General features: G+C 40.5%; 2 protein-coding genes, 1 long non-coding RNA gene and 93 other non-coding genes across 97 annotated transcripts in view; 38 read left to right on the top strand and 58 right to left on the bottom strand.

Moving 5' to 3' along the window:
- LOC113588836 (spectrin beta chain, non-erythrocytic 1) overlaps positions 1 to 21,483 on the bottom strand; it is a 60,166-nt gene extending 38,683 nt beyond the window's left edge. Inside the window, exons 1-2 of one of the 2 annotated variants that reach the window (XM_027028196.3) lie at positions 21,341 to 21,483; positions 7,212 to 7,405 (exon numbers count right to left, since the gene is read on the bottom strand). In XM_027028196.3, coding sequence (XP_026883997.2) covers positions 7,212 to 7,356 — 145 coding nt within the window. In that variant the 5' untranslated portion in view covers positions 7,357 to 7,405; positions 21,341 to 21,483. Of the gene's footprint in view, positions 1 to 2,377; positions 2,849 to 7,211; positions 7,406 to 21,340 lie in introns of those variants that run through there. The other variant, XM_027028195.3, reaches the window with a different exon arrangement.
- A 5,545-nt stretch (positions 21,484 to 27,028) lies between these two features.
- Positions 27,029 to 39,115, bottom strand: LOC113588840 (acylphosphatase-2-like). The gene is made up of 4 exons (XM_027028201.3): positions 38,947 to 39,115; positions 38,528 to 38,544; positions 37,365 to 37,474; positions 27,029 to 27,534 (listed from the first exon to the last, which is right to left on the bottom strand). The coding sequence occupies exons 1-4, from the start codon at positions 39,017 to 39,019 to the stop codon at positions 27,420 to 27,422; spliced, it is 315 nt and encodes a 104-aa protein (XP_026884002.1). The 5' UTR covers positions 39,020 to 39,115; the 3' UTR covers positions 27,029 to 27,419.
- An 821-nt stretch (positions 39,116 to 39,936) lies between these two features.
- LOC118242023 (uncharacterized) lies at positions 39,937 to 41,698 on the bottom strand. Its single transcript, XR_004776508.2, has 3 exons — positions 40,989 to 41,698; positions 40,372 to 40,495; positions 39,937 to 40,071 (listed from the first exon to the last, which is right to left on the bottom strand). It is a non-coding gene; the product is annotated as an uncharacterized LOC118242023 (long non-coding RNA).
- Positions 41,699 to 74,301: 32,603 nt separating this feature from the next.
- trnaw-cca (transfer RNA tryptophan (anticodon CCA)) lies at positions 74,302 to 74,373 on the top strand. The gene has a single exon. It is a non-coding gene; the product is annotated as a tRNA-Trp (tRNA).
- A 1,898-nt stretch (positions 74,374 to 76,271) lies between these two features.
- trnaw-cca (transfer RNA tryptophan (anticodon CCA)) lies at positions 76,272 to 76,343 on the top strand. The gene has a single exon. It is a non-coding gene; the product is annotated as a tRNA-Trp (tRNA).
- A 1,898-nt stretch (positions 76,344 to 78,241) lies between these two features.
- trnaw-cca (transfer RNA tryptophan (anticodon CCA)) lies at positions 78,242 to 78,313 on the top strand. The gene has a single exon. It is a non-coding gene; the product is annotated as a tRNA-Trp (tRNA).
- A 1,899-nt stretch (positions 78,314 to 80,212) lies between these two features.
- Positions 80,213 to 80,284, top strand: trnaw-cca (transfer RNA tryptophan (anticodon CCA)). Its single transcript has one exon. It is a non-coding gene; the product is annotated as a tRNA-Trp (tRNA).
- A 1,899-nt stretch (positions 80,285 to 82,183) lies between these two features.
- On the top strand, positions 82,184 to 82,255 carry trnaw-cca (transfer RNA tryptophan (anticodon CCA)). The gene has a single exon. It is a non-coding gene; the product is annotated as a tRNA-Trp (tRNA).
- A 1,897-nt stretch (positions 82,256 to 84,152) lies between these two features.
- On the top strand, positions 84,153 to 84,224 carry trnaw-cca (transfer RNA tryptophan (anticodon CCA)). The gene has a single exon. It is a non-coding gene; the product is annotated as a tRNA-Trp (tRNA).
- A 1,899-nt stretch (positions 84,225 to 86,123) lies between these two features.
- On the top strand, positions 86,124 to 86,195 carry trnaw-cca (transfer RNA tryptophan (anticodon CCA)). The gene has a single exon. It is a non-coding gene; the product is annotated as a tRNA-Trp (tRNA).
- Positions 86,196 to 88,094: 1,899 nt separating this feature from the next.
- Positions 88,095 to 88,166, top strand: trnaw-cca (transfer RNA tryptophan (anticodon CCA)). The gene has a single exon. It is a non-coding gene; the product is annotated as a tRNA-Trp (tRNA).
- Positions 88,167 to 90,063: 1,897 nt separating this feature from the next.
- On the top strand, positions 90,064 to 90,135 carry trnaw-cca (transfer RNA tryptophan (anticodon CCA)). The gene has a single exon. It is a non-coding gene; the product is annotated as a tRNA-Trp (tRNA).
- A 1,898-nt stretch (positions 90,136 to 92,033) lies between these two features.
- Positions 92,034 to 92,105, top strand: trnaw-cca (transfer RNA tryptophan (anticodon CCA)). The gene has a single exon. It is a non-coding gene; the product is annotated as a tRNA-Trp (tRNA).
- A 1,898-nt stretch (positions 92,106 to 94,003) lies between these two features.
- trnaw-cca (transfer RNA tryptophan (anticodon CCA)) lies at positions 94,004 to 94,075 on the top strand. Its single transcript has one exon. It is a non-coding gene; the product is annotated as a tRNA-Trp (tRNA).
- Positions 94,076 to 95,974: 1,899 nt separating this feature from the next.
- Positions 95,975 to 96,046, top strand: trnaw-cca (transfer RNA tryptophan (anticodon CCA)). Its single transcript has one exon. It is a non-coding gene; the product is annotated as a tRNA-Trp (tRNA).
- Positions 96,047 to 97,945: 1,899 nt separating this feature from the next.
- Positions 97,946 to 98,017, top strand: trnaw-cca (transfer RNA tryptophan (anticodon CCA)). Its single transcript has one exon. It is a non-coding gene; the product is annotated as a tRNA-Trp (tRNA).
- A 1,897-nt stretch (positions 98,018 to 99,914) lies between these two features.
- trnaw-cca (transfer RNA tryptophan (anticodon CCA)) lies at positions 99,915 to 99,986 on the top strand. Its single transcript has one exon. It is a non-coding gene; the product is annotated as a tRNA-Trp (tRNA).
- Positions 99,987 to 101,884: 1,898 nt separating this feature from the next.
- trnaw-cca (transfer RNA tryptophan (anticodon CCA)) lies at positions 101,885 to 101,956 on the top strand. Its single transcript has one exon. It is a non-coding gene; the product is annotated as a tRNA-Trp (tRNA).
- A 1,899-nt stretch (positions 101,957 to 103,855) lies between these two features.
- On the top strand, positions 103,856 to 103,927 carry trnaw-cca (transfer RNA tryptophan (anticodon CCA)). The gene has a single exon. It is a non-coding gene; the product is annotated as a tRNA-Trp (tRNA).
- Positions 103,928 to 105,825: 1,898 nt separating this feature from the next.
- Positions 105,826 to 105,897, top strand: trnaw-cca (transfer RNA tryptophan (anticodon CCA)). Its single transcript has one exon. It is a non-coding gene; the product is annotated as a tRNA-Trp (tRNA).
- A 1,899-nt stretch (positions 105,898 to 107,796) lies between these two features.
- trnaw-cca (transfer RNA tryptophan (anticodon CCA)) lies at positions 107,797 to 107,868 on the top strand. Its single transcript has one exon. It is a non-coding gene; the product is annotated as a tRNA-Trp (tRNA).
- Positions 107,869 to 109,766: 1,898 nt separating this feature from the next.
- Positions 109,767 to 109,838, top strand: trnaw-cca (transfer RNA tryptophan (anticodon CCA)). Its single transcript has one exon. It is a non-coding gene; the product is annotated as a tRNA-Trp (tRNA).
- A 1,899-nt stretch (positions 109,839 to 111,737) lies between these two features.
- Positions 111,738 to 111,809, top strand: trnaw-cca (transfer RNA tryptophan (anticodon CCA)). The gene has a single exon. It is a non-coding gene; the product is annotated as a tRNA-Trp (tRNA).
- Positions 111,810 to 113,708: 1,899 nt separating this feature from the next.
- trnaw-cca (transfer RNA tryptophan (anticodon CCA)) lies at positions 113,709 to 113,780 on the top strand. Its single transcript has one exon. It is a non-coding gene; the product is annotated as a tRNA-Trp (tRNA).
- A 1,899-nt stretch (positions 113,781 to 115,679) lies between these two features.
- On the top strand, positions 115,680 to 115,751 carry trnaw-cca (transfer RNA tryptophan (anticodon CCA)). The gene has a single exon. It is a non-coding gene; the product is annotated as a tRNA-Trp (tRNA).
- A 1,899-nt stretch (positions 115,752 to 117,650) lies between these two features.
- On the top strand, positions 117,651 to 117,722 carry trnaw-cca (transfer RNA tryptophan (anticodon CCA)). Its single transcript has one exon. It is a non-coding gene; the product is annotated as a tRNA-Trp (tRNA).
- A 1,898-nt stretch (positions 117,723 to 119,620) lies between these two features.
- On the top strand, positions 119,621 to 119,692 carry trnaw-cca (transfer RNA tryptophan (anticodon CCA)). Its single transcript has one exon. It is a non-coding gene; the product is annotated as a tRNA-Trp (tRNA).
- Positions 119,693 to 121,591: 1,899 nt separating this feature from the next.
- Positions 121,592 to 121,663, top strand: trnaw-cca (transfer RNA tryptophan (anticodon CCA)). Its single transcript has one exon. It is a non-coding gene; the product is annotated as a tRNA-Trp (tRNA).
- A 1,898-nt stretch (positions 121,664 to 123,561) lies between these two features.
- On the top strand, positions 123,562 to 123,633 carry trnaw-cca (transfer RNA tryptophan (anticodon CCA)). Its single transcript has one exon. It is a non-coding gene; the product is annotated as a tRNA-Trp (tRNA).
- Positions 123,634 to 125,532: 1,899 nt separating this feature from the next.
- On the top strand, positions 125,533 to 125,604 carry trnaw-cca (transfer RNA tryptophan (anticodon CCA)). Its single transcript has one exon. It is a non-coding gene; the product is annotated as a tRNA-Trp (tRNA).
- A 1,899-nt stretch (positions 125,605 to 127,503) lies between these two features.
- trnaw-cca (transfer RNA tryptophan (anticodon CCA)) lies at positions 127,504 to 127,575 on the top strand. Its single transcript has one exon. It is a non-coding gene; the product is annotated as a tRNA-Trp (tRNA).
- Positions 127,576 to 129,474: 1,899 nt separating this feature from the next.
- On the top strand, positions 129,475 to 129,546 carry trnaw-cca (transfer RNA tryptophan (anticodon CCA)). Its single transcript has one exon. It is a non-coding gene; the product is annotated as a tRNA-Trp (tRNA).
- A 1,900-nt stretch (positions 129,547 to 131,446) lies between these two features.
- Positions 131,447 to 131,518, top strand: trnaw-cca (transfer RNA tryptophan (anticodon CCA)). The gene has a single exon. It is a non-coding gene; the product is annotated as a tRNA-Trp (tRNA).
- Positions 131,519 to 133,416: 1,898 nt separating this feature from the next.
- trnaw-cca (transfer RNA tryptophan (anticodon CCA)) lies at positions 133,417 to 133,488 on the top strand. Its single transcript has one exon. It is a non-coding gene; the product is annotated as a tRNA-Trp (tRNA).
- Positions 133,489 to 135,387: 1,899 nt separating this feature from the next.
- trnaw-cca (transfer RNA tryptophan (anticodon CCA)) lies at positions 135,388 to 135,459 on the top strand. Its single transcript has one exon. It is a non-coding gene; the product is annotated as a tRNA-Trp (tRNA).
- A 1,899-nt stretch (positions 135,460 to 137,358) lies between these two features.
- trnaw-cca (transfer RNA tryptophan (anticodon CCA)) lies at positions 137,359 to 137,430 on the top strand. Its single transcript has one exon. It is a non-coding gene; the product is annotated as a tRNA-Trp (tRNA).
- Positions 137,431 to 139,329: 1,899 nt separating this feature from the next.
- trnaw-cca (transfer RNA tryptophan (anticodon CCA)) lies at positions 139,330 to 139,401 on the top strand. The gene has a single exon. It is a non-coding gene; the product is annotated as a tRNA-Trp (tRNA).
- A 1,899-nt stretch (positions 139,402 to 141,300) lies between these two features.
- Positions 141,301 to 141,372, top strand: trnaw-cca (transfer RNA tryptophan (anticodon CCA)). The gene has a single exon. It is a non-coding gene; the product is annotated as a tRNA-Trp (tRNA).
- Positions 141,373 to 143,271: 1,899 nt separating this feature from the next.
- trnaw-cca (transfer RNA tryptophan (anticodon CCA)) lies at positions 143,272 to 143,343 on the top strand. Its single transcript has one exon. It is a non-coding gene; the product is annotated as a tRNA-Trp (tRNA).
- Positions 143,344 to 145,241: 1,898 nt separating this feature from the next.
- trnac-gca (transfer RNA cysteine (anticodon GCA)) lies at positions 145,242 to 145,313 on the top strand. Its single transcript has one exon. It is a non-coding gene; the product is annotated as a tRNA-Cys (tRNA).
- Positions 145,314 to 147,213: 1,900 nt separating this feature from the next.
- Positions 147,214 to 147,285, top strand: trnaw-cca (transfer RNA tryptophan (anticodon CCA)). The gene has a single exon. It is a non-coding gene; the product is annotated as a tRNA-Trp (tRNA).
- A 10,049-nt stretch (positions 147,286 to 157,334) lies between these two features.
- Positions 157,335 to 157,407, bottom strand: trnak-uuu (transfer RNA lysine (anticodon UUU)). Its single transcript has one exon. It is a non-coding gene; the product is annotated as a tRNA-Lys (tRNA).
- A 1,832-nt stretch (positions 157,408 to 159,239) lies between these two features.
- Positions 159,240 to 159,312, bottom strand: trnak-uuu (transfer RNA lysine (anticodon UUU)). The gene has a single exon. It is a non-coding gene; the product is annotated as a tRNA-Lys (tRNA).
- A 1,836-nt stretch (positions 159,313 to 161,148) lies between these two features.
- Positions 161,149 to 161,221, bottom strand: trnak-uuu (transfer RNA lysine (anticodon UUU)). Its single transcript has one exon. It is a non-coding gene; the product is annotated as a tRNA-Lys (tRNA).
- A 1,840-nt stretch (positions 161,222 to 163,061) lies between these two features.
- trnak-uuu (transfer RNA lysine (anticodon UUU)) lies at positions 163,062 to 163,134 on the bottom strand. The gene has a single exon. It is a non-coding gene; the product is annotated as a tRNA-Lys (tRNA).
- Positions 163,135 to 164,976: 1,842 nt separating this feature from the next.
- trnak-uuu (transfer RNA lysine (anticodon UUU)) lies at positions 164,977 to 165,049 on the bottom strand. The gene has a single exon. It is a non-coding gene; the product is annotated as a tRNA-Lys (tRNA).
- Positions 165,050 to 166,883: 1,834 nt separating this feature from the next.
- trnak-uuu (transfer RNA lysine (anticodon UUU)) lies at positions 166,884 to 166,956 on the bottom strand. The gene has a single exon. It is a non-coding gene; the product is annotated as a tRNA-Lys (tRNA).
- A 1,828-nt stretch (positions 166,957 to 168,784) lies between these two features.
- trnak-uuu (transfer RNA lysine (anticodon UUU)) lies at positions 168,785 to 168,857 on the bottom strand. Its single transcript has one exon. It is a non-coding gene; the product is annotated as a tRNA-Lys (tRNA).
- A 1,828-nt stretch (positions 168,858 to 170,685) lies between these two features.
- On the bottom strand, positions 170,686 to 170,758 carry trnak-uuu (transfer RNA lysine (anticodon UUU)). The gene has a single exon. It is a non-coding gene; the product is annotated as a tRNA-Lys (tRNA).
- A 1,828-nt stretch (positions 170,759 to 172,586) lies between these two features.
- Positions 172,587 to 172,659, bottom strand: trnak-uuu (transfer RNA lysine (anticodon UUU)). The gene has a single exon. It is a non-coding gene; the product is annotated as a tRNA-Lys (tRNA).
- Positions 172,660 to 174,487: 1,828 nt separating this feature from the next.
- trnak-uuu (transfer RNA lysine (anticodon UUU)) lies at positions 174,488 to 174,560 on the bottom strand. The gene has a single exon. It is a non-coding gene; the product is annotated as a tRNA-Lys (tRNA).
- Positions 174,561 to 176,388: 1,828 nt separating this feature from the next.
- Positions 176,389 to 176,461, bottom strand: trnak-uuu (transfer RNA lysine (anticodon UUU)). Its single transcript has one exon. It is a non-coding gene; the product is annotated as a tRNA-Lys (tRNA).
- Positions 176,462 to 178,289: 1,828 nt separating this feature from the next.
- trnak-uuu (transfer RNA lysine (anticodon UUU)) lies at positions 178,290 to 178,362 on the bottom strand. The gene has a single exon. It is a non-coding gene; the product is annotated as a tRNA-Lys (tRNA).
- A 1,828-nt stretch (positions 178,363 to 180,190) lies between these two features.
- trnak-uuu (transfer RNA lysine (anticodon UUU)) lies at positions 180,191 to 180,263 on the bottom strand. The gene has a single exon. It is a non-coding gene; the product is annotated as a tRNA-Lys (tRNA).
- Positions 180,264 to 182,091: 1,828 nt separating this feature from the next.
- trnak-uuu (transfer RNA lysine (anticodon UUU)) lies at positions 182,092 to 182,164 on the bottom strand. Its single transcript has one exon. It is a non-coding gene; the product is annotated as a tRNA-Lys (tRNA).
- Positions 182,165 to 183,992: 1,828 nt separating this feature from the next.
- Positions 183,993 to 184,065, bottom strand: trnak-uuu (transfer RNA lysine (anticodon UUU)). The gene has a single exon. It is a non-coding gene; the product is annotated as a tRNA-Lys (tRNA).
- Positions 184,066 to 185,893: 1,828 nt separating this feature from the next.
- Positions 185,894 to 185,966, bottom strand: trnak-uuu (transfer RNA lysine (anticodon UUU)). Its single transcript has one exon. It is a non-coding gene; the product is annotated as a tRNA-Lys (tRNA).
- Positions 185,967 to 187,794: 1,828 nt separating this feature from the next.
- Positions 187,795 to 187,867, bottom strand: trnak-uuu (transfer RNA lysine (anticodon UUU)). The gene has a single exon. It is a non-coding gene; the product is annotated as a tRNA-Lys (tRNA).
- Positions 187,868 to 189,705: 1,838 nt separating this feature from the next.
- Positions 189,706 to 189,778, bottom strand: trnak-uuu (transfer RNA lysine (anticodon UUU)). The gene has a single exon. It is a non-coding gene; the product is annotated as a tRNA-Lys (tRNA).
- A 1,838-nt stretch (positions 189,779 to 191,616) lies between these two features.
- trnak-uuu (transfer RNA lysine (anticodon UUU)) lies at positions 191,617 to 191,689 on the bottom strand. The gene has a single exon. It is a non-coding gene; the product is annotated as a tRNA-Lys (tRNA).
- Positions 191,690 to 193,519: 1,830 nt separating this feature from the next.
- trnak-uuu (transfer RNA lysine (anticodon UUU)) lies at positions 193,520 to 193,592 on the bottom strand. The gene has a single exon. It is a non-coding gene; the product is annotated as a tRNA-Lys (tRNA).
- A 1,830-nt stretch (positions 193,593 to 195,422) lies between these two features.
- On the bottom strand, positions 195,423 to 195,495 carry trnak-uuu (transfer RNA lysine (anticodon UUU)). The gene has a single exon. It is a non-coding gene; the product is annotated as a tRNA-Lys (tRNA).
- Positions 195,496 to 197,323: 1,828 nt separating this feature from the next.
- Positions 197,324 to 197,396, bottom strand: trnak-uuu (transfer RNA lysine (anticodon UUU)). The gene has a single exon. It is a non-coding gene; the product is annotated as a tRNA-Lys (tRNA).
- A 1,828-nt stretch (positions 197,397 to 199,224) lies between these two features.
- Positions 199,225 to 199,297, bottom strand: trnak-uuu (transfer RNA lysine (anticodon UUU)). Its single transcript has one exon. It is a non-coding gene; the product is annotated as a tRNA-Lys (tRNA).
- A 1,828-nt stretch (positions 199,298 to 201,125) lies between these two features.
- Positions 201,126 to 201,198, bottom strand: trnak-uuu (transfer RNA lysine (anticodon UUU)). Its single transcript has one exon. It is a non-coding gene; the product is annotated as a tRNA-Lys (tRNA).
- Positions 201,199 to 203,026: 1,828 nt separating this feature from the next.
- On the bottom strand, positions 203,027 to 203,099 carry trnak-uuu (transfer RNA lysine (anticodon UUU)). Its single transcript has one exon. It is a non-coding gene; the product is annotated as a tRNA-Lys (tRNA).
- A 1,828-nt stretch (positions 203,100 to 204,927) lies between these two features.
- On the bottom strand, positions 204,928 to 205,000 carry trnak-uuu (transfer RNA lysine (anticodon UUU)). Its single transcript has one exon. It is a non-coding gene; the product is annotated as a tRNA-Lys (tRNA).
- Positions 205,001 to 206,828: 1,828 nt separating this feature from the next.
- On the bottom strand, positions 206,829 to 206,901 carry trnak-uuu (transfer RNA lysine (anticodon UUU)). Its single transcript has one exon. It is a non-coding gene; the product is annotated as a tRNA-Lys (tRNA).
- Positions 206,902 to 208,729: 1,828 nt separating this feature from the next.
- Positions 208,730 to 208,802, bottom strand: trnak-uuu (transfer RNA lysine (anticodon UUU)). Its single transcript has one exon. It is a non-coding gene; the product is annotated as a tRNA-Lys (tRNA).
- A 1,828-nt stretch (positions 208,803 to 210,630) lies between these two features.
- Positions 210,631 to 210,703, bottom strand: trnak-uuu (transfer RNA lysine (anticodon UUU)). Its single transcript has one exon. It is a non-coding gene; the product is annotated as a tRNA-Lys (tRNA).
- A 1,828-nt stretch (positions 210,704 to 212,531) lies between these two features.
- trnak-uuu (transfer RNA lysine (anticodon UUU)) lies at positions 212,532 to 212,604 on the bottom strand. Its single transcript has one exon. It is a non-coding gene; the product is annotated as a tRNA-Lys (tRNA).
- A 1,830-nt stretch (positions 212,605 to 214,434) lies between these two features.
- trnak-uuu (transfer RNA lysine (anticodon UUU)) lies at positions 214,435 to 214,507 on the bottom strand. Its single transcript has one exon. It is a non-coding gene; the product is annotated as a tRNA-Lys (tRNA).
- Positions 214,508 to 216,337: 1,830 nt separating this feature from the next.
- trnak-uuu (transfer RNA lysine (anticodon UUU)) lies at positions 216,338 to 216,410 on the bottom strand. The gene has a single exon. It is a non-coding gene; the product is annotated as a tRNA-Lys (tRNA).
- A 1,830-nt stretch (positions 216,411 to 218,240) lies between these two features.
- Positions 218,241 to 218,313, bottom strand: trnak-uuu (transfer RNA lysine (anticodon UUU)). Its single transcript has one exon. It is a non-coding gene; the product is annotated as a tRNA-Lys (tRNA).
- A 1,828-nt stretch (positions 218,314 to 220,141) lies between these two features.
- trnak-uuu (transfer RNA lysine (anticodon UUU)) lies at positions 220,142 to 220,214 on the bottom strand. Its single transcript has one exon. It is a non-coding gene; the product is annotated as a tRNA-Lys (tRNA).
- Positions 220,215 to 222,042: 1,828 nt separating this feature from the next.
- Positions 222,043 to 222,115, bottom strand: trnak-uuu (transfer RNA lysine (anticodon UUU)). The gene has a single exon. It is a non-coding gene; the product is annotated as a tRNA-Lys (tRNA).
- A 1,828-nt stretch (positions 222,116 to 223,943) lies between these two features.
- trnak-uuu (transfer RNA lysine (anticodon UUU)) lies at positions 223,944 to 224,016 on the bottom strand. The gene has a single exon. It is a non-coding gene; the product is annotated as a tRNA-Lys (tRNA).
- A 1,828-nt stretch (positions 224,017 to 225,844) lies between these two features.
- trnak-uuu (transfer RNA lysine (anticodon UUU)) lies at positions 225,845 to 225,917 on the bottom strand. The gene has a single exon. It is a non-coding gene; the product is annotated as a tRNA-Lys (tRNA).
- A 1,828-nt stretch (positions 225,918 to 227,745) lies between these two features.
- Positions 227,746 to 227,818, bottom strand: trnak-uuu (transfer RNA lysine (anticodon UUU)). The gene has a single exon. It is a non-coding gene; the product is annotated as a tRNA-Lys (tRNA).
- Positions 227,819 to 229,646: 1,828 nt separating this feature from the next.
- On the bottom strand, positions 229,647 to 229,719 carry trnak-uuu (transfer RNA lysine (anticodon UUU)). The gene has a single exon. It is a non-coding gene; the product is annotated as a tRNA-Lys (tRNA).
- A 1,828-nt stretch (positions 229,720 to 231,547) lies between these two features.
- trnak-uuu (transfer RNA lysine (anticodon UUU)) lies at positions 231,548 to 231,620 on the bottom strand. The gene has a single exon. It is a non-coding gene; the product is annotated as a tRNA-Lys (tRNA).
- Positions 231,621 to 233,448: 1,828 nt separating this feature from the next.
- trnak-uuu (transfer RNA lysine (anticodon UUU)) lies at positions 233,449 to 233,521 on the bottom strand. The gene has a single exon. It is a non-coding gene; the product is annotated as a tRNA-Lys (tRNA).
- Positions 233,522 to 235,349: 1,828 nt separating this feature from the next.
- trnak-uuu (transfer RNA lysine (anticodon UUU)) lies at positions 235,350 to 235,422 on the bottom strand. The gene has a single exon. It is a non-coding gene; the product is annotated as a tRNA-Lys (tRNA).
- Positions 235,423 to 237,250: 1,828 nt separating this feature from the next.
- Positions 237,251 to 237,323, bottom strand: trnak-uuu (transfer RNA lysine (anticodon UUU)). The gene has a single exon. It is a non-coding gene; the product is annotated as a tRNA-Lys (tRNA).
- Positions 237,324 to 239,151: 1,828 nt separating this feature from the next.
- Positions 239,152 to 239,224, bottom strand: trnak-uuu (transfer RNA lysine (anticodon UUU)). Its single transcript has one exon. It is a non-coding gene; the product is annotated as a tRNA-Lys (tRNA).
- Positions 239,225 to 241,052: 1,828 nt separating this feature from the next.
- Positions 241,053 to 241,125, bottom strand: trnak-uuu (transfer RNA lysine (anticodon UUU)). Its single transcript has one exon. It is a non-coding gene; the product is annotated as a tRNA-Lys (tRNA).
- A 1,828-nt stretch (positions 241,126 to 242,953) lies between these two features.
- Positions 242,954 to 243,026, bottom strand: trnak-uuu (transfer RNA lysine (anticodon UUU)). The gene has a single exon. It is a non-coding gene; the product is annotated as a tRNA-Lys (tRNA).
- A 1,828-nt stretch (positions 243,027 to 244,854) lies between these two features.
- Positions 244,855 to 244,927, bottom strand: trnak-uuu (transfer RNA lysine (anticodon UUU)). Its single transcript has one exon. It is a non-coding gene; the product is annotated as a tRNA-Lys (tRNA).
- A 1,828-nt stretch (positions 244,928 to 246,755) lies between these two features.
- On the bottom strand, positions 246,756 to 246,828 carry trnak-uuu (transfer RNA lysine (anticodon UUU)). The gene has a single exon. It is a non-coding gene; the product is annotated as a tRNA-Lys (tRNA).
- Positions 246,829 to 248,656: 1,828 nt separating this feature from the next.
- trnak-uuu (transfer RNA lysine (anticodon UUU)) lies at positions 248,657 to 248,729 on the bottom strand. The gene has a single exon. It is a non-coding gene; the product is annotated as a tRNA-Lys (tRNA).
- Positions 248,730 to 250,557: 1,828 nt separating this feature from the next.
- Positions 250,558 to 250,630, bottom strand: trnak-uuu (transfer RNA lysine (anticodon UUU)). The gene has a single exon. It is a non-coding gene; the product is annotated as a tRNA-Lys (tRNA).
- Positions 250,631 to 252,458: 1,828 nt separating this feature from the next.
- Positions 252,459 to 252,531, bottom strand: trnak-uuu (transfer RNA lysine (anticodon UUU)). Its single transcript has one exon. It is a non-coding gene; the product is annotated as a tRNA-Lys (tRNA).
- Positions 252,532 to 254,359: 1,828 nt separating this feature from the next.
- Positions 254,360 to 254,432, bottom strand: trnak-uuu (transfer RNA lysine (anticodon UUU)). The gene has a single exon. It is a non-coding gene; the product is annotated as a tRNA-Lys (tRNA).
- Positions 254,433 to 256,260: 1,828 nt separating this feature from the next.
- trnak-uuu (transfer RNA lysine (anticodon UUU)) lies at positions 256,261 to 256,333 on the bottom strand. Its single transcript has one exon. It is a non-coding gene; the product is annotated as a tRNA-Lys (tRNA).
- Positions 256,334 to 258,137: 1,804 nt separating this feature from the next.
- trnak-uuu (transfer RNA lysine (anticodon UUU)) lies at positions 258,138 to 258,210 on the bottom strand. The gene has a single exon. It is a non-coding gene; the product is annotated as a tRNA-Lys (tRNA).
- A 1,832-nt stretch (positions 258,211 to 260,042) lies between these two features.
- On the bottom strand, positions 260,043 to 260,115 carry trnak-uuu (transfer RNA lysine (anticodon UUU)). The gene has a single exon. It is a non-coding gene; the product is annotated as a tRNA-Lys (tRNA).
- Positions 260,116 to 286,052: the final 25,937 nt, after the last annotated feature.

Here is a 286,052-nt window from a genome sequence, read left to right as displayed (position 1 = left end):
TTACTTTTAACCACGTTCAGTTTGTGTGTATTGATACACATCAACAATACCATATTTTTCACAAAAAAAAAAACAAAACAAAAAAACAACAAACCCACCACACAACATTGGAGTTTTGTCTGGAATCACCTGATCCAATACATTTCTCATCACTAAGAACAAAATGGTTAGTTTTAATAATACATCAGCACAAACATTAATAAATATTAGAACTATGATTAACAAAGGATAATTAAAACTATTGCTTGGTCTCCCAACAGCTCCCTGAGAAAGGGGGAAATGGGAAAAAAAAATAAAAAATAAAAAATATCGATGGCCTAATTGAAGGAAATTGACATCCAGCCTTACTAAGCAAAGTATCAGCCTCTGAGTGGACAGAGGATCTATTGTTGACCATCATCACAGTACAGAGAGAGACAGAGCACATAAATAATGCAAGAGGGAGAAAAGTTAAAAGGAAATCTGTAATTTGTCCTTCATAGCCGTCGATTACTTTAACCTGTGACATGCTAGTAATTGAAAAACTCTGAGCAACTCCAGACAAAATCTGAGTCGTGGATGAACACACACTTAAGGGACCCTCGGGGGCATGTAACAGTAAAGTGTCACCAATTAAACTACACTCAGGTGTGACTGCAAGACCTCCAAAATCACACCATCTTAGCCAGGCAACTGAATGTGGCCTTTCCATCTCCTTCTGCACATCTGCTCTTTCCATCCTTCACCTAGACCTGGCCTTGGACATGGCAAAATATCTCCAGTTTTCACTGAATTCTTCAGACGTTTGCCAGTTTTAACATGGACACTTCTCCAGAATATCCATAGGTCTAGAATAATAGTCTAGAATATTTCTGTTCAAATATTCTTTAGATGTCCAATTCTGTCAAACAATCAATGAGACCTCTTATGTGCCCATTTCTTGCAAGACTACAGAATATTACCTCCCAATCTATCTGTCATTTTTGTGGAGTGTGAATACACACTTGATCACACACTAGAAACACACTATTAGACAGACAGGCAAACGGGGTGGGGTGGGGTGGGGAGTATCAGAATGAGAGATTAAGGGAGACAAAGAATAAGAGAATTTTGTTTCTGTCCTAAATTACAATATGAACAGTTGGTTGCCACCCGTGTCATTATGTACTTCCTGTTCCAAACCCCCACGGTTTTTACTACTTGCAACAGAGCTATGGCATATGTAGAACATTATAAAAGAAAATAATGTTTTATGGGGGTGTGTTCACGAAGTGCGCTCGCTGTCGTACGGGTCCCGTGGTTACTTCGCAGATAAACAATTACAGTTTTAAAGTATTCTAGTTGACCGCCTAGATGGAGCGTTTGTGTGGTTCGACAAAAACGATACAGAAAACACGGCTATAGGACAAAAACACCAATTGTCTACTTCTCGGACATGCGGAGACATACACGGACAGTCAAGGCTCAGACAACAGCGTGTGCGTTTTCCCCGTCCGTCAAAGGTTTCCTTAATACCCTGCAGCGGACGCGAGGAAACACGAGCCTGCGAACAGCATGACACTAGAGTTGCAAGGGCTGGACAAAAACGCTATACACGCGATTGGTAATACATCTGGCGAATGCACACTAAAACTAAAACAAAATCTTGATGGGACATGGCTGAAGACTGAAAATAATAACGCTATTTTGACCATAGCTTTTCGTTTGTTGGATCGCGTGAATGCCAGCTTTTAACAGCGACTGGTTCGGAGGCTCACGGAACACGGTACAAATCACAATTTTTAAAATAATTTTACATATTATCGTCTACATTATAGTAGACAATATTGGCATTTCAAAGGTTGATTTTGCAACAACGATTAGCATTGTACGCAGGCTACTGCCCGAACTGCAATGAATTAGAGTTCCTTTAAGCAAAGGAGCTCAAGCTTGCGAGAGGAATAACACTTTCTCGCCAGGACTTTGTTGTCACTGTCGGTCAGAAGGGTCGAACTGCACATGGGGCGTTCACAGAGGAAAGTGGGTGTTGTACTGGGCGGGCCGGCTCTGAAATACATAAGGGGCATTAAAAGACCGGCTTTTCATGGGGACGGGGCCGACAATATGATCACAAGACGACACTGATAAGCAAAGGCAGTCGAAGATATTGATGTGATCGAGCGCAAACGAGCCAACGAGCCAGTACACACGCTCGCCAAGCCACCCAAACCCCTACTCATCCCCTTCCTGCTTTCTCATTAATTTTTCATAGGTTTCGTAGGTTTCCTCTGTCAGGTCTTCCGGATCCTAATGCTCTCCGAGTTCATGTTCGGCTCTTATTCAGTGCTACACTGCACCGGCAAGTCTTCAGTACATCAGTCCATGTCTGTGGTTACCCACAGCAACCCATACTGCTTACCTTGCAGTTGCTTAAATCGACCTTCAAGCTGATTGTAGTTGAAGGCCGCCCCCCCGTAGCTGGGCCCAGGACTAGCAGCAGGTGTGGGACCGGCACCTGGGGATGAGGGCCCCAGCCCTGCAGACAGGGGTCCAGGGCTAAGGTGCCCAGCACCCAAGTGTTCAGGAGATAAAGGTCCAGGAGACAGGGGTCCAGGCATACTGGTAGCTCTTTGAAGCTCCATCCGTCTGCTAGCAAGTACCGATTCCCCTCAGCAACCCACCTTCACAAGAAGCACTAGATCTGAGATAGTCCAGGGGTCCAAGTTGCTATCCCAGATCAGTGACAACTAAACATGACTTCTTCCCTTCTGGTACCTTCTATCCAGACTACTCTTCACACATCCTCAGCGACCACTAGCACCAAGACCATCCGACAGAAAGTGAGAGAACAAGAGGGAGAGGGAGAGTCAGAGACAGAGAGGGAGAGCGCGCGAGCCTGTGTGCCCTGGACTTGCACTACGAACACATTGCACAACAGAGTACACCTTTCACAAAACCTTAGTAGGAGGGAGAGGCGGTGCTTGTGGCTTGGAATTCTCCCAGCCAGCCATTCAGGGCCCATGCGTGCCACGGCGATGTCAGTATCTCATTAGCATAAAGAGAAGCGGGAGGGAGTGGAGAACAGGAGGTGGTGGGCTGCACCACTCTGTTACTGAGGGAGGGGGGGTGAAGCAATCAGGATGCTATTCAGTGCCAAACACAGCTGTGATGCTCAGAGACAAAAATAAATTTTGATGTTTGACAGCAGGAAATGTTTATATGTTAATAAAAAAAGCCTTTGTGACCACATCCTTTATGGGGCTATGAAATGGAAGCACCCTGCTTTTTCCCTGTTGGACAAGAGTGTGGGCTACACAAAAATGCAGTGGCTTTTGAGTGTTGGAACAAAGCAGGGGAATTGGCTTAGCTCGAATCACACAGACACACACACACACACACACACACACACACCCCTCTCAACACAACAGCCTACTCTCACTTTTCAGAGAAATGTATCCCCCTCGATTTTATCTAGCCCACTAAACTAACAAACAATCTCTATTCTTCCTGCACCAAAATCATTATCTGGCTATTTCTCATTTCATTTTTAACTTTAATAATAATAATAATAATAATAATAATAATAATAATAATAAATAATAATAATAATAATTACACTATTATGGTATTTGCTTTTATTTCTACTAATGTAGTTTTTGTTTATCCTTTTGTTTTGTTTCTTACTGCATTTTATTTTACTTCATTCTCACATCTTTTTATGTTAGTGTCTTAAACAGATTGAGCTGCAGGTACTATACAAATACTACTACATAATAATAATAAATATTATTATTATTATTATTATTATTATTATTATTTATTATTATTATTATTATTTATTATTATTATTAATATTATTATTATTTAAAGACATTAACAAAATGCTGAGGATGTGGTAAAATAACATGCAGTAAGAAACAAAACAATAGGATAAACAAAAACTACAATAGTAGAACAATAGTAGAAATAAAAGCAAATGCCATAATAGTAAATTATTATTATTATTATTATTAGTGTAATCATGCCTGCTCAGATCTCAGTGCAATTCTAATATATATTTTTTAAAAACTTGTTGCAGTTTAGGTTTCCATTCTGAGTGGAAACCATGAAAAACCATGAAAAGACCAGCATAAGACCAGCAAAACTGTGTTCAACCTCTCAAGTCCACATTCTGATCCACCTCAATGTCTTGGCAAAGCATGTCCATGTGATAAAAAAACAAATATTAATTATTATTATTATTATTATTATTATTATTATTATTAATAAAAAATAAATTTTAAAACGCAAAACAAACCCTGAGTTGTGTGTCTCAAAATAAAAGCATACAGCGGATGTCAGCCATTTAGTCATATCCCGTGGGAAAACCTCACCATAGACTCTGGGTCAGTCTTGCTCCAGAACACCTTATTTGATATGCTGATGTTGCATATTGCTGATGTTGCAATGGAAGACTAAAGGTATAAAAAAAAGCAATGGGTCTACAAAGTGTGGAAAACACCTGCATGCATGCACACATATACATGTAGAAGCACACATGCCAACACATCTCTGCAGGCTACAGTATGAATTTCTGTTGGAATGTATATAAACAGCAGTGCGTGTTCGTATTGGGCTAGATACAGTACAGGTTAATACCAGACTGGCACACTGGCAGGTTAAGGGAATAAAATACCAGTTCCTTTATCTGGTGTTTCAGCCAATGGTCCATAGTATATACAGGACATAGAACTTGGTCATTTCAGTTACAGACAAAGGTGTTACTGGGTATGGCATAAGGATTTTAGAGTTGGGGCTCCCATAAGACATATTACAAAGCTGTTTACATGTAGAGACACAGCATTTCTATGATTGGTGAGATCAGTGGCAAGATATTCAGTGAACAAATCAAATCCAAAACACCCCCCCCCCTCAAAAAAACCCCAAAGACTGGACAGCTATCATTGGCTCCAACACTTACAATAAATAATCATAATCATCAATCTGTGTTGTCTTTATTGTATGTGCGACACCCTCTAATGTGTCTTATGCATCTGCTCTCTGCAGATGTTCAGAACTTTGCAGCAAAAATTAAAAGGGGAGAGGAATCCATAAGGTTTTGGTTACAATACCCGAGGAATGCCAGCAGTGATATGAGTTGGCTTCGTCAACAAAGCCGTCACTCGTGAAGGAATAAACGCTTAGGGCAAAAACAGGGATTCACATTGGCACAATGCTTTCAGTTTAAATCAGCAAAGTAGTATGGCCAAAACCACATACCTCAACATTTCTCTGAGATTTTGAGATGATGATGATGAAATGGCATGCTTTATTACCAGGCTCATTCCTTACACTAGCTTACTAAATTCCTTACTTAATTAGCATTATTAAAAAACACAGTTCACAGATATCAGTTATGTTATGTAGCAACATTGATTAACAAGGGTTATTGAACTTTAATATGTGGCCCCTGTCTCCAGAGCAGGTCACCTCAGCACTTTCCACTTAGGGACAAAAAACTTTTTTTTTAATTAAAAAAAAGAAGTACAGAAAAACGTCCACTTTGGCCTGTTCTGGCCTCAATGTGACCATCTTGGAGTATTTCACACCATTTTTCAGCCCCCTCAATGGCCAAAAGTGGTGTCCCACCTCATAATGCTAATCAATGTCCCAGATAAGGGGACAAGGGTAATCTTTAGGCTGGTCGAAGTATGTGAGAATCAAGCCTCTATGTGAAGCGAGGCTGTGTTTTAATTATAGAAGACACCTCAGCTGGCCCTGTAGAACATGTCTAACTTCCATGAGTGACCCTAGAGTGGTATGAGGCTGGCAGGCTGACCGCCAGGTCGAGGAGGGGGGGGGGGGGGGTGCTGGGTGGGCTTACCAGAAGCCCCAAGAAATACCATGCAAGGACCCTTCTGATCAATCAGACAATGCTGAACACACAGCTACAAAAAGTGGATTGCACAAAGAGAGGCAGGTTTTCACATTAGACCAAAACATCATAACATTCACACATGCCAAGCAGTAAAAATTCATTTTGGCCCAAAAATAAAGATTTCATGAACATATCAAAATGTCCTTATTAAACAGGCTAGAAGCTAAAAGTTTACATTCACACTGACCTTTTGAAGGGCTGAATGTGGACTAAATGTTATCTTTGAGTCCTGTGAGTGTTAACATGACATTATGTCACAGAAAGGTGACAAGACAGTGTGTGTGATGTCAATTTGAACAGGTCATACTGGTGACACTGAGAAGAGAGACGATACTGAAGTGCTAATCTCACCCACAGACAACAAATGCTAGACTGTAGCTAACAAGAAACAAAGACAAAGACAAAGATTAAAAATAAAAAAGATAAGACAACAGAAAGAGCAGAGGTAAATACCGGCCTAATCAAAAACAGGATAACAAAAGAAGTTGGCAATTAAGCACCATCCTCAACATAACAATGCAAAGTACAAGGTAACACTTCAAAAAACATGTTAAAACAGACAATAGCACTGCGTGCCATACAGCAGTGAAACGCTTTGGCAGTTTGTATAAGATAGAGGTGAGCTACGAGGCCACAGTAACTCCTGCATATTTAAGAAAGATGTGAATTATTTAGCTTCCAGAATGGAACTTGAGTATTTTGGCCTACTATCCAGTGAGCTGATATACATAAGTGACACTGCAGGAACATGGCTGTGACTCCAGCAAGCAAGCAGAAGAAGGCCCCAAAACATCAAGGGATGAGATCTCTTTTGGAAATGCAACTTTTTTGTGAAATATTACCCTGCACTTTTGAGCAATCTCCAAAACTAGCAGCACAGTACAGCCCAAGGGAGCCATGTAACCCAAATAAGTCTAAATAAGACCTAAATAAGAGCTTAAATCCTTAATTATACATTTAGGTATGTGTAAATGTTTGTGGATTATATAAAGTATACAAAAGTATGGGAAACTGTATTGGAATCATGACTCAGAATATTACATGTATTATATTTATAATAAATGAGTGATTTTAAATAACCTTATTGTGCACTTCTTGATTAAAATGTAAGAATATAAATGGCTATGGAAAAGAACCAATGCTGCCTCCACAAACTAGAACCAGTTAACTCAACTAATCCAGTTAGATGTAATCTGCAGGAAAGCCAAAAAAAGCAATACCATCAACCAGCCACTACCATTGTGTATAATACCAAGATTTACCCAAACACCATGAAAAGCATATGGTGTAAACCAGGGATCAACAGTAGGTCTTCTCTTTGTTTAACTTTGCTTACCTGCGAGTGCCTTGATTCGGGAACGTTCGAACAGCCGTGCGGAGCTGTTCTCGTTATCCCACTCGTCAGCATCCCAGCGGTTGTTGACGTCACCGTATTGCTGCTGGATCTCCATGTGTTCGTAATCGCCGGCTACTGATGTCATATTCAGCCTTCAGAGTTTGTGGCCCGTCATCAGTCCTTTCTCATGAAGCCTTGAAGGAAAAATTGGAACCAAGGGACAACTTGTTTAAGATATGGTAGAAAAACTGATAATCTACTAGATAATCTGCATCATTCTGCATTTCAGAACTGAATTGTGATTATAGTTATGTCTGAATAATCTCAAATAAATGCTCGTTTTTCAGGACAGTATGAATATTTATTAGAAAGTTCTATTTACTGTCCCCTTAAACCCAATTTAAATTTGTGAAAAGTAGCGCAAAAGGAGAAAAATAATTTGAGCACCATCTGTTGGAAAGAATGGACTATAGCAAGAACAAATAAGGTCATTATTGTGCTTGAGCACCATCTACATGCAAGAAGGCATTCAAAGGCTTCAGTGCCATTTAAACACAAACAGCCATACTTGTCACTGATGCTCGGCCTGTATTTTCACAATTAATTAACCAATTAATTGTGTGCTACAGTTTATTTTTACACCAAAAAGTTGTGTATGTATGTGTGTGTGTGTGAGAGAGAGACCTAAATGGTGATTAGTACCCTTCTGCTCGAGACCGTTTCTCACACTCACAAGTTTGTCTTTTTATCATTATGTACTGCTGGACTCAGCAGAGCTAGCAGGGCGGGGTGCAGCATGCTAGGCCCCGTTTGCACTGTGAGCTCAACAGATGCAATGTGGCCAACTCTGCTAGCACGGAACACCTGCGGTCAGCATACTGCCTCTGCAGTAGCTGCTACTGCATAGAGCTGATTGAGAGCATGAACGGACACAAACGCACACACAAAACAACAGACAGCACACTGACAAAGGGCAACAAAACCCAATGTAAACGAAGAAACAAGGCTCATAAAACCTGCTCATTAAATCAGTGAATGACAGCATTAACAGCGAGCTTCATTGCCTTGCAGACCTGCTAACAAGTGACCCATCTTTAGTATTGTTACAATTTGGGCAAAACAGAAAAATACAAATTAATGCATGGAAGGCTATTAATTCATACAAGGATTTCCTCTATTTGGCTGCCAGAGATATAAACTCCATTTTGAATATACTGAAAATCCTACTAGACAATTCTGGCAAGAACCTTGAACTGAGAAGGTAAGGACTGACCACCACAGCAACTAGAACAATATATATGAGACTGTGACCACTCCAGAGAGAGAGCGCGAGAGAGAGCGCACGCTAGCAGAGGTATTTTTAGCTGGTGCAGTGGCAGAGGGTGAATACTGATGCTGCAGTGCAGGACAGGAGAGGGAGTAGACAGAGAAGGAGAGAGAGAACCTGTCGTCTTAGAAAGATATGCAGCACACACACACACACACACACACACACACACACACACACACACACACACAGCAGAAAAGTGTTAGAAGACCACACAAAAGGACAGCTCTCTGGCAGAGCTTAAAAATCATGGCCAAGTTCTTCTCTGTCAGCTGGCAGGAACGGTAAGTATCCCAACAATCCCCCATTTGTGCAGAGTCAGAAATGACTGAGGAGGCCACAATACAACATGCGTAATGTCATGCTGGATGTGATGAGATCAGCAGTGCTGGTAAATGAGAAGAAGGGAGAGAGAGAGAGCGCGAGTACACACAAGGGAACAGAATGAAGTGGAGTCTAGTCATTTAGTTTGATCTTAAAGCATTATTGGACTTGTATATGCGTTCACATGTCAAAAAAAAGGCAATTATTTGAAAATAATCTATTTATTTTTTTCCATGCCATCATGTATACTGTATCCTATATACGGTTTCTCCTAGACTTAATATTTTGCCAGGTTTACCTTCAAATGTTTTAAAAAGGCTCCATACTTCCTCACAAGCACCCTCTTGCACACATATCCACACACGCATTGCTACAGCCAATTTGAATATAGCAAATTCTTAGGCCGTCACTACAGATCACCATGGATACGAACAGCTTGAGGTCTTTAGCAGTAGTGAAAGCAGCAGTTTGGCAAGGCTCTCCAAACAGGTCCCTTCTGAAGATGCAAAACCACCAGCTATCTGTCCTTGAAATCACAACACATTACAGCTCCCTAAAATTAGCAAAAATAAATATCACATTTACCATCATGGAGTGATTTCTCAATCTGAACAGGAACTAATCAAAGCTTTTAGCTCAACCATACTAAAAAGGAAGATCCAGAATTATCTGTAAATGTGAGAGTTGAGAATAGGAAATGTGCCCATGATAAATGGAGAACAGTTGGTATACAATGATGCAGTAAAGCACACAATGTCACGTTCATTAATGGTTTTATGATATTGATGAGAATACTATATTGCAGTTACATTGTTTTATATTGGAATTGTGATACGTCTGGCAAGGAGTTAAAAGCACAGTAGTGAATCTTTAAATGGAACCAGGTAAAAGACTGGCCTGACTTACAATACCTGTATAACACAAGTGCAGTGGTTCTTCAAAATACCCACAGGACATTTATCTAAAATCATGCCGATTGGTCGCAATACTCACAAAGCACAATAAAGTATTAAATCAACAAACCGTTGATTATTTAGTAGGAGTGCTCATTTGCACACCACAACCTTTTGCGTTGTCAGTACCAATAATGAACAAATCCGGCACTTGCCTTAAAACACTCAAGTGAATCAATGGCTGCACGCAATGTGCAGCGGCAACTGTTAGAGGATGGATGGTCTGATGAGCATGGCACTCAGCCTGCATTGCCAAGAAATGCAAACAATTACTGGGTGCTATGATTGTTCAAAATGTTGACCTAGCTTCTTGAAACATTCTCAGACCCGAATAAATATCCTCACTTAGCAGTCTGACAGCTCCCCGTTTCATTTGGCTAAGGTAAGAGGTGAAAAATGCTCAGCTCATTCAACTTTCTGTGGACAGAGTTTTGCACAAGCCAAAAGGTGTTTAAGCTCTTCCAAACTGCACGTCCTACTTGCATTTAATTGCAAAGTGGAGAAAGCAAACCTCAACACCAAACAAGAACACCTAAACACACCACAAAATGACCAAATAAAGACTCAAATACAAGTCTCTGACATGAGTCAGTGTCTCAAGTGTAGACTACCCATGGGGCTCTCTTGTCTGAGCAATGGTGGAGTAGTATTTAGATTTCTGGGACAGCATGGCTTCTCAAGGAGTTGTGATTCAGCATTCATTTACATGCACCCCCCTAAAAAGATATACACATCACAAAAAATAAGATATCTGAATAAACTCTTGAGAAAACCTTTAGGTAATAAGAGGAACTAGGGTGGATGCTGATAAACTAGCTTCAAACTTCAGGCAATACAATAAATCACCTGGATATACAAATTGCAAAATGTGTTAAATATTTTTTTTTTTTTTTTTAAAGGAAAAGGAATTTTCCTTTAAATAAAAGCAGTGAATTACTTCGATAAGTCAAATAAAAATGAAATGTTTTAGAAATTACAGAATCAAATCTTATTATTAAAGGGATATCCTTATAGGGATATGGAGAACTTTGATATTTCAAACCCATAACCAAATAGCTGTTCTACATTTATAATCATGCATATCACAACCTTGCTAAAAACTTTAAGTGTCAAGAAGTTTAATGCTTCTCACTGAGGTTAATCTTATTCCAAAAAGTGCCCATGATTTAGGCTTTCAAAAACCCCATTAGTTCCCATTTTCAAGAACAGAGGCAAACCAAACCAGTGGCAGAACTTTGCAATGCAAGTTGTACATACCAACTATTTGTAAACACTTCCAAATATCAGCCAGGTTATTTAGACATACAGTCATTCACTCATACAGATTTTTAGAGGAATTTGAAGGCTTAAATGACTGCCCCAATGGAGCTTATTTAAAGCCAAAAAGAAGCCACAGAGAAGCATTACTTTCTCAGTTCTAAAGTTACTGGCAAAGTGCTATGCACATGCATATATTACGACCCACTGGAGGCTCCACATTTTCACTGAAGTAGCTACTTGAACTAAAAATAACAATGTAGCATGGACTGGGTACTAGCTGGGCCAGCCAATGGAGGATGGGTTCCCTCTTGAGTCTTGGTCCTCTTCAAGGTTTCTTCCTCAATCCTTCCAAGGGAGTTTTCTTTGTCATCGTCATCTTCAGCTTGCTCATCTTGACCCAAACATTTGTAAAGCTGCTTTGTGACAATGTAAAAAGCACTATAAATACATTTGACTTGAGTTATGAAAACATTTTTATTAATGTATGGGCTACAAAATAATGATCCCATCCTTTAATATCTATTCTTAATAAATTGAATCAGAATATCCATCTTCCTATCATTATGACTTAAATATTCAACTCAATACATAAGCATGTCCAGCATTTCCACATTTATATCTGTAGGCACTGATAAGATTATTCCTTTTCTAAATATAAAAACAGAGTTTAAATACATCCTCAAAAATGTACAGTTTTAAATGGTTAAAATGCAGTTGTTAAAATGCAGTTTTAGAAGCGTTAGCATTTAAATAAAAGTCCGCCTATCATTTGATTAAAATCGGTCAAGAGAAATATTCCACCAGTTGTGAAGGAGGATCCTGGAATTAATCAGCAAATTAACAATTTGTGTGGGGAAAATGCTAGTAGCACCATCTTGTGGACGGCAAAATGGCAAAAAACACAAAAACAAAAATATTCCCCCAATTTTCCTTCCTCCATGCAGGAGTTTAAAATTCCTGCTTGTTTATAGACTTCAACAAGAATGTGAGGTGTAATGAAGTAAACTGGATGCTAATGGAATGGCATGCAGGAAAGTCAGTTAATGACATAAAAAGTGCTAATATTATTCCAGGGTACGAAGACACCAAAACCAATCTCAGCAAGTAAGACATGTGACATGTTCAAGGGCAAACTAGTTGAGTCTGTCTGATTGTGCGTTATGTCCTTAGAACATTCATAACACTCTGGACACTACTAGGGGACAAAACTACTCCACCTGCATGTGATCAATCTGGGAATAGGAGACAAAACAAACAATTAAGTAAAAATGGGTAAGGGTTAGCGAAGTGTGTCTATATACACTTGTACCACAGCTCTGAGCAATTACTCTGGTGGTTCACTTGGCATCACATGACTGATAATGGTCACTCTGACAAACGCAAATCAAGGAAGGACTGGATTCCAGATGAACTAGGGAAGACTGAAAGCCATTCATTGGTCAGAGAAGCCCAATATTAGCTCTCAAGAGAGAAAGCCAAACACATCCAGCCATTCATTAAAAAGCAGGCCCAAGATGCTGCACAAGAGATTGTTGGAAAAGATGTCTGACAGAAGAGAAAATGATGAGAAGCGTAAAGGGACTTGGAGGCAGAGAAGAGACCTTAAGAATCAAGAGAGAAAAAGTGAAAGTCTGTGAGAAAGACTTTCAATTCATCCAATATTATCACTTTAGACACGAGACAAGGAAGGCAACCTGTTGAGTTGAGTTCTGAGGCAGAAAGCACAAGTCAGCCCCTCCTTAACATCATTCTAGTGCTTGAAATAGGAGCAGCCATTTAACAGTGCCGTTCCAACACCCCTCCTCTGAGATCATAATAATGTTGATTATGCTTTTATTGCAATTGGCTGGCCATACCCTTTCGTTTCCATAGCAACAGACAATTAAGCGTCAGCTTGGGGAGTAACCAATTGCATTTTTACTTTATTGGCATGACTGTCATCTTGCCAAAGCACAATAAAATAAAAAGCAGATATTCTCCATGGAACTGAAAGCAGTTATAGAGTTAATGGCAGCAATCATCATAAAGCCGCAAAAAGACTATGAAAGTAAATAAAAGCAAAATAAAAACTAAAATGTTTGTCTGCTTACAACAATTAATTATTGTATTATTTGTTTCTATATACACTGACAGGGTTTGTTTCAAAATAAGCAACCTCTCATATGGTGATTGTACACAGTGCAAATTAGTGAAGATAACCATCAGTGTTGTCAGTTGCCCCTGATTTGCACACCGCATATGCCCAAGAGCAGACGGAAAATAGCAATTCTTATTACACCATTTTTATGGACAATACCTGTGAATCTGCTAGACTGTAGTCTTATTAGGGCATTGAATGCAGACAACAAAACACAATAGTAGCGACGATAAAAATATGTAAATGACTGCATGAATGGAAAAATCGGTTAACTGTAAACCTGTTACTGTATCACTACACTGAGCAAAGCCCTGCAGACCACACACCCCTCCCCGACAGGGGTGGGACAGAGTGGGCTTCATCTGCTAGAGCGGTGACACTGTTGCATCAGCTTTTTTTGGCTGTTATTGACCAGAGGCACATAGGAACAAACTGCACCATAAATCCAAGCTTTCGCACTGTAAAACAAACCAACTCTGCCTTTATTTTTAATGAAAAATCCATTACATGAATTAATTGGTTACTGTTTGTTGAGCAGCAGTAACGGAGTGGTGTGGTCAGTGGATGCATACTGTTAACAGACATAACTAACACAAGGGATGGTCCACCAGGTGTTTCATTATTGTCTGATGCATCACCCCTGCTCATTTACTTTTATATGCTGAGGCCTTTGTTAGGGATGAGCCCCTACCATGCCATATTATCCTACGTTATTTGAAATAACTACTTTATGGTGCTCTCCGTCAAGGACAAAGAAGATTATTTTCCATTAGTCCCTTTTTGGCGTCAGTGGAGCAGGGCCTGCAGGCTAAATTAATCATCATATATAGGTGAGTCATACAGAAAGAGAAAACATCATAGCACTGCAACATAGCCACAAGCCATGGCAATCTAAATATAAGACAATGCTTTCACTTCCATCCGAAATGGCAAATCAGTGCTAATAAACAAGACAAGCCAGTTTGCCATTTAGCATTAAGTGAAAGTGATCATGCTAACTGCTTGTTTCAATCGCTGTTAGCCATGCCAGTATCACTTAGTGAAGTTTCCTTATAATGGCTTAATTTCTGTCTAACTAGCAATAAGGCAGGATTACATTCTACTCAAGACATTTCAGTGTGCCTCCAGCATGTGATGGAGGCAAACTAAACAGATGTGAGATCCGGCTTTCCAAACATTAAAGCTGTTTGAGAGCTCTAAATGTGACATGTATTTGCATAAGTTTAAAACGCTCTCCCCCCTGAACTAACGATTTAGTCACATGGCTTCCTCGCCTAGCTGAACTCAGCTGACACAGCCTAATGAGGATGGTCCAAGAAGCGAAGGCCTGATTCATCCTCGTTTAACACACAAGGGAACAGACTGAAATCTGGACACCATTGCACGCCACCCCTCTGTTCTCAGTGGTGCTCGAGAGATCGGCCGCTCGTCCTCCACCTAGTCTCGCCTTCGCTCATTCCCACAGATTTCTCGTGCTTATGCAATACGGCTGAGCTGCTGCCAGAGCTTCCCACAACCCACCGCGCCCAAACGGTTCACTGCGCTCTCTCTCTCAGTGCATACACTGAACCCTTCACTGTCTCGGTCTTGCTCTTTCACTCTACACACACACACACACACACACACACACACACACACACACACACACACACACACACACACACACACACACACACACACACACACACACACACACACACACACACACACACACACACTCACACACACACACACACACACTCACACTCACACACACACACACACACACACTCACACACACTCTCCCCCCTACTCTCCTTCACCCAGCAGAACGAGTGAACACTGAGGAATAGAAAGAAAGAGGGTCCTGAAAGAGGGAGCTGGAGAGGTGAACTGGGCCACTGCAGGAGAGTAAGGAGCAACCTTTGGATCCCTGTGGGGAATTTGGGGCCATAGCAAAACAGCTGCAAGGTGATGGAATGAGGACAGATAGAAGACAAACAGCCCACACAAATGGACTGCAGAAACCATTACAGGCATCATTCACTCCAAATCGAATTGGCACGTCAAAGTGGAACCAAGAAAAGTTGCGTGATCTCAAACTGCCAATGATACCTCAACGTTTGGCCAAAACGTTTTGGCCATTTCACTGCGAGTTACACTGCGTATGACTATGTATGTGACAAATAAATCAAACTTGAAATAATCTGCTCTGCTTCAACCTTGGCCAACTGGACCCGTCTTTTATCCCAAAACCCCTCACCGAAGACAGACCTCACAGGCCACCACTCCTGCCGGTCTCCTTGCTTGAGTGGGTGGTGTGTTCGGCGCCAGTCGCCACCACTTCCTGTCAGGCATTTTATTTCCTAAAGCAGCTCTGAGCGAGGGGCTGATCCACCAGCCCACCGCCAAGAGCAGCTTGAGGATTTTACTAAGCAGTCGAAGTGTTAAAAGTGACCATTTCAGCCATTGGCTTTGCTCCCAGACAAGGTAGGCCCAACAGCTGGGTGAGTTTACTGCTGAGCTAAAGGATCAGAGGGGAAGAAAGACACAGCAAGGAACATTTCAGGACTTTTTGGGTTCACAGCAAAACTGGGGAACGTGACTACCATTGTGATTGAGCACAGGTTAACTGGGCATTCAACCTTTTCCCCTGAATTGTTATCTTAAAATGTGAATTTCTGAGGAAAATCTGATCAATAAGTTACTGACCTCACTCTTAAGTTAAAATGTAGGTGAAGAGGCGATAGCCTCCGCCCCTCACCCTCCCAAAAAATGCCCTTTCCATCATCTAACTTTGTTCAATATGAACTGTGCTGGAGCTCAGAAGACCATTCTAAACATGTTCCAGCCTGCCGTTGCTCAGTTTGGACAACACCCAAAAACACCAGATTTCAAAGGTCCATTTTAGCTTGATGTGAAAAAAGATACAAGTAGAAGGAAAGTCTCCTAGATCTGACGAAAGAACGCTCATGAACAAGAAAACTGGATGGGTTACTGATCAATTTTGAGTTATGAATTTATAACTGCCACCTTTTGTCAGGGTATACTGGGAGTTGAGATTTTGACTTTACTTTCTCAGCCTGAAGTAGGCAGAGGTGGTAGCAGAGAGCAAAGATGCTAACAAAATGCTAACTCACCCATTTTAGCTTCAAATCACATCAGAAATGTTATCATTTTTGGGGTCAAACATCTTTGTATACCCTCTTTGGTGGCAAGAGTACATAGCAATCCATACAGACAACAAAAGCTTACAGAACACAGTAAGCTTTTAGGTAAGTCAAAAGACTATGAGGACACAAAATTTAATGCTGTCTTTCATTTAGCTCTGGGAATGCAGTATTACCCAGGCAGAGGCTGAGCACAAAACAGTCACTGGTGACGTCAACCTGACTAGATTTTGACACTTACCCAGCAGGTCACAAGCTGTAATGGCTCCTTAACGCTGTGCTTAATAAGTACATTTCTCTCCAACAGTTTCACTTCCCAGTATACTCTGAAGCAGGCCACTGAATCCTGTAAGCTTGAAAGTACAGGGTGCTCTGATGCATATAGTTTTATTAACAAACTGAAAGAGCACCTTATAAACCTCTCCATGAAGTAGAAAAGATAAAACAATTTGTACCAAAATGGTATACAACACCTTTTCAAATGGATGTTTTTTTTTGTGTTAAAAGTACTGCTCTATAGATAATATATTCAAATATCTAATTTAAAAGCAGTTTGCAATGCAGAGGCCACAAACATTTTTTTCTAATAAGATATCCGATACAACAGATGACTGGACAAATTGCAAGGCAGCTGTGTGGGCAGAAAGAACTGGTGATCACAATAGTGTAAAGCAGATTCTGCTAGCTTAATTTACAGGGGTTTGGGTGATACGTGTGTAAGAACATACTACCTGGGCCTTTTGCTGTGACCCCCAGTCCTACTTTTCCCAGAATGCAATTGGGGGGGGGGGGGGGGGGGGTACTGTATTTATGAGCCTAGAAAATGCTAGAACAAAGCTAATACCCCTCAGAACACCAAATGAACAGCTCAAAATACACTAAAGGTGAGAGAGCGCACAACACACCCATCCCCACCCGCCTACATCCAACCAAGTCCACCCACGACAGTTTGATTATACTGCTTCATATAGGCCCCAGGGGCAACTTAAGTTAAAAAGGACCCTTGGGCACCACTCACACCCACACAAACAGAGGGATTCTGGAAGGCATACACTCTCCCACTGAAGAGAGTTTGCCATATAGTGATCTCTTGGGATGCGTTAAAAACAGCTCTGCAGACAGAAAGGGAAGAGTGGATGGGGAAAGCAAGTTTCCACCTTGTCTCTGCAGCCTTCTGCCTGAGCCTGGGCTTCCCGTTCACCACATATATTACTGGAAATCACATGCGGTACAGCATAAATGTTCAATTATGCAATGAACTGAGATAATTAAACTACTCTTTTTAGAGGTTAGGCAACAAGTAACACCCTAAAAATGACCTCACAGGTAATTTACAATAGGAATAACTTTTCTATCCAGTTGTGCAGCCAATCACCACATAATGACACTATATAATCCTTGTCTCAATGATAACCATGTGCCTTACTCCTCCAAAAGTTCATCCAATTTTCCTAGCATTGTGCATCCATCCAACACTGACTCTCCAACAACTCCTACTTGTGCCCTCATCAGCATGGGAATCTTCAAAATACCTGGATTTTTCATCAGTCAAGACTATTCTCAAAAGATTAATCAGTTTTGCAATAGCTGTCAAGACGTTCCTGTTACAGAGGGATGATCTTTGACAACACCATGCATGTCAGATCTGTGATGTCATCACTGAGGTCATGAAGAAGAGCAGAAACAAGGCAGAACATTATTAGCATGCCTTTATTATCTCAAAAGAACGGAGGCAAGTAAACAAGAAAGGAGTATCACATCTCCAGAGTGAGTGAGAGAGGGTGGTAGGCAGAGTAAAGGTGAAGCTGGCCAGTCCTTTTGCGTGTGGGAGACATCATTAAAGGCTCTTCTGCGGAGCTAGAAACTTGTTGGATAATCCAGTTGTGTTTGGGTGAGTAAACAACATGCAGAAAAGTAGAAACAGAGGGAAAAAAAAGACAAAGAAAGAAAATAAAGAGAATTGGAGGCAGAGAGAAAAGTGTGAGAGGTGGAGAGAGTTATAGAGGGGAGGGGCGAGAGAGAGAGAGAGAGAGAAAATTAAGCAAAATTATGCTGAATTACTTCAGCTCAACCATGTGCTCTATATTTAGCTAGTCTAAGCCATAGGGCAGCAGTCCTACTTTCTGTCGCACTGCTCCACTTGCTATCTCCTGGCAGAGTTCCAAACCACCATCCCCCCATGTCTGCTAGAACTCATCCCTGCTTACCATTTCCTGGACACAGTGAATTTCCTACAGTGCAAGGTGACCCAATCTTCCAGTATGTTGTTTTTCTTTTCTATCCAAATGCAGGCATTTGCTTGTTTTCAGGGCACCGTGTCTTCAGTAAGTGAAATCGATGTTCCATCATGTCAAATCAGGTGGCTGACTTGGCCATTCAAAAACATTTCACATTTTGGTCCCAAAGGCGACCACAGCTACTTTAGCAGTACATTTCAAGTCATAGTCCATCTCCAAGGTGAGGTGCCATCCATTCCCACTTATGGCATTTTGGTCAAACCTAAGCAGTTCAGATGATGTAGTGCACTTTCCAATTCACCCTGCACCTGTTTGCAGCCACATCCTCAGTGAAGACAAGTGAGCCTCATTAATCTTAACTTTGTAAAACTGTTTCTTTATGCTTGAAAGTATTCATTGATTGTCCAGTACTTACATGCAGTGGTTCGCCACATTGTTTGCTACTGCTAAGCTCACTAATGTGTCATTTGAGTGACACCCAATATTATGGGTATGTCTTTGATTTTTCTAATGACATTAAATGCATTGATCAAGCTAGTTTTAATACATTTTTTGTTCCTCACGTTAAGGGGCAACAGCAACATTTCAGATACGAATGCAGATGCATGTGCAGAATCAAGCCGGAACTTCTGTTAAAACTTCTGTTGTGCAAGAGCTAATGATGTAACAACACACAACTGGCCAATAAACAACTGATGGACAACTGTCCAGTTAGTTCTGGTCTCCTAAAAATGGAGGACTGTACAAAAAGAAGTGTAGCTCCAACATGACGTACCCAATATTGCATATACATACTCAATAACAAATTGCCAGTCTGCACTTTAATTGCAACATTATATTTTGAAAAACTAAATAAAAATTATAACTTTATTGAATGCCTAAGTTTCACATAGCAAGTGATGGCACTGTGCTCTTTATCAAACTGGACAGAGTAAGTCACTGGCTGGATGACGGGAGACATGACAGTGCAGAAACACAAAGCCCAAAAAACAAACAAACAAACAAACAAAAAAAAAAAAACACTTTCCTCTCTTTCCTACTTAATGAAAAAGCTCCCAGGTATTTTTGTCCATCCCAGGTATCCCAAAAAGGTGCAAAATGCCCATCTGTTAGCAGTAGAAACTCAAGCATTCATGATGACCATTTCCATACCCAAGCCATTGGACTGAATTGGTAGTGACTTTCCAAGGCTGGGCTCATTCCTGAAGATAGGCATCATCTGTCTCTTTCAAACCTTACAGAATGAGTTTTTGTCTTGGATGGTCAGCTATCTCAGTCCATAGAGAAACAAGAGAGCTCTGTGTCTAATGGACATAACCTTTATGGGATGTCATCCAGACGAAATAGCTGTGCTAACTGATGTGGCGAGAGCTGCACAAATGACAAATCCCGGCAAGAAAGGAATGACAAGTCAAACCAGTTGCAGCAGTATTCAGTGGATATGCACGCATGCACAAATGTTTTATCTCCAATAAAACATGCCATTTATTGCTAGACAGGTGGAGAAACGTTCATATTTAACCTGCCCTTACAAACACTTTATCCTTGGTTTGTAGTACATGTGCACAAGGTCCTAAGAGATGACCAGTGGTTACTGAAAGACTAGCTGTAGCTCCACCCATACCCTTCGCCTCAAAACAGGTGGAATGGACGATCCAACTACTGCTCAGCGTCGCATGATTCTTTTAACTGTAAAATACAATGTGAAATGCCATAATGGCACGCAATGTGTGAGCACTCCGCTCAATAACGGTATCCTCGCGCGGTCCAAGTACACTGCGGCATTGCACCGGTTTGATTTGGGCCGTTTCCCACTTCAGGAGTGGGCTGTTCTTGTAATGCAGCTACCGAACTGCATAGGCTACCCATTACTGCTAAGTTACAATGTATTCTTAAATTATGCGTCACCAACCACAGACATGTGCGACAAGCCACCCAAGTGATCAAGCTGTAATTGAAATATTGAAGCAAATATCGTATTGAGTTATTTCCATCAGGAGATATATCTATCTCTATCTATCTATATCTATATCTATCTATATCTATATCTATATCTCCATATATATATATATATATATATATATATATATATATATATATATATATATATCTCCATATATTCTGTGCATGCATACACACACACACACACACACACACACACACACACACACACGAGACGGGAATCTTCACGCCGCTGTTGCTACCGGATTTGGTTACACAATCGGCTATCAGTGGCTTAAGCTGTCCGTTGGTAGGCTGTGACCGATGAAACGATTGTGAGGCATTACGCCTACCCTGACTACATAGACTCACTAGTCAATTAACATGTCACCAGGACATTTTAAAGTTTTCTGCTGAGATTTCTACTTTTAGCGACAGGGTAAAGCACACCACCATTACATTGTACCTGCAATAAAATCCCATCGCTAAGCGCCACAAGAAAATGCCTGGGAACCGCACTGGCACCCAATCAACACTGCAGAAGAGGCAAACAATCTCGGCCAGCCGATAAACAGACACGAAGCAGCGCCCTGCCAACCAATAGCTTCTAGTTAATCGCCGAAGTTCCTCCGGTTATAGTTTGCCTAGGTGTAAACTGGATAAATGATCTAATCAGCCTCGTCTTGCAGCAACACCGGTTTGAGAAGTGCAAAGGCCGCCAGCCAGAGCATCCGCAGTGCTCAATGCTACGGCACCTCAGAAACACACGCAGAGCCTCGGCGGTCCAAATGATCGACTTACCCTGCGAGAATTACGCACAAACCTCACTGTACGGAACGCAACCGGGACGACGAGCGCAGGAGCTCGCGCTGCAACAGCACCTACAGTCTCTCTGGAAGCCACGCGCAACCGCAGCCTCATTTCCGAGAGGGGCGGGGAATTCGCGCGTGAGGATTCACGCCAGCGCTTAGCAGCTCCGGTCGGAGGCGTGACGATCATAAAACAATAAACCAGCGTTTTATAAATTGCTGTAAATTGGCCGATGAGCAATTATCAGGTGATGGATTTAAACATAACTAACTTACTGGAAATTATGTTGTGTCCGATGTAATCGCATGATAAATATTGAAAAGCATTTCAAGTGAGTTAACGTTTATCGAATTAAAAATAATAACATCACCTCAGGCTATTCGGGTTGTTATAATGAAGCGTAGAGCCTTTAATGAAGTCTAGAGACGTGACACTCAGGGAAGTGGCAGCTAATCCACCAGATGGTAAAACCACTAGTTATGACATTGTATAACGTGCAGCATATACAGCAGTAGCAACAATTAAAATAAATAAGTAGAATTAAAAAAATGATAATTTTTAGTAATTTTAATTTGGCCTTTAATTGATGATTAATTTTAGGAGTGATTGGGAAACTAGAAGGTGGGGAAAGGAAAAAAAAAACAACTCAAGACAATTTGGGTTGGATTTCTGGGTATCTTGTTTCACGCCGAGCCCCACTTTCCTTAAGATCCGATAGCGAATAGGAAGAGGAAACATGGAGAGGAAACATGGAGAGGAAACTGGGAGGTCGTGGCAGATGGACTTTTCATCACTGAAGACGTAATAAAGTATCGGCAATATGCACCAAGTTGCTTGATTATACTGTACACTTACTGTATAGCTCTACCTGTGCCGCTCCATTCTGGCTTGCCCTCCGTACACTGGTGCCACGGTTCTGTAACCTTTTTTGTTTTTAAAGGGGGACGATGTTGTCTAGATATGTTGTGCCCATACTGTACATATAAATGCATATACATCAGTTTATACTGTATTCGCAAATGTTACCATTAACAGTATTTACAAGTGCATTTATAGTAGTTTATGTTACATCAGCCAACACTTTGCTCTTTGGTCAAAATCCTCTCATGAGAGAGCCCAACACACATAGTGTACAGGACTCTGCTACAGTCAGTCAGCTGACTTCAGAGTACAGCTGAGAAGCCTGGAGTGGTGGATTACATTTTAAGATTGATTGTAAAATGAATTGCAACATGTTATGTGCGAGTATACAGTAGGTTTTCCTTAATAAAGTTATTACTCTGTGTAACAAATCTATATTTTGTTATATATGTTGTTTTTGAATATATGTACTTAAAGGCAGAGTTTCATGCAAGGACCTCATGCATTACACCATTAAACAGCTGTATTCTGCTTACAATAGCAAAGCATACTGTATGTAAACAATGAACTTTGTAAGATTCTATTGCTTGTGGGGACAGTTAAGTCAAAAACAGATGATTCACTGATTTTTAAAATTTCCATGTTCATTCACTTTGATGGGAAGCAGCTTCAGTGAAACATTTAAAAAGCACATTTTAAATGCATCTAACTCTTTACTTATATGCTCACAGCCCACTTTATTAGAAACACTCTGCACAAGTACAATTACACTATAGTCTTTATGGTTTTATGCATAATTTACTTTAGACACCTTCCAGCTTTTCAATACTAGTCAGTTTTAGAAACCAGGACTGACATATGTTTTACACACCAACAGATGGGATACAGTCTGTAACTGTACACCTATACAATACACCAATTAGGCAGCTACACCTGATCAAATTAATTATGAGTGCATGTGCAAGACAGGCATTTCTACAAAAGTGGATGATGAATGTTTAAAACCTCTCAGAACTAAGAAAGACTGGGTTTCAAGAGTCTGTTTTCAGAGGTTTCCCTGGTACTGTATTTCAGTGTTCATAGCTGTTCCTAATGAAAAGGCTTTAATCACCATTTATTGCACTGATGCAGCACGTATTTTAAAGAAGCAAAGAAGGCTGGTGGAACAAAAAGAATGGGAAAAAAAAAACATATTCACAGACAAAGAATGGGTGTGCTTTCCTTTTTCACAGATGCTAAAGGGAGTGCTCAGCATTATGCCTCCTACACAGAATGTGTAATTATTGTAAATTCACACTTCAATCATTACGATAGTGGCCAAGTTTTCATGGAACTCTTATGGTTGCTTAGCAACCCCTGCCTTCTTGAACGCTCTCAACAGGTATTTGGGGACATGTTTCATACGTTGTAACACATCAACTACAGCCTAGGCTGTGGCTAAATGACTCATAAACCAGGGTGAATATTACAGGGAAATGAATCCAAAACTGCTCCTTTTATCAATGGTTAGGTAATCAAATGTTTCCGAGGCAATGGGTGGGTGTGGGGAAGCAGGATAGCAACCTTCATTGGCACAAGCAAAAGGGTTGGAGTGCCAGACCCTTTTGAGAATCATTCAACAGGTCTGATGGACCCTAGTGTCTGTTAAATGGGGATCTAGAGTTGCAGCAGCCTGAACCTGGACCCTGGAGTCAAGGGCTGCAGTGAGCCCCCTCGACCCCAGTGCAGGGCTTGCTTTGTGCTCAGCGATGGGGAGGGAGCAGCCTGGCGGAAAAGGCATCTGTTCTCTTTGTTCACGCACAGAGCCTCACTCGGATTCACCCAGAGTGGTTGCTATGGCCACGGAGACAGTGCCTCATGGGCTATAGTTAAGGAGCCATGTTGAGGAGGAGGAGGAGGAGGAGGAGGGTCAACAAGTGGAAAAAATGTACAGTGCTATGCCTGAATTCAGGTGCTGCGCACTGGCGAGAGAAAGGAAGCGGGTGGGCAGATGGATGGATGAAAGTTCACTCACTTTCCCTCTTTTTTCTCTCGGCCCACGCTTGGCATCCAACTAGAGGGCATTCAGGAGCAGGGGAATGTAATCACTTACGCTGTTCATAAGATCTTTGACTGTGTTCTGTTTAGGAAAAATGAAAGCCTATATGCAACATAAGCTTCTGAAAAGGTGCGTGTTAAATTATTGATTTGTAGACAGCATTTTCTACTATTGGGTCTCCAGTGTGAATGTGGTTTTGAACTTGGTTATGAACTTTTGTTGAGAAACAATGTGAAACAGGATTAATATAACATTTACTGGAAATGTCAGACACATGAGAGCAGAAAGCCCACCAAGTTTCATTACCAACAGATTTTGCATACAACAAACAGCCTATATAAAAAAAACAAAAAACAAAAACAGAATAGTATAATTAAAGCAACTAACCCTAGCTGCTTTTTGTGAAAACAGGGTATTGTCATAAAATCAAATGTATGGAAATGTCATATATACATTCCTCTCTTTCTCTCACACACACACACACACACACACACACACACACACACACACACACACACACACACACACACACACACACACAGACAGACATACAACCCATTGCCTCTGGAAACAATCATTAAATGTTGGCAGCCTATCACCCTGTGTTTTAAGAAAAAAAAAAAACCTATAGAAGAATGGGCAGTATTGAGATGTGGCATTCACTAGCTAAAGACCACTTTGTTAGCTGTTCTCTCTATCTGTGGGATCCCCCCTCTCAGACTCCCCATGAACTCTACACTGGACAATCCCCATCTCTCACCAGTGTGAGAAAGTGTGTGCGAGTATGTGATGTTTGCTTGCTCACGCCTCTTGTATCCTAGAGAACTGCACAGTTCTGTGCCTGCCATTGTTGGAGTCCACAGAGACATGAAAAGGTCTACTAGCCTTTCCATTTAACTGTTCTGTTGGCTGCTTACTGTGCTGCAACACCATGGATTCCAGCACAGTAACATAACCTATGGTTACATTACACAATCCTGTACACCAAGGACTCATCCACCCATCTCTATGGAAACCCAGGCACTGTGATGAATACCATGACATGCAGACAAAAGCTGGAGAGCACAATCAATGGGGCTCGTTGTGGTTATGTAACTGGGACAGATTGGCACTCACAGAGCTCTATGGCCTTTTCACTAGTCCCATAAATCCTGTGTTGTTGGCATGTTCCAATCAGGGGGCTGCAGTTCTGGGAGCCAATAGCATGTCATGGCTGAAGAGGCTTCCTAATGCATGGTAAAAGGTGTCAAAGCATGGCAGTTCAACCAAATAAATTGTAACACTGAGTAGTTAACTGGCTAATGCTGCTAATGCTACAGTGTCGAACAGCATGTTAGGACTATAATGCAATCAAAATAAGGCCCAAGTGGATCATTGAACACATTACTAAAACTACCTATAGGACGGAATTTGTCTCTCACTGCTTTGGTATTAGAATATGTCTTGCTAAAGTTGTGGACTCATATGCTGGTGAATCAGCATCTGGGAAATAAACTGATCAGCATTTTAAAAAACTGTGTTCATGAGGAATTAAAGGGCAATACAGAACCTGCATCACCACATCACTTCAAAGTGGAGTAAATGCTGTCAGAACCTAGTTGAGCATCAGTGGTGATTCCATCTAGGTCACTGAGGAGGTTAAGTGGTTATAAGTGATGGGTTTTCTTACACACTCAGTTCCTCATTTTCATCTGTTTGTCACAATGAAGAGATTGCACTGAGACTGCTCAGTTTAAGTTGTACTATCAGCTTCATTGCTAAAGAGCCTCCTCCCACTTCAGTCAGGGCAAGCAGATCATAGACTACGCTTACTTCTCATCTATCACATAAAGCCAAAAGCTGATATACTAGTCGATAGAGTCTTACAAAAGTCGCAAACCTTTGGCAGAAATTTCAAAATCTGTTTGGAAAATATGATGTACATGCAAATTAGTCTTCCACTAAAGAAAATGCTACTAGCTAAACATACCTGACCATTTACCGCAATACTTTGCCACACTGCAGTCACTAATATATCCATCAACAGAGCTAGAGTGACCTTGCTGGGAGTCATGCAGTGTCATTATTATGCTGTTGCGCTCCACCCACCATCAGGACAACAGTGTGAGTACAAAAACCCACCTTCTAATCAGCTTCTCCAACTGCTAAGAGGATTCCAAATAGCCACGCTTGCCAGCAGGCAACTTTGCTAGGCTTTATATACAGCAGCTGTTCCTGCTGGTTTGTTGCTTGGGCTATGTGATGAATATTGTTAGCTGGAATGGTAGTCCACTTTGGAGGGGTGGGCTAACGAAGTAAACATGGCTCATAATAATGGGAAACACCAGAAAACTGGTTAGGCGAGCTGTTATGTAGGTTTGGGCCCTATGAGCTCCCATCCAGGATTAACCACATTAGCATTCTCATTAGCATCCAGTCAATGTGGAATCAAGATAATAATCTCACTGTGTGACCCTCAACAAGTCACATATGTCACTCAACATAAGAGTTGCTTCTTTGTGTGATATAACACAGTATCCACATGTGAGTGTGTAGGAAAATCCCTTTTCAGGACATTGAAAGAGGGGATGAAAGATAAGAGGTTTTCTTCTGGGTTTGTAAGAAAGCAATATATAAACTCTAACCAGAGTTATAAGAGTTAGAGTTCATTTCTCTGGAGCTGGATCACTCTAGCCATCTGGAGTGGCCCACCTCATACAAAAAACTCAAACAGGAGGCTATGCAGAATATGCTCACAGTTTTGAACAACATGTTATCCTCAAATCACATATTACTAATAATTTCAGAGATTATTTTTATTAATTGATATTAATTGAAATCTCACAAGTAAATTCAGAAGAATAAATTCAGAGTCAGAAAATTTGGAGAGTAAGCAACGTATGCCCTACTGATAGACTGCAGAATCCATAAAGATATCAAGAAATGGTTATACATTACACACCGATGTCTTAGAAGTCAGTGGGAATATATACTTTGTCATTAAAATAAACTGGTTAAAGCTGAAAGTGCAATTAAAACAATATGCTATCTTTATAGTCACTCTTTGGACAACCTAACTGATATATACATGGTTGCTCATTTGTGGTGGGATTGGTAATCATGGGTTTTACTGGGTGGAAGATGACGGTCATGGTTGACAAGCGAAAATGGTTTGTATGGCTCTGCTGTGCATCAGAATCGGGTGGAGAAGCCAAACAGCTCCAACTTGGGTATTTTCCTCTCGTTCTTGAAATCGGCCCGAGAGATGCGACAGAAGGGGCTCCCCTCCTTACTCAGCCACACCTTCCTGTGCCGACCAGAAGACAGGAAGAGGAATAAGATGAAGTTAGTCATTATGTTACAACTCTTATTGATGAAATCTATTTATTGGCAAACAAAAATTACCACAAAATATAAGTTTTATATGTTCTTAGACAGAAAGGATTATTGTACTTATAGCAATATTGTTTAACTGTCTGACTGTTTCATTTATTTGTAGTAATACGTTTTCTCACTACATACTATATTGAGTGATGTAATAATACTGGCTGCTGTGGCAATGTTAAACAAAAAAAAAAAAAAAAAATATTGAGAGGATCTTCATTAGAATAGAACTGTCACATTCTTTCTCAGTAATGTCTCCAGCAAGCACCATAACGTAGTTTGCCACTCACTACTTGTGAAGTGTTGTCTATAGTTGTGCATTTCTGAGCTGCCTTTGTTAAGGACCATTTCTACAGTAAATCAATCATCCTTTATTTTTGGATTACTAATGTGGTTTTCTCCCAGACCTTGTATTATATGTTTGCCAATGTATTTTGTGATCCTTGTATTTTGCTTGTATTTATAAACATTGCTTTTGATACCTCTCAGATAGTTCAATATTCTGAAATTATTGTTTTATTGTTCCCAATAAATGTATATTGGATCCACCTTTGCTTCCTGCTGCTATATTACAGATGAGATGACCATACCATGTCACACAATCCAGCATAGCTAGCCATTGATGATGGAGCTGACTGCACTTCATCTCCTAGCATGAGTTCACACAAAGAACACCTAGAAAGCTACAGAGGAACTTCGAATATTGTCTCCAAACATCCCTATAGTACCACCAAATCCTTTCACTGATTCTTATGTAGCCTCTTGTCTAGCTCAGTTCCCTTTTCAGAAACTCAGGTGGCTTTACTTAAAAAATATAGCCATTATGAACTGTTCACCTGAAAAATATGCCAGCTATTTTAAGAAGAGGCATCTTATGTTTTCACACCCCAAATAATCCTTTAATTCAGACTCGACCTGCATAATTTTCTTTATCTCCCTGCCCACAGAATATGTTTTGCAGTGGGCAAAAACAGTCTGAAATGCAGAGTAAGAGGCAAAAGGATCCCTAAAATCTTCCACCTTCTGGTTCAACATTGTGCTCAATCATCTAAGGGCCAAGAAAAGCTAGAGCAGTGACAGTTGCCTTCCAGTTGTTAGTGGCTCCATTGGAAATGCCTTGATTACGGATTATTGAAGAGGGCCAAATAATGAACTGTTCACTTAATTGCCGTATGGCCAAAAAAAGGTCACACACCCGAATATTTCATTGGACCACCTTTAGGTTTGATTACAACATGCACTCACTGTGGCATCATTTCCGCAAGCCTCTGCAATGTCACAACATTTATTTCTGTCCAGAGTTGCATTAATTTTTCCCCAAGATCTTGTATTGATGATGGGAGATTTGGACCACTGCGCAAAGTCTTCTCCAGCACATCCTAAAGATTCTCAGTGAGGTTCAGGTCTGGACTCTGTGGTAGCCAATCCATGTGTAAAAATAATGTCTCATATGCTCCCTGAACCACTCTTTCACAATCTGAGCCTGATGAATTCTGGCATTGTCATCTTGGAATATGCCCATGCCATCAGGGAAGAAAAAATCCATTGTTGGAATAACCTGTTTGTTCAGTATATTCAGTATATAGGTAGTCAGCTGACCTCATTCTTTGGGCACATAACGTTGCTGAACCTAGACCTGACCAACTGCAGCAACCCCAGATCATAGCACTACCCCCACAGGCTTCTACGGTAGGCACTAGGCATGATTGGTGCAGCACTTCAGCCGCCTCTCTTCTTATCCTGATGCGCCCATCACTCTGGAACAGGGTAAATCTGGATTCATCAGACCACATGACCTTCTTCCATCGCTCCAGAGTCCAATCTTTATGCTCCCTAGAAAATTGAAGCCATTTTTGCCAGTTAGCCTCACTTACAAGTGGTTTTCTTAAGGCTACACAGCTGTTTAGTCTCAATCCCTTGAGTTCCCTTCACATAGTGCATGTGGCTCTTACTTTCACTATTAAACATATTCCTGAGTTCTACTGTTGTTTTTCTACAATTTGATTTCACCACAGATTTAAGTGATCGCCAATCACGATCATTCAAGATATTTTTTTTCCAACCACATTCCTTCCTCGAAAATCATGTTTCCCCACTGTCCTTCCACTTTTTAATAATGCGTTGGACAGTTCTTAACCCGATTTTAGTAGTTTCAGCAATCTCCTTAGATGTTTTGCTCTGCTTGATGCATGCCAATAATTTGACCCTTCTGAAACAGATTAACATCTTTTCCATGACCACAGGATGTGTTTTTCAACATGGTTGTTTAACAAATGAAAAGCTACACACTTCATCAGTTAGGGTTAAATAACTTGTTGCCAGATGAAACATAATCACCCATGCAGTAATTATCCAATGGGAGGCTCTTACCTATTTGCTTAGTTAAATCCAGGTGGTGACCTCTTTTTTGGCCAGGCAGTGTAATTCTCTTCAGACAAATTTATTTTTTGGTCTGTTTGTTTGCATATTCTACAAGGTCTGGCAATCCAGTGAGAAGACTAGTATCATGAAGCTTCAGCATTAATGGATTAGGTATCATCTGGCAACTTCAAGAATACTGGCTCTCTCCCTCAAGATACCCCTTTCTTCATATGTGCCTACTGTTCATGAGCTAGATAGAAGCCCACTCTCAGTCGGTCATGGAGCACTGAAGTGGTTGCTGTCAGTCCATCTGCTTCAATATGAAACAAACAACTTTTTAAACTGACTTCACCACAACCAGTTCATTTTAGGACTTTCCTGACTGCCTTAGCAGGATCCAATGGTCTCTTCACCTATGAATGAATAGACATGCTGGTATTTCAAGTGCTTTTACACTCAGGTATGTCTGGCATTTATCTAGCCACCACAAATGAAAACCTTACTCCATAGAACTTCAAATATCCCACAATAATATCAAAATCATCTCTAATGGGACTGTGCAATTTGTCTCATTGCTGGGATTAAGAGGAACATCTATCTAATTTCAGTTCAGGAAAGTCAAAATATGAAGAAATATATTAACAGGACTTCTCCAACAGCAATATTTAAAACTGAAGTGTTCTGGGTTTTCTTTATAGAAAACAAGAATGGAGCAAGACTGTATGTCATCACCAACAGGTTGCTCTACTTTTTACCTTTGCCTTTGCCTTTTTAGCCTTTTTAGTTGCAGCTCAGGATTTCCTAACATTCAAGTTGGGGTTAGGGGTTTTTGAAGAATGGTACCACTGGTTAGAAGCAGCTAATTGAGCCTTTCTGGTACAGAATGGATGCTGTCTCTGACAAAGGACTTTAGTTTATCTTCACAACTGGAAGAACTTTACTTTTCCCAATCATCTTGACTTCAGGCTACCAGGCAAACAGTCAGGTGAATAAGGAATTGAGTAAGGAATTGAAATGTTATCTGCATTGCGTTGTTATTGCAACAAATAGTTTGGGTTGGTTTCTTTCTATAGGCTGATTGTGATAAATAGTCTCTGATTCACTAATTTACAAAGCTCACTACTTTTCAGTACTTTAGGTTTTCAGACACCTCTGTTCCCCTGGACCATACAAATGATGGATGAATCTCATCTGCAACTTATATAATGGGAAGGTAGAAGGACTCTGTTGCAGAGCAGTGAGGCTGCATCATCCTGCAGAAAGCTGTGGGTGTTACCCAATTTATTCTTTCACAGATTGCACATTATTTTGTTCAGTTAAAAACTCTTTGCAGCATTACACCTGTAACCTTTTCACTGTAACTGGCAGTATATTATTGTAGAACATTATAGCATTTATCTTAAGTGATTACATCTATTTAGGTCATTATAAACAATACTTCAGAAAAATTGACTTCAGGAAAAACTTCCTAAATGTTTTTATTCAGTGATACTCAAGCCATTGAAGCCAGTTACCAAAATGAAAACAAGACCTGCTAGCACCCAAGCCAGCTTTGTATCCCTTGTTTGGCACATGAACACTGAGTAAAGTTTTCCCTTAAAGCAACCTAAAAAAGATAATTTATACACAAAATATAGTTCTGTACAATCCTAAATTGTGTAAGAGCCACACACAGTGATTAATGGCAGCTCAGTGGTTGTGGTGTTCCACTAGTAAACAGAAGGTGGCTAATTCAAGCCCCACCACTGACAAGTCGCCACTGTTATGCCCCTGAGCAAACCCCCTAACCCTCAATTATTCAAGTCATACATTATTCAGTCATAATTGTAAGATGCTTTGGATAAAAGTGTAAGGTAAACATAGTAACAAGACTGGGGGAGGCCCAGTCAGGAAATAAGGTTACCATTATTACAGCAATCTCACCAGCATATAGGTCAGTCAGACCTGTATCAGACAATTAGTCTTTGCAGATTAATGCAGTAAAGCATCAGGCTATTGTAACGTTGCAGGCCTAAGTGCCGCAGGATGCACAGACTCCCTCGACAATGTAGGACGTTTATTGACATAAAACAGACAACAACGGTGGCACTGACATACAACATTTATGGTAATCATGGTTATACATGTAACATTTAAACGAAGAACACATACACAGCAACTCGTGACATACACAAACCAACATTATGACTACGAAGATCTATAGTAACACATTCGTAGTGAAAATGACCAACAAAGGGAGCACACATGGACAGGGGTTTAAATAGACTCACAAGACATTGGTGCATCCCCCTGCACGCGATGGGCCATATCACGTGACTATGGGGGGAGGAGCAGTCTGTGAAGGTGCAGCTCTCGAAGCGTCCGCCTTTGGGACTGCGAATCTCAGGCTGCCGTGCATACACAAACTGACAGACACTGCATGGCTCTGCCGGGTACCCACCTACTACCAGGCGGGCAAGGATCCGCCAACTGGGGAGACTTCTCCAGAAGGAGAAAGACAGTGTCCCTGCCTCTCTCGGGGTGCTCTGGCACACTCCACATGATGAGGCATTCCTCAAAGACAACCCCTTTCAGGGGCGTGGTTCCTGACGCTTCCCCTTCTGGGATAGCGAACTTCAGGCCGCCATCCACACAAGCAGACACCGCACGACATTGCCAGGGGCCCACCCGGCACAAGGCGGGCCAGGAACCTCCCACCTGGGAGACCTTCACAAGCCAGGGAGAAAGGCAGAGCACCTGCCTCTCTTGGGTCAGTCCGACGCTCTCCCCACAGCGTGATGTGGCTGAAAACACACAAGGCGCAGATACATACAAATAGCGCCAATCAGCAAACATACAAGGCGCTGTGCTGCAGCACCTGCTAACCCCGCAGGCACTGTAAACGTGTCCTTGGGCCCTTCAGACACATGGGGGCGCACATCTGCCCTGGTTCCGTACATCCTCCTCAATCCTGCTGCTCTAGGAGCTCTAGGAGAGGAACTCCCTCTCCAGGACTTTGGGCGGACCCCTCCAGTCCTCCTCCTGGTGGGTCCGTAAAAGTGGAAAAATGTGGGCTGTATCCTCCTTGGCCAGAGACCTTACCGACTCCACTTTACCGGCCTAACCGTGGTCTTCATGGATCACCTCGGCTCTCCGTGGCCTCAGCTTGATAGCCCCAGGCCCCCCCCCAAAATTTCCAGGGGGTGTTTCTCTCCACCTCTGGAGTTTCCGCGACCCTCTGTCACGTTACTCTCCCCAATCTCCTGTGATCCAGGTAGTAGTTTGGACGTGCATAAGCACCTTCCTCCGGGAAGTCCATTAGTTGCCGAGGGAGTAGGCGTCCTGTGGCGGTTGGTCATTCTGTAACGTTACTGGCCTGAGTGCCACAGGGCGCGGGGCAGGATGCACAGACTCCATCGACGATGTAAGATGTTTATCGACATAAAACAGACAGCAACGGTGACACTTACATACAACATTTACGGTAATCACGGTTATGCATGTAACATTTAAACGAAGCACACATATACAGCAACTCGTGACATACACAAACCAACATTATGGCTATGAAGATCTACAGTAACACATTCGTGGTGACAATGACCAACAAAGGGAGCATATATAGACAGGGGTTTAAATAGACACACAAGACATTAACACACGTGTTATACATGTGTGTGCAATCCCGGGGGGCGTGGTTACAAAACAAAGACACAGTACATTGGTGCGTCCCCCTGCACGTGGCGGGCCTTACCACGTGACTATGGGGGGAGGAGCAGTCCATGACATCTATGACCTTGTCTATATGTATTAGGCACCCATATTGTCACGGAACACTTGCCCCCGCGAGTCACGTGGTTTGGCCCGCCATGTGCAGTGGGAGGATCTTGTTCGTATCCACACCTGCACACACCTGTATTGTGTTAGTCTTGTATTTAAACTCTTGTCATTGTGTGCAGGGTTGTCAGTCAATGTTGATGTAGCGTGTTGGTGTAAATGTTAGCGTCGTCATTGTAAACTTGTACTTTTCATCATTGTTAAAGTCATGTTCATCGTTTTGTTCATTGTTAACCATTAAGTATTCATGTGTTCTTGTGATATGTGAGTGTTGTTTTGTGTTATGTAAATAGATGTTCATCCATGTCGAGGAAGTCTGTGTTTCCTGCTTCACGCCCTTCGGCACTCGGACCACACCATTACACAAAGGGATTGCTTCTGCGATTTTGATTCACATACTGAGCGAGCGGTGAACGTGGAAGGTTCAAAAGCATAAACACATGAGTTACAGATTTAGCTTCAATTGAGCATCTTAGGGCAAAGACACATAGCGCATGTTGTACAAACCCAGCCCTCCTTCATTTGTCAAAACTAAACAGAGGATTGTACTCTGCAGATGTGTTGGAATATGACAAGAAATATTCATGTATTATTATGTAATATGTCCAAGAAGACCAGATTATGAACTGTGCAGCATGCTCATATAACATTCAGTTCATAAAATGAAGCACCATTTTCACGACATACTTTAGAAACATGAAAGCAAGCACTGGAGGCAAGGTGAATGCCAAGTGAATGAAAGCACTGGTATTTCTAATTTCAGACTGACACCACCTGGGCTACACATGCTGCACATATGTGATCTGAGACATGGCAACCATATTTCATCAATCAGATGAGTCCTTCAGGTCTGGAGCCACTCAGGTTTCCATAGCTCTAGTTTTGGTTCAGCTTTTGGTTTTAAAATAAAGGCCAGCAAAAATGAATTAATTCAGTTCAAAGCACAGCAGAAGAGGAATAATTAAATCGGTTTAAGCCTGCAAGAGAAGAGGATCTGTTTCCATGTACATTTTTATGTTGGCCCAGTAAGCATATACCACGGTTATGGCGACACTGACCTACATAGAGTGGATACCACATAATATGTAGCTACTGTCTCACAAAAATCAGACCTTTCTCAGTAAGGTTTGTTGCCAGTAGGCAGCAATTACATGAGAGCTCAGTAACAGAAGTAAGGAATACAAAGCTGTGAATTGTTGCTGTTTGTCTTGTACCTGGACAAGAAAGATCTCCAGCAAATTAAATTAAATGCCAAATATTTAAGGACCCAGCAGCCACTCATGCTCCACATTTACTTACACTGATTTCCCCCACCCCATACATAGGGGAGGCATGGTGCTTGTCATTTAGATTTATACCAATAAGTGTGATGTTATTCAAGTAAAAAAAAAGGTTTTCTGCACCAATCATTTTGAAAATATTTCGAGGAAGTGTGAGTATAAGGTTACTGGTGGCCTTTATTAACAGGTGTCTTTTTGCCACCTCCAAAACAGCTTCCAAAGTAATCATTCACGCGTGTGCTAGAGATATTTGGCATTAGAACATCGGAAAAAGCACAAATAGATCATCGAAATCCATCAAAGATGTCTCGGGGCATTGCTGTGTGAGTGGTTGGGAGGGAATACTGAACAGATTTCCAACCCTCTGGGCTTTGAGGTGCATTTTGAGATGGACAGATCTGTTCCCCATTCTATTCTCTCCTCTCCTCTCTACTCTCAATTCTACAAATGTTTTTTTTTTTTTTTTTTTTTTTTTAAACATGCACATATCTCCTTTACACCCACTTCAGAACCATGCCCATTTTCTTTTCCTCAGTGCTTTTTTTTGGGCATCTTTGCTACCTGATTTGGGTCAAGGGGCCTCTGGGAAAGTGACGATGCTAAAATAGTCCGGCTAGGCAGTGGCTTGACTCCCTCAGTGCCACTAGAAAGCTCAAGGGGGGTACACACTAAAAGAAGAATGAAGCATATCTTTGCTTAAAATATTCAGAAAAAAAAATGTTTTCCCAAAATAGAGAGAGAGGACATGGGAGATGCTTGAGGTCATGGGATCGAAAAGGGTAAAGGAGCCAATACTGAGACGCCGCAAGCTGCACAGATTGGGTTAATGGTGTCTAGTAAAAAAAGAAAAAGAGGATAAAGAAGAAGAAAAAAATACAAACCAAGTTTAAACCAAAACATCTGCACACTACATCACAACTCTAGTTATACATCACTATAACTAGTGATGAGACGTGAATCACTTACAAACTGAATGACATATGACAGTGCTTATGACTGTGCTTCACTGAGGCTCTGTGTGAGTTTTTTTTTTTCTAGTGAGCTCAAAGGGAGACATTAAAGTTAGCCTGGGATCATTGTTTTAGTGGGGTTTAATTGCATTATCCTTACCTAGGAAGAGACACTAATACAATAGACAGAGATATTAAACTGCCATCTACAGAACCTACAGGAGAGACTAAATGACTAAACGTGGGTCTTTAAATAAAGCTATAATAAATCTTATTGAAGCTCAAAATAGTAAGATTAAAGGTTGTCTATACCTAATATACTTAGTAACATTTTATTGTTGAAATGTATACTCTTCCTGCATATGTGACATAAAGCAGTGAGTTCTTATTATGGACAAGCAGTGAAGTTTTTATGCTTTACGCTTTATAGTTGGATATCGCCTACAAACCGCCTTATTGTAGGCGATTTTTTCTCTCCATAAAACTAGGTCCAGCGCTAGTAAAGACTGCCCCCTGCTGGAAAACACTGCTATCAGTTGTATTTTATTTACATGACTTACTTTGTACTAAAAGAGCCGCAAGTAGGTTTGGATGTCTGGGGACACCGTGAGCCCCACCAACCTTCTTATGCATCAACATTATCATTTCCATTTCTTTATTTTAATTTATCTTTATCTCTATTTTAATCATAGAAATGATGTATTTCCATCTTTTAATTCATTTTTAATATTTCATGATCTGGTTTGCTTTCTGGTTCAGTCAACTATATCTCATTTATTTAAATAAATAGATTTGTGTAAATGTTATGTAAATTTCCTTTTTTCCCTTATTTTGGCAAAAACTTTCCTGAGGTGATAGATCTTTGCGACCAGCATAAAAGGCATGATGGTCTGTGCTTTTGTTTTGTAACAGGGTATAGAGTGTTACAGTGACTAAATTATTTTTAATGTGAAGATTTTATAAATAATACTAATAAAGAAATTCCCACTGAACCCCTGCAATTATGCCAAATGCTAAGTCTTTCAACATGGTGCTGCTCACCATCATCTTCAGTTAGCAGTAGGACTATGATCTGGGGATGGGGAGGTAGGACTGCTAAGCTTCAGACTGATTCTGCCTGGCTGGTACAGGACAAAGGCAGGGACAACTGTGGTAGAGCTTGGTGGTAGATCTCGGCATGTAATAATCTTTATCATTTATCTCCACGTAAGGCACTTTGAATTGCCCCTGTGTATGAAAAGTGTTATACAAACAAACTTGCCTTGATTTGCCTTAGTAATCACTCTCAGACTATGTGGTGGGGTGTTGGCCAGGGTCTAGTCTAGGACCTTGTGGGTAGCACTCACATCTCGTTGACCAGATTTCGCGGCCCCTGGACCTGCCCCACGACTGTCCCCTTGCTTGTGTTCTTAACCCAGCCAACCAGGCCGAGATCAAGTCCTTTCCGCTCTGCGTACTAAGAGAAAGAGACAGACTGTGGAAAACTGACCTCAGTCAAATAGGTTTGCTTCTAACAGAACCATTTGCAGCCACATCACTGTACAGTTTAGTGTTTTTCCTACTAAAAAAAACCTGCACTGTACTGGTACTGGGAGTCTTGTGGGCAGATGACGTGAAGACTGAACTGTGTCATGCACAACAAGTTGAAAGTCTTTAATTAGATAAGTCAGTCACCTGTCCTGAACATCATTAAGCGTGCTTTTCATTTAACAAAGACAAAGATGAACGAAAAAGAACTGAAGAAACCAGAGATCAGAGAGCATAAGAGAGATCAGAGAGCATCTGGTACACTAGTTTGAGTGTATCAGGCCTAGCAGCACTGCTGAAGCATTACATGTGTCTATAGCAAATATTCTGACCTTTATGAAGGGATAGGATGGATGCTGTGTGTGAAACAGATGGGCTAAAGTCACTCGCTCCAATTGTACACAACTGTACAGTAATTAAAATGTATCTCTATTAAAACAAGGCCACACAGTGTCAGTGAAGTACAACTCTGACGTAGTATTCATAGTTGTATTCTTCTTCCAATGGACATTTCCACAACCCAGCTGACATGTGTAAGTGGGAGCAAAATAATATGGGCTTCACATCTGAGAATATTTCAAACGAACTGAGTGGTGGTTACATGACTTATCCAGTATACCTACAGATGTATATACACACCAATTAAAGCTGACATTCTATATTTACCCTCATATTTGCTGTTTCTTCTCTATTTTTAATGTGAAGGAGCATGAAGCTAAAAACACAATTTCATTGTCTAGTCAGTTATGAACTGCCAGTTATATGTATGTTACACATGTTTACAACAGATGTGCAAGAGCTTAGAGTGTAGGTAGATTTTGCAACTCTGGTACTACAACATTACTTTGTCAGTATCTGCATATTTATATGCAATGGGTAATAATGCAGTTACGAATATTCCTTAGTTAGTTAGCGGCAGGATTAAGAACTGCACATCCTGGTGAAGAAAAAGCAGAGCAAAAACACAAACAAAATTACTTACCATTCGAAAACAGACACCTGTACCAATGTAGAGAAACACATAGGAATACTGATTGTATAAATAAGGTTCTTTCATAGCACTACAACTACCACACCTGATTTAAAAAATGAATAAAACAAAGCAAGATTTTAAACTTAGCTTGTCACTCGGTTCTGAGATGCATTACCTTCTCCAAGCTTCTTGTGCTACACTACAATTTCTAAACCTCTAGTGACTTGAGATCACCATATGAAAACCTCAGCCTCCTTTGAGTCTCCTTTAATACAGGTCCTGCAAATGTTGTACTTATGTAAGACAGTGCAAGATTACACATCAGCTGCTGGGATGTTTCTAAATTAAGATACTTTGCTGGTTCTAAATGTATCACTGGATCTAAAGTCTGCGAGGTGCAGGTGTGCACAAGGAATGTTACTACGCACCCTGAACATAGCCGAATATCTCAAAGTCCACAGAGCACAGGTCACCACCACTTGAGTCCTTGTTCTCAGACATTGTGAGCTGTTCCAGGCTTCGCTGAATAAAGCTTTGGGCGTTTTCAGCGACCGGATCAAATTGCCTCTTCACTTGGACCTGACTCACAGTGTAAAATTTAAAGAGGAAGTCGCACCGTTAAAAGGCCCATCAGATATTAAGAGTCCCGCAACAGTGTGATAGTCTATAAGCCTATAAAGGGTTAAAAGGTAAGGCTAAAATAAAGTATCTAAAGAAGTAATATTCATCTGTTTTAATAACTATTCAGATGTAAAAGAAAGAGCTGCATGCTCGTTATAACCACTAGAGGGCGATAGCGCTAAACAAGAACCATAAGTTATGCGCTTCCAAGCGCAAGTGTTTAGTGGGCGCAAGAAAAACTGAGTTATACGTCTTAAATATTTAAGCCACTGAAAACACATTACGTTTTAGCTGCATTTAAAAGAGCAGCTTAAAATTGTATTCTTAAGTTTGAAAAGTTCTGAATGAAGATATCTGTTTCTCTACATAGAAATTGTTATATTTCAGAAGGAACTGATGACCATTTCAGAAGGCTGATGACCTATTGTGTGCAGGAACATGTACATAATCTACATGCCAACCCACATCACCCCAAGAATAATGATGGAGAACGGACATAGAAAGTTCTAAAGTTACATATGTATGAAACTGTAGATTATAAATTTGTAGATCAGTGCCCTGTAAATAATATCACTTTTAAAAAAAAAGAATAATAGTTAGATTTATCAATCTAATTCAAATCTAGAGTTGAGAAAGAGTGTTACAATACAGACAGTAATTCATGTGAATTTCACTCTGAAGTTGGTCTGCTGCTTCTTTGCATAGCCTGAATAAAGGAAAACATGGACAAAGACTATATTAAAATATAAAAAATATTTAAAAATGAAAAAGCACATTGGGCAGCTCTTGGGTCCAGCGCAATTCTCACTTTATTTAAATTAAAAACTTTACATTAAAAATGATATGCTAGTACACGGTTCATTATGACCAGTGGAGTTGACAAAAGGAAAAGCACAGTTCATGTTGGTGTTGATAAAGCACAGTTTCTTGGCCTAAAATAATAGAAAAGCAAAGAAGCAGTGGAATCACTTACACAGATCTTCAGGGAAAAGAAGACATTACATCGCTCCTTCACATTTGCAGTGATATTTTAATACAGTTAGTGCAACAGCCAGCATTCGGGGTGCTGATTCTCTGATGCACTCGTGTTTTTATAAAGCAAAACAATAATCAGTATTCAGCAGCAGAAAATCATTTGCCTAGAAGTAACAGTTTATGCTTGCAACTTAATATCAGACTGCATTTAATTTATTTAAATATAAATTAAAGCTATAAAGGACTGATAACCTTACCCATCCGTGCTGTTTGTTTTATACAGCAAAACCAGAGCCATTTCTTGGTCTCAGCATGAAAACACAGTGGTTTCCCTGATGCAGGAGTGTGGAGCACAGTTTCTCTGTCCAGTTTCTCTGTAGTCTTCCATTCAATAAAATAATGTTGTAAAAGGATATTGAGGAAACATGTAAAAGGGTTTGTTTTGGGGTTTTTTTGAGAACCACAAGTTCTGATTTATAAACACAATCAAATTTGCAATATTTCAAGTCGGTGCTATTTATGTGTATTAGTGAAACACAGAAGATGATAGAAAAGATTCTAAATAAACTACTAACCCTGTACCTTCTCAGCATTATCAAAAAGTACTGTAGAAGAATTAGCTGGTTCATCTTGCACAGGTATGATAATTGGAAGTTACACCAGATGGTCCTTCCCCTGCTTTAGTATCAAATGTACTAGAATGCTTTAGCACACAGGCTAACACAAGGTTAGACACTGACAACATCCATGACTAAACAAGACTTATAAACACTCACGATAACAACACAAAACGAGGAACAGGTGCAATACATGGGGAGCATGTGGCCATACGAACGAGCACACACACGGAGACGTCTGGGAGGAGGGACCGTACCGTGACAGAGCCCCTCCGCAACGGTATGACTCCCGGCGCACCAGCCTGTCGGGCTACGGCCCCATGACCAACAGCAAACAGTGAGGCTAGAGGACCGAGGCGGATTTGGGTGGCGGTGGCTTCTCCGACTTTGTGGCAGACGCATCAGGAAGCGCACCACTATTTTCCCTGTCTCTGGGGCGGGCAGTGGCGAGGCCTCCTTCTTGAGTCTTTGAGGCTTTGCGCGTAGGCACCAGAGCGCTGGGGGAGTGTCTTCCGATGACAAGGACGCCGCCTCTCTGTAAGAAACGTGAGGCCGTTTGCTGACTCAAGAGTGGTGTGCCTTAGGAGCGTTGAGAATCGGAGGCTTGTCGCTCTTCAAATCAGTGGACCATGTGTGTAACGTTGAGTGATAAAGAGGCGAACGCATGTACGGAGAAGAGCAAGATTTAATAAGGGCAAATCCAGAATCAGAGGCGTTAAAGCAGTCCAGGGCCAACACGGAGAGCACGGGGATACATGCGTAAACAAAATCACACACGAAGACAAACGGGAAAGCAGGATAAGGCTAGGAAAACGCTCAGGGCTAAACAAGACAGGCTAACAAAAATTAAGGCTTTGGAACACAGATTAAAGAAACCATCAAAACGAAACACATTCAGAAATTCAAATGAACAGCAAAAACTAAGGGAACAAGGCAGGGTTTAAATACAATCAACTAAACGACTGCATGTCCATCCAACCAATGGACGTGCAGTATTGGGCCCTCCTATCGTGTCAGAGCCCCTGCCCAATCAATGGAGGTGCAGTATCGGGCCCTCCTATCGTGACAGAGCCCCTGCCCAATCAGTGGAGGTGCACTCATTTAGTGCCCTCTCCGTTTTTCACATCATCTTCACATTATGTATAGTTATTGTGCGTGTATATAATTCTCTTGTTTAATTGTGAATGTTGTTGGTGTTTAATCTTATAAATGGTAAAAAGTAAAAAAACTTCAAATAGATATATAAACTCTTTGTAAAATCCCAAATCTTTTCTACAGGTTACTACTGGGATTTCTCTAAAGGTAAAGTTAAATGATCTATCGGTATATTGATGCTTTAATCAGTTCAGTGGAAACTGGTTTTGTGTACATATAAATAAGATCAACATTCTATTTGCTAGTGTTTTATTTCTAGTGCATATTGTAGCTATGTATACATTTGAAATTTTGACTCATTCTGCAGGGCCTTATGATTGGTTCAATGCTATTCCAGAATGTTTACCAGTATTCAGCAGAATATTGGTAACAGCAACCAACTGTAAACAAAACATCAGTCAATTTTCAGCAAGATTTTAAGCGTGGTTTCAGAACTTTGCTACAAAAACATTGTTCTAAAACCATCTTCAGAAATGGTAATGCTTTTCTTAGGATACAGAACTTTTGATGTAGGTTAATGATTTAAAGTGTGACAGCATGAAAAATGTTAAAATTTTCTTTGGTTCATGAGCCAAAGAAGTGATGTTTAATCTGTTGTCTCAGAACAATAGGAAGCGTACCTCTACAGGTCCATCTGGCCTCCGAAGGGACATAATACCTTCAGAGCGACTGAGGGATTACTTGGTGGGGGGGGGGGGGGGGGGGTTCAGCATCCACAAGTAAAAGTCCTGAGTCTGAAGCCACAGAGTTCTCAATACAGGTGCTTAGCTCCAGACTGGAACACACTTACAGCTGCATCTCCAAGTCCCTGAAAACTCCTCAGATGAGGGTGGGCCCTGAGCCTGTCTCTGAGAGGCTTGTGTCTGGCTGCATCAGTGGGCAGCTAAGCAGGGACGAGCCCCTGGTGATCCACGGTCATAGAGAGCAGGAGTACCAAATAATTTAAAGCTCTGTGGTGGATCCTATGCTCAGAAGTCCCTCCGGACAGGCCAAGCCCTACAGCCTGGACCTGGGCCACAGGATCAAGCAGCGCCTGTGGGAAGCGCTCTTCTGTCCGATTCTGCGAGAGGAAGTGAAGCCTGATGGACAGTTCGATCTGACTGAGACCTTCTCTACTCCAGTTTTCAACAGCTTCGTGCTGCACTTTGAAGTGGACATGAGTGGAGAACCCATGTCTGAACAGCCTAAGAAGAAAAGGCGAAGACATTGACTTTATTATTATTATTGTGATTGTTATTGTCATCCTTGTTTGTATTATTATTATTATTATTCTTATTATTATTATTATTATTATTCTTGTTCTATAAATATCTATATTATTGTTGTTGTGATTATTATTATTATTGTGATTGTTGTTATTAACTTTTTATATTCTATATGTAGAGTTTCTGTATTGTTTAAAATTTGTTTAAGCTGTTCTTATTTTTAAATTTAGTCAATCAGTCTGTCCTTTGTAAAATAATTGTGTAATAGTTCATGAGATGTCATTGTAATAACATTTTAAAATGATTTTGCATTATAATAAATTTACTGTAAATAACAATAACTTTAAATGTTTAAGGTGTGGCATCTTAAATAAATTGATAGAACTGTACATCTTTTTTCTAATGTTACAATTCGAGTCTTAATTTACATCTCTTATCAGTGGAGAATGTACTTGGTCACACCTTTCCTTTAGATTCCTTTTGTACACACTACAGACTGTGACCTTGAGATGCTTGAATGAAAGTTGAACATTCACCCTTGTGTATGAGTGCCAACTGTTAGCTAATGCATCATGGTGAGCCTATCCTTGTTGAGTTACTTACTGAGATCATTCTCATAGCAAGTTCATTACACCTTGTGTACTTGTACTGCGGTGAGCAGTTTCAATCTTAGTTACAATCTTAGTTATCAAAGACTCACTCCACCCTGACCACAGCCTCTTCTCTTAGACACCATGACAAAACAAATCACCATCGCAGCTTGAGAGCAAAAATCGAGCCTCTTAAGAGGTGTTATGTTCCACAGGCAATTTGACATCTTAATGTGGTACACATGAACTCAATTTTCTTTGCATACATGTACATTGCACTTGTAATGTCCAGTATGCATCGAAATGTCATCAAAAGAGATATCTGTTGGTAGCTGAACATCTCCAACTTGTACAATGCGATGTTTCTTCTTTGTGTCAAATGAACTTAAATATTGAAACATCCAAAAAATACTGCTGTTTGGACCAATGGAAGTACTTTCATGTTACCTTTGATAGCTCAGTTGGTAGAGCAGATAATTGTAGAAGTTAAGACTGTAGTTCTTGGGCTTCCTGTTCAAATGTGGCTCGAAGGAAGTTTGTGTTTTCACCTAAAATCTTCCATGTTACATGAGCGAAAGCAGAAGACTTTCCAGAACCTGCAATCGAATCAGCTGCGGCGGTCAGATCGCTGAATCCTAGCCACTAGACCACCAGGAATAACGCTGCATGTTTGTCCTAACACAAACATTTTTCAAAGTCTGCAGTCCTACTATACTGATGACATTTGGATGCACACTGGACTGGGTATGCATGAGAGGAAACAGGCCATTAAGCGAGTTATTCGTCTTTCTTTTTGTTTTATAAAAAAAAGAAGTTTGTAAGAGTCAGGAATTTTTTTACCCTCTGGCATCACTCAAGAAAAGTGGGAACGCTAGTGTCACTAAAACATGGAAAGAGCCATTATTGTAATTTCTTGTATACACAGGGAGAAATCTTCAGGCAGAAATAAAAAGGTTAGGTGCTGTTGGCATGATAACTTCAGAGTTTCAAGAGGGTGGGGATGGCATTCTATTATACTCACACGCACACACACACACACACACGCACACACACACACACACACACACACACACACACACACACACACACACACACACACACAAACATACACATATTTATATATATGGCTGGATCTCAAATGTAACACAACAGCCTGCTGCCAATGTGATATTTTAGAAATATATATATTTTAGACATGTCCTGATCAGGCAGACCACCAGACAAAATGGGCCCTTGTAATAGGATTTTGCCATCAGAGCTACAGAGTTTTAAGAGGAGAGGAAGAGCATTCATTATATGCAAACTGACTGGATTTCACATGATACATAGCATGCTTTAACACTACACTGCCAAAGAAGTTAGCTGACAGATGTGTCATCATTCCCCATTCGATAGTTCGCTGAAGGAGTTCACTGTTGGAAAGCTCTTAACATGTCATGTCAGTTACGATGTCCTGGATTGGGGAGGATGAGCAAACCAGACCATGTGGTTCTTTGTATCGCTTGAGAAGACTGGCATACAGATACCATATCAAAGCTTGAGACTTATTTTTGGTATCCTGAATCCTTCCTGAAGTAGCTAGGAAGCTTTGCTTCTATCCTGAATAGCTCAGTCAGTAGAGCATCAGACTTTTAATCTGAGGTCCCTGTTTAAGTGAAAATATTGTTACTTTGCCATTAACGTGTGCTTAAGAAGTTTCTTGAAATACCTCTAGATCAACCTAAGTCAAGGGACAGGACCCTGTTGCCTTGAGCCTTGCTGATTAAACTGACATGTCACATCTGTTTCCCCCAGCTGTGATTCTGTGCATTGGCTGTTATCCCAGGTTAGGCTAGCTAGTTCTCCTGGCAAGGATGAAAATTCAAAATCCTTCCTACTTTAAAAAATCAACACTTCTGAGCCTATCCTTTTTGAGTTAATTACTGAGATCATTCTCATAGCAAGTTCATTACACCTTGTGCACTTATTGTAGTGTGGTGAGCAGTTTCTATATTAGAGCAGACTTGTTCAAGTCACAGAATCCATTTACACTAGAATGAAAGTTGAACATTAACACTTGTGCACGTGTGCCGACTATTATCTAATGCATAAAGTCATTTCGGAACAAACCTGTGAGGCAATTGTCTTTCAGGCAAAGTGTCTGTATTCAGGCAAGGACATGTGCATGTTCAATTCCTTGGCCTGTACTTCATTATCTGCAATTTACTGAGAAAGACCTGACAACAGTTGAATACCTTCGGTTGTTGTCTGCTACCTCGTCTCTGTCTCTCTCTGTGTTTGTATGATAGGCACCACTGCATGCCATGCACCAGGCCTCCTTTCTTGTGAGGCTGTCCCTCATGACATCTATGGAGTGCATAAGTGAATACTAAGTAAAAGTATTCCTTTAAGATCTGAAAACCTTTGATTGTTGCCTGATACATCGTCTCTGTCTCTCTCTGTGTTAAATGCAGTCTGCTCAGGTGATGGTGTTGACAGCTTCTAGGATTTCACTAGATCCAAAGCAGTGTCAAACCTGTTTTTACATTTAAATGTTTTAACCTGGTTTTGTTCACAAAATAAGAAACAATACACATTATAAATGTTAGGTAGCTACATATTTATACTTCTTGTACAAACTAAGAAAATAATAGAACACTAATTTAGTTGTTTGACATATTGACACCTGAGCAAGACATGAGTGAGGGATAAAAAGGCAGGATATTAGTCACACAAAGCACTGCCAAAAACGTTTAAAAACACAGATGTGGGGAAGCCCATGAAGCCCATTATATATCTTTGCTGTTACTGTAAAAAGGCCAGTTGAAATATGATCACAGACAGTTATGGACTGTAATTAATATGAAACTACATGACGATATTGGAGCTATATAACTTACTTTTTTAATATAGTATTCTCTAAAATAATGTAAATACATTGAATATATGAATAAAAGTGTAGTAAAATCATCCAGTGTTGTACTTTATTATTTTCAAAGCAGGACCTTAGGTACTTATAGCCAAGGAACTGTGTCAAATCAAGTTGCCCTATTACGATTGAATGTTTACTATTACTATTACAATTGTAATGTGAATAATGTGATACAAATAGAGCTAATGAAGTACAAACTCATATAACTCACAAGTAGCTGCTACTTTGTTAAAAGTTATAAATGTCAATTAATTATTCATATTGTTGTTTGTGGGGAATTCAGTAGGTTGACTAATTCAAGCAACTCTCAAAGTATCTGCATAACCTGAACCATACATTATGAACACATGCATTAAAATAAAGTTGAATTCATGTAAAGATTAGGCAAGGAATGAAAGGAAGAATTAAGTAGGTCCAGCAACTAAGGGAATCCTCTCACTTTGTCGTCAACTGCACACTTCTTAGGGGTCACAAGAGAATAGGAGTCCTGGTGCGTAACATGTGGCGGTCCCTGCCATGCGAACACAGAGAGAGACAGAGACGAGGTACCAGAAAAAAACAAATGTATTCAGCTGCTAACAGAATCCTCTCACTTGTCTTCAGTCATGTACTCCGCAGCTGTCATGAGAGATATCCTCACTGGAAAGGTGTCCTGTTGCGTAGGCTCTGCCGTATCCTGCCGTACGAACACAAAGAGAGACGGGGGGACAAGGTACCAGAAAATAACCAAATGTATTCAGCTGCTAAGGGAATCCTCTCGCCTAGTCTTCAATCATGCACTCTGTAGGTATCACAAGAGACATCCTCAATGGAAAAGCATCCTGGTGCATAGCATACAGTAGCCACTTCTCATTGACAAGATGTCACGGCCCCTGGACCTGCCCCACGACTGTCCGCTTGCTTGTTCTTAATCCAGCCAACCAGGCTGAGAATGAATCGTTTCTGCTCTGTGAATTGGGAGAAAGGGACAGTGTGTGGAAGCCCAACCCCAGTCATATACGTTTGCTGCTAACAGTACCATTATCATCACCCACTCTGGTGCACTAGTTTGAGTGTATTAGAACTAGTAGCACTGCTGAAGCATTACATGTATCTATAGCAAATATTCTGACCATGATGAAGTGATAGGTTGGTTAAGGCAAACTGTGTATGCAATACATGTTGCTTAAGTCACTTGCTCTAATTGTACACAACTCTAAATCTACACGACTGCACATTAGTTAAAGTCTACATAGTGTCAGTCATGTGAAGTACAACTGAGAGTTCTCCTGTTGTATTCTTCCAATGGACATTTTCACAATCAAGTTCTGCGTAAGTGGAGGCAAAATAATATGAGCTTCACATCAAAGAACATTTTAAACAAATGGACTGATGACCGTATGGCTTACCCAGTATAGCGAGAGTTCTATATACACTTCAAGACTGACATTCTATACTTGATCTCATATTTACTGTTTCATCTATATTTTAATGATAAAGAGCATAAAGCTAAAGCAACAATACAATGTCATTGTCTAGTCCATTATGAACTGCCAGTTATATGTATGTTATACATGTTTATAATAAATGTGCTGAGATTTTAACATTAAAGTATCCCAGTAGAACTAGACTGTTTGATTAGGGTTAAATCCAGCAGGTGCTTAAAATACAGGTACATTTTGCAACTCTGCTACTACAACAGCACTTTGTCAGTGTCATAAGACTGCATATTTACATGCAATGGGTCATAATGCCATTACGAATATTCCAGATATTCAATGGCATGTTTAAGAACTGCACATCCGGATGAACAAAATGCAGAGCAAAACACACAGAGAATTACTCGCCATTCAAAAGCAGACACCTGTGCAAAAGTAGGGAAACATAATACTGAGTGTGTAAAATTTAAAGAGGAAGTAGCACCGATAAAAGGCCCATGAGTTATTGTGAGTTCCACAGCGGTGTGATAGTCTATAAGCTTATAAAGGGAAGGAAACAGTTAAGTGCACAGAGTAGTGAGGTATCTAAAGAAGAATGTTCATTTGTTTTAATAACTTTTTAGCTGTAATATAACTGATGAAGTTCTCCATTTAAATTTTTTAAGGCGTTGTATGCTCGTTATAATCACCAGAGGGCGATAGCGTGCTTTCTGAAATCAAGAGAAACTGAGACGTATGTCTGAAATATTTAAGCCACTAAACACTTACACACACTTGAACCCTGTTTTAGCTGAACTTAAAGGAGCAACCTCAAAAAATATACTCTTAAGTTAGAAAAGTTCAGATAACTGTTCCTCTACCGGAAGTGGTCATAATTTTTCTTTTTAAACCCGTTCATTAGGGGGATAATACTACGAGTGCTGTACATCAATAATACTTCAGACTGTATCTTGAAACCATAATGTTGAGATTACATAGATAGCAGGCTGATGTTCTTACATGACTTTGCAGTTCAGAAAAGAAAAAAAAACTCGGAAGAGAAAAACGAAGAGATTCTACATGCCAACCTATATCCCTCAAAGAATAATGAGGGAGAACAAACATAAAAAGTTACAATGTTCCATATGTACGAAAATGGTACATTATAAATGTGTAGATCAGTGCCCTGTAAATAATATCACTGGACAAAAAGAATAAGATTTAGCACTGTCTAATTCAAATCTAGAGCTGAGGAAGAGTGCTATATTACACGCAGTGATTCTTATTAATTTACTCTGTAGTTGGTCTTTATAGTGAAGAAACATTCTCCTTTTAATGTTATATTTTCTTTAAATGCTAAAATTCTAAACTATGTCAGTGTTTTAGTTAGCTGCAAAAATGCCCCCATTGTGAAATTTGTATTTCTAATGTCACAAGAACACTTTATTTACATATCTCTACCTATTCAGCCTATAGAGGTTTAGCACACCCACTTAAATTGCCTTTCTCAGGCATTTCAGCTCGGAGTACTTTTTGATTGAAGCACAATACAGGCCAGCCAATCGTAAAGGAGCTCATTCATCTTACATATGTCTTAAAGGTGCAGTAGCAACAGGTGCCTGTTTAATTCCAAACGATATATATATAGAGAGAGGTTGTAAATTGGTTGTGTAAAAATGAATTGTGATTGTTAAGCCACACAGATGTAAGTGGACATCAAGGGAAAAAATAGTGTGGGTGCCAAGTATGGTGATTGTATCTTTAAAGCTGTAGGAAATGTTACATTCAGAATGTTTGTGAGATAAAAAAAAAAAAAAAAAAAAGATATAATTACTATCCATGGTGGAATTTACTGTGTTGCAGACAACATAGGCAGGGATTAGACTGAAAAATGTCAGAGTATTTTTAATGCTGTTTATTGCTGTCGTCAGAGGTTATGCAGCCATATCCTCCCTAGCAAGTACGGCTTCAAATCCTAACAGTTTGGCCGCCTGCAGACACAAATACCGTGTTGAGCAATATTTAATTACATCTACTTGAAATGCATAGTTCATAGCATTGTGAGAATTTATGGAAAACAAGCGTTAGGATTGCTCTGCTCCACTGCAGACTTTCTCACTCTAGCAAACATGGCTTCCAGGTCCTCAATACATTTATGCCTGTCATCGTCATCGTATGTCTGATTCAAAGGAGTTTTGAAATTAATATTTTTAGGTACAATCTTTTTGGAAGAGTCCAGTTCCACCTGTAGATATGAGTAGAAATATTGTTGAACAGTATTTAAATACATTTAATTGAAATATGACTTTAATTACAGTTTGATGCATTTGTAATTTATAATTTGTATTGGACTGGAAAAGAAACAAATACAATTTTTATCGCATAGCCGTTATCACATAGCCTGCAGGCCTAATGATGTAAAAATGTGCCCCCAAACATCAAATGTTCAACAGAAATAACAGGACCTGACACACTAAGGTACCGTAGACCCATTCAAATTGTACTATTGGAATAATAAATTCCAATGCATTCAGTCATTTTAGCTAGTGTTGATTTTGATTCTCGCCACAATTATACTAATAATCAGTGTTACAACTCAGCATGCAAAGTCACCAAACAGTCGACTGTTAATTCTATAGTAAGGAGAATGTAAAACAAACAAACCCACCAACAGTATTTTTTTTTCCTGTAACTGACAAAGATTGCATATGCTAAATGTATGTGTCCTAAATATATTCTAAATACATTTACATTTGTGTTTTTAATTAATTTCTCGAACATTTGTTGAAATGCATTTGTAATTTATATTTAGAGACATTTCAGTGTACTTAAGCATTAAATTAGCATCACTGTTCACCATAGCTGTTTTTCCATTTTTTGTGGCTTTTGTCCCTTGCCTCAGTATGGCTTTAAATCATTTGTCTTGGTTCTACTTTACTTACTATGGCTGATTCAGTTCCCTCAGTAGTCAAGTCATTCTTTATTAAATACTTTCTTCGAGTATCTGTTTAAAAAGTAACAGAAAATGTCTTATTAGCGTTGTATAGATACTTAGAACACTTCTACGTATATCTCTCTCTCTCTCAGACAAACACACACACACAGTTCATCCAAGTGGTGGCTGTGGTCAGAACTTACCCTTAAAGAAGTCATCCTCTGAGGTCGTGTTCCTTCTCTTATCACCGTTCCGACAGCAGCAAGTGAACAATAGCACAAGCTGTGTGAATATTCTGGCAGGGATCTGGGATCGTGTCTTTTCGTTCTTCTTTTTCTCATATTTACCAAATATACTGTGCTTTTCCTCTTCATACTTCTCAGAAGGAACAGGTTCCTTGCGTCTTGGATTGGAATCGTAACTACCAGACTGACGCATAATAAATTTAGTTTTGAAAATCCAAGTGTAACTTGATAACAGAAGAGATCGTTTGGGTAAAACAGAAGAAATGTGATCTGTAGACTAAAAATGGTTCACAGAAATTGCTCATTTGAAAAATCTGTTCTTTGACTACATCATAATCGCATAATTGATGCGGCTGCATTATGACATCACACGTCACGTCTGCAATAGTTTTCAATTTACACCAACCCTAAAGAGAAAATGATTAGCAAATGTAGTTGCTAGTGATTGTCTAGTGATTGCAAGCAATGACTATTCGTGCTCTGCATTCTTGCGTATTTATTTATGCTAGGCTGTACATAACGCAGCCTTAAAAACATGGGATAAAAATCCCCATGTAACAAAATTCAGGTTCTGTCTAAATACATGGCTAGCTAGCTAGTTATTTCACAATCCCATTTAGCACATATATCGTGGCGAATGTCCTGAACAAAACGCGCTGTACCTAATCCCCATAAATGACATCTCTCTCACTGAATAAAAACTTGGATGCTTCAACAGTATACAGTGGGAGAAATGGCGATCACCTTTAAAAGGATTTCTTACTGTAGGCCTATTATAAACAACATGGAGGAAATAAAAATAAAAATACTTGAGTCAGACCGTGGGCACAGGCTGCTAATAAATCAAGTAAATGAAACTGGATGGACTGCTTAATTTTGTAACAACACAACATTTATGGTGACAAGGATGTTTCACACATACACTCTTAAGTGATGCTGACCTCAATATCCATATTTCACATTGTTACTGTAACACTATAGATGAGCCTAAACCTCACATTCTCATCACGTTGATAAGCTTTTTGAAAGTTCCGCTCTGCACGTCTCTGAAAGGCAGGTGAGTTAATCTCCTGGAAACATAAAAGCATGACACTAAATCTTTCATTTTGTTCTTATATGCGAGTTTTCAATAATTCAAAATTCTTGTTAAAACTCTGGAACTCTGTTGTAGCTCACTCTCTCTGTTTTACATTGCCAGATCGCTGGACAGGAGTATGTCCGGCTTTGACTCACCTGCCCTGCACTGACCAGTACCGCCAGCAACCACAACACATGTGGAGACGTAATCCTCTTTAACTACTTGTCCTTCCTCCATGTATATACACTCAAAACTCCAGTTTAGATTGGTTAATGGCACTTACGCCAGCACACTGTACCGGTTTGTTCAACGGACCTGTTGGTGTGTATGCGCAACTTGGAGCAGGTGCTGCTCTACAAGGATTTATGCTGCTGCTTATTGTCACTCTCTCACGAGCACAAGCCCTCATCTACTTTAACAAGGCTAAGTCACTGATAATGTAATAACAAACATGTTTGACAAAATACTAGGTCATGGTTTGCAGTCTGAAGTACTTCTGACCTGCTGAGAGTTAGCCTGATTTGATTTAGCTTGTTCTTAACCTTTGTTTAGTATGTTACGTAAAAGCTCATGGAAATATTTTCGATGTAACATAAATGTACCTGACCATTTTCACTGAAAGAGACTGGTAGCTACAGGATTACATGAAGCTACAATCAGAAACGATTTCTAGTCACCGAGCATTATTGATGTGAATAATTAGAATTTAAATTAATTCATATTTTGTTAATTATGTAAATAAGTTGCAATCTTGGAAGACAGTTTGTATTCACTTTCTATATGACAGTTATACATTTTTTTGTTTGTTTGTTGTCTTAATGTAATTGACAATCATGATCTTATAGTTTGTTTTCTAAGTGTGTTTCCACATTACCTTTGACTGTTGTATGCCTTGTATGCCTGTTGCATTTAGCCCCTCATTCCGTCTCTAATTTTTGACATGTACTCTTGACATAAGTCTTGCATAAGCAGAAAGTCGATCAGCCCCCATTTAAAAATGGTGAGCTTTGACTGTCACGTTAATAACACCACGCACGTGCACACATAATGCTTCGACTGTCCTGCACTTTAAATATCTTCTGAACATTATGGAGAGTGTGCATAGTTACCAGTTCCCTTCGTGCAAAAGGGTCGTCTTAGGTTACTGTAAAGACTAATGCACATTTGGAATCCTTTCTTTTGCTGAGATGTTACTAGCTCACACGATACTCAAAAATGAGCACAATCATTGAAATGCGGATATCATTGGGTACAGGGGTGCCTAGCCATAGTCATGAATAACTGAATATAAAAGGCTGAACAATCTACTATAAGCAATTGCATATTTCATTAGGTTTTTTTTGAATAGGCTGTAGTAATTTCAGGAGCTCAGGCAGGGGCATATTTATATTTATGAGTGGTTATGCCACACCCACTGAAATAAAAGCTGAGGATGTGATTGCAGAGGTAGGAGGAGCCAGAGCAGAATATTACAGAATATTACATTGCTTGAATAGTGGCTCTGTCTGCCCTGGCGGTATTATTGAAACCGAAAGGCTGAAAGGATGGGGAGAGAGAGAGAGAGAGAGAGAGAGAGAGAGAGAGAGAGAGAGAGAGCGAGCATGTATGAACATATTCTTGTCACGGTACGACCCCCCCCAAACGTCTCCCCGTGTGTGTTTGCTTGTGTGTGTGTGTGTGTTCATCCGTGTGGCCACGCCCCCTTGTGTTTCACGCCTGCTCTTCGTTGTGTTGTTATTGTTTGCGTATATAAGTCCTTTGTGTAAACGTTAACGTTGTCAGTGTTTGATCCCACGATAGCCTTAGTGCTACGTTGTCTTCCATGTCTCTAAATAAACATCGTTATATGCATCACGGCTCCTCTTTTGTATCCTGCCAAGCCTCCCTGCGTTACAATTATAAAATTTGATAAAATACTAGGTCATAGTTTGCAGTCTGAAGTACTTTTGACCTGCTGAGAGTTAGCCTGATTTGATTTAGCCTGTTCCTAACCTTTGTTTAGTATGTTGCGTAAAAGCTCATGGAAATATTTCAGATGTAACATACATGTAACTGACCTAGTAGAGCAAAATTACAGAATTGTAAGGAGGAAGTGACGTTCTTGGGGCATATCATTAAGGGAAATACACACAGGCTGTCTCAAAACCGAGCACAAGCCATAATTTGGCTACCTAAACCATAGTGGCATACTCCCCTCTAACTGTTTTAGTCCCACACACAGTACACCGAATACTGCAGGACCAAAGAGTGTCACACTTATCAGTGTGACACTAGACTGCACAGTGTACAGTGGTGCTTGGACGCACACACCTACAGGCAAACCTTGCCTACCCAAATCATACATGCAGGGCCTAATCAGAATCGCTCATGGGCGTAGCCATATGAGCAAAGGGGGAATCGTGGACAGCATATTAAAGTATTGGTTTGCGCCAGAACTCATAATACTTCCCCAAAACTTTTTGTTCCAGCTGTCTTGTTTGTGCGCAGCACTCCCCAAAGGGAACCAAGCACGGTGGACAGGACCACACCAAGTCCTGTTAACAACCCACACTGCTGTCAAAATAGAAGGACAAGGAACCTGGGTACATCACACACACTGTAAGAAGGCTCCGACACCAGCCCCAACAAATCCTGTCACAACACAACAGAAGTGCTGTTTCCGGAGGAAACGAAAAGGGGTGGACTTCTATGAGATTAACGTGAAGTCTATTGGAAGTAGTGACAACTGAGTAAAAAGGGTTGGTTTTTTTTCCAGTTACCACGGTTTTATCAAGGGTAGGTATGTGATACAGAATGGAAGACCGACCTATTCATGCTCTGCATTCTTGCATATTTATTTATACATAAGCCAGCTTTAAAAACATGGGATGGAAATCCCATTTAACACAATATGCACTGTTTTACATTCAAAGTGAAATAAGTAACATTCACCTTTTAATATATATATATATTTTAAATGTTAAAATTCGTAACTATGTCAGTGTTTTAGTTAGCTGCAAAAATGCCCCCATATTGAAATTTGTATTTCTAATGTCACAAGAACACTTTATTTACCTATCTCTGCCTATTCAGCCTATAGAGGTTTAGCACACCCACTTAAATTGCCTTTCTCAGGCATTTCAGCTCTGAGTACCTTTTGAATTCATGTGAATTTCACTTTGAAGTTGGTCTATTGCTTCTTTGCATAGCCGGAATAGAGGAAAACATGGACAAATACTATATTAAGATTTAAAAAATATTTACAAATGAAACAGCACATTGGCCAGCCCTTGGGTCCAGTGCAATTCTAACTAGGCCTGCAAGCCATGACACAGTCGCAAAATCAAAGAATTTAAGGAGAACTTAAAGGTTTACTTTAAATTTAAATGAAAAACCTTACATTAAAAATTGAAATGCATATAAATTAAACCAGAGCCATTTCTTGGTCTCAGCATGAAAACGCAATGGTTTCCTAGATGCATGAGTGTGGAGCACAGTTTCTCTGTCCACAGTTTCTCTGGAGTCTTTCATTGAATAAAATAATGTAAAAGGATATTGAGGAAACATGTAAAAGGTTTTTTTGAGAATCACAAGTTCTGATTTATAAACACAATCAAATTTGCAATATTTCAAGTTGGTGCTATTTATGTGTATTAGTGAAATACAGAAGATGATAGAAAATATTCTAAATAAACTACTAACCCTCTACTTTCTCAGCATTATCAAAAAATACTGCAGAAGAATTCGCTGGTTCATTTTGCACAGGTTTGATAATGGGAAGTTACACCAGATGGTCCTTCCCCTGCTTTAGTATCAAATGCACTGGAATGCTTTAGCACACAGGCTAACACAAGGTTAGACACTGACAACATCCATGACTAAAAACTCACTGACAACATCCATAGCTTTGTGCGTAGGCACCAGAGCTCTGGGGCTGTGTGCCATACATGAGGAAGTGTCTTCTGATGACAATGATGCTGCCTCTCTGTGAGACACGCAAGTCTGCTTGCTGACACCTGAGTGGTGTGCCTTAGGCGGAGCCTTGAGTGCTGGAAGCTCGTCGCTCTCAAAATCAGTGGACCATGTGTCCATCACAGAGGAGGAATCCTCATGGAGGGCTTCCTCCACCTCCATTGCTGGACCCTCCATGCTGTCGACCTCCGAGTCCTACAGAAGGCTGACGTCGTGGTTCTCTTCACTCCGTCCGCAATACCTGTAGACCTCCCGGTAGTCCATATAAGGATGCTATTATATGGACTCTGCAGAGACCGAACCAGGATACTGGTCATAATTGTACCAGTTCTGGTAGTCTGTCGAGAATCTGTAGGACTCCACAGAGTCCTTCCCTGGATTACACTCAGGGGCCCGGAAAATCCTCCAGAGGCACTCTCCCCTGTTGTAGTAGTGAGAGTGCCCAAGAGTATGGAGGGTTTCCCCGCAAGGGCTGGGAAAGAGCGGTAACACATTTTCTTCCTGTTTCTTCCCGGGCATCCTTCAGCGGCTGGTGTTTCTGTAATGTTGGAGGCTAGGCATGGATGCAGGATTGAGCCAAGTATGAAAAAGTGACGTTTATTGACACGAAACAACTGACAAAAGGCTAACACAATGTAAAACACTGACAACATCCATGACTAAACAAGAGACTTATAAACACGATAACGATACAAAACGAGGAATAGATGTGTTACACGAGGAGGGCGTGGCCATACGACCGAACACACACACACACACACACAAACACACACGTAGATGTGTGGGAGGAGGGGTCGTACCGTGACACTGCTCTTCTATGTAAGTCATGTACATCGAGTTAATGGGCTGAAATACATACATAAACACAAACATACATGCATACATCACAGATGCAAAACATTATGTCATAAGCGCATAATGATTATCACACACACACACACACAGTGTTACATGTGAAGGACTGGGATATATGTTAGGGAAGCCTGAGCCACTTTGTCAAAGGCCACTTCGTAAAAAGTACAGACAATAGAGTCAGGGGATGGTATCTTAGTTACCGATACAACCTTCAAAGGTGTTATAGAATCAGCTGCATTGGCAGCACAAGCAGCATATTAAACAGCTGGTTATAATGTTTTGGCTCACTGGTGTGCATACATACATATACACATACATACACACATATATACACACATATATACATACACACACACACACACACACACACACACACACACACACACACACACACACACACACACATACATACATGTGACATACTAGCTACCACAGTACCTTAGCTAGCATGAGATGGATAGCGCCACTCTCGGCGTGAAGATAAAGATGCTCAGTGCATTTTTGCTTATACATGATGTTAAAGAAACAGTTTGCCAAATCTGGAGCTATGGATGAAGTGAGATGTTAAAAATTGGGGGAAAATAATCTTCCCTATCCAGTATCACTTGACACTTGGTGCAGTGACTATAAATAGTAAGAATGTAGTCCAGGGATGACCAAGAAGTACTTTCTTGTGATACCATTTATGCGCAAGTATTTAATGCAAGTGAAAGTGCACCTCAGCACTTGAGGTCGTGAAGTCCTGCTCGACCGGTCCATGGATTTCACAGCAGTGAACTTTCTGAGTACATGCCATATTATTGTAAATGGGTCTTACCACCCCGTCTAGGCTGTGAGGCCATAACAAGGAAAAAGAAATGTAATCGCTAACGGAATGTAAGTTGTAAAAAAGTAAGTAGCAATAAAGCAAACAGAAGCAGAAATGGAAGTCTCCTTTTTTTGGTCTATTTTACAGAGGTTATTATTTATAAACCAACAATGTTACTGGTACAATGTCTTAAGTAGTGACCCAGGCCAAAACAAACAAAACCCACACTAATGAAAGAAAAATACACACTAGATAAGCCTAACAAACAAAAGAAATGTACAACAGAGTAGTTAGATCTATCTAACTACCTGACACATAAGCAGAAGCCAAACCCACACCCAACAAAAATAGCAGTCACTCCCTACCACCAGTCTCCAACATCAAATTACCAATTACCAACACAATATTAACACCCTCTATACAATATCTATGTGTATATATACAGCAGCTACCAAAGCAGGAGGGACAAAGCCAAAGAATGAAATCCAAAAATGGCGAAAAACCAGGTCATACACAAAAGTCATACAAAATTGACTCCATAAGCCTAACAAACACCAAAGCAACAAAACTTTCCCTTCTCTTCCTCCTTCTCTTTTCTTGGAGAGGCCATTAAACAGCAGGAGCAGTTAGCTTGAAAACCTGGCGAGGAGTGGGGCAGAGTCTCATATGGGGGGAAATCCTGGCAGTGAAACTGAAACACACTCACACACACATCCATCTTTCGGTAACACCCACCCCCCATAAGCGTGGACTTCCAAAGGACGTTCCAGCACACAAACAACAAATCCAGCCAAAATCATCAACATTTGGAAAAAGCATCTGTCAATATCAAACCCTTGGATGAGACCAACACATTAATCGTTGACTGGCATTAACCATATTCTGTAAGAACACGAGCGGATTGTGATCAGTGTCTACTGTGATGGGATACAGACTACCAAGGTACGCCTCGAAATGTTGCAATACTAGAAGTAGTACGAGGGCTTCCTTTTCAATAGTGCGGTAGGCTAGCTGGATTTTCACAAACTTTCAAGAGAAATAACAAATAGGGTGATCTAGGCCGTGTGTCCTTCTGTAGGAGGACAGCACCAGCTCCACTACCACTGGTATCTACCTCAAGTGTAAAAGGATGAGTAAAATCATGGGTTACTTGAACATGCATGCATGTATCACTGCAATGACTAACACATTACTGACACTTCAAGTAAGATTTCTAACAAATATAACGAAATATAAAAACATTAATGCTAGTTGGATATGACTGTGACCATTGTTGGATGCTGCATGAATGTGTGACTAATTATCTTCCCAGGAAATTTAGCTATGATAACTAACGTCAGTAGTGATGGTTGATTGATTTCGCATTCACAAATTGACCAATTCTCACCCAAAATCTATTTTCACTTCATATAATTACTGACACTTTTTAGTAATATATTATTTATTTCTACAATTACAGTTTCAGTGCAAAATGATGTACTGATATTAATGTTATCTTTTCCTGCAGGTGAGAGACGTTAGCAGTGGTAGGTGTTACAATAATAAGTGTCCCATCAACAACAGATGTGAACATTGACAGCTCCTAACATTGAGTAAAGTTACTGGTTTGGAATAAATTTATCTTTTACTTCAGTATATTGTGGGGGACATTCTGAACCTATAATGGGGGGACTCAATAATGGGGGCTGTATCCTCACAAAATGTACTGTTACTATGACCTTGATTTTAGTAAAAAAAAATTCTATTTAGTTTGATAAAACAATATTTCAAGAAATGTTACTGCGTTTACTATTTCTCCATCGGGACATCATATTAACATGAAACTGTTCTGATTATCATTAGGAACATAATACAGTTAGTCTCATTTTGTACAATGAACACATCTCAGCCTTGTTTGCAATTTATTGCTTGTTTTAAGATTATGACCTATACCTGTTATTACGGTTCCTGCATTTTCGCCTGTCATGTTTTGGATTGTTTTATCTAGTCTTTACTCTGCTCAATAAAGCCCTAAATGTCTAGTTCCGTGCAACATCCCTTCTTATTTCGCTATCGTGACAACATATTAGCACAAACATGTTCTGATTGTCATTAAATGATTTATAGACCAAAACAACATATTCATTGAATTATTTTTAATAAATGAAGCAAAAACAAGCTTGTCAAGGAAATACTAATATTTTTTTAATACACTTTCAAGAAGTTTCATTTGGTACAGCGAATGCATCTGATACCTGTTATTACAGTTCCTGCCTTTTCGCCTGTCCTGTTTTGGATTGTTTTATCTAGCCTTTGTTCTGCCCAATAAAGCACTAAATGTGTAGTTGCGTGTGACTCCAATCTTGCCAGCTTCTCAAAACTAAAACTATGGTTTAATAAATATTTGTAGTACAATGCTTTTCTATTTATTTTGAAAACATATTAGCACGAACATGATCTGATTGTATGTTTGTGCTAATATGTTTTCAAAATAAATAGAACATAAGAACATAATACAATTAGATTTATAGACCAAAGCAACATATTAATTGAATTATTTTTAATAAATGAAGCAAAAACAAGCTTGTGAAGGAAATACTAAAATTTTCTTAGTACAGTGGTGGGGACAAAATGTAGGTCACATGTAGTGCAATATGAAACATTCATGTTTGTGTTAGGTGTACAGGTAGCAGTCTAAGCAGTCACAATGACAGCAGTATGTGTGGCAGCAGTTGTCTGGGCCGTTATGAATAGGAGAGCTTAATTGTTGGTTAAGAGCTTAATTATTTGGTTTGTTCCCTCAGAGAGGCTGGATTTCCTGGTTTAAGTTGGGAGTGGAGGAATTACAGGCAGTTCTTATGGAGGAAGAAGAGGATGGAGTCCAGCAAACAAGTGAAGAGGCCCTGAAAAAGAAGATGGAAAAAAACCTGTCAAACATTCTGAAAAAGATTGAAAAAGTCAGAGAGAAAGAGAGAAAGGCAATAGAAAAAGAGAAGTGAATGGAAATTAAGGAACATAAGAAATTGGAAAACGTATGGAAGGAAAGACGGGCACACCGGGAGAGGGTGATGAGACTGTTCGCAATGTTGGAGGAGATGAATCAGAAACAGTTGAAACAGCCAAAGAGCAAAGAAAATCAGCCAAGGAGGCAGAAAAATGCCAGAAGGAGCTGAAAAAAGCTCAAGAACTTGAAGGCAGAGATGAGAAGGGCAAAGAATGGGAGGAAAGGAAAAGGACATCTGCAGCAATTGTGGCTCACTATGAATTGAAGATGAGGACAATAGATTGAAAAACACAATCATGATAAAGAACATTACAAACATAAAGATAAAACACTGGATAATAACATCATATGACATAAAAACTGATAAAACAGAGTGTAAAATATAAACAGCAAAATTTGCAAGAGGGATAAAACTAGACTTAGATTTATGTTATTTAAAAAAGTTTATGGTCCATGTGATTTTCAGACCTTGACGGCCGAGTGCCGCAGTGCGCAGAGCAGGATGCGCAGACTCCTGCGACTTTGACAAACACTTATTGACATACAACATATACGACAATGGTGGCACTCGCACATAACATTGACGATGAACATGAATAAACATAACGTTACATAACACTAATGACAATGACCAAAACATTAACAGAGGCTACACAAACAATGACCAATGAGGAAGGGGTTTAAATACAGACATACAACACTAAACCCTGTGCAGGTGTGTGCCATCAAGGAGGGCGTGGTCAGAAAAGACAAACGTTAATCCCTCTGCATGCAGCGGGCCATACTACGTGACTAGTGGGGGTGGGGACCATTCCGTGACAGTACCCCCTCCCAAGGGGCACGGCTCCTGACGCACCCATCCCGGGACTGCGAACCCCAGGCTGCCGTGTATACATACACACAAATACAACTAATGGTAAGGCCTGGTGCCCACCCAACACAAGGCAGGCTAGGAACTGGCAACAAGGAACACCTCTCTGTAGGAAGCAGAAAGGCAAGAGTCCATGACTCTCAGGGCAGTCTGGTGCCCTCCACATATCATGACGATGTGCCTGTAGACACACAAAAGGTGCGGACACACAAACAAATGCATCTACAGACACACACATAAGGCACAGTAACGCAGCACCCGCTAGCAGTGCAGACGCTGGAGGCGTGTCCTTGGCCCCACTGGACACACAGGGGTGCACGTCCACCCCGGCTCTACTACTCCCCCTAAAGGTCCTCCTTTTGCCAGCCACTTCAGAGGAGCGCCCCAAAAGCAGTTCAGCGCCAGGGACTTAAGCGGACCCATCCAGTATTCCTGGCATGTACGTGGAAGAGGAAGAACTTAGGCTTTTCCCTTGCTAGCCAGAGACTTAGCTGGCTCCACCAAACCACCTTCATTCGCGTCCCCATGGAGCCCCTCGGCTCTCCGCGGTCCTGGCTTGGTAGACCTAGGCCCGCCCCCTGAGGAAATTCCACAGGGCATTCCACTCCCCCTCTAGAGTGACCGCAAACACCAGTCACAGTCCTCTCCCCAAGATCCAGGGATCCCGGTAGCAGCTTGAGATGTCCTTAGGCACATCACTGTAGGAAGTCCGTTTCCCATCAAAGGAGTTAGCATCCAAGTTCTGCAGGGCACGGAGCAGGACACACAGAATCCCTTGACTTTGACAGACGTTTATTAACACACGATGTAGACGACAACAGTGGCATTCATAACACACATAACATTAAAGATGAACATGAATACACACTTAACATTACCAAGGATTATATAAACATTGAAGGTGGCTACACAAATGAACATTACCACTACATAGACATTGACAGCCACATCTACATAGACAATGACCAACAAGGGAGCATACATTGACAGGGATTTAAATACAGACAAACACTTAACACTAAACCCCATGCAGGTGTGTGCTAGTCCAGGGGGGCGTGGTTACAAATTAGATAATCGTGAATCCCCCTGCATGCAGCGGGCCATACCACGTGACTCGTGGGGGGAGGAGTATTCCGTGACACAAATGTCCCAACTGTGATGGAGTTTGCAGATCTGCGCCCTTCTAAACTATTAGAATGAAACAGCTCAAAAGCATTTATTACAAGCCCACCCCACAGGCCCCACATATGCATCTGCTTAGTCATCGCTCCACGTCACTGAATAAAATTAAGCAGTCCAAGTTGTTGGAAAAGTAATAACAGGCTATGGAAGAGTGATGGAAAATTAATAATGTATAAACCAAAAATAGGCCCACATAATTTTGTGTTTATAAATTAAAGTAGAGGAGAGTGAAGAAAACACATTTTGGACATTAGAGTAAAAACAAGAGAACAGTTAAATAATGAAAAGCACAAAGATCATTAACTGCAACCCACCAGAGATAAACCGTAATGTGGAAATTGTGTGGTCCATCTGTGGCCATGCAGATGATGATCATGACTAAGGTAACTACTGCTTGAGGCTCACCTAGCTTAGTAGCAAGCTACCATCAGACAGTATGCTTGCAAATGTAAATGCCGCAATAAGCACAATACCAAAAACTGAAACCAACAAAGTGGTACACGCCACTGCAGTAGTTATGCTCAAGATCATAGGATACAGAATACAAGCAACAGGCCACTTCCACTGTGCCCCTTGAAAACAGAGGCTTGAAACCAAGATAAAGCCAACTCAAAGTCAACAAGTTGAGAGATCTTTAGAAGGGCATAAAGATCAAAAGTGGGGCCTGGCTACAACAGAAGAAATACAATGGGTAACCCATATGTGAGGATCTAGAGTCTGGTAAACAGAGGTCAAAAGGCTTTTTATTGTCTTTCCAGCTATAAACAGGTATATAGTGAAATTAAATAACATTCCTCATAGACCATGGTGCAACACAAAAAAATCAACATAAGCATAACCAATAAATATGAAGTACAGAATCAATATTAGCATATAGGCAGCACCAACCAGTGCACCAAACTGTGACATTTTAACAAACACGCATATCGCAACATCAGTCACTGAGGTAACAGCCAGTACATTAATTACAGAAAATAGTATTTTTAAATGGAATACAATATTTGTTAAATATTTGTCCAGTCTGCAGATATACACACAAGAAGCAGTAGCCAAAAATTAATGCCCTTGTTTGTAACCACACCCCCCGTGTCATTGTAAGTCATCACACCTGCACCTTGTTACACACATTGTTATTTATGTATCTAAACCCCTGTGTTTGAGAGTGAGATGTCAGTCATTGTTAGTGTTAATATTCATGTCCAAAGAGATACACAAAAGAAGTAGTAGCCAAAAAACTAAATGCCCTCTTCACCAATCAACCATCCAAACTATACTCCCAGTTGCAGTGCAAGAGAACACTGACTGTGGATGTACCCAGAGCAGAAACAGCACAGTACTAAAAAAGCATGTGACAGAATGAAGCATCATATAAAACCAATGCATCAATAAGACTGCTTTCAGATACAGATTCAGGAGCAGAACAACCACATGTATAGGGATGAGTCACCTCCTGTACATAGATGACATTAAGCTGTATGCCAAGACAGAAAGGGACACTGACTCATTGATCCACCTGGGCAGAATGTAAATGAAGGAGACAGGAATATTATGCATGCTCGAGAAGTGTGATTGACTGATCGACTAAAAAGAGAAATAGTGATCAGGACAGAGGGAATTGAACTTCCATAAGGCTGTATAACAGACCTGGAGGAGAGGTACAAATGCCTTGTGATTCTCCAATCACACAGGTATCATGAGGCAGAAACAAGATGGACAGGAACATCCAAGTACCTCCATAAGGTAAGGCAAGTCCTTAAGAGCCGGTTGAATGGGAACAGTAACACGAAAGCCATAAACACGTGTGCCCTGCCAGTCATCAGATACCCAGCAGGCACAATAAGCTGGCCAAGAGAAGAAATGGTAGCTGTTGATGTCAAGACCAGAAAACTCCTCACAATGCATGGTACCCTCCACCCCAGACCTAAAAACTAAAGGTTGTACACCAGCTGGAAAGAGGGGAGAATGGCCCTATAAAAAGTAGTGTTTAGAGTAGTGGGTAACAACACTGCATCTCCCATTGTATACTGGGGTGCAAACCCCATCTGGGAAAGTGATCAATGCTATACCAATAAGAGTCCTTGGGCAAGACTACTAAAACTACATTCACAAATTACATACAATAACAATGACCAACGCACTGCACACCTTGACACAGGGTTAAATACACAGACAAGACAAGATGCAGGTGTGTGCAGGCATGGCCACAAACATATCCTCCCAAGTCACGTGGCAGTTCAAAACACGTGCCTCGTGGGAGGCAAGCGTTCCGTGACAGAACCCCCTCCCAAGGGGCATGGCTCCCGAAGTGTCCATCCAATGAACACGAACCTCCGGGCGCTGTGTACACATAAACACACAGCATGGCAGTGCCCGGCGCCCACCCAGTATCAGGCGGGCTAGGTGCCATCAGCAAGGAAGACCTCACAGTGAGAGGGAGAAAGGCAGCTTCCCTGCCTCTCTTAGGGTGGTCCGGTATGCTCCACAAGTCGTTGCGCCTGTACAAACAAAAGGTGCAAACACAAGCACGCAATAGCGCCCTCACACAAACATAAGGCGCTGTGATGTGGTGCCTGCCATCCCCACAGGCACCTTGATTTGTCCGTGGCCTCAACAGACACGCGGGGGTGCACGTCCGCCCCGGTTCCAGACGTGCTACCTCCCCTCTCCCACCGCTCTAGGAGCGTCCCAGAGGTGGTTTGCCTCCGAGGCTTTGGGCAGACCCTTCCAGTCTCGCTGTCGAGTCCAATGAGGGGAAGGGACTCAGGAGATCTCGCTGGCTCCACCTGACCGCCCTCTGTCTGGTCGCCGTGGTGCCCCTCGGTCCTCCTCGGCCCAGGTTCAACAGTCTCAGGCCACCCCCAAGAAATTCCTGGGAGTGTTCTCCTCCGCCTCTGGAGAAAACATGGACAGTGAACACAGTCCTCTCCCCAATATCCTGGGATCCAGGCGGCAGTGCAGGGGGTGTCCACGAACCTCCTACTAGGAAGTAGGCGTCCTGTGGTGGTTGGTCATTCTGTAATGCGGTATCGCGAGTGCTGTAGGGCGTGGAGCAGGATGTACAGACTTCTTCGACATGGAGGAACATTTATTCAAACCATTTATTCAAACAATGAACATAAGCACACTAAAAACTAACGACTTTTAACATTTAACACAATATTTAAACAAACAGTCAAGACTCGATACATATAGTTACAAACATGCTACAATAACAATGACCAACGCACTGCACACCTTGACACAGGTTTAAATACACAGACAAGACAAGGTGCAGGTGTATGCAGGCGTGACCACAAACATATCCTCCCAAGTCATGTGGCGGGCCAAACCACGTGCCTTGCGGGAGGCACAATGATTATCTTCAATGTGTTCTATAGCATATTTAATAGCTTGGAAATTCTTTTGAACCCCTTTCCTGATCAATACATTTCAACAGTAAGATTCCTGTAACGTTGAAAGGTTAAATAGGATGCGGGGACGAGGCATGTTAAACATAGACATATGTTTTATTTTCAAATATAACACTCACAACTCAACAAACACACTACTGGGGTCAAACACCGACAACTTCAACGATACAACATGAGACTTATATACACGCATGACAATTATACACAGCAAGGATCAGGTGAATGACACAAGAGGGCGATACAGACACACACACACACACACACTTACTTGAGGGGGGAGGGGCCGTACCATAACAGAGCCCCCCGCCAAGGGCGCAACTCCCCTATCGGGCTGCAGCCCCGAGACCAACGCCAAGAGGTGACATTGGAGGACCGGACAACATGCCACAGACCAGCGCAAGCAGGGTAGCGGGGGGAAGGACAGGGACCAAGACGATGACAGACACAGGGACGCACACCCTAACGGGCACGGGCACAGACACAAAGGGGAACAAAGTGACCGGTACATTTAGTGTAATAGGGACAGACACGGTGTCAGGGACAGGCACATGAACAACACCACACACATTCAATAGTCCGAGGAAAGGGGAAGGAACCCCAGGCGGTGCCCCAGTCATCGGCTGGGTCGGAGACCGACCAGCTTGGCGGGGAGTGTCCCTCATCAGCTTAGGTAGCGGTGATTGTCCTGGTTTCAGCGCTTGCACTTCAGGAAGCGCACCAGCTGTGTTGCCCAGTTCCGGTGCTGGCAGTGGTGCTGCTGCCTTCTTTCCTCCATGAGGCTTAGGCATATGCGCATGCGCCCTGGGGCTCTTCGCCTTAGATGGAGGAGTGTCCTCTTCTGACGACGATGCCTCCCTGCTAGGTACCCGGGGCTGCCTGCTCGCTCGTGGGCGGTGTACCCTGGGTGGTGCCTTAGGTACTGGAGGCTTCTCGCTGTTGGAGATTTTGGCGTCACTGTGGGAGGGAAGATCGCTATAAGGGCCCTCTTCTACCTTCATTGCCGCATCCTCCTCACGATCGGAACCCCTATCTGACTGCAGACAGACATTGCTGCACTCCTCTGTCTGTCCGTAATCTGTGTAGCCCCTATGATCATCCAGGCAGGGGTCATAGGTCCCAGCACAGTCCATCTCCGAGTACCGGTCCTCTTGGTCCAGCTGTTCTCCGCAGGACTCTGCAATGTCCGATCCCGGACCATATACAGGGCCCCTCCAAAATTGTTCAGCCGGTTCCTCCCTCCCTGTAGTTCCATGAAGTGAGGCCAGGATGAGGGAAGGTCTCTCCGCTGGACAGTAGGCATCCACAGAGTCCAACTCCGAGGACTGGAAATTGTTATACCAGTCCCGGTCGCCCGCCAGGGTTCCGTATGACTCCCCTGCTTCTGCACCTGCAGTCAGGAGGGTGCCCAAGAACATGGGAGACTTCACTGCACGTGCTGTGGGAGGGCATTGACTTCCTTTCCTCCCCTTCTTCTTTTTGCCTTTCCTAGGCTTCCTTGGTAGGTCGGTGTTTCTATAATGTTGAAGGGTTAAACAGGATGTGGGGACGAGGCACATTAAACATAGACATACATTTTATTTTCAAATATAACAGTCACAGCTCAACAAACAGGTCCGAAATCAATATTTCAAGGAATGTCAGTTGCGCCATCGTGACAACATATTAGCAAGAATGTGTTCTGATTGTCATTAAGAACATAATACGATTAGATTTATAGACCAAAACATCGTATTAATTGAATCATTTTAAATAAATGAAGCGAAAATAAGCATGTGAAGCAAATACTAATATTTTCTTAATTCACTTTCAAGAAGTGGTGGGGACAAAATCACATAGATCACAAAGTGGTGGGGACAGTGTAAACTGCAGCTATGGTTTAAAAGGGCAAATGTGGGGTAACAGAAATTGTTTTGGGTATTTCTAATGTTGTGCCTCATGAGCTGAAAATTTACTGTGGTTTACCAGGTTACCCAGGTTTTAAACTGACATGGATTTTCATTAAAACAGAATCCATCCTTTTAACCAACAACAAAGATGTCAGCAGCATTCCCCCACATCACAGTGTCAGTTACCCCTTCTTCCACACGGGACACCACAAGGCAGCAGATAAGGAGACGCTGGGAGAGTGGCTGAGGAAGATAAGGGAGGAACAGCAGACATGGAAGGAGTAGAGAGATGTTGCAGCTTTTTCTGCAGATGTGAGTAAATGTTTCTATTTTCATCCATGTATCATCTCTACTATAGCGTTTCTGTTTCTGTCAGGAGTTGGTATTCTCAAAGCATCCCATTCTTAATATTATGGTAACCAGAATGAAATTATTTTAATAATTTAATAATGCTCTCTTTAACCTTTAACAAGAATAATCTTGGCTCTGCAATAGGAAACACAAATTTTTGCGTTAGATATACAGGAAGCAGTCTAAGACTATAAACCTAAGACAACTAAAATTAATAGTGAATTTGAGAGAGTATGATACTAGGAAAAACACACTTTAACAGCGAAAGCATGTCCATTCGCGGCCACTTATAAAGAAGATCTGTTCTCCAACACTTAATCAGCTTTTCAATCATGAATCAAAGTCATGGGAATCAGGAATCAGTTCTAAATTGTCCGAGCCATCAGAATTATATGACTCCCCATCTCATGCTTGCTGCACAACGAAGGAATGAGCATGGCAAGGGTGAACGCATCACTGTGCCAGGCAGTCAGGCAGGGAGGGAGGGAGGCTGCAGAGGCAGGCAAGCAGGCAGGTAGGGAGGCTGGAGAGGGAGGCAGGTAGGTAGGGAGGGAGGGAGGCTGCAGAGGCAGGCAGGTAGGCAGGTGAGTAAGCTGGGCATGCAGACAAGTCGGTGCATGGGAGGGTAAGCAGAAAGGCTGGGGAGGTTGGCAGGCAGGCATGGAGTGAGGCTGGGGAAGCAGGTGAGCACACTTGGAGGGAGGGAGGGAGGGAGGGAGGGAGAGAGGGACACTGGGGAGGCGGGCAGATGTGGGGGAGGCAGGCAGGGAGGGAGCAAAACTCAGGAGGGAGGGAGGTTGGGGAGGCGGGGTCGCCATTATAATCGTCTGGCTGCATGTATTCCCAGCCTCCCACCAGAGTATGGGTCAAATGCTGCTTGTCCAGCCACATGTGTACCAGCCTCCCTACCTCCCTCCTTCCATAGCCTCCCTACCACTTGAGCTCATTCTCCTTCCCTCTGCCTTCTCTTTTCATTGGCACGCAAACATAAGCTTATGGCTGAAGATTGATTGAATATGACAGCCTACCAAATCCAACATCATCTTAAAATGTTTTTTCATGCTGGCAACTTGAACAAACTTGCTCTGCAAAGTTGTAGAAATCTATTCTGTCACTGATGGTTAGCTCCACTCGCGGTGTGAGGAAAATGTGCTCAGTGCCTTTTTGCTTATACGTGATGCTAAGAAACAGATTGACAAATCTGGAGGTATGGATGATGCGAGATGTTAAAATTCGGGGGAAAATAATCTTCCCTATCCAGTATCACTTGAGACTTGGTGCAGTGACTATAAATGGTAAGAATGTAGTCCAGAGATGGTCAAGAAGTATTTTCTTGTCATACCATTTATGCACAAATATTTAATGGAAGTGAAAGTGCACCTCAAGGCAGGACTGTACCGTGAGGTCCTGCCTGTCCGGTGCATGGATTTCACAGCGGTAAAGTCATTATTTTCTAAGTACACATCATATTATTGTAAATGGACCTAAATTCATTGGTAATGTTTAATTAGAACCAGCCAAAAAAAGGCTGCTACTATCTGAAATAGCTCTGAATATCTAAAGTTCCCCAGTTCAATCTTGGGTTTTGGGGTCTCTGCCAGACAGAGCTCCTCATCAGATAGTTTTCTTTTTTAAGTATTTCACAAACCTTTACATTCCTTTACTGAAAAATGAATGAGATGTTCCTTTTTTATGCTATTGTTAGATGTCATGATGTAATGGAGCCTTACACTAATGCCAATTTGCCTCTGATACTTTTCTTGGTGAACTCCAAAATTTTTTAAACAAGCAGAAATCCATGGCTAAAATTGCTAACTGTGAAGTCCGGATTAAAATATAAATTTTCTGTTCTTGGAACATCTCTTAGTGGACTGTGATTTTCAAGCGATGTTAGAAGTGGCACAAGTGCAAACAGGAGCGTTTTTTTTTTTAAATGCCCTGTTTGTTGGCTAGGGGTCGTTCATCAGAAAAAATCTAAATGGCCTGTATACACTGTTTGAACCCATGACCTTGGCATTATTAGCACCATTCTCTGACTAACTGAGCTACCCAGCATTGAAAGTGCACCCTTGGTGTCCTCTGTACAGCATTGAAGGGATTCTTTCCATTAAAATTGTAGACATGTGCGTGAATAAGGTTACGTGCACTTTTCGACCGAGCAAAGGTGAAACTTGACAAATACCGTTCCCTCCTACAAATGGTTATTCTGCAGCAAACTATTGAATTAAATTTCAAAACCATTTGTGCAGAAGCTGTTGTTCAAGAGCAATTCAGTGCAGTTGGACACAGTAACGAAACAAATAATCATCAATTGCAAAGTCCACTGAGCTTTATTGCTGTGAGTTACAGAGTGCTGTCTATTACACCATGAAATCTGCCATAACAACAAAAATGTAATGTCTGATTCTGTGAGCCAAGGAATATAAAATGCTTAGGGACATATTTCAAATATCAGATTTTCTTCCAGAACCCAGAGTAGGCATTTTCCTCTATCTTCAACCATACCTCCTCCATCTTTGGAAATTTGGTTCCTTGCTCCACGAACAAGCAGAAAGATTTGGAGCACTTTTTTGTCTAGGGCTAAGAGTCAGTTTATCCATACCAAAACATACTATTTTAGCTAGTTTGTCAAATGAACATGTCAAACCTACAGAGACAATGTGTCTACCTACAGAACTCTGCAAGTTTTAATTCTTGGAAGTATTTGAAGTCATAGAAAGTTATTCTGTAAACAATGGTTAACTCATTAAAAAGAGACAGCTAGAGACAATGGCTGCCAGTTCTGACATATCTCAAATTTTATACTGTTTACAGTGCATATCAGAAGCATCAAGAACTATTCCTGTGTTTTCAGGAGTAAGCTTTTTCGAGTTCACAGCTAGATGAGACATTTAGGGTGGATGCAGGATTTGGTAAGATCTCCTATACAATGATCATTCCACTGCATCTTCAGCTTTTGTCCATTCTGCAAAAAAGGACCACTCTAGAAGAATTAGCTCAAGAGTGCTGTTTTTGCATGTGAGAGTTAGTGGGATTGATACTCATATTCTCAAGTCTATAAATTGTAGTGTTTTTCTTTTATGAAATAATTTCTGATAGGAGACTCTAGGCAAATTAGCTCAAGTGACAGAGCGCTCTTTTAGCATGTGAGAGTTAGTGGGACTGATGCTCACATTCTGAAGTCTAGAATTTGTAATGTTTTTCAATGATAAAAACATTTCTGATAGCAAATGTTTTGGGGACCTGCTGCTTCCCTAATGCCATGCACAAAATACTTGACATTTGAAGTTTTCAAATTGATGTATGGTTTACAGTGCACAACTCTGTCTTGGAATCCAGAGTCCTTAGTTTGTGGTATCTCAGTGGCGGGCATAATCAGATGCCAACACATTTCAGACTACAGGACTTGGACTCCATGACACTGCCAGACATCTAGCCTGCTATAATTTCATTGGGAGGATGCAAGTCATCTGCGTGCCTCCAGGATGGCTTCTTTGACCAAATCAAATGGTTAGTCTGCAGCCAACTATTGAATTACATTTCAAAACCATTTGTGCAGAATTATGAATTCCATTTATGCTGACAGCTCTCACAGTTTCAGTAGTAGTGTGGTCATTACAGCTATACGGAGGATGCGTCATGAGCTCTCCACATTGCATAATAAAGGAAAATGGTACATCACTACTAATTTCAACAAATGTGCAATGTTGATTAAATAGTGCATATACAATAATGCACAGATTGCATTCTGTATTTTGTAGATCTCTAGCAAACATTGGCATGTCCTGTTTCTTGTCAATTTGAAAGCTGCTTTTCTGTCCTTTAAGATTTGTCATTTTACACTTGCAACTTGCAGTCTGTTTTATCCAAAAAATGAGCAAAGAACACAATGAGAAGAAAATAATTTGCCCTTTCAGAGTCATTTAATAGCATGGTTATATAAAATAAAATGGATATAAAATGTATCTCAATCCTTGTAAAATTTTAATGGCTTGTGAGTGGTCATCTTACTAGGAATGCTTTAAAAGAGCTAAACATGAAAGCGGCATTGCTGAAGTTTCATTTTCTTGCCTTTTGTAAAAACACTAAAGAAATAATAATGACAGGATGCTTTCATGTAGAGGTTATTTTTAAGGTGAATACTGTTCACAGCATTGCAGAAGCTTCCATCTCCATTTTAAACGTGCATACTCACAAAGGCCATGCAGTTACCAAACTTCCCTCTTGTAGGATTATTTCAATAACATGTTCTTTTTCATTGTTTCCATGCACAGAAATAGAGATTGTGTCCTAACGAGAACTGTGTATTATTTACTTTCTTGTGGTTCTTGATTGTGAAGTGGACAGTGTTATTTTCTGATATGTGGAAGGTCACCCTTTGATTACCCAAAGGGGTGGACCCAAAACTTTATCAAAGAGTCCGTAAACTGTGTGACATGCCAGCAGGTTATAGCTTGCTAGCCTAGACCCTTGGCTCCCAATCCTTCAGTGGCATTATATTATATGATATTATATGATTACAAGAGTTCCAAGGCTTCTGGTGGTTGACCATGACCATAGTGGTTTTCTAACTTGAAGACTTGAGGAATTTAGAATTGCCAATTTTCTTGCAAGGAAATGTATGCATTGCTAATCAAAACCTGGTTGTGTGTGGAATAAGCAGCTTGGTTACAAGACTTGCCGCTGGAGCAACATGACCATATATCATGAAGATTTGAAGGTTTTTACATACCTATTTATGAGAACCTAACTACTGCAGCGCAGGTTTGATCCTTTGTATGGTTATGATGTTATGATTAGAACAAGCAGATATAAAATGGAAAAGAAAATTTGATTCTTGAATTTGGATTCAAATGCACGAGGGACCCACTCCTTAATGTTGAGAACAAATGGAAGGGAAAGTTGTCAGCAAATACATTCTCCTGAATGAATCATCACTGGAATGTAAATCTCAGCAACATCAGCTTCTACATGTCCATGGAGATGCATCCCCAATTCAAAACCTTAGGATCTCCCTAGAAGACACTTTGGTCACTCGGACAATGCATGCAAACATGGGCTACAAGCGGACTACCAAATATCATTCTATACTCATACTGCTGATTTGAGTGGTACATGCAGTTTCCTCATAAACAACATAATGAAAATCCACCCCTTTCTGTCCAAGGAAGACACTCAGCTTCAGGTGCAGTGTCTTGTTATCTAAAGAATGGACTACATCAAGTTGCTCCATGTAGGCCTACAACTCGGTGCCAGCAGACCCCTGCAACTCAGTCAGAGTGCTGTTATGTGCAATCAACCCTGGTGTACTACTTCGCAAAGGTTTATGACAAAGTTTAGATGGCTTGGTTGAATCCAAACCTGTAGTAGCATACCAGTCACTGTCACGATATTCTCCATTTGCTTACATTATGGTTGCATACTAAACAGGAGATACCAGCAATACCTTTAGCAGTGGAGCCTTTAAATCGCTCGACAACAGACTCGGTAGTCCCTAAAACAGCAACCTGCATAGGTGGCTGAGGCTCTGAAGAAAGCAGAGAGCTCAGAGATTCTATCAGAAGTTTGCCTGCCTTTGATTGTTCCATCCCTCTCCTTAAACCTAGTCTTTAATTTGTGAACTTTGTGGGAGATGAGGGTAATAAGGGAAAGTAAAATTCTGGAATGGAATGTTACACTGGTCATGCAGCTGTCCAATCTTGTGAAATAAAACCTCTACCTCCACTGGCTAAAGTGTACCAGTGATGGTGTTTCCTTGACCTCGTGGCGCAAAGGTAGCGTGTCTGACTCCAGATCAGAAGGTTGCGTGTTCAAATCACGTCGAGGTCACAGCTTTCTTTCTATTCACTAGGAAAGTTGCATGACTCGCATCTAATTTGCACATTTTATTGTTTACATTGTAGAATAACGGACCTTTACCTCAATTTATTTAAGATAAATTTATTCCTCTCCAATAATTATGCAGCTGTGAGAGAGGAGTCAATGAAACCAATGCATGTTAAAACCCTATGTCTTTGCCCGCATTCACTCCTCAATCGATCTTGGTTTATATGAGTGATCTCTGACAGTAAAAAGTATCTTGAATCTGGCAAACATCAGCTTTATTTTATATCATGAATAAGTACTGGCAGAGGGCACTTTTGGAGCCTTTGTCCAATAATGCATCTTCCACTACACTGTGTCTTTGGGTCATTGGCCTTTTATTTTAGTGCTTGATTTTCCTTTAGTTCCTGTTGCAATTTGCACTATTGGTTATTGTGGATGAATATGCCATCCTACTAAGTGCTGTAAGTATTTTGGATGAAAAGGTAGGCCTACTTAACCTGCCTTGATGTGGAGAAATTGGACTCAGATAGCCATTTTGACACCACTGATTTACATCACGTGTCCATTTGTCATCTTTGGAGAAGTAGAGGAATTCCACTACTGTGGCTCTCTTCCTTCTGGTTTAGAGGCAAGTTTATGAGAACCTAACTACTGCAGCACAGATTTGATCCTTTGTATGGTTATGCTGTTATGATTAGAACAAGCAGATATAAAATGGAAAAGAAAATTTGATTCTTGAACTTTGAATCAAATGCACGAGGGACCCACTCCATAATTTTGAGAACGAATGGAAGGGAAAGTTATCAGCAAATACATCCTCCACTGACAAACTTAAATTGATTAAAATTTAAGTGGATTCTTGAAATTGGAAAACTCCAGGCAGCTTGCACACAGAGGGATAAGTCTTTTTAAATGTCTCTTTGTGAACTAGTTAGGAATCTTTCTCTGTTGTCAACTCAGGAGCTGTTTAGCAACTCTCTGCACCTACCAAATGCTGTCACTTCTGTCTTTTCTTTCAAAAGTTCTTGGAGAGTCTGTCCTCAATCAGATGTCTGCCATTCTTAAACAGAATGAATCATCACTGGAATGTAAATCTCGCCAACATCAGCTTCTACATGTCAATGGAGATGCGTCCCCAATTCAAAAGCTTAGGCTCTCCCTAGAAGACACTTTGGTCACTCTGACCATGCATGCAAACATGGGCTACAAGCGGACTACCAAATATCATTCTCTACTCATACTGCTGATTTGAGTGGTATATGCAGTTTCCTCATCAGCAACATAATGAAAATCCACCCCTTTCTGTTTAAGGAAGACACTCAGCTTCAGGTGGAGTGTCTTGTTATCTGAAGAATGGACTACATCAACTTGCTCCATGTAGGCCTACGACTCTGTGCCAGCAAACCCCTGCAACTCAGTCAGAGTGCTGTTATGTGCAATCAACCCTGCTGTACTACTTCTCAAAGGTTTATGAGAAAGTTTAGATGGCTTGGTTGAATCCAAACCTGTAGTAGCATACCAGTCACTGTCACGATATTCTCCATTTGCTTACATTATGGTTGCATACTAAACAGGAGATACCAGCAATACCTTTAGCAGTGGAGCCTTTAAATCGCTCGACAACAGACTCGGTAGTCCCTAAAACAGCAACCTGCATAGGTGGCTGAGGCTCTGAAGAAAGCAGAGAGCTCAGAGATTCTATCAGAAGTTTGCCTGCCTTTGATTGTTCCATCCCTCTCCTTAAACCTAGTCTTTAATTTGTGAACTTTGTGGGAGATGAGGGTAATAAGGGAAAGTAAAATTCTGGAATGGAATGTTACACTGGTCATGCAGCTGTCCAATCTTGTGAAATAAAACCTCTACCTCCACTGGCTAAAGTGTACCAGTGATGGTGTTTCCTTGACCTCGTGGCGCAAAGGTAGCGTGTCTGACTCCAGATCAGAAGGTTGCGTGTTCAAATCACGTCGAGGTCACAGCTTTCTTTCTATTCACTAGGAAAGCTGCATGACTCGCATCTAATTTGCACATTTTATTGTTTACATTGTAGAATAACGGACCTTTACCTCAATTTATTTAAGATAAATTTATTCCTCTCCAATAATTATGCAGCTGTGAGAGAGGAGTCAATGAAACCAATGCATGTTAAAACCCTATGTCTTTGCCCGCATTCACTCCTCAATCGATCTTGGTTTATATGAGTGATCTCTGACAGTAAAAAGTATCTTGAATCTGGCAAACATCAGCTTTATTTTATATCATGAATAAGTACTGGCAGAGGGCACTTTTGGAGCCTTTGTCCAATAATGCATCTTCCACTACACTGTGTCTTTGGGTCATTGGCCTTTTATTTTAGTGCTTGATTTTCCTTTAGTTCCTGTTGCAATTTGCACTATTGGTTATTGTGGATGAATATGCCATCCTACTAAGTGCTGTAAGTATTTTGGATGAAAAGGTAGGCCTACTTAACCTGCCTTGATGTGGAGAAATTGGACTCGGATAGCCATTTTGACACCACTGATTTACATCACGTGTCCATTTGTCATCTTTGGAGAAGTAGAGGAATTCCACTACTGTGGCTCTCTTCCTTCTGGTTTAGAGGCAAGTTTATGAGAACCTAACTACTGCAGCACAGATTTGATCCTTTGTATGGTTATGCTGTTATGATTAGAACAAGCAGATATAAAATGGAAAAGAAAATTTGATTCTTGAACTTTGAATCAAATGCACGAGGGACCCACTCCATAATTTTGAGAACGAATGGAAGGGAAAGTTATCAGCAAATACATCCTCCACTGACAAACTTAAATTGATTAAAATTTAAGTGGATTCTTGAAATTGGAAAACTCCAGGCAGCTTGCACACAGAGGGATAAGTCTTTTTAAATGTCTCTTTGTGAACTAGTTAGGAATCTTTCTCTGTTGTCAACTCAGGAGCTGTTTAGCAACTCTCTGCACCTACCAAATGCTGTCACTTCTGTCTTTTCTTTCAAAAGTTCTTGGAGAGTCTGTCCTCAATCAGATGTCTGCCATTCTTAAACAGAATGAATCATCACTGGAATGTAAATCTCGCCAACATGAGCTTCTACATGTCAATGGAGATGCGTCCCCAATTCAAAAGCTTAGGCTCTCCCTAGAAGACACTTTGGTCACTCTGACCATGCATGCAAACATGGGCTACAAGCGGACTACCAAATATCATTCTCTACTCATACTGCTGATTTGAGTGGTATATGCAGTTTCCTCATCAGCAACATAATGAAAATCCACCCCTTTCTGTTTAAGGAAGACACTCAGCTTCAGGTGGAGTGTCTTGTTATCTGAAGAATGGACTACATCAACTTGCTCCATGTAGGCCTACGACTCTGTGCCAGCAAACCCCTGCAACTCAGTCAGAGTGCTGTTATGTGCAATCAACCCTGCTGTACTACTTCTGAAAGGTTTATGAGAAAGTTTAGATGGCTTGGTTGAATCCAAACCTGTAGTAGCATACCAGTCACTGTCACGATATTCTCCATTTGCTTACATTATGGTTGCATACTAAACAGGAGATACCAGCAATACCTTTAGCAGTGGAGCCTTTAAATCGCTCGACAACAGACTCGGTAGTCCCTAAAACAGCAACCTGCATAGGTGGCTGAGGCTCTGAAGAAAGCAGAGAGCTCAGAGATTCTATCAGAAGTTTGCCTGCCTTTGATTGTTCCATCCCTCTCCTTAAACCTAGTCTTTAATTTGTGAACTTTGTGGGAGATGAGGGTAATAAGGGAAAGTAAAATTCTGGAATGGAATGTTACACTGGTCATGCAGCTGTCCAATCTTGTGAAATAAAACCTCTACCTCCACTGGCTAAAGTGTACCAGTGATGGTGTTTCCTTGACCTCGTGGCGCAAAGGTAGCGTGTCTGACTCCAGATCAGAAGGTTGCGTGTTCAAATCACGTCGAGGTCACAGCTTTCTTTCTATTCACTAGGAAAGCTGCATGACTCGCATCTAATTTGCACATTTTATTGTTTACATTGTAGAATAACGGACCTTTACCTCAATTTATTTAAGATAAATTTATTCCTCTCCAATAATTATGCAGCTGTGAGAGAGGAGTCAATGAAACCAATGCATGTTAAAACCCTATGTCTTTGCCCGCATTCACTCCTCAATCGATCTTGGTTTATATGAGTGATCTCTGACAGTAAAAAGTATCTTGAATCTGGCAAACATCAGCTTTATTTTATATCATGAATAAGTACTGGCAGAGGGCACTTTTGGAGCCTTTGTCCAATAATGCATCTTCCACTACACTGTGTCTTTGGGTCATTGGCCTTTTATTTTAGTGCTTGATTTTCCTTTAGTTCCTGTTGCAATTTGCACTATTGGTTATTGTGGATGAATATGCCATCCTACTAAGTGCTGTAAGTATTTTGGATGAAAAGGTAGGCCTACTTAACCTGCCTTGATGTGGAGAAATTGGACTCGGATAGCCATTTTGACACCACTGATTTACATCACGTGTCCATTTGTCATCTTTGGAGAAGTAGAGGAATTCCACTACTGTGGCTCTCTTCCTTCTGGTTTAGAGGCAAGTTTATGAGAACCTAACTACTGCAGCACAGATTTGATCCTTTGTATGGTTATGCTGTTATGATTAGAACAAGCAGATATAAAATGGAAAAGAAAATTTGATTCTTGAACTTTGAATCAAATGCACGAGGGACCCACTCCATAATTTTGAGAACGAATGGAAGGGAAAGTTATCAGCAAATACATCCTCCACTGACAAACTTAAATTGATTAAAATTTAAGTGGATTCTTGAAATTGGAAAACTCCAGGCAGCTTGCACACAGAGGGATAAGTCTTGTTAAATGTCTCTTTGTGAACTAGTTAGGAATCTTTCTCTGTTGTCAACTCAGGAGCTGTTTAGCAACTCTCTGCACCTACCAAATGCTGTCACTTCTGTCTTTTCTTTCAAAAGTTCTTGGAGAGTCTGTCCTCAATCAGATGTCTGCCATTCTTAAACAGAATGAATCATCACTGGAATGTAAATCTCGCCAACATCAGCTTCTACATGTCAATGGAGATGCGTCCCCAATTCAAAAGCTTAGGCTCTCCCTAGAAGACACTTTGGTCACTCTGACCATGCATGCAAACATGGGCTACAAGCGGACTACCAAATATCATTCTCTACTCATACTGCTGATTTGAGTGGTATATGCAGTTTCCTCATCAGCAACATAATGAAAATCCACCCCTTTCTGTTTAAGGAAGACACTCAGCTTCAGGTGGAGTGTCTTGTTATCTGAAGAATGGACTACATCAACTTGCTCCATGTAGGCCTACGACTCTGTGCCAGCAAACCCCTGCAACTCAGTCAGAGTGCTGTTATGTGCAATCAACCCTGCTGTACTACTTCTCAAAGGTTTATGAGAAAGTTTAGATGGCTTGGTTGTAATCCAAACCTGTAGTAGCATACCAGTCACTGCCACGATATGCTCTTTTTGCTTACATTATGGTTACATGCTAAACAGGAGATACCAGCAATACATTTAGCAGTGGAGCCTTTATATCGCTCGACAACAGACTCAGTAGTCCCTAAAACAGCAACCTGCATAGGTGGCTGAGGCTCTGAAGAAAGCAGAGAGCTCAGAGATTCTATCAGAAGTTTGCCTCCCTTTGATTCTTCCATCCCTCTCCTTAAAGCTAGTCTTGAATTTGTGAACTTTGTGGGAGATGAGGGTAATAAAGGAAAGTAAAATTCTGGAATGGAATGTTACACTGGTCATTCAGCTGTCCAATCTTGTGAAATACAAACTCTACCTCCACTGGCTACAGTGTACCAGTGATGGTGTTTCCTTGACCTCGTGGCGCAACGGTAGCGTGTCTGACTCCAGATCAGAAGGTTGCATGTTCAAATCACGTCGAGGTCACAGCTTTCTTTCTATTCACTAGGAAAGCTGCGTGACTCGCATGTAATTTGCAGATATTATTGTTTACATTGTAGAATAACAGAGTGTTACCTCAATTTATTTAAGATAAATTTATTCCTCTCCAATAATTATGCAGCTGTGAGAGAGGAGTCAATGAAACCAATGCATGTTAAAAACCCATGTCTTTGCCCACATTCACTCCTCAATCGATCTTGGTTTATATGAGTGATCTCTGACATTAAAAAGTATCCTAAATATGGCAAACATCAGCTTTGTTTTGTATCATGAATAAGAACTGGCATAGGGCACTTTTGGAGCTATTGTCCACTAATGCATCTTCCACTACACTGTGTCTTTGGGTCATTGGCCTTTTATTTTAGTGCTTGATTTTCCGTTAGTTCCTTTTGCTATTTGCACTATTGGTTATTGTGGACGAATATGCCATCCTACTAAGTGCTGTAAGTATTTTGGATGAAAAGGTAGGCCTACTTAACCTGCCTTGATGTGGAGAAATTGGACTCGGATAGCCATTTTGACACCACTGATTTACATCACGTGTCCATTTGTCATCTTTGGAGAAGTAGAGGAATTCCACTACTGTGGCTCTCTTCCTTCTGGTTTAGTGGCAAGTTTATGAGAACCTAACTACTGCAGCCCAGGTTTAATCCTTTGTATGGTTATGCTGTTATGATTAGAACAAGCAGATATAAAATGGAAAAGAAAATTTGATTCTTGAACTTTGATTCAAATACACGAGGGACCCACTCCATAATGTTGAGAACGAATGGAAGGGATAGTTATCAGCAAATACATCCTCCCCTGACAAACTTAAATTGATTAAAATTTAAGTGGATTCTTGAAATTGGAAAACGCCAGGCAGCTTGCACACAGAGGGATAAGTCTTTTTAAATGTCTCTTTGTGAACTAGTTAGGAATCTTTCTCTGTTGTCAACTCAGGAGCTGTTTAGCAACTCTCTGCACCTACCAAATGCTGTCACTTCTGTCTTTTCTTTCAAACGTTCTTGGAGATTCTGTCTTCAATCAGATGTCTGTCTTTCTTAAACAGAATGAATCATCACTGGAATGTAAATCTCGCCAACATCAGCTTCTACATGTCCATGGAGATGCGTCCCCAATTCAAAAGCTTAGGATCTCCCTAGAAGACACTTTGGTCACTCTGACCATGCATGCAAACATGGGCTACAAGCGGACTACCAAATATCATTCTCTACTCATACTGCTGATTTGAGTGGTATATGCAGTTTCCTCATCAGCAACATAATGAAAATCCACCCCTTTCTGTTTAAGGAAGACACTCAGCTTCAGGTGCAGTGTCTTGTTATCTGAAGAATGGACTACATCAACTTGCTCCATGTAGGCCTACGACTCTGTGCCAGCAAACCCCTGCAACTCAGTCAGAGTGCTGTTATGTGCAATCAACCCTGCTGTACTACTTCTCAAAGGTTTATGAGAAAGTTTAGATGGCTTGGTTGTAATCCAAACATGTAGTAGCATACCAGTCACTGCCATGATATGCTCTTTTTGCTTACATTATGGTTACATGCTAAACAGGAGATACCAGCAATACATTTAGCAGTGGAGCCTTTATATCGCTCGACAACAGACTCTGTAGTCCCTAAAACAGCAACCTGCATAGGTGGCTGAGGCTCTGAAGAAAGCAGAGAGCTCAGAGATTCTATCAGAAGTTTGCCTCCCTTTGATTCTTCCATCCCTCTCCTTAAAGCTAGTCTTGAATTTGTGAACTTTGTGGGAGATGAGGGTAATAAAGGAAAGTAAAATTCTGGAATGGAATGTTACACTGGTCATTCAGCTGTCCAATCTTGTGAAATACAAACTCTACCTCCACTGGCTACAGTGTACCAGTGATGGTGTTTCCTTGACCTCGTGGCGCAACGGTAGCGTGTCTGACTCCAGATCAGAAGGTTGCGTGTTCAAATCACGTCGAGGTCACAGCTTTCTTTCTATTCACTAGGAAAGCTGCATGACTCGCATGTAATTTGCAGATATTATTGTTTACATTGTAGAACAACAGAGTTTTACCTCAATTTATTTAAGATAAATTTATTCCTCTCCAATAATTATGCAGCTGTGAGAGAGGAGTCAATGAAACCGATGCATGTTAAAAACCCATGTCTTTGCCCGCATTCACTCCTCAATCGATCTTGGTTTATATGAGCGATCTCTGACATTAAAAAGTATCCTAAATATGGCAAACATCAGCTTTGTTTTGTATCATGAATAAGAACTGGCATAGGGCACTTTTGGAGCTATTGTTCACTAATGCATCTTCCACTACACTGTGTCTTTGGGTCATTGGCCTTTTATTTTAGTGCTTGATTTTCCGTTAGTTCCTTTTGCTATTTGCACTATTGGTTATTGTGGACGAATATGCCATCCTACTAAGTGCTGTAAGTATTTTGGATGAAAAGGTAGGCCTACTTAACCTGCCTTGATGTGCAGAAATTGGACTCGGATAGCCATTTTGACACCACTGATTTACATCACGTGTCCATTTGTCATCTTTGGAGAAGTAGAGGAATTCCACTACTGTGGCTCTCTTCCTTCTGGTTTAGAGGCAAGTTTATGAGAACCTAACTACTGCAGCACAGATTTGATCCTTTGTATGGTTATGCTGTTATGATTAGAACAAGCAGATATAAAATGGAAAAGAAAATTTGATTCTTGAACTTTGATTCAAATGCACGAGGGACCCACTCCATAATGTTGAGAACGAATGGAAGGGAAAGTTATCAGCAAATACATCCTCCACTGACAAACTTAAATTGATTAAAATTTAAGTGGATTCTTGAAATTGGAAAACTCCAGGCAGCTTGCACACAGAGGGATGTCTTTTTAAATGTCTCTTTGTGAACTAGTTAGGAATCTTTCTCTGTTGTCAACTCAGGAGCTGTTTAGCAACTCTCTGCACCTACCAAATGCTGTCACTTCTGTCTTTTCTTTCAAAAGTTCTTGGAGAGTCTGTCTTCAATCAGATGTCTGTCTTTCTTAAACAGAATGAATCATCACTGGAATGTAAATCTCGCCAACATCAGCTTCTACATGTCCATGGAGATGCGTCCCCAATTCAAAAGCTTAGGATCTCCCTAGAAGACACTTTGGTCACTCTGACCATGCATGCAAACATGGGCTACAAGCGGACTACCAAATATCATTCTCTACTCATACTGCTGATTTGAGTGGTATATGCAGTTTCCTCATCAGCAACATAATGAAAATCCACCCCTTTCTGTTTAAGGAAGACACTCAGCTTCAGGTGCAGTGTCTTGTTATCTGAAGAATGGACTACATCAACTTGCTCCATGTAGGCCTACGACTCTGTGCCAGCAAACCCCTGCAACTCAGTCAGAGTGCTGTTATGTGCAATCAACCCTGCTGTACTACTTCTCAAAGGTTTATGAGAAAGTTTAGATGGCTTGGTTGTAATCCAAACATGTAGTAGCATACCAGTCACTGCCACGATATGCTCTTTTTGCTTACATTATGGTTACATGCTAAACAGGAGATACCAGCAATACATTTAGCAGTGGAGCCTTTATATCGCTCGACAACAGACTCTGTAGTCCCTAAAACAGCAACCTGCATAGGTGGCTGAGGCTCTGAAGAAAGCAGAGAGCTCAGAGATTCTATCAGAAGTTTGCCTCCCTTTGATTCTTCCATCCCTCTCCTTAAAGCTAGTCTTGAATTTGTGAACTTTGTGGGAGATGAGGGTAATAAAGGAAAGTAAAATTCTGGAATGGAATGTTACACTGGTCATTCAGCTGTCCAATCTTGTGAAATACAAACTCTACCTCCACTGGCTACAGTGTACCAGTGATGGTGTTTCCTTGACCACGTGGCGCAACGGTAGCGTGTCTGACTCCAGATCAGAAGGTTGCGTGTTCAAATCACGTCGAGGTCACAGCTTTCTTTCTATTCACTAGGAAAGCTGCATGACTCGCATGTAATTTGCAGATATTATTGTTTACAATCTAGAATAACAGAGTTTTAGCTAAATTTATTTAAGATAAATTTATTCCTCTCCAATAATTATGCAGCTGTGAGAGAGGAGTCAATGAAACCAATGCATGTTAAAAACCCATGTCTTTGCCCGCATTCACTCCTCAATCGATCTTGGTTTATATGAGCGATCTCTGACATTAAAAAGTATCCTAAATATGGCAAACATCAGCTTTGTTTTGTATCATGAATAAGAACTGGCATAGGGCACTTTTGGAGCTATTGTCCACTAATGCATCTTCCACTACACTGTGTCTTTGGGTCATTGGCCTTTTATTTTAGTGCTTGATTTTCCGTTAGTTCCTTTTGCTATTTGCACTATTGGTTATTGTGGACGAATATGCCATCCTACTAAGTGCTGTAAGTATTTTGGATGAAAAGGTAGGCCTACTTAACCTGCCTTGATGTGCAGAAATTGGACTCGGATAGCCATTTTGACACCACTGATTTACATCACGTGTCCATTTGTCATCTTTGGAGAAGCAGAGGAATTCCACTACTGTGGCTCTCTTCCTTCTGGTTTAGTGGCAAGTTTATGAGAACCTAACTACTGCAGCCCAGGTTTAATCCTTTGTATGGTTATGCTGTTATGATTAGAACAAGCAGATATAAAATGGAAAAGAAAATTTGATTCTTGAACTTTGATTCAAATGCACGAGGGACCCACTCCATAATGTTGAGAACGAATGGAAGGGAAAGTTATCAGCAAATACATCCTCCACTGACAAACTTAAATTGATTAAAATTTAAGTGGATTCTTGAAATTGGAAAACTCCAGGCAGCTTGCACACAAAGGGATAAGTCTTTTTAAATGTCTTTTTGTGAACTAGTTAGGAATCTTTCTCTGTTGTCAGCTCAGGAGCTGTTTAGCAACTCTCTGCACCTACCAAATGCTGTCACTTCTGTCTTTTCTTTCAAAAGTTCTTGGAGAGTCTGTCTTCAATCAGATGTCTGTCTTTCTTAAACAGAATGAATCATCACTGGAATGTAAATCTCGCCAACATCAGCTTCTACATGTCCATGGAGATGCGTCCCCAATTCAAAAGTTTAGGATCTCCCTAGAAGACACTTTGGTCACTCTGACCATGCATGCAAACATGGGCTACAAGCGGACTACCAAATATCATTCTCTACTCATACTGCTGATTTGAGTGGTATATGCAGTTTCCTCATCAGCAACATAATGAAAATCCACCCCTTTCTGTTTAAGGAAGACACTCAGCTTCAGGTGCAGTGTCTTGTTATCTGAAGAATGGACTACATCAACTTGCTCCATGTAGGCCTACGACTCTGTGCCAGCAAACCCCTGCAACTCAGTCAGAGTGCTGTTATGTGCAATCAACCCTGCTGTACTACTTCTCAAAGGTTTATGAGAAAGTTTAGATGGCTTGGTTGTAATCCAAACCTGTAGTAGCATACCAGTCACTGCCACGATATGCTCTTTTTGCTTACGTTATGGTTACATGCTAAACAGGAGATACCAGCAATACATTTAGCAGTTGAGCCTTTATATCGCTCGACAACAGACTCGGTAGTCCCTAAAACAGCAACCTGCATAGGTGGCTGAGGCTCTGAAGAAAGCAGAGAGCTCAGAGATTCTATCAGAAGTTTGCCTCCCTTTGATTCTTCCATCCCTCTCCTTAAAGCTAGTCTTGAATTTGTGAACTTTGTGGGAGATGAGGGTAATAAAGGAAAGTAAAATTCTGGAATGGAATGTTACACTGGTCATTCAGCTGTCCAATCTTGTGAAACACAAACTCTACCTCCACTGGCTACAGTGTACCAGTGATGGTGTTTGCTTGACCTCGTGGCGCAACGGTAGCGTGTCTGACTCCAGATCAGAAGGTTGCGTGTTCAAATCACGTTGAGGTCACAGCTTTCTTCCTATTCACTAGGAAAGCTCCATGACTCGCATGTAATTTGCAGATATTATTGTTTACATTGTAGAATAACAGAGTTTTACCTCAATTTATTTAAGATAAATTTATTCCTCTCCAATAATTATGCAGCTGTGAGAGAGGAGTCAATGAAACCGATGCATGTTACAAACCCATGTCTTTGCCCGCATTCACTCCTCAATCGATCTTGGTTTATATGAGCGATCTCTGACATTAAAAAGTATCCTAAATATGGCAAACATCAGCTTTGTTTTGTATCATGAATAAGAACTGGCATAGGGCACTTTTGGAGCTATTGTCCACTAATGCATCTTCCACTACACTGTGTCTTTGGGTCATTGGCCTTTTATTTTAGTGCTTGATTTTCCGTTAGTTCCTTTTGCTATTTGCACTATTGGTTATTGTGGACGAATATGCCATCCTACTAAGTGCTGTAAGTATTTTGGATGTAAAGGTAGGCCTACTTAACCTGCCTTGATGTGCAGAAATTGGACTCGGATAGCCATTTTGACACCACTGATTTACATCACGTGTCCATTTGTCATCTTTGGAGAAGTAGAGGAATTCCACTACTGTGGCTCTCTTCCTTCTGGTTTAGTGGCAAGTTTATGAGAACCTAACTACTGCAGCCCAGGTTTAATCCTTTGTATGGTTATGCTGTTATGATTAGAACAAGCAGATATAAAATGGAAAAGAAAATTTGATTCTTGAACTTTGATTAAAATGCACGAGGGACCCACTCCATAATGTTGAGAACGAATGGAAGGGAAAGTTATCAGCAAATACATTCTCCACTGACAAACTTAAATTGATTAAAATTTAAGTGGATTCTTGAAATTGGAAAACTCCAGGCAGCTTGCACACAGAGGGATAAGTCTTTTTAAATGTCTCTTTGTGAACTAGTTAGGAATCTTTCTCTGTTGTCAACTCAGGAGCTGTTTAGCAACTCTCTGCACCTACCAAATGCTGTCACTTCTGTCTTTTCTTTCAAAAGTTCTTGGAGAGTCTGTCTTCAATCAGATGTCTGTCTTTCTTAAACAGAATGAATCATCACTGGAATGTAAATCTCGCCAACATCAGCTTCTACATGTCCATGGAGATGCGTCCCCAATTCAAAAGCTTAGGATCTCCCTAGAAGACACTTTGGTCACTCTGACCATGCATGCAAACATGGGCTACAAGCGGACTACCAAATATCATTCTCTACTCATACTGCTGATTTGAGTGGTATATGCAGTTTCCTCATCAGCAACATAATGAAAATCCACCCCTTTCTGTTTAAGGAAGACACTCAGCTTCAGGTGCAGTGTCTTGTTATCTGAAGAATGGACTAAATCAACTTGCTCCATGTAGGCCTACGACTCTGTGCCAGCAAACCCCTGCAACTCAGTCAGAGTGCTGTTATGTGCAATCAACCCTGCTGTACTACTTCTCAAAGGTTTATGAGAAAGTTTAGATGGCTTGGTTGTAATCCAAACATGTAGTAGCATACCAGTCACTGCCACGTTATGCTCTTTTTGCTTACATTATGGTTACATGCTAAACAGGAGATACCAGCAATACATTTAGCAGTGGAGCCTTTATATCGCTCGACAACAGACTCTGTAGTCCCTAAAACAGCAACCTGCATAGGTGGCTGAGGCTCTGAAGAAAGCAGAGAGCTCAGAGATTCTATCAGAAGTTTGCCTCCCTTTGATTCTTCCATCCCTCTCCTTAAAGCTAGTCTTGAATTTGTGAACTTTGTGGGAGATGAGGGTAATAAAGGAAAGTAAAATTCTGGAATGGAATGTTACACTGGTCATTCAGCTGTCCAATCTTGTGAAATACAAACTCTACCTCCACTGGCTACAGTGTACCAGTGATGGTGTTTCCTTGACCTCGTGGCGCAACGGTAGCGTGTCTGACTCCACATCAGAAGGTTGCGTGTTCAAATCACGTCGAGGTCACAGCTTTCTTTCTATTCACTAGGAAAGCTGCATGACTCGCATGTAATTTGCAGATATTATTGTTTACAATCTAGAATAACAGAGTTTTAGCTCAATTTATTTAAGATAAATTTATTCCTCTCCAATAATTATGCAGCTGTGAGAGAGGAGTCAATGAAACCAATGCATGTTAAAAACCCATGTCTTTGCCCGCATTCACTCCTCAATCGATCTTGGTTTATATGAGCGATCTCTGACATTAAAAAGTATCCTAAATATGGCAAACATCAGCTTTGTTTTGTATCATGAATAAGAACTGGCATAGGGCACTTTTGGAGCTATTGTCCACTAATGCATCTTCCACTACACTGTGTCTTTGGGTAATTGGCCTTTTATTTTAGTGTTGATTTTCCGTTAGTTCCTTTTGCTATTTGCACTATTGGTTATTGTGGACGAATATGCCATCCTACTAAGTGCTGTAAGTATTTTGGATGAAAAGGTAGGCCTACTTAACCTGCCTTGATGTGCAGAAATTGGACTCGGATAGCCTTTTTGACACCACTGATTTACATCACGTGTCCATTTGTCATCTTTGGAGAAGTAGAGGAATACCACTACTGTGGCTCTCTTCCTTCTGGTTTAGTGGCAAGTTTATGAGAACCTAACTACTGCAGCCCAGGTTTAATCCTTTGTATGGTTATGCTGTTATGATTAGAACAAGCAGATATAAAATGGAAAAGAAAATTTGATTCTTGAACTTTGATTCAAATGCACGAGGGACCCACTCCATAATGTTGAGAACGAATGGAAGGGAAAGTTGTCAGCAAATACATTCTCCACTGACAAACGTAAATTGATTAAAATTTAAGTGGATTCTTGAAATTGGAAAACTCCAGGCAGCTTGCACACAGACGGATAAGTCTTTCAAATTTCTTTTTGTGAACTAGTTAGGAATCTTTCTCTGTTGTCAACTCAGGAGCTGTTTAGCAACTCTCTGCACCTACCAAATGCTGTCACTTCTGTCTTTTCTTTCAAAAGTTCTTGGAGAGTCTGTCTTCAATCAGATGTCTGTCTTTCTTAAACAGAATGAATCATCACTGGAATGTAAATCTCGCCAACATCAGCTTCTACATGTCCATGGAGATGCGTCCCCAATTCAAAAGCTTAGGATCTCCCTAGAAGACACTTTGGTCACTCTGACCATGCATGCAAACATGGGCTACAAGCGGACTACCAAATATCATTCTCTACTCATACTGCTGATTTGAGTGGTATATGCAGTTTCCTCATCAGCAACATAATGAAAATCCACCCCTTTCTGTTTAAGGAAGACACTCAGCTTCAGGTGCAGTGTCTTGTTATCTGAAGAATGGACTACATCAACTTGCTCCATGTAGGCCTACGACTCTGTGCCAGCAAACCCCTGCAACTCAGTCAGAGTGCTGTTATGTGCAATCAACCCTGCTGTACTACTTCTCAAAGGTTTATGAGAAAGTTTAGATGGCTTGGTTGTAATCCAAACATGTAGTAGCATACCAGTCACTGCCACGATATGCTCTTTTTGCTTACATTATGGTTACATGCTAAACAGGAGATACCAGCAATACATTTAGCAGTGGAGCCTTTATATCGCTCGACAACAGACTCTGTAGTCCCTAAAACAGCAACCTGCATAGGTGGCTGAGGCTCTGAAGAAAGCAGAGAGCTCAGAGATTCTATCAGAAGTTTGCCTCCCTTTGATTCTTCCATCCCTCTCCTTAAAGCTAGTCTTGAATTTGTGAACTTTGTGGGAGATGAGGGTAATAAAGGAAAGTAAAATTCTGGAATGGAATGTTACACTGGTCATTCAGCTGTCCAATCTTGTGAAATACAAACTCTACCTCCACTGGCTACAGTGTACCAGTGATGGTGTTTCCTTGACCTCGTGGCGCAACGGTAGCGTGTCTGACTCCAGATCAGAAGGTTGCGTGTTCAAATCACGTCGAGGTCACAGCTTTCTTTCTATTCACTAGGAAAGCTGCATGACTCGCATGTAATTTGCAGATATTATTGTTTACAATCTAGAATAACAGAGTTTTAGCTCAATTTATTTAAGATAAATTTATTCCTCTCCAATAATTATGCAGCTGTGAGAGAGGAGTCAATGAAACCAATGCATGTTAAAAACCCATGTCTTTGCCCGCATTCACTCCTCAATCGATCTCGGTTTATATGAGCGATCTCTGACATTAAAAAGTATCCTAAATATGGCAAACATCAGCTTTGTTTTGTATCATGAATTAGAACTGGCATAGGGCACTTTTGGAGCTATTGACCACTAATGCATCTTCCACTACACTGTGTCTTTGGGTCATTGGCCTTTTATTTTAGTGCTTGATTTTCCGTTAGTTCCTTTTGCTATTTGCACTATTGGTTATTGTGGATGAATATGCCATCCTACTAAGTGCTGTAAGTATTTTGGATGAAAAGGTAGGCCTACTTAACCTGCCTTGATGTGCAGAAATTGGACTCGGATAGCCATTTTGACACCACTGATTTACATCACGTGTCCATTTGTCATCTTTGGAGAAGTAGAGGAATACCACTACTGTGGCTCTCTGCCTTCTGGTTTAGTGGCAAGTTTATGAGAACCTAACTACTGCAGCCCAGGTTTAATCCTTTGTATGGTTATGCTGTTATGATTAGAACAAGCAGATATAAAATGGAAAAGAAAATTTGATTCTTGAACTATGATTCAAATGCACGAGGGACCCACTCCATAATGTTGAGAACGAATGGAAGGGAAAGTTGTCAGCAAATACATTCTCCACTGACAAACGTAAATTGATTAAAATTTAAGTGGATTCTTGAAATTGGAAAACTCCAGGCAGCTTGCACACAGACGGATAAGTCTTTCAAATTTCTTTTTGTGAACTAGTTAGGAATCTTTCTCTGTTGTCAACTCAGGAGCTGTTTAGCAACTCTCTGCACCTACCAAATGCTGTCACTTCTGTCTTTTCTTTCAAAAGTTCTTGGAGAGTCTGTCTTCAATCAGATGTCTGTCTTTCTTAAACAGAATGAATCATCACTGGAATGTAAATCTCGCCAACATCAGCTTCTACATGTCCATGGAGATGCGTCCCCAATTCAAAAGCTTAGGATCTCCCTAGAAGACACTTTGGTCACTCTGACCATGCATGCAAACATGGGCTACAAGCGGACTACCAAATATCATTCTCTACTCATACTGCTGATTTGAGTGGTATATGCAGTTTCCTCATCAGCAACATAATGAAAATCCACCCCTTTCTGTTTAAGGAAGACACTCAGCTTCAGGTGCAGTGTCTTGTTATCTGAAGAATGGACTACATCAACTTGCTCCATGTAGGCCTACGACTCTGTGCCAGCAAACCCCTGCAACTCAGTCAGAGTGCTGTTATGTGCAATCAACCCTGCTGTACTACTTCTCAAAGGTTTATGAGAAAGTTTAGATGGCTTGGTTGTAATCCAAACATGTAGTAGCATACCAGTCACTGCCACGATATGCTCTTTTTGCTTACATTATGGTTACATGCTAAACAGGAGATACCAGCAATACATTTAGCAGTGGAGCCTTTATATCGCTCGACAACAGACTCTGTAGTCCCTAAAACAGCAACCTGCATAGGTGGCTGAGGCTCTGAAGAAAGCAGAGAGCTCAGAGATTCTATCAGAAGTTTGCCTCCCTTTGATTCTTCCATCCCTCTCCTTAAAGCTAGTCTTGAATTTGTGAACTTTGTGGGAGATGAGGGTAATAAAGGAAAGTAAAATTCTGGAATGGAATGTTACACTGGTCATTCAGCTGTCCAATCTTGTGAAATACAAACTCTACCTCCACTGGCTACAGTGTACCAGTGATGGTGTTTCCTTGACCTCGTGGCGCAACGGTAGCGTGTCTGACTCCAGATCAGAAGGTTGCGTGTTCAAATCACGTCGAGGTCACAGCTTTCTTTCTATTCACTAGGAAAGCTGCATGACTCGCATGTAATTTGCAGATATTATTGTTTACAATCTAGAATAACAGAGTTTTAGCTCAATTTATTTAAGATAAATTTATTCCTCTCCAATAATTATGCAGCTGTGAGAGAGGAGTCAATGAAACCAATGCATGTTAAAAACCCATGTCTTTGCCCGCATTCACTCCTCAATCGATCTCGGTTTATATGAGCGATCTCTGACATTAAAAAGTATCCTAAATATGGCAAACATCAGCTTTGTTTTGTATCATGAATTAGAACTGGCATAGGGCACTTTTGGAGCTATTGACCACTAATGCATCTTCCACTACACTGTGTCTTTGGGTCATTGGCCTTTTATTTTAGTGCTTGATTTTCCGTTAGTTCCTTTTGCTATTTGCACTATTGGTTATTGTGGATGAATATGCCATCCTACTAAGTGCTGTAAGTATTTTGGATGAAAAGGTAGGCCTACTTAACCTGCCTTGATGTGCAGAAATTGGACTCGGATAGCCATTTTGACACCACTGATTTACATCACGTGTCCATTTGTCATCTTTGGAGAAGTAGAGGAATACCACTACTGTGGCTCTCTGCCTTCTGGTTTAGTGGCAAGTTTATGAGAACCTAACTACTGCAGCCCAGGTTTAATCCTTTGTATGGTTATGCTGTTATGATTAGAACAAGCAGATATAAAATGGAAAAGAAAATTTGATTCTTGAACTATGATTCAAATGCACGAGGGACCCACTCCATAATGTTGAGAACGAATGGAAGGGAAAGTTGTCAGCAAATACATTCTCCACTGACAAACGTAAATTGATTAAAATTTAAGTGGATTCTTGAAATTGGAAAACTCCAGGCAGCTTGCACACAGACGGATAAGTCTTTCAAATTTCTTTTTGTGAACTAGTTAGGAATCTTTCTCTGTTGTCAACTCAGGAGCTGTTTAGCAACTCTCTGCACCTACCAAATGCTGTCACTTCTGTCTTTTCTTTCAAAAGTTCTTGGAGAGTCTGTCTTCAATCAGATGTCTGTCTTTCTTAAACAGAATGAATCATCACTGGAATGTAAATCTCGCCAACATCAGCTTCTACATGTCCATGGAGATGCGTCCCCAATTCAAAAGCTTAGGATCTCCCTAGAAGACACTTTGGTCACTCTGACCATGCATGCAAACATGGGCTACAAGCGGACTACCAAATATCATTCTCTACTCATACTGCTGATTTGAGTGGTATATGCAGTTTCCTCATCAGCAACATAATGAAAATCCACCCCTTTCTGTTTAAGGAAGACACTCAGCTTCAGGTGCAGTGTCTTGTTATCTGAAGAATGGACTACATCAACTTGCTCCATGTAGGCCTACGACTCTGTGCCAGCAAACCCCTGCAACTCAGTCAGAGTGCTGTTATGTGCAATCAACCCTGCTGTACTACTTCTCAAAGGTTTATGAGAAAGTTTAGATGGCTTGGTTGTAATCCAAACATGTAGTAGCATACCAGTCACTGCCACGATATGCTCTTTTTGCTTACATTATGGTTACATGCTAAACAGGAGATACCAGCAATACATTTAGCAGTGGAGCCTTTATATCGCTCGACAACAGACTCTGTAGTCCCTAAAACAGCAACCTGCATAGGTGGCTGAGGCTCTGAAGAAAGCAGAGAGCTCAGAGATTCTATCAGAAGTTTGCCTCCCTTTGATTCTTCCATCCCTCTCCTTAAAGCTAGTCTTGAATTTGTGAACTTTGTGGGAGATGAGGGTAATAAAGGAAAGTAAAATTCTGGAATGGAATGTTACACTGGTCATTCAGCTGTCCAATCTTGTGAAATACAAACTCTACCTCCACTGGCTACACTGTACCAGTGATGGTGTTTCCTTGACCTCGTGGCGCAACGGTAGCGTGTCTGACTCCAGATCAGAAGGTTGCGTGTTCAAATCACGTCGAGGTCACAGCTTTCTTTCTATTCACTAGGAAAGCTGCATGACTCGCATGTAATTTGCAGATATTATTGTTTACAATCTAGAATAACAGAGTTTTAGCTAAATTTATTTAAGATAAATTTATTCCTCTCCAATAATTATGCAGCTGTGAGAGAGGAGTCAATGAAACCAATGCATGTTAAAAACCCATGTCTTTGCCCGCATTCACTCCTCAATCGATCTTGGTTTATATGAGCGATCTCTGACATTAAAAAGTATCCTAAATATGGCAAACATCAGCTTTGTTTTGTATCATGAATTAGAACTGGCATAGGGCACTTTTGGAGCTATTGTCCACTAATGCATCTTCCACTACACTGTGTCTTTGGGTCATTGGCCTTTTATTTTAGTGCTTGATTTTCCGTTAGTTCCTTTTGCTATTTGCACTATTGGTTATTGTGGATGAATATGCCATCCTACTAAGTGCTGTAAGTATTTTGGATGAAAAGGTAGGCCTACTTAACCTGCCTTGATGTGCAGAAATTGGACTCGGATAGCCATTTTGACACCACTTATTTACATCACGTGTCCATTTGTCATCTTTGGAGAAGTAGAGGAATACCACTACTGTGGCTCTCTTCCTTCTGGTTTAGTGGCAAGTTTATGAGAACCTAACTACTGCAGACCAGGTTTAATCCTTTGTCTGGTTATGCTGTTATGATTAGAACAAGCAGATATAAAATGGAAAAGAAAATTTGATTCTTGAACTTTGATTCAAATGCACGAGGGACCCACTCCATAATGTTGAGAACGAATGGAAGGGAAAGTTATCAGCAAATACATCCTCCACTGACAAACTTAAATTGATTAAAATTTAAGTGGATTCTTGAAATTGGAAAACTCCAGGCAGCTTGCACACAGAGGGATAAGTCTTTTTAAATGTCTCTTTGTGAACTAGTTAGGAATCTTTCTCTGTTGTCAGCTCAGGAGCTGTTTAGCAACTCTCTGCACCTACCAAATGCTGTCACTTCTGTCTTTTCTTTCAAAAGTTCTTGGAGAGTCTGTCTTCAATCAGATGTCTGTCTTTCTTAAACAGAATGAATCATCACTGGAATGTAAATCTCGCCAACATCAGCTTCTACATGTCCATGGAGATGCGTCCCCAATTCAAAAGCTTAGGATCTCCCTAGAAGACACTTTGGTCACTCTGACCATGCATGCAAACATGGGCTACAAGCGGACTACCAAATATCATTCTCTACTCATACTGCTGATTTGAGTGGTATATGCAGTTTCCTCATCAGCAACATAATGAAAATCCACCCCTTTCTGTTTAAGGAAGACACTCAGCTTCAGGTGCAGTGTCTTGTTATCTGAAGAATGGACTACATCAACTTGCTCCATGTAGGCCTACGACTCTGTGCCAGCAAACCCCTGCAACTCAGTCAGAGTGCTGTTATGTGCAATCAACCCTGCTGTACTACTTCTCAAAGGTTTATGAGAAAGTTTAGATGGCTTGGTTGTAATCCAAACCTGTAGTAGCATACCAGTCACTGCCACGATATGCTCTTTTTGCTTACGTTATGGTTACATGCTAAACAGGAGATACCAGCAATACATTTAGCAGTTGAGCCTTTATATCGCTCGACAACAGACTCGGTAGTCCCTAAAACAGCAACCTGCATAGGTGGCTGAGGCTCTGAAGAAAGCAGAGAGCTCAGAGATTCTATCAGAAGTTTGCCTCCCTTTGATTCTTCCATCCCTCTCCTTAAAGCTAGTCTTGAATTTGTGAACTTTGTGGGAGATGAGGGTAATAAAGGAAAGTAAAATTCTGGAATGGAATGTTACACTGGTCATTCAGCTGTCCAATCTTGTGAAACACAAACTCTACCTCCACTGGCTACAGTGTACCAGTGATGGTGTTTGCTTGACCTCGTGGCGCAACGGTAGCGTGTCTGACTCCAGATCAGAAGGTTGCGTGTTCAAATCACGTCGAGGTCACAGCTTTCTTCCTATTCACTAGGAAAGCTCCATGACTCGCATGTAATTTGCAGATATTATTGTTTACATTGTAGAATAACAGAGTTTTACCTCAATTTATTTAAGATAAATTTATTCCTCTCCAATAATTATGCAGCTGTGAGAGAGGAGTCAATGAAACCGATGCATGTTACAAACCCATGTCTTTGCCCGCATTCCCTCCTCAATCGATCTTGGTTTATATGAGCGATCTCTGACATTAAAAAGTATCCTAAATATGGCAAACATCAGCTTTGTTTTGTATCATGAATAAGAACTGGCATAGGGCACTTTTGGAGCTATTGTCCACTAATGCATCTTCCACTACACTGTGTCTTTGGGTCATTGGCCTTTTATTTTAGTGCTTGATTTTCCGTTAGTTCCTTTTGCTATTTGCACTATTGGTTATTGTGGACGAATATGCCATCCTACTAAGTGCTGTAAGTATTTTGGATGTAAAGGTAGGCCTACTTAACCTGCCTTGATGTGCAGAAATTGGACTCGGATAGCCATTTTGACACCACTGATTTACATCACGTGTCCATTTGTCATCTTTGGAGAAGTAGAGGAATTCCACTACTGTGGCTCTCTTCCTTCTGGTTTAGTGGCAAGTTTATGAGAACCTAACTACTGCAGCCCAGGTTTAATCCTTTGTATGGTTATGCTGTTATGATTAGAACAAGCAGATATAAAATGGAAAAGAAAATTTGATTCTTGAACTTTGATTAAAATGCACGAGGGACCCACTCCATAATGTTGAGAACGAATGGAAGGGAAAGTTATCAGCAAATACATTCTCCACTGACAAACTTAAATTGATTAAAATTTAAGTGGATTCTTGAAATTGGAAAACTCCAGGCAGCTTGCACACAGAGGGATAAGTCTTTTTAAATGTCTCTTTGTGAACTAGTTAGGAATCTTTCTCTGTTGTCAACTCAGGAGCTGTTTAGCAACTCTCTGCACCTACCAAATGCTGTCACTTCTGTCTTTTCTTTCAAAAGTTCTTGGAGAGTCTGTCTTCAATCAGATGTCTGTCTTTCTTAAACAGAATGAATCATCACTGGAATGTAAATCTCGCCAACATCAGCTTCTACATGTCCATGGAGATGCGTCCCCAATTCAAAAGCTTAGGATCTCCCTAGAAGACACTTTGGTCACTCTGACCATGCATGCAAACATGGGCTACAAGCGGACTACCAAATATCATTCTCTACTCATACTGCTGATTTGAGTGGTATATGCAGTTTCCTCATCAGCAACATAATGAAAATCCACCCCTTTCTGTTTAAGGAAGACACTCAGCTTCAGGTGCAGTGTCTTGTTATCTGAAGAATGGACTAAATCAACTTGCTCCATGTAGGCCTACGACTCTGTGCCAGCAAACCCCTGCAACTCAGTCAGAGTGCTGTTATGTGCAATCAACCCTGCTGTACTACTTCTCAAAGGTTTATGAGAAAGTTTAGATGGCTTGGTTGTAATCCAAACATGTAGTAGCATACCAGTCACTGCCACGTTATGCTCTTTTTGCTTACATTATGGTTACATGCTAAACAGGAGATACCAGCAATACATTTAGCAGTGGAGCCTTTATATCGCTCGACAACAGACTCTGTAGTCCCTAAAACAGCAACCTGCATAGGTGGCTGAGGCTCTGAAGAAAGCAGAGAGCTCAGAGATTCTATCAGAAGTTTGCCTCCCTTTGATTCTTCCATCCCTCTCCTTAAAGCTAGTCTTGAATTTGTGAACTTTGTGGGAGATGAGGGTAATAAAGGAAAGTAAAATTCTGGAATGGAATGTTACACTGGTCATTCAGCTGTCCAATCTTGTGAAATACAAACTCTACCTCCACTGGCTACAGTGTACCAGTGATGGTGTTTCCTTGACCTCGTGGCGCAACGGTAGCGTGTCTGACTCCAGATCAGAAGGTTGCGTGTTCAAATCACGTCGAGGTCACAGCTTTCTTTCTATTCACTAGGAAAGCTGCATGACTCGCATGTAATTTGCAGATATTATTGTTTACAATCTAGAATAACAGAGTTTTAGCTCAATTTATTTAAGATAAATTTATTCCTCTCCAATAATTATGCAGCTGTGAGAGAGGAGTCAATGAAACCAATGCATGTTAAAAACCCATGTCTTTGCCCGCATTCACTCCTCAATCGATCTTGGTTTATATGAGCGATCTCTGACATTAAAAAGTATCCTAAATATGGCAAACATCAGCTTTGTTTTGTATCATGAATAAGAACTGGCATAGGGCACTTTTGGAGCTATTGTCCACTAATGCATCTTCCACTACACTGTGTCTTTGGGTAATTGGCCTTTTATTTTAGTGTTGATTTTCCGTTAGTTCCTTTTGCTATTTGCACTATTGGTTATTGTGGACGAATATGCCATCCTACTAAGTGCTGTAAGTATTTTGGATGAAAAGGTAGGCCTACTTAACCTGCCTTGATGTGCAGAAATTGGACTCGGATAGCCTTTTTGACACCACTGATTTACATCACGTGTCCATTTGTCATCTTTGGAGAAGTAGAGGAATACCACTACTGTGGCTCTCTTCCTTCTGGTTTAGTGGCAAGTTTATGAGAACCTAACTACTGCAGCCCAGGTTTAATCCTTTGTATGGTTATGCTGTTATGATTAGAACAAGCAGATATAAAATGGAAAAGAAAATTTGATTCTTGAACTTTGATTCAAATGCACGAGGGACCCACTCCATAATGTTGAGAACGAATGGAAGGGAAAGTTGTCAGCAAATACATTCTCCACTGACAAACGTAAATTGATTAAAATTTAAGTGGATTCTTGAAATTGGAAAACTCCAGGCAGCTTGCACACAGACGGATAAGTCTTTCAAATTTCTTTTTGTGAACTAGTTAGGAATCTTTCTCTGTTGTCAACTCAGGAGCTGTTTAGCAACTCTCTGCACCTACCAAATGCTGTCACTTCTGTCTTTTCTTTCAAAAGTTCTTGGAGAGTCTGTCTTCAATCAGATGTCTGTCTTTCTTAAACAGAATGAATCATCACTGGAATGTAAATCTCGCCAACATCAGCTTCTACATGTCCATGGAGATGCGTCCCCAATTCAAAAGCTTAGGATCTCCCTAGAAGACACTTTGGTCACTCTGACCATGCATGCAAACATGGGCTACAAGCGGACTACCAAATATCATTCTCTACTCATACTGCTGATTTGAGTGGTATATGCAGTTTCCTCATCAGCAACATAATGAAAATCCACCCCTTTCTGTTTAAGGAAGACACTCAGCTTCAGGTGCAGTGTCTTGTTATCTGAAGAATGGACTACATCAACTTGCTCCATGTAGGCCTACGACTCTGTGCCAGCAAACCCCTGCAACTCAGTCAGAGTGCTGTTATGTGCAATCAACCCTGCTGTACTACTTCTCAAAGGTTTATGAGAAAGTTTAGATGGCTTGGTTGTAATCCAAACATGTAGTAGCATACCAGTCACTGCCACGATATGCTCTTTTTGCTTACATTATGGTTACATGCTAAACAGGAGATACCAGCAATACATTTAGCAGTGGAGCCTTTATATCGCTCGACAACAGACTCTGTAGTCCCTAAAACAGCAACCTGCATAGGTGGCTGAGGCTCTGAAGAAAGCAGAGAGCTCAGAGATTCTATCAGAAGTTTGCCTCCCTTTGATTCTTCCATCCCTCTCCTTAAAGCTAGTCTTGAATTTGTGAACTTTGTGGGAGATGAGGGTAATAAAGGAAAGTAAAATTCTGGAATGGAATGTTACACTGGTCATTCAGCTGTCCAATCTTGTGAAATACAAACTCTACCTCCACTGGCTACAGTGTACCAGTGATGGTGTTTCCTTGACCTCGTGGCGCAACGGTAGCGTGTCTGACTCCAGATCAGAAGGTTGCGTGTTCAAATCACGTCGAGGTCACAGCTTTCTTTCTATTCACTAGGAAAGCTGCATGACTCGCATGTAATTTGCAGATATTATTGTTTACAATCTAGAATAACAGAGTTTTAGCTCAATTTATTTAAGATAAATTTATTCCTCTCCAATAATTATGCAGCTGTGAGAGAGGAGTCAATGAAACCAATGCATGTTAAAAACCCATGTCTTTGCCCGCATTCACTCCTCAATCGATCTCGGTTTATATGAGCGATCTCTGACATTAAAAAGTATCCTAAATATGGCAAACATCAGCTTTGTTTTGTATCATGAATTAGAACTGGCATAGGGCACTTTTGGAGCTATTGACCACTAATGCATCTTCCACTACACTGTGTCTTTGGGTCATTGGCCTTTTATTTTAGTGCTTGATTTTCCGTTAGTTCCTTTTGCTATTTGCACTATTGGTTATTGTGGATGAATATGCCATCCTACTAAGTGCTGTAAGTATTTTGGATGAAAAGGTAGGCCTACTTAACCTGCCTTGATGTGCAGAAATTGGACTCGGATAGCCATTTTGACACCACTGATTTACATCACGTGTCCATTTGTCATCTTTGGAGAAGTAGAGGAATACCACTACTGTGGCTCTCTGCCTTCTGGTTTAGTGGCAAGTTTATGAGAACCTAACTACTGCAGCCCAGGTTTAATCCTTTGTATGGTTATGCTGTTATGATTAGAACAAGCAGATATAAAATGGAAAAGAAAATTTGATTCTTGAACTATGATTCAAATGCACGAGGGACCCACTCCATAATGTTGAGAACGAATGGAAGGGAAAGTTGTCAGCAAATACATTCTCCACTGACAAACGTAAATTGATTAAAATTTAAGTGGATTCTTGAAATTGGAAAACTCCAGGCAGCTTGCACACAGACGGATAAGTCTTTCAAATTTCTTTTTGTGAACTAGTTAGGAATCTTTCTCTGTTGTCAACTCAGGAGCTGTTTAGCAACTCTCTGCACCTACCAAATGCTGTCACTTCTGTCTTTTCTTTCAAAAGTTCTTGGAGAGTCTGTCTTCAATCAGATGTCTGTCTTTCTTAAACAGAATGAATCATCACTGGAATGTAAATCTCGCCAACATCAGCTTCTACATGTCCATGGAGATGCGTCCCCAATTCAAAAGCTTAGGATCTCCCTAGAAGACACTTTGGTCACTCTGACCATGCATGCAAACATGGGCTACAAGCGGACTACCAAATATCATTCTCTACTCATACTGCTGATTTGAGTGGTATATGCAGTTTCCTCATCAGCAACATAATGAAAATCCACCCCTTTCTGTTTAAGGAAGACACTCAGCTTCAGGTGCAGTGTCTTGTTATCTGAAGAATGGACTACATCAACTTGCTCCATGTAGGCCTACGACTCTGTGCCAGCAAACCCCTGCAACTCAGTCAGAGTGCTGTTATGTGCAATCAACCCTGCTGTACTACTTCTCAAAGGTTTATGAGAAAGTTTAGATGGCTTGGTTGTAATCCAAACATGTAGTAGCATACCAGTCACTGCCACGATATGCTCTTTTTGCTTACATTATGGTTACATGCTAAACAGGAGATACCAGCAATACATTTAGCAGTGGAGCCTTTATATCGCTCGACAACAGACTCTGTAGTCCCTAAAACAGCAACCTGCATAGGTGGCTGAGGCTCTGAAGAAAGCAGAGAGCTCAGAGATTCTATCAGAAGTTTGCCTCCCTTTGATTCTTCCATCCCTCTCCTTAAAGCTAGTCTTGAATTTGTGAACTTTGTGGGAGATGAGGGTAATAAAGGAAAGTAAAATTCTGGAATGGAATGTTACACTGGTCATTCAGCTGTCCAATCTTGTGAAATACAAACTCTACCTCCACTGGCTACACTGTACCAGTGATGGTGTTTCCTTGACCTCGTGGCGCAACGGTAGCGTGTCTGACTCCAGATCAGAAGGTTGCGTGTTCAAATCACGTCGAGGTCACAGCTTTCTTTCTATTCACTAGGAAAGCTGCATGACTCGCATGTAATTTGCAGATATTATTGTTTACAATCTAGAATAACAGAGTTTTAGCTAAATTTATTTAAGATAAATTTATTCCTCTCCAATAATTATGCAGCTGTGAGAGAGGAGTCAATGAAACCAATGCATGTTAAAAACCCATGTCTTTGCCCGCATTCACTCCTCAATCGATCTTGGTTTATATGAGCGATCTCTGACATTAAAAAGTATCCTAAATATGGCAAACATCAGCTTGGTTTTGTATCATGAATTAGAACTGGCATAGGGCACTTTTGGAGCTATTGTCCACTAATGCATCTTCCACTACACTGTGTCTTTGGGTCATTGGCCTTTTATTTTAGTGCTTGATTTTCCGTTAGTTCCTTTTGCTATTTGCACTATTGGTTATTGTGGATGAATATGCCATCCTACTAAGTGCTGTAAGTATTTTGGATGAAAAGGTAGGCCTACTTAACCTGCCTTGATGTGCAGAAATTGGACTCGGATAGCCATTTTGACACCACTTATTTACATCACGTGTCCATTTGTCATCTTTGGAGAAGTAGAGGAATACCACTACTGTGGCTCTCTTCCTTCTGGTTTAGTGGCAAGTTTATGAGAACCTAACTACTGCAGCCCAGGTTTAATCCTTTGTCTGGTTATGCTGTTATGATTAGAACAAGCAGATATAAAATGGAAAAGAAAATTTGATTCTTGAACTTTGATTCAAATGCACGAGGGACCCACTCCATAATGTTGAGAACGAATGGAAGGGAAAGTTATCAGCAAATACATCCTCCACTGACAAACTTAAATTGATTAAAATTTAAGTGGATTCTTGAAATTGGAAAACTCCAGGCAGCTTGCACACAGAGGGATAAGTCTTTTTAAATGTCTCTTTGTGAACTAGTTAGGAATCTTTCTCTGTTGTCAACTCAGGAGCTGTTTAGCAACTCTCTGCACCTACCAAATGCTGTCACTTCTGTCTTTTCTTTCAAAAGTTCTTGGAGAGTCTGTCTTCAATCAGATGTCTGTCTTTCTTAAACAGAATGAATCATCACTGGAATGTAAATCTCGCCAACATCAGCTTCTACATGTCCATGGAGATGCGTCCCCAATTCAAAAGCTTAGGATCTCCCTAGAAGACACTTTGGTCACTCTGACCATGCATGCAAACATGGGCTACAAGCGGACTACCAAATATCATTCTCTACTCATACTGCTGATTTGAGTGGTATATGCAGTTTCCTCATCAGCAACATAATGAAAATCCACCCCTTTCTGTTTAAGGAAGACACTCAGCTTCAGGTGCAGTGTCTTGTTATCTGAAGAATGGACTACATCAACTTGCTCCATGTAGGCCTACGACTCTGTGCCAGCAAACCCCTGCAACTCAGTCAGAGTGCTGTTATGTGCAATCAACCCTGCTGTACTACTTCTCAAAGGTTTATGAGAAAGTTTAGATGGCTTGGTTGTAATCCAAACATGTAGTAGCATACCAGTCACTGCCACGATATGCTCTTTTTGCTTACATTATGGTTACATGCTAAACAGGAGATACCAGCAATACATTTAGCAGTGGAGCCTTTATATCGCTCGACAACAGACTCTGTAGTCCCTAAAACAGCAACCTGCATAGGTGGCTGAGGCTCTGAAGAAAGCAGAGAGCTCAGAGATTCTATCAGAAGTTTGCCTCCCTTTGATTCTTCCATCCCTCTCCTTAAAGCTAGTCTTGAATTTGTGAACTTTGTGGGAGATGAGGGTAATAAAGGAAAGTAAAATTCTGGAATGGAATGTTACACTGGTCATTCAGCTGTCCAATCTTGTGAAATACAAACTCTACCTCCACTGGCTACAGTGTACCAGTGATGGTGTTTCCTTGACCTGGTGGCGCAACGGTAGCGTGTCTGACTCCAGATCAGAAGGTTGCGTGTTCAAATCACGTCGAGGTCACAGCTTTCTTTCTATTCACTAGGAAAGCTGCATGACTCGCATGTAATTTGCAGATATTATTGTTTACAATCTAGAATAACAGAGTTTTAGCTAAATTTATTTAAGATAAATTTATTCCTCTCCAATAATTATGCAGCTGTGAGAGAGGAGTCAATGAAACCGATGCATGTTAAAAACCCATGTCTTTGCCCGCATTCACTCCTCAATCGATCTTGGTTTATATGAGCGATCTCTGACATTAAAAAGTATCCTAAATATGGCAAACATCAGCTTTGTTTTGTATCATGAATAAGAACTGGCATAGGGCACTTTTGGAGCTATTGTCCACTAATGCATCTTCCACTACACTGTGTCTTTGGGTCATTGGCCTTTTATTTTAGTGCTTGATTTTCCGTTAGTTCCTTTTGCTATTTGCACTATTGGTTATTGTGGACGAATATGCCATCCTACTAAGTGCTGTAAGTATTTTGGATGAAAAGGTATGCCTACTTAACCTGCCTTGATGTGCAGAAATTGGACTCGGATAGCCATTTTGACACCACTGATTTACATCACGTGTCCATTTGTCATCTTTGGAGAAGTAGAGGAATTCCACTACTGTGGCTCTCTTCCTTCTGGTTTAGTGGCAAGTTTATGAGAACCTAACTACTGCAGCCCAGGTTTAATCCTTTGTATGGTTATGCTGTTATGATTAGAACAAGCAGATATAAAATGGAAAAGAAAATTTGATTCTTGAACTTTGATTCAAATGCACGAGGGACCCACTCCATAATGTTGAGAACGAATGGAAGGGAAAGTTGTCAGCAAATACATCCTCCACTGACAAACTTAAATTGATTAAAATTTAAGTGGATTCTTGAAATTGGAAAACTCAGGCAGCTTGCACACAAAGGGATAAGTCTTTTTAAATGTCTTTTTGTGAACTAGTTAGGAATCTTTCTCTGTTGTCAACTCAGGAGCTGTTTAGCAACTCTCTGCACCTACCAAATGCTGTCACTTCTGTCTTTTCTTTCAAAAGTTCTTGGAGAGTCTGTCTTCAATCAGATGTCTGTCTTTCTTAAACAGAATGAATCATCACTGGAATGTAAATCTCGCCAACATCAGCTTCTACATGTCCATGGAGATGCGTCCCCAATTCAAAAGCTTAGGATCTCCCTAGAAGACACTTTGGTCACTCTGACCATGCATGCAAACATGGGCTACAAGCGGACTACCAAATATCATTCTCTACTCATACTGCTGATTTGAGTGGTATATGCAGTTTCCTCATCAGCAACATAATGAAAATCCACCCCTTTCTGTTTAAGGAAGACACTCAGCTTCAGGTGCAGTGTCTTGTTATCTGAAGAATTGACTACATCAACTTGCTCCATGTAGGCCTACGACTCTGTGCCAGCAAACCCCTGCAACTCAGTCAGAGTGCTGTTATGTGCAATCAACCCTGCTGTACTACTTCTCAAAGGTTTATGAGAAAGTTTAGATGGCTTGGTTGTAATCCAAACCTGTAGTAGCATACCAGTCACTGCCACTATATGCTCTTTTTGCTTACATTATGGTTACATGCTAAACAGGAGATACCAGCAATACATTTAGCAGTTGAGCCTTTATATCGCTCGACAAAAGACTCGGTAGTCCCTAAAACAGCAACCTGCATAGGTGGCTGAGGCTCTGAAGAAAGCAGAGAGCTCAGAGATTCTATCAGAAGTTTGCCTCCCTTTGATTCTTCCATCCCTCTCCTTAAAGCTAGTCTTGAATTTGTGAACTTTGTGGGAGATGAGGGTAATAAAGGAAAGTAAAATTCTGGAATGGAATGTTACACTGGTCATTCAGCTGTCCAATCTTGTGAAACACAAACTCTACCTCCACTGGCTACAGTGTACCAGTGATGGTGTTTCCTTGACCTCGTGGCGCAACGGTAGCGTGTCTGACTCCAGATCAGAAGGTTGCGTGTTCAAATCACGTTGAGGTCACAGCTTTCTTTCTATTCACTAGGAAAGCTGCATGACTCGCATGTAATTTGCAGATATTATTGTTTACATTGTAGAATAACAGAGTTTTACCTCAATTTATTTAAGATAAATTTATTCCTCTCCAATAATTATGCAGCTGTGAGAGAGGAGTCAATGAAACCGATGCATGTTAAAAACCCATGTCTTTGCCCGCATTCACTCCTCAATCGATCTTGGTTTATATGAGCGATCTCTGACATTAAAAAGTATCCTAAATATGGCAAACATCAGCTTTGTTTTGTATCATGAATAAGAACTGGCATAGGGCACTTTTGGAGCTATTGTCCACTAATGCATCTTCCACTACACTGTGTCTTTGGGTCATTGGCCTTTTATTTTAGTGCTTGATTTTCCGTTAGTTCCTTTTGCTATTTGCACTATTGGTTATTGTGGACGAATATGCCATCCTACTAAGTGCTGTAAGTATTTTGGATGAAAAGGTAGGCCTACTTAACCTGCCTTGATGTGCAGAAATTGGACTCGGATAGCCATTTTGACACCACTGATTTACATCACGTGTCCATTTGTCATCTTTGGAGAAGTAGAGGAATTCCACTACTGTGGCTCTCTTCCTTCTGGTTTAGTGGCAAGTTTATGAGAACCTAACTACTGCAGCCCAGGTTTAATCCTTTGTATGGTTATGCTGTTATGATTAGAACAAGCAGATATAAAATGGAAAAGAAAATTTGATTCTTGAACTTTGATTAAAATGCACGAGGGACCCACTCCATAATGTTGAGAACGAATGGAAGGGAAAGTTATCAGCAAATACATTCTCCACTGACAAACTTAAATTGATTAAAATTTAAGTGGATTCTTGAAATTGGAAAACTCCAGGCAGCTTGCACACAGAGGGATAAGTCTTTTTAAATGTCTCTTTGTGAACTAGTTAGGAATCTTTCTCTGTTGTCAACTCAGGAGCTGTTTAGCAACTCTCTGCACCTACCAAATGCTGTCACTTCTGTCTTTTCTTTCAAAAGTTCTTGGAGAGTCTGTCTTCAATCAGATGTCTGTCTTTCTTAAACAGAATGAATCATCACTGGAATGTAAATCTCGCCAACATCAGCTTCTACATGTCCATGGAGATGCGTCCCCAATTCAAAAGCTTAGGATCTCCCTAGAAGACACTTTGGTCACTCTGACCATGCATGCAAACATGGGCTACAAGCGGACTACCAAATATCATTCTCTACTCATACTGCTGATTTGAGTGGTATATGCAGTTTCCTCATCAGCAACATAATGAAAATCCACCCCTTTCTGTTTAAGGAAGACACTCAGCTTCAGGTGCAGTGTCTTGTTATCTGAAGAATGGACTACATCAACTTGCTCCATGTAGGCCTACGACTCTGTGCCAGCAAACCCCTGCAACTCAGTCAGAGTGCTGTTATGTGCAATCAACCCTGCTGTACTACTTCTCAAAGGTTTATGAGAAAGTTTAGATGGCTTGGTTGTAATCCAAACATGTAGTAGCATACCAGTCACTGCCACGATATGCTCTTTTTGCTTACATTATGGTTACATGCTAAACAGGAGATACCAGCAATACATTTAGCAGTGGAGCCTTTATATCGCTCGACAACAGACTCTGTAGTCCCTAAAACAGCAACCTGCATAGGTGGCTGAGGCTCTGAAGAAAGCAGAGAGCTCAGAGATTCTATCAGAAGTTTGCCTCCCTTTGATTCTTCCATCCCTCTCCTTAAAGCTAGTCTTGAATTTGTGAACTTTGTGGGAGATGAGGGTAATAAAGGAAAGTAAAATTCTGGAATGGAATGTTACACTGGTCATTCAGCTGTCCAATCTTGTGAAATACAAACTCTACCTCCACTGGCTACAGTGTACCAGTGATGGTGTTTCCTTGACCTGGTGGCGCAACGGTAGCGTGTCTGACTCCAGATCAGAAGGTTGCGTGTTCAAATCACGTCGAGGTCACAGCTTTCTTTCTATTCACTAGGAAAGCTGCATGACTCGCATGTAATTTGCAGATATTATTGTTTACAATCTAGAATAACAGAGTTTTAGCTAAATTTATTTAAGATAAATTTATTCCTCTCCAATAATTATGCAGCTGTGAGAGAGGAGTCAATGAAACCGATGCATGTTAAAAACCCATGTCTTTGCCCGCATTCACTCCTCAATCGATCTTGGTTTATATGAGCGATCTCTGACATTAAAAAGTATCCTAAATATGGCAAACATCAGCTTTGTTTTGTATCATGAATAAGAACTGGCATAGGGCACTTTTGGAGCTATTGTCCACTAATGCATCTTCCACTACACTGTGTCTTTGGGTCATTGGCCTTTTATTTTAGTGCTTGATTTTCCGTTAGTTCCTTTTGCTATTTGCACTATTGGTTATTGTGGACGAATATGCCATCCTACTAAGTGCTGTAAGTATTTTGGATGAAAAGGTATGCCTACTTAACCTGCCTTGATGTGCAGAAATTGGACTCGGATAGCCATTTTGACACCACTGATTTACATCACGTGTCCATTTGTCATCTTTGGAGAAGTAGAGGAATTCCACTACTGTGGCTCTCTTCCTTCTGGTTTAGTGGCAAGTTTATGAGAACCTAACTACTGCAGCCCAGGTTTAATCCTTTGTATGGTTATGCTGTTATGATTAGAACAAGCAGATATAAAATGGAAAAGAAAATTTGATTCTTGAACTTTGATTCAAATGCACGAGGGACCCACTCCATAATGTTGAGAACGAATGGAAGGGAAAGTTGTCAGCAAATACATCCTCCACTGACAAACTTAAATTGATTAAAATTTAAGTGGATTCTTGAAATTGGAAAACTCAGGCAGCTTGCACACAAAGGGATAAGTCTTTTTAAATGTCTTTTTGTGAACTAGTTAGGAATCTTTCTCTGTTGTCAACTCAGGAGCTGTTTAGCAACTCTCTGCACCTACCAAATGCTGTCACTTCTGTCTTTTCTTTCAAAAGTTCTTGGAGAGTCTGTCTTCAATCAGATGTCTGTCTTTCTTAAACAGAATGAATCATCACTGGAATGTAAATCTCGCCAACATCAGCTTCTACATGTCCATGGAGATGCGTCCCCAATTCAAAAGCTTAGGATCTCCCTAGAAGACACTTTGGTCACTCTGACCATGCATGCAAACATGGGCTACAAGCGGACTACCAAATATCATTCTCTACTCATACTGCTGATTTGAGTGGTATATGCAGTTTCCTCATCAGCAACATAATGAAAATCCACCCCTTTCTGTTTAAGGAAGACACTCAGCTTCAGGTGCAGTGTCTTGTTATCTGAAGAATTGACTACATCAACTTGCTCCATGTAGGCCTACGACTCTGTGCCAGCAAACCCCTGCAACTCAGTCAGAGTGCTGTTATGTGCAATCAACCCTGCTGTACTACTTCTCAAAGGTTTATGAGAAAGTTTAGATGGCTTGGTTGTAATCCAAACCTGTAGTAGCATACCAGTCACTGCCACGATATGCTCTTTTTGCTTACATTATGGTTACATGCTAAACAGGAGATACCAGCAATACATTTAGCAGTTGAGCCTTTATATCGCTCGACAAAAGACTCGGTAGTCCCTAAAACAGCAACCTGCATAGGTGGCTGAGGCTCTGAAGAAAGCAGAGAGCTCAGAGATTCTATCAGAAGTTTGCCTCCCTTTGATTCTTCCATCCCTCTCCTTAAAGCTAGTCTTGAATTTGTGAACTTTGTGGGAGATGAGGGTAATAAAGGAAAGTAAAATTCTGGAATGGAATGTTACACTGGTCATTCAGCTGTCCAATCTTGTGAAACACAAACTCTACCTCCACTGGCTACAGTGTACCAGTGATGGTGTTTCCTTGACCTCGTGGCGCAACGGTAGCGTGTCTGACTCCAGATCAGAAGGTTGCGTGTTCAAATCACGTTGAGGTCACAGCTTTCTTTCTATTCACTAGGAAAGCTGCATGACTCGCATGTAATTTGCAGATATTATTGTTTACATTGTAGAATAACAGAGTTTTACCTCAATTTATTTAAGATAAATTTATTCCTCTCCAATAATTATGCAGCTGTGAGAGAGGAGTCAATGAAACCGATGCATGTTAAAAACCCATGTCTTTGCCCGCATTCACTCCTCAATCGATCTTGGTTTATATGAGCGATCTCTGACATTAAAAAGTATCCTAAATATGGCAAACATCAGCTTTGTTTTGTATCATGAATAAGAACTGGCATAGGGCACTTTTGGAGCTATTGTCCACTAATGCATCTTCCACTACACTGTGTCTTTGGGTCATTGGCCTTTTATTTTAGTGCTTGATTTTCCGTTAGTTCCTTTTGCTATTTGCACTATTGGTTATTGTGGACGAATATGCCATCCTACTAAGTGCTGTAAGTATTTTGGATGAAAAGGTAGGCCTACTTAACCTGCCTTGATGTGCAGAAATTGGACTCGGATAGCCATTTTGACACCACTGATTTACATCACGTGTCCATTTGTCATCTTTGGAGAAGTAGAGGAATTCCACTACTGTGGCTCTCTTCCTTCTGGTTTAGTGGCAAGTTTATGAGAACCTAACTACTGCAGCCCAGGTTTAATCCTTTGTATGGTTATGCTGTTATGATTAGAACAAGCAGATATAAAATGGAAAAGAAAATTTGATTCTTGAACTTTGATTAAAATGCACGAGGGACCCACTCCATAATGTTGAGAACGAATGGAAGGGAAAGTTATCAGCAAATACATTCTCCACTGACAAACTTAAATTGATTAAAATTTAAGTGGATTCTTGAAATTGGAAAACTCCAGGCAGCTTGCACACAGAGGGATAAGTCTTTTTAAATGTCTCTTTGTGAACTAGTTAGGAATCTTTCTCTGTTGTCAACTCAGGAGCTGTTTAGCAACTCTCTGCACCTACCAAATGCTGTCACTTCTGTCTTTTCTTTCAAAAGTTCTTGGAGAGTCTGTCTTCAATCAGATGTCTGTCTTTCTTAAACAGAATGAATCATCACTGGAATGTAAATCTCGCCAACATCAGCTTCTACATGTCCATGGAGATGCGTCCCCAATTCAAAAGCTTAGGATCTCCCTAGAAGACACTTTGGTCACTCTGACCATGCATGCAAACATGGGCTACAAGCGGACTACCAAATATCATTCTCTACTCATACTGCTGATTTGAGTGGTATATGCAGTTTCCTCATCAGCAACATAATGAAAATCCACCCCTTTCTGTTTAAGGAAGACACTCAGCTTCAGGTGCAGTGTCTTGTTATCTGAAGAATGGACTACATCAACTTGCTCCATGTAGGCCTACGACTCTGTGCCAGCAAACCCCTGCAACTCAGTCAGAGTGCTGTTATGTGCAATCAACCCTGCTGTACTACTTCTCAAAGGTTTATGAGAAAGTTTAGATGGCTTGGTTGTAATCCAAACATGTAGTAGCATACCAGTCACTGCCACGTTATGATCTTTTTGCTTACATTATGGTTACATGCTAAACAGGAGATACCAGCAATACATTTAGCAGTGGAGCCTTTATATCGCTCGACAACAGACTCTGTAGTCCCTAAAACAGCAACCTGCATAGGTGGCTGAGGCTCTGAAGAAAGCAGAGAGCTCAGAGATTCTATCAGAAGTTTGCCTCCCTTTGATTCTTCCATCCCTCTCCTTAAAGCTAGTCTTGAATTTGTGAACTTTGTGGGAGATGAGGGTAATAAAGGAAAGTAAAATTCTGGAATGGAATGTTACACTGGTCATTCAGCTGTCCAATCTTGTGAAATACAAACTCTACCTCCACTGGCTACAGTGTACCAGTGATGGTGTTTCCTTGACCTCGTGGCGCAACGGTAGCGTGTCTGACTCCAGATCAGAAGGTTGCGTGTTCAAATCACGTCGAGGTCACAGCTTTCTTTCTATTCACTAGGAAAGCTGCATGACTCGCATGTAATTTGCAGATATTATTGTTTACAATCTAGAATAACAGAGTTTTACCTCAATTTATTTAAGATAAATTTATTCCTCTCCAATAATTATGCAGCTGTGAGAGAGGAGTCAATGAAACCGATGCATGTTAAAAACCCATGTCTTTGCCCGCATTCACTCCTCAATCGATCTTGGTTTATATGAGCGATCTCTGACATTAAAAAGTATCCTAAATATGGCAAACATCAGCTTTGTTTTGTATCATGAATAAGAACTGGCATAGGGCACTTTTGGAGCTATTGTCCACTAATGCATCTTCCACTACACTGTGTCTTTGGGTCATTGGCCTTTTATTTTAGTGCTTGATTTTCCGTTAGTTCCTTTTGCTATTTGCACTATTGGTTATTGTGGACGAATATGCCATCCTACTAAGTGCTGTAAGTATTTTGGATGAAAAGGTAGGCCTACTTAACCTGCCTTGATGTGCAGAAATTGGACTCGGATAGCCATTTTGACACCACTGATTTACATCACGTGTCCATTTGTCATCTTTGGAGAAGTAGAGGAATTCCACTACTGTGGCTCTCTTCCTTCTGGTTTAGTGGCAAGTTTATGAGAACCTAACTACTGCAGCCCAGGTTTAATCCTTTGTATGGTTATGCTGTTATGATTAGAACAAGCAGATATAAAATGGAAAAGAAAATTTGATTCTTGAACTTTGATTAAAATGCACGAGGGACCCACTCCATAATGTTGAGAACGAATGGAAGGGAAAGTTATCAGCAAATACATTCTCCACTGACAAACTTAAATTGATTAAAATTTAAGTGGATTCTTGAAATTGGAAAACTCCAGGCAGCTTGCACACAGAGGGATAAGTCTTTTTAAATGTATCTTTGTGAACTAGTTAGGAATCTTTCTCTGTTGTCAACTCAGGAGCTGTTTAGCAACTCTCTGCACCTACCAAATGCTGTCACTTCTGTCTTTTCTTTCAAAAGTTCTTGGAGAGTCTGTCTTCAATCAGATGTCTGTCTTTCTTAAACAGAATGAATCATCACTGGAATGTAAATCTCGCCAACATCAGCTTCTACATGTCCATGGAGATGCGTCCCCAATTCAAAAGCTTAGGATCTCCCTAGAAGACACTTTGGTCACTCTGACCATGCATGCAAACATGGGCTACAAGCGGACTACCAAATATCATTCTCTACTCATACTGCTGATTTGAGTGGTATATGCAGTTTCCTCATCAGCAACATAATGAAAATCCACCCCTTTCTGTTTAAGGAAGACACTCAGCTTCAGGTGCAGTGTCTTGTTATCTGAAGAATGGACTACATCAACTTGCTCCATGTAGGCCTACGACTCTGTGCCAGCAAACCCCTGCAACTCAGTCAGAGTGCTGTTATGTGCAATCAACCCTGCTGTACTACTTCTCAAAGGTTTATGAGAAAGTTTAGATGGCTTGGTTGTAATCCAAACATGTAGTAGCATACCAGTCACTGCCACGTTATGATCTTTTTGCTTACATTATGGTTACATGCTAAACAGGAGATACCAGCAATACATTTAGCAGTGGAGCCTTTATATCGCTCGACAACAGACTCTGTAGTCCCTAAAACAGCAACCTGCATAGGTGGCTGAGGCTCTGAAGAAAGCAGAGAGCTCAGAGATTCTATCAGAAGTTTGCCTCCCTTTGATTCTTCCATCCCTCTCCTTAAAGCTAGTCTTGAATTTGTGAACTTTGTGGGAGATGAGGGTAATAAAGGAAAGTAAAATTCTGGAATGGAATGTTACACTGGTCATTCAGCTGTCCAATCTTGTGAAATACAAACTCTACCTCCACTGGCTACAGTGTACCAGTGATGGTGTTTCCTTGACCTCGTGGCGCAACGGTAGCGTGTCTGACTCCAGATCAGAAGGTTGCGTGTTCAAATCACGTCGAGGTCACAGCTTTCTTTCTATTCACTAGGAAAGCTGCATGACTCGCATGTAATTTGCAGATATTATTGTTTACAATCTAGAATAACAGAGTTTTACCTCAATTTATTTAAGATAAATTTATTCCTCTCCAATAATTATGCAGCTGTGAGAGAGGAGTCAATGAAACCGATGCATGTTAAAAACCCATGTCTTTGCCCGCATTCACTCCTCAATCGATCTTGGTTTATATGAGCGATCTCTGACATTAAAAAGTATCCTAAATATGGCAAACATCAGCTTTGTTTTGTATCATGAATAAGAACTGGCATAGGGCACTTTTGGAGCTATTGTCCACTAATGCATCTTCCACTACACTGTGTCTTTGGGTCATTGGCCTTTTATTTTAGTGCTTGATTTTCCGTTAGTTCCTTTTGCTATTTGCACTATTGGTTATTGTGGACGAATATGCCATCCTACTAAGTGCTGTAAGTATTTTGGATGAAAAGGTAGGCCTACTTAACCTGCCTTGATGTGCAGAAATTGGACTCGGATAGCCATTTTGACACCACTGATTTACATCACGTGTCCATTTGTCATCTTTGGAGAAGTAGAGGAATTCCACTACTGTGGCTCTCTTCCTTCTGGTTTAGTGGCAAGTTTATGAGAACCTAACTACTGCAGCCCAGGTTTAATCCTTTGTATGGTTATGCTGTTATGATTAGAACAAGCAGATATAAAATGGAAAAGAAAATTTGATTCTTGAACTTTGATTCAAATGCACGAGGGACCCACTCCATAATGTTGATAACGAATGGAAGGGAAAGTTATCAGCAAATACATCCTCCACTGACAAACTTAAATTGATTAAAATTTAAGTGGATTCTTGAAATTGGTAAACTCCAGGCAGCTTGCACACAAAGGGATAAGTCTTTTTAAATGTCTTTTTGTGAACTAGTTAGGAATCTTTCTCTGTTGTCAACTCAGGAGCTGTTTAGCAACTCTCTGCACCTACCAAATGCTGTCACTTCTGTCTTTTCTTTCAAAAGTTCTTGGAGAGTCTGTCTTCAATCAGATGTCTGTCTTTCTTAAACAGAATGAATCATCACTGGAATGTAAATCTCGCCAACATCAGCTTCTACATGTCCATGGAGATGCGTCCCCAATTCAAAAGCTTAGGATCTCCCTAGAAGACACTTTGGTCACTCTGACCATGCATGCAAACATGGGCTACAAGCGGACTACCAAATATCATTCTCTACTCATACTGCTGATTTGAGTGGTATATGCAGTTTCCTCATCAGCAACATAATGAAAATCCACCCCTTTCTGTTTAAGGAAGACACTCAGCTTCAGGTGCAGTGTCTTGTTATCTGAAGAATGGACTACATCAACTTGCTCCATGTAGGCCTACAACTCTGTGCCAGCAAACCCCTGCAACTCAGTCAGAGTGCTGTTATGTGCAATCAACCCTGCTGTACTACTTCTCAAAGGTTTATGAGAAAGTTTAGATGGCTTGGTTGTAATCCAAACCTGTAGTAGCATACCAGTCACTGCCACGATATGCTCTTTTTGCTTACATTATGGTTACATGCTAAACAGGAGATACCAGCAATACATTTAGCAGTTGAGCCTTTATATCGCTCAACAACAGACTCGGTAGTCCCTAAAACAGCAACCTGCATAGGTGGCTGAGGCTCTGAAGAAAGCAGAGAGCTCAGAGATTTTATCAGAAGTTTGCCTCCCTTTGATTCTTCCATCCCTCTCCTTAAAGCTAGTCTTGAATTTGTGAACTTTGTGGGAGATGAGGGTAATAAAGGAAAGTAAAATTCTGGAATGGAATGTTACACTGGTCATTCAGCTGTCCAATCTTGTGAAACACAAACTCTACCTCCACTGGCTACAGTGTACCAGTGATGGTGTTTCCTTGACCTCGTGGCGCAACGGTAGCGTGTCTGACTCCAGATCAGAAGGTTGCGTGTTCAAATCGCGTTGAGGTCACAGCTTTCTTTCTATTCACTAGGAAAGCTGCATGACTCGCATGTAATTTGCAGATATTATTGTTTACATTGTAGAATAACAGAGTTTTACCTCAATTTATTTAAGATAAATTTATTCCTCTCCAATAATTATGCAGCTGTGAGAGAGGAGTCAATGAAACCGATGCATGTTAAAAACCCATGTCTTTGCCCGCATTCACTCCTCAATCGATCTTGGTTTATATGAGCGATCTCTGACATTAAAAAGTATCCTAAATATGGCAAACATCAGCTTTGTTTTGTATCATGAATAAGAACTGGCATAGGGCACTTTTGGAGCTATTGTCCACTAATGCATCTTCCACTACACTGTGTCTTTGGGTCATTGGCCTTTTATTTTAGTACTTGATTTTCCGTTAGTTCCTTTTGCTATTTGCACTATTGGTTATTGCGGACGAATATGCCATCCTACTAAGTGCTGTAAGTATTTTGGATGAAAAGGTAGGCCTACTTAACCTGCCTTGATGTGCAGAAATTGGACTCGGATAGCCATTTTGACACCACTGATTTACATCACGTGTCCATTTGTCATCTTTGGAGAAGCAGAGGAATTCCACTACTGTGGCTCTCTTCCTTCTGGTTTAGTGGCAAGTTTATGAGAACCTAACTACTGCAGCCCAGGTTTAATCCTTTGTATGGTTATGCTGTTATGATTAGAACAAGCAGATATAAAATGGAAAAGAAAATTTGATTCTTGAACTTTGATTCAAATGCACGAGGGACCCACTCCATAATGTTGAGAACGAATGGAAGGGAAAGTTATCAGCAAATACATCCTCCACTGACAAACTTAAATTGATTAAAATTTAAGTGGATTCTTGAAATTGGAAAACTCCAGGCAGCTTGCACACAAAGGGATAAGTCTTTTTAAATGTCTTTTTGTGAACTAGTTAGGAATCTTTCTCTGTTGTCAACTCAGGAGCTGTTTAGCAACTCTCTGCACCTACCAAATGCTGTCACTTCTGTCTTTTCTTTCAAAAGTTCTTGGAGAGTCTGTCTTCAATCAGATGTCTGTCTTTCTTAAACAGAATGAATCATCACTGGAATGTAAATCTCGCCAACATCAGCTTCTACATGTCCATGGAGATGCGTCCCCAATTCAAAAGCTTAGGATCTCCCTAGAAGACACTTTGGTCACTCTGACCATGCATGCAAACATGGGCTACAAGCGGACTACCAAATATCATTCTCTACTCATACTGCTGATTTGAGTGGTATATGCAGTTTCCTCATCAGCAACATAATGAAAATCCACCCCTTTCTGTTTAAGGAAGACACTCAGCTTCAGGTGCAGTGTCTTGTTATCTGAAGAATGGACTACATCAACTTGCTCCATGTAGGCCTACGACTCTGTGCCAGCAAACCCCTGCAACTCAGTCAGAGTGCTGTTATGTGCAATCAACCCTGCTGTACTACTTCTCAAAGGTTTATGAGAAAGTTTAGATGGCTTGGTTGTAATCCAAACCTGTAGTAGCATACCAGTCACTGCCACGATATGCTCTTTTTGCTTACGTTATGGTTACATGCTAAACAGGAGATACCAGCAATACATTTAGCAGTTGAGCCTTTATATCGCTCGACAACAGACTCGGTAGTCCCTAAAACAGCAACCTGCATAGGTGGCTGAGGCTCTGAAGAAAGCAGAGAGCTCAGAGATTCTATCAGAAGTTTGCCTCCCTTTGATTCTTCCATCCCTCTCCTTAAAGCTAGTCTTGAATTTGTGAACTTTGTGGGAGATGAGGGTAATAAAGGAAAGTAAAATTCTGGAATGGAATGTTACACTGGTCATTCAGCTGTCCAATCTTGTGAAACACAAACTCTACCTCCACTGGCTACAGTGTACCAGTGATGGTGTTTGCTTGACCTCGTGGCGCAACGGTAGCGTGTCTGACTCCAGATCAGAAGGTTGCGTGTTCAAATCACGTTGAGGTCACAGCTTTCTTCCTATTCACTAGGAAAGCTCCATGACTCGCATGTAATTTGCAGATATTATTGTTTACATTGTAGAATAACAGAGTTTTACCTCAATTTATTTAAGATAAATTTATTCCTCTCCAATAATTATGCAGCTGTGAGAGAGGAGTCAATGAAACCGATGCATGTTAAAAACCCATGTCTTTGCCCGCATTCACTCCTCAATCGATCTTGGTTTATATGAGCGAGCTCTGACATTAAAAAGTATCCTAAATATGGCAAACATCAGCTTTGTTTTGTATCATGAATAAGAACTGGCATAGGGCACTTTTGGAGCTATTGTCCACTAATGCATCTTCCACTACACTGTGTCTTTGGGTCATTGGCCTTTTATTTTAGTGCTTGATTTTCCGTTAGTTCCTTTTGCTATTTGCACTATTGGTTATTGTGGACGAATATGCCATCCTACTAAGTGCTGTAAGTATTTTGGATGAAAAGGTAGGCCTACTTAACCTGCCTTGATGTGCAGAAATTGGACTCGGATAGCCATTTTGACACCACTGATTTACATCACGTGTCCATTTGTCATCTTTGGAGAAGTAGAGGAATTCCACTACTGTGGCTCTCTTCCTTCTGGTTTAGTGGCAAGTTTATGAGAACCTAACTACTGCAGCCCAGGTTTAATCCTTTGTATGGTTATGCTGTTATGATTAGAACAAGCAGATATAAAATGGAAAAGAAAATTTGATTCTTGAACTTTGATTCAAATGCACGAGGGACCCACTCCATAATGTTGAGAACGAATGGAGGGAAAGTTATCAGCAAATACATTCTCCACTGACAAATTTAAATTGATTAAAATTTAAGTGGATTCTTGAAATTGGAAAACTCCAGGCAGCTTGCACACAGAGGGATAAGTCTTTTTAAATGTCTCTTTGTGAACTAGTTAGGAATCTTTCTCTGTTGTCAACTCAGGAGCTGTTTAGCAACTCTCTGCACCTACCAAATGCTGTCACTTCTGTCTTTTCTTTCAAAAGTTCTTGGAGAGTCTGTCTTCAATCAGATGTCTGTCTTTCTTAAACAGAATGAATCATCACTGGAATGTAAATCTCGCCAACATCAGCTTCTACATGTCCATGGAGATGCGTCCCCAATTCAAAAGCTTAGGATCTCCCTAGAAGACACTTTGGTCACTCTGACCATGCATGCAAACATGGGCTACAAGCGGACTACCAAATATCATTCTCTACTCATACTGCTGATTTGAGTGGTATATGCAGTTTCCTCATCAGCAACATAATGAAAATCCACCCCTTTCTGTTTAAGGAAGACACTCAGCTTCAGGTGCAGTGTCTTGTTATCTGAAGAATGGACTACATCAACTTGCTCCATGTAGGCCTACGACTCTGTGCCAGCAAACCCCTGCAACTCAGTCAGAGTGCTGTTATGTGCAATCAACCCTGCTGTACTACTTCTCAAAGGTTTATGAGAAAGTTTAGATGGCTTGGTTGTAATCCAAACATGTAGTAGCATACCAGTCACTGCCACGTTATGCTCTTTTTGCTTACATTATGGTTACATGCTAAACAGGAGATACCAGCAATACATTTAGCAGTGGAGCCTTTATATCGCTCGACAACAGACTCTGTAGTCCCTAAAACAGCAACCTGCATAGGTGGCTGAGGCTCTGAAGAAAGCAGAGAGCTCAGAGATTCTATCAGAAGTTTGCCTCCCTTTGATTCTTCCATCCCTCTCCTTAAAGCTAGTCTTGAATTTGTGAACTTTGTGGGAGATGAGGGTAATAAAGGAAAGTAAAATTCTGGAATGGAATGTTACACTGGTCATTCAGCTGTCCAATCTTGTGAAATACAAACTCTACCTCCACTGGCTACAGTGTACCAGTGATGGTGTTTCCTTGACCTCGTGGCACAACGGTAGCGTGTCTGACTCCAGATCAGAAGGTTGCGTGTTCAAATCACGTCGAGGTCACAGCTTTCTTTCTATTCACTAGGAAAGCTGCATGACTCGCATGTAATTTGCAGATATTATTGTTTACAATCTAGAATAACAGAGTTTTACCTCAATTTATTTAAGATAAATTTATTCCTCTCCAATAATTATGCAGCTGTGAGAGAGGAGTCAATGAAACCAATGCATGTTAAAAACCCATGTCTTTGCCCGCATTCACTCCTCAATCGATCTTTGTTTATATGAGCGATCTCTGACATTAAAAAGTATCCTAAATATGGCAAACATCAGCTTTGTTTTGTATCATGAATTAGAACTGGCATAGGGCACTTTTGGAGCTATTTTCCACTAATGCATCTTCCACTACACTGTGTCTTTGGTTCATTGGCCTTTTATTTTAGTGCTTGATTTTCCGTTAGTTCCTTTTGCTATTTGCACTATTGGTTATTGTGGACGAATATGCCATCCTACTAAGTGCTGTAAGTATTTTGGATGAAAAGGTAGGCCTACTTAACCTGCCTTGATGTGCAGAAATTGGACTCGGATAGCCATTTTGACACCACTGATTTACATCACGTGTCCATTTGTCATCTTTGGAGAAGTAGAGGAATACCACTACTGTGGCTCTCTTCCTTCTGGTTTAGTGGCAAGTTTATGAGAACCTAACTACTGCAGCCCAGGTTTAATCCTTTGTCTGGTTATGCTGTTATGATTAGAACAAGCAGATATAAAATGGAAAAGAAAATTTGATTCTTGAACTTTGATTCAAATGCACGAGGGACCCACTCCATTATGTTGAGAACGAATGGAAGGGAAAGTTATCAGCAAATACATCCTCCACTGACAAACTTAAATTGATTAAAATTTAAGTGGGTTCTTGAAATTGGAAAACTCCAGGCAGCTTGCACACAGAGGGATAAGTCTTTTTAAATGTCTCTTTGTGAACTAGTTAGGAATCTTTCTCTGTTGTCAACTCAGGAGCTGTTTAGCAACTCTCTGCACCTACCAAATGCTGTCACTTCTGTCTTTTCTTTCAAAAGTTCTTGGAGAGTCTGTCTTCAATCAGATGTCTGTCTTTCTTAAACAAAATGAATCATCACTGGAATGTAAATCTCGCCAACATCAGCTTCTACATGTCCATGGAGATGCGTCCCCAATTCAAAAGCTTAGGATCTCCCTAGAAGACACTTTGGTCACTCTGACCATGCATGCAAACATGGGCTACAAGCGGACTACCAAATATCATTCTCTACTCATACTGCTGATTTGAGTGGTATATGCAGTTTCCTCATCAGCAACATAATGAAAATCCACCCCTTTCTGTTTAAGGAAGACACTCAGCTTCAGGTGCAGTGTCTTGTTATCTGAAGAATGGACTACATCAACTTGCTCCATGTAGGCCTACGACTCTGTGCCAGCAAACCCCTGCAACTCAGTCAGAGTGCTGTTATGTGCAATCAACCCTGCTGTACTACTTCTCAAAGGTTTATGAGAAAGTTTAGATGGCTTGGTTGTAATCCAAACCTGTAGTAGCATACCAGTCACTGCCACGATATGCTCTTTTTGCTTACATTATGGTTACATGCTAAACAGGAGATACCAGCAATACATTTAGCAGTGGAGCCTTTATATCGCTCGACAACAGACTCGGTAGTCCCTAAAACAGCAACCTGCATAGGTGGCTGAGGCTCTGAAGAAAGCAGAGAGCTCAGAGATTCTATCAAAAGTTTGCCTCCCTTTGATTCTTCCATCCCTCTCCTTAAAGCTAGTCTTGAATTTGTGAACTTTGTGGGAGATGAGGGTAATAAAGGAAAGTAAAATTCTGGAATGGAATGTTACACTGGTCATTCAGCTGTCCAATCTTGTGAAATACAAACTCTACCTCCACTGGCTACAGTGTACCAGTGATGGTGTTTCCTTGACCTCGTGGCGCAACGGTAGCGTGTCTGACTCCAGATCAGAAGGTTGCGTGTTCAAATCACGTTGAGGTCACAGCTTTCTTTCTATTCACTAGGAAAGCTGCATGACTCGCATGTAATTTGCAGATATTATTGTTTACAATCTAGAATAACAGAGTTTTAGCTAAATTTATTTAAGATAAATTTATTCCTCTCCAATAATTATGCAGCTGTGAGAGAGGAGTCAATGAAACCAATGCATGTTAAAAACCCATGTCTTTGCCCGCATTCACTCCTCAATCGATCTTGGTTTATATGAGCGATCTCTGACATTAAAAAGTATCCTAAATATGGCAAACATCAGCTTTGTTTTGTATCATGAATTAGAACTGGCATAGGGCACTTTTGGAGCTATTGTCCACTAATGCATCTTCCACTACACTGTGTCTTTGGGTCATTGGCCTTTTATTTTAGTGCTTGATTTTCCGTTAGTTCCTTTTGCTATTTGCACTATTGGTTATTGTGGATGAATATGCCATCCTACTAAGTGCTGTAAGTATTTTGGATGAAAAGGTAGGCCTACTTAACCTGCCTTGATGTGCAGAAATTGGACTCGGATAGCCATTTTGACACCACTGATTTACATCACGTGTCCATTTTCATCTTTGGAGAAGTAGAGGAATACCACTACTGTGGCTCTCTTCCTTCTGGTTTAGTGGCAAGTTTATGAGAACCTAACTACTGCAGCCCAGGTTTAATCCTTTGTCTGGTTATGCTGTTATGATTAGAACAAGCAGATATAAAATGGAAAAGAAAATTTGATTCTTGAACTTTGATTCAAATGCACGAGGGACCCACTCCATAATGTTGAGAACGAATGGAAGGGAAAGTTATCAGCAAATACATCCTCCACTGACAAACTTAAATTGATTAAAATTTAAGTGGATTCTTGAAATTGGAAAACTCCAGGCAGCTTGCACACAGAGGGATAAGTCTTTTTAAATGTCTCTTTGTGAACTAGTTAGGAATCTTTCTCTGTTGTCAACTCAGGAGCTGTTTAGCAACTCTCTGCACCTACCAAATGCTGTCACTTCTGTCTTTTCTTTCAAAAGTTCTTGGAGAGTCTGTCTTCAATCAGATGTCTGTCTTTCTTAAACAGAATGAATCATCACTGGAATGTAAATCTCGCCAACATCAGCTTCTACATGTCCATGGAGATGCGTCCCCAATTCAAAAGCTTAGGATCTCCCTAGAAGACACTTTGGTCACTCTGACCATGCATGCAAACATGGGCTACAAGCGGACTACCAAATATCATTCTCTACTCATACTGCTGATTTGAGTGGTATATGCAGTTTCCTCATCAGCAACATAATGAAAATCCACCCCTTTCTGTTTAAGGAAGACACTCAGCTTCAGGTGCAGTGTCTTGTTATCTGAAGAATGGACTACATCAACTTGCTCCATGTAGGCCTACGACTCTGTGCCAGCAAACCCCTGCAACTCAGTCAGAGTGCTGTTATGTGCAATCAACCCTGCTGTACTACTTCTCAAAGGTTTATGAGAAAGTTTAGATGACTTGGTTGTAATCCAAACATGTAGTAGCATACCAGTCACTGCCACGTTATGCTCTTTTTGCTTACATTATGGTTACATGCTAAACAGGAGATACCAGCAATACATTTAGCAGTGGAGCCTTTATATCGCTCGACAACAGACTCTGTAGTCCCTAAAACAGCAACCTGCATAGGTGGCTGAGGCTCTGAAGAAAGCAGAGAGCTCAGAGATTCTATCAGAAGTTTGCCTCCCTTTGATTCTTCCATCCCTCTCCTTAAAGCTAGTCTTGAATTTGTGAACTTTGTGGGAGATGAGGGTAATAAAGGAAAGTAAAATTCTGGAATGGAATGTTACACTGGTCATTCAGCTGTCCAATCTTGTGAAATACAAACTCTACCTCCACTGGCTACAGTGTACCAGTGATGGTGTTTCCTTGACCTCGTGGCGCAATGGTAGCGTGTCTGACTCCAGATCAGAAGGTTGCGTGTTCAAATCACGTCGAGGTCACAGCTTTCTTTCTATTCACTAGGAAAGCTGCATGACTCGCATGTAATTTGCAGATATTATTGTTTACAATCTAGAATAACAGAGTTTTAGCTAAATTTATTTAAGATAAATTTATTCCTCTCCAATAATTATGCAGCTGTGAGAGAGGAGTCAATGAAACCAATGCATGTTAAAAACCCATGTCTTTGCCCGCATTCACTCCTCAATCGATCTTGGTTTATATGAGCGATCTCTGACATTAAAAAGTATCCTAAATATGGCAAACATCAGCTTTGTTTTGTATCATGAATTAGAACTGGCATAGGGCACTTTTGGAGCTATTGTCCACTAATGCATCTTCCACTACACTGTGTCTTTGGGTCATTGGCCTTTTATTTTAGTGCTTGATTTTCCGTTAGTTCCTTTTGCTATTTGCACTATTGGTTATTGTGGATGAATATGCCATTCTACTAAGTGCTGTAAGTATTTTGGATGAAAAGGTAGGCCTACTTAACCTGCCTTGATGTGCAGAAATTGGACTCGGATAGCCATTTTGACACCACTGATTTACATCACGTGTCCATTTGTCATCTTTGGAGAAGTAGAGGAATACCACTACTGTGGCTCTCTTCCTTCTGGTTTAGTGGCAAGTTTATGAGAACCTAACTACTGCAGCCCAGGTTTAATCCTTTGTCTGGTTATGCTGTTATGATTAGAACAAGCAGATATAAAATGGAAAAGAAAATTTGATTCTTGAACTTTGATTCAAATGCACGAGGGACCCACTCCATAATGTTGAGAACGAATGGAAGGGAAAGTTATCAGCAAATACATCCTCCACTGACAAACTTAAATTGATTAAAATTTAAGTGGATTCTTGAAATTGGAAAACTCCAGGCAGCTTGCACACAGAGGGATAAGTCTTTTTAAATGTCTCTTTGTGAACTAGTTAGGAATCTTTCTCTGTTGTCAACTCAGGAGCTGTTTAGCAACTCTCTGCACCTACCAAATGCTGTCACTTCTGTCTTTTCTTTCAAAAGTTCTTGGAGAGTCTGTCTTCAATCAGATGTCTGTCTTTCTTAAACAGAATGAATCATCACTGGAATGTAAATCTCGCCAACATCAGCTTCTACATGTCCATGGAGATGCGTCCCCAATTCAAAACCTTAGGATCTCCCTAGAAGACACTTTGGTCACTCTGACCATGCATGCAAACATGGGCTACAAGCGGACTACCAAATATCATTCTCTACTCATACTGCTGATTTGAGTGGTATATGCAGTTTCCTCATCAGCAACATAATGAAAATCCACCCCTTTCTGTTTAAGGAAGACACTCAGCTTCAGGTGCAGTGTCTTGTTATCTGAAGAATGGACTACATCAACTTGCTCCATGTAGGCCTACGACTCTGTGCCAGCAAACCCCTGCAACTCAGTCAGAGTGCTGTTATGTGCAATCAACCCTGCTGTACTACTTCTCAAAGGTTTATGAGAAAGTTTAGATGGCTTGGTTGTAATCCAAACATGTAGTAGCATACCAGTCACTGCCACGATATGCTCTTTTTGCTTACATTATGGTTACATGCTAAACAGGAGATACCAGCAATACATTTAGCAGTGGAGCCTTTATATCGCTCGACAACAGACTCTGTAGTCCCTAAAACAGCAATCTGCATAGGTGGCTGAGGCTCTGAAGAAAGCAGAGAGCTCAGAGATTCTATCAGAAGTTTGCCTCCCTTTGATTCTTCCATCCCTCTCCTTAAAGCTAGTCTTGAATTTGTGAACTTTGTGGGAGATGAGGGTAATAAAGGAAAGTAAAATTCTGGAATGGAATGTTACACTGGTCATTCAGCTGTCCAATCTTGTGAAATACAAACTCTACCTCCACTGGCTACAGTGTACCAGTGATGGTGTTTCCTTGACCTCGTGGCGCAACGGTAGCGTGTCTGACTCCAGATCAGAAGGTTGCGTGTTCAAATCACGTCGAGGTCACAGCTTTCTTTCTATTCACTAGGAAAGCTGCATGACTCGCATGTAATTTGCAGATATTATTGTTTACAATCTAGAATAACAGAGTTTTAGCTAAATTTATTTAAGATAAATTTATTCCTCTCCAATAATTATGCAGCTGTGAGAGAGGAGTCAATGAAACCAATGCATGTTAAAAACCCATGTCTTTGCCCGCATTCACTCCTCAATCGATCTTGGTTTATATGAGCGATCTCTGACATTAAAAAGTATCCTAAATATGGCAAACATCAGCTTTGTTTTGTATCATGAATTAGAACTGGCATAGGGCACTTTTGGAGCTATTGTCCACTAATGCATCTTCCACTACACTGTGTCTTTGGGTCATTGGCCTTTTATTTTAGTGCTTGATTTTCCGTTAGTTCCTTTTGCTATTTGCACTATTGGTTATTGTGGATGAATATGCCATCCTACTAAGTGCTGTAAGTATTTTGGATGAAAAGGTAGGCCTACTTAACCTGCCTTGATGTGCAGAAATTGGACTCGGATAGCCATTTTGACACCACTGATTTACATCACGTGTCCATTTGTCATCTTTGGAGAAGTAGAGGAATACCACTACTGTGGCTCTCTTCCTTCTGGTTTAGTGGCAAGTTTATGAGAACCTAACTACTGCAGCCCAGGTTTAATCCTTTGTCTGGTTATGCTGTTATGATTAGAACAAGCAGATATAAAATGGAAAAGAAAATTTGATTCTTGAACTTTGATTCAAATGCACGAGGGACCCACTCCATAATGTTGAGAACGAATGGAAGGGAAAGTTATCAGCAAATACATCCTCCACTGACAAACTTAAATTGATTAAAATTTAAGTGGATTCTTGAAATTGGAAAACTCCAGGCAGCTTGCACACAGAGGGATAAGTCTTTTTAAATGTCTCTTTGTGAACTAGTTAGGAATCTTTCTCTGTTGTCAACTCAGGAGCTGTTTAGCAACTCTCTGCACCTACCAAATGCTGTCACTTCTGTCTTTTCTTTCAAAAGTTCTTGGAGAGTCTGTCTTCAATCAGATGTCTGTCTTTCTTAAACAGAATGAATCATCACTGGAATGTAAATCTCGCCAACATCAGCTTCTACATGTCCATGGAGATGCGTCCCCAATTCAAAAGCTTAGGATCTCCCTAGAAGACACTTTGGTCACTCTGACCATGCATGCAAACATGGGCTACAAGCGGACTACCAAATATCATTCTCTACTCATACTGCTGATTTGAGTGGTATATGCAGTTTCCTCATCAGCAACATAATGAAAATCCACCCCTTTCTGTTTAAGGAAGACACTCAGCTTCAGGTGCAGTGTCTTGTTATCTGAAGAATGGACTACATCAACTTGCTCCATGTAGGCCTACGACTCTGTGCCAGCAAACCCCTGCAACTCAGTCAGAGTGCTGTTATGTGCAATCAACCCTGCTGTACTACTTCTCAAAGGTTTATGAGAAAGTTTAGATGGCTTGGTTGTAATCCAAACATGTAGTAGCATACCAGTCACTGCCACGTTATGCTCTTTTTGCTTACATTATGGTTACATGCTAAACAGGAGATACCAGCAATACATTTAGCAGTGGAGCCTTTATATCGCTCGACAACAGACTCTGTAGTCCCTAAAACAGCAACCTGCATAGGTGGCTGAGGCTCTGAAGAAAGCAGAGAGCTCAGAGATTCTATCAGAAGTTTGCCTCCCTTTGATTCTTCCATCCCTCTCCTTAAAGCTAGTCTTGAATTTGTGAACTTTGTGGGAGATGAGGGTAATAAAGGAAAGTAAAATTCTGGAATGGAATGTTACACTGGTCATTCAGCTGTCCAATCTTGTGAAATACAAACTCTACCTCCACTGGCTACAGTGTACCAGTGATGGTGTTTCCTTGACCTCGTGGCGCAACGGTAGCGTGTCTGACTCCAGATCAGAAGGTTGCGTGTTCAAATCACGTCGAGGTCACAGCTTTCTTTCTATTCACTAGGAAAGCTGCATGACTCGCATGTAATTTGCAGATATTATTGTTTACAATCTAGAATAACAGAGTTTTAGCTAAATTTATTTAAGATAAATTTATTCCTCTCCAATAATTATGCAGCTGTGAGAGAGGAGTCAATGAAACCAATGCATGTTAAAAACCCATGTCTTTGCCCGCATTCACTCCTCAATCGATCTTGGTTTATATGAGCGATCTCTGACATTAAAAAGTATCCTAAATATGGCAAACATCAGCTTTGTTTTGTATCATGAATTAGAACTGGCATAGGGCACTTTTGGAGCTATTGTCCACTAATGCATCTTCCACTACACTGTGTCTTTGGGTCATTGGCCTTTTATTTTAGTGCTTGATTTTCCGTTAGTTCCTTTTGCTATTTGCACTATTGGTTATTGTGGATGAATATGCCATCCTACTAAGTGCTGTAAGTATTTTGGATGAAAAGGTAGGCCTACTTAACCTGCCTTGATGTGCAGAAATTGGACTCGGATAGCCATTTTGACACCACTGATTTACATCACGTGTCCATTTGTCATCTTTGGAGAAGTAGAGGAATACCACTACTGTGGCTCTCTTCCTTCTGGTTTAGTGGCAAGTTTATGAGAACCTAACTACTGCAGCCCAGGTTTAATCCTTTGTCTGGTTATGCTGTTATGATTAGAACAAGCAGATATAAAATGGAAAAGAAAATTTGATTCTTGAACTTTGATTCAAATGCACGAGGGACCCACTCCATAATGTTGAGAACGAATGGAAGGGAAAGTTATCAGCAAATACATCCTCCACTGACAAACTTAAATTGATTAAAATTTAAGTGGATTCTTGAAATTGGAAAACTCCAGGCAGCTTGCACACAGAGGGATAAGTCTTTTTAAATGTCTCTTTGTGAACTAGTTAGGAATCTTTCTCTGTTGTCAACTCAGGAGCTGTTTAGCAACTCTCTGCACCTACCAAATGCTGTCACTTCTGTCTTTTCTTTCAAAAGTTCTTGGAGAGTCTGTCTTCAATCAGATGTCTGTCTTTCTTAAACAGAATGAATCATCACTGGAATGTAAATCTCACCAACATCAGCTTCTACATGTCCATGGAGATGCGTCCCCAATTCAAAAGCTTAGGATCTCCCTAGAAGACACTTTGGTCACTCTGACCATGCATGCAAACATGGGCTACAAGCGGACTACCAAATATCATTCTCTACTCATACTGCTGATTTGAGTGGTATATGCAGTTTCCTCATCAGCAACATAATGAAAATCCACCCCTTTCTGTTTAAGGAAGACACTCAGCTTCAGGTGCAGTGTCTTGTTATCTGAAGAATGGACTACATCAACTTGCTCCATGTAGGCCTACGACTCTGTGCCAGCAAACCCCTGCAACTCAGTCAGAGTGCTGTTATGTGCAATCAAGCCTGCTGTACTACTTCTCAAAGGTTTATGAGAAAGTTTAGATGGCTTGGTTGTAATCCAAACATGTAGTAGCATACCAGTCACTGCCACGTTATGCTCTTTTTGCTTACATTATGGTTACATGCTAAACAGGAGATACCAGCAATACATTTAGCAGTGGAGCCTTTATATCGCTCGACAACAGACTCTGTAGTCCCTAAAACAGCAACCTGCATAGGTGGCTGAGGCTCTGAAGAAAGCAGAGAGCTCAGAGATTCTATCAGAAGTTTGCCTCCCTTTGATTCTTCCATCCCTCTCCTTAAAGCTAGTCTTGAATTTGTGAACTTTGTGGGAGATGAGGGTAATAAAGGAAAGTAAAATTCTGGAATGGAATGTTACACTGGTCATTCAGCTGTCCAATCTTGTGAAATACAAACTCTACCTCCACTGGCTACAGTGTACCAGTGATGGTGTTTCCTTGACCTCGTGGCGCAACGGTAGCGTGTCTGACTCCAGATCAGAAGGTTGCGTGTTCAAATCACGTCGAGGTCACAGCTTTCTTTCTATTCACTAGGAAAGCTGCATGACTCGCATGTAATTTGCCCATTTTATTGTTTACATTGTAGAATAACAAAGCTTTACCTCAATTTATTTAAGATAAATTTATTCCTCTCCAATAATTATGCAGCTGTGAGAGAGGAGTCAATGAAACCAATGCATGTTAAAAACCCATGTCTTTGCCCGCATTCACTCCTCAATCGATCTTGCATTATATGAGTGATCTCTGACAGTAAAAAGTATCCTAAATCTGGCAAACATCAGCTTTGTTTTGTATCATGAATAAGAACTGGCAGAGGGCACTTTTGGAGCCTTTGTCCACTAATGCATCTTCCACTACACTGTGTCTTTGGGTCATTGGCCTTTTATTTTAGTGCTTGTTTTTTCCTTTAGTTCCTGTTGCATTTTGCACTATGGGTTCTTGTGGAAGAATATGCCATCCTACTAAGTGCTGTAAGTATTTTGGATGAAAAGGTAGGCCTACTTAACCTGCCTTGATGTGGAGAAATTGGACTCGGATAGCCATTTTGACACCACTGATTTACATCACGTGTCCATTTGTCATCTTTGGAGAAGTAGAGGAATTCCACTACTGTGGCTCTCTTCCTTCTGGTTTAGTGGCAAGTTTATGAGAACCTAACTACTGCAGCACAGGTTTAATCCTTTGTATGGTTATGCTGTTATGATTAGAACAAGCAGATATAAAATGGAAAAGAAAATTTGATTCTTGAACTTTGATTCAAATGCACGAGGGACCCACTCCATAATGTTGAGAACGAATGGAAGGGAAAGTTATCAGCAAATACATCCTCCACTGACAAACTTAAATTGATTAAAATTCAAGTGGATTCTTGAAATTGGAAAACTCCAGGCAGCTTGCACACAAAGGGATAAGTCTTTTTAAATGTCTTTTTGTGAACTAGTTAGGAATCTTTCTCTGTTGTCAACTCAGGAGCTGTTTAGCAACTCTCTGCACCTACCAAATGCTGTCACTTCTGTCTTTTCTTTCAAAAGTTCTTGGAGAGTCTGTCTTCAATCAGATGTCTGTCTTTCTTAAACAGAATGAATCATCACTGGAATGTAAATCTCGCCAACATCAGCTTCTACATGTCCATGGAGATGCGTCCCCAATTCAAAAGCTTAGGATCTCCCTAGAAGACACTTTGGTCACTCTGACCATGCATGCAAACATGGGCTACAAGCGGACTACCAAATATCATTCTCTACTCATACTGCTGATTTGAGTGGTATATGCAGTTTCCTCATCAGCAACATAATGAAAATCCACCCCTTTCTGTTTAAGGAAGACACTCAGCTTCAGGTGCAGTGTCTTGTTATCTGAAGAATGGACTACATCAACTTGCTCCATGTAGGCCTACGACTCTGTGCCAGCAAACCCCTGCAACTCAGTCAGAGTGCTGTTATGTGCAATCAACCCTGCTGTACTACTTCTCAAAGGTTTATGAGAAAGTTTAGATGGCTTGGTTGTAATCCAAACCTGTAGTAGCATACCAGTCACTGCCACGATATGCTCTTTTTGCTTACGTTATGGTTACATGCTAAACAGGAGATACCAGCAATACATTTAGCAGTTGAGCCTTTATATCGCTCGACAACAGACTCGGTAGTCCCTAAAACAGCAACCTGCATAGGTGGCTGAGGCTCTGAAGAAAGCAGAGAGCTCAGAGATTCTATCAGAAGTTTGCCTCCCTTTGATTCTTCCATCCCTCTCCTTAAAGCTAGTCTTGAATTTGTGAACTTTGTGGGAGATGAGGGTAATAAAGGAAAGTAAAATTCTGGAATGGAATGTTACACTGGTCATTCAGCTGTCCAATCTTGTGAAACACAAACTCTACCTCCACTGGCTACAGTGTACCAGTGATGGTTTTTCCTTGACCTCGTGGCGCAACGGTAGCGTGTCTGACTCCAGATCAGAAGGTTGCGTGTTCAAATCACGTTGAGGTCACAGCTTTCTTTCTATTCACTAGGAAAGCTCCATGACTCGCATGTAATTTGCAGATATTATTGTTTACATTGTAGAATAACAGAGTTTTACCTCAATTTATTTAAGATAAATTTATTCCTCTCCAATAATTATGCAGCTGTGAGAGAGGAGTCAATGAAACCGATGCATGTTAAAAACCCATGTCTTTGCCCGCATTCACTCCTCAATCGATCTTGGTTTATATGAGCGATCTCTGACATTAAAAAGTATCCTAAATATGGCAAACATCAGCTTTGTTTTGTATCATGAATAAGAACTGGCATAGGGCACTTTTGGAGCTATTGTCCACTAATGCATCTTCCACTACACTGTGTCTTTGGGTCATTGGCCTTTTATTTTAGTGCTTGATTTTCCGTTAGTTCCTTTTGCTATTTGCACTATTGGTTATTGTGGACGAATATGCCATCCTACTAAGTGCTGTAAGTATTTTGGATGAAAAGGTAGGCCTACTTAACCTGCCTTGATGTGCAGAAATTGGACTCGGATAGCCATTTTGACACCACTGATTTACATCACGTGTCCATTTGTCATCTTTGGAGAAGTAGAGGAATTCCACTACTGTGGCTCTCTTCCTTCTGGTTTAGTGGCAAGTTTATGAGAACCTAACTACTGCAGCCCAGGTTTAATCCTTTGTATGGTTATGCTGTTATGATTAGAACAAGCAGATATAAAATAGAAAAGAAAATTTGATTCTTGAACTTTGATTCAAATGCACGAGGGACCCACTCCATAATGTTGAGAACGAATGGAGGGAAAGTTATCAGCAAATACATTCTCCACTGACAAATTTAAATTGATTAAAATTTAAGTGGATTCTTGAAATTGGAAAACTCCAGGCAGCTTGCACACAGAGGGATAAGTCTTTTTAAATGTCTCTTTGTGAACTAGTTAGGAATCTTTCTCTGTTGTCAACTCAGGAGCTGTTTAGCAACTCTCTGCACCTACCAAATGCTGTCACTTCTGTCTTTTCTTTCAAAAGTTCTTGGAGAGTCTGTCTTCAATCAGATGTCTGTCTTTCTTAAACAGAATGAATCATCACTGGAATGTAAATCTCGCCAACATCAGCTTCTACATGTCCATGGAGATGCGTCCCCAATTCAAAAGCTTAGGATCTCCCTAGAAGACACTTTGGTCACTCTGACCATGCATGCAAACATGGGCTACAAGCGGACTACCAAATATCATTCTCTACTCATACTGCTGATTTGAGTGGTATATGCAGTTTCCTCATCAGCAACATAATGAAAATCCACCCCTTTCTGTTTAAGGAAGACACTCAGCTTCAGGTGCAGTGTCTTGTTATCTGAAGAATGGACTACATCAACTTGCTCCATGTAGGCCTACGACTCTGTGCCAGCAAACCCCTGCAACTCAGTCAGAGTGCTGTTATGTGCAATCAACCCTGCTGTACTACTTCTCAAAGGTTTATGAGAAAGTTTAGATGGCTTGGTTGTAATCCAAACATGTAGTAGCATACCAGTCACTGCCACGTTATGCTCTTTTTGCTTACATTATGGTTACATGCTAAACAGGAGATACCAGCAATACATTTAGCAGTGGAGCCATTATATCGCTCGACAACAGACTCTGTAGTCCCTAAAACAGCAACCTGCATAGGTGGCTGAGGCTCTGAAGAAAGCAGAGAGCTCAGAGATTCTATCAGAAGTTTGCCTCCCTTTGATTCTTCCATCCCTCTCCTTAAAGCTAGTCTTGAATTTGTGAACTTTGTGGGAGATGAGGGTAATAAAGGAAAGTAAAATTCTGGAATGGAATGTTACACTGGTCATTCAGCTGTCCAATCTTGTGAAATACAAACTCTACCTCCACTGGCTACAGTGTACCAGTGATGGTGTTTCCTTGACCTCGTGGCGCAACGGTAGCGTGTCTGACTCCAGATCAGAAGGTTGCGTGTTCAAATCACGTCGAGGTCACAGCTTTCTTTCTATTCACTAGGAAAGCTGCATGACTCGCATGTAATTTGCAGATATTATTGTTTACAATCTAGAATAACAGAGTTTTACCTCAATTTATTTAAGATAAATTTATTCCTCTCCAATAATTATGCAGCTGTGAGAGAGGAGTCAATGAAACCAATGCATGTTAAAAACCCATGTCTTTGCCCGCATTCACTCCTCAATCGATCTTGGTTTATATGAGCGATCTCTGACATTAAAAAGTATCCTAAATATGGCAAACATCAGCTTTGTTTTGTATCATGAATTAGAACTGGCATAGGGCACTTTTGGAGCTATTGTCCACTAATGCATCTTCCACTACACTGTGTCTTTGGGTCATTGGCCTTTTATTTTAGTGCTTGATTTTCCGTTAGTTCCTTTTGCTATTTGCACTATTGGTTATTGTGGATGAATATGCCATCCTACTAAGTGCTGTAAGTATTTTGGATGAAAAGGTAGGCCTACTTAACCTGCCTTGATGTGCAGAAATTGGACTCGGATAGCCATTTTGACACCACTGATTTACATCACGTGTCCATTTGTCATCTTTGGAGAAGTAGAGGAATACCACTACTGTGGCTCTCTTCCTTCTGGTTTAGTGGCAAGTTTATGAGAACCTAACTACTGCAGCCCAGGTTTAATCCTTTGTCTGGTTATGCTGTTATGATTAGAACAAGCAGATATAAAATGGAAAAGAAAATTTGATTCTTGAACTTTGATTCAAATGCACGAGGGACCCACTCCATAATGTTGAGAACGAATGGAAGGGAAAGTTATCAGCAAATACATCCTCCACTGACAAACTTAAATTGATTAAAATTTAAGTGGATTCTTGAAATTGGAAAACTCCAGGCAGCTTGCACACAGAGGGATAAGTCTTTTTAAATGTCTCTTTGTGAACTAGTTAGGAATCTTTCTCTGTTGTCAACTCAGGAGCTGTTTAGCAACTCTCTGCACCTACCAAATGCTGTCACTTCTGTCTTTTCTTTCAAAAGTTCTTGGAGAGTCTGTCTTCAATCAGATGTCTGTCTTTCTTAAACAGAATGAATCATCACTGGAATGTAAATCTCGCCAACATCAGCTTCTACATGTCCATGGAGATGCGTCCCCAATTCAAAAGCTTAGGATCTCCCTAGAAGACACTTTGGTCACTCTGACCATGCATGCAAACATGGGCTACAAGCGGACTACCAAATATCATTCTCTACTCATACTGCTGATTTGAGTGGTATATGCAGTTTCCTCATCAGCAACATAATGAAAATCCACCCCTTTCTGTTTAAGGAAGACACTCAGCTTCAGGTGCAGTGTCTTGTTATCTGAAGAATGGACTACATCAACTTGCTCCATGTAGGCCTACGACTCTGTGCCAGCAAACCCCTGCAACTCAGTCAGAGTGCTGTTATGTGCAATCAACCCTGCTGTACTACTTCTCAAAGGTTTATGAGAAAGTTTAGATGGCTTGGTTGTAATCCAAACATGTAGTAGCATACCAGTCACTGCCACGTTATGCTCTTTTTGCTTACATTATGGTTACATGCTAAACAGGAGATACCAGCAATACATTTAGCAGTGGAGCCTTTATATCGCTCGACAACAGACTCTGTAGTCCCTAAAACAGCAACCTGCATAGGTGGCTGAGGCTCTGAAGAAAGCAGAGAGCTCAGAGATTCTATCAGAAGTTTGCCTCCCTTTGATTCTTCCATCCCTCTCCTTAAAGCTAGTCTTGAATTTGTGAACTTTGTGGGAGATGAGGGTAATAAAGGAAAGTAAAATTCTGGAATGGAATGTTACACTGGTCATTCAGCTGTCCAATCTTGTGAAATACAAACTCTACCTCCACTGGCTACAGTGTACCAGTGATGGTGTTTCCTTGACCTCGTGGCGCAACGGTAGCGTGTCTGACTCCAGATCAGAAGGTTGCGTGTTCAAATCACGTCGAGGTCACAGCTTTCTTTCTATTCACTAGGAAAGCTGCATGACTCGCATGTAATTTGCAGATATTATTGTTTACAATCTAGAATAACAGAGTTTTAGCTAAATTTATTTAAGATAAATTTATTCCTCTCCAATAATTATGCAGCTGTGAGAGAGGAGTCAATGAAACCAATGCATGTTAAAAACCCATGTCTTTGCCCGCATTCACTCCTCAATCGATCTTGGTTTATATGAGCGATCTCTGACATTAAAAAGTATCCTAAATATGGCAAACATCAGCTTTGTTTTGTATCATGAATTAGAACTGGCATAGGGCACTTTTGGAGCTATTGTCCACTAATGCATCTTCCACTACACTGTGTCTTTGGGTCATTGGCCTTTTATTTTAGTGCTTGATTTTCCGTTAGTTCCTTTTGCTATTTGCACTATTGGTTATTGTGGATGAATATGCCATCCTACTAAGTGCTGTAAGTATTTTGGATGAAAAGGTAGGCCTACTTAACCTGCCTTGATGTGCAGAAATTGGACTCGGATAGCCATTTTGACACCACTGATTTACATCACGTGTCCATTTGTCATCTTTGGAGAAGTAGAGGAATACCATTACTGTGGCTCTCTTCCTTCTGGTTTAGTGGCAAGTTTATGAGAACCTAACTACTGCAGCCCAGGTTTAATCCTTTGTCTGGTTATGCTGTTATGATTAGAACAAGCAGATATAAAATGGAAAAGAAAATTTGATTCTTGAACTTTGATTCAAATGCACGAGGGACCCACTCCATAATGTTGAGAACGAATGGAAGGGAAAGTTATCAGCAAATACATCCTCCACTGACAAACTTAAATTGATTAAAATTTAAGTGGATTCTTGAAATTGGAAAACTCCAGGCAGCTTGCACACAGAGGGATAAGTCTTTTTAAATGTCTCTTTGTGAACTAGTTAGGAATCTTTCTCTGTTGTCAACTCAGGAGCTGTTTAGCAACTCTCTGCACCTACCAAATGCTGTCACTTCTGTCTTTTCTTTCAAAAGTTCTTGGAGAGTCTGTCTTCAATCAGATGTCTGTCTTTCTTAAACAGAATGAATCATCACTGGAATGTAAATCTCGCCAACATCAGCTTCTACATGTCCATGGAGATGCGTCCCCAATTCAAAAGCTTAGGATCTCCCTAGAAGACACTTTGGTCACTCTGACCATGCATGCAAACATGGGCTACAAGCGGACTACCAAATATCATTCTCTACTCATACTGCTGATTTGAGTGGTATATGCAGTTTCCTCATCAGCAACATAATGAAAATCCACCCCTTTCTGTTTAAGGAAGACACTCAGCTTCAGGTGCAGTGTCTTGTTATCTGAAGAATGGACTACATCAACTTGCTCCATGTAGGCCTACGACTCTGTGCCAGCAAACCCCTGCAACTCAGTCAGAGTGCTGTTATGTGCAATCAACCCTGCTGTACTACTTCTCAAAGGTTTATGAGAAAGTTTAGATGGCTTGGTTGTAATCCAAACATGTAGTAGCATACCAGTCACTGCCACGTTATGCTCTTTTTGCTTACATTATGGTTACATGCTAAACAGGAGATACCAGCAATACATTTAGCAGTGGAGCCTTTATATCGCTCGACAACAGACTCTGTAGTCCCTAAAACAGCAACCTGCATAGGTGGCTGAGGCTCTGAAGAAAGCAGAGAGCTCAGAGATTCTATCAGAAGTTTGCCTCCCTTTGATTCTTCCATCCCTCTCCTTAAAGCTAGTCTTGAATTTGTGAACTTTGTGGGAGATGAGGGTAATAAAGGAAAGTAAAATTCTGGAATGGAATGTTACACTGGTCATTCAGCTGTCCAATCTTGTGAAATACAAACTCTACCTCCACTGGCTACAGTGTACCAGTGATGGTGTTTCCTTGACCTCGTGGCGCAACGGTAGCGTGTCTGACTCCAGATCAGAAGGTTGCGTGTTCAAATCACGTCGAGGTCACAGCTTTCTTTCTATTCACTAGGAAAGCTGCATGACTCGCATGTAATTTGCAGATATTATTGTTTACAATCTAGAATAACAGAGTTTTAGCTAAATTTATTTAAGATAAATTTATTCCTCTCCAATAATTATGCAGCTGTGAGAGAGGAGTCAATGAAACCAATGCATGTTAAAAACCCATGTCTTTGCCCGCATTCACTCCTCAATCGATCTTGGTTTATATGAGCGATCTCTGACATTAAAAAGTATCCTAAATATGGCAAACATCAGCTTTGTTTTGTATCATGAATTAGAACTGGCATAGGGCACTTTTGGAGCTATTGTCCACTAATGCATCTTCCACTACACTGTGTCTTTGGGTCATTGGCCTTTTATTTTAGTGCTTGATTTTCCGTTAGTTCCTTTTGCTATTTGCACTATTGGTTATTGTGGATGAATATGCCATCCTACTAAGTGCTGTAAGTATTTTGGATGAAAAGGTAGGCCTACTTAACCTGCCTTGATGTGCAGAAATTGGACTCGGATAGCCATTTTGACACCACTGATTTACATCACGTGTCCATTTGTCATCTTTGGAGAAGTAGAGGAATACCACTACTGTGGCTCTCTTCCTTCTGGTTTAGTGGCAAGTTTATGAGAACCTAACTACTGCAGCCCAGGTTTAATCCTTTGTCTGGTTATGCTGTTATGATTAGAACAAGCAGATATAAAATGGAAAAGAAAATTTGATTCTTGAACTTTGATTCAAATGCACGAGGGACCCACTCCATAATGTTGAGAACGAATGGAAGGGAAAGTTATCAGCAAATACATCCTCCACTGACAAACTTAAATTGATTAAAATTTAAGTGGATTCTTGAAATTGGAAAACTCCAGGCAGCTTGCACACAGAGGGATAAGTCTTTTTAAATGTCTCTTTGTGAACTAGTTAGGAATCTTTCTCTGTTGTCAACTCAGGAGCTGTTTAGCAACTCTCTGCACCTACCAAATGCTGTCACTTCTGTCTTTTCTTTCAAAAGTTCTTGGAGAGTCTGTCTTCAATCAGATGTCTGTCTTTCTTAAACAGAATGAATCATCACTGGAATGTAAATCTCGCCAACATCAGCTTCTACATGTCCATGGAGATGCGTCCCCAATTCAAAACCTTAGGATCTCCCTAGAAGACACTTTGGTCACTCTGACCATGCATGCAAACATGGGCTACAAGCGGACTACCAAATATCATTCTCTACTCATACTGCTGATTTGAGTGGTATATGCAGTTTCCTCATCAGCAACATAATGAAAATCCACCCCTTTCTGTTTAAGGAAGACACTCAGCTTCAGGTGCAGTGTCTTGTTATCTGAAGAATGGACTACATCAACTTGCTCCATGTAGGCCTACGACTCTGTGCCAGCAAACCCCTGCAACTCAGTCAGAGTGCTGTTATGTGCAATCAACCCTGCTGTACTACTTCTCAAAGGTTTATGAGAAAGTTTAGATGGCTTGGTTGTAATCCAAACATGTAGTAGCATACCAGTCACTGCCACGATATGCTCTTTTTGCTTACATTATGGTTACATGCTAAACAGGAGATACCAGCAATACATTTAGCAGTGGAGCCTTTATATCGCTCGACAACAGACTCTGTAGTCCCTAAAACAGCAACCTGCATAGGTGGCTGAGGCTCTGAAGAAAGCAGAGAGCTCAGAGATTCTATCAGAAGTTTGCCTCCCTTTGATTCTTCCATCCCTCTCCTTAAAGCTAGTCTTGAATTTGTGAACTTTGTGGGAGATGAGGGTAATAAAGGAAAGTAAAATTCTGGAATGGAATGTTACACTGGTCATTCAGCTGTCCAATCTTGTGAAATACAAACTCTACCTCCACTGGCTACAGTGTACCAGTGATTTTGTTTCCTTGACCTCGTGGCGCAACGGTAGCGTGTCTGACTCCAGATCAGAAGGTTGCGTGTTCAAATCACGTCGAGGTCACAGCTTTCTTTCTATTCACTAGGAAAGCTGCATGACTCTCATGTAATTTGCAGATATTATTGTTTACAATCTAGAATAACAGAGTTTTACCTCAATTTATTTAAGATAAATTTATTCCTCTCCAATAATTATGCAGCTGTGAGAGAGGAGTCAATGAAACCGATGCATGTTAAAAACCCATGTCTTTGCCCGCATTCACTCCTCAATCGATCTTGGTTTATATGAGCGATCTCTGACATTAAAAAGTATCCTAAATATGGCAAACATCAGCTTTGTTTTGTATCATGAATTAGAACTGGCATAGGGCACTTTTGGAGCTATTTTCCACTAATGCATCTTCCACTACACTGTGTCTTTGGGTCATTGGCCTTTTATTTTAGTGCTTGATTTTCCGTTAGTTCCTTTTGCTATTTGCACTATTGGTTATTGTGGATGAATATGCCATCCTACTAAGTGCTGTAAGTATTTTGGATGAAAAGGTAGGCCTACTTAACCTGCCTTGATGTGCAGAAATTGGACTCGGATAGCCATTTTGACACCACTGATTTACATCACGTGTCCATTTGTCATCTTTGGAGAAGTAGAGGAATACCACTACTGTGGCTCTCTTCCTTCTGGTTTAGTGGCAAGTTTATGAGAACCTAACTACTGCAGCCCAGGTTTAATCCTTTGTCTGGTTATGCTGTTATGATTAGAACAAGCAGATATAAAATGGAAAAGAAAATTTGATTCTTGAACTTTGATTCAAATGCACGAGGGACCCACTCCATAATGTTGAGAACGAATGGAAGGGAAAGTTATCAGCAAATACATCCTCCACTGACAAACTTAAATTGATTAAAATTTAAGTGGATTCTTGAAATTGGAAAACTCCAGGCAGCTTGCACACAGAGGGATAAGTCTTTTTAAATGTCTCTTTGTGAACTAGTTAGGAATCTTTCTCTGTTGTCAACTCAGGAGCTGTTTAGCAACTCTCTGCACCTACCAAATGCTGTCACTTCTGTCTTTTCTTTCAAAAGTTCTTGGAGAGTCTGTCTTCAATCAGATGTCTGTCTTTCTTAAACAAAATGAATCATCACTGGAATGTAAATCTCGCCAACATCAGCTTCTACATGTCCATGGAGATGCGTCCCCAATTCAAAAGCTTAGGATCTCCCTAGAAGACACTTTGGTCACTCTGACCATGCATGCAAACATGGGCTACAAGCGGACTACCAAATATCATTCTCTACTCATACTGCTGATTTGAGTGGTATATGCAGTTTCCTCATCAGCAACATAATGAAAATCCACCCCTTTCTGTTTAAGGAAGACACTCAGCTTCAGGTGCAGTGTCTTGTTATCTGAAGAATGGACTACATCAACTTGCTCCATGTAGGCCTACGACTCTGTGCCAGCAAACCCCTGCAACTCAGTCAGAGTGCTGTTATGTGCAATCAACCCTGCTGTACTACTTCTCAAAGGTTTATGAGAAAGTTTAGATGGCTTGGTTGTAATCCAAACCTGTAGTAGCATACCAGTCACTGCCACGATATGCTCTTTTTGCTTACATTATGGTTACATGCTAAACAGGAGATACCAGCAATACATTTAGCAGTGGAGCCTTTATATCGCTCGACAACAGACTCTGTAGTCCCTAAAACAGCAACCTGCATAGGTGGCTGAGGCTCTGAAGAAAGCAGAGAGCTCAGAGATTCTATCAGAAGTTTGCCTCCCTTTGATTCTTCCATCCCTCTCCTTAAAGCTAGTCTTGAATTTGTGAACTTTGTGGGAGATGAGGGTAATAAAGGAAAGTAAAATTCTGGAATGGAATGTTACACTGGTCATTCAGCTGTCCAATCTTGTGAAATACAAACTCTACCTCCACTGGCTACAGTGTACCAGTGATTTTGTTTCCTTGACCTCGTGGCGCAACGGTAGCGTGTCTGACTCCAGATCAGAAGGTTGCGTGTTCAAATCACGTCGAGGTCACAGCTTTCTTTCTATTCACTAGGAAAGCTGCATGACTCTCATGTAATTTGCAGATATTATTGTTTACAATCTAGAATAACAGAGTTTTACCTCAATTTATTTAAGATAAATTTATTCCTCTCCAATAATTATGCAGCTGTGAGAGAGGAGTCAATGAAACCGATGCATGTTAAAAACCCATGTCTTTGCCCGCATTCACTCCTCAATCGATCTTGGTTTATATGAGCGATCTCTGACATTAAAAAGTATCCTAAATATGGCAAACATCAGCTTTGTTTTGTATCATGAATTAGAACTGGCATAGGGCACTTTTGGAGCTATTTTCCACTAATGCATCTTCCACTACACTGTGTCTTTGGGTCATTGGCCTTTTATTTTAGTGCTTGATTTTCCGTTAGTTCCTTTTGCTATTTGCACTATTGGTTATTGTGGATGAATATGCCATCCTACTAAGTGCTGTAAGTATTTTGGATGAAAAGGTAGGCCTACTTAACCTGCCTTGATGTGCAGAAATTGGACTCGGATAGCCATTTTGACACCACTGATTTACATCACGTGTCCATTTGTCATCTTTGGAGAAGTAGAGGAATACCACTACTGTGGCTCTCTTCCTTCTGGTTTAGTGGCAAGTTTATGAGAACCTAACTACTGCAGCCCAGGTTTAATCCTTTGTCTGGTTATGCTGTTATGATTAGAACAAGCAGATATAAAATGGAAAAGAAAATTTGATTCTTGAACTTTGATTCAAATGCACGAGGGACCCACTCCATAATGTTGAGAACGAATGGAAGGGAAAGTTGTCAGCAAATACATCCTCCACTGACAAACTTAAATTGATTAAAATTTAAGTGGATTCTTGAAATTGGAAAACTCCAGGCAGCTTGCACACAGAGGGATAAGTCTTTTTAAATGTCTCTTTGTGAACTAGTTAGGAATCTTTCTCTGTTGTCAACTCAGGAGCTGTTTAGCAACTCTCTGCACCTACCAAATGCTGTCACTTCTGTCTTTTCTTTCAAAAGTTCTTGGAGAGTCTGTCTTCAATCAGATGTCTGTCTTTCTTAAACAAAATGAATCATCACTGGAATGTAAATCTCGCCAACATCAGCTTCTACATGTCCATGGAGATGCGTCCCCAATTCAAAAGCTTAGGATCTCCCTAGAAGACACTTTGGTCACTCTGACCATGCATGCAAACATGGGCTACAAGCGGACTACCAAATATCATTCTCTACTCATACTGCTGATTTGAGTGGTATATGCAGTTTCCTCATCAGCAACATAATGAAAATCCACCCCTTTCTGTTTAAGGAAGACACTCAGCTTCAGGTGCAGTGTCTTGTTATCTGAAGAATGGACTACATCAACTTGCTCCATGTAGGCCTACGACTCTGTGCCAGCAAACCCCTGCAACTCAGTCAGAGTGCTGTTATGTGCAATCAACCCTGCTGTACTACTTCTCAAAGGTTTATGAGAAAGTTTAGATGGCTTGGTTGTAATCCAAACATGTAGTAGCATACCAGTCACTGCCACGATATGCTCTTTTTGCTTACATTATGGTTACATGCTAAACAGGAGATACCAGCAATACATTTAGCAGTGGAGCCTTTATATCGCTCGACAACAGACTCGGTAGTCCCTAAAACAGCAACCTGCATAGGTGGCTGAGGCTCTGAAGAAAGCAGAGAGCTCAGAGATTCTATCAGAAGTTTGCCTCCCTTTGATTCTTCCATCCCTCTCCTTAAAGCTAGTCTTGAATTTGTGAACTTTGTGGGAGATGAGGGTAATAAAGGAAAGTAAAATTCTGGAATGGAATGTTACACTGGTCATTCAGCTGTCCAATCTTGTGAAATACAAACTCTACCTCCACTGGCTAAAGTGTACCAGTGATGGTGTTTCCTTGACCTCGTGGCGCAAGGGTAGTGTGTCTGACTCCAGATCAGAAAGTTGCGTGTTCAAATCACGTCGAGGTCACAGCTTTCTTTCTATTCACTAGGAAAGCTGCATGACTCGCATGTAATTTGCAGATATTATTGTTTACATTGTAGAATAACAGAGTTTTACCTCAATTTATTTAAGATAAATTTATTCCTCTCCAATAATTATGCAGCTGTGAGAGAGGAGTCAATGAAACCGATGCATGTTAAAAACCCATGTCTTTGCCCGCATTCACTCCTCAATCGATCTTGGTTTATATGAGCGATCTCTGACATTAAAAAGTATCCTAAATATGGCAAACATCAGCTTTGTTTTGTATCATGAATAAGAACTGGCATAGGGCACTTTTGGAGCTATTGTCCACTAATGCATCTTCCACTACACTGTGTCTTTGGGTCATTGGCCTTTTATTTTAGTGCTTGATTTTCCGTTAATTCCTTTTGCTATTTGCACTATTGGTTATTGTGGACGAATATGCCATCCTACTAAGTGCTGTAAGTATTTTGGATGAAAAGGTAGGCCTACTTAACCTGCCTTGATGTGCAGAAATTGGACTCGGATAGCCATTTTGACACCACTGATTTACATCACGTGTCCATTTGTCATCTTTGGAGAAGTAGAGGAATTCCACTACTGTGGCTCTCTTCCTTCTGGTTTAGTGGCAAGTTTATGAGAACCTAACTACTGCAGCCCAGGTTTAATCCTTTGTATGGTTATGCTGTTATGATTAGAACAAGCAGATATAAAATGGAAAAGAAAATTTGATTCTTGAATTTTGATTCAAATGCACGAGGGACCCACTCCATAATGTTGAGAACGAATGGAAGGGAAAGTTATCAGCAAAAACATCCTCCACTGACAAACTTAAATTGATTAAAATTTAAGTGGATTCTTGAAATTGGAAAACTCCAGGCAGCTTGCACACAGACGGATAAGTCTTTCAAATTTCTTTTTGTGAACTAGTTAGGAATCTTTCTCTGTTGTCAACTCAGGAGCTGTTTAGCAACTCTCTGCACCTACCAAATGCTGTCACTTCTGTCTTTTCTTTCAAAAGTTCTTGGAGAGTCTGTCTTCAATCAGATGTCTGTCTTTCTTAAACAGAATGAATCATCACTGGAATGTAAATCTCGCCAACATCAGCTTCTACATGTCCATGGAGATGCGTCCCCAATTCAAAAGCTTAGGATCTCCCTAGAAGACACTTTGGTCACTCTGACCATGCATGCAAACATGGGCTACAAGCGGACTACCAAATATCATTCTCTACTCATACTGCTGATTTGAGTGGTATATGCAGTTTCCTCATCAGCAACATAATGAAAATCCACCCCTTTCTGTTTAAGGAAGACACTCAGCTTCAGGTGCAGTGTCTTGTTATCTGAAGAATGGACTACATCAACTTGCTCCATGTAGGCCTACGACTCTGTGCCAGCAAACCCCTGCAACTCAGTCAGAGTGCTGTTATGTGCAATCAACCCTGCTGTACTACTTCTCAAAGGTTTATGAGAAAGTTTAGATGGCTTGGTTGTAATCCAAACATGTAGTAGCATACCAGTCACTGCCACGTTATGCTCTTTTTGCTTACATTATGGTTACATGCTAAACAGGAGATACCAGCAATATCTTTAGCAGTGGAGCCTTTAAATCGCTCGACAACAGACTCGGTAGTCCCTAAAACAGCAACCTGCATAGGTGGCTGAGGCTCTCAAGAAAGCAGAGAGCTGAGAGATTCTATCAGAAGTTTGCCTCCCTTTGATTCTTCCATCCCTCTCCCTAAAGCTAGTCGTGAATCTGTGCACTTTGTTGGAGATGAGGGTAATAAAGGAAAGTAAAATTCTGAAATGGAATGTTACACTGGTCATTCAGCTCACCGATCTTGTGAAATACAAACTCTACCTCCACTGGCTAAAATGTACCAGTGAGGGCATTTCCTTGACCTCGTGGTGCAATGGTAGCGTGTCTGACTGCAGATCAGAAGGTTGTGTGTTCAAGTCACGTCGAGGTCACAGCTTTCGTTCTGTTCACTAGGAAAGCTGCATGACTCGCATGTAATTTGCAGATATTATTGTTTACATTGTAGAATAACAGAGTTTTACCTCAATTTATTTAAGATAAATTTATTCCTCTCCAATAATTATGCAGCTGTGAGAGAGGAGTCAATGAAACCAATGCATGTTAAAAACCCATGTCTTTGCCCGCATTCACTCCTCAATCGATCTTGGATTATAAGAGTGATCTCTGACAGTAAAAAGTATCCAAAATCTGGCAAACATCAGCTTTGTTTTGTATCATGAATAAGAACTGGCAGAGGGCACTTTTGGAGCCTTTGTCCACTAATGCATCTTCCACTACACTGAGTCTTTGGGTCATTGGCCTTTTATTTTAGTGCTTGTTTTTTCCTTTAGTTCCTGTTGCATTTTGCACTATTGGTTATTGTGGAAGAATATGCCATCCTACTAAGTGTTGTAAGTATTTTGGATGAAAAGGTAGGCCTACTTAACCTGCCTTGATGTGGAGAAATTGGACTCGGATAGCCATTTTGACACCACTGATTTACGTCACGTGTCCATTTGACATCTTTGGAGAAGTAGAGGAATTCCACTACTGTGGCTCTCTTCCTTTTGGTTTAGTGGCAAGTTTATGAGAACCTAACTACTGCAGCGCAGGTTTAATCCTTTGTATGGTTATGCTGTTATGATTAAAACAAGCAGATATGTAATGGAAAAGAAAATTTGATTCTTGAACTTTGATTCAAATGCACAAGGGACCCACTCCATAATGTTGAGAACAAATGGAAGGGAAAGTTGTCAGCAAATACATCCTCCACTGACAAACATAAATTGATTAAAATCTAAGTGGATTCTTGAAATTGGAAAACTCCAAGCAGCTTGCACACAGACGGATAAGTCTTTTCAAATGTCTCTTTGTGAACTAGTTAGGAATCTTTCTCTGTTGTCAACTCAGGAGCTGTTTAGCAACTCTCTGCACCTACCAAATGCTGTCACTTCTGTCTTTTCTTTCAAAAGTTCTTGGAGAGTCTATCTTCAATCAGATGTCTGTCTTTCTTTAACAGAATGAATCATCACTGGAATGTAAATCTCGCCAAAATCACCTTCTACATGTCCATGGAGATGCGTCCCCAATTCAAAACCTTAGGATCTCCCTAGAAGACACTTTGGTCACTCGGACAATGCATGCAAACATGGGCTACAATCAGACTACCAAATATCATTCTCTACTCATACTGCTGATTTGAGTTGTACATGCAGTTTCCTCATCAGCAACATAATGAAAATCCACCCCTTTCTGTTTAAGGAAGACACTCAGCTTCAGGTGCAGTGTCTTGTTATCTGAAGAATGGACTACATCAACTTGCTCCATGTAGGCCTACTACTCTGTGCCAGCAAACCCCTGCAACTCAGTCAGAGTGCTGTTATGTGCAATCAACCCTGGTGTACTACTTCTCAATGGTTTATGAGATAGTTTAGATGGCTTGGTTGTAATCCAAACCTGTAGTAGCATACCAGTCACTGCCACGATATGCTCCATTTCCTTACATTATGGTTACATGCTAAACAGGAGATACCAGCAATACCTTTAGCAGTGGAGCCTTTAAATCGCTCGACAACAGACTTGCTAGTCCCTAAAACAGCAACCTGCATAGGTGGCTGAGGCTCTGAAGAAAGCAGAGAGCTCAGAGATTCTATCAGAAGTTTGCCTCCCTTTGATTCTTCCATCCCTCTCCTTAAAGCTAGTCGTGAATCTGTGAACTTTGTGGGAGATGAGGGTAATAAAGGAACGTAAAATTCTGAAATGGAATGTTACACTGGTCATTCAGCTCACCGATCTTGTGAAATACAAACTCTACCTCCACTGGCTAAAATGTACCAGTGATGGAGTTTTCTTGACCTCGTGGCGCAACGGTAGCGTGTCTGACTCCAGATCAGAAGGTTGTGTGTTCAAGTCATGTCGAGGTCACAGCTTTCTTTCTATTCACTAGGAAAGCTGCATGACTCGCATGTAATTTGCCCATTTTATTGTTTACATTGTAGAATAACAAAGCTTTACCTCAATTTATTTAAGATAAATTTATTCCTCTCCAATAATTATGCAGCTGTGAGAGAGGAGTCAATGAAACCAATGCATGTTAAAAACCCATGTCTTTGCCCGCATTCACTCCTCAATCGATCTTGCATTATATGAGTGATCTCTGACAGTAAAAAGTATCCTAAATCTGGCAAACATCAGCTTTGTTTTGTATCATGAATAAGAACTGGCAGAGGGCACTTTTGGAGCCTTTGTCCACTAATGCATCTTCCACTACACTGTGTCTTTGGGTCATTGGCCTTTTATTTTAGTGCTTGTTTTTTCCTTTAGTTCCTGTTGCATTTTGCACTATGGGTTCTTGTGGAAGAATATGCCATCCTACTAAGTGCTGTAAGTATTTTGGATGAAAAGGTAGGCCTACTTAACCTGCCTTGATGTGGAGAAATTGGACTCGGATAGCCATTTTGACACCACTGATTTACATCACGTGTCCATTTGTCATCTTTGGAGAAGTAGAGGAATTCCACTACTGTGGCTCTCTTCCTTCTGGTTTAGTGGCAAGTTTATGAGAACCTAACTACTGCAGCACAGGTTTGATCCTTTGTATGGTTATGCTGTTATGATTAGAGCAAGCAGAAATAAAATTTTAAAGAAAAGCCTTTAAATCGCTCGACAACAGACTCCTAAAACAGCAACCTGCATAGGTGGCTTAGGCTCTGAAGAAAGCAGAGAGCTCAGAGATTCTGCCTGTATGGCATCAAACTGCAGCATAAAATCATGGGAGACAAAGTTTTCTTTGGATCAGTATCATTGTAATTGCATATTAGAACAGAAAAATCATGTTCTCTGCGTCATTTTTAACAATGCATGGTGATCAGTGCTAGTCTAGCTGGGAACAGCATTCCAAAATCAGCTAACCTTGATTGATTTTCTCACACAATAGTGTTGACATTATACGAAGAATTTTGTGATCAAGTAGAATATGGAATGTTTTCTTGGCACACTCTGGCTACTCTGATACCTGTGCATCGGCGTTTGGACCACACGGCTTAACCAAGCATTATGCCCGACCAAGTTCATCCCTTTGCGGCAGCTGTTTACCCTGTGGCACTTTCAGCAGGACAACGCACCATGCCACAATGGTAATTTTGTCCTCGACTGGTTCCAGGAGCATACTCTTGTGAGTTTTGCTCACCTCCCTGGCCTTCACAGTCCCCAGATCCTAATCCTACAGAGCATCTCTGGGTCAAGGTAGAACGGGCTGTTTAGAGCACATTACTACGTCCATCTAACTTGCAGCTACTGCGAAAAGTGATACTGCTCGCACTGGTCAAGATGCCTGCAGAAAGATTTCAACACGTAGTGGAATCTATGCCACAAAGAATTGCAGCGGTTCTGAAGGCCAGAGGTACAATGCACTACTAGATGTGCCTCTAATAAAGTGGCCATTCTATGTATATAAATAATTTTGTATTAATATTTTTCCAATTTCTTATCTTCCTTTCATTGGATGTTTCCATTACTAGGGCCTGCCACATCTATTACCATTGCCATTTAAGGTGCTAGGCACTAAGAATGTGCCAGCTATTTCTTGACTTCTGATTGGTTGATAGGCATGGACACTGGCACTGTCATTGATACTACATGCTGAATACGGAGTGACAATAACAACTTTGTTCTACATTGTGGTAAATTGCCTCCTTTTCACTACAGAGTTGCACATCATCCTCAGACTGTGACCAATCTAGTGAGGTTTTTAAAATGTAAAAGCCAGTATTTTAAGCAAAGGGAGCATGATGTGTTTGCAGGAACAGCGAATAGCCACCTCATTATATTAGCCCCATTGCTTTTTTTTTTTTCTTTGCTGACCACCTCTGCCAGCTGACAGTTTTCTCCTTGACCCGACGCTCCCCAGTCCTTTTGAGGGGACAGTCTGATGGAAATGGAATAATCCCTTCTTGTGTGTTTTTTTGTCATGTTTATAAAGTGCCTGGCAGTACTTGCAGGGATGTTTTTCTGGCCCTTAATCAGTGCGACTGTGGGAAATGGAAGAATGGAGCAGGAGCAGTGAGCCAAGCAAGAGTCCCTCACACACCTCCATCTTGCTCTGTACTGAGTTCAAGGAAGCTGACCAAATTCAACTGGACAGTATACAGTTTGGGTTTTTTGGGGTGCTTTAGATCTTTGTATTGATCATGATTATTTCTCAAGACATGCTGTGACTACAAGCAAAGATTTGATTTCAGTGGGGAGGTTTGTCTGGCAGAGGCAAAATCAATGTGTACCAGAGACCGATGTAAAAAGCAAATTATTTGTTTTATTCGGAAGTTTTGATAGTGCTGGTAACAGTATTAAATGATAATTGCATAAAGCCATCGTAATGTTGCTCTAATGAAATATTCAGATGGTGCTGACCAATTGAGTTACTTATGATTTATTTTCATATTAAGCTTGTGCTAATTGTCTTACAAATGGAACAAAAAGATGTTTGGTTTCATCTATCAATCTGATAACTGAGCCTGAATAAAGGCTAAGAAATCTATTTGTATTGGCATCAATGTTGTTTTTAAATGACCATGAAAAATTTGAGTATTGGTATTATCTCAAAGCATTCTTAGTAAATACTTTGATACAACCCCAGCAGCCATTTGGTTGGAACAGTTGAACGTCAGACTTCACATGTTAAGAGCCAGAGAACTAATTTCCCGCAGTTTGAAAATGATTTGATGTTTGGAGCTCTTTTTTTTATCATTATGATGGTGCTTTTTTCCTTTAATCTTCTCTTTCATTTTTTATGAAAATAAAAAATTTGTTGCGTGATGTACGGTAATGGATTGCTTTCTCAGGAACATACATAATTTTTTCATACGCAGTGTTTTGACGCTTTGGCAGAGTGCTCAAGCGCGGGTCGATGGGGTGGAGATGGAGGCGATCTGTGGAGTCGGGATGACGGACTGTCATGTCAGGGCAAAGCAAGTGCCTATAAAAGAGGTGATCACCCAGCACAACCAAGTGCACAGAATCCGACTGGGTGAGGTTCGTTTAGTGATCTTAGCCGGGGTGGGGGTGTGAGTGGAGAGGGGTGGAGAGGGATGGGGGTGTGGGTGTGGGAGGAGAGGGGTGGGAGTGACGTGAATCATGTTTTGGAGGCAGTGGAGCCGCTCCACACTGTGGCTGAACCATTCAGCTGCACTTTACGTCTCTGTTATCGGTCATGCAGAGAGCTGTCAAGAAGCAGAGGAGTGTGGGTGGCATTGTCTTGAGTCTTCCTCCACTGCCTGAAATGAAATGAACTAGACACGTTAGGGCACAGAATGCACATGCGGACTCACACACAGACACACACACAATACGGTGTTGTAGGTATGGTGTGGAGTGCTGTCAGATGTTGTCAGTGCTGTCACTTCCCCTACAAAGGAAAACAAACAGTCTACCTGTCATGTGTGTTTGTGTGTGTGTCATATTAAGTAATTTTTTGGGTTAAGAAAAGTAACCTGCACGCAGAAGACAGGTTCAATCTCCAGGTCAGGCAAATCAATATTACTAGAGGGTTAACACCAATTAGAGTCTTTGTGAAATTTGTCTACATCTGAAAAAAGAGAGAATGAACAAAGAGTTATGCCTGCTAGGATGGCACCCGGATGAACAAGGTCTGTGTTAAACGCTGAGGATCCAGGACAATTCAATGTTAAGTAGGCTACTTTATCAGATGAGGTGAAACCGAAAATGATCACGTTGTGGTGACATTTCTTGCAGATGTGCACACATTCTGGGGGCAGAAAAACAGCAGAAAGAAGCTGAGCTAAATCGGTGAGATCCATGAAACAGTGACAAAAATGTCTTTGATTAATGGTTTAATCAAACCATTAAAATACCTCCAGTAGCAAATACACCTCGAAAAAATTTAACCCAACATGGTTGTGCTGTTGCTCTTTGCTACCAATTAAGCTACGCCCACAAAATACATGTACATCTAAATGTACAAACAGAAAAATGGTCTACAAGGCTCACTTTCTATTTTTTGAGTTGTTTAATTCAGCACGTGGAGGAACCCCAATATTTCCCACCTAGACTGATCTTAGATGTTCTTAGATAAGCTTCTAGACAGATCTTTAGATGTTTCTCGGTTACTATGAGTTTACATATGTATCTAGCTACTAACTTTGAGCTACTTGTACCATGGTTCATTTATTACCCTCAATAAAGACACTGTGCTACAATACTTGTGTCTGCCCTTACCTCAGTTCTCGTTACACATGTAAATAGAAATTGGACTTCCACAGGAACAGGGTTTTTTGTTTTTCTGGTTTGAGAATATGACTGTTTATTTACTCATTAAATTATTGTTTTATTTATTATGGTCTGGTTTATTTTGTTTTTTTGTTTGTTTTGTTTTTTACTTGTGCAGCTTATTTGGTGGCAGTTAATAAAGAAAACGCAGGGGAGAGTGAGTCACCTTGAACTTGTCGACAGTCTCTGTAACATTTACTCCTCAAGTGCCTCAAACATCCACAACTCGACTGCTGTCCGGCAGCAGAAACGCAAAGCCAGTTTCAGCAAATTCTGTCAATTATGTTCGAGGAGCAAAGGCCTGTGGTGTTGTATGTATAACCTTCGGGCGGTAGCCTGTCCATAATGAACACCCCCTACCTTTCTTTGCACTTCCTTTTCATGGATACGTAAAGCAGTGTAGTCATCGTTTTCCCATGTGTGGTAAACCAGTCATTGTCTCCTCACCATCTCTTTGTCTTCCCATGTTAGTGAATCATCCCAAATGCAGATCATTCCAAGAAGAAATGTTACATATTGCATTAACTTGATTTGCCAGTGTGTGTGTGCTCATTAAGTAGGCCTGTTAAACTTTCTGTCTTTTATGGACTTTTATAAGGGGAGGAAAGATTTCTAACCAAAGCATCTATCTGATATCAAAATATTATATCTCGGATTGTAGTCAGTTGTAGTTTTACTTCAGGTTTAACTTTTAATCAGATTGCTAGGGCCATAGTTGTCATATTGAGTCCCGCACCCTTCTGTTTTGTGGCACTTTTTCAAAACTAATAAGAATCAAGCCTCAAGTACCTTTATAAAGCGAATAAAAATGAACAACAGTTATGAGGCAAATGTAACAATATGTTACATTTGTCTCTCATTTTATGGTCACAATAGATTTATCATTATCACTTAATGTTGTTTATCCTTTAACTATCAGTCCTGGAAAAGAAAGTTGAGTGTTTATGTATTCCGTTCCCGAGAAAAGTATTCATTCAAGTGTATAACATGCTTTTACCTTTCATTCTGTAACTGGATGAAGTGAAGTTGATGCATTATGCTCAAGGCGTGGGTTGCATAATTTCCCGCCATACCCCCGACTGTAAGAACAGTAAAAGGAATTTGCCTAATAGCATTTAGTGGATTGCGACTATCTGGAGACCTACTTAAAAAGTGTTGAAGTGTTTAGATGTGACTGAATTACAAGAATAGTCAGTTGTGGGAATTGCGCCCATATCCTGTTTGACCTACTTACTTAAAATAGGCCCCCTGCCAACTTCGATAACTAGCGGCTGAGCGGGGTTGGGGTGGTAGCACTGTCACTACGGTGAGCTCACTTCTCACTACATTATATCTTTGGTAAATTTTGCTAATAGCAAGGCACTTGATGTTTTAGATTTTTTCTGGCAATGTTACTGCCAGTCCTTCAGTGACATACTTCATTAGTTCACAGTGGCAGGTATAATTACCAGTAGTCATTTTCTATGATTTGGAGTAAGAATGAGTTTTTGCTTCAACCTCATTGGTTACATCTTGGCCTCTCTCAGACTAGCTTTAGAAAGGTCAGTATCCATATAGGGATTATATGCTGTCTAAATGTGGGAACGGACATTTGTGCTCACTGCATTTTCCAAAGGAATTGATGGCTGTGCTCAGATTTCATTTTGGCAAATGTATGGCTAAACATGACTTCTGGCAAGCAGGGCAAGATTCGCTCTGTCCCCTGGGCTCACACAATGAGGGAGCCTTTGTAATTCATTACACCTTGTGACCTTGTAGCGTGGTGAAGTTTCTATATTGGCTGAGAGAAGGAGCAGATTTGTTCAAGTCAAAGAATCCATTTGCATTTAAACAACATAAGATTGTCAGTGGAGGATGTACTTGCTCAAACTTTTCCATTTGATTCCTTTTGTACTACCAACTGTGACCTTGAGATGCATGAATGAAAGTTGATCATTCACACTTGCGGATGTGTGCCAACTGTTAGCTGATGCATGAGGGAAGTAATTTTGGAACCAACCTTCCAGGCAATTGTTTTTCAGGCAAAGTGTCTGTATTCAATCTAGGACATGTTCGTGTGTTTAAGTCCTTGCCCTCGCCTTCATTCTCTGCAGTTCACTGAGAAATACCTCACATTGTGTAATGCCATGTCCTATTCGAGGGCCAAAACACCAACAATCTTGGTTATCAAAGACTCACTCCACCCGGACCACAGCCTCTTCTCTTAGACACCATGACAAAACCACCATTGCAGCTTGAGAGCAAAAATCGAGCCTCTTAAGAAGTGTTATATTCCTCAGGCAATTTGACATCTCAATACGGTACACATGAACTCAATTTTCAAGTTTCAAGTTTGGTTTATTCGTCACATACATAGTCATAGTCATAGTCATAGTCATAGTCACATACATAGTCACATACATAGTCATACAGTCATTCTTTCCATGCATGCACATTACACTTGTAATGTTTCTGATATTTCAGCCTCTCATTTCTCTCTCTATGTGACAACAATCTCAAAATTTTCTCCAAAAGCACTGAATGTTATTCTAACCATTTATGTTCATTCTCCCTTTATGTACACAAAGTCCAGAATGCATTCATATGACATCAAAAGAGAAATCTTTTGGTAGCTGAAAATCTCCAACTTGCACAATGTGATGTTTCTTCTTTGTGTCCAATTAACTTAAAAATTGAAACATTCACAACTGTTTCTTGCCAACATGCTGGTGTTTGGATCTATGGGCCTTTGTAATTCATTACACCTTGTGTACTTGTAGTGTGGTGGATGATGACCAGATGAAGTTCTGTGTTCGCATGATAGGCACCACTGCATGCCATGCACCAGGCCGCCTTTCTTGTGAGGCTGTCTCTCACGACATCTATGGAGTGCATAATTGAAGACTAGGTAAAAGGATTCCCTTAGGGAATATATTTGGTTTTTGTCTGATACATCTTCTCTGTCTCTCTCTGTGTTAAATGGAGCCTGCTCAGATGATGGTGTTGACAGCTTCTAGGATTTTCACTAGATCCAAAGCAGTGTCAAACCTGTTTTTACATTTAAATGTTTTAACCTGGTTTTACATTTTGATGTTCACAAAATAAGAAACAATACGCATTATAAATGTTAGGTAGCTATATATTTGTACTTCTTGTACAAACTAAGAAAATAAAAGAACACTAATTTAGTTCTGTGACATATTGACACCTGAGCAAGACATGAGTGAGGGATAAAAAGGCAGGATATTAGTCACACAAAGCACTGCCAAAAAGGTTTAAAAACACAGACGTGGGGGAAGCCCACAGACGAGGTACCAGAAAAAAAACAAATGTATTCAGCTGCTAACAGAATCCTTTCACTTTGTCTTCAATCATGTACTCCACAGCTGTCACGAGAGATGTCCTCACTGGAAAGGTGTCCTGTTGCGTAGGTTCTGCTGTATCCTGCTGTACAAACAGAAAGAGAGACGGAGAGAAGGTACCAGAAAATAATCAAATGTATTCAGCTGCTAAGGGAATCCTCTCACCTAGTCTTCAATCATGCACTCTGTAGGTATCACAAGAGATATCCTCAATGGAAAGGCATCCTGGTGCATGGCATACAGTAGCCACATCTCATGGAGAAGATGTCACGGTCCCTGGACCTGGCCCACGACTGTCCCCTTGCTTGTGTTCTTAAGCCAGCCAACCAGGCTAAGAATGAGTCCTTTCTCTTCTATGAACTCAGAGAAAGGGACAATGTGTGGAAGACCAACCCCAGTCATATAGGTTTGCTGCTAACAGTGCCATTATCATCACCCACTCTGGTGCACTAGTTTGAGTGTATTAGAACTAGTAGCAATGCTGAAGCATTACATGTATCTATAGCAAATATTCTGACCATGATGAAGTGAAGTGGTTAAGGCAAACTGTGTATGCAATACATGTTGCTTAGGTCACTTGCTCTAATTGTACACAACTCTAAATCTACACAACTGTACATTAGTTAAAGTCTACACAGTGTCAGTGATGTGAAGTACAACTGAGAGTTCCCCTGTTGTATTCTTCCAATTGACATTTTCACAATCAATTTCTGCGTAAGTGGGGGCAAAATAATATGAGCTTCACATCAAAGAACATTTTAAACAAATGGACTGATGACCGTATGGCTTACCCAGTATAGCGAGAGTTCTATATACACTTCAAGACTGACATTCTATACTTGATCTCGTATTTACTGTTTCATCTATATTTTAATGATAAAGAGCATAAAGCTAAAGCAACAATACAATGTCATTGTCTAGTCCGTTATTAACTGCCAGTTATATTTATGTTATACATGTTTAAAATAAATGTGCTGAGAGTTTAACATTAAAGTATCCCAGTAGAACTAGACTGTTTGATTAGGGTTAAATCCAGCAGGTGATTAGAATACAGGTACATTTTGCAACCTTGCTACTACAACAGCAATTTGTCAGTGTCTTAAGACTGCATATTTACCTGCAATGGGTCATAATGCAGTTACGAATATTCCAGATATTCAATGGCATGTTTAAGAACTGCACATCCTGATGAACAAAATGCAGAGCAAAACACACAGAGAATTACTCACCATTCAAAAACAGACACCTGTGAAAACGTAAGGAAACACATAAGAATACCAAGTGTGTAAAATTTAAAGAGGAAGTCGCACCGATAAAAGGCCCATCAGTTATTGTGAGTTCCACAGAGGTGTGATAGTCTATAAGCTTATAAAGGGAAGGAAACAGTTAAGTGCACAAAGTAGTGAGGTATCTAAAGAAGAATATTCATTTGTTTTAAGAACTTTTTAGATGTAATATAACTGATGAAGTTCTCCATGTAAATTTTTAAGGCCATTTAAATTTTTTAAAGTTACATTGTTCAGCGTGTACAAAAATAGTACATTATAAATTTGTAGATCAGTGCCCTGTAAATAATATCACTGGACCAAAAGATTTAGCATTGTCTAATTCAAATCTACAGCTGAGGAAGAGTGCTATGTTACATGCAGTGATTCTTATTAATTTACTCTGTAGTTGGTCTGATGCTTCTCTATAATGAAGTGCCTGGTGCTTCTAGGTACTTAAACACACGCACATGTCCTAGACTGAATACAGACACTTTGCCTGAAAAACAATTGCCTGGAAGGGTGTTCCAAAATTTCTTCCCTCATGCATTAGATAACAGTTGGCACACATCCGCAAGTGTAAATGATCAACTTTCATTCACGCATCTCAAGGTCACAGTTGGTAGTGTCTACGAAAGGAATCAAAGGGAAAAGTTTGAGCAAGTACATCCTCCACTGACAAGCTCCTGTTCTATAAATGAAAAAGGATTCTTTGACTTGAACAAGTCTGCTCCTTCTCTCAGCCAATACTGAAATTGCTCAACGCAGTACGTTACACCATGTGTAATGAAATTGCTATGAGAACAATCTCAGGAATTAATTCAAAAAGGTTAGGCTCAGAAGTGTCGATTTTATAAAGTAAGAAAGCTTTTGATGTTTAATTATTGCCAAGAAGCGTAGCTAGCCTTACCTGGGATAATAGCCAAGTTGCATCGTCACAGCTGGGGGAATGGATAGAAATGTGAAAGGTCACTTTAATCAGCAATGTTTAAGGAAGTAGGGTCCTTTTTCTGGAATTACTTTGATCTACAGGTATTTCCAGAAACTTCTGACACACACTTTAGTGGCAAATTAACAATATCAACGCCTGAACAGGGACTTGAACCCTGGACCCTCAGATTAAAAGTCTGATGCTCTACCGACTGAGCTACCCAAGCCACAGACAATGTTGCCTACCTATGGAAGGATAGAATCTGGACACGACATATAAGTCTCAAGCTTTGATATGCTATTTGTGTGTCAATCTTCTCAAGACACATAAAGGCCCACATGGTATGGTTTGGTCATCCTCCCCAATCCAGTACATCTTAACTGACATGACATGTTAAGAGCTTTCCAATAGTAAAATAGGTGAATGGGGAATGCTATAATGTCTGTCAGCTAAGTTTTTGGCAGTGTAGTGTCATAGCATGCTGAGCATCATGTGAGATCCAGTCAGTTTGCATATAATGAATGCTCTTTCTCTCCTCTTAAAACTCCTTAGCTCTGATGGCAATATCAAATTACAAAGGCCCACTTCATATGGTCATCCACTGGTGGTCAGGACAAGTGGGAGATGCTAAAACATTTATAAAACATCACATTGGCTGCAGTCTGTTGTGTTACATTTGAAATCCAGGCATGGATATATTAAACATATATATATATATATGAATGTGTGTGTGAGTCTTCGCCTGAATACAGACTCTCTGCCTGAAAAAGAATTGCCTCGAAGATTTTTTTTTCGAAAATTAATTCGCTCATGCATTAGCTAACAGATAGCTGACATACACAAGTGTGAATGTTCAACTATCAAAAGGTGTGAGCAAGTACATCCACTACTGACATACTTATATTGCTTAAATGCAAATGGATCTGTGACTTGAACAAGGCTCTTCCTTCTCTGAGCCAATATAGAAACTGCCCACCACACTACAAGTACACAAGGTGTAATGAATCACAAAGGCCCACAGGTCCAAACACCAACATATTGGCAAGAAACATGGCCAGTTGTGAATGTTTCAATTTTTACGTTCATTGGACACAAACAAGAAACAATGCATTGTACGAGTTGGAGATGTTCAGCTACCAAAAGATTTCTCTTTTGATGTCATATGGATGCATTCTGGACTTTGTGTACATAAAGGGAGAACGAACATAAATGGTTAGAATAGCATTCTAACATTCTAAGAGGCTCGATTTTTGCTCTCAAGCTGCGATGGTGGTTTTGTCATGCTGTCTAAGAGAAGAGGCTGTGGTCAGGGTGGAGTGAGTCTTTGATAACCAAGATTGGTGGTGTTTTGGCCCTCGAATAGGACATGGCATTACACAGTGTAAGGTATTTCTCAGTGAACTGCAGAGAATGAAGGCGAGGGCAAGGACTTAAACACACGCACATGTCCTAGACTGAATACAGACACTTTGCCTGAAAAACAATTGCCTGGAAGGGTGTTCCAAAATTTCTTCCCTCATGCATTAGATAACAGTTGGCACACATCCGCAAGTGTGAATGATCAACTTTCATTCACGCATCTCAAGGTCACAGTTGGTAGTGTCTACGAAAGGAATCAAAGGGAAAAGTTTGAGCAAGTACATCCTCCACTGACAAGCTCCTGTTCTATAAATGAAAAAGGATTCTTTGACTTGAACAAGTCTGCTCCTTCTCTCAGCCAATACTGAAATTGCTCAACGCAGTACGTTACACCATGTGTAATGAAATTGCTATGAGAACAATCTCAGGAATTAATTCAAAAAGGTTAGGCTCAGAAGTGTCGATTTTATAAAGTAAGAAAGCTTTTGATGTTTAATTATTGCCAAGAAGCGTAGCTAGCCTTACCTGGGATAATAGCCAAGTTGCATCGTCACAGCTGGGGGAATGGATAGAAATGTGAAAGGTCACTTTAATCAGCAATGTTTAAGGAAGTAGGGTCCTTTTTCTGGAATTACTTTGATCTACAGGTATTTCCAGAAACTGCTGACACACACTTTAGTGGCAAATTAACAATATCAATGCCTGAACAGGGACTTGAACCCTGGACCCTCAGATTAAAAGTCTGATGCTCTACCGACTGAGCTACCCAGGCCACAGCCAATGTTGCCTACCTATGGAAGGATAGAATCTGGACACGACATATAAGTCTCAAGCTTTGATATGCTATTTGTGTGTCAATCTTCTCAAGACACATAAAGGCCCACATGGTATGGTTTGGTCATCCTCCCCAATCCAGTACATCTTAACTGACATGACATGTTAAGAGCTTTCCAATAGTAAAATAGGTGAGTGGGGAATGCTATAATGTCTGTCAGCTAAGTTTTTGGCAGTGTAGTGTCATAGCATGCTGAGCATCATGTGAGATCCAGTCAGTTTGCATATAATGAATGCTCTTTCTCTCCTCTTAAAACTCCTTAGCTCTGATGGCAATATCAAATTACAAAGGCCCACTTCATATGGTCATCCACTGGTGGTCAGGACAAGTGGGAGATGCTAAAACATTTATAAAACATCACATTGGCTGCAGTCTGTTGTGTTACATTTGAAATCCAGCCATGGATATATTAAACATATATATATATATATATATGAATGTGTGTGTGAGTCTTCGCCTGAATACAGACTCTCTGCCTGAAAAAGAATTGCCTCGAAGATTTTTTTTTCGAAAACTAATTCCCCCATGCATTAGCTAACAGATAGCTGACATACACAAGTGTGAATGCTCAACTTTCAAAAGGTGTGAGCAAGTACATCCACTACTGACATGCTTATATTGCTTAAATGCAAATGGATCTGTGACTTGAACAAGGCTCTTCCTTCTCTCAGCCAATATAGAAACTGCCCACCACACTACAAGTACACAAGGTGTAATGAATCACAAAGGCCCACAGGTCCAAACACCAACATATTGGCAAGAAACATGGCCAGTTGTGAATGTTTCAATTTTTACGTTCATTGGACACAAACAAGAAACAACGCATTGTACGAGTTGGAGATGTTCAGCTACCAAAAGATTTCTCTTTTGATGTCATATGGATGCATTCTGGACTTTGTGTACATAAAGGGAGAACGAACATAAATGGTTAGAATAGCATTCTAACATTCTAAGAGGCTCGATTTTTGCTCTCAAGCTGCGATGGTGGTTTTGTCATGCTGTCTAAGAGAAGAGGCTGTGGTCAGGGTGGAGTGAGTCTTTGATAACCAAGATTGGTGGTGTTTTGGCCCTCGAATAGGACATGGCATTACACAGTGTAAGGTATTTCTCAGTGAACTGCAGAGAATGAAGGCGAGGGCAAGGACTAAAACACACGCACATGTCCTAGACTGAATACAGACACTTTGCCTGAAAAACAATTGCCTGGAAGGGTGTTCCAAAATTTCTTCCCTCATGCATTAGATAACAGTTGGCACACATCCGCAAGTGTAAATGATCAACTTTCATTCACGCATCTCAAGGTCACAGTTGGTAGTGTCTACGAAAGGAATCAAAGGGAAAAGTTTGAGCAAGTACATCCTCCACTGACAAGCTCCTGTTCTATAAATGAAAAAGGATTCTTTGACTTGAACAAGTCTGCTCCTTCTCTCAGCCAATACTGAAATTGCTCAACGCAGTACGTTACACCATGTGTAATGAAATTGCTATGAGAACAATCTCAGGAATTAATTCAAAAAGGTTAGGCTCAGAAGTGTCGATTTTATAAAGTAAGAAAGCTTTTGATGTTTAATTATTGCCAAGAAGCGTAGCTAGCCTTACCTGGGATAATAGCCAAGATGCATCGTCACAGCTGGGGGAATGGATAGAAATGTGAAATGTGACTTTAATCAGCAATGTTTAAGGAAGTAGGGTCCTTTTTCTGGAATTACTTTGATCTACAGGTATTTCCAGCAACTTCTGACACACACTTTAGTGGCAAAGTAACAATATCAACGCCTGAACAGGGACTTGAACCCTGGACCCTCAGATTAAAAGTCTGATGCTCTACCGACTGAGCTACCCAGGCCACAGACAATGTTTCCAACCTATGGAAGGATAGAATCTGGACACGACATATAAGTCTCAAGCTTTGATATGCTATCTGTGTGTCAATCTTCTCAAGACACATAAAGGCCCACATGGTATGGTTTGGTCATCCTCCCCAATCCAGTACATCTTAACTGACATGACATATTAAGAGCTTTCCAATAGCAAAATAGACGAATGGGGAATGCTATAATGTCTGTCAGCTAAGTTTTTGGCAGTGTAGTGTCATAGCATGCTGAGCATCATGTGAGATCCAGTCAGTTTGCATATAATGAATGCTCTTTCTCTCCTCTTAAAACTCTTTAGCTCTGATGGCAATATCAAATTACAAAGGCCCACTTCATATGGTCATCCACTGGTGGTCAGGACAAGTGGGAGATGCTAAAACATTTATAAAACATCACATTGGCTGCAGTCTGTTGTGTTACATTTGAAATCCAGCCATGGATATATTAAACATATATATATATATATATATATATGAATGTGTGTGTGAGTCTTCGCCTGAATACAGACTCTCTGCCTGAAAAAGAATTGCCTCGAAGATTTTTTTTTCGAAAACTAATTCCCCCATGCATTAGCTAACAGATAGCTGACATACACAAGTGTGAATGCTCAACTTTCAAAAGGTGTGAGCAAGTACATCCACTACTGACATGCTTATATTGCTTAAATGCAAATGGATCTGTGACTTGAACAAGGCTCTTCCTTCTCTCAGCCAATATAGAAACTGCCCACCACACTACAAGTACACAAGGTGTAATGAATCACAAAGGCCCACAGGTCCAAACACCAACATATTGGCAAGAAACATGGCCAGTTGTGAATGTTTCAATTTTTACGTTCATTGGACACAAACAAGAAACAACACATTGTACGAGTTGGAGATGTTCAGCTACCAAAAGATTTCTCTTTTGATGTCATATGGATGTATTCTGGACTTTGTGTACATAAAGGGAGAACGAATATAAATGGTTAGAATAGCATTCTAACATTCTAAGAGGCTCGATTTTTGCTCTCAAGCTGCGATGGTGGTTTTGTCATGCTGTCTAAGAGAAGAGGCTGTGGTCAGGGTGGAGTGAGTCTTTGATAACCAAGATTGGTGGTGTTTTGGCCCTCGAATAGGACATGGCATTACACAGTGTAAGGTATTTCTCAGTGAACTGCAGAGAATGAAGGCGAGGGCAAGGACTAAAACACACGCACATGTCCTAGACTGAATACAGACACTTTGCCTGAAAAACAATTGCCTGGAAGGGTGTTCCAAAATTTCTTCCCTCATGCATTAGATAACAGTTGGCACACATCCGCAAGTGTAAATGATCAACTTTCATTCACGCATCTCAAGGCCACAGTTGGTAGTGTCTACGAAAGGAATCAAAGGGAAAAGTTTGAGCAAGTACATCCTCCACTGACAAGCTCCTGTTCTATAAATGAAAAAGGATTCTTTGACTTGAACAAGTCTGCTCCTTCTCTCAGCCAATACTGAAATTGCTCAACGCAGTACGTTACACCATGTGTAATGAAATTGCTATGAGAACAATCTCAGGAATTAATTCAAAAAGGTTAGGCTCAGAAGTGTCGATTTTATAAAGTAAGAAAGCTTTTGATGTTTAATTATTGCCAAGAAGCGTAGCTAGCCTTACCTGGGATAATAGCCAAGATGCATCGTCACAGCTGGGGGAATGGATAGAAATGTGAAATGTGACTTTAATCAGCAATGTTTAAGGAAGTAGGGTCCTTTTTCTGGAATTACTTTGATCTACAGGTATTTCCAGCAACTTCTGACACACACTTTAGTGGCAAAGTAACAATATCAACGCCTGAACAGGGACTTGAACCCTGGACCCTCAGATTAAAAGTCTGATGCTCTACCCACTGAGCTACCCAGGCCACAGACAACATTTCCAACCTATGGAAGGATAGAATCTGGACACGACATATAAGTCTCAAGCTTTGATATGCTATCTGTGTGTCAATCTTCTCAAGACACATAAAGGCCCACATGGTATGGTTTGGTCATCCTCCCCAATCCAGTACATCTTAACTGACATGACATATTAAGAGCTTTCCAATAGCAAAATAGATGAATGGGGAATGCTATAATGTCTGTCAGCTAAGTTTTTGGCAGTGTAGTGTCATAGCATGCTGAGCATCATGTGAGATCCAGTCAGTTTGCATATAATGAATGCTCTTTCTCTCCTCTTAAAACTCTTTAGCTCTGATGGCAATATCAAATTACAAAGGCCCACTTCATATGGTCATCCACTGGTGGTCAGGACAAGTGGGAGATGCTAAAACATTTATAAAACATCACATTGGCTGCAGTCTGTTGTGTTACATTTGAAATCCAGCCATGGATATATTAAACATATATATATATATATATATATATATGAATGTGTGTGTGAGTCTTCGCCTGAATACAGACTCTCTGCCTGAAAAAGAATTGCCTCGAAGATTTTTTTTTCGAAAACTAATTCCCCCATGCATTAGCTAACAGATAGCTGACATACACAAGTGTGAATGCTCAACTTTCAAAAGGTGTGAGCAAGTACATCCACTACTGACATGCTTATATTGCTTAAATGCAAATGGATCTGTGACTTGAACAAGGCTCTTCCTTCTCTCAGCCAATATAGAAACTGCCCACCACACTACAAGTACACAAGGTGTAATGAATCACAAAGGCCCACAGGTCCAAACACCAACATATTGGCAAGAAACATGGCCAGTTGTGAATGTTTCAATTTTTACGTTCATTGGACACAAACAAGAAACAACACATTGTACGAGTTGGAGATGTTCAGCTACCAAAAGATTTCTCTTTTGATGTCATATGGATGTATTCTGGACTTTGTGTACATAAAGGGAGAACGAATATAAATGGTTAGAATAGCATTCTAACATTCTAAGAGGCTCGATTTTTGCTCTCAAGCTGTGATGGTGGTTTTGTCATGCTGTCTAAGAGAAGAGGCTGTGGTCAGGGTGGAGTGAGTCTTTGATAACCAAGATTGGTGGTGTTTTGGCCCTCGAATAGGACATGGCATTACACAGTGTAAGGTATTTCTCAGTGAACTGCAGAGAATGAAGGCGAGGGCAAGGACTAAAACACACGCACATGTCCTAGACTGAATACAGACACTTTGCCTGAAAAACAATTGCCTGGAAGGGTGTTCCAAAATTTCTTCCCTCATGCATTAGATAACAGTTGGCACACATCCGCAAGTGTAAATGATCAACTTTCATTCACGCATCTCAAGGTCACAGTTGGTAGTGTCTACGAAAGGAATCAAAGGGAAAAGTTTGAGCAAGTACATCCTCCACTGACAAGCTCCTGTTCTATAAATGAAAAAGGATTCTTTGACTTGAACAAGTCTGCTCCTTCTCTCAGCCAATACTGAAATTGCTCAACGCAGTACGTTACACCATGTGTAATGAAATTGCTATGAGAACAATCTCAGGAATTAATTCAAAAAGGTTAGGCTCAGAAGTGTCGATTTTATAAAGTAAGAAAGCTTTTGATGTTTAATTATTGCCAAGAAGCGTAGCTAGCCTTACCTGGGATAATAGGCAAGTTGCATCGTCACAGCTGGGGGAATGGATAGAAATGTGAAATGTGACTTTAATCAGCAATGTTTAAGGAAGTAGGGTCCTTTTTCTGGAATTAATTTGATCTACAGGTATTTCCAGCAACTTCTGACACACACTTTAGTGGCAAAGTAACAATATCAACGCCTGAACAGGGACTTTAACCCTGGACCCTCAGATTAAAAGTCTGATGGTCTACCGACTGAGCTACCCAGGCCACAGACAATGTTTCCAACCTATGGAAGGATAGAATCTGGACATGACATATAAGTCTCAAGCTTTGATATGCTATCTGTGTGTCAATCTTCTCAAGACACATAAAGGCCCACATGGTATGGTTTGGTCATCCTCCCCAATCCAGTACATCTTAACTGACATGACATATTAAGAGCTTTCCAATAGCAAAATAGATGAATGGGGAATGCTATAATGTCTGTCAGCTAAGTTTTTGGCAGTGTAGTGTCATAGCATGCTGAGCATCATGTGAGATCCAGTCAGTTTGCATATAATGAATGCTCTTTCTCTCCTCTTAAAACTCTTTAGCTCTGATGGCAATATCAAATTACAAAGGCCCACTTCATATGGTCATCCACTGGTGGTCAGGACAAGTGGGAGATGCTAAAACATTTATAAAACATCACATTGGCTGCAGTCTGTTGTGTTACATTTGAAATCCAGCCATGGATATATTAAACATATATATATATATATATGAATGTGTGTGTGAGTCTTCGCCTGAATACAGACTCTCTGCCTGAAAAATAATTGCCTCGAAGATTTTTTTTTCGAAAACTAATTCCCCCATGCATTAGATAACAGATAGCTGACATACACAAGTGTGAATGCTCAACTTTCAAAAGGTGTGAGCAAGTACATCCACTACTGACATGCTTATATTGCTTAAATGCAAATGAATCTGTGACTTGAACAAGTCTGTTCCTTCTCTCAGCCAATATAGAAACTGCCCACCACACTACAAGTACACAAGGTGTAATGAATCACAAAGGCCCACAGGTCCAAATACCAACATATTGGCAAGAAACATGGCCAGTTGTGAATGTTTCAATTTTTACGTTCATTGGACACAAAGAAGAAACAACGCATTGTACGAGTTGGAGATGTTCAGCTACCAAAAGATTTCTCTTTTGATGTCATATGGATGCATTCTGGACTTTGTGTACATAAAGGGAGAACGAACATAAATGGTTAGAATAGCATTCTAACATTCTAAGAGGCTCGATTTTTGCTCTCAAGCTGCGATGGTGGTTTTGTCATGCTGTCTAAGAGAAGAGGCTGTGGTCAGGGTGGAGTGAGTCTTTGATAACCAAGATTGGTGGTGTTTTGGCCCTCGAATAGGACATGGCATTACACAGTGTAAGGTATTTCTCAGTGAACTGCAGAGAATGAAGGCGAGGGCAAGGACTTAAACACACGCACATGTCCTAGACTGAATACAGACACTTTGCCTGAAAAACAATTGCCTGGAAGGGTGTTCCAAAATTTCTTCCCTCATGCATTAGATAACAGTTGGCACACATCCGCAAGTGTAAATGATCAACTTTCATTCACGCATCTCAAGGTCACAGTTGGTAGTGTCTACGAAAGGAATCAAAGGGAAAAGTTTGAGCAAGTACATCCTCCACTGACAAGCTCCTGTTCTATAAATGAAAAAGGATTCTTTGACTTGAACAAGTCTGCTCCTTCTCTCAGCCAATACTGAAATTGCTCAACGCAGTACGTTACACCATGTGTAATGAAATTGCTATGAGAACAATCTCAGGAATTAATTCAAAAAGGTTAGGCTCAGAAGTGTTGATTTTATAAAGTAAGAAAGCTTTTGATGTTTAATTATAGCCAAGAAGCGTAGCTAGCCTTACCTGGGATAATAGCCAAGTTGCAACGTCACAGCTGGGGGAATGGATAGAAATGTGAAAGGTCACTTTAATCAGCAATGTTTAAGGAAGTATGGTCCTGTTTCTGGACTTACTTTGATCTAGAGGTATTTCCAGAAACTTCTCACGCACACTTGTGTGGCAAAGTAACAATATCATGGCCTGAACAGGGACTTGAGCCCTGGACCCTCAGATTAAAAGTCTGATGCTCTACCGACTGAGCTACCCAGGCCACAGCCAATGTTTCCAACCTATGGAAGGATAGAATCTGGACACGACATATAAGTCTCAAGCTTTGATATGCTATTTGTGTGTCAATCTTCTCAAGACACATAAAGGCCCACATGGTATGGTTTGGTCATCCTCCCCAATCCAGTACATCTTAACTGACATGACATATTAAGAGCTTTCCAATAGCAAAATAGATGAATGGGGAATGCTATAATGTCTGTCAGCTAAGTTTTTGGCAGTGTAGTGTCATAGCATGCTGAGCATCATGTGAGATCCAGTCAGTTTGCATATAATGAATGCTCTTTCTCTCCTCTTAAAACTCTTTAGCTCTGATGGCAATATCAAATTACAAAGGCCCACTTCATATGGTCATCCACTGGTGGTCAGGACAAGTGGGAGATGCTAAAACATTTATAAAACATCACATTGGCTGCAGTCTGTTGTGTTACATTTGAAATCCAGCCATGGATATATTAAACATATATATATATGAATGAGTGTGTGAGTCTTCGCCTGAATACAGACTCTCTGTCTGAGAAAGAATTGCCTCGAAGATTTTTTTTTCGAAAACTAATTCCCTCATGCATTAGCTAACAGATAGCTGACATACACAAGTGTGAATGCTCAACTTTCAAAAGGTTTGAGCAAGTACATCCACTACTGACATGCTTATATTGCTTAAATGCAAATGGATCTGTGACTTGAACAAATCTGTTCCTTCTCTCAGCCAATATAGAAACTGCCCAACACACTACAAGTACACAAGGTGTAATGAATCACAAAGGCCCACAGGTCCAAACACCAACATATTGGCAAGAAACATGGCCAGTTGTGAATGTTTCAATTTTTACGTTCATTGGACACAAACAAGAAACAACGCATTGTACGAGTTGGAGATGTTCAGCTACCAAAAGATTTCTCTTTTGATGTCATATGGATGCATTCTGGACTTTGTGTACATAAAGGGAGAACGAACATAAATGGTTAGAATAGCATTCTAACATTCTAAGAGGCTCGATTTTTGCTCTCAAGCTGCGATGGTGGTTTTGTCATGCTGTCTAAGAGAAGAGGCTGTGGTCAGGGTGGAGTGAGTCTTTGATAACCAAGATTGGTGGTGTTTTGGCCCTCGAATAGGACATGGCATTACACAGTGTAAGGTATTTCTCAGTGAACTGCAGAGAATGAAGGCGAGGGCAAGGACTTAAACACACGCACATGTCCTAGACTGAATACAGACACTTTGCCTGAAAAACAATTGCCTGGAAGGGTGTTCCAAAATTTCTTCCCTCATGCATTAGATAACAGTTGGCACACATCCGCAAGTGTAAATGATCAACTTTCATTCACGCATCTCAAGGTCACAGTTGGTAGTGTCTACGAAAGGAATCAAAGGGAAAAGTTTGAGCAAGTACATCCTCCACTGACAAGCTCCTGTTCTATAAATGAAAAAGGATTCTTTGACTTGAACAAGTCTGCTCCTTCTCTCAGCCAATACTGAAATTGCTCAACGCAGTACGTTACACCATGTGTAATGAAATTGCTATGAGAACAATCTCAGGAATTAATTCAAAAAGGTTAGGCTCAGAAGTGTTGATTTTATAAAGTAAGAAAGCTTTTGATGTTTAATTATAGCCAAGAAGCGTAGCTAGCCTTACCTGGGATAATAGCCAAGTTGCAACGTCACAGCTGGGGGAATGGATAGAAATGTGAAAGGTCACTTTAATCAGCAATGTTTAAGGAAGTATGGTCCTGTTTCTGGACTTACTTTGATCTAGAGGTATTTCCAGAAACTTCTCACGCACACTTGTGTGGCAAAGTAACAATATCATCGCCTGAACAGGGACTTGAGCCCTGGACCCTCAGATTAAAAGTCTGATGCTCTACCGACTGAGCTACCCAGGCCACAGACAATGTTTCCAACCTATGGAAGGATAGAATCTGGACACGACATATAAGTCTCAAGCTTTGATATGCTATCTGTGTGTCAATCTTCTCAAGACACATAAAGGCCCACATGGTATGGTTTGGTCATCCTCCCCAATCCAGTACATCTTAACTGACATGACATATTAAGAGCTTTCCAATAGCAAAATAGATGAATGGGGAATGCTATAATGTCTGTCAGCTAAGTTTTTGGCAGTGTAGTGTCATAGCATGCTGAGCATCATGTGAGATCCAGTCAGTTTGCATATAATGAATGCTCTTTCTCTCCTCTTAAAACTCTTTAGCTCTGATGGCAATATCAAATTACAAAGGCCCACTTCATATGGTCATCCACTGGTGGTCAGGACAAGTGGGAGATGCTAAAACATTTATAAAACATCACATTGGCTGCAGTCTGTTGTGTTACATTTGAAATCCAGCCATGGATATATTAAACATATATATATATGAATGTGTGTGTGAGTCTTCGCCTGAATACAGACTCTCTGTCTGAGAAAGAATTGCCTCGAAGATTTTTTTTTCGAAAACTAATTCCCTCATGCATTAGCTAACAGATAGCTGACATACACAAGTGTGAATGCTCAACTTTCAAAAGGTTTGAGCAAGTACATCCACTTCTGACATGCTTATATTGCTTAAATGCAAATGGATCTGTGACTTGAACAAGTCTGTTGCTTCTCTCAGCCAATATAGAAACTGCCCAACACACTACAAGTACACAAGGTGTAATGAATCACAAAGGCCCACAGGTCCAAACACCAACATATTGGCAAGAAACATGGCCAGTTGTGAATGTTTCAATTTTTACGTTCATTGGACACAAACAAGAAACAACGCATTGTACGAGTTGGAGATGTTCAGCTACCAAAAGATTTCTCTTTTGATGTCATATGGATGCATTCTGGACTTTGTGTACATAAAGGGAGAACGAACATAAATGGTTAGAATAGCATTCTAACATTCTAAGAGGCTCGATTTTTGCTCTCAAGCTGCGATGGTGGTTTTGTCATGCTGTCTAAGAGAAGAGGCTGTGGTCAGGGTGGAGTGAGTCTTTGATAACCAAGATTGGTGGTGTTTTGGCCCTCGAATAGGACATGGCATTACACAGTGTAAGGTATTTCTCAGTGAACTGCAGAGAATGAAGGCGAGGGCAAGGACTTAAACACACGCACATGTCCTAGACTGAATACAGACACTTTGCCTGAAAAACAATTGCCTGGAAGGGTGTTCCAAAATTTCTTCCCTCATGCATTAGATAACAGTTGGCACACATCCGCAAGTGTAAATGATCAACTTTCATTCACGCATCTCAAGGTCACAGTTGGTAGTGTCTACGAAAGGAATCAAAGGGAAAAGTTTGAGCAAGTACATCCTCCACTGACAAGCTCCTGTTCTATAAATGAAAAAGGATTCTTTGACTTGAACAAGTCTGCTCCTTCTCTCAGCCAATACTGAAATTGCTCAACGCAGTACGTTACACCATGTGTAATGAAATTGCTATGAGAACAATCTCAGGAATTAATTCAAAAAGGTTAGGCTCAGAAGTGTCGATTTTATAAAGTAAGAAAGCTTTTGATGTTTAATTATAGCCAAGAAGCGTAGCTAGCCTTACCTGGGATAATAGCCAAGTTGCAACGTCACAGCTGGGGGAATGGATAGAAATGTGAAAGGTCACTTTAATCAGCAATGTTTAAGGAAGTATGGTCCTGTTTCTGGACTTACTTTGATCTAGAGGTATTTCCAGAAACTTCTCACGCACACTTGTGTGGCAAAGTAACAATATCATCGCCTGAACAGGGACTTGAGCCCTGGACCCTCAGATTAAAAGTATGATGCTCTACCGACTGAGCTACCCAGGCCACAGACAATGTTTCCAACCTATGGAAGGATAGAATCTGGACACGACATATAAGTCTCAAGCTTTGATATGCTATCTGTGTGTCAATCTTCTCAAGACACATAAAGGCCCACATGGTATGGTTTGGTCATCCTCCCCAATCCAGTACATCTTAACTGACATGACATATTAAGAGCTTTCCAATAGCAAAATAGATGAATGGGGAATGCTATAATGTCTGTCAGCTAAGTTTTTGGCAGTGTAGTGTCATAGCATGCTGAGCATCATGTGAGATCCAGTCAGTTTGCATATAATGAATGCTCTTTCTCTCCTCTTAAAACTCTTTAGCTCTGATGGCAATATCAAATTACAAAGGCCCACTTCATATGGTCATCCACTGGTGGTCAGGACAAGTGGGAGATGCTAAAACATTTATAAAACATCACATTGGCTGCAGTCTGTTGTGTTACATTTGAAATCCAGCCATGGATATATTAAACATATATATATATGAATGTGTGTGTGAGTCTTCGCCTGAATACAGACTCTCTGTCTGAGAAAGAATTGCCTCGAAGATTTTTTTTTCGAAAACTAATTCCCTCATGCATTAGCTAACAGATAGCTGACATACACAAGTGTGAATGCTCAACTTTCAAAAGGTTTGAGCAAGTACATCCACTACTGACATGCTTATATTGCTTAAATGCAAATGGATCTGTGACTTGAACAAGTCTGTTGCTTCTCTCAGCCAATATAGAAACTGCCCAACACACTACAAGTACACAAGGTGTAATGAATCACAAAGGCCCACAGGTCCAAACACCAACATATTGGCAAGAAACATGGCCAGTTGTGAATGTTTCAATTTTTACGTTCATTGGACACAAACAAGAAACAACGCATTGTATGAGTTGGAGATGTTCAGCTACCAAAAGATTTCTCTTTTGATGTCATATGGATGCATTCTGGACTTTGTGTACATAAAGGGAGAACGAACATAAATGGTTAGAATAGCATTCTAACATTCTAAGAGGCTCGATTTTTGCTCTCAAGCTGCGATGGTGGTTTTGTCATGCTGTCTAAGAGAAGAGGCTGTGGTCAGGGTGGAGTGAGTCTTTGATAACCAAGATTGGTGGTGTTTTGGCCCTCGAATAGGACATGGCATTACACAGTGTAAGGTATTTCTCAGTGAACTGCAGAGAATGAAGGCGAGGGCAAGGACTTAAACACACGCACATGTCCTAGACTGAATACAGACACTTTGCCTGAAAAACAATTGCCTGGAAGGGTGTTCCAAAATTTCTTCCCTCATGCATTAGATAACAGTTGGCACACATCCGCAAGTGTAAATGATCAACTTTCATTCACGCATCTCAAGGTCACAGTTGGTAGTGTCTACGAAAGGAATCAAAGGGAAAAGTTTGAGCAAGTACATCCTCCACTGACAAGCTCCTGTTCTATAAATGAAAAAGGATTCTTTGACTTGAACAAGTCTGCTCCTTCTCTCAGCCAATACTGAAATTGCTCAACGCAGTACGTTACACCATGTGTAATGAAATTGCTATGAGAACAATCTCAGGAATTAATTCAAAAAGGTTAGGCTCAGAAGTGTCGATTTTATAAAGTAAGAAAGCTTTTGATGTTTAATTATTGCCAAGAAGCGTAGCTAGCCTTACCTGGGATAATAGCCAAGTTGCAACGTCACAGCTGGGGGAATGGATAGAAATGTGAAAGGTCACTTTAATCAGCAATGTTTAAGGAAGTATGGTCCTGTTTCTGGACTTACTTTGATCTAGAGGTATTTCCAGAAACTTCTCACGCACACTTGTGTGGCAAAGTAACAATATCATCGCCTGAACAGGGACTTGAGCCCTGGACCCTCAGATTAAAAGTCTGATGCTCTACCGACTGAGCTACCCAGGCCACAGCCAATGTTTCCAACCTATGGAAGGATAGAATCTGGACACGACATATAAGTCTCAAGCTTTGATATGCTATTTGTGTGTCAATCTTCTCAAGACACATAAAGGCCCACATGGTATGGTTTGGTCATCCTCCCCAATCCAGTACATCTTAACTGACATGACATATTAAGAGCTTTCCAATAGCAAAATAGATGAATGGGGAATGCTATAATGTCTGTCAGCTAAGTTTTTGGCAGTGTAGTGTCATAGCATGCTGAGCATCATGTGAGATCCAGTCAGTTTGCATATAATGAATGCTCTTTCTCTCCTCTTAAAACTCTTTAGCTCTGATGGCAATATCAAATTACAAAGGCCCACTTCATATGGTCATCCACTGGTGGTCAGGACAAGTGGGAGATGCTAAAACATTTATAAAACATCACATTGGCTGCAGTCTGTTGTGTTACATTTGAAATCCAGCCATGGATATATTAAACATATATATATATGAATGTGTGTGTGAGTCTTCGCCTGAATACAGACTCTCTGCCTGAGAAAGAATTGCCTCGAAGATTTTTTTTTCGAAAACTAATTCCCTCATGCATTAGCTAACAGATAGCTGACATACACAAGTGTGAATGCTCAACTTTCAAAAGGTTTGAGCAAGTACATCCACTACTGACATGCTTATATTGCTTAAATGCAAATGGATCTGTGACTTGAACAAGTCTGTTCCTTCTCTCAGCCAATATAGAAACTGCCCAACACACTACAAGTACACAAGGTGTAATGAATCACAAAGGCCCACAGGTCCAAACACCAACATATTGGCAAGAAACATGGCCAGTTGTGAATGTTTCAATTTTTACGTTCATTGGACACAAACAAGAAACAACGCATTGTACGAGTTGGAGATGTTCAGCTACCAAAAGATTTCTCTTTTGATGTCATATGGATGCATTCTGGACTTTGTGTACATAAAGGGAGAACGAACATAAATGGTTAGAATAGCATTCTAACATTCTAAGAGGCTCGATTTTTGCTCTCAAGCTGCGATGGTGGTTTTGTCATGCTGTCTAAGAGAAGAGGCTGTGGTCAGGGTGGAGTGAGTCTTTGATAACCAAGATTGGTGGTGTTTTGGCCCTCGAATAGGACATGGCATTACACAGTGTAAGGTATTTCTCAGTGAACTGCAGAGAATGAAGGCGAGGGCAAGGACTTAAACACACGCACATGTCCTAGACTGAATACAGACACTTTGCCTGAAAAACAATTGCCTGGAAGGGTGTTCCAAAATTTCTTCCCTCATGCATTAGATAACAGTTGGCACACATCCGCAAGTGTAAATGATCAACTTTCATTCACGCATCTCAAGGTCACAGTTGGTAGTGTCTACGAAAGGAATCAAAGGGAAAAGTTTGAGCAAGTACATCCTCCACTGACAAGCTCCTGTTCTATAAATGAAAAAGGATTCTTTGACTTGAACAAGTCTGCTCCTTCTCTCAGCCAATACTGAAATTGCTCAACGCAGTACGTTACACCATGTGTAATGAAATTGCTATGAGAACAATCTCAGGAATTAATTCAAAAAGGTTAGGCTCAGAAGTGTTGATTTTATAAAGTAAGAAAGCTTTTGATGTTTAATTATAGCCAAGAAGCGTAGCTAGCCTTACCTGGGATAATAGCCAAGTTGCAACGTCACAGCTGGGGGAATGGATAGAAATGTGAAAGGTCACTTTAATCAGCAATGTTTAAGGAAGTATGGTCCTGTTTCTGGACTTACTTTGATCTAGAGGTATTTCCAGAAACTTCTCACGCACACTTGTGTGGCAAAGTAACAATATCATCGCCTGAACAGGGACTTGAGCCCTGGACCCTCAGATTAAAAGTCTGATGCTCTACCGACTGAGCTACCCAGACCACAGCCAATGTTTCCAACCTATGGAAGGATAGAATCTGGACACGACATATAAGTCTCAAGCTTTGATATGCTATTTGTGTGTCAATTTTCTCAAGACACATAAAGGCCCACATGGTATGGTTTGGTCATCCTCCCCAATCCAGTACATCTTAACTGACATGACATATTAAGAGCTTTCCAATAGCAAAATAGATGAATGGGGAATGCTATAATGTCTGTCAGCTAAGTTTTTGGCAGTGTAGTGTCATAGCATGCTGAGCATCATGTGAGATCCAGTCAGATTGCATATAATGAATGCTCTTTCTCTCCTATTAAAACTCTTTAGCTCTGATGGCAATATCAAATTACAAAGGCCCACTTCATATGGTCATCCACTGGTGGTCAGGACAAGTGGGAGATGCTAAAACATTTATAAAACATCACATTGGCTGCAGTCTGTTGTGTTACATTTGAAATCCAGCCATGGATATATTAAACATATATATATATGAATGTGTGTGTGAGTCTTCGCCTGAATACAGACTCTCTGCCTGAGAAAGAATTGCCTCGAAGATTTTTTTTTCGAAAACTAATTCCCTCATGCATTAGCTAACAGATAGCTGACATACACAAGTGTGAATGCTCAACTTTCAAAAGGTTTGAGCAAGTACATCCACTACTGACATGCTTATATTGCTTAAATGCAAATGGATCTGTGACTTGAACAAGTCTGTTCCTTCTCTCAGCCAATATAGAAACTGCCCAACACACTACAAGTACACAAGGTGTAATGAATCACAAAGGCCCACAGGTCCAAACACCAACATATTGGCAAGAAACATGGCCAGTTGTGAATGTTTCAATTTTTACGTTCATTGGACACAAACAAGAAACAACGCATTGTACGAGTTGGAGATGTTCAGCTACCAAAAGATTTCTCTTTTGATGTCATATGGATGCATTCTGGACTTTGTGTACATAAAGGGAGAACGAACATAAATGGTTAGAATAGCATTCTAACATTCTAAGAGGCTCGATTTTTGCTCTCAAGCTGCGATGGTGGTTTTGTCATGCTGTCTAAGAGAAGAGGCTGTGGTCAGGGTGGAGTGAGTCTTTGATAACCAAGATTGGTGGTGTTTTGGCCCTCGAATAGGACATGGCATTACACAGTGTAAGGTATTTCTCAGTGAACTGCAGAGAATGAAGGCGAGGGCAAGGACTTAAACACACGCACATGTCCTAGACTGAATACAGACACTTTGCCTGAAAAACAATTGCCTGGAAGGGTGTTCCAAAATTTCTTCCCTCATGCATTAGATAACAGTTGGCACACATCCGCAAGTGTAAATGATCAACTTTCATTCACGCATCTCAAGGTCACAGTTGGTAGTGTCTACGAAAGGAATCAAAGGGAAAAGTTTGAGCAAGTACATCCTCCACTGACAAGCTCCTGTTCTATAAATGAAAAAGGATTCTTTGACTTGAACAAGTCTGCTCCTTCTCTCAGCCAATACTGAAATTGCTCAACGCAGTACGTTACACCATGTGTAATGAAATTGCTATGAGAACAATCTCAGGAATTAATTCAAAAAGGTTAGGCTCAGAAGTGTCGATTTTATAAAGTGAGAAAGCTTTTGATGTTTAATTATTGCCAAGAAGCGTAGCTAGCCTTACCTGGGATAATAGCCAAGTTGCATCGTCACAGCTGGGGGAATGGATAGAAATGTGAAATGTGACTTTAATCAGCAATGTTTAAGGAAGTAGGGTCCTTTTTCTGGAATTACTTTGATCTACAGGTATTTCCAGCAACTTCTGACACACACTTTAGTGGCAAAGTAACAATATCAACGCCTGAACAGGGACTTGAACCCTGGACCCTCAGATTAAAAGTCTGATGCTCTACCGACTGAGCTACCCAGGCCACAGACAATGTTTCCAACCTATGGAAGGATAGAATCTGGACACGACATATAAGTCTCAAGCTTTGATATGCTATCTGTGTGTCAATCTTCTCAAGACACATAAAGGCCCACATGGTATGGTTTGGTCATCCTCCCCAATCCAGTACATCTTAACTGACATGACATATTAAGAGCTTTCCAATAGCAAAATAGATGAATGGGGAATGCTATAATGTCTGTCAGCTAAGTTTTTGGCAGTGTAGTGTCATAGCATGCTGAGCATCATGTGAGATCCAGTCAGTTTGCATATAATGAATGCTCTTTCTCTCCTCTTAAAACTCTTTAGCTCTGATGGCAATATCAAATTACAAAGGCCCACTTCATATGGTCATCCACTGGTGGTCAGGACAAGTGGGAGATGCTAAAACATTTATAAAACATCACATTGGCTGCAGTCTGTTGTGTTACATTTGAAATCCAGCCATGGATATATTAAACATATATATATATGAATGTGTGTGTGAGTCTTCGCCTGAATACAGACTCTCTGCCTGAGAAAGAATTGCCTCGAAGATTTTTTTTTCGAAAACTAATTCCCTCATGCATTAGCTAACAGATAGCTGACATACACAAGTGTGAATGCTCAACTTTCAAAAGGTTTGAGCAAGTACATCCACTACTGACATGCTTATATTGCTTAAATGCAAATGGATCTGTGACTTGAACAAGTCTGTTCCTTCTCTCAGCCAATATAGAAACTGCCCAACACACTACAAGTACACAAGGTGTAATGAATCACAAAGGCCCACAGGTCCAAACACCAACATATTGGCAAGAAACATGGCCAGTTGTGAATGTTTCAATTTTTACGTTCATTGGACACAAACAAGAAACAACGCATTGTACGAGTTGGAGATGTTCAGCTACCAAAAGATTTCTCTTTTGATGTCATATGGATGCATTCTGGACTTTGTGTACATAAAGGGAGAACGAACATAAATGGTTAGAATAGCATTCTAACATTCTAAGAGGCTCGATTTTTGCTCTCAAGCTGCGATGGTGGTTTTGTCATGCTGTCTAAGAGAAGAGGCTGTGGTCAGGGTGGAGTGAGTCTTTGATAACCAAGATTGGTGGTGTTTTGGCCCTCGAATAGGACATGGCATTACACAGTGTAAGGTATTTCTCAGTGAACTGCAGAGAATGAAGGCGAGGGCAAGGACTTAAACACACGCACATGTCCTAGACTGAATACAGACACTTTGCCTGAAAAACAATTGCCTGGAAGGGTGTTCCAAAATTTCTTCCCTCATGCATTAGATAACAGTTGGCACACATCCGCAAGTGTAAATGATCAACTTTCATTCACGCATCTCAAGGTCACAGTTGGTAGTGTCTACGAAAGGAATCAAAGGGAAAAGTTTGAGCAAGTACATCCTCCACTGACAAGCTCCTGTTCTATAAATGAAAAAGGATTCTTTGACTTGAACAAGTCTGCTCCTTCTCTCAGCCAATACTGAAATTGCTCAACGCAGTACGTTACACCATGTGTAATGAAATTGCTATGAGAACAATCTCAGGAATTAATTCAAAAAGGTTAGGCTCAGAAGTGTTGATTTTATAAAGTAAGAAAGCTTTTGATGTTTAATTATAGCCAAGAAGCGTAGCTAGCCTTACCTGGGATAATAGCCAAGTTGCAACGTCACAGCTGGGGGAATGGATAGAAATGTGAAAGGTCACTTTAATCAGCAATGTTTAAGGAAGTATGGTCCTGTTTCTGGACTTACTTTGATCTAGAGGTATTTCCAGAAACTTCTCACGCACACTTGTGTGGCAAAGTAACAATATCATCGCCTGAACAGGGACTTGAGCCCTGGACCCTCAGATTAAAAGTCTGATGCTCTACCGACTGAGCTACCCAGACCACAGCCAATGTTTCCAACCTATGGAAGGATAGAATCTGGACACGACATATAAGTCTCAAGCTTTGATATGCTATTTGTGTGTCAATTTTCTCAAGACACATAAAGGCCCACATGGTATGGTTTGGTCATCCTCCCCAATCCAGTACATCTTAACTGACATGACATATTAAGAGCTTTCCAATAGCAAAATAGATGAATGGGGAATGCTATAATGTCTGTCAGCTAAGTTTTTGGCAGTGTAGTGTCATAGCATGCTGAGCATCATGTGAGATCCAGTCAGATTGCATATAATGAATGCTCTTTCTCTCCTATTAAAACTCTTTAGCTCTGATGGCAATATCAAATTACAAAGGCCCACTTCATATGGTCATCCACTGGTGGTCAGGACAAGTGGGAGATGCTAAAACATTTATAAAACATCACATTGGCTGCAGTCTGTTGTGTTACATTTGAAATCCAGCCATGGATATATTAAACATATATATATATGAATGTGTGTGTGAGTCTTCGCCTGAATACAGACTCTCTGCCTGAGAAAGAATTGCCTCGAAGATTTTTTTTTCGAAAACTAATTCCCTCATGCATTAGCTAACAGATAGCTGACATACACAAGTGTGAATGCTCAACTTTCAAAAGGTTTGAGCAAGTACATCCACTACTGACATGCTTATATTGCTTAAATGCAAATGGATCTGTGACTTGAACAAGTCTGTTCCTTCTCTCAGCCAATATAGAAACTGCCCAACACACTACAAGTACACAAGGTGTAATGAATCACAAAGGCCCACAGGTCCAAACACCAACATATTGGCAAGAAACATGGCCAGTTGTGAATGTTTCAATTTTTACGTTCATTGGACACAAACAAGAAACAACGCATTGTACGAGTTGGAGATGTTCAGCTACCAAAAGATTTCTCTTTTGATGTCATATGGATGCATTCTGGACTTTGTGTACATAAAGGGAGAACGAACATAAATGGTTAGAATAGCATTCTAACATTCTAAGAGGCTCGATTTTTGCTCTCAAGCTGCGATGGTGGTTTTGTCATGCTGTCTAAGAGAAGAGGCTGTGGTCAGGGTGGAGTGAGTCTTTGATAACCAAGATTGGTGGTGTTTTGGCCCTCGAATAGGACATGGCATTACACAGTGTAAGGTATTTCTCAGTGAACTGCAGAGAATGAAGGCGAGGGCAAGGACTTAAACACACGCACATGTCCTAGACTGAATACAGACACTTTGCCTGAAAAACAATTGCCTGGAAGGGTGTTCCAAAATTTCTTCCCTCATGCATTAGATAACAGTTGGCACACATCCGCAAGTGTAAATGATCAACTTTCATTCACGCATCTCAAGGTCACAGTTGGTAGTGTCTACGAAAGGAATCAAAGGGAAAAGTTTGAGCAAGTACATCCTCCACTGACAAGCTCCTGTTCTATAAATGAAAAAGGATTCTTTGACTTGAACAAGTCTGCTCCTTCTCTCAGCCAATACTGAAATTGCTCAACGCAGTACGTTACACCATGTGTAATGAAATTGCTATGAGAACAATCTCAGGAATTAATTCAAAAAGGTTAGGCTCAGAAGTGTTGATTTTATAAAGTAAGAAAGCTTTTGATGTTTAATTATAGCCAAGAAGCGTAGCTAGCCTTACCTGGGATAATAGCCAAGTTGCAACGTCACAGCTGGGGGAATGGATAGAAATGTGAAAGGTCACTTTAATCAGCAATGTTTAAGGAAGTATGGTCCTGTTTCTGGACTTACTTTGATCTAGAGGTATTTCCAGAAACTTCTCACGCACACTTGTGTGGCAAAGTAACAATATCATCGCCTGAACAGGGACTTGAGCCCTGGACCCTCAGATTAAAAGTCTGATGCGCTACCGACTGAGCTACCCAGGCCACAGACAATGTTTCCAACCTATGGAAGGATAGAATCTGGACACGACATATAAGTCTCAAGCTTTGATATGCTATCTGTGTGTCAATCTTCTCAAGACACATAAAGGCCCACATGGTATGGTTTGGTCATCCTCCCCAATCCAGTACATCTTAACTGACATGACATATTAAGAGCTTTCCAATAGCAAAATAGATGAATGGGGAATGCTATAATGTCTGTCAGCTAAGTTTTTGGCAGTGTAGTGTCATAGCATGCTGAGCATCATGTGAGATCCAGTCAGTTTGCATATAATGAATGCTCTTTCTCTCCTCTTAAAACTCTTTAGCTCTGATGGCAATATCAAATTACAAAGGCCCACTTCATATGGTCATCCACTGGTGGTCAGGACAAGTGGGAGATGCTAAAACATTTATAAAACATCACATTGGCTGCAGTCTGTTGTGTTACATTTGAAATCCAGCCATGGATATATTAAACATATATATATATGAATGTGTGTGTGAGTCTTCGCCTGAATACAGACTCTCTGTCTGAGAAAGAATTGCCTCGAAGATTTTTTTTTCGAAAACTAATTCCCTCATGCATTAGCTAACAGATAGCTGACATACACAAGTGTGAATGCTCAACTTTCAAAAGGTTTGAGCAAGTACATCCACTACTGACATGCTTATATTGCTTAAATGCAAATGGATCTGTGACTTGAACAAGTCTGTTGCTTCTCTCAGCCAATATAGAAACTGCCCAACACACTACAAGTACACAAGGTGTAATGAATCACAAAGGCCCACAGGTCCAAACACCAACATATTGGCAAGAAACATGGCCAGTTGTGAATGTTTCAATTTTTACGTTCATTGGACACAAACAAGAAACAACGCATTGTATGAGTTGGAGATGTTCAGCTACCAAAAGATTTCTCTTTTGATGTCATATGGATGCATTCTGGACTTTGTGTACATAAAGGGAGAACGAACATAAATGGTTAGAATAGCATTCTAACATTCTAAGAGGCTCGATTTTTGCTCTCAAGCTGCGATGGTGGTTTTGTCATGCTGTCTAAGAGAAGAGGCTGTGGTCAGGGTGGAGTGAGTCTTTGATAACCAAGATTGGTGGTGTTTTGGCCCTCGAATAGGACATGGCATTACACAGTGTAAGGTATTTCTCAGTGAACTGCAGAGAATGAAGGCGAGGGCAAGGACTTAAACACACGCACATGTCCTAGACTGAATACAGACACTTTGCCTGAAAAACAATTGCCTGGAAGGGTGTTCCAAAATTTCTTCCCTCATGCATTAGATAACAGTTGGCACACATCCGCAAGTGTAAATGATCAACTTTCATTCACGCATCTCAAGGTCACAGTTGGTAGTGTCTACGAAAGGAATCAAAGGGAAAAGTTTGAGCAAGTACATCCTCCACTGACAAGCTCCTGTTCTATAAATGAAAAAGGATTCTTTGACTTGAACAAGTCTGCTCCTTCTCTCAGCCAATACTGAAATTGCTCAACGCAGTACGTTACACCATGTGTAATGAAATTGCTATGAGAACAATCTCAGGAATTAATTCAAAAAGGTTAGGCTCAGAAGTGTCGATTTTATAAAGTAAGAAAGCTTTTGATGTTTAATTATTGCCAAGAAGCGTAGCTAGCCTTACCTGGGATAATAGCCAAGTTGCAACGTCACAGCTGGGGGAATGGATAGAAATGTGAAAGGTCACTTTAATCAGCAATGTTTAAGGAAGTATGGTCCTGTTTCTGGACTTACTTTGATCTAGAGGTATTTCCAGAAACTTCTCACGCACACTTGTGTGGCAAAGTAACAATGTCATCGCCTGAACAGGGACTTGAGCCCTGGACCCTCAGATTAAAAGTCTGATGCTCTACCGACTGAGCTACCCAGGCCACAGCCAATGTTTCCAACCTATGGAAGGATAGAATCTGGACACGACATATAAGTCTCAAGCTTTGATATGCTATTTGTGTGTCAATCTTCTCAAGACACATAAAGGCCCACATGGTATGGTTTGGTCATCCTCCCCAATCCAGTACATCTTAACTGACATGACATATTAAGAGCTTTCCAATAGCAAAATAGATGAATGGGGAATGCTATAATGTCTGTCAGCTAAGTTTTTGGCAGTGTAGTGTCATAGCATGCTGAGCATCATGTGAGATCCAGTCAGTTTGCATATAATGAATGCTCTTTCTCTCCTCTTAAAACTCTTTAGCTCTGATGGCAATATCAAATTACAAAGGCCCACTTCATATGGTCATCCACTGGTGGTCAGGACAAGTGGGAGATGCTAAAACATTTATAAAACATCACATTGGCTGCAGTCTGTTGTGTTACATTTGAAATCCAGCCATGGATATATTAAACATATATATATATGAATGTGTGTGTGAGTCTTCGCCTGAATACAGACTCTCTGTCTGAGAAAGAATTGCCTCGAAGATTTTTTTTTCGAAAACTAATTCCCTCATGCATTAGCTAACAGATAGCTGACATACACAAGTGTGAATGCTCAACTTTCAAAAGGTTTGAGCAAGTACATCCACTACTGACATGCTTATATTGCTTAAATGCAAATGGATCTGTGACTTGAACAAGTCTGTTCCTTCTCTCAGCCAATATAGAAACTGCCCAACACACTACAAGTACACAAGGTGTAATGAATCACAAAGGCCCACAGGTCCAAACACCAACATATTGGCAAGAAACATGGCCAGTTGTGAATGTTTCAATTTTTACGTTCATTGGACACAAACAAGAAACAACGCATTGTACGAGTTGGAGATGTTCAGCTACCAAAAGATTTCTCTTTTGATGTCATATGGATGCATTCTGGACTTTGTGTACATAAAGGGAGAACGAACATAAATGGTTAGAATAGCATTCTAACATTCTAAGAGGCTCGATTTTTGCTCTCAAGCTGCGATGGTGGTTTTGTCATGCTGTCTAAGAGAAGAGGCTGTGGTCAGGGTGGAGTGAGTCTTTGATAACCAAGATTGGTGGTGTTTTGGCCCTCGAATAGGACATGGCATTACACAGTGTAAGGTATTTCTCAGTGAACTGCAGAGAATGAAGGCGAGGGCAAGGACTTAAACACACGCACATGTCCTAGACTGAATACAGACACTTTGCCTGAAAAACAATTGCCTGGAAGGGTGTTCCAAAATTTCTTCCCTCATGCATTAGATAACAGTTGGCACACATCCGCAAGTGTAAATGATCAACTTTCATTCACGCATCTCAAGGTCACAGTTGGTAGTGTCTACGAAAGGAATCAAAGGGAAAAGTTTGAGCAAGTACATCCTCCACTGACAAGCTCCTGTTCTATAAATGAAAAAGGATTCTTTGACTTGAACAAGTCTGCTCCTTCTCTCAGCCAATACTGAAATTGCTCAACGCAGTACGTTACACCATGTGTAATGAAATTGCTATGAGAACAATCTCAGGAATTAATTCAAAAAGGTTAGGCTCAGAAGTGTCGATTTTATAAAGTAAGAAAGCTTTTGATGTTTAATTATTGCCAAGAAGCGTAGCTAGCCTTACCTGGGATAATAGCCAAGTTGCATGGTCACAGCTGGGGGAATGGATAGAAATGTGAAATGTGACTTTAATCAGCAATGTTTAAGGAAGTAGGGTCCTTTTTCTGGAATTACTTTGATCTACAGGTATTTCCAGCAACTTCTGACACACACTTTAGTGGCAAAGTAACAATATCAACGCCTGAACAGGGACTTGAACCCTGGACCCTCAGATTAAAAGTCTGATGCTCTACCGACTGAGCTACCCAGGCCACAGACAATGTTTCCAACCTATGGAAGGATAGAATCTGGACACGACATATAAGTCTCAAGCTTTGATATGCTATCTGTGTGTCAATCTTCTCAAGACACATAAAGGCCCACATGGTATGGTTTGGTCATCCTCCCCAATCCAGTACATCTTAACTGACATGACATATTAAGAGCTTTCCAATAGCAAAATAGATGAATGGGGAATGCTATAATGTCTGTCAGCTAAGTTTTTGGCAGTGTAGTGTCATAGCATGCTGAGCATCATGTGAGATCCAGTCAGTTTGCATATAATGAATGCTCTTTCTCTCCTCTTAAAACTCTTTAGCTCTGATGGCAATATCAAATTACAAAGGCCCACTTCATATGGTCATCCACTGGTGGTCAGGACAAGTGGGAGATGCTAAAACATTTATAAAACATCACATTGGCTGCAGTCTGTTGTGTTACATTTGAAATCCAGCCATGGATATATTAAACATATATATATATGAATGTGTGTGTGAGTCTTCGCCTGAATACAGACTCTCTGTCTGAGAAAGAATTGCCTCGAAGATTTTTTTTTCGAAAACTAATTCCCTCATGCATTAGCTAACAGATAGCTGACATACACAAGTGTGAATGCTCAACTTTCAAAAGGTTTGAGCAAGTACATCCACTACTGACATGCTTATATTGCTTAAATGCAAATGGATCTGTGACTTGAACAAGTCTGTTGCTTCTCTCAGCCAATATAGAAACTGCCCAACACACTACAAGTACACAAGGTGTAATGAATCACAAAGGCCCACAGGTCCAAACACCAACATATTGGCAAGAAACATGGCCAGTTGTGAATGTTTCAATTTTTACGTTCATTGGACACAAACAAGAAACAACGCATTGTATGAGTTGGAGATGTTCAGCTACCAAAAGATTTCTCTTTTGATGTCATATGGATGCATTCTGGACTTTGTGTACATAAAGGGAGAACGAACATAAATGGTTAGAATAGCATTCTAACACTCTAAGAGGCTCGATTTTTGCTCTCAAGCTGCGATGGTGGTTTTGTCATGCTGTCTAAGAGAAGAGGCTGTGGTCAGGGTGGAGTGAGTCTTTGATAACCAAGATTGGTGGTGTTTTGGCCCTCGAATAGGACATGGCATTACACAGTGTAAGGTATTTCTCAGTGAACTGCAGAGAATGAAGGCGAGGGCAAGGACTTAAACACACGCACATGTCCTAGACTGAATACAGACACTTTGCCTGAAAAACAATTGCCTGGAAGGGTGTTCCAAAATTTCTTCCCTCATGCATTAGATAACAGTTGGCACACATCCGCAAGTGTAAATGATCAACTTTCATTCACGCATCTCAAGGTCACAGTTGGTAGTGTCTACGAAAGGAATCAAAGGGAAAAGTTTGAGCAAGTACATCCTCCACTGACAAGCTCCTGTTCTATAAATGAAAAAGGATTCTTTGACTTGAACAAGTCTGCTCCTTCTCTCAGCCAATACTGAAATTGCTCAACGCAGTACGTTACACCATGTGTAATGAAATTGCTATGAGAACAATCTCAGGAATTAATTCAAAAAGGTTAGGCTCAGAAGTGTCGATTTTATAAAGTAAGAAAGCTTTTGATGTTTAATTATTGCCAAGAAGCGTAGCTAGCCTTACCTGGGATAATAGCCAAGTTGCAACGTCACAGCTGGGGGAATGGATAGAAATGTGAAAGGTCACTTTAATCAGCAATGTTTAAGGAAGTATGGTCCTGTTTCTGGACTTACTTTGATCTAGAGGTATTTCCAGAAACTTCTCACGCACACTTGTGTGGCAAAGTAACAATATCATCGCCTGAACAGGGACTTGAGCCCTGGACCCTCAGATTAAAAGTCTGATGCTCTACCGACTGAGCTACCCAGGCCACAGCCAATGTTTCCAACCTATGGAAGGATAGAATCTGGACACGACATATAAGTCTCAAGCTTTGATATGCTATTTGTGTGTCAATCTTCTCAAGACACATAAAGGCCCACATGGTATGGTTTGGTCATCCTCCCCAATCCAGTACATCTTAACTGACATGACATATTAAGAGCTTTCCAATAGCAAAATAGATGAATGGGGAATGCTATAATGTCTGTCAGCTAAGTTTTTGGCAGTGTAGTGTCATAGCATGCTGAGCATCATGTGAGATCCAGTCAGTTTGCATATAATGAATGCTCTTTCTCTCCTCTTAAAACTCTTTAGCTCTGATGGCAATATCAAATTACAAAGGCCCACTTCATATGGTCATCCACTGGTGGTCAGGACAAGTGGGAGATGCTAAAACATTTATAAAACATCACATTGGCTGCAGTCTGTTGTGTTACATTTGAAATCCAGCCATGGATATATTAAACATATATATATATGAATGTGTGTGTGAGTCTTCGCCTGAATACAGACTCTCTGCCTGAGAAAGAATTGCCTCGAAGATTTTTTTTTCGAAAACTAATTCCCTCATGCATTAGCTAACAGATAGCTGACATACACAAGTGTGAATGCTCAACTTTCAAAAGGTTTGAGCAAGTACATCCACTACTGACATGCTTATATTGCTTAAATGCAAATGGATCTGTGACTTGAACAAGTCTGTTCTTTCTCTCAGCCAATATAGAAACTGCCCAACACACTACAAGTACACAAGGTGTAATGAATCACAAAGGCCCACAGGTCCAAACACCAACATATTGGCAAGAAACATGGCCAGTTGTGAATGTTTCAATTTTTACGTTCATTGGACACAAACAAGAAACAACGCATTGTACGAGTTGGAGATGTTCAGCTACCAAAAGATTTCTCTTTTGATGTCATATGGATGCATTCTGGACTTTGTGTACATAAAGGGAGAACGAACATAAATGGTTAGAATAGCATTCTAACATTCTAAGAGGATCGATTTTTGCTCTCAAGCTGCGATGGTGGTTTTGTCATGCTGTCTAAGAGAAGAGGCTGTGGTCAGGGTGGAGTGAGTCTTTGATAACCAAGATTGGTGGTGTTTTGGCCCTCGAATAGGACATGGCATTACACAGTGTAAGGTATTTCTCAGTGAACTGCAGAGAATGAAGGCGAGGGCAAGGACTTAAACACACGCACATGTCCTAGACTGAATACAGACACTTTGCCTGAAAAACAATTGCCTGGAAGGGTGTTCCAAAATTTCTTCCCTCATGCATTAGATAACAGTTGGCACACATCCGCAAGTGTAAATGATCAACTTTCATTCACGCATCTCAAGGTCACAGTTGGTAGTGTCTACGAAAGGAATCAAAGGGAAAAGTTTGAGCAAGTACATCCTCCACTGACAAGCTCCTGTTCTATAAATGAAAAAGGATTCTTTGACTTGAACAAGCCTGCTCCTTCTCTCAGCCAATACTGAAATTGCTCAACGCAGTACGTTACACCATGTGTAATGAAATTGCTATGAGAACAATCTCAGGAATTAATTCAAAAAGGTTAGGCTCAGAAGTGTCGATTTTATAAAGTAAGAAAGCTTTTGATGTTTAATTATTGCCAAGAAGCGTAGCTAGCCTTACCTGGGATAATAGCCAAGTTGCATGGTCACAGCTGGGGGAATGGATAGAAATGTGAAATGTGACTTTAATCAGCAATGTTTAAGGAAGTAGGGTCCTTTTTCTGGAATTACTTTGATCTACAGGTATTTCCAGCAACTTCTGACACACACTTTAGTGGCAAAGTAACAATATCAACGCCTGAACAGGGACTTGAACCCTGGACCCTCAGATTAAAAGTCTGATGCTCTACCGACTGAGCTACCCAGGCCACAGATAATGTTTCCAACCTATGGAAGGATAGAATCTGGACACGACATATAAGTCTCAAGCTTTGATATGCTATCTGTGTGTCAATCTTCTCAAGACACATAAAGGCCCACATGGTATGGTTTGGTCATCCTCCCCAATCCAGTACATCTTAACTGACATGACATATTAAGAGCTTTCCAATAGCAAAATAGATGAATGGGGAATGCTATAATGTCTGTCAGCTAAGTTTTTGGCAGTGTAGTGTCATAGCATGCTGAGCATCATGTGAGATCCAGTCAGTTTGCATATAATGAATGCTCTTTCTCTCCTCTTAAAACTCTTTAGCTCTGATGGCAATATCAAATTACAAAGGCCCACTTCATATGGTCATCCACTGGTGGTCAGGACAAGTGGGAGATGCTAAAACATTTATAAAACATCACATTGGCTGCAGTCTGTTGTGTTACATTTGAAATCCAGCCATGGATATATTAAACATATATATATATATATATATATGAATGTGTGTGTGAGTCTTCGCCTGAATACAGACTCTCTGCCTGAAAAAGAATTGCCTCGAAGATTTTTTTTTCGAAAACTAATTCCCCCATGCATTAGCTAACAGATAGCTGACATACACAAGTGTGAATGCTCAACTTTCAAAAGGTGTGAGCAAGTACATCCACTACTGACATGCTTATATTTCTTAAATGCAAATGAATCTGTGACTTGAACAAGTCTGTTCCTTCTCTCAGCCAATATAGAAACTGCCCACCACACTACAAGTACACAAGGTGTAATGAATCACAAAGGCCCACAGGTCCAAACACCAACATATTGGCAAGAAACATGGCCAGTTGTGAATGTTTCAATTTTTACGTTCATTGGACACAAAGAAGAAACAACGCATTGTACGAGTTGGAGATGTTCAGCTACCAAAAGATTTCTCTTTTGATGTCATATGGATGCATTCTGGACTTTGTGTACATAAAGGGAGAACGAACATAAATGGTTAGAATAGCATTCTAACATTCTAAGAGGCTCGATTTTTGCTCTCAAGCTGCGATGGTGGTTTTGTCATGCTGTCTAAGAGAAGAGGCTGTGGTCAGGGTGGAGTGAGTCTTTGATAACCAAGATTGGTGGTGTTTTGGCCCTCGAATAGGACATGGCATTACACAGTGTAAGGTATTTCTCAGTGAACTGCAGAGAATGAAGGCGAGGGCAAGGACTTAAACACACGCACATGTCCTAGACTGAATACAGACACTTTGCCTGAAAAACAATTGCCTGGAAGGGTGTTCCAAAATTTCTTCCCTCATGCATTAGATAACAGTTGGCACACATCCGCAAGTGTAAATGATTAACTTACATTCACGCATCTCAAGGTCACAGTTGGTAGTGTCTACGAAAGGAATCAAAGGGAAAAGTTTGAGCAAGTACATCCTCCACTGACAAGCTCCTGTTCTATAAATGAAAAAGGATTCTTTGACTTGAACAAGTCTGCTCCTTCTCTCAGCCAATACTGAAATTGCTCAACGCAGTACGTTACACCATGTGTAATGAAATTGCTATGAGAACAATCTCAGGAATTAATTCAAAAAGGTTAGGCTCAGAAGTGTTGATTTTATAAAGTAAGAAAGCTTTTGATGTTTAATTATAGCCAAGAAGCGTAGCTAGCCTTACCTGGGATAATAGCCAAGTTGCAACGTCACAGCTGGGGGAATGGATAGAAATGTGAAAGGTCACTTTAATCAGCAATGTTTAAGGAAGTAGGGTCCTGTTTCTGGACATACTTTGATCTAGAGGTATTTCCAGAAACTTCTCACGCACACTTGTGTGGCAAAGTAACAATATCATCGCCTGAACAGGGACTTGAACCCTGGACCCCCAGATTAAAAGTCTGATGCTCTACCGACTGAGCTACCCAGGCCACAGCCAATGTTTCCTACCTATGGAAGGATAGAATCTGGACACGACATATAAGTCTCAAGCTTTGATATGCTATTTGTGTGTCAATCTTCTCAAGACACATAAAGGCCCACATGGTATGGTTTGGTCATCCTCCCCAATCCAGTACATCTTAACTGACATGACATATTAAGAGCTTTCCAATAGCAAAATAGATGAATGGGGAATGCTATAATGTCTGTCAGCTAAGTTTTTGGCAGTGTAGTGTCATAGCATGCTGAGCATCATGTGAGATCCAGTCAGTTTGCATATAATGAATGCTCTTTCTCTCCTCTTAAAACTCTTTAGCTCTGATGGCAATATCAAATTACAAAGGCCCACTTCATATGGTCATCCACTGGTGGTCAGGACAAGTGGGAGATGCTAAAACATTTATAAAACATCACATTGGCTGCAGTCTGTTGTGTTACATTTGAAATCCAGCCATGGATATATTAAACATATATATATATATATATATATGAATGTGTGTGTGAGTCTTCGCCTGAATACAGACTCTCTGCCTGAAAAAGAATTGCCTCGAAGATTTTTTTTTCGAAAACTAATTCCCCCATGCATTAGCTAACAGATAGCTGACATACACAAGTGTGAATGCTCAACTTTCAAAAGGTGTGAGCAAGTACATCCACTACTGACATGCTTATATTGCTTAAATGCAAATGAATCTGTGACTTGAACAAGTCTGTTCCTTCTCTCAGCCAATATAGAAACTGCCCACCACACTACAAGTACACAAGGTGTAATGAATCACAAAGGCCCACAGGTCCAAACACCAACATATTGGCAAGAAACATGGCCAGTTGTGAATGTTTCAATTTTTACGTTCATTGGACACAAAGAAGAAACAACGCATTGTACGAGTTGGAGATGTTCAGCTACCAAAAGATTTCTCTTTTGATGTCATATGGATGCATTCTGAACTTTGTGTACATAAAGGGAGAACGAACATAAATGGTTAGAAAAGCATTCTAACATTCTAAGAGGCTCGATTTTTGCTCTCAAGCTGCGATGGTGGTTTTGTCATGCTGTCTAAGAGAAGAGGCTGTGGTCAGGGTGGAGTGAGTCTTTGATAACCAAGATTGGTGGTGTTTTGGCCCTCGAATAGGACATGGCATTACACAGTGTAAGGTATTTCTCAGTGAACTGCAGAGAATGAAGGCGAGGGCAAGGACTTAAACACACGCACATGTCCTAGACTGAATACAGACACTTTGCCTGAAGAACAATTGCCTGGAAGGGTGTTCCAAAATTTCTTCCCTCATGCATTAGATAACAGTTGGCACACATCCGCAAGTGTAAATGATCAACTTTCATTCACGCATCTCAAGGTCACAGTTGGTAGTGTCTACGAAAGGAATCAAAGGGAAAAGTTTGAGCAAGTACATCCTCCACTGACAAGCTCCTGTTCTATAAATGAAAAAGGATTCTTTGACTTGAACAAGTCTGCTCCTTCTCTCAGCCAATACTGAAATTGCTCAACGCAGTACGTTACACCATGTGTAATGAAATTGCTATGAGAACAATCTCAGGAATTAATTCAAAAAGGTTAGGCTCAGAAGTGTTGATTTTATAAAGTAAGAAAGCTTTTGATGTTTAATTATAGCCAAGAAGCGTAGCTAGCCTTACCTGGGATAATAGCCAAGTTGCAACGTCACAGCTGGGGGAATGGATAGAAATGTGAAAGGTCACTTTAATCAGCAATGTTTAAGGAAGTATGGTCCTGTTTCTGGACTTACTTTGATCTAGAGGTATTTCCAGAAACTTCTCACGCACACTTGTGTGGCAAAGTAACAATATCATCGCCTGAACAGGGACTTGAACCCTGGACCCTCAGATTAAAAGTCTGATGCTCTACCGACTGAGCTACCCAGGCCACAGCCAATGTTTCCTACCTATGGAAGGATAGAATCTGGACACGACATTTAAGTCTGAAGCTTTGATATGCTATTTGTGTGTCAATCTTCTCAAGACACATAAAGGCCCACATGGTATGGTTTGGTCATCCTCCCCAATCCAGTACATCTTAACTGACATGACATGTTAAGAGCTTTCCAATAGTAAAATAGGTGAATGGGGAATGCTATAATGTCTGTCAGCTAAGTTTTTGGTAGTGTAGTGTCATAGCATGCTGAGCATCATGTGAGATCCAGTCAGTTTGCATATAATGAATGCTCTTTCTCTCCTCTTAAAACTCCTTAGCTCTGATGGCAATATCAAATTACAAAGGCCCACTTCATATGGTCATCCACTGGTGGTCAGGACAAGTGGGAGATGCTAAAACATTTATAAAACATCACATTGGCTGCAGTCTGTTGTGTTACATTTGAAATCCAGCCATGGATATATTAAACATATATATATATATGAATGTGTGTGTGAGTCTTCGCCTGAATACAGACTCTCTGCCTGAAAAAGAATTGCCTCGAAGATTTTTTTTTCGAAAACTAATTCCCCCATGCATTAGCTAACAGATAGCTGACATACACAAGTGTGAATGCTCAACTTTCAAAAGGTGTGAGCAAGTACATCCACTACTGACATGCTTATATTGCTTAAATGCAAATGGATCTGTGACTTGAACAAGTCTGTTCCTTCTCTCAGCCAATATAGAAACTGCCCACCACACTACAAGTACACAAGGTGTAATGAATCACAAAGGCCCACAGGTCCAAACACCAACATATTGGCAAGAAACATGGCCAGTTGTGAATGTTTCAATTTTTACGTTCATTGGACACAAAGAAGAAACAACGCATTGTACGAGTTGGAGATGTTCAGCTACCAAAAGATTTCTCTTTTGATGTCATATGGATGCATTCTGAACTTTGTGTACATAAAGGGAGAACGAACATAAATGGTTAGAATAGCATTCTTACATTCTAAGAGGCTCGATTTTTGCTCTCAAGCTGCGATGGTGGTTTTGTCATGCTGTCTAAGAGAAGAGGCTGTGGTCAGGGTGGAGTGAGTCTTTGATAACCAAGATTGGTGGTGTTTTGGCCCTCGAATAGGACATGGCATTACACAGTGTAAGGTATTTCTCAGTGAACTGCAGAGAATGAAGGCGAGGGCAAGGACTTAAACACACGCACATGTCCTAGACTGAATACAGACACTTTGCCTGAAAAACAATTGCCTGGAAGGGTGTTCCAAAATTTCTTCCCTCATGCATTAGATAACAGTTGGCACACATCCGCAAGTGTAAATGATCAACTTTCATTCACGCATCTCAAGGTCACAGTTGGTAGTGTCTACGAAAGGAATCAAAGGGAAAAGTTTGAGCAAGTACATCCTCCACTGACAAGCTCCTGTTCTATAAATGAAAAAGGATTCTTTGACTTGAACAAGTCTGCTCCTTCTCTCAGCCAATACTGAAATTGCTCAACGCAGTACGTTACACCATGTGTAATGAAATTGCTATGAGAACAATCTCAGGAATTAATTCAAAAAGGTTAGGCTCAGAAGTGTTGATTTTATAAAGTAAGAAAGCTTTTGATGTTTAATTATAGCCAAGAAGCGTAGCTAGCCTTACCTGGGATAATAGCCAAGTTGCAACGTCACAGCTGGGGGAATGGATAGAAATGTGAAAGGTCACTTTAATCAGCAATGTTTAAGGAAGTATGGTCCTGTTTCTGGACTTACTTTGATCTAGAGGTATTTCCAGAAACTTCTCACGCACACTTGTGTGGCAAAGTAACAATATCATCGCCTGAACAGGGACTTGAACCCTGGACCCTCAGATTAAAAGTCTGATGCTCTACCGACTGAGCTACCCAGGCCACAGCCAATGTTTCCTACCTATGGAAGGATAGAATCTGGACACGACATTTAAGTCTGAAGCTTTGATATGCTATTTGTGTGTCAATCTTCTCAAGACACATAAAGGCCCACATGGTATGGTTTGGTCATCCTCCCCAATCCAGTACATCTTAACTGACATGACATGTTAAGAGCTTTCCAATAGTAAAATAGGTGAATGGGGAATGCTATAATGTCTGTCAGCTAAGTTTTTGGTAGTGTAGTGTCATAGCATGCTGAGCATCATGTGAGATCCAGTCAGTTTGCATATAATGAATGCTCTTTCTCTCCTCTTAAAACTCCTTAGCTCTGATGGCAATATCAAATTACAAAGGCCCACTTCATATGGTCATCCACTGGTGGTCAGGACAAGTGGGAGATGCTAAAACATTTATAAAACATCACATTGGCTGCAGTCTGTTGTGTTACATTTGAAATCCAGCCATGGATATATTAAACATATATATATATATGAATGTGTGTGTGAGTCTTCGCCTGAATACAGACTCTCTGCCTGAAAAAGAATTGCCTCGAAGATTTTTTTTTCGAAAACTAATTCCCCCATGCATTAGCTAACAGATAGCTGACATACACAAGTGTGAATGCTCAACTTTCAAAAGGTGTGAGCAAGTACATCCACTACTGACATGCTTATATTGCTTAAATGCAAATGGATCTGTGACTTGAACAAGTCTGTTCCTTCTCTCAGCCAATATAGAAACTGCCCACCACACTACAAGTACACAAGGTGTAATGAATCACAAAGGCCCACAGGTCCAAACACCAACATATTGGCAAGAAACATGGCCAGTTGTGAATGTTTCAATTTTTACGTTCATTGGACACAAAGAAGAAACAACGCATTGTACGAGTTGGAGATGTTCAGCTACCAAAAGATTTCTCTTTTGATGTCATATGGATGCATTCTGAACTTTGTGTACATAAAGGGAGAACGAACATAAATGGTTAGAATAGCATTCTTACATTCTAAGAGGCTCGATTTTTGCTCTCAAGCTGCGATGGTGGTTTTGTCATGCTGTCTAAGAGAAGAGGCTGTGGTCAGGGTGGAGTGAGTCTTTGATAACCAAGATTGGTGGTGTTTTGGCCCTCGAATAGGACATGGCATTACACAGTGTAAGGTATTTCTCAGTGAACTGCAGAGAATGAAGGCGAGGGCAAGGACTTAAACACACGCACATGTCCTAGACTGAATACAGACACTTTGCCTGAAAAACAATTGCCTGGAAGGGTGTTCCAAAATTTCTTCCCTCATGCATTAGATAACAGTTGGCACACATCCGCAAGTGTAAATGATCAACTTTCATTCACGCATCTCAAGGTCACAGTTGGTAGTGTCTACGAAAGGAATCAAAGGGAAAAGTTTGAGCAAGTACATCCTCCACTGACAAGCTCCTGTTCTATAAATGAAAAAGGATTCTTTGACTTGAACAAGTCTGCTCCTTCTCTCAGCCAATACTGAAATTGCTCAACGCAGTACGTTACACCATGTGTAATGAAATTGCTATGAGAACAATCTCAGGAATTAATTCAAAAAGGTTAGGCTCAGAAGTGTTGATTTTATAAAGTAAGAAAGCTTTTGATGTTTAATTATAGCCAAGAAGCGTAGCTAGCCTTACCTGGGATAATAGCCAAGTTGCAACGTCACAGCTGGGGGAATGGATAGAAATGTGAAAGGTCACTTTAATCAGCAATGTTTAAGGAAGTATGGTCCTGTTTCTGGACTTACTTTGATCTAGAGGTATTTCCAGAAACTTCTCACGCACACTTGTGTGGCAAAGTAACAATATCATCGCCTGAACAGGGACTTGAACCCTGGACCCTCAGATTAAAAGTCTGATGCTCTACCGACTGAGCTACCCAGGCCACAGCCAATGTTTCCTACCTATGGAAGGATAGAATCTGGACACGACATTTAAGTCTGAAGCTTTGATATGCTATTTGTGTGTCAATCTTCTCAAGACACATAAAGGCCCACATGGTATGGTTTGGTCATCCTCCCCAATCCAGTACATCTTAACTGACATGACATGTTAAGAGCTTTCCAATAGTAAAATAGGTGAATGGGGAATGCTATAATGTCTGTCAGCTAAGTTTTTGGTAGTGTAGTGTCATAGCATGCTGAGCATCATGTGAGATCCAGTCAGTTTGCATATAATGAATGCTCTTTCTCTCCTCTTAAAACTCCTTAGCTCTGATGGCAATATCAAATTACAAAGGCCCACTTCATATGGTCATCCACTGGTGGTCAGGACAAGTGGGAGATGCTAAAACATTTATAAAACATCACATTGGCTGCAGTCTGTTGTGTTACATTTGAAATCCAGCCATGGATATATTAAACATATATATATATGAATGTGTGTGTGAGTCTTCGCCTGAATACAGACTCTCTGCCTGAAAAAGAATTGCCTCGAAGATTTTTTTTTCGAAAACTAATTCCCCCATGCATTAGCTAACAGATAGCTAACATACACAAGTGTGAATGCTCAACTTTCAAAAGGTGTGAGCAAGTACATCCACTACTGACATGCTTATATTGCTTAAATGCAAATGGATCTGTGACTTGAACAAGTCTGTTCCTTCTCTCAGCCAATATAGAAACTGCCCACCACACTACAAGTACACAAGGTGTAATGAATCACAAAGGCCCACAGGTCCAAACACCAACATATTGGCAAGAAACATGGCCAGTTGTGAATGTTTCAATTTTTACGTTCATTGGACACAAAGAAGAAACAACGCATTGTACGAGTTGGAGATGTTCAGCTACCAAAAGATTTCTCTTTTGATGTCATATGGATGCATTCTGGACTTTGTGTACATAAAGGGAGAACGAACATAAATGGTTAGAATAGCATTCTAACATTCTAAGAGGCTCGATTTTTGCTCTCAAGCTGCGATGGTGGTTTTGTCATTCTGTCTAAGAGAAGAGGCTGTGGTCAGGGTGGAGTGAGTCTTTGATAACCAAGATTGGTGGTGTTTTGGCCCTCGAATAGGACATGGCATTACACAGTGTAAGGTATTTCTCAGTGAACTGCAGAGAATGAAGGCGAGGGCAAGGACTTAAACACACGCACATGTCCTAGACTGAATACAGACACTTTGCCTGAAAAACAATTGCCTGGAAGGGTGTTCCAAAATTTCTTCCCTCATGCATTAGATAACAGTTGGCACACATCCGCAAGTGTAAATGATCAACTTTCATTCACGCATCTCAAGGTCACAGTTGGTAGTGTCTACGAAAGGAATCAAAGGGAAAAGTTTGAGCAAGTACATCCTCCACTGACAAGCTCCTGTTCTATAAATGAAAAAGGATTCTTTGACTTGAACAAGTCTGCTCCTTCTCTCAGCCAATACTGAAATTGCTCAACGCAGTACGTTACACCATGTGTAATGAAATTGCTATGAGAACAATCTCAGGAATTAATTCAAAAAGGTTAGGCTCAGAAGTGTTGATTTTATAAAGTAAGAAAGCTTTTGATGTTTAATTATAGCCAAGAAGCGTAGCTAGCCTTACCTGGGATAATAGCCAAGTTGCAATGTCACAGCTGGGGGAATGGATAGAAATGTGAAAGGTCACTTTAATCAGCAATGTTTAAGGAAGTACGGTCCTGTTTCTGGACTTACTTTGATCTAGAGGTATTTCCAGAAACTTCTCACGCACACTTGTGTGGCAAAGTAACAATATCATCACCTGAACAGGGACTTGAACCCTGGACCCTCAGATTAAAAGTCTGATGCTCTACCGACTGAGCTACCCAGGCCACAGCCAATGTTTCCTACCTATGGAAGGATAGAATCTGGACACGACATATAAGTCTCAAGCTTTGATATGCTATTTGTGTGTCAATCTTCTCAAAACACATAAAGGCCCACATGGTATGGTTTGGTCATCCTCCCCAATCCAGTACATCTTAACTGACATGACATGTTAAGAGCTTTCCAATAGTAAAATAGGTGAATGGGGAATGCTATAATGTCTGTCAGCTAAGTTTTTGGCAGTGTAGTGTCATAGCATGCTGAGCATCATGTGAGATCCAGTCAGTTTGCATATAATGAATGCTCTTTCTCTCCTCTTAAAACTCCTTAGCTCTGATGGCAATATCAGATTACAAAGGCCCACTTCATATGGTCATCCACTGGTGGTCAGGACAAGTGGGAGATGCTAAAACATTTATAAAACATCACATTGGCTGCAGTCTGTTGTGTTACATTTGAAATCCAGCCATGGATATATTAAACATATATATATATGAATGTGTGTGTGAGTCTTCGCCTGAATACAGACTCTCTGCCTGAAAAAGAATTGCCTCGAAGATTTTTTTTTCGAAAACTAATTCCCCCATGCATTAGCTAACAGATAGCTAACATACACAAGTGTGAATGCTCAACTTTCAAAAGGTGTGAGCAAGTACATCCACTACTGACATGCTTATATTGCTTAAATGCAAATGGATCTGTGACTTGAACAAGTCTGTTCCTTCTCTCAGCCAATATAGAAACTGCCCACCACACTACAAGTACACAAGGTGTAATGAATCACAAAGGCCCACAGGTCCAAACACCAACATATTGGCAAGAAACATGGCCAGTTGTGAATGTTTCAATTTTTACGTTCATTGGACACAAAGAAGAAACAACGCATTGTACGAGTTGGAGATGTTCAGCTACCAAAAGATTTCTCTTTTGATGTCATATGGATGCATTCTGGACTTTGTGTACATAAAGGGAGAACGAACATAAATGGTTAGAATAGCATTCTAACATTCTAAGAGGCTCGATTTTTGCTCTCAAGCTGCGATGGTGGTTTTGTCATTCTGTCTAAGAGAAGAGGCTGTGGTCAGGGTGGAGTGAGTCTTTGATAACCAAGATTGGTGGTGTTTTGGCCCTCGAATAGGACATGGCATTACACAGTGTAAGGTATTTCTCAGTGAACTGCAGAGAATGAAGGCGAGGGCAAGGACTTAAACACACGCACATGTCCTAGACTGAATACAGACACTTTGCCTGAAAAACAATTGCCTGGAAGGGTGTTCCAAAATTTCTTCCCTCATGCATTAGATAACAGTTGGCACACATCCGCAAGTGTAAATGATCAACTTTCATTCACGCATCTCAAGGTCACAGTTGGTAGTGTCTACGAAAGGAATCAAAGGGAAAAGTTTGAGCAAGTACATCCTCCACTGACAAGCTCCTGTTCTATAAATGAAAAAGGATTCTTTGACTTGAACAAGTCTGCTCCTTCTCTCAGCCAATACTGAAATTGCTCAACGCAGTACGTTACACCATGTGTAATGAAATTGCTATGAGAACAATCTCAGGAATTAATTCAAAAAGGTTAGGCTCAGAAGTGTTGATTTTATAAAGTAAGAAAGCTTTTGATGTTTAATTATAGCCAAGAAGCGTAGCTAGCCTTACCTGGGATAATAGCCAAGTTGCAATGTCACAGCTGGGGGAATGGATAGAAATGTGAAAGGTCACTTTAATCAGCAATGTTTAAGGAAGTATGGTCCTGTTTCTGGACTTACTTTGATCTAGAGGTATTTCCAGAAACTTCTCACGCACACTTGTGTGGCAAAGTAACAATATCATCACCTGAACAGGGACTTGAACCCTGGACCCTCAGATTAAAAGTCTGATGCTCTACCGACTGAGCTACCCAGGCCACAGCCAATGTTTCCTACCTATGGAAGGATAGAATCTGGACACGACATATAAGTCTCAAGCTTTGATATGCTATTTGTGTGTCAATCTTCTCAAAACACATAAAGGCCCACATGGTATGGTTTGGTCATCCTCCCCAATCCAGTACATCTTAACTGACATGACATGTTAAGAGCTTTCCAATAGTAAAATAGGTGAATGGGGAATGCTATAATGTCTGTCAGCTAAGTTTTTGGCAGTGTAGTGTCATAGCATGCTGAGCATCATGTGAGATCCAGTCAGTTTGCATATAATGAATGCTCTTTCTCTCCTCTTAAAACTCCTTAGCTCTGATGGCAATATCAGATTACAAAGGCCCACTTCATATGGTCATCCACTGGTGGTCAGGACAAGTGGGAGATGCTAAAACATTTATAAAACATCACATTGGCTGCAGTCTGTTGTGTTACATTTGAAATCCAGCCATGGATATATTAAACATATATATATATGAATGTGTGTGTGAGTCTTCGCCTGAATACAGACTCTCTGCCTGAAAAAGAATTGCCTCGAAGATTTTTTTTTCGAAAACTAATTCCCCCATGCATTAGCTAACAGATAGCTGACATACACAAGTGTGAATGCTCAACTTTCAAAAGGTGTGAGCAAGTACATCCACTACTGACATGCTTATATTGCTTAAATGCAAATGAATCTGTGACTTGAACAAGTCTGTTCCTTCTCTCAGCCAATATAGAAACTGCCCACCACACTACAAGTACACAAGGTGTAATGAATCACAAAGGCCCACAGGTCCAAACACCAACATATTGGCAAGAAACATGGCCAGTTGTGAATGTTTCAATTTTTACGTTCATTGGACACAAAGAAGAAACAACGCATTGTACGAGTTGGAGATGTTCAGCTACCAAAAGATTTCTCTTTTGATGTCATATGGATGCATTCTGGACTTTGTGTACATAAAGGGAGAACGAACATAAATGGTTAGAATAGCATTCTAACATTCTAAGAGGCTCGATTTTTGCTCTCAAGCTGCGATGGTGGTTTTGTCATGCTGTCTAAGAGAAGAGGCTGTGGTCAGGGTGGAGTGAGTCTTTGATAACCAAGATTGGTGGTGTTTTGGCCCTCGAATAGGACATGGCATTACACAGTGTAAGGTATTTCTCAGTGAACTGCAGAGAATGAAGGCGAGGGCAAGGACTTAAACACACGCACATGTCCTAGACTGAATACAGACACTTTGCCTGAAGAACAATTGCCTGGAAGGGTGTTCCAAAATTTCTTCCCTCATGCATTAGATAACAGTTGGCACACATCCGCAAGTGTAAATGATCAACTTTCATTCACGCATCTCAAGGTCACAGTTGGTAGTGTCTACGAAAGGAATCAAAGGGAAAAGTTTGAGCAAGTACATCCTCCACTGACAAGCTCCTGTTCTATAAATGAAAAAGGATTCTTTGACTTGAACAAGTCTGCTCCTTCTCTCAGCCAATACTGAAATTGCTCAACGCAGTACGTTACACCATGTGTAATGAAATTGCTATGAGAACAATCTCAGGAATTAATTCAAAAAGGTTAGGCTCAGAAGTGTTGATTTTATAAAGTAAGAAAGCTTTTGATGTTTAATTATAGCCAAGAAGCGTAGCTAGCCTTACCTGGGATAATAGCCAAGTTGCAATGTCACAGCTGGGGGAATGGATAGAAATGTGAAAGGTAACTTTAATCAGCAATGTTTAAGGAAGTATGGTCCTGTTTCTGGACTTACTTTGATCTAGAGGTATTTCCAGAAACTTCTCACGCACACTTGTGTGGCAAAGTAACAATATCATCGCCTGAACAGGGACTTGAACCCTGGACCCTCAGATTAAAAGTCTGATGCTCTACCGACTGAGCTACCCAGGCCACAGCCAATGTTTCCTACCTATGGAAGGATAGAATCTGGACACGACATATAAGTCTCAAGCTTTGATATGCTATTTGTGTGTCAATCTTCTCAAGACACATAAAGGCCCACATGGTATGGTTTGGTCATCCTCCCCAATCCAGTACATCTTAACTGACATGACATGTTAAGAGCTTTCCAATAGTAAAATAGGTGAATGGGGAATGCTATAATGTCTGTCAGCTAAGTTTTTGGCAGTGTAGTGTCATAGCATGCTGAGCATCATGTGAGATCCAGTCAGTTTGCATATAATGAATGCTCTTTCTCTCCTCTTAAAACTCCTTAGCTCTGATGGCAATATCAGATTACAAAGGCCCACTTCATATGGTCATCCACTGGTGGTCAGGACAAGTGGGAGATGCTAAAACATTTATAAAACATCACATTGGCTGCAGTCTGTTGTGTTACATTTGAAATCCAGCCATGGATATATTAAACATATATATATATGAATGTGTGTGTGAGTCTTCACCTGAATACAGACTCTCTGCCTGAAAAAGAATTGCCTCGAAGATTTTTTTTTCGAAAACTAATTCCCCCATGCATTAGCTAACAGATAGCTGACATACACAAGTGTGAATGCTCAACTTTCAAAAGGTGTGAGCAAGTACATCCACTACTGACATGCTTATATTGCTTAAATGCAAATGGATCTGTGACTTGAACAAGTCTGTTCCTTCTCTCAGCCAATATAGAAACTGCCCACCACACTACAAGTACACAAGGTGTAATGAATCACAAAGGCCCACAGGTCCAAACACCAACATATTGGCAAGAAACATGGCCAGTTGTGAATGTTTCAATTTTTACGTTCATTGGACACAAAGAAGAAACAACGCATTGTACGAGTTGGAGATGTTCAGCTACCAAAAGATTTCTCTTTTGATGTCATATGGATGCATTCTGGACTTTGTGTACATAAAGGGAGAACGAACATAAATGGTTAGAATAGCATTCTAACATTCTAAGAGGCTCGATTTTTGCTCTCAAGCTGCGATGGTGGTTTTGTCATGCTGTCTAAGAGAAGAGGCTGTGGTCAGGGTGGAGTGAGTCTTTGATAACCAAGATTGGTGGTGTTTTGGCCCTCGAATAGGACATGGCATTACACAGTGTAAGGTATTTCTCAGTGAACTGCAGAGAATGAAGGCGAGGGCAAGGACTTAAACACACGCACATGTCCTAGACTGAATACAGACACTTTGCCTGAAGAACAATTGCCTGGAAGGGTGTTCCAAAATTTCTTCCCTCATGCATTAGATAACAGTTGGCACACATCCGCAAGTGTAAATGATCAACTTTCATTCACGCATCTCAAGGTCACAGTTGGTAGTGTCTACGAAAGGAATCAAAGGGAAAAGTTTGAGCAAGTACATCCTCCACTGACAAGCTCCTGTTCTATAAATGAAAAAGGATTCTTTGACTTGAACAAGTCTGCTCCTTCTCTCAGCCAATACTGAAATTGCTCAACGCAGTACGTTACACCATGTGTAATGAAATTGCTATGAGAACAATCTCAGGAATTAATTCAAAAAGGTTAGGCTCAGAAGTGTTGATTTTATAAAGTAAGAAAGCTTTTGATGTTTAATTATAGCCAAGAAGCGTAGCTAGCCTTACCTGGGATAATAGCCAAGTTGCAATGTCACAGCTGGGGGAATGGATAGAAATGTGAAAGGTAACTTTAATCAGCAATGTTTAAGGAAGTATGGTCCTGTTTCTGGACTTACTTTGATCTAGAGGTATTTCCAGAAACTTCTCACGCACACTTGTGTGGCAAAGTAACAATATCATTGCCTGAACAGGGACTTGAACCCTGGACCCTCAGATTAAAAGTCTGATGCTCTACCGACTGAGCTACCCAGGCCACAGCCAATGTTTCCTACCTATGGAAGGATAGAATCTGGACACGACATATAAGTCTCAAGCTTTGATATGCTATTTGTGTGTCAATCTTCTCAAGACACATAAAGGCCCACATGGTATGGTTTGGTCATCCTCCCCAATCCAGTACATCTTAACTGACATGACATGTTAAGAGCTTTCCAATAGTAAAATAGGTGAATGGGGAATGCTATAATGTCTGTCAGCTAAGTTTTTGGCAGTGTAGTGTCATAGCATGCTGAGCATCATGTGAGATCCAGTCAGTTTGCATATAATGAATGCTCTTTCTCTCCTCTTAAAACTCCTTAGCTCTGATGGCAATATCAGATTACAAAGGCCCACTTCATATGGTCATCCACTGGTGGTCAGGACAAGTGGGAGATGCTAAAACATTTATAAAACATCACATTGGCTGCAGTCTGTTGTGTTACATTTGAAATCCAGCCATGGATATATTAAACATATATATATATGAATGTGTGTGTGAGTCTTCACCTGAATACAGACTCTCTGCCTGAAAAAGAATTGCCTCGAAGATTTTTTTTTCGAAAACTAATTCCCCCATGCATTAGCTAACAGATAGCTGACATACACAAGTGTGAATGCTCAACTTTCAAAAGGTGTGAGCAAGTACATCCACTACTGACATGCTTATATTGCTTAAATGCAAATGGATCTGTGACTTGAACAAGTCTGTTCCTTCTCTCAGCCAATATAGAAACTGCCCACCACACTACAAGTACACAAGGTGTAATGAATCACAAAGGCCCACAGGTCCAAACACCAACATATTGGCAAGAAACATGGCCAGTTGTGAATGTTTCAATTTTTACGTTCATTGGACACAAAGAAGAAACAACGCATTGTAGGAGTTGGAGATGTTCAGCTACCAAAAGATTTCTCTTTTGATGTCATATGGATGCATTCTGGACTTTGTGTACATAAAGGGAGAACGAACATAAATGGTTAGAATAGCATTCTAACATTCTAAGAGGCTCGATTTTTGCTCTCAAGCTGCGATGGTGGTTTTGTCATGCTGTCTAAGAGAAGAGGCTGTGGTCAGGGTGGAGTGAGTCTTTGATAACCAAGATTGGTGGTGTTTTGGCCCTCGAATAGGACATGGCATTACACAGTGTAAGGTATTTCTCAGTGAACTGCAGAGAATGAAGGCGAGGGCAAGGACTTAAACACACGCACATGTCCTAGACTGAATACAGACACTTTGCCTGAAAAACAATTGCCTGGAAGGGTGTTCCAAAATTTCTTCCCTCATGCATTAGATAACAGTTGGCACACATCCGCAAGTGTAAATGATCAACTTTCATTCACGCATCTCAAGGTCACAGTTGGTAGTGTCTACGAAAGGAATCAAAGGGAAAAGTTTGAGCAAGTACATCCTCCACTGACAAGCTCCTGTTCTATAAATGAAAAAGGATTCTTTGACTTGAACAAGTCTGCTCCTTCTCTCAGCCAATACTGAAATTGCTCAACGCAGTACGTTACACCATGTGTAATGAAATTGCTATGAGAACAATCTCAGGAATTAATTCAAAAAGGTTAGGCTCAGAAGTGTTGATTTTATAAAGTAAGAAAGCTTTTGATGTTTAATTATAGCCAAGAAGCGTAGCTAGCCTTACCTGGGATAATAGCCAAGTTGCAATGTCACAGCTGGGGGAATGGATAGAAATGTGAAAGGTAACTTTAATCAGCAATGTTTAAGGAAGTATGGTCCTGTTTCTGGACTTACTTTGATCTAGAGGTATTTCCAGAAACTTCTCACGCACACTTGTGTGGCAAAGTAACAATATCATCGCCTGAACAGGGACTTGAACCCTGGACCCTCAGATTAAAAGTCTGATGCTCTACCGACTGAGCTACCCAGGCCACAGCCAATGTTTCCTACCTATGGAAGGATAGAATCTGGACACGACATATAAGTCTCAAGCTTTGATATGCTATTTGTGTGTCAATCTTCTCAAGACACATAAAGGCCCACATGGTATGGTTTGGTCATCCTCCCCAATCCAGTACATCTTAACTGACATGACATGTTAAGAGCTTTCCAATAGTAAAATAGGTGAATGGGGAATGCTATAATGTCTGTCAGCTAAGTTTTTGGCAGTGTAGTGTCATAGCATGCTGAGCATCATGTGAGATCCAGTCAGTTTGCATATAATGAATGCTCTTTCTCTCCTCTTAAAACTCCTTAGCTCTGATGGCAATATCAGATTACAAAGGCCCACTTCATATGGTCATCCACTGGTGGTCAGGACAAGTGGGAGATGCTAAAACATTTATAAAACATCACATTGGCTGCAGTCTGTTGTGTTACATTTGAAATCCAGCCATGGATATATTAAACATATATATATATGAATGTGTGTGTGAGTCTTCGCCTGAATACAGACTCTCTGCCTGAAAAAGAATTGCCTCGAAGATTTTTTTTTCGAAAACTAATTCCCCCATGCATTAGCTAACAGATAGCTGACATACACAAGTGTGAATGCTCAACTTTCAAAAGGTGTGAGCAAGTACATCCACTACTGACATGCTTATATTGCTTAAATGCAAATGAATCTGTGACTTGAACAAGTCTGTTCCTTCTCTCAGCCAATATAGAAACTGCCCACCACACTACAAGTACACAAGGTGTAATGAATCACAAAGGCCCACAGGTCCAAACACCAACATATTGGCAAGAAACATGGCCAGTTGTGAATGTTTCAATTTTTACGTTCATTGGACACAAAGAAGAAACAACGCATTGTACGAGTTGGAGATGTTCAGCTACCAAAAGATTTCTCTTTTGATGTCATATGGATGCATTCTGGACTTTGTGTACATAAAGGGAGAACGAACATAAATGGTTAGAATAGCATTCTAACATTCTAAGAGGCTCGATTTTTGCTCTCAAGCTGCGATGGTGGTTTTGTCATGCTGTCTAAGAGAAGAGGCTGTGGTCAGGGTGGAGTGAGTCTTTGATAACCAAGATTGGTGGTGTTTTGGCCCTCGAATAGGACATGGCATTACACAGTGTAAGGTATTTCTCAGTGAACTGCAGAGAATGAAGGCGAGGGCAAGGACTTAAACACACGCACATGTCCTAGACTGAATACAGACACTTTGCCTGAAAAACAATTGCCTGGAAGGGTGTTCCAAAATTTCTTCCCTCATGCATTAGATAACAGTTGGCACACATCCGCAAGTGTAAATGATCAACTTTCATTCACGCATCTCAAGGTCACAGTTGGTAGTGTCTACGAAAGGAATCAAAGGGAAAAGTTTGAGCAAGTACATCCTCCACTGACAAGCTCCTGTTCTATAAATGAAAAAGGATTCTTTGACTTGAACAAGTCTGCTCCTTCTCTCAGCCAATACTGAAATTGCTCAACGCAGTACGTTACACCATGTGTAATGAAATTGCTATGAGAACAATCTCAGGAATTAATTCAAAAAGGTTAGGCTCAGAAGTGTTGATTTTATAAAGTAAGAAAGCTTTTGATGTTTAATTATAGCCAAGAAGCGTAGCTAGCCTTACCTGGGATAATAGCCAAGTTGCAATGTCACAGCTGGGGGAATGGATAGAAATGTGAAAGGTAACTTTAATCAGCAATGTTTAAGGAAGTATGGTCCTGTTTCTGGACTTACTTTGATCTAGAGGTATTTCCAGAAACTTCTCACGCACACTTGTGTGGCAAAGTAACAATATCATCGCCTGAACAGGGACTTGAACCCTGGACCCTCAGATTAAAAGTCTGATGCTCTACCGACTGAGCTACCCAGGCCACAGCCAATGTTTCCTACCTATGGAAGGATAGAATCTGGACACGACATATAAGTCTCAAGCTTTGATATGCTATTTGTGTGTCAATCTTCTCAAGACACATAAAGGCCCACATGGTATGGTTTGGTCATCCTCCCCAATCCAGTACATCTTAACTGACATGACATGTTAAGAGCTTTCCAATAGTAAAATAGGTGAATGGGGAATGCTATAATGTCTGTCAGCTAAGTTTTTGGCAGTGTAGTGTCATAGCATGCTGAGCATCATGTGAGATCCAGTCAGTTTGCATATAATGAATGCTCTTTCTCTCCTCTTAAAACTCCTTAGCTCTGATGGCAATATCAGATTACAAAGGCCCACTTCATATGGTCATCCACTGGTGGTCAGGACAAGTGGGAGATGCTAAAACATTTATAAAACATCACATTGGCTGCAGTCTGTTGTGTTACATTTGAAATCCAGCCATGGATATATTAAACATATATATATATGAATGTGTGTGTGAGTCTTCGCCTGAATACAGACTCTCTGCCTGAAAAAGAATTGCCTCGAAGATTTTTTTTTCGAAAACTAATTCCCCCATGCATTAGCTAACAGATAGCTGACATACACAAGTGTGAATGCTCAACTTTCAAAAGGTGTGAGCAAGTACATCCACTACTGACATGCTTATATTGCTTAAATGCAAATGAATCTGTGACTTGAACAAGTCTGTTCCTTCTCTCAGCCAATATAGAAACTGCCCACCACACTACAAGTACACAAGGTGTAATGAATCACAAAGGCCCACAGGTCCAAACACCAACATATTGGCAAGAAACATGGCCAGTTGTGAATGTTTCAATTTTTACGTTCATTGGACACAAAGAAGAAACAACGCATTGTACGAGTTGGAGATGTTCAGCTACCAAAAGATTTCTCTTTTGATGTCATATGGATGCATTCTGGACTTTGTGTACATAAAGGGAGAACGAACATAAATGGTTAGAATAGCATTCTAACATTCTAAGAGGCTCGATTTTTGCTCTCAAGCTGCGATGGTGGTTTTGTCATGCTGTCTAAGAGAAGAGGCTGTGGTCAGGGTGGAGTGAGTCTTTGATAACCAAGATTGGTGGTGTTTTGGCCCTCGAATAGGACATGGCATTACACAGTGTAAGGTATTTCTCAGTGAACTGCAGAGAATGAAGGCGAGGGCAAGGACTTAAACACACGCACATGTCCTAGACTGAATACAGACACTTTGCCTGAAAAACAATTGCCTGGAAGGGTGTTCCAAAATTTCTTCCCTCATGCATTAGATAACAGTTGGCACACATCCGCAAGTGTAAATGATCAACTTTCATTCACGCATCTCAAGGTCACAGTTGGTAGTGTCTACGAAAGGAATCAAAGGGAAAAGTTTGAGCAAGTACATCCTCCACTGACAAGCTCCTGTTCTATAAATGAAAAAGGATTCTTTGACTTGAACAAGTCTGCTCCTTCTCTCAGCCAATACTGAAATTGCTCAACGCAGTACGTTACACCATGTGTAATGAAATTGCTATGAGAACAATCTCAGGAATTAATTCAAAAAGGTTAGGCTCAGAAGTGTTGATTTTATAAAGTAAGAAAGCTTTTGATGTTTAATTATAGCCAAGAAGCGTAGCTAGCCTTACCTGGGATAATAGCCAAGTTGCAATGTCACAGCTGGGGGAATGGATAGAAATGTGAAAGGTAACTTTAATCAGCAATGTTTAAGGAAGTATGGTCCTGTTTCTGGACTTACTTTGATCTAGAGGTATTTCCAGAAACTTCTCACGCACACTTGTGTGGCAAAGTAACAATATCATCGCCTGAACAGGGACTTGAACCCTGGACCCTCAGATTAAAAGTCTGATGCTCTACCGACTGAGCTACCCAGGCCACAGCCAATGTTTCCTACCTATGGAAGGATAGAATCTGGACACGACATATAAGTCTCAAGCTTTGATATGATATTTGTGTGTCAATCTTCTCAAGACACATAAAGGCCCACATGGTATGGTTTGGTCATCCTCCCCAATCCAGTACATCTTAACTGACATGACATGTTAAGAGCTTTCCAATAGTAAAATAGGTGAATGGGGAATGCTATAATGTCTGTCAGCTAAGTTTTTGGCAGTGTAGTGTCATAGCATGCTGAGCATCATGTGAGATCCAGTCAGTTTGCATATAATGAATGCTCTTTCTCTCCTCTTAAAACTCCTTAGCTCTGATGGCAATATCAGATTACAAAGGCCCACTTCATATGGTCATCCACTGGTGGTCAGGACAAGTGGGAGATGCTAAAACATTTATAAAACATCACATTGGCTGCAGTCTGTTGTGTTACATTTGAAATCCAGCCATGGATATATTAAACATATATATATATGAATGTGTGTGTGAGTCTTCGCCTGAATACAGACTCTCTGCCTGAAAAAGAATTGCCTCGAAGATTTTTTTTTCGAAAACTAATTCCCCCATGCATTAGCTAACAGATAGCTGACATACACAAGTGTGAATGCTCAACTTTCAAAAGGTGTGAGCAAGTACATCCACTACTGACATGCTTATATTGCTTAAATGCAAATGAATCTGTGACTTGAACAAGTCTGTTCCTTCTCTCAGCCAATATAGAAACTGCCCACCACACTACAAGTACACAAGGTGTAATGAATCACAAAGGCCCACAGGTCCAAACACCAACATATTGGCAAGAAACATGGCCAGTTGTGAATGTTTCAATTTTTACGTTCATTGGACACAAACAAGAAACAACGCATTGTACGAGTTGGAGATGTTCAGCTACCAAAAGATTTCTCTTTTGATGTCATATGGATGCATTCTGGACTTTGTGTACATAAAGGGAGAACGAACATAAATGGTTAGAATAGCATTCTAACATTCTAAGAGGCTCGATTTTTGCTCTCAAGCTGCGATGGTGGTTTTGTCATGCTGTCTAAGAGAAGAGGCTGTGGTCAGGGTGGAGTGAGTCTTTGATAACCAAGATTGGTGGTGTTTTGGCCCTCGAATAGGACATGGCATTACACAGTGTAAGGTATTTCTCAGTGAACTGCAGAGAATGAAGGCGAGGGCAAGGACTTAAACACACGCACATGTCCTAGACTGAATACAGACACTTTGCCTGAAAAACAATTGCCTGGAAGGGTGTTCCAAAATTTCTTCCCTCATGCATTAGATAACAGTTGGCACACATCCGCAAGTGTAAATGATCAACTTTCATTCACGCATCTCAAGGTCACAGTTGGTAGTGTCTACGAAAGGAATCAAAGGGAAAAGTTTGAGCAAGTACATCCTCCACTGACAAGCTCCTGTTCTATAAATGAAAAAGGATTCTTTGACTTGAACAAGTCTGCTCCTTCTCTCAGCCAATACTGAAATTGCTCAACGCAGTACGTTACACCATGTGTAATGAAATTGCTATGAGAACAATCTCAGGAATTAATTCAAAAAGGTTAGGCTCAGAAGTGTTGATTTTATAAAGTAAGAAAGCTTTTGATGTTTAATTATAGCCAAGAAGCGTAGCTAGCCTTACCTGGGATAATAGCCAAGTTGCAATGTCACAGCTGGGGGAATGGATAGAAATGTGAAAGGTCACTTTAATCAGCAATGTTTAAGGAAGTATGGTCCTGTTTCTGGACTTACTTTGATCTAGAGGTATTTCCAGAAACTTCTCACGCACACTTGTGTGGCAAAGTAACAATATCATCGCCTGAACAGGGACTTGAACCCTGGACCCTCAGATTAAAAGTCTGATGCTCTACCGACTGAGCTACACAGGCCACAGCCAATGTTTCCTACCTATGGAAGGATAGAATCTGGACACGACATATACGTCTCAAGCTTTGATATGATATTTGTGTGTCAATCTTCTCAAGACACATAAAGGCCCACATGGTATGGTTTGGTCATCCTCCCCAATCCAGTACATCTTAACTGACATGACATGTTAAGAGCTTTCCAATAGTAAAATAGGTGAATGGGGAATGCTATAATGTCTGTCAGCTAAGTTTTTGGCAGTGTAGTGTCATAGCATGCTGAGCATCATGTGAGATCCAGTCAGTTTGCATATAATGAATACTCTTTCTCTCCTCTTAAAACTCCTTAGCTCTGATGGCAATATCAGATTACAAAGGCCCACTTCATATGGTCATCCACTGGTGGTCAGGACAAGTGGGAGATGCTAAAACATTTATAAAACATCACATTGGCTGCAGTCTGTTGTGTTACATTTGAAATCCAGCCATGGATATATTAAACATATATATATATGAATGTGTGTGTGAGTCTTCGCCTGAATACAGACTCTCTGCCTGAAAAAGAATTGCCTCGAAGATTTTTTTTTCGAAAACTAATTCCCCCATGCATTAGCTAACAGATAGCTGACATACACAAGTGTGAATGCTCAACTTTCAAAAGGTGTGAGCAAGTACATCCACTACTGACATGCTTATATTGCTTAAATGCAAATGAATCTGTGACTTGAACAAGTCTGTTCCTTCTCTCAGCCAATATAGAAACTGCCCACCACACTACAAGTACACAAGGTGTAATGAATCACAAAGGCCCACAGGTCCAAACACCAACATATTGGCAAGAAACATGGCCAGTTGTGAATGTTTCAATTTTTACGTTCATTGGACACAAAGAAGAAACAACGCATTGTACGAGTTGGAGATGTTCAGCTACCAAAAGATTTCTCTTTTGATGTCATATGGATGCATTCTGAACTTTGTGTACATAAAGGGAGAACGAACATAAATGGTTAGAAAAGCATTCTAACATTCTAAGAGGCTCGATTTTTGCTCTCAAGCTGCGATGGTGGTTTTGTCATGCTGTCTAAGAAAAGAGGCTGTGGTCAGGGTGGAGTGAGTCTTTGATAACCAAGATTGGTGGTGTTTTGGCCCTCGAATAGGACATGGCATTACACAGTGTAAGGTATTTCTCAGTGAACTGCAGAGAATGAAGGCGAGGGCAAGGACTTAAACACACGCACATGTCCTAGACTGAATACAGACACTTTGCCTGAAGAACAATTGCCTGGAAGGGTGTTCCAAAATTTCTTCCCTCATGCATTAGATAACAGTTGGCACACATCCGCAAGTGTAAATGATCAACTTTCATTCACGCATCTCAAGGTCACAGTTGGTAGTGTCTACGAAAGGAATCAAAGGGAAAAGTTTGAGCAAGTACATCCTCCACTGACAAGCTCCTGTTCTATAAATGAAAAAGGATTCTTTGACTTGAACAAGTCTGCTCCTTCTCTCAGCCAATACTGAAATTGCTCAACGCAGTACGTTACACCATGTGTAATGAAATTGCTATGAGAACAATCTCAGGAATTAATTCAAAAAGGTTAGGCTCAGAAGTGTTGATTTTATAAAGTAAGAAAGCTTTTGATGTTTAATTATAGCCAAGAAGCGTAGCTAGCCTTACCTGGGATAATAGCCAAGTTGCAACGTCACAGCTGGGGGAATGGATAGAAATGTGAAAGGTCACTTTAATCAGCAATGTTTAAGGAAGTATGGTCCTGTTTCTGGACTTACTTTGATCTAGAGGTATTTCCAGAAACTTCTCACGCACACTTGTGTGGCAAAGTAACAATATCATCGCCTGAACAGGGACTTGAACCCTGGACCCTCAGATTAAAAGTCTGATGCTCTACCGACTGAGCTACCCAGGCCACAGCCAATGTTTCCTACCTATGGAAGGATAGAATCTGGACACGACATTTAAGTCTGAAGCTTTGATATGCTATTTGTGTGTCAATCTTCTCAAGACACATAAAGGCCCACATGGTATGGTTTGGTCATCCTCCCCAATCCAGTACATCTTAACTGACATGACATGTTAAGAGCTTTCCAATAGTAAAATAGGTGAATGGGGAATGCTATAATGTCTGTCAGCTAAGTTTTTGGTAGTGTAGTGTCATAGCATGCTGAGCATCATGTGAGATCCAGTCAGTTTGCATATAATGAATGCTCTTTCTCTCCTCTTAAAACTCCTTAGCTCTGATGGCAATATCAAATTACAAAGGCCCACTTCATATGGTCATCCACTGGTGGTCAGGACAAGTGGGAGATGCTAAAACATTTATAAAACATCACATTGGCTGCAGTCTGTTGTGTTACATTTGAAATCCAGCCATGGATATATTAAACATATATATATATATGAATGTGTGTGTGAGTCTTCGCCTGAATACAGACTCTCTGCCTGAAAAAGAATTGCCTCGAAGATTTTTTTTTCGAAAACTAATTCCCCCATGCATTAGCTAACAGATAGCTGACATACACAAGTGTGAATGCTCAACTTTCAAAAGGTGTGAGCAAGTACATCCACTACTGACATGCTTATATTGCTTAAATGCAAATGGATCTGTGACTTGAACAAGTCTGTTCCTTCTCTCAGCCAATATAGAAACTGCCCACCACACTACAAGTACACAAGGTGTAATGAATCACAAAGGCCCACAGGTCCAAACACCAACATATTGGCAAGAAACATGGCCAGTTGTGAATGTTTCAATTTTTACGTTCATTGGACACAAAGAAGAAACAACGCATTGTACGAGTTGGAGATGTTCAGCTACCAAAAGATTTCTCTTTTGATGTCATATGGATGCATTCTGAACTTTGTGTACATAAAGGGAGAACGAACATAAATGGTTAGAATAGCATTCTTACATTCTAAGAGGCTCGATTTTTGCTCTCAAGCTGCGATGGTGGTTTTGTCATGCTGTCTAAGAGAAGAGGCTGTGGTCAGGGTGGAGTGAGTCTTTGATAACCAAGATTGGTGGTGTTTTGGCCCTCGAATAGGACATGGCATTACACAGTGTAAGGTATTTCTCAGTGAACTGCAGAGAATGAAGGCGAGGGCAAGGACTTAAACACACGCACATGTCCTAGACTGAATACAGACACTTTGCCTGAAAAACAATTGCCTGGAAGGGTGTTCCAAAATTTCTTCCCTCATGCATTAGATAACAGTTGGCACACATCCGCAAGTGTAAATGATCAACTTTCATTCACGCATCTCAAGGTCACAGTTGGTAGTGTCTACGAAAGGAATCAAAGGGAAAAGTTTGAGCAAGTACATCCTCCACTGACAAGCTCCTGTTCTATAAATGAAAAAGGATTCTTTGACTTGAACAAGTCTGCTCCTTCTCTCAGCCAATACTGAAATTGCTCAACGCAGTACGTTACACCATGTGTAATGAAATTGCTATGAGAACAATCTCAGGAATTAATTCAAAAAGGTTAGGCTCAGAAGTGTTGATTTTATAAAGTAAGAAAGCTTTTGATGTTTAATTATAGCCAAGAAGCGTAGCTAGCCTTACCTGGGATAATAGCCAAGTTGCAACGTCACAGCTGGGGGAATGGATAGAAATGTGAAAGGTCACTTTAATCAGCAATGTTTAAGGAAGTATGGTCCTGTTTCTGGACTTACTTTGATCTAGAGGTATTTCCAGAAACTTCTCACGCACACTTGTGTGGCAAAGTAACAATATCATCGCCTGAACAGGGACTTGAACCCTGGACCCTCAGATTAAAAGTTTGATGCTCTACCGACTGAGCTACCCAGGCCACAGCCAATGTTTCCTACCTATGGAAGGATAGAATCTGGACACGACATTTAAGTCTGAAGCTTTGATATGCTATTTGTGTGTCAATCTTCTCAAGACACATAAAGGCCCACATGGTATGGTTTGGTCATCCTCCCCAATCCAGTACATCTTAACTGACATGACATGTTAAGAGCTTTCCAATAGTAAAATAGGTGAATGGGGAATGCTATAATGTCTGTCAGCTAAGTTTTTGGTAGTGTAGTGTCATAGCATGCTGAGCATCATGTGAGATCCAGTCAGTTTGCATATAATGAATGCTCTTTCTCTCCTCTTAAAACTCCTTAGCTCTGATGGCAATATCAAATTACAAAGGCCCACTTCATATGGTCATCCACTGGTGGTCAGGACAAGTGGGAGATGCTAAAACATTTATAAAACATCACATTGGCTGCAGTCTGTTGTGTTACATTTGAAATCCAGCCATGGATATATTAAACATATATATATATATGAATGTGTGTGTGAGTCTTCGCCTGAATACAGACTCTCTGCCTGAAAAAGAATTGCCTCGAAGATTTTTTTTTCGAAAACTAATTCCCCCATGCATTAGCTAACAGATAGCTGACATACACAAGTGTGAATGCTCAACTTTCAAAAGGTGTGAGCAAGTACATCCACTACTGACATGCTTATATTGCTTAAATGCAAATGGATCTGTGACTTGAACAAGTCTGTTCCTTCTCTCAGCCAATATAGAAACTGCCCACCACACTACAAGTACACAAGGTGTAATGAATCACAAAGGCCCACAGGTCCAAACACCAACATATTGGCAAGAAACATGGCCAGTTGTGAATGTTTCAATTTTTACGTTCATTGGACACAAAGAAGAAACAACGCATTGTACGAGTTGGAGATGTTCAGCTACCAAAAGATTTCTCTTTTGATGTCATATGGATGCATTCTGGACTTTGTGTACATAAAGGGAGAACGAACATAAATGGTTAGAATAGCATTCTAACATTCTAAGAGGCTCGATTTTTGCTCTCAAGCTGCGATGGTGGTTTTGTCATGCTGTCTAAGAGAAGAGGCTGTGGTCAGGGTGGAGTGAGTCTTTGATAACCAAGATTGGTGGTGTTTTGGCCCTCGAATAGGACATGGCATTACACAGTGTAAGGTATTTCTCAGTGAACTGCAGAGAATGAAGGCGAGGGCAAGGACTTAAACACACGCACATGTCCTAGACTGAATACAGACACTTTGCCTGAAAAACAATTGCCTGGAAGGGTGTTCCAAAATTTCTTCCCTCATGCATTAGATAACAGTTGGCACACATCCGCAAGTGTAAATGATCAACTTTCATTCACGCATCTCAAGGTCACAGTTGGTAGTGTCTACGAAAGGAATCAAAGGGAAAAGTTTGAGCAAGTACATCCTCCACTGACAAGCTCCTGTTCTATAAATGAAAAAGGATTCTTTGACTTGAACAAGTCTGCTCCTTCTCTCAGCCAATACTGAAATTGCTCAACGCAGTACGTTACACCATGTGTAATGAAATTGCTATGAGAACAATCTCAGGAATTAATTCAAAAAGGTTAGGCTCAGAAGTGTTGATTTTATAAAGTAAGAAAGCTTTTGATGTTTAATTATAGCCAAGAAGCGTAGCTAGCCTTACCTGGGATAATAGCCAAGTTGCAACGTCACAGCTGGGGGAATGGATAGAAATGTGAAAGGTCACTTTAATCAGCAATGTTTAAGGAAGTATGGTCCTGTTTCTGGACTTACTTTGATCTAGAGGTATTTCCAGAAACTTCTCACGCACACTTGTGTGGCAAAGTAACAATATCATCGCCTGAACAGGGACTTGAACCCTGGACCCTCAGATTAAAAGTCTGATGCTCTACCGACTGAGCTACCCAGGCCACAGCCAATGTTTCCTACCTATGGAAGGATAGAATCTGGACACGACATTTAAGTCTGAAGCTTTGATATGCTATTTGTGTGTCAATCTTCTCAAGACACATAAAGGCCCACATGGTATGGTTTGGTCATCCTCCCCAATCCAGTACATCTTAACTGACATGACATGTTAAGAGCTTTCCAATAGTAAAATAGGTGAATGGGGAATGCTATAATGTCTGTCAGCTAAGTTTTTGGTAGTGTAGTGTCATAGCATGCTGAGCATCATGTGAGATCCAGTCAGTTTGCATATAATGAATGCTCTTTCTCTCCTCTTAAAACTCCTTAGCTCTGATGGCAATATCAAATTACAAAGGCCCACTTCATATGGTCATCCACTGGTGGTCAGGACAAGTGGGAGATGCTAAAACATTTATAAAACATCACATTGGCTGCAGTCTGTTGTGTTACATTTGAAATCCAGCCATGGATATATTAAACATGTATATATATATGAATGTGTGTGTGAGTCTTCGCCTGAATACAGACTCTCTGCCTGAAAAAGAATTGCCTCGAAGATTTTTTTTTCGAAAACTAATTCCCCCATGCATTAGCTAACAGATAGCTGACATACACAAGTGTGAATGCTCAACTTTCAAAAGGTGTGAGCAAGTACATCCACTACTGACATGCTTATATTGCTTAAATGCAAATGGATCTGTGACTTGAACAAGTCTGTTCCTTCTCTCAGCCAATATAGAAACTGCCCACCACACTACAAGTACACAAGGTGTAATGAATCACAAAGGCCCACAGGTCCAAACACCAACATATTGGCAAGAAACATGGCCAGTTGTGAATGTTTCAATTTTTACGTTCATTGGACACAAAGAAGAAACAACGCATTGTACGAGTTGGAGATGTTCAGCTACCAAAAGATTTCTCTTTTGATGTCATATGGATGCATTCTGAACTTTGTGTACATAAAGGGAGAACGAACATAAATGGTTAGAATAGCATTCTTACATTCTAAGAGGCTCGATTTTTGCTCTCAAGCTGCGATGGTGGTTTTGTCATGCTGTCTAAGAGAAGAGGCTGTGGTCAGGGTGGAGTGAGTCTTTGATAACCAAGATTGGTGGTGTTTTGGCCCTCGAATAGGACATGGCATTACACAGTGTAAGGTATTTCTCAGTGAACTGCAGAGAATGAAGGCGAGGGCAAGGACTTAAACACACGCACATGTCCTAGACTGAATACAGACACTTTGCCTGAAAAACAATTGCCTGGAAGGGTGTTCCAAAATTTCTTCCCTCATGCATTAGATAACAGTTGGCACACATCCGCAAGTGTAAATGATCAACTTTCATTCACGCATCTCAAGGTCACAGTTGGTAGTGTCTACGAAAGGAATCAAAGGGAAAAGTTTGAGCAAGTACATCCTCCACTGACAAGCTCCTGTTCTATAAATGAAAAAGGATTCTTTGACTTGAACAAGTCTGCTCCTTCTCTCAGCCAATACTGAAATTGCTCAACGCAGTACGTTACACCATGTGTAATGAAATTGCTATGAGAACAATCTCAGGAATTAATTCAAAAAGGTTAGGCTCAGAAGTGTTGATTTTATAAAGTAAGTAAGCTTTTGATGTTTAATTATAGCCAAGAAGCGTAGCTAGCCTTACCTGGGATAATAGCCAAGTTGCAATGTCACAGCTGGGGGAACGGATAGAAATGTGAAAGGTCACTTTAATCAGCAATGTTTAAGGAAGTATGGTCCTGTTTCTGGACTTACTTTGATCTAGAGGTATTTCCAGAAACTTCTCACGCACACTTGTGTGGCAAAGTAACAATATCATCACCTGAACAGGGACTTGAACCCTGGACCCTCAGATTAAAAGTCTGATGCTCTACCGACTGAGCTACCCAGGCCACAGCCAATGTTTCCTACCTATGGAAGGATAGAATCTGGACACGACATATAAGTCTCAAGCTTTGATATGATATTTGTGTGTCAATCTTCTCAAGACACATAAAGGCCCACATGGTATGGTTTGGTCATCCTCCCCAATCCAGTACATCTTAACTGACATGACATGTTAAGAGCTTTCCAATAGTAAAATAGGTGAATGGGGAATGCTATAATGTCTGTCAGCTAAGTTTTTGGCAGTGTAGTGTCATAGCATGCTGAGCATCATGTGAGATCCAGTCAGTTTGCATATAATGAATGCTCTTTCTCTCCTCTTAAAACTCCTTAGCTCTGATGGCAATATCAAATTACAAAGGCCCACTTCATATGGTCATCCACTGGTGGTCAGGACAAGTGGGAGATGCTAAAACATTTATAAAACATCACATTGGCTGCAGTCTGTTGTGTTACATTTGAAATCCAGCCATGGATATATTAAACATATATATATATGAATGTGTGTGTGAGTCTTCGCCTGAATACAGACTCTCTGCCTGAAAAAGAATTGCCTCGAAGATTTTTTTTTCGAAAACTAATTCCCCCATGCATTAGCTAACAGATAGCTGACATACACAAGTGTGAATGCTCAACTTTCAAAAGGTGTGAGCAAGTACATCCACTACTGACATGCTTATATTGCTTAAATGCAAATGGATCTGTGACTTGAACAAGTCTGTTCCTTCTCTCAGCCAATATAGAAACTGCCCACCACACTACAAGTACACAAGGTGTAATGAATCACAAAGGCCCACAGGTCCAAACACCAACATATTGGCAAGAAACATGGCCAGTTGTGAATGTTTCAATTTTTACGTTCATTGGACACAAAGAAGAAACAACGCATTGTACGAGTTGGAGATGTTCAGCTACCAAAAGATTTCTCTTTTGATGTCATATGGATGCATTCTGGACTTTGTGTACATAAAGGGAGAACGAACATAAATGGTTAGAATAGCATTCTAACATTCTAAGAGGCTCGATTTTTGCTCTCAAGCTGCGATGGTGGTTTTGTCATGCTGTCTAAGAGAAGAGGCTGTGGTCAGGGTGGAGTGAGTCTTTGATAACCAAGATTGGTGGTGTTTTGGCCCTCGAATAGGACATGGCATTACACAGTGTAAGGTATTTCTCAGTGAACTGCAGAGAATGAAGGCGAGGGCAAGGACTTAAACACACGCACATGTCCTAGACTGAATACAGACACTTTGCCTGAAAAACAATTGCCTGGAAGGGTGTTCCAAAATTTCTTCCCTCATGCATTAGATAACAGTTGGCACACATCCGCAAGTGTAAATGATCAACTTTCATTCACGCATCTCAAGGTCACAGTTGGTAGTGTCTACGAAAGGAATCAAAGGGAAAAGTTTGAGCAAGTACATCCTCCACTGACAAGCTCCTGTTCTATAAATGAAAAAGGATTCTTTGACTTGAACAAGTCTGCTCCTTCTCTCAGCCAATACTGAAATTGCTCAACGCAGTACGTTACACCATGTGTAATGAAATTGCTATGAGAACAATCTCAGGAATTAATTCAAAAAGGTTAGGCTCAGAAGTGTTGATTTTATAAAGTAAGAAAGCTTTTGATGTTTAATTATAGCCAAGAAGCGTAGCTAGCCTTACCTGGGATAATAGCCAAGTTGCAATGTCACAGCTGGGGGAATGGATAGAAATGTGAAAGGTAACTTTAATCAGCAATGTTTAAGGAAGTATGGTCCTGTTTCTGGACTTACTTTGATCTAGAGGTATTTCCAGAAACTTCTCACGCACACTTGTGTGGCAAAGTAACAATATCATCGCCTGAACAGGGACTTGAACCCTGGACCCTCAGATTAAAAGTCTGATGCTCTACTGACTGAGCTACCCAGGCCACAGCCAATGTTTCCTACCTATGGAAGGATAGAATCTGGACACGACATATAAGTCTCAAGCTTTGATATGCTATTTGTGTGTCAATCTTCTCAAGACACATAAAGGCCCACATGGTATGGTTTGGTCATCCTCCCCAATCCAGTACATCTTAACTGACATGACATGTTAAGAGCTTTCCAATAGTAAAATAGGTGAATGGGGAATGCTATAATGTCTGTCAGCTAAGTTTTTGGCAGTGTAGTGTCATAGCATGCTGAGCATCATGTGAGATCCAGTCAGTTTGCATATAATGAATGCTCTTTCTCTCCTCTTAAAACTCCTTAGCTCTGATGGCAATATCAGATTACAAAGGCCCACTTCATATGGTCATCCACTGGTGGTCAGGACAAGTGGGAGATGCTAAAACATTTATAAAACATCACATTGGCTGCAGTCTGTTGTGTTACATTTGAAATCCAGCCATGGATATATTAAACATATATATATATGAATGTGTGTGTGAGTCTTCGCCTGAATACAGACTCTCTGCCTGAAAAAGAATTGCCTCGAAGATTTTTTTTTCGAAAACTAATTCCCCCATGCATTAGCTAACAGATAGCTGACATACACAAGTGTGAATGCTCAACTTTCAAAAGGTGTGAGCAAGTACATCCACTACTGACATGCTTATATTGCTTAAATGCAAATGAATCTGTGACTTGAACAAGTCTGTTCCTTCTCTCAGCCAATATAGAAACTGCCCACCACACTACAAGTACACAAGGTGTAATGAATCACAAAGGCCCACAGGTCCAAACACCAACATATTGGCAAGAAACATGGCCAGTTGTGAATGTTTCAATTTTTACGTTCATTGGACACAAAGAAGAAACAACGCATTGTACGAGTTGGAGATGTTCAGCTACCAAAAGATTTCTCTTTTGATGTCATATGGATGCATTCTGGACTTTGTGTACATAAAGGGAGAACGAACATAAATGGTTAGAATAGCATTCTAACATTCTAAGAGGCTCGATTTTTGCTCTCAAGCTGCGATGGTGGTTTTGTCATGCTGTCTAAGAGAAGAGGCTGTGGTCAGGGTGGAGTGAGTCTTTGATAACCAAGATTGGTGGTGTTTTGGCCCTCGAATAGGACATGGCATTACACAGTGTAAGGTATTTCTCAGTGAACTGCAGAGAATGAAGGCGAGGGCAAGGACTTAAACACACGCACATGTCCTAGACTGAATACAGACACTTTGCCTGAAGAACAATTGCCTGGAAGGGTGTTCCAAAATTTCTTCCCTCATGCATTAGATAACAGTTGGCACACATCCGCAAGTGTAAATGATCAACTTTCATTCACGCATCTCAAGGTCACAGTTGGTAGTGTCTACGAAAGGAATCAAAGGGAAAAGTTTGAGCAAGTACATCCTCCACTGACAAGCTCCTGTTCTATAAATGAAAAAGGATTCTTTGACTTGAACAAGTCTGCTCCTTCTCTCAGCCAATACTGAAATTGCTCAACGCAGTACGTTACACCATGTGTAATGAAATTGCTATGAGAACAATCTCAGGAATTAATTCAAAAAGGTTAGGCTCAGAAGTGTTGATTTTATAAAGTAAGAAAGCTTTTGATGTTTAATTATAGCCAAGAAGCGTAGCTAGCCTTACCTGGGATAATAGCCAAGTTGCAATGTCACAGCTGGGGGAATGGATAGAAATGTGAAAGGTAACTTTAATCAGCAATGTTTAAGGAAGTATGGTCCTGTTTCTGGACTTACTTTGATCTAGAGGTATTTCCAGAAACTTCTCACGCACACTTGTGTGGCAAAGTAACAATATCATCGCCTGAACAGGGACTTGAACCCTGGACCCTCAGATTAAAAGTCTGATGCTCTACCGACTGAGCTACCCAGGCCACAGCCAATGTTTCCTACCTATGGAAGGATAGAATCTGGACACGACATATAAGTCTCAAGCTTTGATATGCTATTTGTGTGTCAATCTTCTCAAGACACATAAAGGCCCACATGGTATGGTTTGGTCATCCTCCCCAATCCAGTACATCTTAACTGACATGACATGTTAAGAGCTTTCCAATAGTAAAATAGGTGAATGGGGAATGCTATAATGTCTGTCAGCTAAGTTTTTGGCAGTGTAGTGTCATAGCATGCTGAGCATCATGTGAGATCCAGTCAGTTTGCATATAATGAATGCTCTTTCTCTCCTCTTAAAACTCCTTAGCTCTGATGGCAATATCAGATTACAAAGGCCCACTTCATATGGTCATCCACTGGTGGTCAGGACAAGTGGGAGATGCTAAAACATTTATAAAACATCACATTGGCTGCAGTCTGTTGTGTTACATTTGAAATCCAGCCATGGATATATTAAACATATATATATATGAATGTGTGTGTGAGTCTTCACCTGAATACAGACTCTCTGCCTGAAAAAGAATTGCCTCGAAGATTTTTTTTTCGAAAACTAATTCCCCCATGCATTAGCTAACAGATAGCTGACATACACAAGTGTGAATGCTCAACTTTCAAAAGGTGTGAGCAAGTACATCCACTACTGACATGCTTATATTGCTTAAATGCAAATGGATCTGTGACTTGAACAAGTCTGTTCCTTCTCTCAGCCAATATAGAAACTGCCCACCACACTACAAGTACACAAGGTGTAATGAATCACAAAGGCCCACAGGTCCAAACACCAACATATTGGCAAGAAACATGGCCAGTTGTGAATGTTTCAATTTTTACGTTCATTGGACACAAAGAAGAAACAACGCATTGTACGAGTTGGAGATGTTCAGCTACCAAAAGATTTCTCTTTTGATGTCATATGGATGCATTCTGGACTTTGTGTACATAAAGGGAGAACGAACATAAATGGTTAGAATAGCATTCTAACATTCTAAGAGGCTCGATTTTTGCTCTCAAGCTGCGATGGTGGTTTTGTCATGCTGTCTAAGAGAAGAGGCTGTGGTCAGGGTGGAGTGAGTCTTTGATAACCAAGATTGGTGGTGTTTTGGCCCTCGAATAGGACATGGCATTACACAGTGTAAGGTATTTCTCAGTGAACTGCAGAGAATGAAGGCGAGGGCAAGGACTTAAACACACGCACATGTCCTAGACTGAATACAGACACTTTGCCTGAAAAACAATTGCCTGGAAGGGTGTTCCAAAATTTCTTCCCTCATGCATTAGATAACAGTTGGCACACATCCGCAAGTGTAAATGATCAACTTTCATTCACGCATCTCAAGGTCACAGTTGGTAGTGTCTACGAAAGGAATCAAAGGGAAAAGTTTGAGCAAGTACATCCTCCACTGACAAGCTCCTGTTCTATAAATGAAAAAGGATTCTTTGACTTGAACAAGTCTGCTCCTTCTCTCAGCCAATACTGAAATTGCTCAACGCAGTACGTTACACCATGTGTAATGAAATTGCTATGAGAACAATCTCAGGAATTAATTCAAAAAGGTTAGGCTCAGAAGTGTTGATTTTATAAAGTAAGAAAGCTTTTGATGTTTAATTATAGCCAAGAAGCGTAGCTAGCCTTACCTGGGATAATAGCCAAGTTGCAATGTCACAGCTGGGGGAATGGATAGAAATGTGAAAGGTAACTTTAATCAGCAATGTTTAAGGAAGTATGGTCCTGTTTCTGGACTTACTTTGATCTAGAGGTATTTCCAGAAACTTCTCACGCACACTTGTGTGGCAAAGTAACAATATCATCGCCTGAACAGGGACTTGAACCCTGGACCCTCAGATTAAAAGTCTGATGCTCTACCGACTGAGCTACCCAGGCCACAGCCAATGTTTCCTACCTATGGAAGGATAGAATCTGGACACGACATATAAGTCTCAAGCTTTGATATGCTATTTGTGTGTCAATCTTCTCAAGACACATAAAGGCCCACATGGTATGGTTTGGTCATCCTCCCCAATCCAGTACATCTTAACTGACATGACATGTTAAGAGCTTTCCAATAGTAAAATAGGTGAATGGGGAATGCTATAATGTCTGTCAGCTAAGTTTTTGGCAGTGTAGTGTCATAGCATGCTGAGCATCATGTGAGATCCAGTCAGTTTGCATATAATGAATGCTCTTTCTCTCCTCTTAAAACTCCTTAGCTCTGATGGCAATATCAGATTACAAAGGCCCACTTCATATGGTCATCCACTGGTGGTCAGGACAAGTGGGAGATGCTAAAACATTTATAAAACATCACATTGGCTGCAGTCTGTTGTGTTACATTTGAAATCCAGCCATGGATATATTAAACATATATATATATGAATGTGTGTGTGAGTCTTCGCCTGAATACAGACTCTCTGCCTGAAAAAGAATTGCCTCGAAGATTTTTTTTTCGAAAACTAATTCCCCCATGCATTAGCTAACAGATAGCTGACATACACAAGTGTGAATGCTCAACTTTCAAAAGGTGTGAGCAAGTACATCCACTACTGACATGCTTATATTGCTTAAATGCAAATGAATCTGTGACTTGAACAAGTCTGTTCCTTCTCTCAGCCAATATAGAAACTGCCCACCACACTACAAGTACACAAGCTGTAATGAATCACAAAGGCCCACAGGTCCAAACACCAACATATTGGCAAGAAACATGGCCAGTTGTGAATGTTTCAATTTTTACGTTCATTGGACACAAAGAAGAAACAACGCATTGTACGAGTTGGAGATGTTCAGCTACCAAAAGATTTCTCTTTTGATGTCATATGGATGCATTCTGGACTTTGTGTACATAAAGGGAGAACGAACATAAATGGTTAGAATAGCATTCTAACATTCTAAGAGGCTCGATTTTTGCTCTCAAGCTGCGATGGTGGTTTTGTCATGCTGTCTAAGAGAAGAGGCTGTGGTCAGGGTGGAGTGAGTCTTTGATAACCAAGATTGGTGGTGTTTTGGCCCTCGAATAGGACATGGCATTACACAGTGTAAGGTATTTCTCAGTGAACTGCAGAGAATGAAGGCGAGGGCAAGGACTTAAACACACGCACATGTCCTAGACTGAATACAGACACTTTGCCTGAAAAACAATTGCCTGGAAGGGTGTTCCAAAATTTCTTCCCTCATGCATTAGATAACAGTTGGCACACATCCGCAAGTGTAAATGATCAACTTTCATTCACGCATCTCAAGGTCACAGTTGGTAGTGTCTACGAAAGGAATCAAAGGGAAAAGTTTGAGCAAGTACATCCTCCACTGACAAGCTCCTGTTCTATAAATGAAAAAGGATTCTTTGACTTGAACAAGTCTGCTCCTTCTCTCAGCCAATACTGAAATTGCTCAACGCAGTACGTTACACCATGTGTAATGAAATTGCTATGAGAACAATCTCAGGAATTAATTCAAAAAGGTTAGGCTCAGAAGTGTTGATTTTATAAAGTAAGAAAGCTTTTGATGTTTAATTATAGCCAAGAAGCGTAGCTAGCCTTACCTGGGATAATAGCCAAGTTGCAATGTCACAGCTGGGGGAATGGATAGAAATGTGAAAGGTAACTTTAATCAGCAATGTTTAAGGAAGTATGGTCCTGTTTCTGGACTTACTTTGATCTAGAGGTATTTCCAGAAACTTCTCACGCACACTTGTGTGGCAAAGTAACAATATCATCGCCTGAACAGGGACTTGAACCCTGGACCCTCAGATTAAAAGTCTGATGCTCTACCGACTGAGCTACCCAGGCCACAGCCAATGTTTCCTACCTATGGAAGGATAGAATCTGGACACGACATATAAGTCTCAAGCTTTGATATGCTATTTGTGTGTCAATCTTCTCAAGACACATAAAGGCCCACATGGTATGGTTTGGTCATCCTCCCCAATCCAGTACATCTTAACTGACATGACATGTTAAGAGCTTTCCAATAGTAAAATAGGTGAATGGGGAATGCTATAATGTCTGTCAGCTAAGTTTTTGGCAGTGTAGTGTCATAGCATGCTGAGCATCATGTGAGATCCAGTCAGTTTGCATATAATGAATGCTCTTTCTCTCCTCTTAAAACTCCTTAGCTCTGATGGCAATATCAGATTACAAAGGCCCACTTCATATGGTCATCCACTGGTGGTCAGGACAAGTGGGAGATGCTAAAACATTTATAAAACATCACATTGGCTGCAGTCTGTTGTGTTACATTTGAAATCCAGCCATGGATATATTAAACATATATATATATGAATGTGTGTGTGAGTCTTCGCCTGAATACAGACTCTCTGCCTGAAAAAGAATTGCCTCGAAGATTTTTTTTTCGAAAACTAATTCCCCCATGCATTAGCTAACAGATAGCTGACATACACAAGTGTGAATGCTCAACTTTCAAAAGGTGTGAGCAAGTACATCCACTACTGACATGCTTATATTGCTTAAATGCAAATGAATCTGTGACTTGAACAAGTCTGTTCCTTCTCTCAGCCAATATAGAAACTGCCCACCACACTACAAGTACACAAGGTGTAATGAATCACAAAGGCCCACAGGTCCAAACACCAACATATTGGCAAGAAACATGGCCAGTTGTGAATGTTTCAATTTTTACGTTCATTGGACACAAAGAAGAAACAACGCATTGTACGAGTTGGAGATGTTCAGCTACCAAAAGATTTCTCTTTTGATGTCATATGGATGCATTCTGGACTTTGTGTACATAAAGGGAGAACGAACATAAATGGTTAGAATAGCATTCTAACATTCTAAGAGGCTCGATTTTTGCTCTCAAGCTGCGATGGTGGTTTTGTCATGCTGTCTAAGAGAAGAGGCTGTGGTCAGGGTGGAGTGAGTCTTTGATAACCAAGATTGGTGGTGTTTTGGCCCTCGAATAGGACATGGCATTACACAGTGTAAGGTATTTCTCAGTGAACTGCAGAGAATGAAGGCGAGGGCAAGGACTTAAACACACGCACATGTCCTAGACTGAATACAGACACTTTGCCTGAAAAACAATTGCCTGGAAGGGTGTTCCAAAATTTCTTCCCTCATGCATTAGATAACAGTTGGCACACATCCGCAAGTGTAAATGATCAACTTTCATTCACGCATCTCAAGGTCACAGTTGGTAGTGTCTACGAAAGGAATCAAAGGGAAAAGTTTGAGCAAGTACATCCTCCACTGACAAGCTCCTGTTCTATAAATGAAAAAGGATTCTTTGACTTGAACAAGTCTGCTCCTTCTCTCAGCCAATACTGAAATTGCTCAACGCAGTACGTTACACCATGTGTAATGAAATTGCTATGAGAACAATCTCAGGAATTAATTCAAAAAGGTTAGGCTCAGAAGTGTTGATTTTATAAAGTAAGTAAGCTTTTGATGTTTAATTATAGCCAAGAAGCGTAGCTAGCCTTACCTGGGATAATAGCCAAGTTGCAATGTCACAGCTGGGGGAATGGATAGAAATGTGAAAGGTCACTTTAATCAGCAATGTTTAAGGAAGTATGGTCCTGTTTCTGGACTTACTTTGATCTAGAGGTATTTCCAGAAACTTCTCACGCACACTTGTGTGGCAAAGTAACAATATCATCGCCTGAACAGGGACTTGAACCCTGGACCCTCAGATTAAAAGTCTGATGCTCTACCGACTGAGCTACCCAGGCCACAGCCAATGTTTCCTACCTATGGAAGGATAGAATCTGGACACGACATATAAGTCTCAAGCTTTGATATGATATTTGTGTGTCAATCTTCTCAAGACACATAAAGGCCCACATGGTATGGTTTGGTCATCCTCCCCAATCCAGTACATCTTAACTGACATGACATGTTAAGAGCTTTCCAATAGTAAAATAGGTGAATGGGGAATGCTATAATGTCTGTCAGCTAAGTTTTTGGCAGTGTAGTGTCATAGCATGCTGAGCATCATGTGAGATCCAGTCAGTTTGCATATAATGAATGCTCTTTCTCTCCTCTTAAAACTCCTTAGCTCTGATGGCAATATCAGATTACAAAGGCCCACTTCATATGGTCATCCACTGGTGGTCAGGACAAGTGGGAGATGCTAAAACATTTATAAAACATCACATTGGCTGCAGTCTGTTGTGTTACATTTGAAATCCAGCCATGGATATATTAAACATATATATATATGAATGTGTGTGTGAGTCTTCGCCTGAATACAGACTCTCTGCCTGAAAAAGAATTGCCTCGAAGATTTTTTTTTCGAAAACTAATTCCCCCATGCATTAGCTAACAGATAGCTGACATACACAAGTGTGAATGCTCAACTTTCAAAAGGTGTGAGCAAGTACATCCACTACTGACATGCTTATATTGCTTAAATGCAAATGAATCTGTGACTTGAACAAGTCTGTTCCTTCTCTCAGCCAATATAGAAACTGCCCACCACACTACAAGTACACAAGGTGTAATGAATCACAAAGGCCCACAGGTCCAAACACCAACATATTGGCAAGAAACATGGCCAGTTGTGAATGTTTCAATTTTTACGTTCATTGGACACAAAGAAGAAACAACGCATTGTACGAGTTGGAGATGTTCAGCTACCAAAAGATTTCTCTTTTGATGTCATATGGATGCATTCTGAACTTTGTGTACATAAAGGGAGAACGAACATAAATGGTTAGAATAGCATTCTAACATTCTAAGAGGCTCGATTTTTGCTCTCAAGCTGCGATGGTGGTTTTGTCATGCTGTCTAAGAGAAGAGGCTGTGGTCAGGGTGGAGTGAGTCTTTGATAACCAAGATTGGTGGTGTTTTGGCCCTCGAATAGGACATGGCATTACACAGTGTAAGGTATTTCTCAGTGAACTGCAGAGAATGAAGGCGAGGGCAAGGACTTAAACACACGCACATGTCCTAGACTGAATACAGACACTTTGCCTGAAAAACAATTGCCTGGAAGGGTGTTCCAAAATTTCTTCCCTCATGCATTAGATAACAGTTGGCACACATCCGCAAGTGTAAATGATCAACTTTCATTCACGCATCTCAAGGTCACAGTTGGTAGTGTCTACGAAAGGAATCAAAGGGAAAAGTTTGAGCAAGTACATCCTCCACTGACAAGCTCCTGTTCTATAAATGAAAAAGGATTCTTTGACTTGAACAAGTCTGCTCCTTCTCTCAGCCAATACTGAAATTGCTCAACGCAGTACGTTACATCATGTGTAATGAAATTGCTATGAGAACAATCTCAGGAATTAATTCAAAAAGGTTAGGCTCAGAAGTGTTGATTTTATAAAGTAAGAAAGCTTTTGATGTTTAATTATAGCCAAGAAGCGTAGCTAGCCTTACCTGGGATAATAGCCAAGTTGCAACGTCACAGCTGGGGGAATGGATAGAAATGTGAAAGGTCACTTTAATCAGCAATGTTTAAGGAAGTATGGTCCTGTTTCTGGACTTACTTTGATCTAGAGGTATTTCCAGAAACTTCTCACGCACACTTGTGTGGCAAAGTAACAATATCATCGCCTGAACAGGGACTTGAACCCTGGACCCTCAGATTAAAAGTCTGATGCTCTACCAACTGAGCTACCCAGGCCACAGCCAATGGTTCCTACCTATGGAAGGATAGAATCTGGACACGACATTTAAGTCTGAAGCTTTGATATGCTATTTGTGTGTCAATCTTCTCAAGACACATAAAGGCCCACATGGTATGGTTTGGTCATCCTCCCCAATCCAGCACATCTTAACTGACATGACATGTTAAGAGCTTTCCAATAGTAAAATAGGTGAATGGGGAATGCTATAATGTCTGTCAGCTAAGTTTTTGGCAGTGTAGTGTCATAGCATGCTGAGCATCATGTGAGATCCAGTCAGTTTGCATATAATGAATGCTCTTTCTCTCCTCTTAAAACTCCTTAGCTCTGATGGCAATATCAAATTACAAAGGCCCACTTCATATGGTCATCCACTAGTGGTCAGGACAAGTGGGAGATGCTAAAACATTTATAAAACATCACATTGGCTGCAGTCTGTTGTGTTACATTTGAAATCCAGCCATGGATATATTAAACATATATATATATGAATGTGTGTGTGAGTCTTCGCCTGAATACAGACTCTCTGCCTGAAAAAGAATTGCCTCGAAGATTTTTTTTTCAAAAGCTAATTCCCCCATGCATTAGCTAACAGATAGCTGACATACACAAGTGTGAATGCTCAACTTTCAAAAGGTGTGAGCAAGTACATCCACTACTGACATGCTTATATTGCTTAAATGCAAATGGATCTGTGACTTGAACAAGTCTGTTCCTTCTCTCAGCCAATATAGAAACTGCCCACCACACTACAAGTACACAAGGTGTAATGAATCACAAAGGCCCACAGGTCCAAACACCAACATATTGGCAAGAAACATGGCCAGTTGTGAATGTTTCAATTTTTACGTTCATTGGACACAAAGAAGAAACAACGCATTGTACGAGTTGGAGATGTTCAGCTACCAAAAGATTTCTCTTTTGATGTTATATGGATGCATTCTGGACTTTGTGTACATAAAGGGAGAACGAACATAAATGGTTAGAATAGCATTCTAACATTCTAAGAGGCTCGATTTTTGCTTTCAAGCTGCGATGGTGGTTTTGTCATGCTGTCTAAGAGAAGAGGCTGTGGTCAGGGTGTAGTGAGTCTTTGATAACCAAGATTGGTGGTGTTTTGGCCCTCGAATAGGACATGGCATTACACAGTGTAAGGTATTTCTCAGTGAACTGCAGAGAATGAAGGCGAGGGCAAGGACTTAAACACACGCACATGTCCTAGACTGAATACAGACACTTTGCCTGAAAAACAATTGCCTGGAAGGGTGTTCCAAAATTTCTTCCCTCATGCATTAGATAACAGTTGGCACACATCCGCAAGTGTATATGATCAACTTTCATTCACGCATCTCAAGGTCACAGTTGGTAGTGTCTATGAAAGGAATCAAAGGGAAAAGTTTGAGCAAGTACATCCTCCACTGACAAGCTCCTGTTCTATAAATGAAAAAGGATTCTTTGACTTGAACAAGTCTGCTCCTTCTCTCAGCCAATACTGAAATTGCTCAACGCAGTACGTTACACCATGTGTAATGAAATTGCTATGAGAACAATCTCAGGAATTAATTCAAAAAGGTTAGGCTCAGAAGTGTTGATTTTATAAAGTAAGAAAGCTTTTGATGTTTAATTATAGCCAAGAAGCATAGCTAGCCTTACCTGGGATAATAGCCAAGTTGCAACGTCACAGCTGGGGGAATGGATAGAAATGTGAAAGGTCACTTTAATCAGCAATGTTTAAGGAAGTATGGTCCTGTTTCTGGACTTACTTTGATCTAGAGGTATTTCCAGAAACTTCTCACGCACACTTGTGTGGCAAAGTAACAATATCATCGCCTGAACAGGGACTTGAACCCTGGACCCTCAGATTAAAAGTCTGATGCTCTACCGACTGAGCTACCCAGGCCACAGCCAATGTTTCCTACCTATGGAAGGATAGAATCTGGACACGACATATAAGTCTCAAGCTTTGATATGCTATTTGTGTGTCAATCTTCTCAAGACACATAAAGGCCCACATGGTATGGTTTGGTCATCCTCCCCAATCCAGTACATCTTAACTGACATGACATGTTAAGAGCTTTCCAATAGTAAAATAGGTGAATGGGGAATGCTATAATGTCTGTCAGCTAAGTTTTTGGCAGTGTAGTGTCATAGCATGCTGAGCATCATGTGAGATCCAGTCAGTTTGCATATAATGAATGCTCTTTCTCTCCTCTTAAAACTCCTTAGCTCTGATGGCAATATCAGATTACAAAGGCCCACTTCATATGGTCATCCACTGGTGGTCAGGACAAGTGGGAGATGCTAAAACATTTATAAAACATCACATTGGCTGCAGTCTGTTGTGTTACATTTGAAATCCAGCCATGGATATATTAAACATATATATATATGAATGTGTGTGTGAGTCTTCGCCTGAATACAGACTCTCTGCCTGAAAAAGAATTGCCTCGAAGATTTTTTTTTCGAAAACTAATTCCCCCATGCATTAGCTAACAGATAGCTGACATACACAAGTGTGAATGCTCAACTTTCAAAAGGTGTGAGCAAGTACATCCACTACTGACATGCTTATATTGCTTAAATGCAAATGAATCTGTGACTTGAACAAGTCTGTTCCTTCTCTCAGCCAATATAGAAACTGCCCACCACACTACAAGTACACAAGCTGTAATGAATCACAAAGGCCCACAGGTCCAAACACCAACATATTGGCAAGAAACATGGCCAGTTGTGAATGTTTCAATTTTTACGTTCATTGGACACAAAGAAGAAACAACGCATTGTACGAGTTGGAGATGTTCAGCTACCAAAAGATTTCTCTTTTGATGTCATATGGATGCATTCTGGACTTTGTGTACATAAAGGGAGAACGAACATAAATGGTTAGAATAGCATTCTAACATTCTAAGAGGCTCGATTTTTGCTCTCAAGCTGCGATGGTGGTTTTGTCATGCTGTCTAAGAGAAGAGGCTGTGGTCAGGGTGGAGTGAGTCTTTGATAACCAAGATTGGTGGTGTTTTGGCCCTCGAATAGGACATGGCATTACACAGTGTAAGGTATTTCTCAGTGAACTGCAGAGAATGAAGGCGAGGGCAAGGACTTAAACACACGCACATGTCCTAGACTGAATACAGACACTTTGCCTGAAAAACAATTGCCTGGAAGGGTGTTCCAAAATTTCTTCCCTCATGCATTAGATAACAGTTGGCACACATCCGCAAGTGTAAATGATCAACTTTCATTCACGCATCTCAAGGTCACAGTTGGTAGTGTCTACGAAAGGAATCAAAGGGAAAAGTTTGAGCAAGTACATCCTCCACTGACAAGCTCCTGTTCTATAAATGAAAAAGGATTCTTTGACTTGAACAAGTCTGCTCCTTCTCTCAGCCAATACTGAAATTGCTCAACGCAGTACGTTACACCATGTGTAATGAAATTGCTATGAGAACAATCTCAGGAATTAATTCAAAAAGGTTAGGCTCAGAAGTGTTGATTTTATAAAGTAAGAAAGCTTTTGATGTTTAATTATAGCCAAGAAGCGTAGCTAGCCTTACCTGGGATAATAGCCAAGTTGCAATGTCACAGCTGGGGGAATGGATAGAAATGTGAAAGGTCACTTTAATCAGCAATGTTTAAGGAAGTATGGTCCTGTTTCTGGACTTACTTTGATCTAGAGGTATTTCCAGAAACTTCTCACGCACACTTGTGTGGCAAAGTAACAATATCATCACCTGAACAGGGTCTTGAACCCTGGACCCTCAGATTAAAAGTCTGATGCTCTACCGACTGAGCTACCCAGGCCACAGGCAATGTTTCCTACCTATGGAAGGATAGAATCTGGACACGACATATAAGTCTCAAGCTTTGATATGATATTTGTGTGTCAATCTTCTCAAGACACATAAAGGCCCACATGGTATGGTTTGGTCATCCTCCCCAATCCAGTACATCTTAACTGACATGACATGTTAAGAGCTTTCCAATAGTAAAATAGGTGAATGGGGAATGCTATAATGTCTGTCAGCTAAGTTTTTGGCAGTGTAGTGTCATAGCATGCTGAGCATCATGTGAGATCCAGTCAGTTTGCATATAATGAATGCTCTTTCTCTCCTCTTAAAACTCCTTAGCTCTGATGGCAATATCAGATTACAAAGGCCCACTTCATATGGTCATCCACTGGTGGTCAGGACAAGTGGGAGATGCTAAAACATTTATAAAACATCACATTGGCTGCAGTCTGTTGTGTTACATTTGAAATCCAGCCATGGATATATTAAACATATATATATATGAATGTGTGTGTGAGTCTTCGCCTGAATACAGACTCTCTGCCTGAAAAAGAATTGCCTCGAAGATTTTTTTTTCGAAAACTAATTCCCCCATGCATTAGCTAACAGATAGCTGACATACACAAGTGTGAATGCTCAACTTTCAAAAGGTGTGAGCAAGTACATCCACTACTGACATGCTTATATTGCTTAAATGCAAATGAATCTGTGACTTGAACAAGTCTGTTCCTTCTCTCAGCCAATATAGAAACTGCCCACCACACTACAAGTACACAAGGTGTAATGAATCACAAAGGCCCACAGGTCCAAACACCAACATATTGGCAAGAAACATGGCCAGTTGTGAATGTTTCAATTTTTACGTTCATTGGACACAAAGAAGAAACAACGCATTGTACGAGTTGGAGATGTTCAGCTACCAAAAGATTTCTCTTTTGATGTCATATGGATGCATTCTGAACTTTGTGTACATAAAGGGAGAACGAACATAAATGGTTAGAATAGCATTCTAACATTCTAAGAGGCTCGATTTTTGCTCTCAAGCTGCGATGGTGGTTTTGTCATGCTGTCTAAGAGAAGAGGCTGTGGTCAGGGTGGAGTGAGTCTTTGATAACCAAGATTGGTGGTGTTTTGGCCCTCGAATAGGACATGGCATTACACAGTGTAAGGTATTTCTCAGTGAACTGCAGAGAATGAAGGCGAGGGCAAGGACTTAAACACACGCACATGTCCTAGACTGAATACAGACACTTTGCCTGAAAAACAATTGCCTGGAAGGGTGTTCCAAAATTTCTTCCCTCATGCATTAGATAACAGTTGGCACACATCCGCAAGTGTAAATGATCAACTTTCATTCACGCATCTCAAGGTCACAGTTGGTAGTGTCTACGAAAGGAATCAAAGGGAAAAGTTTGAGCAAGTACATCCTCCACTGACAAGCTCCTGTTCTATAAATGAAAAAGGATTCTTTGACTTGAACAAGTCTGCTCCTTCTCTCAGCCAATACTGAAATTGCTCAACGCAGTACGTTACACCATGTGTAATGAAATTGCTATGAGAACAATCTCAGGAATTAATTCAAAAAGGTTAGGCTCAGAAGTGTTGATTTTATAAAGTAAGAAAGCTTTTGATGTTTAATTATTGCCAAGAAGCATAGCTAGCCTTACCTGGGATAATAGCCAAGCTGCAACGTCACAGCTGGGGGAATGGATAGAAATGTGAAAGGTCACTTTAATCAGCAATGTTTAAGGAAGTATGGTCCTATTTCTGGACTTACTTTGATCTAGAGGTATTTCCAGAAACTTCTCAAGCACACTTTAGTGGCAAAGTAACAATATCAACACCTGAACAGGGACTTGAACCCTGGACCCTCAGATTAAAAGTCTGATGCTCTACCGACTGAGCTACACAGGCCACAGCCAATGTGTCCTACCTATGGAAGGATAGAATCTGGACACGACATATAAGTCTCAAGCTTTGATATGCTATTTGTGTGTCAATCCTCTCAAGACACATAAAGGCCCACATGGTATGGTTTGGTCATCCTCCCCAATCCAGTACATCTTAACTGACATGACATGTTAAGAGCTTTCCAATAGTAAAATAGGTGAATGGGGAATGCTATAATGTCTGTCAGCTAAGTTTTTGGCAGTGTAGTGTCATAGCATGCTGAGCATCATGTGAGATCCAGTCAGTTTGCATATAATGAATGCTCTTTCTCTCCTCTTAAAACTCCTTAGCTCTGATGGCAATATCATATTACAAAGGCCCACTTCATATGGTCATCCACTGGTGGTCAGGACAAGTGGGAGATGCTAAAACATTTATAAAACATCACATTGGCTGCAGTCTGTTGTGTTACATTTGAAATCCAGCCATGGATATATTAAACATATATATATATGAATGTGTGTGTGAGTCTTCGCCTGAATACAGACTCTCTGCCTGAAAAAGAATTGCCTCGAAGATTTTTTTTTCGAAAACTAATTCCCCCATGCATTAGCTAACAGATAGCTGACATACACAAGTGTGAATGCTCAACTTTCAAAAGGTGTGAGCAAGTACATCCACTACTGACATGCTTATATTGCTTAAATGCAAATGCATCTGTGACTTGAACAAGTCTGTTCCTTCTCTCAGCCAATATAGAAACTGCCCACCACACTACAAGTACACAAGGTGTAATGAATCACAAAGGCCCACAGGTCCAAACACCAACATATTGGCAAGAAACATGGCCAGTTGTGAATGTTTCAATTTCTACGTTCATTGGACACAAAGAAGAAACAACGCATTGTACGAGTTGGAGATGTTCAGCTACCAAAAGATTTCTCTTTTGATGTCATATGGATGCATCCTGGACTTTGTGTACATAAAGGGAGAACGAACATAAATGGTTAGAATAGCATTCTAACATTCTAAGAGGCTCAATTTTTGCTCTCAAGCTGCGATGGTGGTTTTGTCATGCTGTCTAAGAGAAGAGGCTGTGGTCAGGGTGGAGTGAGTCTTTGATAACCAAGATTGGTGGTGTTTTGGCCCTCGAATAGGACATGGCATTACACAGTGTAAGGTATTTCTCAGTGAACTGCAGAGAATGAAGGCGAGGGCAAGGACTTAAACACACGCACATGTCCTAGACTGAATACAGACACTTTGCCTGAAAAACAATTGCCTGGAAGGGTGTTCCAAAATTTCTTCCCTCATGCATTAGATAACAGTTGGCACACATCCGCAAGTGTAAATGATCAACTTTCATTCACGCATCTCAAGGTCACAGTTGGTAGTGTCTACGAAAGGAATCAAAGGGAAAAGTTTGAGCAAGTACATCCTCCACTGACAAGCTCCTGTTCTATAAATGAAAAAGGATTCTTTGACTTGAACAAGTCTGCTCCTTCTCTCAGCCAATACTGAAATTGCTCAACGCAGTACGTTACACGATGTGTAATGAAATTGCTATGAGAACAATCTCAGGAATTAATTCAAAAAGGTTAGGCTCAGAAGTGTTGATTTTATAAAGTAAGAAAGCTTTTGATGTTTAATTATTGCCAAGAAGCGTAGCTAGCCTTACCTGGGATAATAGCCAAGATGCAACGTCACAGCTGGGGGAATGGATAGAAATGTGAAAGGTCACTTTAATCAGCAATGTTTAAGGAAGTATGGTCCTATTTCTGGACTTACTTTGATCTAGAGGTATTTCCAGAAACTTCTCAAGCACACTTTAGTGGCAAAGTAACAATATCAACACCTGAACAGGGACTTGAACCCTGGACCCTCAGATTAAAAGTCTGATGCTCTACCGACTGAGCTACACAGGCCACAGCCAATGTGTCCTACCTATGGAAGGATAGAATCTGGACACGACATATAAGTCTCAAGCTTTGATATGCTATTTGTGTGTCAATCCTCTCAAGACACATAAAGGCCCACATGGTATGGTTTGGTCATCCTCCCCAATCCAGTACATCTTAACTGACATGACATGTTAAGAGCTTTCCAATAGTAAAATAGGTGAATGGGGAATGCTATAATGTCTGTCAGCTAAGTTTTTGGCAGTGTAGTGTCATAGCATGCTGAGCATCATGTGAGATCCAGTCAGTTTGCATATAATGAATGCTCTTTCTCTCCTCTTAAAACTCCTTAGCTCTGATGGCAATATCATATTACAAAGGCCCACTTCATATGGTCATCCACTGGTGGTCAGGACAAGTGGGAGATGCTAAAACATTTATAAAACATCACATTGGCTGCAGTCTGTTGTGTTACATTTGAAATCCAGCCATGGATATATTAAACATATATATATATGAATGTGTGTGTGAGTCTTCGCCTGAATACAGACTCTCTGCCTGAAAAAGAATTGCCTCGAAGATTTTTTTTTCGAAAACTAATTCCCCCATGCATTAGCTAACAGATAGCTGACATACACAAGTGTGAATGCTCAACTTTCAAAAGGTGTGAGCAAGTACATCCACTACTGACATGCTTATATTGCTTAAATGCAAATGCATCTGTGACTTGAACAAGTCTGTTCCTTCTCTCAGCCAATATAGAAACTGCCCACCACACTACAAGTACACAAGGTGTAATGAATCACAAAGGCCCACAGGTCCAAACACCAACATATTGGCAAGAAACATGGCCAGTTGTGAATGTTTCAATTTCTACGTTCATTGGACACAAAGAAGAAACAACGCATTGTACGAGTTGGAGATGTTCAGCTACCAAAAGATTTCTCTTTTGATGTCATATGGATGCATCCTGGACTTTGTGTACATAAAGGGAGAACGAACATAAATGGTTAGAATAGCATTCTAACATTCTAAGAGGCTCAATTTTTGCTCTCAAGCTGCGATGGTGGTTTTGTCATGCTGTCTAAGAGAAGAGGCTGTGGTCAGGGTGGAGTGAGTCTTTGATAACCAAGATTGGTGGTGTTTTGGCCCTCGAATAGGACATGGCATTACACAGTGTAAGGTATTTCTCAGTGAACTGCAGAGAATGAAGGCGAGGGCAAGGACTTAAACACACGCACATGTCCTAGACTGAATACAGACACTTTGCCTGAAAAACAATTGCCTGGAAGGGTGTTCCAAAATTTCTTCCCTCATGCATTAGATAACAGTTGGCACACATCCGCAAGTGTAAATGATCAACTTTCATTCACGCATCTCAAGGTCACAGTTGGTAGTGTCTACGAAAGGAATCAAAGGGAAAAGTTTGAGCAAGTACATCCTCCACTGACAAGCTCCTGTTCTATAAATGAAAAAGGATTCTTTGACTTGAACAAGTCTGCTCCTTCTCTCAGCCAATACTGAAATTGCTCAACGCAGTACGTTACACGATGTGTAATGAAATTGCTATGAGAACAATCTCAGGAATTAATTCAAAAAGGTTAGGCTCAGAAGTGTTGATTTTATAAAGTAAGAAAGCTTTTGATGTTTAATTATTGCCAAGAAGCGTAGCTAGCCTTACCTGGGATAATAGCCAAGATGCAACGTCACAGCTGGGGGAATGGATAGAAATGTGAAAGGTCACTTTAATCAGCAATGTTTAAGGAACTATGGTCCTGTTTCTGGACTTACTTTGATCTAGAGGTATTTCCAGAAACTTCTCAAGCACACTTTAGTGGCAAAGTAACAATATCAACACCTGAACAGGGACTTGAACCCTGGACCCTCAGATTAAAAGTCTGATGCTCTACCGACTGAGCTACACAGGCCACAGCCAATGTGTCCTACCTATGGAAGGATAGAATCTGGACACGACATATAAATCTCAAGCTTTGATATGCTATTTGTGTGTCAATCCTCTCAAGACACATAAAGGCCCACATGGTATGGTTTGGTCATCCTCCCCAATCCAGTACATCTTAACTGACATGACATGTTAAGAGCTTTCCAATAGTAAAATAGGTGAATGGGGAATGCTATAATGTCTGTCAGCTAAGTTTTTGGCAGTGTAGTGTCATAGCATGCTGAGCATCATGTGAGATCCAGTCAGTTTGCATATAATGAATGCTCTTTCTCTCCTCTTAAAACTCCTTAGCTCTGATGGCAATATCAAATTACAAAGGCCCACTTCATATGGTCATCCACTGGTGGTCAGGACAAGTGGGAGATGCTAAAACATTTATAAAACATCACATTGGCTGCAGTCTGTTGTGTTACATTTGAAATCCAGCCATGGATATATTAAACATATATATATATGAATGTGTGTGTGAGTCTTCGCCTGAATACAGACTCTCTGCCTGAAAAAGAATTGCCTCGAAGATTTTTTTTTCGAAAACTAATTCCCCCATGCATTAGCTAACAGATAGCTGACATACACAAGTGTGAATGCTCAACTTTCAAAAGGTGTGAGCAAGTACATCCACTACTGACATGCTTATATTGCTTAAATGCAAATGGATCTGTGACTTGAACAAGTCTGTTCCTTCTCTCAGCTAATATAGAAACTGCCCACCACACTACAAGTACACAAGGTGTAATGAATCACAAAGGCCCACAGGTCCAAACACCAGCATATTGGCAAGAAACATGGCCAGTTGTGAATGTTTCAATTTTTACGTTCATTGGACACAAAGAAGAAACAACGCATTGTACGAGTTGGAAATGTTCAGCTACCAAAAGATTTCTCTTTTGATGTCATATGGATGCATCCTGGACTTTGTGTACATAAAGGGAGAACGAACATAAATGGTTAGAATAGCATTCTAACATTCTAAGAGGCTCAATTTTTGCTCTCAAGCTGCGATGGTGGTTTTGTCATGCTGTCTAAGAGAAGAGGCTGTGGTCAGAATGGAGTGAGTCTTTGATAACCAAGATTGGTGGTGTTTTGGCCCTCGAATAGGACATGGCATTACACAGTGTAAGGTATTTCTCAGTGAACTGCAGAGAATGAAGGCGAGGGCAAGGACTTAAACACACGCACATGTCCTAGACTGAATACAGACACTTTGCCTGAAAAACAATTGCCTGGAAGGGTGTTCCAAAATTTCTTCCCTCATGCATTAGATAACAGTTGGCACACATCCGCAAGTGTATATGATCAACTTTCATTCACGCATCTCAAGGTCACAGTTGGTAGTGTCTACGAAAGGAATCAAAGGGAAAAGTTTGAGCAAGTACATCCTCCACTGACAAGCTCCTGTTCTATAAATGAAAAAGGATTCTTTGACTTGAACAAGTCTGCTCCTTCTCTCAGCCAATACTGAAATTGCTCAACGCAGTACGTTACACCATGTGTAATGAAATTGCTATGAGAACAATCTCAGGAATTAATTCAAAAAGGTTAGGCTCAGAAGTGTTGATTTTATAAAGTAAGAAAGCTTTTGATGTTTAATTATAGCCAAGAAGCATAGCTAGCCTTACCTGGGATAATAGCCAAGTTGCAACGTCACAGCTGGGGGAATGGATAGAAATGTGAAAGGTCACTTTAATCAGCAATGTTTAAGGAAGTATGGTCCTGTTTCTGGACTTACTTTGATCTAGAGGTATTTCCAGAAACTTCTCACGCACACTTGTGTGGCAAAGTAACAATATCATCACCTGAACAGGGACTTGAACCCTGGACCCTCAGATTAAAAGTCTGATGCTCTACCTACTGAGCTACCCAGGCCACAGCCAATGTTTCCTACCTATGGAAGGATAGAATCTGGACACGACATTTAAGTCTGAAGCTTTGATATGCTATTTGTGTGTCAATCTTCTCAAGACACATAAAGGCCCACATGGTATGGTTTGGTCATCCTCCCCAATCCAGTACATCTTAACTGACATGACATGTTAAGAGCTTTCCAATAGTAAAATAGGTGAATGGGGAATGCTATAATGTCTGTCAGCTAAGTTTTTGGCAGTGTAGTGTCATAGCATGCTGAGCATCATGTGAGATCCAGTCAGTTTGCATATAATGAATGCTCTTTCTCTCCTCTTAAAACTCCTTAGCTCTGATGGCAATATCAAATTACAAAGGCCCACTTCATATGGTCATCCACTGGTGGTCAGGACAAGTGGGAGATGCTAAAACATTTATAAAACATCACATTGGCTGCAGTCTGTTGTGTTACATTTGAAATCCAGCCATGGATATATTAAACATATATATATATGAATGTGTGTGTGAGTCTTCGCCTGAATACAGACTCTCTGCCTGAAAAAGAATTGCCTCGAAGATTTTTTTTTCGAAAACTAATTCCCCCATGCATTAGCTAACAGATAGCTGACATACACAAGTGTGAATGCTCAACTTTCAAAAGGTGTGAGCAAGTACATCCACTACTGACATGCTTATATTGCTTAAATGCAAATGGATCTGTGACTTGAACAAGTCTGTTCCTTCTCTCAGCCAATATAGAAACTGCCCACCACACTACAAGTACACAAGGTGTAATGAATCACAAAGGCCCACAGGTCCAAACACCAACATATTGGCAAGAAACATGGCCAGTTGTGAATGTTTCAATTTTTACGTTCATTGGACACAAAGAAGAAACAACGCATTGTACGAGTTGGAGATGTTCAGCTACCAAAAGATTTCTCTTTTGATGTCATATGGATGCATCCTGGACTTTGTGTACATAAAGGGAGAACGAACATAAATGGTTAGAATAGCATTCTAACATTCTAAGAGGCTCAATTTTTGCTCTCAAGCTGCGATGGTGGTTTTGTCATGCTGTCTAAGAGAAGAGGCTGTGGTCAGGGTGGAGTGAGTCTTTGATAACCAAGATTGGTGGTGTTTTGGCCCTCGAATAGGACATGGCATTACACAGTGTAAGGTATTTCTCAGTGAACTGCAGAGAATGAAGGCGAGGGCAAGGACTTAAACACACGCACATGTCCTAGACTGAATACAGACACTTTGCCTGAAAAACAATTGCCTGGAAGGGTGTTCCAAAATTTCTTCCCTCATGCATTAGATAACAGTTGGCACACATCCGCAAGTGTATATGATCAACTTTCATTCACGCATCTCAAGGTCACAGTTGGTAGTGTCTATGAAAGGAATCAAAGGGAAAAGTTTGAGCAAGTACATCCTCCACTGACAAGCTCCTGTTCTATAAATGAAAAAGGATTCTTTGACTTGAACAAGTCTGCTCCTTCTCTCAGCCAATACTGAAATTGCTCAACGCAGTACGTTACACCATGTGTAATGAAATTGCTATGAGAACAATCTCAGGAATTAATTCAAAAAGGTTAGGCTCAGAAGTGTTGATTTTATAAAGTAAGAAAGCTTTTGATGTTTAATTATAGCCAAGAAGCGTAGCTAGCCTTACCTGGGATAATAGCCAAGTTGCAACGTCACAGCTGGGGGAATGGATAGAAATGTGAAAGGTCACTTTAATCAGCAATGTTTAAGGAAGTATGGTCCTGTTTCTGGACTTACTTTGATCTAGAGGTATTTCCAGAAACTTCTCAAGCACACTTTAGTGGCAAAGTAACAATATCAACACCTGAACAGGGACTTGAACCCTGGACCCTCAGATTAAAAGTCTGATGCTCGACCGACTGAGCTACACAGGCCACAGCCAATGTTTCCTACCTATGGAAGGATAGAATCTGGACACGACATATAAGTCTCAAGCTTTGATATGCTATTTGTGTGTCAATCCTCTCAAGACACATAAAGGCCCACATGGTATGGTTTGGTCATCCTCCCCAATCCAGTACATCTTAACTGACATGACATGTTAAGAGCTTTCCAATAGTAAAATAGGTGAATGGGGAATGCTATAATGTCTGTCAGCTAAGTTTTTGGCAGTGTAGTGTCATAGCATGCTGAGCATCATGTGAGATCCAGTCAGTTTGCATATAATGAATGCTCTTTCTCTCCTCTTAAAACTCCTTAGCTCTGATGGCAATATCAAATTACAAAGGCCCACTTCATATGGTCATCCACTGGTGGTCAGGACAAGTGGGAGATGCTAAAACATTTATAAAACATCACATTGGCTGCAGTCTGTTGTGTTACATTTGAAATCCAGCCATGGATATATTAAACATATATATATATGAATGTGTGTGTGAGTCTTCGCCTGAATACAGACTCTCTGCCTGAAAAAGAATTGCCTCGAAGATTTTTTTTTCGAAAACTAATTCCCCCATGCATTAGCTAACAGATAGCTGACATACACAAGTGTGAATGCTCAACTTTCAAAAGGTGTGAGCAAGTACATCCACTACTGACATGCTTATATTGCTTAAATGCAAATGGATCTGTGACTTGAACAAGTCTGTTCCTTCTCTCAGCTAATATAGAAACTGCCCACCACACTACAAGTACACAAGGTGTAATGAATCACAAAGGCCCACAGGTCCAAACACCAACATATTGGCAAGAAACATGGCCAGTTGTGAATGTTTCAATTTTTACGTTCATTGGACACAAACAAGAAACAACACATTGTACGAGTTGGAGATGTTCAGCTACCAAAAGATTTCTCTTTTGATGTCATATGGATGTATTCTGGACTTTGTGTACATAAAGGGAGAACGAATATAAATGGTTAGAATAGCATTCTAACATTCTAAGAGGCTCGATTTTTGCTCTCAAGCTGCGATGGTGGTTTTGTCATGCTGTCTAAGAGAAGAGGCTGTGGTCAGGGTGGAGTGAGTCTTTGATAACCAAGATTGGTGGTGTTTTGGCCCTCGAATAGGACATGGCATTACACAGTGTAAGGTATTTCTCAGTGAACTGCAGAGAATGAAGGCGAGGGCAAGGACTTAAACACACGCACATGTCCTAGACTGAATACAGACACTTTGCCTGAAAAACAATTGCCTGGAAGGGTGTTCCAAAATTTCTTCCCTCATGCATTAGATAACAGTTGGCACACATCCGCAAGTGTATATGATCAACTTTCATTCACGCATCTCAAGGTCACAGTTGGTAGTGTCTACGAAAGGAATCAAAGGGAAAAGTTTGAGCAAGTACATCCTCCACTGACAAGCTCCTGTTCTATAAATGAAAAAGGATTCTTTGACTTGAACAAGTCTGCTCCTTCTCTCAGCCAATACTGAAATTGCTCAACGCAGTACGTTACACCATGTGTAATGAAATTGCTATGAGAACAATCTCAGGAATTAATTCAAAAAGGTTAGGCTCAGAAGTGTTGATTTTATAAAGTAAGAAAGCTTTTGATGTTTAATTATAGCCAAGAAGCATAGCTAGCCTTACCTGGGATAATAGCCAAGTTGCAACGTCACAGCTGGGGGAATGGATAGAAATGTGAAAGGTCACTTTAATCAGCAATGTTTAAGGAAGTATGGTCCTGTTTCTGGACTTACTTTGATCTAGAGGTATTTCCAGAAACTTCTCACGCACACTTGTGTGGCAAAGTAACAATATCATCACCTGAACAGGGACTTGAACCCTGGACCCTCAGATTAAAAGTCTGATGCTCTACCTACTGAGCTACCCAGGCCACAGCCAATGTTTCCTACCTATGGAAGGATAGAATCTGGACACGACATTTAAGTCTGAAGCTTTGATATGCTATTTGTGTGTCAATCTTCTCAAGACACATAAAGGCCCACATGGTATGGTTTGGTCATCCTCCCCAATCCAGTACATCTTAACTGACATGACATGTTAAGAGCTTTCCAATAGTAAAATAGGTGAATGGGGAATGCTATAATGTCTGTCAGCTAAGTTTTTGGCAGTGTAGTGTCATAGCATGCTGAGCATCATGTGAGATCCAGTCAGTTTGCATATAATGAATGCTCTTTCTCTCCTCTTAAAACTCCTTAGCTCTGATGGCAATATCAAATTACAAAGGCCCACTTCATATGGTCATCCACTGGTGGTCAGGACAAGTGGGAGATGCTAAAACATTTATAAAACATCACATTGGCTGCAGTCTGTTGTGTTACATTTGAAATCCAGCCATGGATATATTAAACATATATATATATGAATGTGTGTGTGAGTCTTCGCCTGAATACAGACTCTCTGCCTGAAAAAGAATTGCCTCGAAGATTTTTTTTTCGAAAACTAATTCCCCCATGCATTAGCTAACAGATAGCTGACATACACAAGTGTGAATGCTCAACTTTCAAAAGGTGTGAGCAAGTACATCCACTACTGACATGCTTATATTGCTTAAATGCAAATGGATCTGTGACTTGAACAAGTCTGTTCCTTCTCTCAGCCAATATAGAAACTGCCCACCACACTACAAGTACACAAGGTGTAATGAATCACAAAGGCCCACAGGTCCAAACACCAACATATTGGCAAGAAACATGGCCAGTTGTGAATGTTTCAATTTTTACGTTCATTGGACACAAAGAAGAAACAACGCATTGTACGAGTTGGAGATGTTCAGCTACCAAAAGATTTCTCTTTTGATGTCATATGGATGCATCCTGGACTTTGTGTACATAAAGGGAGAACGAACATAAATGGTTAGAATAGCATTCTAACATTCTAAGAGGCTCAATTTTTGCTCTCAAGCTGCGATGGTGGTTTTGTCATGCTGTCTAAGAGAAGAGGCTGTGGTCAGGGTGGAGTGAGTCTTTGATAACCAAGATTGGTGGTGTTTTGGCCCTCGAATAGGACATGGCATTACACAGTGTAAGGTATTTCTCAGTGAACTGCAGAGAATGAAGGCGAGGGCAAGGACTTAAACACACGCACATGTCCTAGACTGAATACAGACACTTTGCCTGAAAAACAATTGCCTGGAAGGGTGTTCCAAAATTTCTTCCCTCATGCATTAGATAACAGTTGGCACACATCCGCAAGTGTATATGATCAACTTTCATTCACGCATCTCAAGGTCACAGTTGGTAGTGTCTATGAAAGGAATCAAAGGGAAAAGTTTGAGCAAGTACATCCTCCACTGACAAGCTCCTGTTCTATAAATGAAAAAGGATTCTTTGACTTGAACAAGTCTGCTCCTTCTCTCAGCCAATACTGAAATTGCTCAACGCAGTACGTTACACCATGTGTAATGAAATTGCTATGAGAACAATCTCAGGAATTAATTCAAAAAGGTTAGGCTCAGAAGTGTTGATTTTATAAAGTAAGAAAGCTTTTGATGTTTAATTATAGCCAAGAAGCGTAGCTAGCCTTACCTGGGATAATAGCCAAGTTGCAACGTCACAGCTGGGGGAATGGATAGAAATGTGAAAGGTCACTTTAATCAGCAATGTTTAAGGAAGTATGGTCCTGTTTCTGGACTTACTTTGATCTAGAGGTATTTCCAGAAACTTCTCAAGCACACTTTAGTGGCAAAGTAACAATATCAACACCTGAACAGGGACTTGAACCCTGGACCCTCAGATTAAAAGTCTGATGCTCGACCGACTGAGCTACACAGGCCACAGCCAATGTTTCCTACCTATGGAAGGATAGAATCTGGACACGACATATAAGTCTCAAGCTTTGATATGCTATTTGTGTGTCAATCCTCTCAAGACACATAAAGGCCCACATGGTATGGTTTGGTCATCCTCCCCAATCCAGTACATCTTAACTGACATGACATGTTAAGAGCTTTCCAATAGTAAAATAGGTGAATGGGGAATGCTATAATGTCTGTCAGCTAAGTTTTTGGCAGTGTAGTGTCATAGCATGCTGAGCATCATGTGAGATCCAGTCAGTTTGCATATAATGAATGCTCTTTCTCTCCTCTTAAAACTCCTTAGCTCTGATGGCAATATCAAATTACAAAGGCCCACTTCATATGGTCATCCACTGGTGGTCAGGACAAGTGGGAGATGCTAAAACATTTATAAAACATCACATTGGCTGCAGTCTGTTGTGTTACATTTGAAATCCAGCCATGGATATATTAAACATATATATATATGAATGTGTGTGTGAGTCTTCGCCTGAATACAGACTCTCTGCCTGAAAAAGAATTGCCTCGAAGATTTTTTTTTCGAAAACTAATTCCCCCATGCATTAGCTAACAGATAGCTGACATACACAAGTGTGAATGCTCAACTTTCAAAAGGTGTGAGCAAGTACATCCACTACTGACATGCTTATATTGCTTAAATGCAAATGGATCTGTGACTTGAACAAGTCTGTTCCTTCTCTCAGCTAATATAGAAACTGCCCACCACACTACAAGTACACAAGGTGTAATGAATCACAAAGGCCCACAGGTCCAAACACCAACATATTGGCAAGAAACATGGCCAGTTGTGAATGTTTCAATTTTTACGTTCATTGGACACAAACAAGAAACAACACATTGTACGAGTTGGAGATGTTCAGCTACCAAAAGATTTCTCTTTTGATGTCATATGGATGTATTCTGGACTTTGTGTACATAAAGGGAGAACGAATATAAATGGTTAGAATAGCATTCTAACATTCTAAGAGGCTCGATTTTTGCTCTCAAGCTGCGATGGTGGTTTTGTCATGCTGTCTAAGAGAAGAGGCTGTGGTCAGGGTGGAGTGAGTCTTTGATAACCAAGATTGGTGGTGTTTTGGCCCTCGAATAGGACATGGCATTACACAGTGTAAGGTATTTCTCAGTGAACTGCAGAGAATGAAGGCGAGGGCAAGGACTTAAACACACGCACATGTCCTAGACTGAATACAGACACTTTGCCTGAAAAACAATTGCCTGGAAGGGTGTTCCAAAATTTCTTCCCTCATGCATTAGATAACAGTTGGCACACATCCGCAAGTGTATATGATCAACTTTCATTCACGCATCTCAAGGTCACAGTTGGTAGTGTCTATGAAAGGAATCAAAGGGAAAAGTTTGAGCAAGTACATCCTCCACTGACAAGCTCCTGTTCTATAAATGAAAAAGGATTCTTTGACTTGAACAAGTCTGCTCCTTCTCTCAGCCAATACTGAAATTGCTCAACGCAGTACGTTACACCATGTGTAATGAAATTGCTATGAGAACAATCTCAGGAATTAATTCAAAAAGGTTAGGCTCAGAAGTGTTGATTTTATAAAGTAAGAAAGCTTTTGATGTTTAATTATAGCCAAGAAGCATAGCTAGCCTTACCTGGGATAATAGCCAAGTTGCAACGTCACAGCTGGGGGAATGGATAGAAATGTGAAAGGTCACTTTAATCAGCAATGTTTAAGGAAGTATGGTCCTGTTTCTGGACTTACTTTGATCTAGAGGTATTTCCAGAAACTTCTCACGCACACTTGTGTGGCAAAGTAACAATATCATCACCTGAACAGGGACTTGAACCCTGGACCCTCAGATTAAAAGTCTGATGCTCTACCGACTGAGCTACCCAGGCCACAGGCAATGTTTCCTACCTATGGAAGGATAGAATCTGGACACGACATTTAAGTCTGAAGCTTTGATATGCTATTTGTGTGTCAATCTTCTCAAGACACATAAAGGCCCACATGGTATGGTTTGGTCATCCTCCCCAATCCAGTACATCTTAACTGACATGACATGTTAAGAGCTTTCCAATAGTAAAATAGGTGAATGGGGAATGCTATAATGTCTGTCAGCTAAGTTTTTGGCAGTGTAGTGTCATAGCATGCTGAGCATCATGTGAGATCCAGTCAGTTTGCATATAATGAATGCTCTTTCTCTCCTCTTAAAACTCCTTAGCTCTGATGGCAATATCAAATTACAAAGGCCCACTTCATATGGTCATCCACTGGTGGTCAGGACAAGTGGGAGATGCTAAAACATTTATAAAACATCACATTGGCTGCAGTCTGTTGTGTTACATTTGAAATCCAGCCATGGATATATTAAACATATATATATATGAATGTGTGTGTGAGTCTTCGCCTGAATACAGACTCTCTGCCTGAAAAAGAATTGCCTCGAAGATTTTTTTTTCGAAAACTAATTCCCCCATGCATTAGCTAACAGATAGCTGACATACACAAGTGTGAATGCTCAACTTTCAAAAGGTGTGAGCAAGTACATCCACTACTGACATGCTTATATTGCTTAAATGCAAATGGATCTGTGACTTGAACAAGTCTGTTCCTTCTCTCAGCCAATATAGAAACTGCCCACCACACTACAAGTACACAAGGTGTAATGAATCACAAAGGCCCACAGGTCCAAACACCAACATATTGGCAAGAAACATGGCCAGTTGTGAATGTTTCAATTTTTACGTTCATTGGACACAAAGAAGAAACAACGCATTGTACGAGTTGGAGATGTTCAGCTACCAAAAGATTTCTCTTTTGATGTCATATGGATGCATCCTGGACTTTGTGTACATAAAGGGAGAACGAACATAAATGGTTAGAATAGCATTCTAACATTCTAAGAGGCTCAATTTTTGCTCTCAAGCTGCGATGGTGGTTTTGTCATGCTGTCTAAGAGAAGAGGCTGTGGTCAGGGTGGAGTGAGTCTTTGATAACCAAGATTGGTGGTGTTTTGGCCCTCGAATAGGACATGGCATTACACAGTGTAAGGTATTTCTCAGTGAACTGCAGAGAATGAAGGCGAGGGCAAGGACTTAAACACACGCACATGTCCTAGACTGAATACAGACACTTTGCCTGAAAAACAATTGCCTGGAAGGGTGTTCCAAAATTTCTTCCCTCATGCATTAGATAACAGTTGGCACACATCCGCAAGTGTATATGATCAACTTTCATTCACGCATCTCAAGGTCACAGTTGGTAGTGTCTATGAAAGGAATCAAAGGGAAAAGTTTGAGCAAGTACATCCTCCACTGACAAGCTCCTGTTCTATAAATGAAAAAGGATTCTTTGACTTGAACAAGTCTGCTCCTTCTCTCAGCCAATACTGAAATTGCTCAACGCAGTACGTTACACCATGTGTAATGAAATTGCTATGAGAACAATCTCAGGAATTAATTCAAAAAGGTTAGGCTCAGAAGTGTTGATTTTATAAAGTAAGAAAGCTTTTGATGTTTAATTATAGCCAAGAAGCGTAGCTAGCCTTACCTGGGATAATAGCCAAGTTGCAACGTCACAGCTGGGGGAATGGATAGAAATGTGAAAGGTCACTTTAATCAGCAATGTTTAAGGAAGTATGGTCCTGTTTCTGGACTTACTTTGATCTAGAGGTATTTCCAGAAACTTCTCAAGCACACTTTAGTGGCAAAGTAACAATATCAACACCTGAACAGGGACTTGAACCCTGGACCCTCAGATTAAAAGTCTGATGCTCGACCGACTGAGCTACACATGCCACAGCCAATGTTTCCTACCTATGGAAGGATAGAATCTGGACACGACATATAAGTCTCAAGCTTTGATATGCTATTTGTGTGTCAATCCTCTCAAGACACATAAAGGCCCACATGGTATGGTTTGGTCATCCTCCCCAATCCAGTACATCTTAACTGACATGACATGTTAAGAGCTTTCCAATAGTAAAATAGGTGAATGGGGAATGCTATAATGTCTGTCAGCTAAGTTTTTGGCAGTGTAGTGTCATAGCATGCTGAGCATCATGTGAGATCCAGTCAGTTTGCATATAATGAATGCTCTTTCTCTCCTCTTAAAACTCCTTAGCTCTGATGGCAATATCAAATTACAAAGGCCCACTTCATATGGTCATCCACTGGTGGTCAGGACAAGTGGGAGATGCTAAAACATTTATAAAACATCACATTGGCTGCAGTCTGTTGTGTTACATTTGAAATCCAGCCATGGATATATTAAACATATATATATATGAATGTGTGTGTGAGTCTTCGCCTGAATACAGACTCTCTGCCTGAAAAAGAATTGCCTCGAAGATTTTTTTTTCGAAAACTAATTCCCCCATGCATTAGCTAACAGATAGCTGACATACACAAGTGTGAATGCTCAACTTTCAAAAGGTGTGAGCAAGTACATCCACTACTGACATGCTTATATTGCTTAAATGCAAATGGATCTGTGACTTGAACAAGTCTGTTCCTTCTCTCAGCCAATATAGAAACTGCCCACCACACTACAAGTACACAAGGTGTAATGAATCACAAAGGCCCACAGGTCCAAACACCAACATATTGGCAAGAAACATGGCCAGTTGTGAATGTTTCAATTTTTACGTTCATTGGACACAAAGAAGAAACAACGCATTGTAAGAGTTGGAGATGTTCAGCTACCAAAAGATTTCTCTTTTGATGTCATATGGATGCATTCTGGACTTTGTGTACATAAAGGGAGAACGAACATAAATGGTTAGAATAGCATTCTAACATTCTAAGAGGCTCGATTTTTGCTCTCAAGCTGCGATGGTGGTTTTGTCATGCTGTCTAAGAGAAGAGGCTGTGGTCAGGGTGGAGTGAGTCTTTGATAACCAAGATTGGTGGTGTTTTGGCCCTCGAATAGGACATGGCATTACACAGTGTAAGGTATTTCTCAGTGAACTGCAGAGAATGAAGGCGAGGGCAAGGACTTAAACACACGCACATGTCCTAGACTGAATACAGACACTTTGCCTGAAAAACAATTGCCTGGAAGGGTGTTCCAAAATTTCTTCCCTCATGCATTAGATAACAGTTGGCACACATCCGCAAGTGTAAATGATCAACTTTCATTCACGCATCTCAAGGTCACAGTTGGTAGTGTCTACGAAAGGAATCAAAGGGAAAAGTTTGAGCAAGTACATCCTCCACTGACAAGCTCCTGTTCTATAAATGAAAAAGGATTCTTTGACTTGAACAAGTCTGCTCCTTCTCTCAGCCAATACTGAAATTGCTCAACGCAGTACGTTACACCATGTGTAATGAAATTGCTATGAGAACAATCTCAGGAATTAATTCAAAAAGGTTAGGCTCAGAAGTGTTGATTTTATAAAGTAAGAAAGCTTTTGATGTTTAATTATAGCCAAGAAGCGTAGCTAGCCTTACCTGGGATAATAGCCAAGTTGCAACGTCACAGCTGGGGGAATGGATAGAAATGTGAAAGGTCACTTTAATCAGCAATGTTTAAGGAAGTATGGTCCTGTTTCTGGACTTACTTTGATCTAGAGGTATTTCCAGAAACTTCTCAAGCACACTTTAGTGGCAAAGTAACAATATCAACACCTGAACAGGGACTTGAACCCTGGACCCTCAGATTAAAAGTCTGATGCTCGACCGACTGAGCTACACATGCCACAGCCAATGTTTCCTACCTATGGAAGGATAGAATCTGGACACGACATATAAGTCTCAAGCTTTGATATGCTATTTGTGTGTCAATCCTCTCAAGACACATAAAGGCCCACATGGTATGGTTTGGTCATCCTCCCCAATCCAGTACATCTTAACTGACATGACATGTTAAGAGCTTTCCAATAGTAAAATAGGTGAATGGGGAATGCTATAATGTCTGTCAGCTAAGTTTTTGGCAGTGTAGTGTCATAGCATGCTGAGCATCATGTGAGATCCAGTCAGTTTGCATATAATGAATGCTCTTTCTCTCCTCTTAAAACTCCTTAGCTCTGATGGCAATATCAAATTACAAAGGCCCACTTCATATGGTCATCCACTGGTGGTCAGGACAAGTGGGAGATGCTAAAACATTTATAAAACATCACATTGGCTGCAGTCTGTTGTGTTACATTTGAAATCCAGCCATGGATATATTAAACATATATATATATGAATGTGTGTGTGAGTCTTCGCCTGAATACAGACTCTCTGCCTGAAAAAGAATTGCCTCGAAGATTTTTTTTTCGAAAACTAATTCCCCCATGCATTAGCTAACAGATAGCTGACATACACAAGTGTGAATGCTCAACTTTCAAAAGGTGTGAGCAAGTACATCCACTACTGACATGCTTATATTGCTTAAATGCAAATGGATCTGTGACTTGAACAAGTCTGTTCCTTCTCTCAGCCAATATAGAAACTGCCCACCACACTACAAGTACACAAGGTGTAATGAATCACAAAGGCCCACAGGTCCAAACACCAACATATTGGCAAGAAACATGGCCAGTTGTGAATGTTTCAATTTTTACGTTCATTGGACACAAAGAAGAAACAACGCATTGTAAGAGTTGGAGATGTTCAGCTACCAAAAGATTTCTCTTTTGATGTCATATGGATGCATTCTGGACTTTGTGTACATAAAGGGAGAACGAACATAAATGGTTAGAATAGCATTCTAACATTCTAAGAGGCTCGATTTTTGCTCTCAAGCTGCGATGGTGGTTTTGTCATGCTGTCTAAGAGAAGAGGCTGTGGTCAGGGTGGAGTGAGTCTTTGATAACCAAGATTGGTGGTGTTTTGGCCCTCGAATAGGACATGGCATTACACAGTGTAAGGTATTTCTCAGTGAACTGCAGAGAATGAAGGCGAGGGCAAGGACTTAAACACACGCACATGTCCTAGACTGAATACAGACACTTTGCCTGAAAAACAATTGCCTGGAAGGGTGTTCCAAAATTTCTTCCCTCATGCATTAGATAACAGTTGGCACACATCCGCAAGTGTAAATGATCAACTTTCATTCACGCATCTCAAGGTCACAGTTGGTAGTGTCTACGAAAGGAATCAAAGGGAAAAGTTTGAGCAAGTACATCCTCCACTGACAAGCTCCTGTTCTATAAATGAAAAAGGATTCTTTGACTTGAACAAGTCTGCTCCTTCTCTCAGCCAATACTGAAATTGCTCAACGCAGTACGTTACACGATGTGTAATGAAATTGCTATGAGAACAATCTCAGGAATTAATTCAAAAAGGTTAGGCTCAGAAGTGTTGATTTTATAAAGTAAGAAAGCTTTTGATGTTTAATTATAGCCAAGAAGCGTAGCTGGCCTTACCTGGGATAATAGCCAAGTTGCAACGTCACAGCTGGGGGAATGGATAGAAATGTGAAAGGTCACTTTAATCAGCAATGTTTAAGGAAGTATGGTCCTGTTTCTGGACTTACTTTGATCTAGAGGTATTTCCAGAAACTTCTCACACACACTTGTGTGGCAAAGTAACAATATCAACACCTGAACAGGGACTTGAACCCTGGACCCTCAGATTAAAAGTCTGATGCTCTACCTACTGAGCTACCCAGGCCAAAGCCAATGTTTCCTACCTATGGAAGGATAGAATCTGGACACGACATATAAGTCTCAAGCTTTGATATGCTATTTGTGTGTCAATCTTCTCAAGACACATAAAGGCCCACATGGTATGGTTTGGTCATCCTCCCCAATCCAGTACATCTTAACTGACATGACATGTTAAGAGCTTTCCAATAGTAAAATAGGTGAATGGGGAATGCTATAATGTCTGTCAGCTAAATTTTTGGCAGTGTAGTGTCATAGCATGCTGAGCATCATGTGAGATCCAGTCAGTTTGCATATAATGAATGCTCTTTCTCTCCTCTTAAAACTCCTTAGCTCTGATGGCAATATCAAATTACAAAGGCCCACTTCATATGGTCATCCACTGGTGGTCAGGACAAGTGGGAGATGCTAAAACATTTATAAAACATCACATTGGCTGCAGTCTGTTGTGTTACATTTGAAATCCAGCCATGGATATATTAAACATATATATATATGAATGTGTGTGTGAGTCTTCGCCTGAATACAGACTCTCTGCCTGAAAAAGAATTGCCTCGAAGATTTTTTTTTCGAAAACTAATTCCCCCATGCATTAGCTAACAGATAGCTGACATACACAAGTGTGAATGCTCAACTTTCAAAAGGTGTGAGCAAGTACATCCACTACTGACATGCTTATATTGCTTAAATGCAAATGGATCTGTGACTTGAACAAGTCTGTTCCTTCTCTCAGCCAATATAGAAACTGCCCAACACACTACAAGTACACAAGGTGTAATGAATCACAAAGGCCCACAGGTCCAAACACCAACATATTGGCAAGAAACATGGCCAGTTGTGAATGTTTCAATTTTTACGTTCATTGGACACAAAGAAGAAACAACGCATTGTACGAGTTGGAGATGTTCAGCTACCAAAAGATTTCTCTTTTGATGTCATATGGATGCATTCTGGACTTTGTGTACATAAAGGGAGAACGAACATAAATGGTTAGAATAGCATTCTAACATTCTAAGAGGCTCGATTTTTGCTCTCAAGCTGCGATGGTGGTTTTGTCATGCTGTCTAAGAGAAGAGGCTGTGGTCAGGGTGGAGTGAGTCTTTGATAACCAAGATTGGTGGTGTTTTGGCCCTCGAATAGGACATGGCATTACACAGTGTAAGGTATTTCTCAGTGAACTGCAGAGAATGAAGGCGAGGGCAAGGACTTAAACACACGCACATGTCCTAGACTGAATACAGACACTTTGCCTGAAAAACAATTGCCTGGAAGGGTGTTCCAAAATTTCTTCCCTCATGCATTAGATAACAGTTGGCACACATCCGCAAGTGTAAATGATCAACTTTCATTCACGCATCTCAAGGTCACAGTTGGTAGTGTCTACGAAAGGAATCAAAGGGAAAAGTTTGAGCAAGTACATCCTCCACTGACAAGCTCCTGTTCTATAAATGAAAAAGGATTCTTTGACTTGAACAAGTCTGCTCCTTCTCTCAGCCAATACTGAAATTGCTCAACGCAGTACGTTACACCATGTGTAATGAAATTGCTATGAGAACAATCTCAGGAATTAATTCAAAAAGGTTAGGCTCAGAAGTGTTGATTTTATAAAGTAAGAAAGCTTTTGATGTTTAATTATAGCCAAGAAGCGTAGCTGGCCTTACCTGGGATAATAGCCAAGTTGCAACGTCACAGCTGGGGGAATGGATAGAAATGTGAAAGGTCACTTTAATCAGCAATGTTTAAGGAAGTATGGTCCTGTTTCTGGACTTACTTTGATCTAGAGGTATTTCCAGAAACTTCTCACACACACTTGTGTGGCAAAGTAACAATATCAACACCTGAACAGGGACTTGAACCCTGGACCCTCAGATTAAAAGTCTGATGCTCTACCTACTGAGCTACCCAGGCCAAAGCCGATGTTTCCTACCTATGGAAGGATAGAATCTGGACACGACATATAAGTCTCAAGCTTTGATATGCTATTTGTGTGTCAATCTTCTCAAGACACATAAAGGCCCACATGGTATGGTTTGGTCATCCTCCCCAATCCAGTACATCTTAACTGACATGACATGTTAAGAGCTTTCCAATAGTAAAATAGGTGAATGGGGAATGCTATAATGTCTGTCAGCTAAGTTTTTGGCAGTGTAGTGTCATAGCATGCTGAGCATCATGTGAGATCCAGTCAGTTTGCATATAATGAATGCTCTTTCTCTCCTCTTAAAACTCCTTAGCTCTGATGGCAATATCAAATTACAAAGGCCCACTTCATATGGTCATCCACTGGTGGTCAGGACAAGTGGGAGATGCTAAAACATTTATAAAACATCACATTGGCTGCAGTCTGTTGTGTTACATTTGAAATCCAGCCATGGATATATTAAACATATATATATATATGAATGTGTGTGTGAGTCTTCGCCTGAATACAGACTCTCTGCCTGAAAAAGAATTGCCTCGAAGATTTTTTTTTCGAAAACTAATTCCCCCATGCATTAGCTAACAGATAGCTGACATACACAAGTGTGAATGCTCAACTTTCAAAAGGTGTGAGCAAGTACATCCACTACTGACATGCTTATATTGCTTAAATGCAAATGGATCTGTGACTTGAACAAGTCTGTTCCTTCTCTCAGCCAATATAGAAACTGCCCACCACACTACAAGTACACAAGGTGTAATGAATCACAAAGGCCCACAGGTCCAAACACCAACATATTGGCAAGAAACATGGCCAGTTGTGAATGTTTCAATTTTTACGTTCATTGGACACAAAGAAGAAACAACGCATTGTACGAGTTGGAGATGTTCAGCTACCAAAAGATTTCTCTTTTGATGTCATATGGATGCATTCTGGACTTTGTGTACATAAAGGGAGAACGAACATAAATGGTTAGAATAGCATTCTAACATTCTAAGAGGCTCGATTTTTGCTCTCAAGCTGCGATGGTGGTTTTGTCATGCTGTCTAAGAGAAGAGGCTGTGGTCAGGGTGGAGTGAGTCTTTGATAACCAAGATTGGTGGTGTTTTGGCCCTCGAATAGGACATGGCATTACACAGTGTAAGGTCTTTCTCAGTGAACTGCAGAGAATGAAGGCGAGGGCAAGGACTTAAACACACGCACATGTCCTAGACTGAATACAGACACTTTGCCTGAAAAACAATTGCCTGGAAGGGTGTTCCAAAATTTCTTCCCTCATGCATTAGATAACAGTTGGCACACATCCGCAAGTGTAAATGATCAACTTTCATTCACGCATCTCAAGGTCACAGTTGGTAGTGTCTACGAAAGGAATCAAAGGGAAAAGTTTGAGCAAGTACATCCTCCACTGACAAGCTCCTGTTCTGAACAAGTCTGCTCCTTCTCTCAGCCAATACTGAAATTGCTCAACGCAGTACGTTACACGATGTGTAATGAAATTGCTATGAGAACAATCTCAGGAATTAATTCAAAAAAGTTAGGCTCAGAAGTGTTGATTTTATAAAGTAAGAAAGCTTTTGATGTTTAATTATTGCCAAGAAGCGTAGCTAGCCTTACCTGGGATAATAGCCAAGTTGCAACGTCACAGCTGGGGGAATGGATAGAAATGTGAAAGGTCACTTTAATCAGCAATGTTTAAGGAAGTATGGTCTTGTTTCTGGACTTACTTTGATCTAGAGGTATTTCCAGAAACTTCTCAAGCACAATTTAGTGGCAAAGTAACAATATCATCACCTGAACAGGGACTTGAACCCTGGACCCTCAGATTAAAAGTCTGATGCTCTACCGACTGAGCTACACAGGCCACAGCCAACGTTTCCTACCTATGGAAGGATAGAATCTGGACACGACATATAAGTCTCAAGCTTTGATATGCTATTTGTGTGTCAATCCTCTCAAGACACATAAAGGCCCACATGGTATGGTTTGGTCATCCTCCCCAATCCAGTACATCTTAACTGACATGACATGTTAAGAGCTTTCCAATAGTAAAATAGGTGAATGGGGAATGCTATAATGTCTGTCAGCTAAGTTTTTGGCAGTGTAGTGTCATAGCATGCTGAGCATCATGTGAGATCCAGTCAGTTTGCATATAATGAATGCTCTTTCTCTCCTCTTAAAACTCCTTAGCTCTGATGGCAATATCAAATTACAAAGGCCCACTTCATATGGTCATCCACTGGTGGTCAGGACAAGTGGGAGATGCTAAAACATTTATAAAACATCACATTGGCTGCAGTCTGTTGTGTTACATTTGAAATCCAGCCATGGATATATTAAACATATATATATATATATGAATGTGTGTGTGAGTCTTCGCCTGAATACAGACTCTCTGCCTGAAAAAGAATTGCCGTGAAGATTTTTTTTTCGAAAACTAATTCCCTCATGCATTAGCTAACAGATAGACGACATACACAAGTGTGAATGCTCAACTTTCAAAAGGTGTGAGCAAGTACATCCACTACTGACATGCTTATATTGCTTAAATTCAAATGGATCTGTGACTTGAACAAGTCTGTTCCTTCTCTCAGCCAATATAGAAACTGCCCACCACACTACAAGTACACAAGGTGTAATGAATCACAAAGGCCCACAGGTCCAAACACCAACATATTGGCAAGAAACATGGCCAGTTGTGAATGTTTCAATTTTTACGTTCATTGGACACAAAGAAGAAACAACGCATTGTACGAGTTGGAGATGTTCAGCTACCAAAAGATTTCTCTTTTGATGTCATATGGATGCATTCTGGACTTTGTGTACATAAAGGGAGAACGAACATAAATGGTTAGAATAGCATTCTAACATTCTAAGAGGCTCGATTTTTGCTGTCAAGCTGCGATGGTGGTTTTGTCATGCTGTCTAAGAGAAGAGGCTGTGGTCAGGGTGGAGTGAGTCTTTGATAACCAAGATTGGTGGTGTTTTGGCCCTCGAATAGGACATGGCATTACACAGTGTAAGGTATTTCTCAGTGAACTGCAGAGAATGAAGGCGAGGACAAGGACTTAAACACACGCACATGTCCTAGACTGAATACAGACACTTTGCCTGAAAAACAATTGCCTGGAAGGGTGTTCCAAAATTTCTTCCCTCAAGCATTAGATAACAGTTGGCACACATCCGCAAGTGTAAATGATCAACTTTCATTCACGCATCTCAAGGTCACAGTTGGTAGTGTCTACGAAAGGAATCAAAGGGAAAAGTTTGAGCAAGTACATCCTCCACTGACAAGCTCCTGTTCTATAAATGAAAAAGGATTCTTTGACTTGAACAAGTCTGTTCCTTCTCTCAGCCAATACTGAAATTGCTCAAAGCAGTACGTTACACGATGTGTAATGAAATTGCTATGAGAACAATCTCAGGAATTAATTCAAAAAGGTTAGGCTCAGAAGTGTTGATTTTATAAAGTAAGAAAGCTTTTGATGTTTAATTATTGCCAAGAAGCGTAGCTAGCCTTACCTGGGATAATAGCCAAGTTGCAACGTCACAGCTGGGGGAATGGATAGAAATGTGAAAGGTCACTTTAATCAGCAATGTTTAAGGAAGTATGGTCTTGTTTCTGGACTTACTTTGATCTAGAGGTATTTCCAGAAACTTCTCAAGCACACTTTAGTGGCAAAGTAACAATATCATCACCTGAACAGGGACTTGAACCCTGGACCCTCAGATTAAAAGTCTGATGCTCTACCGACTGAGCTACACAGGCCACAGCCAACGTTTCCTACCTATGGAAGGATAGAATCTGGACACGACATATAAGTCTCAAGCTTTGATATGCTATTTGTGTGTCAATCCTCTCAAGACACATAAAGGCCCACATGGTATGGTTTGGTCATCCTCCCCAATCCAGTACATCTTAACTGACATGACATGTTAAGAGCTTTCCAATAGTAAAATAGGTGAATGGGGAATGCTATAATGTCTGTCAGCTAAGTTTTTGGCAGTGTAGTGTCATAGCATGCTGAGCATCATGTGAGATCCAGTCAGTTTGCATATAATGAATGCTCTTTCTCTCCTCTTAAAACTCCTTAGCTCTGATGGCAATATCAAATTACAAAGGCCCACTTCATATGGTCATCCACTGGTGGTCAGGACAAGTGGGAGATGCTAAAACATTTATAAAACATCACATTGGCTGCAGTCTGTTGTGTTACATTTGAAATCCAGCCATGGATATATTAAACATATATATATATATATGAATGTGTGTGTGAGTCTTCGCCTGAATACAGACTCTCTGCCTGAAAAAGAATTGCCGTGAAGATTTTTTTTTCGAAAACTAATTCCCTCATGCATTAGCTAACAGATAGACGACATACACAAGTGTGAATGCTCAACTTTCAAAAGGTGTGAGCAAGTACATCCACTACTGACATGCTTATATTGCTTAAATGCAAATGGATCTGTGACTTGAACAAGTCTGTTCCTTCTCTCAGCCAATATAGAAACTGCCCACCACACTACAAGTACACAAGGTGTAATGAATCACAAAGGCCCACAGGTCCAAACACCAACATATTGGCAAGAAACATGGCCAGTTGTGAATGTTTCAATTTTTACGTTCATTGGACACAAAGAAGAAACATCGCATTATACGATTTGGAGATGTTCAGCTACCAAAATATTTCTCAACAAGGTATGTCTTAGCCACTTGTAATCTTCTAACCATTAACTTTCACAGCATTTTTATGACAATGTTAGTCTTTATAGTTTCCATCACTAGGTGCTTAACTGAAATCAGCTCCAGTACTTCATGTTGATGTCTTTCATTTTTCATACATAGTCATGTATATATTTGTGACATGCTACATTTGTTACTGTTGTCACTTCAACAAGGAAAATCATACTCAAAACAGATATATAAGTGGACAGTCAGGGTCAAATAAGTAACATTCTCCTTTTAATGTTATATTTAAAAAAGAATTAAAGGTCTTAAGTATGTCAGTGTTTTAGTTAGTCTTTTGGCCAATGTTTTTTTAAAAAGAGATAAGGAGATACCAGAACAAAATAGAAAAACAAATAATAGAGGAAGATGGCATGGGATTGAGGGATGGAGGGATAATAAAAGACAGGGGTAGTAATGGATAATTTATTCTATTCTCTCAGCTATTGTCTTTAACTAATTCTGAAGTCTGCATCTTTATTTTCTATTTGAATGTTAACTTTATGACTAGCTGACTGGGGATTTAGGAATGACACTAGCGTTGATTTTGATTCTAGCCACAGTTCTAGTAATAAGCAATGTTACAACTCTGCATGCAAAGTCACTGAACAGTTGATTGTTAATTCTGTAGTAAGCATAATGCAAAAAATACAACATATTTTGTTGTGATTGAAAAAATTACGTCCTAAATGCATGCGTCGTAAATACATTGACATTAGTATTTTTTATTAATTTCTAACATTCAGAGACATTCAGACGTGTTCCTATTAGGCCCAGAGTCAGCTAGATCCCCACTCTCTAATTACTCAACAAACCTCAATGGTCTCCCAATCACATCTTATCTAACGGTTAAAGATCTTGGAGTTATGGATCCCACTCTCTCGTTCGAAGCTCATGTAAATAAATAATGTTTCTAGGGCCGCCTTTCTCCATTTTTAAATTGACTTTATTAAGAAAATTCAATTCAATTCAATACAAACACTCCATCACAAAAACCTCACAAATAATATCTACCAGAGGACACAGACTACCTTCACTCTATACATTAATAATTAACAATACAAATTACATCTGTAAATTAGGTATACATCATCCATTTATATGTCCAAAAGAGTCCAGGGAATTTTTCCTCTCATATCAATCGTCTTCAACCTTTTTAACTCACACACAATCTGTTTAAACACTATTTCTGCAGGTATTATACATTGCTCAATAATCATCTTACATCGTGTTTTCCAAATCTTTGAATTTATCACACAAACAATCATCCAACAAAAGTCCTTCACATTCTCAGGCAAATTCTCATTAAAAACTCCATACATAATACTTTTCCTGTTAGGATCCCATTTAAACCCAATACCTTCCATTTTCTCCCAACTTTCAATAGTCTTTGTGCACTGCAGTAATAAATGTTGTAACGTTTCATCGGCTATGCAATTATACATCGGACATTCCTTTGTTGTAACAAAACAACTCCATTTGACAATACATCGTACAGCCAGTCTTCCAACAGATATAAGCCATGCAGTATCTCGAACATTTTCCGAGATATTTTTAGACTGTACATTTTTAACATAGGTTTCACATTCTGTCACTGTCAGACCCTTATAATTGACATTCCCCCAAAATCACAGTTTTGTATTGTTTTATATATCATTTTATTTGGGGACCTATTCCAATCAATATTAAGCTGCCTATATTTAAACAAAAGATCTCCATATACTAATTTAAAATAAGGAGCATGTTTCCTTGACTTGCCTCTTTTCTTTCCACTGATTTACATCTCCTACCCAAATTGCTTTCCGAAATATAGCTTTCGTTACATTTCACCTTTATCTTTTGACTTGTACATAATTTCCCATTTTGCCACTTCTCTGTTATTTTCCCAAATAAAACGAACACACATTTTATTCAACCTCTTAATACATTTCTCATCTGGAGGGAAAACCGCAGCCAAAAACAACAATTTCCACAAAACAAAGGTCTTAACCTACTGTATTCTAGTCTTATAGTTCGACACCCTCCATTTTCCCAATTCTAGTTTAATTTCACACTCCTTCTTCTCCCGATTCCGTTCACTACATCTACCGTTTACTTCCATCAAACCTAATATTTTAATTTCATTTTTTATTTCTACATCTATTGGTACAGGTTGCCCATCTACTATCCATACCCCTTCACTTTTACTTTCATTTAATTTTGGTCCAGCCACAACTTCATACATTTCAAAGTGCCTCTTAACTATATTAAACTCATTTTGATTCTTGACATAAGCCATCACATCATCTGCGTACGCAAATATTTTCCATCTTTCCATACCTAACATTTGAACACCCTGTAATTTCTGATCATTTTTAATTTTATATAATAGTGGGCTAATAGCGATGACATATAATGCAGCACTCAATGGGCAATTCACCATAGGCCACCGAACCACCGACCCACATTACATTCCAATACCCCTGCAGGGTTGTCATGGAGCAATTCCACAGGGAACTGCTATTGGAGTCACTCCAAGTGCCATTGCTGTGCACCTGCACATAGTCGACGCATCTGGACCAGCCTACCGGCACCTGCTGCTTCATCTGCTATACAAATATCTCACCCTTACTAGCTGCCACATGCAGCATCATTTTCGGTGGTGCGGGGTTAGTGGGACTGGGACAGTTTGAGGTCTGGTTAATAACCTGGCACATAGAGATTGTCATATTCACTTCTCCTACGTCTGCGTTTTTCAGAGGGATTACAGTCCTTGGAACACTGGTGTGCTGGCACACCAGGCACTCTTGCTTGATATGTTGGGCATGCACAATGGCTGACATACACGCTGTATTTTGTTGGCATTTAGCTGCTAATCGTTCTGCCTCATTGGCGTTGGGACCCTGAAATGGTAACAAGTCTTCTGATAAGTCATGGGATTCTTCATCCATATTAATATGCAGTCTATGTTCTGACTGTGTTAGCTGTGTCTGATTTTCTCTACGTGGCAATGCTACAAGTGTCAGTGGCGCACAAATGTCAGCCCCGACCCTTTCTATACAGCACAGATAGCTACCATTGGGATTAGTCATATTCCAGTTTTCTCGTAACGTTACCTGAATGGCATTTCCATCTCCGGGCGCACTGGCAATAGTAAGATTGACTGATTGTTTAACTTCACTATCAGTTCTGATGTCCCATACATATTTTCTGTTTGCAGAATAATCATAAGAACCAGACGGAACCCTAATGATTTGACACTGCTTTGTGGTGTTTTCTCTTAGGTGACCTGACCTGTAATTGTCTGCTGCACTGGCTTATTGAAGGCTTGATACCATGGGATTTATTCCTTGTTAGAGGTGCTAAAATAGCCGTTGTTTAACCTGGTCCAATAACCGGAGGAGGAGGTATCCCAGGTTATACGTTCGGATGTACTCCAGTGGACACTATGCCAGACCCCAAGTATCACAAGCACCAACACACCCATCTTATTCTTGACAGTTCCGAGTGTCGAAAGAGTAGGCCTTGCCTTTAACACCCTACTCAACACAGTTCCGACCTAGTCTGTTGGGGTGCTGCTGCTTTGAGTTGGGGCTGGTGTCGGAGCCTTCTTACAGTGTGTGTGATGTACCCAGGTTCCTCGTCCTTCTATTTTGACAGCAGTGTGGGTTGTTAACAGGAGGTTCTAGTTGTCTCCACCTGGTGCCTTCGGTGGCGGTAGCCCCTGACTGAATTTCCCGTAATGTGGCCTGCGGGGTAGCAGCGGTTTCCTGTATTGCTTGCACAGCGGTTTTAGTTGCAGCTGCCTTTGCTACTCTATCTGCAAAAGTATTCCCCTTGCTGATTTGGTCTTCTGTAGTCCTGTGAGCTGCACACTTAACAACTACAATTGTCTTTGGCAGCGAAATGGCTTCTAGCAAGATGGTGATGTCTAATATATTTACCCGAGCTTGTCAGGAATTGCCTATGTTTCCATATGGCTCCAAAATCATTAACAGTTTTGTCTGCAGCTAGTTTGCATGCTTCCGTCAGTGCTACTAGTTCAGCAGCCTGCGCTGAATAGGAGGATGGTAATACTTCTGTTTTAAGTATCTCATGATCTGTTACTACCGCGTATGCTGCCCTATTGACCCCTGTGTCGTCCTTGCTTGCTGACCCATCCACATAGAGGCATAGGTCTGAGTTACTTATGGCTTCTTCAAAGAGATCAACCCGCGGTATATATACTTCAGCTAAGACTGCTGTGCAGCCTTGTGGATCTCCATCCTCCTCCGTAGGAAGGAGTGTAGCTGGCTTCAGTGTTATACACCTTTTGACAGTTATATTAGGCATATCTAAGAGGGTGGTGTGGTATCTCAGCTACCACTGGGCTGATAAGTGTGAAACTCTTTGGTCCTGCAGTATTCAGTGTACTGCGTGTGGTACTAAAACAGTAAGAGGGGAGTATGCCACTATGGTTTAGGTAGCGAAATTATGGCTTGTGCTCGGTTTTGAGACAGCTTGTGTGTATTTCCCTTAATGATATGCCCCAAGAACCTCACTTCCTCCTTACAATTCTGTAACTTTGCTCTACTAGGTCAGTTACATGTATGTTACATCTGAAATATTTCCATGAGCTTTTACGCAACATACTAAACAAAGGTTAGGAACAGGCTAAATCAAATCAGGCTAACTCTCAGCAGGTCAAAAGTACTTCAGACTGCAAACCATGACCTAGTATTTTGTCAAACATGTTTGTTATTACATTATCAGTGACTTAGCCTTGTTAAAGTAGATGAGGGCTTGTGTTCATGAGAGAGTGACAATAAGCAGCAGCATAACCTTGTAGAGCAGCACCTGCTCCGAGTTACGCATACGCACCAACGGGTCCGTGCATCTCTGACTACAGGTGAACAAACCGGTACAGTGTGCTGGCGTAAGTGCCATTAACCACTCTAAACTGGAGTTTTGAGTTTATATACGTGGAGGAAGGACAAGTAGTTAAAGAGGATTACGTCTCCACGTGTTGTGGTTGCTGGCGGTACTGGTCAGCGCAGGGCACGTGTGTCAAAGCCGGACATACTCCTGTCCAGTGATCTGGCAATGCAAAACAGAGAGAGTGAGCTGCAACAGAGTTCCAGAGTTTTAACAAGAATTTTGAATTATTGACAACTCGCATATAAGAACAAAGTGAAAGATTTAGTGTCATGCTTTTATGTTTCCAGGAGATTAACTCACCTGCCTTTCAGAGACGTGCAGAGCGGAACTTTCAAAAAGCTTATCAACGTGATGAGAATGTGAGGTTTAGGTTCATCTATAGTGTTACAGTAACAATGTGAAATATGGATATTGAGGTCAGCATCACTTAAGAGTGTATGTGTGAAACATCCTTGTCACCATAAATGTTGTGTTGTTACAAAATTAAGCAGTCCATCCAGTTTCATTTACTTGATTTATTAGCAGCCTGTGCCCACGGTCTGACTCAAGTATTTTTATTTTTATTTCCTCCATGTTGTTTATAATAGGCCTACAGTAAGAAATCCTTTTAAAGGTGATCACCATTTTTCCCACTGTATACTGTTGAAGCATACAAGTTTTTACTAAATTTATTATGGGTCAGTCTGGTAGTTACGATTCCAATCCAAGACGCAAGGAACCTGTTCCTTCTGAGAAGTATGAAGAGGAAAAGCACAGGATATTTGGTAAATATGAGAAAAAGAAGAACGAAAAGACACGAGCCCAGATCCCTGCCAGAATATTCACGCAGCTTGTGCTATTGTTCACTTGCTGCTGTCGGAAGGGTGATAAGAGAAGGAACACGACCTCAGAGAATGACTTCTTTAAGGGTAAGTTCTGACCACAGCCACCACTTGGATGAACTGTGTGTGTGTGTGTTTGTCTGAGAGAGAGAGATCTACATAGAAGTGTTCTATCTATCTATACAACACTAATAAGACATTTTCTGTTAGTTTTTAAACAGATAGTAGAACAAAGTATTTAATAAAGAATGACTTGACTACTGAGGGAACTGAATCAGCCATAGTAAGTAAAGTAGAACCAAGACAAATGATTTAAAGCCATACTGAGGCAAGGGACAAAAGCCACAAAAAATAGAAAAACAGCTATGGTGAACAGTGATGCTAATTTAATGCTTGTACTTAAGTACACTGAAATGTCTCTAAATATAAATTACAAATGCATTTCAACAAATGTTCGAGAAATTAATTAAAAACACTAATGTAAATGTATTTAGAATATATTTAGGACACATACATTTAGCATATGCAATCTTTGTCAGTTACAGGAAAAAAAATACTGTTGGTGGGTTTTTTGTTTGTTTGTTTTACATTCTCCTTACTATAGAATTAACAGTCGACTGTTCGGTGACTTTGCATGCTGAGCTGTAACACTGATTATTAGTATAATTGTGGCGAGAATCAAAATCAACACTAGCTAAAATGACTGAATGCATTGGAATTTATTATTCCAATAGCACAATTTGAATGGGTCTACGGTACCTTAGTGTGTCAGGTCCTGTTATTTCTGTTGAATATTTGATGTTTGGGGGCACATTTTTACATCATTAGGCCTGCAGGCTATGTGATAACGGCTATGCAATAAAAATTGTATTTGTTTCCTTTCTAGTCCAATACAAATTATAAATTACAAATGTATCAAACTGTAATTAAAGTCATATTTCAATTAAATGTATTTAAATACTGTTCAACAATATTTCTACTCATATCTACAGGTGGAACTGGACTCTTCCAAAAAGATTGTACCTAAAGATATGAATTTCAAAACTCCTTTGAATCAGACATACGATGACGATGACAGGCATAAATGTATTGAGGACCTGGAAGCCATGTTTGCTAGAGTGAGAAAGTCTGCAGTGGAGCAGAGCAATCCTAACGCTTGTTTTCCATAAATTCTCACAATGCTATGAACTATGCATTTCAAGTAGATGTAATTAAATATTGCTTAACACTGTTTCTCTTCATAGTTGGAGGTGAAACTGAATTCATTCATAAAGATGCAATATGATTCCTGCGAACATAATATGGACCAACTGATTGAGGAGATGGAATCCAGTTGCTAGAGTGAGAAAGTCTGCAATGGAGCAGAGCAATCCTAACACTTGTTTTCCATAAATACTAACAATGCAATTAAATATGCATTTCAAGTAGATGTAATTAAATATTGCTCAACACGGTATTTGTGTCTGCAGGCGGCCATTTGTGTTTGAAGCCGTACTTGCTAGGGAGGATATGGCTGCATAACCTCTGACGACAGCAATAAACAGCATTAAAAATACTCTGACATTTTTCAGTCTAATCCCTGCCTATGTTGTCTGCAACACAGTCAATTAAACCATGGATAGTAATTATATCTTATTTTTTTGTCTCACAAACATTCTGAATGTAACATTTCCTACGGCTTTTAAGATACAATCACCATACTTGGCACCCACACTATTTTTTCCCTTGATGTCCACTTACATCTATGTGGCTTAACAATCACAATTCATTTTTACACAACCAATTTCCAACCTCTATATATATATCGCTCGGAATTCAACAGGCACCTGTTGCTACTGCACCTTTAAGACGGATGTAAGATAACTGAGCTCCTTTATGATTGGCTGCCCTGTATTGTGCTGCATTGTCTGCATTGTAACACTCTTTCTCACCTCTAGATTTGAATTAGACAACGCTAAATCTAACTCTTATTATTTTTGTACAGTGATATTACTTACAGGGCACTGATCTACAAATTTATAATCTACAGTTTCATACATATGTAACTTTATAACTTTCTATGTCTGTTCTCCATCATTATTCTTGGGGTGATGTGGGTTGGCCTGTAGATTCTGTTCCTGCACACAATAGGTCATCAGCCTTGTGAAATATATCAGTTTCTATGTTGAGGAACAGATATCTTCAGAACTTTTTAAACTTAAGAATACAATTTTAAGATGCTCTTTTAAATGCAGATAAAACTTCGGGTGTTTTCAGTGGCTTAAATATTTAAGACATATAACTCAGTTTTTTCTTGAGCCCACTAAACACTTGCGCTTGTAAGTGCTTAACTTATGGTTCTTGTTTAGCGCTATCGCCCTCTAGTGGTTATAACGAGCATGCAGCGCCTTAAAATTTTAAATGAAGAACATTATCAGCTTTCTTTTATATCTGAATAGATATTAGAACGAATGAATATTACTTCTTTAGATACATTATTTTAGCCTTACCTTTTAACCCTTTATAGGCTTATAGACTACCACACTGTTGTGGGACTCTTACTATCTGATGGGCTGTTTAACGGTGCGACTTCCTCTTTAAATTTTACACTGTGAGTCAGGTCCAAGTGAAGAGGCAACTTGATCCAGTCGCTGAAAACGTCCAAAGCTTTATTCAGCGAAGCCTGGAACAGCTCACAATGTCTGAGAACAAGGACTCGAGTGGTGGTGACCTGCGCTCTGTGGACTTTGAGATATTCGGCTATGTTCAGGGTGCACAGTCCTTGTGCACACCTGCACCTCGCAGACTTTAGACCCAGTGATGCATTTAGAACCAGCAAAGTATCTTAATTTAGAAACATCCCAGCAGCTGATGTGTAATCTTGCACTGTCTTACATATGTACAACATTTGCAGGACCTGTATTAAAGGAGACTCAAAGGAGGCTGAGGTTTTCATATGGTGATCTCAGGTCACTAGAGGTTTAGAAATTGTAGTGTAGTTTGGAGAAGGTAATGCTAAGCTAAGTTTAAAATCTTGCTTTGTTTTATTAATTTTTAAATCAGACTTACTATAATCATGACACTGCAGACATGCATACACTTAATGCTGAGTAGAATATTAAAACTCATAGTGTACTTGATACAGGTGTGGTGGTTGCAGTGCTATGAAAGAACCTTATTTATACAATCAGTATTCTTATGTGTTTCTCTACATTGGTACAGGTGTCCGTTTTTGAATGCTAAGTAATTTTGTTTGTTTTTGCTCTGCTTTTTCTTCACCAGGATGTGCAGTTCTTAATCCTGCTGCTAACTAACTGGAATATTCGTAACTGCATTATTACCCATTGCATATAAATATGCAGATACTGACAAAGTAATGTTGTAATAGCAGAGTTGCAAAATCTACCTACACTCTAAGCTCTTGCATATCTGTTGTAAACATGTATAACATACATATAACTGGCCGTTCATAACTGACTAGACAATGAAATTGTGTTTTTAGCTTCATGCTCCTTCACATTAAAAATAGAGAAGAAACAGCAAATATGAGGGTAAATATAGAATGTCAGCTTTAATTGGTGTGTATATACATCTGTAGGTATACTGGATAAGTCATGTAACCACCACTCAGTTTGTTTTAAATATTCTCAGATGTGAAGCCCATATTATTTTTGCTCCTTTTTACACGTCGGCTGGGTTGTGGAAATGTCCATTGGAAGAAGAATACAACTATGAATAATATGTCAGAGTTGTACTTCATTGACACTGTGTGGCCTTGTTTTAATAGAGACACATTTTAATTACTGTACAGTTGTGTACAATTGGTGCAAGTGACTTTAGCCCATCTGTTTCACACACAGCATCCATCCTATCCCTTCATAAAGGTCAGAATATTTGCTATAGACACATGTAATGCTTCAGCAGTGCTGCTAGGCCTGATACACTCAAACCAGTGTACCAGAGTGGGTGATGCTCTCTCTAATCCCTGGTTTCTTCAGTGCATTTTTGTTTGTCTTTGTTAAATGAAAAACATGCTTAATGATGTTCAGGACACGTCTTTCAACTTGTTGTGCATGACACAATTCAGTCTTCACTTCATCTACCCACAAGACTCCCAGTACCAGTACAATGCAGGTTTTCTTTTAGTAGGGAAAAACTAAACTGTACAGTGATGTGGCTGCAGATGGTTCTGTTAGAAGCAAACCTATTTGACTGAGGTCAGTTTTCCACAGTCTGTCTCTTTCTCTTAGTATGCAGAGCGAAAAGGACTTGATCTCGGCCTGGTTGGCTGGGTTAAGAACACAAGCAAGGGGACAGTCGTGGGACAGGTCAAGGGGCCGCAACATCTGGTCACCAAGATGTGAGTGTTACCCACACGGTCCTAGACTAGACCCTGGCCAGCACCCCACCACATAGTCTGAGAGTGTTTCCCTGTCTGATTCATTCACTTACTAAGGCAAATCAAGGCAAGTTTATTTGTATAACAGTTTTCATGTACAGGGACAATTCAAAGTGCTTTACATGGAGATAAATGATAAAGATTATTACATGCTGAGATCTTCCACAGTTGTCCCTGCCTTTGTCCTGTACCAGCCAGGCAGGATCAGTCTGAAGCTTAGCAGTCCTGCCTCCCCATCCCTTTGTTGAACAACTTGGCATTTGGCATGATTGCAGGAGCTCAGTGGGAATTTCTTTATTAGTATTATTTAAAAAATCTTCACAATGAGAATAATTTAGTCACTGTAATTACTTTCCATACCATACTACAAAACCAGTGTTATTTTTTTGCTGGTATTAATTTAGATAGATCCCCCTCCTAAGAACCATGTCACGTTAGCCCGAGTGCCGCATGGCGCAGAACAGGATGCACAGACTCCCTCGATTTAGTGAGATGTTTAATGACAAAACATTGATGACACTTGTGACACTCACACATAGCGACGAACAGTGTTGACAGGAAGAACGACATCTAATGCCAACAATGGCTATACACACACACGCACACACACACACACACGCACACACACACAACGATAACAGTAACAGAAACAATAACAATGACCAACGACGAGGCACACACAGGTGGGGGTTTAAATAGAGAGACAAACACTTAACATCAACCCCTGCATAGGTGTGTGACATCACGGAGGGTGTGGCTACAGACTATGGTGAACCCCCCTGCATGCGGCAGACCATACTACATGACTCGTGGTGGGGGGGGTAGCATTCCATGACAGAACCCCCTCCCAAGGGGCATGGCTCCCAAAGCATCTGAAGCCAGGACAGCGATTCCAAGGCTGCCATACACACAGACACAATATGGCCATGCCCGTTGCCCACCCAGCACAGGGCGGGCCAGGTGCCGCTAATGAGGGAGACCTCTCGGCAAGAGGGAGAAAGGCAGCTTCTCTGCCTCTCTTGGGGCAGTGCGGTATGCTCCACGTGACATGCGGGGGTGAGGCATTCTCAGAAGACGACCCCTCCCTAGGGGCGTGGTTCCTGACGTTTCCTCTTCCAGGATAGCGAACTCCAGGCTGTTGTACACACACAGACACAGCACAGCAATGTCCGGTGCCCACCCGGCACAAAGCGTGCCAGGAACCTCCCACCTGGGAGAACTTCACCAGTCATGGAGAAAGGCAGCGTGCCTGCCTCTCGGGTCAATCCAACGCTCTCCCCGCGACGTGATGCACCTAAAAACACGCACAAGGCACAGATACATACAAACAATAGCACCATTCCACACACACATAAGGCGCTGTGCTGCAGCGCCTGCGGGATTAGCCTTGGCCTCTGCGGAAACACGCCAGGGTGCACGTCTGCCCCGGTTCCAGATGTACAGCTTCCCCTAAGGGTCTTCCTTTTGCCAGCCGCTCTAGGAGTGCCCCGGAAGCAGCCTGACTCCCAGGCTTTGGGTGGACCCCTCCAGTCTTGCTGGCGAGTCCACAGAAGGGGAGGAACTCGGGCTTTGCCTTCACTAGCCAGAGACCTAGACCTCCAACGAACCGCCTTCACTGTGGTCCTCGGGGAGCTCCTCGGCTCTCCTTGGTCCTGGCTCGGTAACCTCAGGCCCCCTCCTAGAAATTCTTTTGGGTGGTCCCCTCCACCTCTGGAGTGGACGCAGATGCCAGTCGTGGCCCTCTCTCCAATATCCTGGGATCCAGGCAGCAGCGCGGGGGGTACCTATGCACCTCCCGCTAGGAAGTCTGTCTTTTGCCGAGGGAACTGGCGTCCTGTGGTGGTTGGTCATTCTGTCACGTTGGCCAGAGTGCCACAAAGCGCGTCTTAGACATTTAATGACACAAAACAATGATGACACTTGTGGCACTTCCACATAACGACGAACAGTGTTGAAAAGAACGACATCTAACGCCAACAATGGCTATACACACAATAACACTAACAGTAACAATGTCCAACGACGAGGCACACACAGGCAGGGGATTAAATAGACAGACAAACACTTAACATCAACCCATGCACAGGTGTGTGCCATCACGGAGGGTGTGGCTACAAACTATGGTGAACCTCCCTGTAAGCAGCAGGCTGTACCACGTGACTTTGTTCTGGGGGTTCTGTGACAAACCAGTTCCCACAATAATTGAATTCTGGTCAGTTATTTTACCATTTTAATTGTAAAACTTGATCTTTAGCACTTTTCTTATAGAGGGTTTCAGTCTTGCATTAAATAGGGAATTCTATTATATGCACAGTGCTACATTTTCAAGTTTAATGGATGTGTTCATAATGTATGGTTCAGGTTATGCAGAAACTTTGAGAGTTGCTTGAATCAGTCAACCTACTGAATTCCCCACAAACAACAATATTAATAATTAACTGACATTTATAACTTTTAACAAACTAACAGCTACTTGTGAGTTATATGAATTTGTATGTCATTTGCTCTATTTGTATCACATTATTCACATTACAATTATAATAGTAATAGCAAACGTTCAATCGTAATAGGGCAATTTGATTTGAAACAGTACATTGGCTTTACGTACCTAAGGTCCTGCTTTGAAAATAATAAAGTACAACACTGGATGATTTTACTACACTTTTATTCATATTTTCAGTGCATTTACATTATTTTAGAGAATACTATATTAAAGAAGTAAGTTATATAGCTCCAATATCATCATGTAGTTTCATATTAATTACAGTCCCTAACTGTCTGTGGTCATATTTCAACTGGCCTTATTACAATAACAACAAAGACGTATAGTGGAAACAGGTTGTCATGTTCTGGTCGGCACCCAACCAGGAACGCGCACACAGACACGTACACACATATCCGCGCAAATCACCTACCATGACCACTGCTCGGTGCACAATCACCCACTTATCAATCATTAACACTTGCTTCTAATTAACTCTCTCCCTATTTAAACCCCTCACATACAATCCTCCAGTGTTTCCCATTTAGCATACTGTGGACTAAAGCTGAGCCTGTCTTCATGGGTTTCCCCATGTGTTTTTAAACCTTTTTGACAGTGCTTTGTGTGACTAATATCCTGCCTTTGTATCCCTCACTCATGTCTTGCTCAGGTGTCAATATGTCACACAACTAAATTAGTGTTCTATTATTTTCTTAATTTGTACAAGAAGTACAAATATGTAGCTACCTAACATTTATAATGCGCATTGTTTCTTATTTTGTGAACATTAAAATGTAAAACCAGGTTAAAACATTTAAATGTAAAAACAGGTTTGACACTGCTTTGGATCTAGTGAAAATCCTGGAAGCTGTCAACACCATCATCTGAGCAGGCTCCATTTAACACAGAGAGAGACAGAGATGATGTACCAGACAAAAACCAAATGTATTCAGATCCTAAGGGAATCCTTTTACCTAGTCTTCAATTATGCACTCCATAGATGTCATGAGAGACAGCCCCAAAAGAAAGGCGGCCTGGTGCATGGCATGCAGTGGTGCCTATCATACGAACACAGAGAGAGACAGAGACGAGGTAGCAGACAACACCCGAAGATATTCAACTGTTGTCAGGTCTTTCTCAGTAAACTGCAGACAATGAAGTACTGGGCAAGGAATTGAACATGCACGTCCTTGACTGAATACAGACACTTTGCCTGAAAGTCAATTGCCTCACAGGTTTGTTCCGAAATGACTTCCCTTATGCATTGGCTAATAGTTGGCACTCATACACAAGTGTGAATGTTCAACTTTCATTCAAGCATCTCAAGGTCACAGTCTATAGTGTGTACAACAGGAATCAAATGGAAAGGTGTGAGCAAGTACATCCTCCACTGACAAGCTCCTGTTGTTTAAGTGTAAATGGATTCTGCTCCCTCTCTCAGTCTGCTCCCTCTCTCATCCAATATAGAAACTGCTCACTACACTACAATAAATACACAAGGTGTAATGAACTTGCTATGAGAATGATCTTAGTAATTAACTCAAAAGGGATAGGCTCAGAAGTGTTGATTTTTTAAAGTAGGAAGGATTTTGATTTTTCATCCTTGCCAGAACTAGCTAGCCTAACCTGGGATAACAGCCAATGCACAGCATCACAGCTGGGGGAAACAGATGTGAAATGTCAGTTTAATCGGCAAGGCTCAAGGCAACAGGGTCCTGTCCCTTGACTTAGGTTGATCTAGAGGTATTTCAAGAAACTTCTCAAGCACACATTAGTGGCAAAGTAACAATATTTTCACTTGAACAGGGACCTCAGATTAAAACTCTGATGCTCTACTGACTGAGCTATTCAGGATAGAAGCAAAGCTTCCTAGCTACTTCAGGAAGGATTCAGGACACGAAAAATAAGTCTCAAGCTTTGATGTGGTATCTGTGTGCCAATCTTCTGAAGTGAGATATATATATATATATATATATATATATATATATATATTAATTACACACGTACGTGTGTGTGTGTGTGTGTGTGTGTGTGTGTGTATGTATATGTGTGTGTGTGTGTGTGTGTAAGGTAATGCCATTCCTATCCTCTGGAAACTCTTCAGCTGTCATGGCAACAGCACCTAACCCCTTAAGTTCTGCCTGAAGATTTCTCCCTGTGTGTACAAGAAATTACAATAACAGCTCTTTCCATGTGTTAGTGACACTAGCATTCCCACTTTTCTTGAGTGATCCCAGATGGTAAAAAGAGTCCTGACTCTTGCAAACTTAAATTTTTTTGTAGAACAAAAAGAAAGATGAATAACTTGCTTTATGGCCCGTTTCTGCTCATGCATATGTCACGGAACGCTCACCTCCCGCGAGTCACATGGGTTGGCCTGCCACATGAAGTGGGAGGATCTGTTTGTGGCAACACCTGCACACACCTGCACCTTGTTTTGTTTGTGTATTTAAACAATCATTGTAGTGTGCAGGATTGTTGGTCATTGTGGATGTAACGTTTTGATGTAGTGTTCGTTGCTAAACGTGTGTGTGTTTATTGTGCTTGTTTCTTGTTAACCGTTTCATGTTCGTGTTAATGTTCATAATACTTGTGAGTGCTGTTATCGTTTTATGTATATATGTAAATAAATGTACATCTCAGTCGCTGGATTCTGTGCGTCCTGCCCCTCGCCCTGTGGCACTCAGGCCACCACTCGTTACAGCATACCAAATCCAGTATGCATCCAAACATCGTCAGTATAGTAGGAGTGCAGACTTTTAAAAATGGAGGTTACCAGATAGGTGACACCTTTGTCCCTGATGATCTAATGGCTAGCATTCAGTGCTCTCAGCGCTGTGGCCCTAGTTTGATTCCTGGTAAGGAAAAATCCTCTGCTTTTGCTCACATACAATGTTAGATTGTATGTGAAAAGACAAGAATCCTTCAAGATTTGAATCAATGGCCTAAGGATAACAGTTTTAACTGCTACAGTCCTCCACTCTACCACCTGAGCTATCGAAGGTCACGTGCAAGTATTCCCATAGTTCCCAACACCGGTATGTTGACAAGAAACATGGCCATTTTTGGATGTTTCTATTTTTAAGTTAGTTTGACACAAAGAAGAAACATTGCATTTTACAAGTTGGAGATGTTCAGCTAGCAACAGATATCTCTTTTGATGACATTTGGAATTACTGGATACTGGATATATGCATACTGGAATTTGTGTACACGAATGGAGAAAGGCCATAAATGGCTAGAATAACATTTAGTGCTTTGCAAAAAAATTTGTAGTATTGTCATGTAGAGAGAGAAATGAGAGGCTGAAAAATTAAGAAACATTACAAGTGCAATGTGCATGTATGGAAAGAAAATTGAGTTCATGTGTACCGCATTAAGATGTCAAACTGCCTGTGGAACATAACACCTTTTAAGAGGCTTGATTTTTGCTCTCAAGCTGCGATGGTGGTTTGTTTTGTCATGGTGACAAAGAAGTAGCTGTGGTCAGGGTGGAGTGAGTCTTTGATAACTAAGATTGTTGTTGTTTTGGCCCTTGAATAGGCAACGGCATTACAGTGTCAGGTCTTTCTCAGTAAAGTACAGATAATGAAGTAGAGGGCACGGACTTGAACACACAAATGTCCTCGCCTGAATACAGACACTTTGCCTGAAAGACAATTGCCTCAAAGGTTTGCTCCCAACTACTTCCCTGATGCATTAGCTAACAATCAGCACACATACACAAGCGTGAATGTTCAATTTTCATTCAAGCATCTCAAGGTCACAGTCTGTAGTGTGTACAAAAGGAATCGAACGGAAAGGTTTGAGCAAGTACCTCCTCCACTGATGAGAAATGTAAATCAATACTAGAATTGTAATATTAGAAAAAATTCCAAAGATGTACAGTTTTAAGTTTAGTTAAGATGTCACACCTTAAACATTTATTGTTATTTACAATATATTTATTATATTGCAAAATACATTTTGAATGCTATTACTACGACATCTCATGAAGGGACAGACTGAATGACTAAATTTTAAAGCAAAGCTAAAACAAATTTTAAACAATACAGAAACTCTACATATAGATGACAATAACAATAATAATAATAATAATGTTAGTGTCTTCGTGTAACAGTCAGCGGTATGGAGGCGGATGCATATGCGAAGAAGAGCTAACAGTCGGCACACATACACAAGTGTGAATTCAAGTATCTCAAGGTTACAGTCTGTAGTGTGCACAAAAGAAATCGAACTAAAAGGTGTGAGCAAGTACATCCTCCGCTGACAAGCTTCTGTTGTTAAATGTAAATGGTTCTGTGACCTGAACAAGTCTGCTCCTTCTCTCAGCCAATATAGAAATGGCTCACCGCACAACAAGTACACAAGATGAAATGAACTTGCTATGAGAATGATCTCAGTAAGTAACTCAAAAAGGATAGGAGCTTCTCCTTCCGGTTTTCTGTGTTCTGTTCTTGTTAGTGTTTGTATTTGCTCTTTCAAAACAGTCCTGCGCTCATTCCTGAAACTAAAACATGAACCTGGTGTTGTTTCCACAGTGGTGTGAGGCATCATCTGATCAATAAATAATAAGATAATTACTTCAAAAAAATTGAGCAGAAATAAACAACTATTAAAATTCTAGATGCACTGTGAAATGTTCAGAGAAAAACAAGACATCAGTCTCTATTGTATTTAATATATGGTATTTAACTGTCAATCTGGGGGCATCTATGATTTTTTTTTTCCAATCCTAATCTTTGATTAAGTTAAGGCATTTTTCTTTCAAAGAAAAGGAATGAAACATCTGAAACACAAAAACATAAAAATAGGTATACATTTATCTAATAAACTGCGGTTAGGTGAGACAAGTTTTAAGATATAATAAGTGAATCCTTTCTATCACACTTTTCACCTGAGTCTCTCGTGTTTCTGAATAAAAGAAAGTAATATAACACATAACAATATAGAAGAAAACAGTTATACAATTTCCCAAAGGCATATTATTTAGAAATAAAGAAGAACTTGGTTATTATTTGGTTATTAGGACAGATGAGTTGCTTTTTAGTTATATTTATTTTGCCAAAGACATCCATGACTGAAACAAGCTTCCTGTCACCATTGTCCACCCTCCTAGCGTCCATGTCTCCACAGTTTCTAATGTGTTTTGATTGACTTCCTTGTTGTGGTTCCGTTCCTTCATTTAGTTTTCTCCACCCCTTATAATTTGCACTTGAGTCTTGTTTAGTGCTCATCTGACCATGTATTTAAGCCCTGTTTTTGTTTAGTCTTGTTGCTGATTATAGTAAGTCCAGCCGCTGTTTGTTAAGCGAGGCTTCCGTACATGTGAATCTAAGCCTGAATGTTTATCCTCGCTCCTTTGTTATAGCCTGCATCCCTGGTATGTCTTTGTGCACTTTTGTTTAGTTTATCATGAATTCTCAGACTTTCCATGTTAGTAATTTGACCCTGGACTGTGACAATGACTACGACTCTGGATTTGCCCCTAAAAAATCTCGCTCTTTTCCACAGTTACGTCTGCCTCCTTACTGTTCACCGTTACACTTCCTAAACCTACTATATTTACATTAAGACTCAGTCAACAGCAGTTTTTAATGCTGAGGGGTTTTTTTCTGTGTAAAATTACATAATTTCTGATGTTTCAGCAGTAAAGGATTTGCGTGCTCATTCCACCGTTCTTTAAATTTCCATCATGCTAATCAACAGATGTTTTGGTATGGAGATTTTATCCTGATCTATAGGATCAGGTCTAATGGACTATAAAGTTCACGAGAAAGAAACCATCCGTTTTGCTGCTGCTTATGTCCATTGATTCTGCAATTACAAAAAATAACACCGCACTGATTCTTAGAGGACGGTCACCCACCGGTTTCCTGGCAACGCTAAACTGGGACCTGGACCAACAGATAGAGGCGGCAAATCCGCACTGCCTGCCAAACCACCTCTTTGCCCCTCTCCGCCTACGCCAAGCCCTTATTACGTGGGCACACACCTCCGTAGGGACAGGCCACCCAGGAGCAACCCACATGGCGCAGCTGCTGAGTGCTCGCTATTGGTGGCTGGCCATGCACAGGGACATTGTAAGGTATGTGCCGTCTTGCACCGAGTGTGCCTGCAGCAAGGTTCCTCACACACCACCTGCAGGTAAACTGCTGCCACTACCCAAACTGATGAGACCCAGGTCTCACCTAGCAATAAACTTTATCACAGGCAGGTGGAAAGAGTAAATCAGGAGCTAGCCAAGTTCCTCAGACTGTACTACCAGAAGCACTCTGAGACTTGGAGCACCTACCTCCCCTGGATGGAGTATGCCCAGAAATCACTTCGGCATGCGGCAACAGGCTTAAACCCCTTTGAAGGTGTTTTAGGGTTCCAGCCCCCACTGTATCCATAGAATCCCCCCACGTCTGACCAGCCGGCAGTGGAGATGTGGTGTCAGTGCAGCGAGCAGGTGTGGGAGGAAGCCAACCAGAAATTGCACAAAACTATAGCCAACTATAAAAGAAAGGCGGATAGGAGACGTGGGGATACCCCCAGCTACGAACCCGGACAATGGGTGTGGATTTCCACGAGGGACGGCCGCGCCGGCGCCACAGGGAAGATAGCCACGAGGTATGAGGGTCCCTACCCATCTCGGAGCAGATTAATAAGGTTACCTACCGTGTTGGCTTGCCCGGGCACAGCCGGGCATCTAGGGCCTTCCATGTGTTGACCCTGAAGCCAGCTGTGGAAGGTCCCCTCATGGAAGAGGAGAGCTCCTTGAGTGCGCTGCCTCCTCCCTTGGAGATAGAGGGAGGTCCCACATAAACTGTAAAGGCCCTCCTCGATTCCAGACGGAGGGGCTTGCAGGTCCAGTACCTCGTGGACTGGGAAGGATATGGACCAGAGGAGTACTGCTGGATACCAGCCTCCCAAGTGTTGGACTCCGACCTCACTGCTTCCTTCCATTGGGAACATACCCAAAAGTCTGTTATACATGTTTATAACAAATGTGCTGAGAGTTTAACATTAAAGTACCCCAGTTGAACTAGACTACCTGTTAGGTTAGGGTTGAAATTAAATCCAGCAGGAGCTTAGAGTTTAGGTACATTTTGAAACTCTGCTACAACAACAGCACTTTGTCAGTGTCTTAAGACTGCATATTTACATGCAATGGCTAATAATGCAGTTACGAATATTCCAGATATTCAATGGCATGTTTAAGAACTGCACATCCTAATTAACAAAATGCAGAGCAAAAACACACAAATTACTCACCATTCAAAAACAGACATCTGTGCCAAAGTAGGGAAACACATAAGAATATTGATTTGTGTAAAATTTAAAGAGGAAGTCGCACCGTTAAAAGGTCCATGAGTTATTGTGAGCTCCACAGTGGTGTGGTAGTCCATAAGCCTATAAAGGGAAGGAAACAGTTAAGTGCACAGAGTAATAAGGTATCTAAAGAATATTCATTTGTTTCAATAACCTTTTAGATGTAATATAAAGAACTGATGAAGTTCTCCATTTAAAATTTTTAAGGCACTGCATGCTTGTTATAATCAACAGAGGGCGAAAGTGTGCTATTGAAATCAAGAATCAAATCAAGAGTCGTATGTCTGAAATATTTAAGCCACTGCCTAGCCACTAAACAATTGTACACACATGAACCCTGTTTTAGCTGAATTGAAAAGAGCAACTTAAAAAATATATATTCTTAAGTTAGAAAAGTTCAGATATCTGTTCCTCTATCGGCAGTGGTCATAATTTTTGTTTTTAAAACCGTTCATTAGGGGGATAATACTACGAGCGCTGTACACCAATAAGAATACTTCAGACTGTATCTTGAAACTTGTATTCCTCAACGTCTCAACTGTATGTTGAGATTACATTAGATAGTAGGCTGATGTTCTTACATGATTTTGCAGTTCAGTGGGAAAAAAAAAAAAAAACTTGAAGAGAAAAACGATTCTACATGCCAACCCATATCCCTCAAAGAATAATGAGGGAGAACGGACATAGAAAGTTACAATGTTCCATACGTATGAAAACTGTACATTATGAATTTGGAGATCGGTGCCCTGTAAATAATATCACTGGACAAAAAGAATAAGATTTAGCACTGTCTAATTCAAATCTAGACCTGAGGAAGAGTGCTATATTACACGCAGTGATTCTTATTAGTTTACTCTGTAGTTGGTCTGATGCTTCTTTATAGTGAAGTGCCTGGTGCTTCTATGTAGAACCTGAATAAAGGAAAACATAGACAAAGACTTTATTAAGACTAAAACAATGAAACAGCCCATTGGCCATCTCTTGGGTCCAGTGCAATTCTCACTAGGCTGGACATCATGACACAGATGTAAAATAAAATAATACTAAGGAGAACTTAAAGGATTACTTTAAATTTAAATTAAAAACTTAAAAAATTACATGCTAGTACACCTGCTTCATTATGACTAATGGAGTTGACAAAAGGAAAAGCACAGTTCATGTTGGGGTTGGTAAAGTTCCTCTGCATAAAACAAAATAAATCCAAACAAACAGTGCAATCATTTACACAGATTTTTAGAAAAAGGAAAATCCCCCCCACCCCCTTCACATTTGTAAGAATATTTTAATGGAGTTATTCCAAAAACCGGCATTCAGGGTGCTGATTTTTTGATGATCTCATCTGTTTTTATAAAAGAAAACATAGGAAAATACAGTAATCAGCCACAGAAAAACATTTCAAGTTCAAGTTCGGTTTATTCGTCACATACATAGTCATACACAGTATAACTCGCATTTGCCTAAAGGTGACAGTTTATATCTAATCTCATAACTTCATGACAGAATGCATTTAATATATTTAAATACAAAGGAAAACTACAAAGCACTGCTAACATTTAAGTCTGCTTTGCAGAGAACTTACCCATCTATGGTGTCCGCTTGTCACGGAAAGCTCCGCCCCACACGAGTCACGTGGTACGGCCACCCGCGGGGAGGCAATCCTCACGTGCATTCTTTGTAACCACGCACCCCCGGGATTGCACACACCTGCACAGGGTTTAATGTTAACATGTTTATCTGTTTATTTAAACCCCTGTCGGTCATTGTCGCTGACTATGTAGCGGTAACGTTTGTTTGTATAGTCACTATTAAGGTATATGCAATCTTTAAGTGTATAGTCATGTTCACAGTAAGTGTTGTGAGTGCCACCTATGCTGTCTACGTTTCATGTTAATAAACGTGATTCACCGTCGAGAGTCTGTGCGTCCTGTGGCACTCGGGCCAACAGGTTTACACTGCTTTATAAAAACTGACCAGAAGCATTTCTTGGTCTCAACATGCAAATGTAGTGGTTTACCTGATGCGTGAGTGTGGAGTACTTTCTCTGTACAAGAATGCTGCCCTGGCAAGGTCTGGTGAAGTCTTCCATTCAATAAAAGAATACTGTAAAAGGATATTGAGGAACCATGCAAAAGGTTTTTTTATGCAAACCACAAGTTCTGATTTATAAACACAATCCAATTTGCTAAGTCAAATTGGTGCTATTTATGTTTATTAGTGAAAGACAGAAGATGATAGAAAAAATCCTAAATGCATTTACCAGTGGAGGCTGGTAAAGAATATACTAGGTGGGGCTGTTGGTGACATACTCAGTCATTTTCCACAACGATCCCAATACAGCTTAACACATACAACTAGGGATCTGGGAAATAGCCAGAAAATATTTCATTTGCATTAAAAATCAACAGAATAATATATGATAATTATCTTTAGTTGCAGCTCTAATTTGTTCTGATAGAAGGGACAGTATGCATAATTAGAAAAATATTTGAATATTTTCTTTACTGTAAAAGAAGGCTTGCATTTTAAAAGTTAATGCAGTGGCCTTTTATTATCTAGCTATACATTGGGTATCAAAAATTACACATTACAACTGCTTAAACGTCATAACTGGAAAGTAAGCTCAGTTCGCCAGAACCACCACTAAAACACAGCTAGTTAGCTAGCTAGCTAACGTTCACAAGCTACGAGCTAACAATTAGCGAACGCTCGCCAGTTCAATTAACTAGAACCACTAAACTAAACCACCAAGTTAGCTAGAGAACTAAGTTAACGTTAGCTAAAAGTTAATTAGCACTAGCGAAACCTAGGTTTCACTATCTTAACTAATTCATTGGTACTATAAATGAAAAACTAGCACAAAATACACAGTACACAACTTGACTAGCTAGCTACGCGGCCACCTCAGGAAGCTCCCCAGTAACGTGCAGTTCACCAAAGTTCTCTTGGGTAGATAAATGAAGCGCCATTAGGCTTCAGATTCGAGGACGCTGATTGGCTACATTTATGTTGCTGTGTGCGTTTCTGGTGTCAGCAACTGCCAGCAAGTGAGCAATTGTAAGTAACAAGTGAAATTGCACAGTTTCACACAATGTTTAGTAGTAATATCCCGTGATTTAACCTACTATCTAGCTAATTTAGCAGACTTTTAAATTGTGGGAACATAGCTAAAGTTAGTTTTTAAGTTTTTTTGTTGTCGTCAGCTTTAGGGGGAGGTTTCGGGTAATGTCTTATTAAAAGTCATATCAAAGGTCGACGGACTCAAGCAGGTAACTGTATGTATGAATTAGAGCAACACGTTCAGTGAAATATATAGCCAAATGCCCATGTAGATATGGTAACGTGAGCTTATTAAATTATCATTTAAGCTGTCTGTGTACTAACAAAAACTAAAAGAAGACGTGAGCATGTCTTGTGCATTTTAATTAGACAGCATAAACCAATGACTACCACCAGTTATCATAGAGCCCATTAAAGATGAATTTCAGTGGCTTGTGTAAAACATCATACCAATTATGAATACTTAATTTGCATAAGCACTAAAGAAAAGCTTGTAATGTGTCAGAACAGTGATCATATATATTAGTCAACATGATGATACACATTGCTGGCTTTGCCTCTGTGTAAAATGTTCAGTCTAGGTATATTCTTTAATTGTCATTTTCAGGTTCATGTCTCTGTGAAACACTTGTATGAGACCACTGAGGCATACCAGTGGACTAAGTGCAGCAACTTTCATTGTCCTCTGTGTATGAGAGACAAAATCAAATATGATGAGCACCAAAAGGAAACTGGTCTCCTTTACCTGTCCTGGGTGGTTTTTCATTTATATTACACATCTAAATGATTATTCAGTTGTCTGATATATCTAACATAGTTTTCTAGTTACATGACAAAATTAGAAAGTTTGATTGTATGATTGCTGACACACTTTCTTTGTTACTCAGTTCAGAATTCCAAATGTTCAAATATCACCTCATTTGCCATAAAATACCACATTATTGTTGTCCTAGCTGTTGACAGTTTTAAGAGAGACAGGCTTTACAAAACACATGTTGAAACATGAAGAAGTGCACCAAGAACAGAAGAACTTGCCACAATCTACCCTAGCTCAATGTCAGGAAAATTTGCCACAGCCTATCTCAGCTATTATTGATTATGATTATGATTATGATTATTATTAATAATAATAATAATAATAGTACTCTAATATACTACTAAGACTGTTAATACCCATTAAAGAAATAACATTTAAGAAGTTGTAATTAGATTTAGTTTGCTAGCTGTGTGTCAAAGTCAAAAATGCACATATATGTATGTCAATTGTTCAATGAATAGGTGAATGGATTGTTTACTGAGGGCAAAAAAGCACAGACCTCTCACCACATAAACTAGCGTGCATCTCATTGCAGTCAGAAGTAAATTACCTTTGCCTTAAAAATTAAAAATAATAAAAACATGGTCCATTGCGCCTGCAAATCATATTGGGCCTAGAACTTGTTCTGTCCTAAGCAGAACTATCCTAGTTCATTATACAAATTTTCATCAAAAGATGGCTTACTGCTGCCTGACTCTGTGCTTTCTATTTTGTTGCAGCCTACAGAGAAAACCCACACTGATCAACCACAAAGGTATAAACTTCTAAGACAAAAAAGAGAAAGACATAGACATAGACATAGGGAGCACCACTTCAGCAAGGCAGTGATGGACATCTACACAAACCTTCAGGTAAAAGATGAGAATTTATCCCTTTACATTTGTAAGGACAGATAAGACATGCAGATACTGAGAACAGAAACTGGATAGAAGGAAACTAAGAATGTATTGTATGTTTAAATAAGTTTGCTTTGTGTGTGTGTGTATATATATATATATATAATATAATCTATTATAATTTATTTATTAAGCAGTATCAGGAACAAGGAACACAAAAAAGCTTGAGAAGTGGCATGGCCTATAAGTAGCGCTAGAAAAGATGTGGTAGGTGAAAGTAACAGTAGTTCTTGTGGTAATTGGAGCACTAGGTGTAGAGTCTTAGTCATTGCATCAAATGAACAATGCAGACTCAAAATGAACCGCTGACTTTGTT

The sequence above is a fragment of the Electrophorus electricus genome, chromosome 5, assembly GCF_041902795.1.
Source record: "Electrophorus electricus isolate QZ-2024a chromosome 5, ASM4190279v1, whole genome shotgun sequence".
Lineage (NCBI taxonomy): Eukaryota > Metazoa > Chordata > Actinopteri > Gymnotiformes > Gymnotidae > Electrophorus > Electrophorus electricus.
This window is presented reverse-complemented; position numbering and strand designations above follow the sequence as displayed.

Coding starts and splice junctions, on each gene's coding strand:
- LOC113588840 (XM_027028201.3), bottom strand. CDS start 39,019: ATGTCTGAGAACAAGGACTCAAGTGGTGGTGACCTGTGCTCTGTGGAC. Junction 27,535..37,364: donor CGAAATCTGGTCAACGAGAT/GTGAGTGCTACC, acceptor TGGTCGGCACAG/GAAGGTGTGGCTGAGTAAGG.